This window comes from Lissotriton vulgaris, chromosome 7 (genome assembly GCF_964263255.1).
Source record: "Lissotriton vulgaris chromosome 7, aLisVul1.2, whole genome shotgun sequence".
Lineage (NCBI taxonomy): Eukaryota > Metazoa > Chordata > Amphibia > Caudata > Salamandridae > Lissotriton > Lissotriton vulgaris.
Genome location: NC_141695.1, coordinates 1,321,632,924 through 1,321,921,281, shown reverse-complemented (window position 1 = coordinate 1,321,921,281; position 288,358 = coordinate 1,321,632,924). Strand labels below are relative to the sequence as shown.

The window sequence follows — 288,358 nt, the reverse complement described above, 5'->3', positions numbered from 1 at the left end:
AGCCCGGCTAGCTTGACTCCAGTGGTGTGGAGGCTCTGGGACCCACGTCTGAGCTACCCCAGTACACTCAGGGAGAAAATTACAAAAAACAATTGTTTTTTGTAATTTTCGTCCTCTTGGAAATGGCACTTCTGAAGGATGTCAGTTGCCTTTCCCAGTTAAATCCCTGCCAGCTTTACTACTGTGACAGTTTGTCGTATTCCTACTGTGACTTCACCTGAAACCATGGTGGTAAATGAGGACCAAAATAAAATTTAAAAAAATAATTAATTACCAATTAAAATAATTAATTGCCAATTAATAATTATTTAGAAATAAAATAATTATCAATACCAATCAAAAATAAATAATTACCTAATTACAATTAAATTACTTCCCACCCAATTCCCCTATAAACCCACAACCGGCTACAGTACTAAAACATAAAATTAAATTACCAAATAACATTTTTAATATATAATAAATAGTACACATATAATTTAAAACAAATAAAATACTTAACAGAAACATAACACATACATATAAAATACATAATAAACTACATAACAACAAACAAATATCGATATTAGTAACAACGAAATTAGTGACATCGATATAATTGATATCGATATTACTAACTTCGATATTACTTACTTCGATATAAAAAAATCGATATTACTTACCTTAGGGTCGATATTCTGTCCAACGATATTCTTGACCTCGATATTCTTCACCTTCGATATTTACAACTCGATATTACTGTAGTTCGATATTAGAGAATCGATATTTTGACTGTGCACCGTTTAGGAATGCCGGTATTGACATGAAAGTCGAGCATAAGAACGTCATGAATGAACTCCTAACAAATAGATGTTCATGCATAATAACTGAAATCAATATCCAAGCACAGGGAAGTCCTAAAGGCTTAAGAGTCTGGTTTTCCAAGACCTCGCTGTGACGTACATGAACGGATGTAGGTTGCCATGCCTGTATTTGGTTAGCATGGAGAATGCCTAAATAAGGGCTGGATGTCTATGCCTAAATAAGGGCCATGTGCATTGAACCTATATAAGGGCATAAATTGGGAAATCTATATACGGAATCTAAATCGACACACAACACCTACTGCACTTTCGTATGAATGACGTTACTAAATCCTAAACATGTTAAACATATCTAAAAATAGTATCGCATGACTTGCTAAAAACATGTCCAAAAACGTATTGCTAAAAAATGCATTTAAAAGTGTTGCTGCATGCATTAAAGCAATCCTTCATTCTAAGCATATGTAGGCATTTGAATGCTACATGAATAAATCATAAACATATATACATGATGAAATGGCTCTTAAACACAGAAGAAAAAAGGCCGAAACCATTTCATGTCAAGTTGCATAAAACAATTGTTATTGACAAGGTGACATATTGTCTCTGAAAGTGTTTCAAAGAATTATGTTCTCTGTAAATAGTTCTACTATAAGCAGATTACTTTGCCCCAAAAGAAAAATACAATTTTGGAAGGAAAAAAAAATAATCATAGGAAAAATGTCCAAGTTCAATCTTTGTTTTGAAAAATGAAGGCCAAATTCAGAGTCTCTCCGAAACACTGTGTGCCTGAATCAAAAGTCAGTGTTTGGGGATGGAGAAAACATGAAATCTTCTAATCCTGTAGATAAAAGTTGTCTGCTGTTGTAGGTGAAAGTTGGATGACCTCGTTTAGAAGACTAACCGCACATAGATCAGAAGCAGCGCCGTCAGCATTGGTCGCATCAGCAATGTTCGTATCAGATGTTACCTGCGCGCCTGTTGTTTCCTCTCGTACCTCAGCAGTAGCAATTTGCATCTGTGAGATCTCAATGAATGTCGTCATCAGGATTGGTAGCAACTGCGGACAACACAGAGCATGGGCTGTTACCGGGTCCAGCAGAGTATCGATATTCATAGGCATGACTGATGGGAGTGTTAGACAGATGTCTAGCACACATTCTTCACTGCAAAGCAGGCAGCATAGAACAGGTAAGATGCAATATTGCCAGATTGATCTGAATGACAGAAACCATGTGGTATTTAATTCTCGTAGACGAGGTAAACCTAAAATTTGGACGATGCGCTCACGACATTTCATCTGCAATAGAGCTCTCTCTATGGTGCTTGGAGTGACGCTGATGATTTGGCTTGCCATATCAGAGCAGTAGGAGCAACGAAGTTGGGAAATATTCTGAGTACTGATTGAAAAGGAGCTAACAGTCCTGAACACACGGTCTTAAATACATCTACAATACCGCTCGTATCAGACATGTTTAAGATACGTTCCAACATCTCTGAGAAATGTATAGAGCAGTTTGTATTCAAAAGGGCATGTATCTCGGCAGAAGCCTTTGCGACTTGTAGATCATAGGTTTCTTTGGCCGAGGTCAGTGGCACAGTTTGTTGTGAAAGAATGGCTTTCATTCTGCTTAAAGTATCAATTCGTATAGAAGGGATGTTCAGTGAAGGTCATAAAGGCGACTCCCTGGCTGTCTTGGTTTGTGGAAACAATACTTGCATACAGCAAGTGACCCTGGATGAAACAGTTACTAGATATGGGATCCTGGCAACATGCCACAGCAGATGTGATCATTCAACATGAGGTAACTTCCATTAGAAAAAATTGGATTAATCACTGCAGCTGGTGAGCATTGCAGATATCAGGATAAGTTTGTAGTGGAACCATTACAGGCCCAGTGTAAATTAATACCCTGACAAATGAGAGAACTGCTTAGTGCATTTTAACAATTAGAACCGCTAAGAAACACTTAACGCCCCCCTCTCCAACATCTGTGTGTGTATGGCAAAATCCCAGGATGTCTTGATGTATTCTTTACCCAACCTTTCATACTAGCCTGCTGGTATATTTTTAGGCAATACTGAAAATGGAAAATTGTAACAGGCAGAGTTTTTTTTTACCATGCATGATCCACTCAGTAGCTGGTTTTTCTGCCACTGTGAATGGTAATTTTTCTAGTTTTTCAATGCTCAGCACCATATAGTCTGCTCCCCTTTGTGCCAGTTTGAACTGTTTATCAGTGAGATTGAATTCTGGAAACAGTGATGTAGTCTTGATTAAACGCCAAGGCACATAGCCTGCACACAAGTTTTGTAGCGTCCAACCTAATAGCATGATAGAACGTAATTGAGACTGACCATGTTGCAACATGACCAAGTCTTGTTCCATGATGTCTATGGCAGAAGACACAATACTGTCCAATGAATATATCCTGGACGACAAAGTCCGTAACCCATTGTCTACTACAGAGAGAGATTTCTCTAAATTAATACGATTAATTTCTCGTATTCGTTCTGCAGTCTGCTTGGGTAATCTTCCATATTTAATTATAAGCAGATAAGATACCGGCATATATGAAACGTTTTTGACATGGTTTTCTTGGTCCAAGCAAGAGTTCCCTAGGGTCTGCGGCATCTTTAAGTAATGTTAAGTGTTGTTTTACATCCTCAAGTGTAGATTTCTGTAGCCAATCAAGGCATAGTTTCCCTACACTGTATGTTGTTACTACCCCAGGATGATGTATTTGAACATATCTTGGGTCTGGCCTATTGATAGTGAAACTCTGTGTTTTGTTCAGGAATCAATCTTGAAAGTTGTTTGTGTCTGTAGGCCAGAGCAACTATTTTTTCCATTCTGGATCTGATCTGTTGTGATGCAAAATGTTATGTACGTCAAGCTCCCCGTGTAGTGTTATTACTTGTAGTTATAGGCATGGTCGGTGTGTTTATGTCTTTGATCTTGGCTAACCCAAGGGAAGACGTTTGTTGGACAGTGTCATTCAAAAACATAATTTGCTCAGAGATGATACAGGTTCTAAACAAAGCTTCTACCCCCAGCACTTGCCAATCTTTTGTACTCCGGACAGGTTTTGTCTCAATGTTGTCTTTCCAAAAGTCAAAACCCTGTCTAGACAGTTGGGCAATAAAGGCTGCAGAATAAATCTGTTTCGTATTTGTTAGCATGTACATTAAACCCTAAGAAATATGGAAATTTAATTGCAAATGTTTTTGAGCTACCCTTTAGAGGTGTAGGACAATATTCCCATTGGTTATACATAAATATATTTCTAGGTATTGCAGATTTGTGCAAACAATGATGACCATAATGGTTATAACAATACATTTGTTCACAGTCTGATAAACCCTCTAAATATTCATGATTTGTGAATACTGCAGACATTTCTACATCAGACATCATGTCATTAACAGTCTCGAAGTCTCAATCGTCTGAAAAGGTACTGGAGGTGATAAAGTCACTAAATGAAATCTTGAATAAGTGTGGAATCTTCAAAAGCTCAGATGGGCCAAAAATGTCATAATCAGTTCTGTCCCAAACTATACCATCTGGTATAGGAACAGCTGTGATGTTCACTGCTGACGAGTCTCTTTGTTATCTTCCATTTATCAGCATACCTAGGGTTATTACCAGAGGTAACCAAAATTGAAAGAAGAATATTCCCAAAACAATCCATAGTTCAATCCATGGTGAAACCAGATAAGTCTTTTTCATGAGATGAAAAAAGTCTATTGCTTGTTCTTTAAGGTTCTTTGTGTTGGTATCATTTCAGGTTCACTGGGATACTCAGAAAACACATCAAAGTTAATGAAATAGCGAGAGGCAGTTCTTTCAATGGTTGGAATTGCATCCGGATTTGTTGAAATTGCTGGAAACACTTGATCACTTGTTACTTCATTGTAGATAGGTGTATCTGGAAGAACTGTTATTTGGGTTTCAAGAGGAACGAGTTGCATAGCATTATTGCAGGGTCATTCTTTTCTTACTGTAGAATCTTCAAAGGTGATGAGTCTCTCAGTTTGAACCTCTTGGATTGTAGCTAGAGAAGTGCGTCTGCTGCATTGTCCAGAGTCCACTTGGCCTACTGCTTAGTATCTGCCACATAGTGTGGTTTGATCAGGTTGATGGACATAAATCTTTTATCCTTTTTACTAACAAGGGCCGGCAGTAGTACTGTTCTTGATCCATGGATTGCTAGGACAGGTACTGGTTGTCTGTAAGAAGGCCCAAATTCCTTCATGTCCGGGATCTTTTCTCTGACTAGATCTCTAAACTTTGGGATCCAGACAGGCCTTGCTGGGACGGTCGGATTTTCCCCAGTGGTGGTAGGCTTCAGGAGCACGTTGCTTTGTTTCGATATTAGTTCGTTTAAGTCCTGTAAAAAAGCCAAACGATCTTTGATATCAAATTTCTTATTTTCCACCACTGTTCCATGACAATCAAGATCCTGAACAAACATTCTTGTCCCAAATAGGACCTCATATGGAGTGACACCCCCTAGAGTAATTCTTGGCAAATTGTTTAATGCATGTTGGACCCTATACCGATGTTTACCCACCGATCAACTGAACCTAATACCACAGCTGTTATAGACTGCTTTATGTCCCGTTTTTTTCTTTCCATAACAGAACTTCCCTCTGGATGGAATGGAGAAGAATACCGCAATGCTACGCCCAAACTGGCCATGGCTTTTTTGTAAGCTCGAGCCCTAAACGCAGGGCACTGGTCAGAGTGTAGTGTACGAATTGCGTATGTGCCGCTAAAGACTCGCAAATCTTTTATAACAGTTCAAGCTTCAGCTGAGCGATGAGGCCACATCCAAAGGAACCTTGAACATGAGTCCACTGCGACGGTGATATATTTATAGTAACCATCCCTTTGTAAGAAACCGCAGTGGTCCAGGTAAACACAAGCTAATAGTTTATCTGAAATCAACAGGGGTGTCTGTGCAGGACATTTCACAGTAGAGACTTTCATCTTTTGGCATATTTCACAGTACAGGACATAGTTTCAGGTCTGTTTCCTAATGCCGGGCCACCAGTATAGCTGCTTTAATAACGACACTGTGGCGGAAACACCTGCATGAGCAGAGGCGAACCCTGCATGTGCTGCTAAGATTAGTCCTAATCTATGTTCCATGTTTGGTATTACCCTATCCCCCACTCCAGGGATTCTAGCAAATGGAACATTGTTCACTTCAATTGTATATGAGTATTTGAGTGGTAACGTTTTAGGTAACGCTGCACCGCTGCCTTTGCTTGAAGCATTGACAGACAGTATTATTTCATTGTCTATTTTCGTTTTTGAACGAGTGATTGCAGCTACGGAAGCCATTTGCATAGCCCCCTTCGCCGCTTCATCACTCAATGAATTCCCTTCAACGTGAACGCCATCATGTTGATAACTCAGCATGTGTATCACGTGAGTGTGTTGTAGTCCGTTGTAGTCCGTCTCACAACTGGACTACTTGTTCCCAAAGTGTTTTGTGCTTGATTGTGCCATCTTTTGCATCTTTGAAACCATTTTGAAGCCTATTCTGTAAATATTTATTGTAAGATTGAACACAATAAAAAGAATGGCACACTATGAGCGTGGGGAATTCCCAATCCGTATTCTCAAGTGCCATTATGAATGCTTGTAGTTCAGCTTGCTGAGCCGTACAATCTCCTACAGATTGCGTTTTTGTGACCATAGGTCTGAATTTGCCATTGTGCATATGACCTTTAACGATTGTGCATGCAGCACTATAAGCTTGCTTACCTCCTGTAGCGGCTTATGCAGATCCGTCAGTATAAATTATACATTCCTACTGGTCTAAGGTCGAATTTCAGTAGGCAGAGGACATTCGTGTTCGCATTGCAGGAATGCTTGTGTTTTCAAATATAGATCAAAAACATATTCAACATCAGTTGCAGCAAAAGAATTAACCCATTGTATCCATTTTGGATGTAAAGCATTTGCATTCGGAATGCTAGCTTTTAAACCTTCCTCTAAGGCTGGTACAGGAGTTACAACCATAATGCATTTCCCCTGTGCTAGGGCTTTTTCTTTTGCTACAGCGGTTTGAACTGCTGTCAGAATTTTTTTTTGCCGGTGTAAATTTCATTTCTGCCTGCGCGTACAAATGTGATGTAGGCAATTGGTACCTTTTTAACCTTCGTTAAAAGTTAAGTAGGTGAACCTGCATTGACCCGGAATGATTTGGATCACTAAGTTGTGTATGTTTACGCATGTTTGTAAATGGTTTGTTGCTAACATGTCTGTTTAGACTGAACACAAAATTTCTGTGTGTTCTTTTGTCCAATGTGTGATTTTAAAATCAGGTTTGATTAATTCGTAGGGAGGTTTAACCCATTCTGTGTAGTTTAGAATGTAAGTTATTCCAAAATGTAGGAAACCTAGAATCGACTGGAAGTTCTTTTGCGTTTTTGGAGGTAGGAGTAGAGCTCACTTTTCTAAAAAGTTGGCTGACATGCTTTTGCCTTCACTTGATAGTTCATATCCTAGAAAAAGGATGTTGAGGTGGGCAATTCTTGATTTTTTTTAATTGAATTTATAACTCTTAGAGGTGAAGCCCAGTATAATGGTGTTCACGCTGTTCAAGTGCCTGTTCAGTTCATCGTCAGTCAGATAGATATCATCAACATATGATAATGCCTCGTCATCATAAGTTTGTAGTAACTCTGTTACCCTTGCTGAGAATAACCCCCGACTATTCTTGAATCCTTGAGGGAGATGACAGAATTGACTCTGGGTCCCCTTTATTGAGAAAGCTGTCAAATACCTACTTTCAGGTGCTATGTTTTGACAAAAGAAACCATTTGAAATATCTAATGTGGTTTTATATTTTTACGCACAATGTTATTCATTAATGCTGTACTATATGCATTTTGTACTGCGAATGTTTTACAACATGAGTTTAGGTGTCTGTAATCCAAAACTAGATGATATGTATTTTCTGGTTTAGAGACAGGAAACAAAGGATTGTTCATTGATGAGGTGCATGTTTCAATCACCCCTTGGTATTCAAGTTGATCTAAGATCTCCCTTACCTGTTTTTTAGCTTCTTGCTCAATTGGATACTGCCTTTGTGCAGTTGGTTGATTTTTTAACTGGATTGTGTGGTGAGGTGAGTTCTCATCCCATCCTACATGATTTTTGTATAATGCTGGGGCTTGGGCGACTGCCCATTTCCTGGCATAAGTATATTTAAAATATACTGGAACACGGTTGGAGAAGGCTGGCATAATGATGTCTTCGCCATGTGGGCACTCCGTGACAAATTCTGGTGGCCAGTCCCGTCCTGCTAGAACTATATCATAACCCTTTGAAAGCCGCTCCCAGAAGAGTGCTTTCACTTTTCTTGGTATGTCTCCCTCCATCCGGAGCGTTATTTCATATAACCTTTGCGGAGAACTAACCCTGGTGTCTGCAGTCTCAACTTGAATGTCTTCAGTCAGGTCCGCTGTCTCCAAAAGTCCCTTCAGGTTCTGGCAAGTTATTGTTACTTCTGCTGCACTGTCCAACATTGTCTGAGCCCATTCTCCATTCTTGAGCTGTGTTCTCAGACTCCTCAGCATGTCTTATCTTCAGACCTGCTATTTTTTTCTTGGAGAATTGAGGTTTTGGTTTGTTTTCCTGAACGTGTTGTCCGTCTTTGGACTTCACACATTCTTCTTTTTGATCTGACCATCATCTTTTTTCGGATGTCTGTGACGATATCTGAAAGGTACGAGAGGAACATGTATCAGTATCTTTATACCTGTCAGGTTTTCTCAAATTATCCTTATTCCTGAGGTTATACCGCCTTTCAGAGGACTCCTTTTGAGGAGACCTACCTCGGGATTGAGAACGTTTCTCTTTTGAATGTTGTTTGCTATTTTCCCACTTCTTTTTAGAAGAGGTAGGATTATTTTTAATAGAGTCCTTCTCTGGACCCTCAGGCAGTTGAGGTTTAACTGGTTCCCCACCCAAACTGTCTCTGCCTAATCCTTCATAGGATTTTTCAATTATTCTGGCTAATACTTGTGGTTGACAAAATCGACCTAAAGTAAGCTTCAGTTTTTCAGAATATCGGGAGATGATGGCAACTTGAGGATAAGAGACGGAAACTTTGGTAAGCGCTATATTAGATATTTAGATGGATTGGGAGACGGCCTTTAAACTGATAAATACGTATTACCTTCTGCTCAATTTGAGCGGTTGCAGCATTAGGAAGGATAGTTAATCACCAACAGCCAACTCTCATGTTAGAGTAATCATGATATAAGTGCTTTTACTGAGTTAAAAAATTAATGAGAAAATAATATAAATACGTCTTAAACACTTTTATGCAGTTTTTTGAGAATAGCTAGATCAATTTGGAAAAGTATGGTGTTCATTGTTGGACAACAATGACGCTAACCTGTAGAAATACGAACAAGATAGATACAATTGTTTATAAACGCCGTCAATTGTGTCGACAGCGTTCGTGTATGATATTGAAAAATGCAGCAGGGTAACGAAATTGGAGAACTCTGAACATATATCATATGACTCTAAAACCTTTGTTTAATATGTCGTTACAGCTCCGAGGTGAAACCCATATATGTAGAAAATCAGGAAAACTATGTAAAACTGAGGAAGTATCGTTTTTGAACTGAATGGTGACATTGGAACAACACTTTTATATGAGGTCATTTTTGTCATCATTGAGTACTGGAACATTCTTTATCAAACTCGAAGGACATATAGTTAGAAGTTGTATATATTTTATGATTAACAGAGAGTTTCACGTGAAATGGTGCTTATCTAACAAAGGAGAAAACAACTTAGAGACATAGGATACAAGAGAGAGACACTATAAGGCAGAATTTTCAATAGGTAAGCAGATCTTGAATGTATATACAGGAATTTGAATATCTACGTATGTATATTCAAATTGGAAATGACTGTTTAATATCACTATAGGATGGACCGCTTAATCAATTGACGGTTGAAAGTCTGCATACAGACCATCTCCCTGCATTTTCGCTAGGGTAAGAGTATTTGTTAATAAATAGTTGACACTTCCGTGTTGGCGGGCATGGAGAGTTACTCTTTTGATTCTTTCTAAATCTAACTGTGTGACTTCTTATCGTTTTCAATTTCATTCTAGTTCTCTCCCTCTCATGTTTAAATCTCTCTCTTCCTTCTTTTATTCTCTCCCTTAACTACACAGTCTGAGAGTTTACCATCTGTATGTGAATTGATCTAAATGTTGAGTTTCCCTAAGCCATAATGCCCGGGGAAGTCCTTACTACTAATGTAACTACTTAGCTTGGTCAGTGTTGGCTTATGATAAAAATAAAGCAATGATGAAAAAAAGTAAACAAGTAATAAAATGTGTTATGTAAAATTATTTGCCCTTCATAAAGTGATACTGACACAGATAGTTGATGTTCTTTTAGGTCAAAATGTAATTGTCTGTTCTTCTCAAGTGATGATGGCATAGATACATTGTATTCTATTTGTAATTACAGATATCCATACAGAGTCCACAAACTATTGTGACAAGCTTTGTTCTGTCAAAGGTCCAGAGAAAGGTGGTCTGAGCCCACCGAAACGCGTCGACCTAGCTTAACAGTTCACATAAAGACCTGTGACTCCTTCGACACAGAATAAAGAGTGCATTTTGGGTGAATGATAGTGGATGAATGAGAAATTTGTGAGATTGGTTAGACGTGTTCTCTGTATGGTATTTTGTGTATTTCTTTATTGTGCACATATGCATTGTTAATTATATATATGTGTTGATTAAAATTTTAATGAGATGTGAATATAATGAATTTATATATGAAAAAAAAGTATAAAAAGTAATTTTGCTAAAAAAGTAAAAGAAGAATAAATAATAAAAAAGCACAAATATGAAATAAACAATTGTGTCTGCCATGCTTTGAAGGACTTTTTTGAAGGTAGAGATTATATGACATTGGTAAAGGAATTTAGGCCACGAGGGAATTATTCTTTGTTATAATTCTTGTGGTTGTTCTGTTACATCAAATTCCCTTAATTTCTAGCGGATTGCCACTGATGGTGCTTTAATATTAGATAACATTATTGTTGAGACCTGGTCAAAATTTTCCAGTAATTTCATACCTGAATCAAGAGCAGGCTCTGCCCCGTATTCGTTTTGAATTTGTTTCAGGACATCAGGTATTACAGCCATAGATGGAACACCATGTCTTTTAGTGTAAACAGCAGCAAAGACTGTGCCCCAAGTGGTGCAGTCTTCCCTACATCATGGCAGAAATACCTGGCCTGACATTTACAGAGGAGGAAGTAGAAATGATTATATCCTCTATGACTCCCCTTGTAGATACACCACACAGAGACAGCAATGAAGAAGCCCAATGTTGGGATGAGTTGACAGAACTCAAATGAAATCAGGTAAAAACGATCATCCATGGAGTCATGATGACAGAGTATCTAAGGATAAATGCAGACCCAGTAGGACTAATTGTGCGAAATGAGCCATTTATTTTCAAAAGAGACTGGTCGATAATCTCTTGGCATTGCACAAGAGATTGGCTAGTACTCCTTAATAAAACCACAACACACCTTTCATAAAAAATGAAGGAAGAAATATACACCCTGGAGGTTAAACTTAAAACATTCCAGACACCGGCATAATTGAAAAAGCGTTTAGATGAGCTAAACAAGATCATGACAGAATTTGAAATGACACTCAAAGAGACCAAATACCAAAAGTTAAAAAAAGGTGGAAAAAACATCAGCCGCGAGAAGGCCTACCCTTACACCAGAGATGACTATCACCTGTCGGGGAGGAATCCGGGATACAACACGGACACAGACGGGTCGGACACTAGCTCAAATGGCTCTGATAGTAGTTCTGGACAAAGAAACAACTCAAGAGGCCACCGCAATTTCAGAGGAAGAATGAGAAACAGAGGAGGACAGGGAGGCCCCCTTGCCAACCACCTCCATTCTCAGCCCCACCGTTCTTCTACGGCCCTCCACAATACCAACCACAACCGTATTCCTACTGGGAGTCAGACCCCCAAGCAGAATATTCACATGCTACTTTTTTAGGACAAGGCTGAGGGGCGCAAAGAGGCACAATGAAAAGAGGACTACAGGTACAATAGGCACAATCACTGGAGCCAGCTCGGAGTCCCATGAAGAGTATGGGCCCATCGAATCTACCGAGCACCAGCAACAACCGACTCTAGTTGTAATTTTATCTGGAATTACGTTATCCACAATACAACTAGCAGTTTTGGAGAAAGGCCTGGGTTTCATGCCCTCCCAAACATTAGACAAAATCCTACTCTGCTCTGAGCTGAATGAATTTTTCAGGAAAATGACATTACGGGTGTTCTTCAAAAATAAAGAAGCAAGTGAGATCCAGAACGGAGACACTGGCCTACACCGGAAGTCAACATTTACACCTCCTGCAGCCAACTTGCCAGTTGGACTACTGGCTTTTGAGAAAGCGATCTTGAGGGAAGTGGGAGGAATGGACCCAACAACCATAAAAACATTCCATAATACAACAAAACAGGAACACAAAGCCATTAAAATATTGGCCAACAATAGGGACATTACCATAAAACCAAGAAACTACAGACGCATCAGAGATGATCCCACTGAATGGATCAGGATCGGAATCAACAGCATGGTTGAAGAAGCACTCACCAATGACTGGGTAATCAAAAAAGAGGGGGAGTTTATGATCAACACCCACCCGACAGTACCCTATTTCTACACAATCCCTAAGATACATAAATTAGTGGAGAATTCACCGGGACGACCCATTGTTTCCGGGATCGGATCCATCCTGGAACCACTTTCCAAGTTTGCAGACGCCTTCCTACGTCCACTGATACAAACACTAACACCTACCTGAAGGACACCAAAGCTGTACTTGCCCTACTGAGGGACCTCCAGTTTGATCCTACATACAACATCCTGATTGGCCTAGATGTGGAGAGTATTTATACAAACTTGACACACAAAGAAACTATGGATATTCATGAGGAAATCCTGTATGACTCAACATGGCCCTACCATACACCACACCATGTGGCCCTAGAATGCTGCAAATGGGTGCTGACAGACAACTACTTCTGTTTTGTAGAATTCCTTTTTCAACAACAGCACAGTACCAGCATGGGTAGTACTTTCACGGCGAGTGTGGCTGGGTTGTACGTCCATCATCTAGAGGAACAAAATATCCTATCAGACCAACACCAACATCTTCCTGGAGTGGTTCAACCTACAGGATCCCTTTATACAATTCACCCACACAATGAGTAGGTCTGAGTTAGTTTTTGTTGACCTTAACATCAATGCAGTAGACGGTACGTCTAAAACCACAACAGACTTTAAACCAACCGCGAAAAACTGCCTCTTACTTTACCACAGCTTTCATCCACGACATCTGAAAGATAATCTCCTCTTTGGACAGTTCCTTAGACTTAGGAGAAACTGCACAGAAACATCAGATTATGATAAGCAGGAAAAAGACCTAGCAGAAAAAAAAGAAAAATGAAAATACCCTTCCAAAATCATTGCAAAGGCAAGGAAAAGGGCACAAAATAATCATAGATAGGATGCCCTTCAGGAAACGTATGATAAACAAGAGAATGAAAAAGACAAAGGACCCATCTGTATTACTACCTTCAGTATAGCATCAGACAAAGTCTCCAAGTTGGTAAAAAAACATTGGCGGATTCTAAACAGTGGTAATTTGAACAAACCAACACTAATGTTCTCACATGAGAGGGGAAAAATCTGAAGGATATATTGGTACACACGCCCGAAGCCACAAAACAAAAGTAACCAAGAGGTAATCAGTACTTTACCAACAGGCCACCAACCATGTGGTAACTGTAGTGTATGCCATCTTACCACAACTACCAAGAGGGTCACTTTCAATACAGGGAAATCATGGGAGTTGCAAAAATTTACCACTTGCAACACTATAGGAGTTGTATATCTGACTACATGCTGCTGTGATCTACACTATGTGGGGTATGACCACTAGGAAAGTGAGCACAAGAATTTGCGAACATCGGAGCAACATCCGATGCCATAGGGCAAGTACCAGAATGACATCACATTTCAATGAGAAGCAACACACCCCAAATGACATGTGGTTAAGTGTTGGAACACATTAAACCCTGTGATAACTTGGAACAGATGCTCCTAGAGAAGGAGCAAAGATGGGTATTCAAGTTACGCACCAACATCACTGGTTTGAACGAGAGTATACCATGGGGCCAATTCAATAGATACATGAACCCCGATACCTCAGACAAATGGCAATCTCAAATTTAAGATGAAACCCCATCAATTAACAAAACTTTCACCCAGCAAGCGTACAACCGTAGGACAATTGCACAATATAACACTTATCTTAAGAATAACAGACCTAAGTAACATCCGTATCTTTGAAAGTAGGTCGTTTTGTAATAACCAAAATTATGTGTGAGTAAACATCCCCAGGCTGTCTATTGGAAAGGGGCGACCACTCGGTCCCCCCGAACGTATGGTTGGGTGCCCCGATCCTCCCGGGAAACCATTTTGGGCGGGAGGCGTGTCTCGGCTGGTATGCCCGAAGCGGCGTAGCCGGGGCGCGCCTTTTCCCGCCCAAGAGGGGTCGTCCTAGACACCGACAGCGATGGCCACGCCCAGTAGGCGTACTGGGGGAGGGTACACGCCCTCCCGAAGAAGAATAAATAGAGCGGGAATCCGAAGAAGCGTCCTCTTGTTCCTGTGCTTGGAAGGCTGCACCCACTCGTTGCTCGTGAGCCCTCGACGGAACAAGGAGCAATTTTGAGAACTTGTAATTCTTGTGTTTCTCTTTCAGTGACTTTGAAGCGAAGGATCCAGGACCGTGTTGATCGACTAAGAGTGGATAATCGAAACCATGTCTGCCAAGAAGGCAGGAAAGGGTTCAGAGACAGACCAGATGCTTCGCATGTTGGTGAACAGGATGACGAGAATGGAATGAAGCATCGGACAAGTCCCAGCGCTTGGTCGGGATATGGCAGGCATCAAGAAACAACTGGCCGCAATGAACAAGCCGGGTAACCCGAAGAAGGTAATAGGCCCGGCATTGCCGGGAGCCGTCCCCGAGGGTAGAGGGAAACGGGTCAAGAGGAGGGTGGTTGCAGGGGAGGTTCCGGTCCCTGAGGTGCCCCAGTCATCCCTGACATACCATCTGATGACCCAGTACCAACCCCAGACGCGGGTCAACCGATTCCGGTTGTGATTACACCCACTAACGATGAGGATATGCCTCCTGAATTGGCCACCCAGTTGGCCGCATGGCTAAATAAGAAGGCAGGGGGTGCTACGGCGCCTGGAGACACGGCCGAAGAGGCCAAATTACTAATCCAGCAGTTGCGGCAGTCGCGAGATGCCGCGAAGGCGAATCTCCCTCTTGTTCCCCCACAGATGACACCGGAAGGACCGGCAGCTGGTCTCGAGAAAACGGCGGGAGCAAAAACCGAACCTGGTAAGCTCACTTTGCCAGTGGCGGGGGAGGGCTCATTACCCTCAAGGCGGGAGAGGGTGGTTCAACATATCCCGCTGGCCACGAAAGAATTGATATGGGCAGACAAGTATGTCAATATGTTTTCGTTGTTGACTGACCATCGCGAGATGGAATATGCTAAAACACAGAAAGATTTGTGGCACCCGAGCGTCTGGCGCGCCAAGATGGCGGAGTTCAGGGTGGATGAGACGGTAACGAATTGGGCGAAGGCCTTTGCAATGTTTACTGCGATTATTGGTGAACGTAAGCCCGAGGTATTGACCAAACTGTCTTGTTACCAAGCCCGTATAATGGATTTTTATGAAATGTATGAGGGGGACGAATGGAAAGGGTACGACATGAAATTCCGTAAAGCGAAAGAGTATGATTCCTCTCTGACATGGGATTGCCTCGACTCAATTTCCTGGCATAAGCAGCTCCTGCCTGGGACGGCAGGGACACCCTCGCCAGGCGGGAATGGGTCGGGTGTTTCCGGCCAAAAGCCCGCGGTGCCCTTTCGAGCAGGCACCGGTGGTGATCACCAGCCGAAAACCGGCGGGAATGGTAGAAAGCGGGGGGTCTGTTGGGGCTTAAATAGAGGCAACTGTAACAGACCGCAAGGCACATGTAGATTCAAGCATGTGTGTGCGGGTTGTGGGAATTCCTCACACCCGGAGAGTTCATGCAGATCGAAGAATAGCGGGTCAGGAGGTAAAGGAGGGTCCAAGCAAGACTGAGGTGGATTGTTGTGTGCAATTGCCTACTCCCGTTGATCTCATGGCTATGACTCCTTGGTTAAACAAATATCCTGATTATGTCTCTGCTGGGGTGTTGAGGAAGGGATTCTTATATGGCTTCCACATCCCGGCGGGGGATTTTCATGGGGAACCGTTTTGTAAAAAACAGCTTTCGGCACAGCATAATCCCTGGGTAGTGGAGAGAAAAATCGCTAAAGAAGTGAGCCTAGGCCAAGTGGCTGGGCCTTTTGAGCACCCGCCAGTGGCGGATTTCATCTGTTCCCCATTAGGGGTGGTCCCAAAGAAGGACCCACGGGGAGTTTAGGTTGATCCATAATCTGTCTGCGCCAAGGGGTTTATCAGTAAATGATGCTATTAACCCAGAAGTTTGTTCGGTGCGGTACGCATCATTCGATGATGCCGTCGCCATGTTAAATCGCCTGGGCCCCGGGGCGCTGATGGCGAAATCTGATATCGAATCAGCGTTCCGGTTGCTCCCGGTACACCCACAGGATCAGCGTTTGCTAGGTTTTGCGTTTCAAGGGCGTTTTTACATGGATAAATGTATGCCGATGGGTTGCTCCATTTCTTTTGCCTATTTTGAAAAATTCAGCTGTTTTTTAGAGTGGGCATTCACCGAGGCCACAGGGCATAGGCATGTTATGCATTACCTAGATGACTTTCTGTTCTTGGGAGCAGCCGGTGACACGAGATGTGCGCAGGCGCTACAGGATTTTTGCATCCTCATGAGTGAGTTTGGAGTCCCATTGGCACCAGGTAAGACGGTTGGACCATCTACTTCATTGGAGTTCCTGGGGATTGAGCTCGATTCTGTGGAGGGATGTTTCCGTTTGCCAGTGGGAAAGGTAGCTAAATTTAGGGCTTCCCTGGAACTTTGCCTTAGTAAGGGGAAAGTGACCCTGCACCAGTTATAGCAAGCAGTGGGTCAGCTTAACTTTGCCTTGAGAGTGATACCAATGGCCCGCCCCTTTTCACGCTCTATTGCACAAGCTATGGTTGGTCTCAAGGAAGGGCACCACCGCACGAGACTGTCTGCAGAGGTTCGCCAGGATATGCGCATTTGGTTGGCATTTCTGGCGGATTTCAACGGTCGAGTAGTGTGGAACAAGCGCCAGCGTCTTCGGACGAGCTGGGTCTGTGGACTGACTCGGCTGGGAGCGTGGGATTTGGCGCCATCTTTGGTAATCGATGGCCGGCGCAAACATGGCCGACGTGGTGGCACACCAGCGGTCTCACAGGTAACATAGGGTTCCTTGAGCTATTCCCTATCTTTGTTGCTCTGATGGCATGGCCGGACGAGTTCAGAGACCGCTCTGTGGTATTTTGGTCTGATAATATGACTGTTGTCGAATGCATTAACAATCAGGCAGCACGCTGCAAATGGATCTTGAGATTGTTGAAGGAGGTTGTGCTGCTTTGCATGAGACTGAATGTACAGTTCAGGGCGAAACATGTGCCGGGTGTACTGAATCATGCGGCTGATGCACTCTCTCGTTCACATATGCAGGCGTTCAGGGGTTATCTGCCTACAGCGGACCTAGCGGCGGCACCATTCCCCGAAGCACTCTGGCTAATCGGACCCCGGATTACAAGACCTCGTGGCAGCAAGCTTAGCCCCCAGGACGAGGAAGGCATACGAAGGAGCGTTTTGTTCCTATTGTGCATTTTTGGGTCCGACAGGGAATCAGAACTGGGGTCAGGAGGATTCATTCCTAGGGTTCCTGGTAGCACTGCACAAGGAAGGCCGATCAGCGGCAACGGCCAATAGACACAGGGCGGCCATCTCATTCATGGCGCAGGTGCATGGCATCAAAGACCCAACAGGTTCCTTTTTGGTGAAAAAAGCCCTCCGTGGCTGGCAGCGCCTTGAGGGTCGCAAGCAAGACGAGAGGCGCCCAATTGGTTTAGAAAGGTTGTCCCTACTCATGGCGAAACTAGTCACGACATGCTCCTCCCAATTCGAAGCAGTTCTGTTCCGGGCAGCTTTCGCATTAGCCTTCCATGGGGCTATGCGGGTGAGCGAACTGGTCGCAAGGAACAAGAAAGATGTGGAGGGAGGCTTGTGCAGGGATCACATCCTAATTAGGGGTGACTCGATGGTAGTCACGATAGCTAGGTCCAAAACTGACTAGAGAGCTATGGGGAACTGTGTTGTTGTCCAGCGCATGCGAGGGTCTCCCACGTGCCCGATAATGTGTATAGAGGAATACTTGACACTGAGGGCGGATACATGGGGGGGAGTTTGCTGAGGCCAATCGATGGCACCCCACTGACGAGGTTTCAGTTCCAGAGGATGCTAGCACTGACAATCGCTGCGGCGGGCATGGACCCGTGCGATTTTGGGACCCACTCCTTTAGGATAGGGGCTGCTACTGAGGCTACAGCCAGGGGCCAGAGTGCAGAAGAAGTGAAACAGTTGGGACGATGGTCCTCGAATTGTTTCAAAAGGTACGTGCGATTGCACATGTTGTGAAGTCAAGTAACATGCACTCACGCTTCTTGTCTTCTGTTTGATTTACAGTTTCGCGAGCATGTCATGCGGGGCGGAATTGGCAGTCGACCCAGTACCAGGGGACCAACGGTCATGGATCACCGTCTGTGGAGAGAGTGGTTTGGGTCGTGGGCCACTCATACGTGAGGCGGGCCGGGGACGTATTCAAAGCTACATGAGGCGGGCCGGGGACGTATTCAAAGCAGGTGACGCGACTCGCGCAGCTGGGGAATACGGGTACAGAGTGGACTTCCACGGAAGGGGCGGGCTCTGTATTGACCAATTCGAATCTTTCATTGAGGGTTTCTTAGGGCAGCAGAGGTCACCGCCATCTGTAGTCATAGTACACCTGGGGGGCAATGACTTGATGACACTGGGTAGACGAGTATTACTCGAGCAAGTTTTGTCTGCCGTTAGCTGGTTGGCTAAAAGAATCCGGAGTGCACGATTGCCTGGTCCCACATGATTCCCAGAAAGGTATGGCGGGGGGGCCTTTCAGTGTCAGCACTGAACCATTCGGTGAAAAAGGTTAACAACAAAATTGGTAGATTGTTTCTCTCTGCGCAGTTTCATAGCATTCCTCATGGGTGTATTCGGGGTGATCACATGTATCTGAATGATGGGGTTCACCTGTCCCGGGAGGGGAATGTTTTACTCATAGGAGACTTCATAGCATGGCTAAGGGGATTGAGGAAGCATGACCTTTAGGAGGAGTTTGGGGGGGGCCGGATAGCCGGTCAACTATCCGGCCTGTGGCGGTAAGGTCATGATCGGTGAGCAGTAATTTCAAGGTCCCTAGAGGGGGGCACCACCCAATATGGATGGGAGCGCCCGGGGGGAGGCGGCCATTGGCCCCTCCCACTGGGAGGCGGCACCCACTAAGGATGGGTCACCTAAGGGGAGACGGCCATAGGCCCCTTCCAGGCGAGGAGGCAGCTATATGCCCCTCCTACGAATTTCCCGGGGCCCGGATATCTGCGACGGCGGATGTGATAGAGAGTGTGGGGGTGGGGGGGAGTCCACGCTGTCCTTCCTACAGATACCTCACACGGGTGCTCGGACGACCTTTTAGATGGCGTCGAGCGGAAAGGGGGACCCCCGACAAGACAAGGGAAATTAGAGTTGGCAAGGAGGGTACAGTCCTCTGCGTGGCCGCCACTCACACCGTGGGGCGAGAGTTTTTGGTAGTAGGGATCTGACACCGGTTAAGACCTTGCCGTTGGCCCTTAATGCTAGGATGTACAATTTTAATTTAGAATGTATGCATTTGCAGGATGTTAGACTCGGCTAGGAAACCTTTGTATTAGAGATTTGTTAAGGTTAGCCAAAGGACATGTCTTCATCGAAATGTAATAAATGAAAATTGTACATGATTATGAAACTTTTATTTAATGTTTTAAATTTTGTTTCATATTTTAATAAATACAACTGGGAGGGTGACTCCCTCCCGCCTTCCAAAAGTTCAGAACTGCGTCCGACTTCACATCCTTGGGGATTGTGTTGGGAGGGGGTGACGGGCATCCCGGCCATATGGAAAGGGGCGACCACTCGGTCCCCCCGAACGTATGGTTAGGTGCCCCGATCCTCCCGGGAAACCATTTTGGGCGGGAGGCGTGTCTCGGCTGGTATGCCCTAAGCGGCGTAGCCGGGGCGCGCCTTTTCCGGCCCAAGAGGGGTCGTCCTAGACACCGACACCGATGGCCAAGCCCAGTAGGCGTACTGGGGGAGGGTACACGCCCTCCCGAAGAAGAATAAATAGAGCGGGAATCCGAAGAAGCGTCCTCTTGTTCCTGTGCTTGGAAGGCTGCACCCACTCGTTGCTCGTGAGCCCTCGACGGAACAAGGAGCAATTTTGACCCACCCACCAGCCCCTGATGGCAATGATTTGGTTTTGCAATAAAGTTTTGCTCTGATAACCCTCTTTTTTCCCTCCATATAGAAGGAAAATGAATGTCGAGATTGATGATGTGACTTCTGTCTGTAGGATACTGTTTTTCTTTTACGAGTAGATAGCTTGATACAACAATTTGACAGGCTTATATTTTCTTCCTTAGTAGGTGAACAAATGTCGTATTTATTTTTTGGTCGGGCGGTAAGGTCATGATCGGTGAGCAGTAATTTCAAGGTCCCTAGAGGGGGGTGCCACCCAATATGGATGGGAGCGCCCGGGGGGAGACGGCCATTGGCCCCTTCCAGGGGAGGAGGCGGCTATATGCCCCTCCTACGAATTTCCCGGGGCCCGGATATCCGCGACGGCGGATGTGATAGAGAGTGTGGGGGTGGGGGGGGGGGGAGTCCACGCTGTCCTTCCTACAGATACCTCACACGGGTGCTCGGACGACCTTTAAGATGGCGTCGAGCGGAAAGGGGGGCCCCCGACAAGACAAGGGAAATTAGAGTTGGCACGGAGGGTACAGTCCTCTGCGCGGCCGCCACTCACACCGTGGGGCGAGAGTTTTTGGTAGTAGGGATCTGACACCGGTTAAGACCTTGCCGTTGGCCCTTAATGCTAGGATGTACAATTTTAATTTAGAATGTATGCATTTGCAGGATGTTAGACTCGGCTAGGAAACCTTTGTATTAGAGATTTGTTAAGGTTAGCCAAAGGACATGTCTTCATCGAAATGTAATAAATGAAAATTGTACATGATTATGAAACTTTTATTTAATGTTTTAAATTTTGTTTCATATTTTAATAAATACGGCTGGGAGGGTGACTCCCTCCCGCCTTCCAAAAGTTCAGAACTGCGTCCGACTTCACATCCTTGGGGATTGTGTTGGGAGGGGGTGACGGGCATCCCGGCCATATGGAAAGGGGCGACCACTCGGTCCCCCCGAACATATGGTTAGGTGCCCCGATCCTCCCGGGAAACCATTTTGGGCGGGAGGCGTGTCTCGGCTGGTATGCCCTAAGCGGCGTAGCCGGGGCGCGCCTTTTCCGGCCCAAGAGGGGTCGTCCTAGACACCGACACCGATGGCCAAGCCCAGTAGGCGTACTGGGGGAGGGTACACGCCCTCCCGAAGAAGAATAAATAGAGCGGGAATCCGAAGAAGCGTCCTCTTGTTCCTGTGCTTGGAAGGCTGCACCCACTCGTTGCTCGTGAGCCCTCGACGGAACAAGGAGCAATTTTGACCCACCCACCAGCCCCTGATGGCAATGATTTGGTTTTGCAATAAAGTTTTGCTCTGATAACCCTCTTTTTTCCCTCCGTATAAAAGGAAAATGAATGTCGAGATTGATGATGTGACTTCTGTCTGTAGGATACTGTTTTTCTTTTACGAGTAGATAGCTTGATACAACAATTTGACAGGCTGATATTTTCTTCCTTAGTAGGTGAACAAATGTCGTATTTATTTTTTGGTCGGGCGGTAAGGTCATGATCGGTGAGCAGTAATTTCAAGGTCCCTAGAGGGGGGCGCCACCCAATATGGATGGGAGCGCCTGGGGGGAGGCGGCACCCACTAAGGATGGGTCGCCTAAGGGGAAACGGCCATAGGCCCCTTCCAGGGGAGGAGGCGGCTATATGCCCCTCCTACGAATTTCCCGGGGCCCGGATATCCGCGACGGCGGATGTGATAGAGAGTGTGGGGGTGGGGGGGGGGGGGAGTCCACGCTGTCCTTCCTATAGATACCTCACACGAGTGCTCGGACGGCCTTTAAGATGGCGTCGAGCGGAAAGGGGGGCCCCCGACAAGACAAGGGAAATTAGAGTTGGCACGGAGGGTACAGTCCTCTGCGCGGCCGCCACTCACACCGTGGGGCGAGAGTTTTTGGTAGTAGGGATCTGACACTGGTTAAGACCTTGCCGTTGGCCCTTAATGCTAGCATGTACAATTTTAATTTAGAATGTATGCATTTGCAAGATGTTAGACTCGGCTAGGAAACCTTTGAATTAGAGATTTGTTAAAGTTAGCCAAAGGACATGTCTTTATCGAAATGTAATAAATGAAAATTGTACATGATTATGAAACTTTTATTTAATGTTTTAAATTTTATTTCATATTTTAATAAATACGGCCGGGAGGGTGACTCCCTCCCGCCTTCCAAAAGTTCAGAACTGCGTCCGACTTCACATCCTTGGGGTTTGTGTTGGGAGGGTGTGACTGGCATCCCGGCCATATGATGTACAACCACTCTAAAACAGCCAGATTTTTTGAGACCCAGATTTGTTTTCCTCTCATGAAAAAAACCCTACCTGGCATGTTCCTATACCTCTGACATGTGTCTGTAAAACGGGGACTGCTCTACAAGAATAAAAAAATAAGGAACTTTGATATTTACACCTCATTCTTTTAAACTGGAAACTGTGAGGAACAGCCTCTTGCTATTTATGACGACTCCAATATAGCCGCCATTGTAGAGCCTCACAGTGTCCCTAAGACCAGGGTTCGATACAAACCCACCCATGTTTTCATAATGTTACCTGGTGCATCTCTATAATTCAAAGAAGGGACTACTGTACTTAAATAAATATTCTAGACATTTAGAGACAACTCTGTTTTTGCAGTAAGACAAGAAGAGACATAAAAATACTAGAAACATGACGGACAATTTCCAAATGAAACGAGACAAGCACTAGTCTTTATAAGCATGAGGACATTACTTGGCTGTTTTGAAAGACTATTTCTACCGGTACCAAGGCACAGACACGCTAAGATGTGGTCCACCCTGGGGCCGAGTAGGTAATTGACTGAGGGTTTCTGAGCACAGTAAGACTTTTTCTCCCTACAGGAAACCCAGAAACTCTTTTTCCCGTATTCTCACTGCATTGCTTACCATTTTTTAGGATCAGTGCAAGGGATGCTTAAAAGAGAGGAATGGTTTTGAAACAAAATCCCTTTAATTGAACTTCTTTGTGTATTCTTCTTATTACAATATAGGGTTCTACAGGCCCCTCCACCCAGACAGACCATGAGGCGCAATTTGGCCATAAAATAAGTACGTTGCAAAATGAAATTGTTATTATGTTTCATGTTTTGTGCGTCCTGTTTTGTCCATGATCACAAGAGTTTTTCACACATTTTTTAACCTTACTTCTTCACATTAGTGATGACAAGTGTTGTATATGAATACACACAGGAACTAAGCACTGTTACTTTCAAGGGCAATTACACCATTTTCTGAAGTATCTTCATTTACGCGCATTGGAATGCCATAACTTGCCCACAGGAGTGTTGGGCAGGCAATATATATTAACTTGCATTTTGCTTTTTCTTCTCCATGACAGATACAACATGTTCAGAATCAACCATATGTATTTTTTCAAAATGCTCACACAATAGGTGTGCATTCCTTATCTTTCTTTTCACTTAAGTATAGGTCCTGTACGGAGTGGTACACAAGGGGCTGGTCCCTTTGTTGTTCTGAAGAAGAGGTTTAGGGGATACCTCGAAACATGTCGACACAATACTAGGGATTATAATTACATAACAGTTATTTTTCACTTTTATTAACCCCTTTTTTATCCTTGCTAACTGAGAGCAGGAATAAAACTTTGGCTAACTTGTTAGGTAAATTTTTAAATACCACTTACACCACTCCCCCTACACTGCACTACACATATCCTCACAAAATAAGTGCTCCTACGTAACTACACAAGTCGCAGCACGCCCCAAGTAGTAGATGCTTGGGATGGCCCCAATGATGAAGCATGTCACCTATGGGCAACCCTGGGTGAGTGAGGGGAATCAAGGAAAGACATTTCTCTTTTAGAGGTTCGTTTCTACCCAATTGGTGAACCACCCTCATGTCCGAGGCTATGTTCTTTTGATCCGTCATCCACAGATCCTTTTTGCTACACTTTGAACACATAGGTGGGTGTACATAGCCCTATCCTCCTTCTCCTCCTGTTTTTGATTGGTAGACTGCGAGAACACATTTGGGTATTCATTAATTTGCAGGGACAGTATGCTTTTTGGAGCTTTTAATGGTTGAAAGCCTGCTAATTTAGGGATTCCCTGGGTGCCAAAATTCATTCGACTTTTAAATTACTTCCTAATGGAAGTAATTTCATGTTGAACAATCAAGGTTCCTGTGGGATAGGTCCAGGAGTACCCTATGTGGTTAATGTTAACCAGATTGTGACCTGCTGTGGTGATGTCTAATTTGCACCATTCCACAAAGACAGGGGAGGGACAATTTGGCCTTGCATAGCTATCTGGACTATGAACTTTGTTGAGTTGAGCACACTGAAAGCCTTATTGTTCCAAAGAAAAGTTTCCCTAACATCTGCAAGTGAGACATTTGATCTCTATGGTGCTGATATACAACCACGCGCACTAACTTTCTACTGCATTTTGGGGAACTTATACATAGCATCCTCAATACAGCCAATGCAATGGGTGCTGAATGTATTTAAAGCGATTGAAACTGGCTTTGTTAGTACTTTTCAGAACATCTTTGGAGTAATTCCATCATTCGTTCATTCTCTGGTGAGCAGTGTATTTGAAGGCATACCACTTATCCTAGTCCTGGTAGTCGGGATCTTGATTCTATTTTTACTGATTCACAATGAATGTTCCACCATGCTGCCAAAAAAGGATGTCTCTCACACATGTCCTGCTGTGTTGTGCTTGTATGATGCAATATTTTGGCAGATGCTGTGCGGGCGTGCCGCTGGTGTACCAGAGGCACACCAAAGGCAAGTTTGTCTGTGTCCGTCCTTGCCCATCCAGGACCGGGAGCCATGCACTACACCCCTTTCATACAGAATAAGGTAACTTTAATGGCTAGCCAACTGTGAGCACAGCAAACCATTTCAGCGGACTCCTATCTTCACTCTAATAACCTTGGTCAATTTACATTGTCCCAAGCCCAGCTTCAGTAAGCTATGTGTGACCCCTACTAATATAGTTTAGCATATATTTCTAGTTAATTGTTGTTCCCTGGCAGCCCCAATGTTGGCTATCTTTTGTTTTTTTGTTGAATCCGCAGCTAATGTGTTTTTTCTCCCGAAACGTGGCTCCATGAGGACTTTGCCCCTCATGTTGTCCAGGCTTTGCCACTTGGCTACCTTACCATTAGGCTAGACCAGTTAGGCAAAGGTGGTGAGATAACCATCATATATAGGGAAATACTAAAGTGCATGTTTTCACCTCTTGACATTCAGAATTGCAGTCTGCTTTTTTCTCTGGAATTACACTCCACCTTCACTGTTAAAACTGGTGGTCTCGAGTTGGTAGAAGTAGGTACCTTTGACCAAATAGGGACCCTTGCTTCTAGTCTGGGTAAGGGGGTACACTTCTAAAATAACCCCTGCTCACCCCCTTGGTAGCTTGGAACAAGCAGACAGGCTTATCTCAGGGGCAGTGTGTAAAACATTTGTGGACACATACAGTAATACAATGAAAACACTACAAAGGGACACCACACCAGTTTAAAAAAATAAGTCATCTTTACTAGACTTAACACAAGACTAAACGACAAAAATCCACAATACTTTAATCAAAAATGTTTTTTGAAATGGTAGAAATAGCTTAGTTCAATGTAGAAGGTAAATGCGATACTTTACTCTCAAAGAACCTTGGATGTGTCACTCAATACAAACAAAAGGGTTGCAGGGAAGGTGATGCGTGGGTTCTTACTGCAGGGGAGGTGATCCGTCGGTTTATTACTGTGATCGGTGTGATGCGACAAGATGGTGCCTCAATGCGATGCGACGCTCCGGTGCGATGTGAGAAAATGGCGTCTTGATGCGATGCAACAATGTTGGATGTGATGCGTGCATGCCTGACAGCCGTGCGGCAAACTCAGTAACTTCTGAGCCGCGACAGGCCCTGCAACATGCTTCCCCGGTGATGTGACGGCAACCTCTGCGGCAGAGACGCGCTTCTTCAGTGATGCGACATGCTTCGTCGATGGTGCGACACTCTTCGTCGATGATGCGACGGCGAACAGGTGCAACTGTGGCATGCTTCTTCGGCGATGCCGTGGCAACTACGGCGGCGACACGCTTCTCCTCGTTGCATTGCGCTTTCAGCCATTAGCGGTTCGTAGTCTTCTCAGAGGGCCCAAACAACAGTAGGCACCTCTCTGCAGGCAGAATTCCACAGCAAGGAAATTCAGGGGACTTCAGGCAGGAGGCAAGCTTAGTTCAAGTCCTTGGAGATTCTTCTTCAAGAATGCAAAAGTACACACAGAGTTCCTTTTCTCCTTTCTTTGGCAAATAAAGTAACCACTGCAGGCCAACCCCAACAGCACAGCACAGGGGCCGTCTCCTCCTTCAACTTTATTGGTTCTTCTCCTTGACAAAGGATCGTCTTGTTTCCCAGAAGTGATCTTAAGTTCTGGGTCCCCTGCACTTTGTTTACAGGACTCCTTCTCTCCTTTGATAATGTGGGTCAGGGTCATAAGACACACCACAGGAGTTGGAGTCAGCATTGTAAAAGGCAGGCACAGCCCTATTCAGGCCCAGTACAACTCCTCCCACCACTCTACATGCAGATAGGTCAGCTCAGCCCTGTGCTGACTCACCCTGTCTCCTGGAGCCCCCCAGTCACTCAAAAACCAGACAAGGAATACACAACCTAGCAGAGGCAGGCTTGGATAATTAGGCAAGAAAATACCTATTGTCTAAAAGTGGTATTTTCAAACACAGAATGTTAAAATTACCTTCACTAAAAGATGTATTTTATCATTCTGAGTTCAGACATACTAAACTCGAATTTCTACCTAGTTCCCTGAGTCAGTTAGGGTTGTAAGATGGTATAATCAAACAGTCCATTCAGGCCTATGAGGAACAGGTAGCCTTGCAATAGTGAAAATCTACATTGGCTGTAATACACTATTAAGACATGCTACACATATCAGGGCATATCCTACCTTTTACATACAATGCACCCTGCCCTTGGGCCTACCTTAGGGGTGACTAATATCTAGAAAAGGGAAGGTTCAGGGACTGGCAAGTGGGTGTACTTCCTCAGTCAACATGGCGGTATGAGAATGCACACAGGCTCTGCAATGGCAGGCCTGAGACACACTTTACAAGATGCTTCTGTGGGTTGCACAACCAGTGCTGCAAGCCTAACAGCAACATTTGATTTACAGACCCTGGGCAGACATGGTGCACTGTACTAGGGTCTGACAAGTAAATCAAATGAACCAATCATGGAGTCAATTATCCACTATAATACTTTACAATAGGGAACACTTGCACTGTGGCACTGAATAGCAGTGGCACAGTGCCCAAAGCATCTAGACCAACAAGAACATAGCAAAAATAGAAGAGACAACAGCACAAAATGGAAGGGAAACCCACGCCAATGGTGCCAGGTCTAATATGTGTCCCCTCCAGCTGAAATGTGGGAGAACTACCCACCCCTTGGGAGTTCTCTTCACTAAGGCAGAAAAATCTGGACAGACCATCAGCATTGGCGTGCTCTGTACCAGGGCAATGGTCCACTGTGAAGTCCATCCCCTGTAGGGAAATGGACCACCTTAACAGCTTTGGATTCTCACCCCTCATCTGCATCAACCAATTGAGGGGCCTGTGTTCTGTCTGAACCCAGAAATGAGTCCCTAACAAGTAGGGTCTCAACTTCTTCAGTGTCCAGACCACAGCAAATGCCTCACATTCAATTGCACTCCACCTCTGTTCCCGTGGAAGTAACCTCCTACTGATGAAGGCTACAGGTTGGTCTAGGCCAGGGGTACTCATAGTACGGCCCGCGGGCCAGTGGCGGCCCGGCAAGCCTTCCCTGGCGGCCCGCGGACCCCCGAGACATCATACCTGTGTTTCCCGAGGTTTTTTTTTAAAGTGTCTGCAGCAGCGAGAGAGACTCTTGCTGCTTTGTGGGGGCTTCCGGCGGGCGATCCTAGGAATGGCCAGAGTAAAGCTGCAGGGGCCTAAGAAGAGGTGAAATACAAAGGCATCATTAACATGCAAATGGTCTTTTAATGACCTGTGAAGTGCTCGGGTGCGGCTGTGACTGTGTGTGTGCCCCGGCTGGCGCACAGGCAGGGTGAGGTGACAGAGGGAGTGGGAGGGAAAGGGAGGGGGAGGGGGACGGAGAGGGAGAGAGAGAGAGAGAGAGAGAGTGAGAGGGAGTGAGTGGGAGTGAGAGGGAGGGAGGGAAGGAGTGAGAGGGAGGGAGTGAGTGAGTGAGAGGGAGTGAGAGTGAGAGGGAGTGAGGGAGAGGGAGTGAGGGAGAGGGAGTGAGGGAGAGGGAGTGAGGGAGAGGGAGTGAGGGAGAGGGAGTTAGTGAGAGGGAGTTAGTGAGAGGGAGTTAGTGAGAGGGAGTGAGTGAGAGGGAGTGAGTGACTGAGAGGGAGTGAGTGACTGAGAGGGAGTGAGAGAGAATGAGTGGGAGTGAGTGAGTGGATGTGAGTGAGCGGGAGTGAGTGAGTGGGAGTGAGTGAGTGGGAGTGTGAGAGGGAGAGTGTGAGAGGGAGAGTATAAGAGGGAGAGAGAGAGAGGGGGAGAGAGGGAGGGAGTGAGTGAGGGAGAGGGAGTGAGTGAGGGAGAGGGAGTGAGTGAGGGAGAGGGAGTTAGTGGGAGTGAGTGAGTAAATGAGTTGAGTGAGTGAGAGGGAGTGAGTGAGTGGGAGTGAGTGAGAGGGATGAAGTGAGTGAGAGGGATGGAGTGAGTGGGAGGGAGAGAGTGGGAGGGAGAGAGTGGGAGGGAGGGAGTGAGTGGGAGGGAGTGGGAGGGAGTGAGTGAGAGAGTGGGAGAGAGTGAGAGGAAGTGAGTGGGAGGGAGTGAGTGAGAGGGAGGGAGTGAATGAGAGGGATGGAGTGAGTGAGAGGGATGGAGTGAGTGGGAGGGAGGGAGTGAGTGGGAAAGAGTGAGTGAGTGAGAGGGAGGGAGTGAGAGGGAGGGAGTGAGAGAGATGGAGGGAGAGAGAGAGGGAGGGAGGGAGGGAGTGACTGAGAGAGTGAGAGTGAGTGAGAATGAGTGAGAGGGAGTGAGTGAGAAGGAGTGAGTGAGTGAGAGGGAGTGAGTGAGAGTGAGAGGGAGTGAATGAGAGGGAGTGAGTGAGAGAGAATGAGTAAATGAGTGGGAGTGAGTGAGTGAAAGGGAGGGAGTGAGAGGGAGGGAGTTAGAGAGAGGGAGGGAGAGAGAGAGAGGGAGGGAGGGAGAGGGAGGGAGTGAGAGAGTGACTGAGAGAGTGAGAGTGAGTGAGAATGAGTGAGAGGGAGTGAGTGAGAGGGAGTGAGTGAGAGGGAGTGAGTGAGAGTGAGAGGGAGTGAGTGAGAGGGAGTGAGTGAGAGAGAATGAGTAAATGAGTGGGAGTGAGTGAGTCAGAGGGATGGAGTGAGTCAGAGGGATGGAGTGAGTGAGAGGGATGGAGTGAGTGAGAGGGATGGAGTGAGTGAGAGGGATGGAGTGAGTGAGAGGGATGGAGTGAGTGGGAGGGAGGGAGTGAGTGGGAGTGAGTGAGTGAGTGAGTGAGAGGGAGTGAGTGAGAGTGAGTGAGTGAGTGAGTGAGAGGGAGGGAGTGAGTGAGAGTGAGTGAGAGTGAGAGGGAGGGAGTGAATGAGAGGGAGTGAGTGAGAGGGAGGGAGTGAGCGAGTGAGAGAGAGGGAGAGAGTGAGAGTGAATGAGTGAGTGGGAGAGAGAGGGAGAGGGAGTGAGTGAGACGGAGAGGGAGTGAGACGGACAGGGAGGGAGAGGGAGTGATATGGAGACAGAGAGGGAGGGAAAGGGAGGGAGTGAGAGGGAGGGAAAGGGAAGGAGACGGAGAGGGAGGGAAAGGGAGGGAAAGGAAGGGAAATGGAGGGAGAGGGAGGGAAAGGGAGTGAAAGGGGGTGAGACAGAGAGTGAGTGAGAGGGAGTGAGAGGGAGGGAAAGGGAGGGGGACGGAGAGGGAGTGAGAGAGAGGGAGTGAGAGAGAGGGAGTGAGACAGTCGGAGTGAGACAGAGGAAGACAGGAGAGAGGGAGGGTGAGAGGGAGAGAGAGCTAGAGAGAGGGAGGGAGACCGAGAGAGATGTGTGTATGCCGGGATGGCTCAGTGGACGAAGGCGTCCGCTGCAGGGACCTATGATCAACCTCATGGTCAGTTTTATGTTGTTGCTCTAGCCCCTCCCTCACTGACCCTGCCCCCCCCCACTGATGTGGCCCTCGGACACAAACCAAACTGTAAATTTGGCCCCTGAGAGAAAGTTTGTGAGTACCCATGGTCTAGGCCCTCCTCATTCATCTGTAAAAGAACAGCCCCACACCATGTTCTGAAGTGTCTGTCTGAACAATAAAATCTTTTGAGAAGTTGGGTGCCTGGAGCACGATATGCACATGGCAGTCTTCCGGACATCAAAAGCTTTTTGACAGGTGTCAGTCCAATTCACTTTCTTGGGCTGCTTCCTGGAAGTCAGCTCTGTCAAGGGTGCAGTAATGCTGCCATACCCCTTGACAAACCTCCTGTAATACCCAGTGAGTCCTAAAAAGGCTCTCACTTCTGTCTGGGTCTTGGGGAGTTCCAAAGTCAAGATGGTCTTGATCTTGGGCTGTAGGGGTGCCACCTGGCCGCTCTCAACCTGATGTCCCAAGTACACCACAGAACCCTGCCCTATTTGGCACTTACTCACCTTGATTGCGAGACCTGCTCTCGGTAGCGCCATCAAAACTTCCCAGAGGTGGCACAGATGTTCTTCCCAACTGACGCTGAACACTGCGATGTCATCCAGGTAGGCAGCACTGAACTCTTCCAGTCCAGCCAGCACCTCGTTGACCAACCTCTGAAAGGTGGCAGGGGCATACCTCATCCCAAAGGGCAGAACCTGGAATTGGTAGTGCCCATATAGTGTGGAGAATGCTGACCTCTCTCTTGTTGCATCAGTTAAGGCGATCTGCCAGTACCCAGGCATTAGATCAAACGTGCTGAGGTACAGGGCAGCTCCTAACTGATCAATGAGCTCATCAGCACTGGGGAGGGGTTGCATGTCACTCCTGGTGACTGAATTGAGCCCTCGATAGTCCACACAGAACCAGAGTTCTGGCGTGGCACCTGGTGCAGCAGCCATTGGGACCAAGACCACTGGGCTGGCCCAAGGACTGTTAGAGGACTCAATCACCCCTAAGGCAATCATATTGGAGACCTCCTCCTTGATGCAAGTTCTCACCCTGTCAGTCACTCAGCAAGCTTTGTGCTTAACAGTAGGACTGTCTCCAGTGTCCACAACATGGACACACCAATCAGTGACACAGGGAGAACAAATCAGAAAACTGTCCCAACACCTGGGGACAGTTATTCTGCTGCTCAGGGGTCAGGATGGAAGAGAGGTTAACACCATCCACTGACCCATCTTGCTCTGTTGCAGACAGGAGGTCAGGAAGAGGCTCAGACTCCTCCTCCACTCCAGCATCTGTCGCTAGGAGCATACCCACTTCGGACCTTTCTAAGTGGGGCTTCAGGCAGTTGACATGCAGGACCCGCAAAGGGTTCCTTGGAGACTGCAAGTCCACCAAGTAGGTAACATTACTATTGCGCTTCACCACCTCAAGTTGTTCGGTCCACTTATCCTGGAGTGCAAAGTGCTCCACGGGGGCCATGAGTGAAACTTTCAGAGCAGGCTGAAGCTCAATCAGAGTTGCATTCTGATCGTACCACCGCTTCATCTCTTCCTGGCTGGCTTCCAGATTCACCTGGGCGAATTGCCTGAAATGCCAGGTTTGGTTTCTGAAGGGCAGCATGTAACTATATACATCCTGGGGATGTTTCCTTGGAGCTTTCTCCAAGCCTTCCTTTACCAAACTCAGAGTTCCTCTTACTGGGTGACCATGAATCAAACTTTCAGAGCAGGCTGAAGCTCAATCAGAGTGGAATTCTGATCGTACTACCGCTTCATCTCTTCCTGGCTGGCTTCCAGATTCACCTGGGCGAGTTGCCTGAAACGCCGGGTTTGGTTTCTGAAGGTCAGCATGTAACTATATGCATCCTGGGGATGTTTCCTGGGAGCTTTCTCCCAGCCTTCCTTTACCAAACTCAGAGGTCCTCTTACAGGGTGACCATAGAGCAGTTCACAGGGGCTGAACCCTAAGGACTTCTGTGGCACCACTCTGTAGGCAAAGAAAAGGCATGGCAAGAGGATGTCGCACTTACGCCTCATTGGTTCCTCAAGACCCATAATCATGCCTTTGAGGGTGTAGTTGAATCTCTCAAACAGCCCATTACCTTGGACGTGGTAAGGAGTAGTGAACTTATAAGTTACCCCACACTCCTGCCACAGGGACTTCATATACTTAGAAATGAAGTTTGTATCACGGTCAGACACCACCACTCTGGGGAACCCCACACAGGAGAAAATCCCCATCAGTGCACATCCCACCACGGGGGCCGTCACTGTCCTGAGCGGGGGTACCAGGTGGGATGGTCCACCTAGACCAGGATGAACCTGCTGCCCATGGCTGTCTTGGGATCCAGAGGCCCCACAATGACAATGCCTACCCTTTCAAAGGGGGTGCTGACCACAGGGAATGGCTGGAGAGGATACTTCTGCTTCCTTCCACTCTTTCCACTTGCCTGGAAAGTCTAACAGGTCCTGCAATGAGTATCTGAACTCTTGCGCATTTGGAGCCAATAAAAGTGGGTGACAAGCCTTTCAAAGGTCTTTTCCTCCCCCAAATGTCCTGCTAAAGGCACATCATGAACCAGCCCGAGTAGGACAGCACTGAAGCGCTGGGGTACCACCAGCACACGGGCTGACCCAGGCTCAGCAGCCTTAGGCTCACTATACAGGAGACCATTCTCCCAGTAGATCCAATGTGATCCAGGCTGATCACCGGCTGCCTGGTTTGCAGCCTACTGCTGCAAACCCACAAGAGAAGGGCACTTCTTCTGCTCCTTGCATAACTCTTCAATGGAGGGTCCTCCTTCCTGCTGCCAATGGGTCACCTCAGGTAGGTCCCCCAGTTCAGCTACCTGTTCCACAGTAGGTTCCAGGGCACCCCCTCAGGGTCTCAATCAATCAATTGATCAGAACATTGTAAAGCACACTACTTACCCCTGGGGGTCTCAAGGCACTGGGGGGGATGCTGCTACTGCTCAAATAGCCAGGTCTTGAGTAGTCTTCTGAAGGTCAGAAGGTCCTGGGTCTTTCCGTAGGAAGATGGGAAGGGAGGGTGTTCCAGGTCTTGGAGTGAGGTGTGAAAACGATCTGCCGCCGGATGCGGGGGACGATGGCGAGGGCGAGGTTGGCGGAGCGGAGTTGGTGTTTGGGGGTGTAGAAGGTGAGTCGTCTGTTGAGGTATGCTGGTACGGTGTTGTGTAGTGCCTTGTGTGCATGGGTGAGGAGCTTGAAGGTGATCCTCTTGTTGATGAGGAGCCAGTGCAAGTTTCTCAGGTGGGGTGTGATGTGGTTGCGGCGAGGGATGTCGAAGATCAGGCGTACAGAAGCGTTCTGAATGCGTTGTAGTCGGTTCAGGAGTTTGGCCGAGGCTCCTGCCTAGAGGGCGTTTCCGTAGTCCAGCCGGCTGCTGACGAGGGCTTGGGTGACCGTTCTTCTTGTTTCCCTGGGTATCCACCTGTAGATCTTGCGGAGCATGCAGATGGTGTTGAAGCAGGAGGATGAGACAGCGTTGACCTGTTTTGTCATGGAGAGAGTAGATTTGAGGATGAACCCCAGGCTGCGTGCATGGTCGGTAAGTGTTTGTGCTGCTCCCAGTGCGGTCGGCCACCAGGAGTCATTCCAGGCAGAGGGGGTGGAGCCGAGGATGAGGACTTTCGTCTTCTCCGAGTTTAGCTTCATAACAGCTGTTCTTCATCCATTCGGCGACGGCTTTCATTCCTTTGTGGAGGTTGGTTTTGGCAGTGAGGGGGTCCTTGGTGAGGGATAGGATCAGCTGAGTGTCGTCGGCATAGGAGATGATGTTGATGTCATGCAGTCGGGCGCCGTGAGCAAGCGGGGCCATGTAGATGTTGAACAATGTAGGGCTGAGGGATGAGCCCTGGGGTACGCAGCAGATGATCTTGGTGGCTTCGGAGCAGAAAGGGGGGAGGTGGACCTTCTTGGTTCTGCCGGAGAGGAAGGAGGTAGTCCAGTCCAGAGCCTGTACTCCTGAATCCTAGACACAAATAAAGAGCTGTGTTTAGAAAACAATCTTGTTAAGTAAGTCCACGTAAAAGTTCAGTATTCAATAAAGTTCGCAGAAGAGTTGTTCCTTGTTCTTTTTCATATAATTCACGCAGAAAATAATCAGCACAAAAACAACATGTGTTTCGTCTAGGAGAATACTCCCTTGACTTCTTCAGGGCTGGAAATGATACAATACATGGTGCAAGTCGAGCATGGTACGGTGACTGTGTAATGAGTGATACAATTTTTTATTTTCTTTCAATAACAAAGCATAATCTTATAAATGTCTTATCTTACAGGTGACAAAGGTGAATAACACCAATAGAATGTGGAAACCCTTAATAAAATGTGGACCATACCATGCGTGAAAAATTAGATATTCGCACCCATATTAAGTAAATGAATTAATGGCGCTGTGCAGTGTAACTCGGTATGCGCCAGAAGCACATAGTGAATGAAAGGGGGAGTGAAATAGGGACCAAAGCATTTGTGTACATACACCGCCATAGCAGTGACTGAAATTCTGTGAACATGGAACAAGTTACTAATCGCGGTGAAAACAGGAGAGAGTAAAAGAAGAATGAACAGAAGGCCTCTTATGAAATGAAATAATCAAAAAGTGTGCTAAGGATGTAAATTCCAGCTGTTAATGGGTAGCATAGCCGGCAGACACTCCCTAAATACCACTGAGAGTTAAAACCAAGACCCGTGGCGGTAAGAAACCTATTCTGCAAGCCAACAACCTAATAAACGGGGCCAGCCCGCTGTTTTTACCTGAGATACTGCGGCGTGATCTGAAATGATAATAGTGAAAAGGATATCAGACCAGATAAAGCATGTGAGGCGGAATAAGTGCACAGTGTAAGGAAACGTCATGGATAGGGTAGAGAGAAACTCACCGAGATGCCGGTGATAATTCCAACACTGCAGCTGGATACTGTAGGGTAAGTGGAAATGTGAAAGTTCGATGGTGCAGTCTATAGTGGTAAGAAGAAAACACTACATGAGCGTGTGCATATCACAAACGGTGTGGAGGTATCAATATTCTGTGAGCCATATAGTACCTGGGCACAGTAGTAGTAGGAATTTCAAGAGGCCACGGATGAATACACGGGTAAGTGTAAGGTATTAGGTGATCTGTAATAGAAGAGTGCAAAGGATAAAATGAGCCAAACTCTTGTGCCATTTACATAATACCCTACAAGAATCAAATCACAGGGTACAAAAAAGGAGTTAAGAGATAAACTAGTCGTTAAAAGAATCAAAATTGGTGCAGGTCAGAAAAGCTAAAGTAACTTACTCAGGTAGACATGACAGAATATTTACCCCAGTTTACGTAAATCCACGTGATATGGGGATAGCAAGTGAAGACACAGGTGTGTGTAGGCTATCGGTAATCTGTGGAAGCATAAAAATGAATCTAAAAGAGGCCAATTATGTAAAGAATGCCAATGCGTTATTAAAAGCCTACAGTTTACAAAAATAATAAAAATGAAGGTGTCCCTGGCTAAAGCACTTACTCGGGAGTAGCGGGAAACGTCCTCTGTGGCTCTCGTCCAAAACAGTTTGTTGTGGACCACGATGCAAACCGGAAGTGTATGAGTACTTCTGAGTGCTTTCAACTACTAGAGCGTAGATCCGAGAATACAATTGTTTGGCAAAAGGAACATTCTCAAGGAAGGATGAACTTACAATGGCCTAGGTAAACAAAAGGGTGGTGCGAGTTTCAGTGATGATGTAAGAAAGATTAAAGGGAAAAGAAGAGAGCGCGCCCCTAAGCATGTGTGCCGAGGCGATGAGTATCACTGCAATGGTAACAGCTCTCTCAACGAGACTAATAATTAAATAGCACGGTGACTACGAGTGTCCATTGGAAGAAAAAGGATGGAAAAATTGAACTAAATTTAGTGGTCAAAAGGAACAGTTCCAAGGAAATATGAGCTTACATTGGCCTAGGTAAACAAAAGGGTGGTGCGAGTTTCAGCAGTGATGTAAGTAAGATTAAAGGGAAAAGAAGAAAGCGCACCACTAAGCACGTGTGCCGAGGCACAATGAGTATCACTGCGTATGGTTACAGCTCTCTCAAAGGGAATAATCATTAGGTAGCACAGGGACTACGAGTGTCCATTGGTAGAAAAAGGATGGAAATGGAACCAAAGTGGTGGTCAAAGAGGGGATGGCGTGTTCGTCAATTAGAGGAAGGGAGTGGGGTTAAAGAACACTGCGCGTTGTTGTGCCAAGGTGACTCTCACATAGGCCATGTTGTAGGTACAACATGTTGACACAGTAAAACGGGACAAGGAGGAGTGAAGATGCGGTGTGAGTAGCACTAGAAACAGGTATAATGAAATAACGAGTCGTTCAGCAAAGGGGGTAATGATCACATGTGGGTAAGTGGTCGGAATTAACGTCAGGTTGTATGTCAATAAACTTGGGACCAGTGGCACTGAGATCAAATGTGCCTTCAGGTAGCTCTTACATAGGCCCAAGGGGGCAAGATACAACATGAACATGTCAAAAAAAGTTAGACGAAACAAGAAAGAGTGAAAGCGTGATGTGAGTGGCACAAGAGACAGGTATAGTTTATGGTGACAAAGTTGTGTGACTAGGGCGGTAACATGCAGCAAGTTCAGACCAGATATATTACTTGAACACATTCTGACACAGGATTGAATGATAATATGAATAGATTAAGGCTCAGTGACTGTTATGAATGTGTACCCAAGGTGGTGACACACAGTTTGTTGCTGCCCAGCGTGGCCCAATTCTGGCCCAAAGGTGACACATATTTTATTGACTACCTAAATAAGCAAACATGTACATAGAGTCACAGAGACAGTAATAGAGAGGCAGGATGGTTAATCTCCCAAAAAGTACAGCATTTCATGGTTGGTGTTCAATCCATGGCCCACAGTGTGCATGCACATAATACAGCTTGCCTCTGTCCATCTCAGTTTGAGTTCTCTGTTGCCTCCTCGTTCTCCCTGTTCAATGACTTCAATACCAAAAAAAGCAAAACTTTTGTCTTGACCTAGTGAGGGGCAAGTCGCTGCATGTAATGCTACTGGGTATCTAACATCTTGTTGGTGTAAGGCACCAAAAAGATGTTCGCCTATCCTGTCCTTGAGAGGTCTGATTGTACTGCCAATGTATTGATTCCGACAGGCACATTCAATTATATAGATCACATATCTGGTTGTACAGTTGATCTTGGATTGAATGTCATATTTTCTTTTGTTGTGACTGGTGAAAGTTTTTGTCCCATGTTTCGCCCTTCTGCAGACACCACATTTACCGCATTTGTATAAACCCATGGTGCGTGGGGTTAGCCATGAGGAATGTATGTTTTGACAGGGGACTGTGGAACTAAGTCTGGTGTGTAAGGTTCTACCCCGTATAAAGGTAATTTGTGGACCGGCCGCAATGTATTTGTTAAGTATTTGTTAAGTGTCTCATCCGATTGTAAGGTGCTCCAATGTTTGGTCAGACACCTCCTAAGGGTATGGCTAAGACCATTGAAGTAATCATACAAATGTTCTCATTGTTGGAGCGTTTGTCCAGTTTGGCGATAAGCGTGTCTTCTCTTACAATGTGAGCAATTCTATTCTCAGCTCTCTTCACACTGTATGTGGAATAGCCTCTCATCTTAAATCTGTGTTTCATGTCAACAATACAGTTCCGAAACTCTGAGTCCTCACTACAGTTTCTTCTGGCCCTGATGAATTTGCCATAGGGTATAGCTGAGATTTGGTGTACTGGGTGAGAGGTGTCTGCATGTAACAATGCATTGCAGGATGTTTCCTTGCGTAACAGACGACTGTGGGGTTCATCATTTATAATGTACAGTTCAGTGTCCAGAAATGTAATGGAGGTGCAACTATGTTCAATAGTGAATCTCATGTCAAAATCATTCGAGTTTAGATTGACAGTGAAGTGTTCAAGTTCTACTTGGGTGCCTGACCAAATTAAAAGGCAATCGTCTATGTAGCATCCCCAGAAGATGATAAAATCAATCCATGTCGCACCTTTAGCCTCTTCTATGCTCATGACGAACTCAGCTTGTCATGAGGCACATTGCAGCTGCACTCATGACGAGCTGAACTCGTCACGCTGTTGGAATGTTCGCACGCGGGGATTATTACCCCGCTGTGATGAACGTTCGAAAAACGGGTGTGGTTGTGACGAGCTCCGCTCATCATGAATGCAGCTGCACCGTGCCTCATGATGAGCTGAGCTCGTCACAAGCACAGCAGCGCCACGTGCGGCCCCCTCCCCCCCCCCCCTCACAGGGGTTGAAAACACCCCGCAGCGAAGGGGTTAGTGTCTCAGATCAACTTTGATTCAAGACATCCCATATAGAGATTAGCGAAGGATGAGGAGAATTTTGACCCCATAGCTACACCTTTTGTTTGTTTGAACCACTTCCTGTCAAAAAGAAAGACATTTTTCTGTAGGATCATCATGATCAACATGTTGGTGTGTTGCCAAAGAGTGGCAGGTCTGTTGTTGAGGAGCCGTGTGACTTCCTGTAAGCCCAGTTCTGGATTGATGCTAGTGTACAGTGATACCACATCCAAGGTGGCCAGGATCAAGCCTGGTTGCCATTGTACACCAGGAAGTGTGCTCAAAATGTGCTTTGTGTCCTGTATGTAGGAAGGTAAATGCCGTACCATGGGACCCAGGAAGAGATCAACAAGGTAAGTGTTTGCACACCTTGGGCAAAGTATAGAGACATGGAAAGGTAGGTTTGAACACTTTCATGTAGATGAACTTGTCATCATCTAAAAGACCATCTCTATGCCATTCCGGTAGGTGTTTGTTGATGGTGTTAGCTAAGTGTGCTATCGGGTTATATGTGAGTGGTACATAACATGTGTTGTCTTTAAGTTGTGTCATGATTGCATTGTTGTCATCACAGCGGTTCATGACAACCACATTGCCACCCATATCAGCTTCTCTGGTCTGAATATCAGTCTCTTTCTTCAATTCTTCTAAGGCTCGCAGTTTCTCCTTGAAATGAGTTGTCAGGGTACTTATGTCTGTTTTAGTCCGCCTACGGTCAAATCTGTCCATATCGTCGAGTACACGTTTATAAAATAGATCAATAGGGTTGCCGACTGGAAGGGTGGGTGTCCATTTTGATCTAGATTTCAAACCACTCGCTACGCTTTAGTCAGTCTTAATGTTAAGTTCACCAAGAAGTCTCTCCATGGTGTAGGATGACCATTCTAAGTCTGTGAGTGATAGCAATAGTTTAGTTGCTTGTACATCTTCAATGCTCGGTATGTTAGGCATATTATCACACATAATGTTAATGACTCTTTTATTAGCAGAAGGATTACAAGAGAAATGTTTCTTCAGCTTGAGCACTCTGATGAACTTGAACAGATCTATTTTTAATCTACAGATGTCACCTGGTTCACGTGGATTAAAGCTCAAGCCTTTGCTTAAAAGTGAAACCATGTCATGCGTGAGGGTTTTTAAAGAGAGGTTGACTACTTGTACCCCTAGTCTGTCAATGTCTATTTGTTCCTCCCGTTCCCTGACCTCAATTTCTTTCTGTATTCCTCTTTTTCTACCTCTTTTGCCTCTTCGGATTTTATATCTTGGCCACCCCGTATACCTGGATGTTGGACTTGGCTCTTTTTTGCAGGTTCACCCCTGAACTTTTTGCCTTAAGCTCTGACATGGTGGTAGTGATTTTATGCCTCTGGGCACTTTAACACTGTGGCCCAATGTAAAGTGCGTGCACGCTCTGAGTGAGTGTAGTGAGATTTGACTGCCCTCCCATAGGAATGCATGGGGATATGTGTGTCCATGGTAATTCCTTGTATGAGAGGCGTGCAGGGGCGAGTTTAATATGTATGAACTTGTGAGCATAAATGCTGTGCAATGGTGCGTACAATTTATGGTGACTGGTGGAGAAATGCCTCTTTTAGAAGTTGGCATATCTGTGTACTGTGAGTCTTCCTGCCTGATGTGAATTGCCTGTCTGGCTTGTGATTGACAGGAGCTGAGAGATGTGGGTGGCTCAAGGAGCAAGGGCGACTCAGCCCAGTGGTGAATAGAGAGATCTGCATCTAGATGGGAGGGAGGAGTTGCATCTGGGACCTGAATAGGGCTGTGCCTTCCCTCCACAATGCTGGTGCTGCCCACTGTGGTGGGTCTGATTACTGAGCCCCCACCTGACAAAGGGGAGAGGAGCTGGGCAAAACAAAGTGCTCCAAAGCCCCTCTAAACCAGTTCCGACTGGTATCCTCAAGCCCTGTGCTATGACACAATGGGATTTTGTGGTATAAATATAGGGGCTGTGACCCCATGAAAATGTTCCTGTTTGGGTGTGCTGCTCCTGATGGAGGGAAGATTGCTGCTGCTGGGGCCCAGGAGGAACCACCATGGCGGCTACCTCCCTGCTGGAGGGCCCTGTGTGCTGGCCCCTGGGCCCAGCTACGCCCCTCAACCTCTCATGCACTTTTCCTAAAGGAGCGGTGGCTCCTAGCCCCTGAAAGCGCTTTATTTTACTTTCCCCTTGGAAGAGGAGCATGGGCTGTGCCGAGCGGTGCTGCCTGGCCCAGTAGAGGGAATCCCTCATTGGAAGGATTCCCCCATGATGACTTCTGAGCGGGAGCCCACCCCGCTGATTGATCATGCGTGCAGGTGCCCAACAGGTTTATTAATTTTAATTAGGAGGGAGCCTACCCCTCATTGTCCTCCTATGCTTCTATCTAAAAGCTGGTGCCCACCCGCACTTGACCGAGTGAAGAAAGTCACTGCTGCGGCTGCTACCTGAGGAGAAGCAGCGCTACAGAGAAAACTGGAAGTCAGGCAGCCCGAGGCCTGGAACGGGGCAGGACTTCCGCTTGAGGAAAAGAAGTCCTGCTCGCCGCCAGAGATCCGCCCGGAGCCTCCCAGGCTCCATCTAGAAGTCCTGGGGCCCGGGTGAAGGGAGGAGTGCGGGCGGAGCAAGCATCGACCCTGCGGCCTCTGCAAGAGGAGTCCGGTGAGTTCAGCTGGGGCGGAAAGGGTGCGAGGCACATTGTCGGTGCGTGCCCCTCCGCGCTGGGTAGGAGAAGTCTCCAATCAGCTCAGTGAGTGGAACTGAATCTTGCAATGTTTGGGGGGTCTGTTGAGGCACAAGGTTGGTGCCCGCCTCCAGTGTTGTGCTGATTTTCACAGTGGTGCCGCAGTTGCTGGCCACTGCAACGTCTTGGGCATTTGTTTTCAGAGTCCCGCAGTGGGGCTCCAAAGCGCATTGTGGGGCCTGATGACGGCCCAGATGAGTTCCCCCGAGGCACATTGACGGTGCCTGGAGCAGTGTATGGGTCATATAGTTTTTAGAGCCCCAGTGGGACTTGAGATGCACGTTTAGTTTCAGTGCTTGTTTTTGCTGGCCATCTTTCCCAGCTGCCCTGCGAAAGCGCAAGCAGCTGCAACGTTTGGGGGTATTTTTGGCTATAATGAGAAGAAAAAAGGAGTATGGTACCCTCCTGTCCTGCCCCAGCGCTTTGCGCCCTGTTGCTCGTTGCAGTGGCAGCTTTAGACCTGACTTTATGGACAGAGGGCACAGAGATGCCCAGGTCTACGATTCCTTCATCTGCGCAGTACTTAGTGCAAGCTGCTCCGTTTAGGCCCTCATTTGATACTCCCAGCTTCCCAGCAAGTAGTGGGCAGCTGCTACGTTTAGGTTGGCGCAGTGGCGCACTTTGGATTTCGCTGCATAGGCAGCAGCCCTGACATTCTGCACACGGGGCATTTGAGCCCCTTTTGAGATGGCCAATGGGCCAGGGGGACACGGAGGTTTGTTGGGTGCCAGGCCCTAATGTAACTTATGCCTTTACTATGGTCTTTTTCTTAGGAGACTATGTGCTAAATGTGATTTATGTGGTGCTTGGAAATGTGATTCATGCAGTATGATATATGCACCCTGTTTTATACCTCTAAATGTGTTTTTATTGATTATGAGGTTGTTTTGTATGTCATGGTTTATGCTAGTGAGATTATGTTCCACTTTGAGATTCATGCCCCTAATGTGAGTTATACTTAGGGGGTTAGGGTCTAATATGTTTGGACTTATGAGAGGATTGCATAATGTGTTTCTGCTGGTGAGGTTGGCGCAGAGTGTGATTTGTGCCTAATGTGATACTGTGCATAATATAGTTTATGTTACAGGCTGATGCGAAGTACAATGATTACCAGTGGTTACCAGTGGTTACTGGTTGTACGGGTAAGAAATGCATTACTTTTACTACGTTCACTCTGTGATGGTTCTGACAGTGGTCCAGTGGGCCCTGTCAGGTGTAATCCCTTGTAGATATGACCAAGTGCCAGGTGGCACAATATATATTATGTGTTTACTATTCTAATGTGTTATGAGAATACAAAGGCTATTTTTGATATAACCTTCTGTGGAGTTCCTTTTGTAGTGCACCTGGGAGGTTGTTGTTGTGTGCGTGCGCAAATGCTTTACACATGGCCACCAGGATAAGCCTGACCGCTCGTGCCAAGCTACCAAGGGGGTGAGCAGAGGTTATCTTTGGCGTGTAACTCCCTTGCCCTGACTAGAGTGGTGGTCTCTGCCTGGCTTTGGCGCAAGCCTTAGCCAACCAGAGATCCCATTTCTAACACTGGAGTTCTGTTGCCTCTGCGTATTCTTCTGACCTCCTGTAAAACAGTGGATTCAATGGCTGCGGCGAGGGATGTTGGGGATGAGGCATGCAGAGGGTTATGAATGCATTGTAGTCGTTTCTGGAATTTGGCAGAGGCTCCTGCATAGAGGATGTTTCTGTAGTCCAGCCTGCTGCTGACGAGGGCCTGGGTGACCGCTCGTCTTCTTTTGGTGGAGATCCCCCTGTAGATCTTGCGGAGTATGCAGAGGATGTTGAAGCAGGAGGATGCGATGGCGTTGACCTGTTTTGTCATGGAGAGAGAAGAGTTGAGGATGTACCCCAGGTTGTTTGCGTGGTCGGTGGGTGTTGGTGCTCCTCCCTGTGCGGTCGGCCACCAGGAGTCATCCCAGGCCGAAGGGATGGAGCTGAGGATGAGGACTTCTGACTTGTCCGAGTTTAGCTTCAGACGGCTGTTCTCCATCCATTCAGCGATAGGTTTCGTTCCTTTGTGGAGGTTAGTTTTGGCGGTGAGGGGGTCCTTGGTGAGGGATAGGATCAGCTGGGTGTCGTTGGCATGTGAGATGATGTTGAGGTCATGCAGTTGGGTGACGTGGGTGAGCGGGGCCATGTAGATGTTAAACAATGTCAGGCTGAGAGATGAGCCCTGGGGTACGCAGCAGATGATCTCGGTGGCTTCGGAGCGGAAAGGGGGCAGGCAGACGCTCTGGGTTCTGCCGCAGAGGAAGGAGTTGGTCCAGTCGAGAGCCTTGTCCCGAATCCCAGTGTCTTGCAGGTGTGTGCGTAGGGTGCGGTGGCAGACAGTGTCGAATGCGGCTGACAGGTCCAGGAGGATGAAGGCAGCAGTTTCGCCGTTGTCAAGCATGGCCCTGATGTCAGCGATCGCGGCGATGAGGGCAGTTTCAGTGCCGTGGTTGCTGCAGATCCTGGACTGGGACAGGTCCAGAATGCTGTTCTCCTCGAGGTAGCGGGTCAGTTGTCTGTTGACGGTCTTTTCATTGATCTTCGCCGGGAATGGGAGCAGGGAGATGGGTCAGAAATTCTTGAGGTCCTTACGGTCAGCCTTGGGTTTTTGGAGTAAGGCGTTGTTCTCAGCGTGCTTCCAGCTCTCCGGGAAGGTTGCTGTTTCGAAGGAGATGTTGATGGCTTTCTGGAGATGGGGTGTGATGGTGGTGCTGGCTATATTGAAGATGTGGTGTGGGCATGGGTCTGACGGAGATCTGGAGTAGATGGTGTTCATGATTTTTATGGTGTCATCGTCACTTATGTTGGTTCCTTCATGATGTTGAAGAGCCCTTTGCTGTTGTATGCGTTGTTGTCTAGGCAGTCTTTGAAGGGGGCTCTTTTGCCAGATCTGATGAGGTCATGGTGTTTGCGGGTGGCGTCCTTGCGGGCTGCGTAGTTGCCGGGTGTCGGTTCATGGTCCCATTTCTTCTCTAGTTTTCTGCAAGTGTGCTTGGAGGCCTGGAGGTCCTCGGTAAACCAGCTGGCTTTCTTGCTGGAGTGACTGTTGGAGGGTTTCTTGATCGGGCGAGGGTGTTGGCGCAGTCATCGATCCACTGTCTAAGGTTGTGGGCGGCGGTATCGTGGTCGGTGGGGTCGGCGGGTGGGCTCCGGGTGAGGGTGGTGGTTAGCTCGTCTTCAGTGACTTTGCTCCAGCACTGGCGAGGGATCTGTTGTGTGCGGTGGTGCGTGGTGGGTTTCTGTTAGCTGAAGTGGATGCAGCGATGGTCGGTCCAATGGAGTTTGGTGGTGTGGCTGAAGGGGACATGGGAGCTTGCGGAGAAGATGGGTTCAAGCATGTGGCCGGCAGAGTGGGTGGGTGTCGTGACGAGCTGTTCTGCCTCCTCTTGGATCATGGGAACTGTGGGGGTGGGCTTTCCGTGCCTCCGGCCTCTTCTGTTTAAGGCAGGCACCTGTGCCACTCTTTCAGGCTCCAGGTCCTCTTGAAAACCCTTACTGCCTGCCATGGACGGTTTGGTCACACACGCCCACTCAGGCAGACTCAACATCTCCAAATGAGCACTTTGCTCCACTTTAGCCCAAGGTGAGCTCTCCAAATCGTTACCTAACAGACAGTTAACAGGCATGGCTGGCCACACAGCTACTTGAAGAGTACCAGAGACTCTCCCACTCGAAGGGAACCTGAGCCACCTTGCAGTGGCTCTGTGAGTTGTCAGCAGCAACAACTGGGTAAAATGCATTGGGGACCACCTGCTCTTCAGACAGCAGGTGACAAATGACAGCTGTCACACTGGCTACGGTGTCTCTAAGAGCCTCCACTCTATAGCCATTGATTGTCACTCGCTGCCTGTACTTTTTTATTGTTATCAGGAAGCTGGGTCCTGGCTACACTCGCCATATGCCGTGTGGTGCACCAGTGGGTGCCATCTTGTACCTCAGTGGGCACTGGGGTCATAAAACCTATGGCCCACTTCACCACACTTAAAGCACTTTTGGGGTCCCCAATGAACAGGTTTACCTGTTGGGGGCCCGGGCTTCTTCTCAGGGGGAGGCATGGAATCTTGCCCTTGGTTCCCTTTGGGATTACTTTGGGGCCCCTTCTGGAACTCCCTGTGTTTACCCTTGTCCCCCCCACTCTTCTACAGGGGACCCTGCCCACCTTTGGCGGAGTCTCCCACAAGACCCTTCTGGACGCGGGTGCTCACCCAGCAGTCCGCCTCCTCAGCAAGCTTCCTAGGGTTAATGAGACTGCTATCAATAAGGTGCTGGCATAGCTCTGGAGAACAACTATTTGACAAGTGCTCCCATGAAATCAAATTACAGAGCACTTCAAAATCATTCACTTTGCTACCCTTCACCCAACCATCCAATGCTCTGCCAAAGAAAGAAACATATTCTACCCAAGTGCTAGACTCCAGTTTCTTACAATTCCTAAACCTTTGTCTAAAAAGCTCAGGCGTCAACCTATACCTGGACAGTAAGGCCTCTTTCATGTGTACATAAGAATTCTGATCTTCAGAAGGCAAATCTAAAAAAGTGTTCCACCCATCACTAAGGAACCACTCCCACAACCCTGCTCCCCAATCCTTCTCAGGGACCCGGTGGGAGGACATAGCTACCTCATAAGCCTTGAACCATTGCCCAATATCATCATTCTTATGTAACTCCTTAATAACATCCTTGGGGATGAACACAAAATTGAACACTCTTGTTTCTACATGTACAGATGGTGTGCTGCCACAAGAGGGAGTAATCTCTAAACCTCTGGCTTTTAATTCCAGCTCCCTCAACATTCTTTCATGCTCTAAATGCATCCTCTTTTCCTCCAAGGCTAACTCCTTATTCTCTAACTTCATCTGCCCACCCACCTTGGGCTTGGCCAGCTCCATCTTGTGCATTCTATCTCTCTCCCTGTCCTCTAGCTCCTCTGGACAGAGGACAATTAAAGCAACACTGCTGCCTGGCCTTGAAGGTACGTTCTTCCCGGTCATGCCCAATGGCCCATCCAGCTTCCCTTCTACATTCTCTTCCCCATCCCTAGGCTGTACAGGATGCTCCATAGCATTTCTAGATTCCAACTAGGCCCTCAGCACCTTTTGGAACCCTTCCTTCTTGGAGACGCATTTCACAGGGATTTTAAATCTTTTGCAGAAGGTTTTAAGCTGTGGCACAGTGTAGGTATCCATTCTATCATCTTCAAACTGTAGAATCATAGATGCTGCTTTGCTCATGGTGAAAAACAGTTGGTAGTTCTCAAATAGCAAAAAGAAGTTCAAAGGAAAATTCTACCAAAATGTATCTGGTCGCGTTATGGTCTGCACTCACTAGTAGTGTACACCAATCACTGTATATGAGTCAAAAATGCAAGTCCAAATCCTCACCGCTGACTACCAATGTTAAAACTGGGGTCTCTAGTTGGTAGAGGTAGGTACCTTAACCAAGTACGGATCCTTGATTCTAGTCAGGTTAAGGGGGCACACTTCTAAAATAACCCCTGCTCACCCCCTTGGTAGCTTGACACAAGAAGATAGGCTTATCTCAGAGGCAGTGAGTAAAGCATTTGTAAACACATACAGTAATACAGTGAAAATACTACAAATGGACACCAGATTAGAAAAATAAGTAATTTTTACTAGACTTAACACAAGAACAAACAGCAAAAATCCACAATACTGTATTCAAAAATAGTCTTTATGGTAGAAATAGCTTAGTTAAATGTAAATGGTAAATGCAACACTTTACTATCAATGTACCTTGGATGCGTCACACAATACAAACAAAAGGCGCGCATGGGAAGGTGATGCGTCGGTTCCTTGCTTCAGGGGAGGAAATGCGTCGGTTCCTTACTGTAGCGCAGGGGAGGTGTTGCGTCGGTTCCTTACCGGAGAGGAGGTGATGTGTCGGTTTCTTACTGTGATCCGGTGCAATGCAACAAGATGGCACCTCGATGCGATGCGATGATCTGGTGGGATGCAAGACAATGGCGTCTTGATGCAATGCGACAACATTGGATGTGATGCGTTGTAGTGACCGGATATTTTGTCCTATTTCTGAGTGATGGTGACTTTGGTTTACTACCATCCTAGTATAGTGGTTAGATCCTATTTGTAGGGCTTGCCTATTGGCTTTGGCATGATTCTATATCTCTTTTGCCACTTTTCGGGCCTAGAGGCCTAAACTAGAGGGTAGCCATCTTTCCTTTGCAGTATTTATCTATTTGCAGTGTTTGCCTATTGGCTTTGGCATGATTCTATGTCTCTTTTGTCTCTTTTCGGGCCTAAAGGCCTAAACTAGAGAGCAGCCATCTTGTCTTCCTGCCTCACTTGTCTGAGGTGCTTGTAGGTCAGAAGTGATGTTTAGAGTTGAGCCTGTTATTCACTAGTTAGAAACCGGTGAGGACCGCACCTTAACGAAGGAATGTGCTTACTTCCCCGGGCTCTAGATGCAACTACAGCTGGCCACTGTGGGAGCGCAGGGAGCGCGGGGCCTGGTACAGGAATTCGGTGGGAGGCAGGGTGCTTGCTGGAAAATTCCAAGAGCAAAGAGCTTCCCATATTATCAGAGAACAGAAGAGCAGAGAGGTCAGATGGTTTTTGGAATTGTAGGAGTCAGATGGTTTTTGGAATTGAAGGAGTCCGATGGTTTTTGGAATTGAAGGAGTCCGATGGTTTTTGGAATTGAAGAAGTCGGTTGGATCAGTTTGGTCCGATAGAGTCAGTTGGTTTGCAGAGCTGGAGCTGAGAGCTGGAGCTGTGAGTTGGACAGCTGATCTGTGGAGCAGTTACCAGGCAGATGGAAGAGTTGGAATTGTTAGCAGACAATGAAGTTACATTTGGAGTGCAGTTGGAGTGAAGCTACTACGTTGGTGATGGTGAAGGAGAGAGAGTCCTGATTCCACCAGAGAGAGAAACAGACAGTTGGACCCTTCTTAACAGGGTGAGGTATTCTTAGCTAGTTTGCACTATATATAATCCTTCATCCCCTTTTTTTTCTAGGTTATATTTAGGTTCTTGTTTGCATCAATAATTTCCTACTGTATTATTGCAATGTTTTCTTTGTCTTGTTCTCTTTCTAATAAAGACCCCAATTTGAATAACTGCAAATGCATTAGTCAGATATGTGTATCTTTTAGGTGTGTATGTGTGCATTCTCATGATTAATTATTTTCCCATTCACCTATATTGCTATTCCTACTCAGTGGCGGTCCGTCCATTATGGGCGTTGGGGCGTTGCTCCCCCCCCCCTCAGCCCGTCTTTGAAGTGAATCAGTCACTTCAAAGACGCCGAGGGCTCGGAGAAGAATAACTCAACTGTCGGCATCATCTGCATGACGCCAGACCGCCCTGAAGGGGGTGGGCGATCTGCCGTCATTTGTCTGACGTCACCAGGCCAGGGGGCATGCAGCACCAAGTGCGCATGAGTGGGGACGGAGGGCGAATGTTCGCACCGTGTCCACTCACGCGCACTTGTGTTTTTGTTTGGTTGCGCATGCCCATTAGGAGCCCTTCGGCCTCCTAATGGGCGTGCTGCGGGCAAGAAGGCCTGTGCCCCCCTGGCGCCAGGATTGGCCAAGAGGGGCTGTGAGCCTGTGACGTGACGTGAGGGGAGCAGAGCAGAGCCCAGAGGTGGCGCGGACCGGAACCGGCAGCAAGGTAAGGTAAGAATGTGTGTGTGTTTTTCTTTTATATTAAAGTATTTTGTGCGAGCGTGCGTGCGTGTCTGCATGAATGTTTGGTGGAGAGTGTTGTCGTGAATGGATATGTTTGTGTGTATTCGTGATCGTGTGTGAAATTGAATACATTTCTTATTTTTGAGTTTTGTCTGTTGTGTGAGTGTGTGTGATTATGCGTCCCACTGCCAGCACCCACGGAAGAGGGCGCGAGGTCGGGTAAACTGTGTAAAAAAACAAGCCTGCAGCTTCACACCTCGCACACTAAGGTGTCCGTAGGTTGAGAGGGGAGGCGGGAGGTGGGAGAGAGGGGGATTAGTTAAAAAAACGAAACCAAACTGTCAATCTTCTGCTGTGATTTCCCTTGGCCAATGCATGCCGATTTTGGCCAGATTTGGATGGTTGATTTATGACTAAGTGTATTTCAATGGTGGGGGTGGGGTATCTTTGGATGAAAAGTCGTACCCCTCACAGTAGATCGGTTGAGTTGTGACTTGGGGAGGGTGTTTGGAATCGCTGGAACTAGTGTCCCACCAAGTTTGAAGATGATTGAAGTACTGGAGATACCTAAAATAGCATTTTTCGAGAAGGTCCGGTTTGCAATGTTATCATATGGAGGTGTTGGGGTGTTTCAGAAATTTAATAGTTTGGATTTTTGCCCATAAACATGTAGTTTTGGGTGATGGAGCTAATACGTGGGGTTGTGTAGTATATTTGTGAGACATTTTGGTGTGATTGGAAACTTGAAATGTTAAAAATGGAAACATTAGTGGAGGTGGGGGGTCCCCCATGTTATCCAATGGAAGGAGATGGGTTGTGTTTAGGGTTGCATAGCTCATATTTTTGCCTATAAAACATGTAGTTTCAGCTATTGTGATTGATAGCTGGGGCGATTGTGTGTGTGTGAGAAATTTGACAGTAATTGATGTTGGGGAAGGGGTCGATATTGCAATGTCGAGGAGGGTGTGGGTTTCCCTTTTTATCCAAAGGAACCGTTTTGGGGTGTGTTCGGGGTGTCCTAGTTCGTGCTTTTGCCTATAAACAGGTAGTTTTGGTTGATGCAGCTGACAGTGCGGTTTGATTGCAATTAGTAACGATACCACCATGTTCAGTTGTGTTAGTCACAAGGTGGAGTTTTTCTGATTACTTTAAGAGACACCCATCTGTAGAAGATGGAGCATTTCAGGCAGGCCTTTGTCACTGAACACTTGAAATGTTGTTCTTATGGGGGCTGTAAAACCACGGAAGGCATGATGCATGTTCTAACGGCGTCATTGTGCAGGTCAGACGCAGCACTTTGTTTAGCCACTCATTGGTGTTAACATTGTCGAGGTGAAAGTGGACATTTTCAAATTAGTCGAGAGGAGTTTCTGTGACCTCAAATTTGCTTGAAAATGCTCCAATTGTCCACTCTTTTTTCAAAATTTTCCCCCGGTAGGTTGTTTGGGGTCGCTCGCCACAGTGCAGTACGAAAATTATTTTACGCCCTACCACGTTCAAATGTCACCAGCCGCCACTGTTCCTACTTGTCATCCTATTAGTGTGTAAAGAGGCCCCAATACGTAGTAATTGCAATTGAGAGTTGTTTACTAAGACAGAATTAACCTTTGTTTTTAGCCAGGTGCTGTCGTATAGAAGGATGGGCAATTCCCTTCTTACAGGTAACTGAGAAATGGAAGACAGGGTAGTTTTGATAGGAAATAACTTCCAGTGAATATTAGGTACTTGGGAACTTCCAAATAGAGAGAGAGAGAGCAGAAGGTATTAATAGGACAGTGAGATCCCTCAAGATAGGGCGTGAATGAGAACACCAATTGTGATTTGTGTGTAATGAGATTGCTCAAGATAGGGCATTAGTGAGAACACCAATTGTGGATGGTGTGTAGTGAGATCGCTCAAGATAGGGCGTTAATGAGAACACCAATTGTGGTTGGTGTGGTAGAGTAAGCTGCTCTCTAATAAGAGAAGGAGGGTAGAATAGCCCAGGCCAGATTGTCGCGGGGCTATGAGGTGAGATCATAGGATGAGACATGGAATTCCGGAGTTAATAGTGACTATTCTTACTAATCCCTTAGATCTAGCAGTGTTTTTGATGGTATAAGCTTGTATATTGCGAATTCCCCATTCCCGGGTAAGTACTCAGGTACTTTTGTAAATAGGATCCGGGAAGGGATGGTGTTACATTTTGGCCGGGTTAGTTGCATCTAGGTGAGTGGATAGTTTTTGGTCCGAGAATCCGGTCATTACATGCGTGCACGCCCGACAGCCGTGCATCCAAATCGTTAACTTCTGAGCCGCAACAGGCCCTGCTTTAACAAAAAGGGGTAACCCTGTGTCCCTCAGAACCTGGGTATGCGTAATTAAACAAAACGTGGTTCTGTCGGGTGGCTAGACCAATTACTTTGAATGAGGCTGTGTTATGCTCATAAACAATTGAAAAGAATGATAATAAATTACATTCAGATACACCTCTCAAACACCAGATTTTAGTTCAAGGTTTTTATGTATGAAACAATCAACATTGTATTGTACTGGAATTACTTCATCCCAATTTAAATACAATAACATTTAAAAACATGTGAATAAGTGACTGTAGGTGAACATAGTGAATAGTGAAACAAATTGAGTGACACTTATTTACAAATATATACAATATTATACAAAGGTGAGTGGGAGAAGGGAGGGTTGGGGCAAAGTCTTTGTTTATGGTGGTCAGAGTTCTAAATGAGTGCTCCAAGGACACAGATGGTCACTACGCCTGTTCCTGGAGATTTCTTGACCAATGTAGAGCGTCGACGTTTCGACCCTATGGTGCCCCAATCGGTGGTCACGGCGGGTCTTTATCAAGACAGGGAGAGGGGGGAACCTAGAACAAAATGAAGGGGGGGAGGGTTTTAGAGAGGTGTCCAGTCCAAGTGTTGTAACAAAGTGGACAAGGTGAGTCCGAAATACTCACAGAAGGTCGGGGAATCAATGGATGGAGTAATCACACCCTGAAGGAGAGCCTGTGGTCAATCTGGGGAGAAGGTAAACTGGATTTAGTACCCTAACAAATAAAACGGAGTGCAGGTGTGCCTTAAATTGCTAGGCATGCATCTAAGAAGTGGCCCCACGAATCAAGCGCATAGTGATTGTTAAATGCGCAGATTAAGGGCTGGGGGGTCAGAAAACCAATTATCTTAACCCCTGTGTGAATGGCGTGCAGTTATGTGCTGGATTGCAGTAAAAACGTGAGTTGAGAGCGGATGATTCAAAATGGAAAAGACCGAGTGCTCAGGGGTGCAGCGTGCCGCCTAATGCTCAGGGTTAAGTTAAGCCTGTGCAGGCATGCTTAAATATAATGACGAGTCAGAGGAGCGCTTAAGGCTCGATGCTAGCAGCACATCGCGAGATGACTAAATGCGCGGTAGGTGCAATGTGAAACCCATGGTTTCGAGCGGGATGAGGCTTGAGGCGCGATGCCAACAGCCGATAGAGACAAGGGGAGCAGCAGCTTACCCAGTACAAACGGAGAGAAGCTTCCGTAGCAGGTCCGAGCACCGACAAAAAGCGTGTGCAATGGCTCGAAGAGGGTGAAGCAGGAGCCGCGAGGACGTATATTCACGTCGGAAACCAAGGCAACCAAACGCTCGAGACGTCATAGTAATCTGATTGGTTGGTAAGGGGCGAGCCTACTCAAAGCGCGCTACGTTGATGCAGTTAATCAACCTAGGAGCCTCATTGGATGAAAAGGGGCGCGACTATTTGATGACATCACGAAGTGAGAAAGGCTGCTCGCCGCGTCAGGCGATTTAAGGGGGGGGGCATTTTGAGGAACAAAACAACGATGCCTGGAATAATAACATAAATCTACCATCACATCACCGTTAGAGGATATAAAATATCCGGCATTTACATTCCCCATATTTTACTCAGCAGATCGAATAACGTGGGTGCTTAAACATGTTTAGGTAAAAAGTTAGTCCCTGCTGCAGCATTAAAACATTTATACAGTGTTGGGCACATAGGTGATGTACATGTATCATCTCTGTGGAAGCTTAAAACAGTATACGTGTGGTTTAGGGACTAAGGCAGAGGTGCTACTGCAGCAATTAAACAGTCATATAATGTTGGGCACTTGACTGTAATGGTACATGTGTTGTCTCTGTGAAGGCAGTACAAAGCAGTACATATATTTGTTAGATTATAACAACAGGCATACTACAGCATTACAGGCCCGGCGACACGCTTTCCGGTGATGCGATGGTGACCTCTGTGGCGGTGATACCCTTCTCCTGTGATGCGACATGCTTCGTCGATGATGAGACGGTGAACAGCTGCAGCGGCGCACACTTCTTTGGTGATGCGTCGGCATCTGCTGAGGCGGCAACACACTTCTCCTCATTGTGTCGCACTTCTATCTCCCAGTAACTCGCAGTCTTCTCAGAGGGCCCAAACAACAGTAGGCACCTCTCTGCAGTCAGAATTCCACAGAAAGAGAATTCAAGGGAACTGGGTGTGAGTGAAAGGGAGGGAGTGAGAGGGAGGGAGTTAGAGAGAGGGAGGGAGAGAGAGAGAGGGAGGGAGGGAGAGGGAGGGAGTGAGAGAGTGACTGAGAGAGTGAGAGTGAGTGAGAATGAGTGAGAGGGAGTGAGTGAGAGGGAGTGAGTGAGAGGGAGTGAGTGAGAGTGAGAGGGAGTGAGTGAGAGGGAGTGAGTGAGAGAGAATGAGTAAATGAGTGGGAGTGAGTGAGTCAGAGGGATGGAGTGAGTCAGAGGGATGGAGTGAGTGAGAGGGATGGAGTGAGTGAGAGGGATGGAGTGAGTGAGAGGGATGGAGTGAGTGAGAGGGATGGAGTGAGTGGGAGGGAGGGAGTGAGTGGGAGTGAGTGAGTGAGTGAGTGAGAGGGAGTGAGTGAGAGTGAGTGAGTGAGTGAGTGAGAGGGAGGGAGTGAGTGAGAGTGAGTGAGAGTGAGAGGGAGGGAGTGAATGAGAGGGAGTGAGTGAGAGGGAGGGAGTGAGCGAGTGAGAGAGAGGGAGAGAGTGAGAGTGAATGAGTGAGTGGGAGAGAGAGGGAGAGGGAGTGAGTGAGACGGAGAGGGAGTGAGACGGACAGGGAGGGAGAGGGAGTGATATGGAGACAGAGAGGGAGGGAAAGGGAGGGAGTGAGAGGGAGGGAAAGGGAAGGAGACGGAGAGGGAGGGAAAGGGAGGGAAAGGAAGGGAAATGGAGGGAGAGGGAGGGAAAGGGAGTGAAAGGGGGTGAGACAGAGAGTGAGTGAGAGGGAGTGAGAGGGAGGGAAAGGGAGGGGGACGGAGAGGGAGTGAGAGAGAGGGAGTGAGAGAGAGGGAGTGAGACAGTCGGAGTGAGACAGAGGAAGACAGGAGAGAGGGAGGGTGAGAGGGAGAGAGAGCTAGAGAGAGGGAGGGAGACCGAGAGAGATGTGTGTATGCCGGGATGGCTCAGTGGACGAAGGCGTCCGCTGCAGGGACCTATGATCAACCTCATGGTCAGTTTTATGTTGTTGCTCTAGCCCCTCCCTCACTGACCCTGCCCCCCCCCACTGATGTGGCCCTCGGACACAAACCAAACTGTAAATTTGGCCCCTGAGAGAAAGTTTGTGAGTACCCATGGTCTAGGCCCTCCTCATTCATCTGTAAAAGAACAGCCCCACACCATGTTCTGAAGTGTCTGTCTGAACAATAAAATCTTTTGAGAAGTTGGGTGCCTGGAGCACGATATGCACATGGCAGTCTTCCGGACATCAAAAGCTTTTTGACAGGTGTCAGTCCAATTCACTTTCTTGGGCTGCTTCCTGGAAGTCAGCTCTGTCAAGGGTGCAGTAATGCTGCCATACCCCTTGACAAACCTCCTGTAATACCCAGTGAGTCCTAAAAAGGCTCTCACTTCTGTCTGGGTCTTGGGGAGTTCCAAAGTCAAGATGGTCTTGATCTTGGGCTGTAGGGGTGCCACCTGGCCGCTCTCAACCTGATGTCCCAAGTACACCACAGAACCCTGCCCTATTTGGCACTTACTCACCTTGATTGCGAGACCTGCTCTCGGTAGCGCCATCAAAACTTCCCAGAGGTGGCACAGATGTTCTTCCCAACTGACGCTGAACACTGCGATGTCATCCAGGTAGGCAGCACTGAACTCTTCCAGTCCAGCCAGCACCTCGTTGACCAACCTCTGAAAGGTGGCAGGGGCATACCTCATCCCAAAGGGCAGAACCTGGAATTGGTAGTGCCCATATAGTGTGGAGAATGCTGACCTCTCTCTTGTTGCATCAGTTAAGGCGATCTGCCAGTACCCAGGCATTAGATCAAACGTGCTGAGGTACAGGGCAGCTCCTAACTGATCAATGAGCTCATCAGCACTGGGGAGGGGTTGCATGTCACTCCTGGTGACTGAATTGAGCCCTCGATAGTCCACACAGAACCAGAGTTCTGGCGTGGCACCTGGTGCAGCAGCCATTGGGACCAAGACCACTGGGCTGGCCCAAGGACTGTTAGAGGACTCAATCACCCCTAAGGCAATCATATTGGAGACCTCCTCCTTGATGCAAGTTCTCACCCTGTCAGTCACTCAGCAAGCTTTGTGCTTAACAGTAGGACTGTCTCCAGTGTCCACAACATGGACACACCAATCAGTGACACAGGGAGAACAAATCAGAAAACTGTCCCAACACCTGGGGACAGTTATTCTGCTGCTCAGGGGTCAGGATGGAAGAGAGGTTAACACCATCCACTGACCCATCTTGCTCTGTTGCAGACAGGAGGTCAGGAAGAGGCTCAGACTCCTCCTCCACTCCAGCATCTGTCGCTAGGAGCATACCCACTTCGGACCTTTCTAAGTGGGGCTTCAGGCAGTTGACATGCAGGACCCGCAAAGGGTTCCTTGGAGACTGCAAGTCCACCAAGTAGGTAACATTACTATTGCGCTTCACCACCTCAAGTTGTTCGGTCCACTTATCCTGGAGTGCAAAGTGCTCCACGGGGGCCATGAGTGAAACTTTCAGAGCAGGCTGAAGCTCAATCAGAGTTGCATTCTGATCGTACCACCGCTTCATCTCTTCCTGGCTGGCTTCCAGATTCACCTGGGCGAATTGCCTGAAATGCCAGGTTTGGTTTCTGAAGGGCAGCATGTAACTATATACATCCTGGGGATGTTTCCTTGGAGCTTTCTCCAAGCCTTCCTTTACCAAACTCAGAGTTCCTCTTACTGGGTGACCATGAATCAAACTTTCAGAGCAGGCTGAAGCTCAATCAGAGTGGAATTCTGATCGTACTACCGCTTCATCTCTTCCTGGCTGGCTTCCAGATTCACCTGGGCGAGTTGCCTGAAACGCCGGGTTTGGTTTCTGAAGGTCAGCATGTAACTATATGCATCCTGGGGATGTTTCCTGGGAGCTTTCTCCCAGCCTTCCTTTACCAAACTCAGAGGTCCTCTTACAGGGTGACCATAGAGCAGTTCACAGGGGCTGAACCCTAAGGACTTCTGTGGCACCACTCTGTAGGCAAAGAAAAGGCATGGCAAGAGGATGTCGCACTTACGCCTCATTGGTTCCTCAAGACCCATAATCATGCCTTTGAGGGTGTAGTTGAATCTCTCAAACAGCCCATTACCTTGGACGTGGTAAGGAGTAGTGAACTTATAAGTTACCCCACACTCCTGCCACAGGGACTTCATATACTTAGAAATGAAGTTTGTATCACGGTCAGACACCACCACTCTGGGGAACCCCACACAGGAGAAAATCCCCATCAGTGCACATCCCACCACGGGGGCCGTCACTGTCCTGAGCGGGGGTACCAGGTGGGATGGTCCACCTAGACCAGGATGAACCTGCTGCCCATGGCTGTCTTGGGATCCAGAGGCCCCACAATGACAATGCCTACCCTTTCAAAGGGGGTGCTGACCACAGGGAATGGCTGGAGAGGATACTTCTGCTTCCTTCCACTCTTTCCACTTGCCTGGAAAGTCTAACAGGTCCTGCAATGAGTATCTGAACTCTTGCGCATTTGGAGCCAATAAAAGTGGGTGACAAGCCTTTCAAAGGTCTTTTCCTCCCCCAAATGTCCTGCTAAAGGCACATCATGAACCAGCCCGAGTAGGACAGCACTGAAGCGCTGGGGTACCACCAGCACACGGGCTGACCCAGGCTCAGCAGCCTTAGGCTCACTATACAGGAGACCATTCTCCCAGTAGATCCAATGTGATCCAGGCTGATCACCGGATGCCTGGTTTGCAGCCTACTGCTGCAAACCCACAAGAGAAGGGCACTTCTTCTGCTCCTTGCATAACTCTTCAATGGAGGGTCCTCCTTCCTGCTGCCAATGGGTCACCTCAGGTAGGTCCCCCAGTTCAGCTACCTGTTCCACAGTAGGTTCCAGGGCACCCCCTCAGGGTCTCAATCAATCAATTGATCAGAACATTGTAAAGCACACTACTTACCCCTGGGGGTCTCAAGGCACTGGGGGGGATGCTGCTACTGCTCAAATAGCCAGGTCTTGAGTAGTCTTCTGAAGGTCAGAAGGTCCTGGGTCTTTCCGTAGGAAGATGGGAAGGGAGGGTGTTCCAGGTCTTGGAGTGAGGTGTGAAAACGATCTGCCGCCGGATGCGGGGGACGATGGCGAGGGCGAGGTTGGCGGAGCGGAGTTGGTGTTTGGGGGTGTAGAAGGTGAGTCGTCTGTTGAGGTATGCTGGTACGGTGTTGTGTAGTGCCTTGTGTGCATGGGTGAGGAGCTTGAAGGTGATCCTCTTGTTGATGAGGAGCCAGTGCAAGTTTCTCAGGTGGGGTGTGATGTGGTTGCGGCGAGGGATGTCGAAGATCAGGCGTACAGAAGCGTTCTGAATGCGTTGTAGTCGGTTCAGGAGTTTGGCCGAGGCTCCTGCCTAGAGGGCGTTTCCGTAGTCCAGCCGGCTGCTGACGAGGGCTTGGGTGACCGTTCTTCTTGTTTCCCTGGGTATCCACCTGTAGATCTTGCGGAGCATGCAGATGGTGTTGAAGCAGGAGGATGAGACAGCGTTGACCTGTTTTGTCATGGAGAGAGTAGATTTGAGGATGAACCCCAGGCTGCGTGCATGGTCGGTAAGTGTTTGTGCTGCTCCCAGTGCGGTCGGCCACCAGGAGTCATTCCAGGCAGAGGGGGTGGAGCCGAGGATGAGGACTTTCGTCTTCTCCGAGTTTAGCTTCATAACAGCTGTTCTTCATCCATTCGGCGACGGCTTTCATTCCTTTGTGGAGGTTGGTTTTGGCAGTGAGGGGGTCCTTGGTGAGGGATAGGATCAGCTGAGTGTCGTCGGCATAGGAGATGATGTTGATGTCATGCAGTCGGGCGCCGTGAGCAAGCGGGGCCATGTAGATGTTGAACAATGTAGGGCTGAGGGATGAGCCCTGGGGTACGCAGCAGATGATCTTGGTGGCTTCGGAGCAGAAAGGGGGGAGGTGGACCTTCTTGGTTCTGCCGGAGAGGAAGGAGGTAGTCCAGTCCAGAGCCTGTACTCCTGAATCCTAGACACAAATAAAGAGCTGTGTTTAGAAAACAATCTTGTTAAGTAAGTCCACGTAAAAGTTCAGTATTCAATAAAGTTCGCAGAAGAGTTGTTCCTTGTTCTTTTTCATATAATTCACGCAGAAAATAATCAGCACAAAAACAACATGTGTTTCGTCTAGGAGAATACTCCCTTGACTTCTTCAGGGCTGGAAATGATACAATACATGGTGCAAGTCGAGCATGGTACGGTGACTGTGTAATGAGTGATACAATTTTTTATTTTCTTTCAATAACAAAGCATAATCTTATAAATGTCTTATCTTACAGGTGACAAAGGTGAATAACACCAATAGAATGTGGAAACCCTTAATAAAATGTGGACCATACCATGCGTGAAAAATTAGATATTCGCACCCATATTAAGTAAATGAATTAATGGCGCTGTGCAGTGTAACTCGGTATGCGCCAGAAGCACATAGTGAATGAAAGGGGGAGTGAAATAGGGACCAAAGCATTTGTGTACATACACCGCCATAGCAGTGACTGAAATTCTGTGAACATGGAACAAGTTACTAATCGCGGTGAAAACAGGAGAGAGTAAAAGAAGAATGAACAGAAGGCCTCTTATGAAATGAAATAATCAAAAAGTGTGCTAAGGATGTAAATTCCAGCTGTTAATGGGTAGCATAGCCGGCAGACACTCCCTAAATACCACTGAGAGTTAAAACCAAGACCCGTGGCGGTAAGAAACCTATTCTGCAAGCCAACAACCTAATAAACGGGGCCAGCCCGCTGTTTTTACCTGAGATACTGCGACGTGATCTGAAATGATAATAGTGAAAAGGATATCAGACCAGATAAAGCATGTGAGGCGGAATAAGTGCACAGTGTAAGGAAACGTCATGGATAGGGTAGAGAGAAACTCACCGAGATGCCGGTGATAATTCCAACACTGCAGCTGGATACTGTAGGGTAAGTGGAAATGTGAAAGTTCGATGGTGCAGTCTATAGTGGTAAGAAGAAAACACTACATGAGCGTGTGCATATCACAAACGGTGTGGAGGTATCAATATTCTGCGAGCCATATAGTAACTGGTCACAGTAGTAGGAATTTCAAGAGGCCACGGATGAATACACGGGTAAGTGTAAGGTATTAGGTGATCTGTAATAGAAGAGTGCAAAGGATAAAATGAGCCAAACTCTTGTGCCATTTACATAATACCCTACAAGAATCAAATCACAGGGTACAAAAAAGGAGTTAAGAGATAAACTAGTCGTTAAAAGAATCAAAATTGGTGCAGGTCAGAAAAGCTAAAGTAACTTACTCAGGTAGACATGACAGAATATTTACCCCAGTTTACGTAAATCCACGTGATATGGGGATAGCAAGTGAAGACACAGGTGTGTGTAGGCTATCGGTAATCTGTGGAAGCATAAAAATGAATCTAAAAGAGGCCAATTATGTAAAGAATGCCAATGCGTTATTAAAAGCCTACAGTTTACAAAAATAATAAAAATGAAGGTGTCCCTGGCTAAAGCACTTACTCGGGAGTAGCGGGAAACGTCCTCTGTGGCTCTCGTCCAAAACAGTTTGTTGTGGACCACGATACAAACCGGAAGTGTATGAGTACTTCTGAGTGCTTTCAACTACTAGAGCGTAGATCCGAGAATACAATTGTTTGGCAAAAGGAACATTCTCAAGGAAGGATGAACTTACAATGGCCTAGGTAAACAAAAGGGTGGTGCGAGTTTCAGTGATGATGTAAGAAAGATTCAAGGGAAAAGAAGAGAGCGCGCCCCTAAGCATGTGTGCCGAGGCGATGAGTATCACTGCAATGGTAACAGCTCTCTCAACGAGACTAATAATTAAATAGCACGGTGACTACGAGTGTCCATTGGAAGAAAAAGGATGGAAAAATTGAACTAAATTTAGTGGTCAAAAGGAACAGTTCCAAGGAAATATGAGCTTACATTGGCCTAGGTAAACAAAAGGGTGGTGCGAGTTTCAGCAGTGATGTAAGTAAGATTAAAGGGAAAAGAAGAAAGCGCACCACTAAGCACGTGTGCCGAGGCACAATGAGTATCACTGCGTATGATTACAGCTCTCTCAAAGGGAATAATCATTAGGTAGCACAGGAACTACGAGTGTCCATTGGTAGAAAAAGGATGGAAATGGAACCAAAGTGGTGGTCAAAGAGGGGATGGCGTGTTCGTCAATTAGAGGAGGGGAGTGGGGTTAAAGAACACTGTGCGTTGTTGTGCCAAGGAGACTCTCACATTGGCCATGTTGTAGGTACAACATGGCGACACAGTAAAACGGGACAAGGAGGAGTGAAGATGCGGTGTGAGTAGCACTAGAAACAGGTATAATGGAATGATGAGTCCGTCAGCAAAGGGGGTAATGATCACATGTGGGTAAGTGGTCGGAATTAACGTCAGGTTGTATGTCAATAAACTTGGGACCTGTGGCACTGATTTCAAATGTGCCTTCAGGTAGCTCTTACATAGGCCCAAGGGGGCAAGATACAACATGAACATGTCAAAAAAAGTTAGACGAAACAAGAAAGAGTGAAAGCGTGATGTGAGTGGCACAAGAGACAGGTATAGTTTATGGTGACAAAGTTGTGTGACTAGGGCGGTAACATGCAGCAAGTTCAGACCAAATATATTATTCGAACACATTCTGACACAGGATCGAATGATAATACGAATAGATTAAGGCTCAGTGAATGTTATGAATGTGTACCCAAGGTGGTGACACACAGTTTGTTGCTGCCCAGCGTGGCCCAATTCTGGCCCAAAGGTGACACATATTTTATTGACTACCTAAATAAGCAAACATGTACATAGAGTCACAGAGACAGTAATAGAGAGGCAGGATGGTTAATCTCCCAAAAAGTACAGCATTTCATGGTTAGTGTTCAATCCATGGCCCACAGTGTGCATGCACATAATCCAGCTTGCCTCTGTCCATCTCAGTTTGAGTTCTCTGTTGCCTCCTCGTTCTCCCTGTTCAATGACTTCAATACCAAAAAAAGCAAACCTTTTGTGTTGACCTAGTGAGGGGCAAGTCACTGCATGTAATGCTACTGGGTATCTAACATCTTGTTGGTGTAAGGCACCAAAAAGATGTTCGCCTATCCTGTCCTTGAGAGGTCTGATTGTACTGCCAATGTATTGATTCCGACAGGCACATTCAATTATATAGATCACATATCTGGTTGTACAGTTGATCTTGGATCGAATGTCATATTTTCTTTTGTTGTGACTGGTGAAAGTTTTTGTCCCATGTTTCGCCCTTCTGCAGACACCACATTTAACGCATTTGTATAAACCCATGGTGCGTGGGGTTAGCCATGAGGAATGTATGTTTTGACAGGGGACTGTGGAACTAAGTCTGGTGTGTAAGGTTCTACCCCGTGTAAAGGTAATTTGTGGACGGGCCGCAATGTATTTGTTAAGTATTTGTTAAGGAGTCTCATCCGATTGTAAGGTGCTCCAATGTTTGGTCAGACACCTCCTAAGGGTATGGCTAAGACCATTGAAGTAATCATACGAGTGTTCTCGTTTGTCCAGTTTGGTGATAAGCGTGTCTTCTCTTACAATGTGAGCAATTCTATTCTCAGCTCTCTTCACACTGTATGTGGAATAGCCTCTCATCTTAAATCTGTTTTTCATGTCAACAATACAGTTCCGAAACTCTGAGTCCTCACTACAGTTTCTTCTGGCCCTGATGAATTCGCCATAGGGTATAGCTGAGATTTGGTGTACTGGGTGAGAGGTGTCTGCATGTAACAATGCATTGCAGGATGTTTCCTTGCGTAACAGACAACTGTGGGGTTCATCATTTATAATGTACAGTTCAGTGTCCAGAAATGTAATGGAGGTGCAACTATGTTCAATAGTGAATCTCATGTCAAAATCATTCGAGTTTAGATTGACAGTGAAGTGTTCAAGTTCTACTTGGGTGCCTGACCAAATTAAAAGGCAATCGTCTATGTAGCATCCCCAGAAGATGATAAAATCAATCCATGTCGCACCTTTAGCCTCTTCTATGCTCATGACGAACTCAGCTCGTCATGAGGCACATTGCAGCTGCACTCATGACGAGCTGAGCTCGTCACGCCGTGGGAATGTTCGCACGCGGGGATAATTACCCCGCTGTGATGAACGTTCGAAAAACGGGTGTGGTTGTGACGAGCTCCGCTCATCATGAATGCAGCTGCATCGTGCCTCATGATGAGCTGAGCTCGTCACAAGCACAGCAGCGCCACGTGCGGCCCCCTCCCCCCCACCCCTCACAGGGGTTGAAAACACCCCGCAGCGAAGGGGTTAGTGTCTCAGATCAACTTTGATTCAAGACATCCCATATAGAGATTAGCGAAGGATGAGGAGAATTTTGACCCCATAGCTACACCTTTTGTTTGTTTGAACCACTTCCTGTCAAAAAGAAAGACATTTTTCTGTAGGATCATCATGATCAACATGTTGGTGTGTTGCCAAAGAGGGGCAGGTCTGTTGTTGAGGAGCTGTGTGACTTCCTGTAAGCCCAGTTCTGGATTGATGCTAGTGTACAGTGATACCACATCCAAGGTGGCCAGGATCAAGCCTGGTTGCCATTGTACATCAGGAAGTGTGCTCAAAATGTGCTTTGTGTCCTGTATGTAGGAAGGTAAATGCCGTACCATGGGACCCAGGAAGAGATCAACAAGGTAAGTGTTTGCACACCTTGGGCAAAGTATAGAGACATGGAAAGGTAGGTTTGAACACTTTCATGTAGATGAACTTGTCATCATCTAAAAGACCATCTCTATGCCATTCCGGTAGGTGTTTGTTGATGGTGTTAGCTAAGTGTGCTATCGGGTTATATGTGAGCGGTACATAACATGTGTTGTCTTTAAGTTGTGTCATGATTGCATTGTTGTCGTCACAGCGGTTCATGACAACCACATTGCCACCCATATCAGCCTCTCTGGTTTGAATATCAGTCTCTTTCTTCAATTCTTCTAAGGCTCGCAGGTTCTCCTTGAAATGAGTTGTCAGGGTACTTATGTCTGTTTTAGTCTACGGTCAAATCTGTCCATATCGTCGAGTACACGTTTATAAAATAGATCAATAGGGTTGCCGACTGGAAGGGTGGGTGTCCATTTTGATCTAGATTTCAAACCACTCGCTACGCTTTAGTCAGTCTCAATGTTAAGTTCACCTAGAAGTCTCTCCATGGTGTAGGGAGACCATTCTAAGTCTGTGAGTGATAGCAATAGTTTAGTTGCTTGTACATCTTCAATGCTCGGTATGTTAGGCATATTATCACACATAATGTTAATAACTCTTTTATTAGCAGAAGGATTACAAGAGAAATGTTTCTTCAGCTTGAGCACTCTGATGAACTTGAACAGATCTATTTTTAATCTACAGATGTCACCTGGTTCACATGGATTAAAGCTCAAGCCTTTGCTTAAAAGTGAAACCATGTCACGCGTGAGGGTTTTTAAAGAGAGGTTGACTACTTGTACCCCTAGTCTGTCAATGTCTATTTGTTCCTCCCGTTCCCTGACCTCAATTTCTTTCTGTATTCCTCTTTGTCTACCTCTTTTGCCTCTTCGGATTTTATATCTTGGCCACCCCGTATACCTGGATGTTGGACTCGGCTCTTTTTTGCAGGTTCACCCCGGAACTTTTTGCCTTAAGCTCTGACATGGTGGTAGTGATTTTATGCCTCTGGGCACTTTAACACTGTGGCCCAGTGTAAAGTGCGTGCACGCTCTGAGTGCGTGTAGTGAGATTTGACTGCCCTCCCATAGGAATGCATGGGGATATGTGTGTCCATGGTAATTCCTTGTATGAGAGGCGTGCAGGGGCGAGTTTAATATGTATGAACTTGTGAGCATAAATGCTGTGCAATGGTGCGTACAATTTATGGTGACTGGTGGAGAAATGCCCCTTTTAGAAGTTGGCATATCTGTGTACTGTGAGTCTTCCTGCCTGATGTGAATTGCCTGTCTGGCTTGTGATTGACAGGAGCTGAGAGGTGTGGGTGGCTCAAGGAGCAAGGGCGACTCAGCCCAGTGGTGAATAGAGAGATCTGCATCTAGATGGGAGGGAGGAGTTGCATCTGGGACCTGAATAGGGCTGTGCCTTCCCTCCACAATGCTGGTGCTGCCCCCTGTGGTGGGTCTGATTACTGAGCCCCCACCTGACAAAGGGGAGAGGAGCTGGGCAAAACAAAGTGCTCCAAAGCCCCTCTAAACCAGTTCCGACTGGTATCCCCAAGCCCTGTGCTATGACACAATGGGATTTTGTGGTATAAATATAGGGGGTGTGACCCCATGAAAATGTTCTTGTTTGGGTGTGCTGCTCCTGATAGAGGGGAGATTGCTGCTGCTGGGGCCCAGGAGGAACCACCATGGGGGCTACCTCCCTGCTGGAGGGCCCTGTGTGCTGGCCCCTGGGCCCAGCTACGCCCCTAAACCTCTCATGCACTTTTCCTAAAGGAGCGGTGGCTCCTAGCCCCTGAAAGCGCTTTATTTTACTTTCCCCTTGGAAGAGGAGCGTGGGCTGTGCCGAGCGGTGCTGCCTGGCCCAGTAGAGGGAATCCCTCATTGGAAGAATTCCCCCATGATGACTTCTGAGCGGGAACCCACCCCGCTGATTGATCATGCGTGCAGGTGCCCAACAGGTTTATTAATTTTAATTAGGAGGGAGCCTACCCCTCATTGTCCTCCTATGCTTCTATCTAAAAGCTGGTGCCCACCCGCACTTGACCGAGTTTAGAAAGTCACTGCTGCGGCTGCTACCTGAGGAGAAGCAGCGCTACATAGAAAACTGGAAGTTAGGCAGCCCGAGGCCTGGAACGGGGCAGGACTTCCGCTTGAGGAAAAGAAGTCCTGCTCGCCGCCAGAGATCCGCCCGGAGCCTCCCAGGCTCCATATAGAAGTCCTGGGTCCCAGGAGGGGGCCCGGGTGAAGGGAGGAGTGCGGGCGGAGCAAGCATCGACCCTGCTGGCCTCTGCAAGAGGAGTCCGGTGAGTTCAGCTGGGGCGGAAAGGGCGCGAGGCACATTGTCGGTGCGTGCCCCTCCGCGCTGGGTAGAAAAAGTCTCCAATCAGCTCAGTGAGTGGAACTGAATCTTGCGATGTTTGGGGGGTCTGTTGAGGCACAAGGTTGGTGCCCGCCTCCAGTGTTGTGCTGATTTTCACAGTGGCGCCGCAGTTGCAGGCCACTGCAACGTCTTGGGCATTTGTTTTCAGAGTCCCGCAGTGGGGCTCCAAAGCGCATTGTGGGGCCTGATGACGGCCCAGATGAGTTCCCCCGAGGCACATTGACGGTGCCTGGAGCAGTGTAGGGGTCATATAGTTTTTAGAGCCCCAGTGGGACTTGAGATGCACGTTTAGTTTCAGTGCTTGTTTTTGCTGGCCATCTTTCCCAGCTGCCCTGCGAGAGCGCAAGCAGCTGCAACGTTTGGGGGTATTTTTGGCTATAATGAGAAGAAAAAAGGAGTATGGTACCCTCCTGTCCTGCCCCAGCGCTTTGCGCCCGGTTGCTCGTTGCAGTGGCAGCTTTAGACCTGACTTTATGGACAGAGGGCACAGAGATGCCCAGGTCTACGATTCCTTCATCTGCGCAGTACTTAGTGCAAGCTGTTCCGTTTAGGCCCTCATTTGATACTCCCAGCTTCTCAGCAAGTAGTGGGCAGCTGCTACGTTTAGGTTGGCGCAGTGGCGCACTTTGGATTTCGCTGCATAGGCAGCAGCCCTGACATTCTGCACACGGGGCATTTGAGCCCCTTTTGAGATGGCCAATGGGCCAGGGGGACACGAAGGTTTGTTGGGTGCCAGGCCCTAATGTAACTTATGCCTTTACTATGGTCTTTTTCTTAGGAGACTATGTGCTAAATGTGATTTATGTGGTGCTTGGAAATGTGATTCATGCAGTATGATATATGCACCCTGTTTTATACCTCTAAATGTGTTTTTAATGATTATGAGGTTGGTTTGTATGTCATGGTTTATGCTAGTGAGATTATGTTCCACTTTGAGATTCATGCCCCTAATGTGAGTTATACTTAGGGGGTTAGGGTCTAATATGTTTGGACTTATGAGAGGATTGCATAATGTGTTTCTGCTGGTGAGGTTGGCGCAGAGTGTGATTTGTGCCTAATGTGATACTGTGCATAATATAGTTTATGTTACAGGCTGATGCGAAGTACAATGATTACCAGTGGTTACCAGTGGTTACTGGTTGTACGGGTAAGAAATGCATTACTTTTACTACGTTCACTCTGTGATGGTTCTGACAGTGGTCCAGTGGGCCCTGTCAGGTGTATATAATCCCTTGTAGATATGACCAAGTGCCAGGTGGCACAATATATATTATGTGTTTACTATTCTAATGTGTTATGAGAATACAAAGGCTATTTTTGATATAACCTTCTGTGGAGTTCCTTTTGTAGTGCACCTGGGAGGTTTTTGTTGTGTGCGTGCGCAAATGCTTTACACATGGCCACCAGGATAAGCCTGACCGCTCGTGCCAAGCTACCAAGGGGGTGAGCAGAGGTTATCTTTGGCGTGTAACTCCCTTGCCCTGACTAGAGCGGTGGTCTCTGCCTGGCTTTGGCGCAAGCCTTAGCCAACCAGAGATCCCATTTCTAACACTGGAGTTCTGTTGCCTCTGCGTATTCTTCTGACCTCCTGTAAAACAGTGGATTCAATGGCTGCGGCGAGGGATGTTGGGGATGAGGCATGCAGAGGGTTATGAATGCATTGTAGTCGTTTCTGGAATTTGGCAGAGGCTCCTGCATAGAGGATGTTTCTGTAGTCCAGCCTGCTGCTGACGAGGGCCTGGGTGACTGCTCGTCTTCTTTTGGTGGGGATCCCCCTGTAGATCTTGCGGAGTATGCGGAGGATGTTGAAGCAGGAGGATGCGATGGCGTTGACCTGTTTTGTCATGGAAAGAGAAGAGTTGAGGATGAACCCCAGGTTGTTTGCGTGGTCGGTGGGTGTTGGTGCTCCTCCCTGTGCGGTCGGACACCAGGAGTCATCTCAGGCCGAAGGGATGGAGCTGAGGATGAGGACTTCTGACTTGTCCGAGTTTAGCTTCAGACGGCTGTTCTCCATCCATTCAGCGATAGGTTTCGTTCCTTTGTGGAGGTTGGTTTTGGCGGTGAGGGGGTCCTTGGTGAGGGATAGGATCAGCTGGGTGTCGTTGGCGTGTGAGATGATGTTGAGGTCATGCAGTCGGGCGACGTGGGTGAGCGGGGCCATGTAGATGTTAAACAATGTCAGGCTGAGAGATGAGCCCTGGGGTACGCAGCAGATGATCTCGGTGGCTTCGGAGCGGAAATGTGGCAGGCAGACGCTCTGGGTTCTGCCGCAGAGGAAGGAGTTGGTCCAGTCGAGAGCCTTGTCCCGAATCCCAGTGTCTTGCAGGTGTGTGCGTAGGGTGCGGTGGCAGACAGTGTCGAATGCGGCTGACAGGTCCAGGAGGATGAAGGCAGCAGTTTCGCCGTTGTCAAGCATGGCCCTGATGTCAGCGATCGCGGCTATGAGGGCAGTTTCGGTGCCGTGGTTGCTGCAGATCCTGGACTGGGACAGGTCCAGAATGCTGTTCTCCTCGAGGTAGCGGGTCAGTTGTCTGTTGACGGTCTTTTCATTGATCTTCGCCGGGAATGGGAGCAGGGAGACGGGTCAGAAATTCTTGAGGTCCTTACGGTCAGCCTTGGGTTTTTGGAGTAAGGCGTTGTTCTCAGCGTGCTTCCAGCTCTCCGGGAAGGTTGCTGTTTCGAAGGAGATGTTGATGGCTTTCTATAGATGGGGTGCAATGGTGGTGCTGGCTATATTGAAGATGTGGTGTGGGCATGGGTCTGACGGCGATCTGGAGTAGATGGTGTTCATGATTTTTATGGTGTCATCGTCACTTATGTTGGTTCCTTCATGATGTTGAAGAGCCCTTTGCTGTTGTATGCGTTGTTATCTAGGCAGTCTTTGAAGGGGGCTCTTTTGGCAGATCTGATGAGGTGATGGTGTTTGCGGGTGGCGTCCTTGCGGGCTGCGTAGTTGTCGAGTGTCGGTTCATGGTCCCATTTCTTCTCTAGTTTTATGCAAGTGTGCTTGGAGGCCTGGAGGTCCTCGGTAAACCAGCTGGCTTTCTTGCTGGAGTGACTGTTGGAGGGTTTCTTGATCGGGCGAGGGTGTTGGCGCAGTCGTCGATCCACTGTCTAAGGTTGTGGGCGGCGGTATCGTGGTCGGTGGGGTCGGCGGGTGGGCTCCGGGTGAGGGTGGTGGTTAGCTCGTCTTCAGTGACTTTGCTCCAGCACTGGCGAGGGATCTGTTGTGTGCGGTGGTGCGTGGTGGGTTTCCGTTAGCTGAAGTGGATGCAGCGATGGTCGGTCCAATGGAGTTTGGTGGTGTGGCTGAAGGGGACATGGGAGCTTGCGGAGATGATGGGTTCAAGCGTGTGGCCGGCAGAGTGGGTGGGTGTCGTGACGAGCTGTTCTGCCTCCTCTTGGATCTTGGGAACTTTGGGGGTGGGCTTTCCGTGCCTCCGGCCTCTTCTGTTTAAGGCAGGCACCTGTGCCACTCTTTCAGGCTCCAGGTCCTCTTGAAAACCCTTACTGCCTGCCATGGACGGTTTGGTCACACACGCCCACTCAGGCAGACTCAACATCTCCAAATGAGCACTTTGCTCCACTTTAGCCCAAGGTGAGCTCTCCAAATCGTTACCTAACAGACAGTTAACAGGCATGGCTGGCCACACAGCTACTTGAAGAGTACCAGAGACTCTCCCACTCGAAGGGAACCTGAGCCACCTTGCAGTGGCTCTGTGAGTTGTCAGCAGCAACAACTGGGTAAATTGCATTGGGGACCACCTGCTCTTCAGACACCAGGTGACACCTGACAGCTGTCACACTGCCTACAGTGTCTCTAAGAGCCTCCACTCTATAGCCATTGATGGTCACTCGTTGCCTGTACTTTTTATTGTTATCAGGAAGCTGGGTCCTGGCTACACTCGCCATATGCCGTGTGGTGCACCAGTGGGTGCCATCTTGTACCTCAGTGGGCACTGGGGTCATAAAACCTATGGCCCACTTCACCACACTTAAAGCACTTTTGGGGTCCCCAATGAACAGGTTTACCTGTTGGGGGCCCGGGCTTCTTCTCAGGGGGAGGCATGGAATCTTGCCCTTGGTTCCCTTTGGGATTACTTTGGGGCCCTTTCTGGAACTCCCTGTGTTTACCCTTTCCCCCCCACTCTTCTACAGGGGACCCTGCCCACCTTTGGCGGAGTCTCCCACAAGACCCTTCTGGACGCGGGTGCTCACCCAGCAGTCCGCCTCCTCAGCAAGCTTCCTAGGGTTAGTGAGCCTGCTATCAATAAGGTGCTGGCATAGCTCTGGAGAACAACTATTTGACAAGTGTTCCCATGAAATCAAATTACAGAGCACTTCAAAATCATTCACTTTGCTACCCTTCACCCAACCATCCAATGCTCTGCCAAAGAAAGAAACATATTCTACCCAAGTGCTAGACTCCAGTTTCTTACAATTCCTAAACCTTTGTCTAAAAAGCTCAGGCGTCAACCCATACCTGGACATTAAGGCCTCTTTCATTTGTACATAAGAATTCTGATCTTCAGAAGGCAATTCTAAAAAAGTGTTCCAGCCATCACTAAGGAACCACTCCCACAACCCTGCTCCCCAATCCTTCTCAGGGACCCGGTGGGAGGACATAGCTACCTCATAAGCCTTGAACCATTGCCCAATATCTTCATTCTTATGTAACTCCTTAATAACATCCTTGGGGATGAACACAATATTGAACACTCTTGTTTCTGCATGCACAGATGGTGTGCTGCCACAAGAGGGAGTAATCTCTAAACCTCTGGCTTTTAATTCCAGCTCCCTCAACATTCTTTCATGCTCTAAATGCATCCTCTTTTCCTCCAAGGCTAACTCCTTATTCTCTAACTTCATCTGCCCACCCACCTTGAGCTTGGCCAGCTCCATCTTGTGCATTCTATCTCTCTCCCTGTCCTCTAGCTCCTCTGGATACAGGACAATTAAAGAAACACTGCTGCCTGGCCTTGAAGGTACGTTCGTCCCGGTCATGCCCAATGGCCCATCCAGCTGCCCATCTGCATTCTCTTCCCCATCCCTAGGCTGTACAGGATGCTCCATAGCATTTCTAGATTCCAACTAGGCCCTCAGCACCTTTTGGAACCCTTCCTTCTTGGAGACGCATTTCACAGGGATTTTAAATCTTTTGCAGAAGGTTTTAAGCTGTGGCACAGTGTAGGTATCCATTCTATCATCTTCAAACTGTAGAATCATAGATGCTGCTTTGCTCATGGTGAAAAACAGTTGATAGTTCTCAAATAGCAAAAAGAAGTTCAAAGGAAAATTCTACCAAAATGTATCTGGTCGCGTTATGGTCTGCACTCACTAGTAGTGTACACCAATCACTGTATATGAGTCACAAATGCAAGTCCAAATCCTCACCGCTGACTACCAATGTTAAAACTGGGGTCTCTAGTTGGTAGAGGTAGGTACCTTAACCAAGTACGGACCCTTGATTCTAGTCAAGGTAAGGGGGCACACTTCTAAAATAACCCCTGCTCACCCCCTTGGTAGCTTGACACAAGAAGATAGGCTTATCTCAGAGGCAGTGAGTAAAGCATTTGTAAACACATACAGTAATACAGTGAAAATACTACAAATGGACACCAGATTAGAAAAATAAGTAATTTTTACTAGACTTAACACAAGAACAAACAACAAAAATCCACAATACTGTATTCAAAAATAGTCTTTATGGTAGAAATAGCTTAGTTAAATGTAAATGGTAAATGCAACACTTTACTATCAATGTACCTTGGATGCGTAACACAATACAAACAAAAGGCGCGCATGGGAAGGTGATGCGTCGGTTCCTTGCTTCAGGGGAGGAAATGCGTCGGTTCCTTACTGTAGCGCAGGGGAGGTGTTGCGTCGGTTCCTTACCGGAGAGGAGGTGATGTGTCGGTTTCTTACTGTGATCCGGTGCAATGCAACAAGATGGCACCTCGATGCGATGCGATGATCTGGTGGGATGCAAGACAATGGCGTCTTGATGCAATGCGACAACATTGGATGTGATGCGTTGTAGTGACCGGATATTTTGTCCTATTTCTGAGTGATGGTGACTTTGGTTTACTACCATCCTAGTATAGTGGTTAGATCCTATTTGTAGGGCTTGCCTATTGGCTTTGGCATGATTCTATGTCTCTTTTGCCACTTTTCGGGCCTAGAGGCCTAAACTAGAGGGTAGCCATCTTTCCTTTGTAGTATTTATCTATTTGCAGTGTTTGCCTATTGGCTTTGGCATGATTCTATGTCTCTTTTGTCTCTTTTCGGGCCTAAAGGCCTAAACTAGAGAGCAGCCATCTTGTCTTCCTGCCTCACTTGTCTGAGGTGCTTGTAGGTCAGAAGTGATGTTTAGAGTTGAGCCTGTTATTCACTAGTTAGAAACCGGTGAGGACCGCACCTTAACGAAGAAATGTGCTTACTTCCCCGGGCTCTAGACGCAACTACAGCTGGCCACTGTGGGAGCGCAGGGAGCGCGGGGCCTGGTACAGGAATTCGGTGGGAGGCAGGGTGCTTGCTGGAAAATTCCATGAGCAAAGAGCTTCCCATATTATCAGAGAACAGAAGAGCAGAGAGGTCAGATGGTTTTTGGAATTGTAGGAGTCAGATGGTTTTTGGAATTGAAGGAGTCCGATGGTTTTTGGAATTGAAGGAGTCCGATGGTTTTTGGAATTGAAGATCAGTTTGGTCCGATAGAGTCAGTTGATTTGCAGAGCTGGAGCTGAGAGCTGGAGCTGTGAGTTGGACAGCTGATCTGTGGAGCAGTTACCAGGCAGATGGAAGAGTTGGAATTGTTAGCAGACGATGAAGTTACATTTGGAGTGCAGTTGGAGTGAAGCTACTACGTTGGTGATGGTGAAGGAGAGAGAGTCCTGATTCCACCAGAGAGAGAAACAGACAGTTGGACCCTTCTTAACAGGGTGAGGTATTCTTAGCTAGTTTGCACTATATATAATCATTCATCCCCTTTTTTTCTAGGTTATATTTAGGTTCTTGTTTGCATCAATAATTTCCTACTGTATTATTGCAATGTTTTCTTTGTCTTGTTCTCTTTCTAATAAAGACCCCAATTTGAATAACTGCAAATGCATTAGTCAGATATGTGTATCTTTTAGGTGTGTATGTGTGCATTCTCATGATTAATTATTTTCCCATTCATCTATATTGCTATTCCTACTTGTCATCCTATTAGTGTGTAAAGAGGCCCCAATACGTAGTAATTGCAATTGAGAGTTATTTACTAAGACAGAATTAACCTTTGTTTTTAGCCAGGTGCTGTCGTATAGAAGGATGGGCAATTCCCTTCTTACAGGTCACTGAGAAATGGAAGACAGGGTAGTTTTGTTAGGAAATAACTTCCAGTGAATATTAGGTACTTAGGAACTTCCCAATAGAGAGAGAGAGAGCAGAAGGTATTAATAGGACAGTGAGATCGCTCAAGATAGGGCGTTAATGAGAACACCAATTGTGATTGGTGTGTAATGAGATTGCTCAAGATAGGGCATTAGTGAGAACACCAATTGTGGATAGTGTGTAGTGAGATCGCTCAAGATAGGGCGTTAATGAGAACACCAATTGTGGTTGGTGTGGTAGAGTAAGCTGCTCTCTAATAAGAGAAGGAGGGTAGAATATCCCGGGCCAGATTGTCGCGGGGCTATGAGGTGAGATCATAGGATGAGACAAGGAATTCCGGAGTTATTAGTGACTATTTTTAGTAATCCCTTAGATCTAGCAGTGTTTTTGATGGTATAAGCTTGTATATTGCGAATTCTCCACTCCCGGGTAAGTACTCAGGTACTTTTGTAAATAGGATCCGGGAAGGGATGGTGCTACATTTTGGCCGGGTTAGTTGCATCTAGGTGAGTGGATAGTTTTTGGTCCGAGAATCCGGTCATTACATGCGTGCACGCCCGACGGCCGTGCATCCAAATCGCTAACTTCTGAGCCGCAGCAGGCCCTGCTTTAACAAAAAGGGGTAACCCTGTGTCCCTCAGAACCTGGGTATGCGTAATTAAACAAAACGTGGTTCTGTCGGGTGGCTAGACCAATTACTTTGAATGAGGCTGTGTTATGCTGTTAAACAATTGAAAAGAATGATAATAAATTACATTCAGATACACCTCTCAAACACCAGATTTTAGTTCAAGGTTTTTATGTATGAAACAATCAACATTGTATTGTACTGGAATTACTTCATCCCAATTTAAATACAATAACATTTAAAAACATGTGAATAAGTGACTGTAGATGAACATAGTGAATAGTGAAACAAATTGAGTGACACTAATTTACAAATATATGCAATATTATACAAAGGTGAATGGGAGAAGGGAGGGTTGGGGCAAAGTCTTTGTTTATGGTGGTCAGAGTTCTAAATGAGTGCTCCAAGGACACAGATGGTCACTACGCCTGTTCCTGGAGATTTCTTGATCAATGTAGAGCGTCAATGTTTCGACCCTATGGTGCCCCAATCGGTGGTCACGGCGGGTCTTTATCAAGACAGGGAGAGGGGGGAACCTAGAACAAAATGAAGGGGGGGAGGGTTTTAGAGAGGTGTCCAGTCCAAGTGTTGTAACAAAGTGGACAAGGTGAGTCCGAAATACTCACAGAAGGTCGGGGAATCGATGGATGGAGTAATCACACCCTGAAGGAGAGCCTGTGGTCAATCTGGGGAGAAGGTAAACTGGATTTAGTACCCTAACAAATAAAATGGAGTGCAGGTGTGCCTTAAATTGCTAGGCATGCATCTAAGAAGTGGCCCCACGAATCAAGCGCATAGTGATTGTTAAATACGCAGATTAAGGGCTGGGGGGTCAGAAAAACAATTATCTTAACCCCTGTGTGAATGGCGTGCAGTTATGTGCTGGATTGCAGTAAAAACGTGAGTTGAGAGCGTAGGATTCAAAATGGAAAAGACCGAGTGCTCAAGGGTGCAGCGTGCCGCCTAATGCTCAGGGTTAAGTTAAGGCTGTGCAGGCATGCTCAAATATAATGACGAGTCAGAGGAGCGCTTAAGGCTCGATGCTAGCAGCACATCGCGAGATGACTAAATGCGCGGTAGGTGCAATGTGAAACCCATGGTTTCGAGCGGGGTTGTATTCACAATGAGGTTTGAGGCGCGATGCCAACAGCCGATAGAGACAAGGGGAGCAGCAGCTTACCCAGTACAAACGGAGAGAAGCTTCCGTAGCAGGTCCGAGCACCGACAAAAAGCGTGTGCAATGGCTCGAAGAGGGTGAAGCAGGAGCCGCGAGGACGTATATTCACGTCGGAAACCAAGGCAACCAAACGCTCGAGGCGTCATAGTAATCTGATTGGTTGGTAAGGGGCGAGCCTACTCAAAGCGCGCTACGTTGATGCAGTTAATCAACCTAGGAGCCTCATTGGATGAAAAGGGGCGAGCCTATTTGGTGACATCACGAAGTGAGAAAGGCTGCTCGCCGGGTCAGGCGATTTAAGGGGGGGGGCATTTTGAGGAACAAAACAACGATGCCTGGAATAATAACATAAATCTACCATCACATCACCGTTAGAGGATATAAAATATCCAGCATTTACATTCCCCATATTTTACTCAGCAGATCGAATAACGTGGGTGCTTAAACATGTTTAGGTAAAAAGTTAGTCCCTGCTGCAGCATTAAAACAGTTATCCAGTGTTGGGCACATAGGTGATGTACATGTATCATCTCTGTGGAAGCTTAAAACAGTATACTTGTGGTTTAGGGACTAAGGCAGAGGTGCTACTGCAGCAATTAAACAGTCATATAATGTTGGGCACTTGACTGTAATGGTACATGTGTTGTCTCTGTGAAGGCAGTACAAAGCAGTACATATATTTGTTAGATTATAACAACAGGCATACTACAGCATTACAGGCCCTGCGACACGCTTTCCGGTGATGCGATGGTGACCTCTGTAGCGGTGATACCCTTCTCCTGTGATGCGACATGCTTCGTCGATGATGAGACGGTGAACAGCTGCAGCGGCGCACACTTCTTTGGTGATGCGTCGGCATCTGCTGAGGCGGCAACACACTTCTCCTCATTGTGTCGCACTTTTATCTCCCAGTAACTCGCAGTCTTCTCAGAGGGCCCAAACAACAGTAGGCACCTCTCTGCAGTCAGAATTCCACAGAAAGAGAATTCAAGGGAACTGGGGGTGAAGTCTTGTATCCCCGATACTTCAGGCAAGAGGCAAGCTCAGCTTAAGCCCTTGGAGATTCGTCTTCAAGATTGCAAAAGTACACACAAAGTTCCTTTTCTCCTTTCCTTGCCAAATAAAGTAACCACTGCAGGCCAATCCCAACAGCACTGCACAGGGGCCGTCTCCTCCTTCAGCTTCCTTGGTTCTTCTCCTTGGCAATGGGGTTGTCTTGATTCCCAGAAGTGATCTAAAGTTCTGGGGTCTGGGTCCCCTTTTTATACACCAAAATCCTTTGTCTGTGAAGGCAGAGTGTCTGTAACTAGTCCAAAGCAGTTCTGGTCAGTCCTGGAGCACTTTGTTTACAGGACTCCTTCTTTCCTTTGATAGTTTGGGCCTGGGTCATCAGACACACCACATGAGGTGGAGCCAGCATTGTGGAAGGCAGGCACAGCCCTATTCAGGCCCAGGTGCAACTCCTCCCACCACTCTATATGCAGATAGGTCTATTAAGCTGTCAGTCAAAAACCAGACAAGGAATACATAACCTAGCAGAGGCCGGCTTGGATAGTTAGGCAAGAAAATACTTTCAAACACGGATGCCTATTGCACTTTAGCCGCTACCTTGCCGCTTAACGCTATGGTCTGCATCGCTTTCATCGTATTAAGATGATTATCTTTGCACTATATTTAAATATGTCGCAGACTTTTCTCTAACAGAAACGAACAAAAAACTTATACATAGTTGCACGCCCTGAAGAAGTCTCGCATGAGACGAAACGCGTTGGCTAAATGATTTGTGTGATTACTGGATTTTAACAACTGAGCATATCTATCTATAAAGAACAAGCTTTGCAACTACAAGAAAAACTTTGGACCCGCTTTTTATATCAATCATTATGAACATTTTCATGATTCAATGAATTTGAATGAACTTTATAATTGAGTAAACTCGAATTTCTACCTAGTTCCCTGAGTTAGTTAAGATTATAAGATGTTATAATCAAACTGCCCATTCTTGCCTATGGGGAACAGGTAGCCTTGCAATAGTGAAAATATTAGGAGATGCTACACATACATCAAGTCATGTCGTACCTTTTATATCCAATGCACCCCGCCTTTGGGCCTACCTTAGGTGTGACTAATATGTAGAAAAGGGAAGGTTGAGGGACTGGCAAGTGGGTGCACTTGCCCAGTCAACATGGCAGTACCAGACTGTACACGCCCTGCAATGGCAGGCCTGAGACACACTTTACAAGCTGCTTCTGTGGATGTCACAACCAGTGCTGCAAGCCCATCAGCAGCATTTGATTTACAGACCCTGAGCACACATGGTGCACTGTACTAGGGTCTGGCAAGTAAATCAAATTAACCAATCATGGAGTCACTAATCTAATACGATACTTGATAATAGGGATCACTTGCACTGTGGCACTGAATAGCAGTGGCACAGTGGTCAAAGCATCTAGACCAGCAAAAATATAGCAAAAATAAAGGAGGCAACAGCACAAAATAGAAGGGAGACCCAAGGCAATGGTGCCAGGTCTAACATTCACTTTTTCTGGAATCTTGTATAGACTGCCGGGCCCGTATGCTCCTTTTCTACAGGTTCTCCCTGATTTGGTTGCTTACCTGGCCATAAACAGGGCTAATTTCACCTTGCTTGGTGATTTTAACATATACATGTATGATACCAACAGTGGCTCCTCCAAGTATCTTTTACAAGATCTTGTGTCTTTACAGCTAATGCAATGGCCTTATAGTAAGTCACAGGGCTGGATCAATAGTGTACTCAAGCACAGTTTCACTGGGCCTCTATCCTCGGCCGCGAGGTTCCAAGGTAACACTGCGATTTGCAGATCTGACCTTATTGCTGGCAAATTCGCCATAGCGCCAAGGTTAGACACATGGTAGAACAAGATGGCTCACTGGGCACTTGATGAAAGTGATGTTCTTCATCATGAAAAGTATCTTGGCCTACATATGTAGAACAGCTCTCTGAAATAGGATGCTCTCCACGAGGGGCTTAAAGTGCAAGTCATGGCACCAGACTAATCAGTTCAAGCGTTCCTGACAAACATGCTGCCCCGTAGGCATACCCCATTGCACCTTGTGAGCCCATTAACGATGCAGGGATGATTAACGTTTGTGGGTGGTGACGTGGATGGCTCCCTTCTCTCTATCACTGTTCATATGCAGTATACCCCTCAAATTTCTTTTGCAGGCAAATCTGACTCCTGTATCCACTCTTTGTGACGATGCATACCTGGATTTACTGGACTAGATGACATGGTTATCAGGTTTGGGGCTATCGGGGTTTAGCAATTAATGTTCTTCTGTTTGCACTGTCACATTGTATCGTATGATATCAGTGAAATGGTTGGATAGCTGCGTATCATCCTTTGCTTTATAACTATTCATCCACTATCAACTTTCAATGTACGGGTGACCATGATTTAAGATATGCAATAAAGTTTGTGTTAAAAAATAAATAAATCACAGCTAATGCAAATGGTGGAGGGCTCATCCACAAGAAAGACCATATCATTCACCTTGTGCTCAGTAACATCACCAATATGCAGGTAAAGAGCCCCTTACCTTTAACCTGGTCAGATCACTTCCTACTCCCTATCATTTTACCGAATCTCTTTTCCCCACTTACTCTTTACCCACCAGATGGCTGGAGCCGTATGCCTCAAGCTGAACCCTGAGGATTGGTCAATGAGAACCAATCCATTTTACCAAATTGTAGGGATCCCGCAAGGCTTTTTTTTCAGAAAAGCAACCGGGTGCACAGCCTAAGTGAGCGCACTGGATATTAATAAGCTATAATTAGGTGGTGCAGATGGGCGAGTGGAGACCCCTTCGAACCACTCAAATTTAAGTAGACTGAGCTACCAAATGTAGAGATTACGGGTTTACCCAATGCACTCGAACAACAGTGGAACATATGTTATGTAACATGCAAATATATAATACAAAAAACAAAGCAACAGAAGTTTCTCGGAAGCTCCAGAGGGAGAATGGTCCGTTGGAGTCCTTTATTATGTCAAACAGCCAGCCGGCATGTGTTTCATCGCTATTGCGAATCCTCAGGGCTATAATGGCTGTGTCAAAACCAGAAGGTCGCGCAGCTGGTGATAATTCGGACCCAGCTGGGCCCGTGACCGTCGGTGTAGGGATGAGGAAAGAACAGGGAACTCGTCTCCAAACAGTATGAGAAGGCTGTAAGCAAAATTGTCCCGTATTGGAGCTAACGTCGATAGACTGAGTAGTCAATTGATGTATATTATTCGCAAACAGTAGCGGTCTCAAGGGGTTTAAGTGTCAAAACGCCCCAGCTTGCAGTCGGGTACGACTTCAGTACTATCAAGAGGACTCCAGAGTCTTCGTGTATCTAAGACTGGCTTGCAGCGTTTACAAGAGGTACATGAGGGTTTTAATAATGTCAAAGTCACAAAACAGTACAGTACTAAGTGGTTATAAAGTCACAAAGTGTAATGTAGGTCACCTGTAAGAGAACGGCATTGGGGACAAACAGGTGAATGAGCAAGTCATGTGACTGTCTTAATGGCATTAATCAACTAGGCAAACGTAGAACAGTTTGTGCAAATGTTAAGGTAGAGGCTGAGGAGTGGAGATTTGGGGTCCCTTTTGAAGGAGGAAAAAGAGGCGTTGCAGCGGAGATCATTGAGTAGTGAGTTCCAGATCTTAGGAGGATTACCTGATAGGAGGGAGCCTGAAATGTTTTTTTCTTGAACTGGACGGAATGAGAAGAGCATTGGAGCTTATCAGTGTTCGGGCTCTTCCAGCTCTTGAAAGTTTGGCTTCTAAGTATTCAAGGATTTTCGTATGAAGTGATTTGTGGATGATGCAGGCTGTCTTGAAGAAGCATCTTCCTTCCCTGGGAAGCCATATAGGACTATAGAGGAAAGGGGAGATGTGATCAATTTGTTTTTAGTACCTTTGAAGAGTCTGACAGCAGGGTTGAGAGCAGCGTTAAGGGGCGCAGAGTGACATCTTAAGGTCATATGTGGAAATGAAGGTCTTTACTTTCTTGAGATGTCTGAGTGTGCAGAGTGCTTCTTTGGTAGAGTTTATGATATGCTCCTGCAAGGACATGTTTCTGTCCAGGGTGATTCTCAGAGTCCTAATAAAGTTAAAAAGAGAGAAACAGCAGTTACGAATGTCCACATTCTTGATTTATTCTTGGATTGATAAAGGATTGTTTTGGGGGGAGAAGAGAAGTAGTTCTGTCTTTTGGAGTTTAGTTTAAGATGGTTTGTTTTGAGGCATTTTTATAAGTGTAGTGTTCAGTTGTATGTCTCAGCATATAGGTGGCATTTGAGCCCTGCATGGTTCAGAATGGTAGTGAGGGGTTCTTTGAAGCAATTAAAAGGGGCTGAGGAAAGGATAGGGCCTTCAGGTACGCTTTGTATCACAGGAGCAGTTTGGAGAGTCAGTTATGGATTTTGATTTGCTAACAGCAATGTTGCAGATAGGATGTAAACCATTTCAGGACTGTGCCATCGACACTGAGGTTCCGTGACAATTGTAAGTGGTGTTTTCGACTCGCTCGAATATGGTCGAGTCTGGTATCTATGAACCGCAAATGACAAGTTTAGTGGGTGTACGCTTTTTCGCTGTGCTAAACTAAACCGTTCGTTTGTTTCGTGGGTTTCTTCATCTGAACCCACAGGTTCCATTTTAGATACGGCATACATTTTTTTTCTTGCCCTCAAGTAGCCAGCGAACGGACACCGTCCGCTTCGTGACCCTGGGATTCCCAAACTCTTGCGGAAGACACGTGTTCCTTTGAGGGTGTCTTTATGACGAGGGGGGTGACACTGCAAGGCAGATGGCCCCGCTTGAGGCTCATCTTGCCGTGCCGGTCTATTGTCTCAGTTGTGCATTCAGTAGGCACGTCTCCTTTGATCCCTGCAATCGTGTTTCCGATAGCACCCCCTTACACTCTTTTTAATCTGTTCGCTATCCTCGTCTTCCTCTGCACCTGTTTTTGACTCTTCCTTGATTCGTTTACTGCCGGAATGGAATGCACTAATGGTGAGAGGATGTACTTTTACAGTTGAGAACCGGCGATGTTACTGTAATTATGTTCCGGGACCCTGAATTCATGAAAGCGACCCCCTATGAAATTTACTGTGGGAACCGGGTTGTAACCTTTTGTTTGCTGTGTTGTCGTATGACGAAAAACTGTATAAAAGGAGCGATCCACAGATACAATTCGAAGCAGTCTCCTTGAACCTCCATGCTATGTACTTCTTGTGACTTCTGTGTTCCCTGCAGTAAATAAACCTCGAATCTTTGACGCCGAAGGAAGTGTCCCGTGTCTCTGTCATTTGTACGCCGGAACAGGTAACCCACGAAGGTTTCAGGTGTTGTCCCTGGCACCGCTGGGTCTTAGAAAAACCCAGTCCTTCAGTTGGCGCCCAACGTAGGGCGGCATCAGCGGTACCGGTCCAAAGCCCGACGATCGTGAGGAACTTCGTGTGAAATCTCCGAGGGAAGGTGCACCCCGCTTCATCGATCCTGTTGTCGAAATAAGTGGCCCGAAGACTTTTCCCGCGAAGATTCCCGCCTCCTGACGGCTGCGACGGACTGATGCCCTGACTGTCGACCTGTTTTGGCGCCTGGCGTAGACCTTGGTACAGCGAGACGATTGACGGGCCTTCCTGGTGACGCCATTGTTCTTTGAGTTAAGTAATTGTGGGTCGCTCCCCCGAATCCTTAGTTGTTGTGGGTGCTTAGTCGTTGCATGGTTCCATTGCATTTGTGGTCATTTGTATTTTGTTCTTAGTTGTTCTATTTTTGACGATTGCAGTCGCCAAAACCGAGGGTTTTGCCTTTTGCAAGGATATTGTAATCCCATAACCCTTGACGTTTGTGAAACTTGGTTAGTGTGCATGATGCCTGGCCGTAGTACTTTGTTTAGTTGCTTTAGAGGTTGTGGTGTGGATTCCCGATTGGAGGACTCATGTCCGATACCTCCGGTTGGAACTCCAATTTATGAATTATATAGTCGCCATGGTATGGGTCCTATCACATTCAACGGTTATTGGGTTCGTTACACTAAAGATGACGGTGTTCTTAGTTGGCCTCCTCGTTATTGGTGGGTGGAGTATACTATGCGATACAATCATTATTGCCTTCTGCTTCACCTACCCTTTCCTCTGAACCAAAACCTACTTCTACTGTTTCTCCTCATTCCTTTCACATCTTACCCCAAAACGAGCAGGTTAGACGTGCGGAATTCATGAACAATTCCTTCGTTCAGCTCCTTCATCAACATCAGTTGGTGATGAACACTACCAACTGTTGGGTATGTGGGTTAATGCCACATACCACGGATAGGGGAATTCCGTATTTGGTCCTTCCTTACAGTTCCCAGGGTTCAGCTCGAGCATTCCAAACAATGTTTCGTAGTGCACTAGATTCCTACCCCCATCGAGAGCCACGCACTGCAGATCATGGTCCTGGCCCGTACCACAAGCCTTTGGCAAGAGCGATTGCCGATTTAGATAGGGATATCTTTGACGCATCGCTTATCCCTGAGGAAGAGGTGCGAGCATATAGAGATCTGAGTGAGGCTGAGTATAGCATGTCAGTGGGTGATCGGCAGCTTAAAAGCTCGTCTCCAATCTGGATCATACCCCATCTCTGTAATTTCTGTCTGAAAGGCCTTGGCCGAAGCCCTCGAGCTCAGCTCGGGAGGAGTGCCTGTACCGAAACGTATGTTTTGCCAACGGCCTCTTCCCCTGTTCTTCTGACTGCCAAGGGTACTTACTTTGTTTGTTACGACTGCGCATATACATGGTTGCCTCGTGACTTCTCAGGCACATGTTATATTGCGAATCTGTTGCCGCCGACCTTTACTGTTGGGTCGGATTATCACAAGACCAGAGTTGTGAGAGGCGTGATTAGCAAAGAGGACACTGCCGGTCAAGAAGCAGGAGACTTCTTAAAGGGTTTCTTGCCGTTTTGGGGACCTATGATCAATAGTAGGAACCTGAGACAATTGACCCCAGTGGTGGAATCGACCGCTAATATCACTGCAAGCGCCCTTGGTAACATCACAGCAGAACTTCAGGCTGACAGACTCATGACGTTACAAAATCGTATGGTTTTAGACGTTGTCCTTGCAGATCAAGGTGGAGTATGTAAGGTGATCCATTCGAATTGCTGCATTTTCATTCCTGATAACGCTCCAACTGTTTATCAAACCATCTCGAAGTTGCATAAGATCTCCGAGTCCATACACGTGGACGTAGGTGATTGGACGCTACTAGGGTGGTTTTGGGGCCTGATGCCGACGTGGGGTTGGAAAATTCTGATGATCATTGGGGTTGTTGTAGCATTTCTGTTCACGTGTTGTCTTTGTGTGCAGTGTGGTCCCGCCTTATGTGGCCTCTGTGCTACGACGTGTATAAGACGGCCACCTGTTACCAAGGAAGCACTGATGGATAGAATAATGTTGCAGCAACATCTGGATGGTCTGATGAATATCGAGATCGATTCTGATTCCGACTAGTGCTTGCCTACATGAGGGCAAAAGGAGCGTCTGAGGTTCCGTGACAATTGTAAGTGGTGTTTTCGACTTGCTCGAATATGGTCGAGTCTGGTATCTATGAACCGCAAATGACGAGTTTAGTGGGTGTACGCTTTTTCGCTGTGCTAAACTAAACCGTTCTTTTGCTTCGTGGGTTTCTTCATCTGAACCCACGGGTTCCATTTTAGATACGGCATCCATTTTGTTTCTTGCCCTCAAGTAGCCAGCGAACGGACACCGTCCGCTTCGTGACCCTGGGATTCCCAAACTCTTGCGGAAGACATGTGTTCCTTTGAGGGTGTCTTTATGACGAGGGGGATGACACTGCAAGGCAGATGGCCCCGCTTGAGGCTCATCTTGCCGTGCCGGTCTATTGTCTCAGTTGTGCATTCATTAGGCACGTCTCCTTTGATCCCTGCAATCGTGTTTCGGATAGCACCCCCTTACACTCTTTTTAATCTGTTCGCTATCCTCGTCTTCCTCTGCACCTGTTTTTGACTCTTCCTTGATTCGTTTACTGCCGGAATGGAATGCACTAATGGTGAGAGGATGTACTTTTACAGTTGGGAACCGGCGATGTTACTGTAATTATGTTCCGGGACCCTGAATACATGAAAGCGGCCCCCTATGAAATTTACTGTGGGAACCGGGTTGTAAGCTTTTGTTTGCCGTGTTGTCGTATGACGAAAAACTGTATAAAAGGAGCGATCCACAGATACAATTCGAAGCAGTCTCCTTGAACCTACATGCTATGTACTTCTTGTGACTTCTGTGTTCCCTGCAGTAAATAAACTTCGAATCTTTGACGCCGAAGGAAGTGTCCCGTGTCTCTGTCATTTGTACGCCGGAACAGGTAACCCACGAAGGTTTCAGGTGTTGTCCCTGGCACCGCTGGGTCTTAGAAAAACCCTGTCCTTCAACACCAGTGCGGTTACTGAGAATTTAAAATAAATAAAGCTGGGGATTTACTGCTTCAAATGCCGCTGCTAATTCAAGTAGGATTAGGAGGCAGGCATCACCTTCAACTAGGTTTCTGTGAAGGTTATCAAAAATATTGAGTTTTGGTGCTACAGCGTTGTCTTAATCCTGACTGGAAAGTGTTGTAGAGGTTGAATTCCACTATGTGTTGGCTTAGTTGAAGGAAGGCACATTTCCTCATCATTTTGGCTATGATGTGTAGGTTTGTAATAGGTCTGAGGTTGTTAAAGTCATTGCGGTCTGTTCCGGGGTTTTAGAGAGTGTGATTGACTTGGGAACCAGGAACACAACCTGAAGAGAGGCATTCATTATTTTGGTCCAGAACAGGTTGATGATATGGTTGAGGTTCTGTACTAGGGTGGAGGGTAGCGGGTCAGAAGTGTGGGATGTGGGCTTCAAGTTTGGGTCAGTTCATTACATAGTTGTTTGAGGTTGTAGTGTAGTTCCTAGTTTCCCACTAGGCCCTGCGCATTGGAATAACATAAACAGTAGTATCGACGTAGAAATGCGGATCTTCCAGGCCTCCACTGACTATGCTAAACTTAATTGGGTGTGTTACCAACTAGCTCAGAGGTCACTGGAAACTTTCTTCTCTGCATAGGAAGTGATCAGCTTCCCTGGCACAGACAAGAAGGGATTCAGTTTTCCAACAACCGTGCAACATGACAACTTTGCTCCTCAGATCAAGAGTCAATCTCTAGGGTCGTGTGAAACAATAGACAGTTATTTTACTCAGTCAGATTAGTGCAGATTACTTTCACAATATTTAGAGAATAGAGAGACGGGCGTTTGTCAATAAAGGGTTAACATTTATTGAACAGTCTTTCTTCTCGTACAAGAGAAATGTATTGCCACAATTGCAAGACTTGTTATGATAAAAAGTACGTACAGTAAGATAAGTATTGCGAAATAATACTGTAAAAGCATTGATATGGTTTCTTAGCCATACAATGATTTAAAAGTAATAAAACATATATACAGTCATATATACATTAGGCTAAAATACTCAACTGGTGCTTCTAACTAAGCCTACCCCAGTGTGCCTGACCTAAGCCTAACACTTGGAAGGGGAGTAAGTAAGTAGCTTTAAGTTAAGTTGGTTTTGCCAAGGTTTGCTTCAAGAATTCTCATCTAAGGGTTTAGTCAACACCATACCTCTGAATAGAATGATGGAGGTCTGGTATCTCCTTCAGGAGGCACTCGGTATCCCAGTCACCCGCGAGGGCAGACTAGAAACGCTGGAGCTGGATTTCTCTGCGGGAGAAAGGCAGCGTCTCTCTTCAGCGCATCGAGGAGGAGAAGGGGGGACAGCGTCCGCGGGCAGCTTGGCATCTGCTGGGCTCTTCGCAGAGGGACGGCTGTTCAGCTCCTAAGCTCACCACACCATTGTTCGCGCTTTAGCAGCGATAATGGTATCAGTAGCTTCACCACCAAAGGGACAGCAGCAGCATCAGCGTACTGCATACAGCATACAACAGCAATGGGACACCAGCAATTGCTTAAGGCAACGTTGGTAGTATTTATACCTGACAGGTGCCTGGTTTGACGCAAGTTTGCTGGACATAAGACGTCAATAAAAGATGTCACTAGGAAGTGATAGCTATCAGTTGCTCATTAGAGTTCCATTACTAATCAAAACACAGCAAGCGGGGATTTCCAGGTTTGCTGAGTTTTTATCTTGTTGAAGAACTCGGAGTGTTAATCTAGGAATATCAGATAGTGACTTCTGCTCTGTCATTGCACTAATTGGTTGCAAAGGAAGTGGCAGAGAACTATTCTGGAATGTGGCTCTGTTCGTGTGAGGCCAGAGATGACTTTCTGAATATCGCACTTGAACGGTTATGCCAATATAGGGAATAAATGGATTTATAGCCGAATAGGGGCATAAGGTCACAGTATCGATCAGGAACCTAGATAAACACGCAACAACCACTCCACGGTTTCATGTCCATCAAATTACTAAAACTAGAGCAATAGGATGCATGTGTAACATTGCCCACCCCAAAATACATAAATGCATTCGAAATAGGCGTATATTGTAATACGTGAAATTTAGGTACTGTACGTTTTTGAAGCATAGAAATCATTCAAAAATTATTGCATATGAAATCAATGAACGATTATGCAAAAAGAATTACACATGAAATATCTCTGAAACAGAAGAAGGGCGAGATAAATCATCACATATAAATGCATTGCAATAAATGTGCTAGAGGCTGATGTAAGTTTGTTATGTCTCTAGATGTGTGTAGAAATAGAAGTTTGAAGCTTATGTTCTCTAAGAATATTTTTTACTTTAAGCAAAGAATTGTTCGTGCCAAAAAAGGGTCAATATTAAAAAATGTCCAATTCAAAAGAATTAATGCTCGAACGGGGAAATAGAGCTCCAACGCTGTTAGCAGTTTTTGTTGATCAAAACTGAAGGCCGAATTCAGAGTTCATGGGAACGCTGTGAGTCGGAAAGCTTCTCAAAAGTTATTATTTCTGTTCGGGTGAGAACATCATATCAGACAGGCTCTCAAAGAATTGGTCTACAAAATCAGGTGACAGTTCAACCAAATTCGATAGTGCTGTAACTTGGCAGGTGTGAGAATGATTGCTGTCATCATAGTCGGGAGCAGCAATGCTCACAGAAGGTCGTACCTGGGTGATGTTGCTTTTGTCACTCGCTCCACTGTTACCACCTAGTCGTAGCACAGGAGTCTCAACGAATGCCGTCATCAGGATTGGTAGCCGCTGGGGACAACACAATGCGTGAGCCGTTATCGGACTGAGCAAAGTATCGACGTCCATTGGTACTGCTGATGGAAGTGAAAGACAGATGTCCAACACGCACTCATCTCCGCATAGCATACATCGAAGTACCGGTAAGATACAGTTCTGCCATATAGGTCTGAATGAAAGGAACCAGGTCATGTTTAGATCTCTCAGCCTGGCCAATCCAAGGACGTTAGTTATCCTGTCCCGAAGCGCATTGCTAGGATTGTCTCTTCCATTCCCATGGGAGCTATGTCTGAGTTTCGGCTTGCCATAACGAAGCAGGAGGGTCAAAAATAAAATCCCTGCAACAAGTCCCAAAAATAGTGGTATGCCGCCAAAAACAGAGTGAACAAAATTAGGAACGATTCCCAAAATTGCCTGAAAAGGTGTTAGCAGTCCCGTAAAAATCGTCTTAAATATGCCTGGGATGCCTGTGGCACTAGACATGTTAAGGAGTTGGCTAAGCATTTCTACGAAATGCACGGGGCAATTTGTTGATAAAAGTTCATGAACTTCAGTAGCTGTACTTGCAACTAGAAGATCATACGTCTCTTTTGATGACGTTATAGGCACTGTTGTCTGTAAAAGCACAGACTTCATTTTGCTTAAAGTATCAATTCGTATAGAATAGAGATTCAGACGAGGCCAGATGGGAGTCACTGTGTCTGCAGGCCCACTCGGGAACAATGCCTGCATACAGCATTTGACCATGGATGTTACTCTTACTAGATAACTTTTCCCTGGCACAAGGCCACAACATCTGTGATCCGTTCTAAGAATGTAACTCCCGTTTGCAAGTTGCATAAAGAAGGGCTCTATCTGAGTTGCAGGTGTGACAAGCTGGTGGCATGAAAGGTTGTTAGAATTTCCATCACATGCTCCGTGTAAATTAATACCTTGACACAAAAGTGTTCCGCTCAGTGAATGTTTACAGTTGTCACCACTAAGAAATACATTTTTGTCGCTGTCACTATAGCAAGAATGTGTGTATGGTAATTTCCATTCTGATTTTACATATCCTTTACCCAATCGTTCATACTGGCCAGTAGGTATGTATTCAAGGCACTTTTTAAATCGGAAAGTTGTTATCGGAATAGTGATAATTCTGTGTATTATCCATTCAATGACAGGACTCTCTGACATTGTCAATGTAATCTCTCAAGTTTTTCGATGCTCAGGATTGTATAGTCTGCTCCTTTCTGTGCCAAACTGATCTGTTTATCAGTAAGGTTAAAAATGGAAAATAATGACGTTGTGTTGATTAAACGCCAAGGCACATAGCCTGAACGAAGATTTTGCAGCGTCCAGCCTAATTGTATAATAGAACGTAATTGAGATTGGCCATGTTGTAACATTAGCAAGTCTCTATCTATCACATCAAAGGCAGAGGATACAATATTGTCCAACGAATATATTCTGGAAGACAGAGTCATTAACCCATTGTCCACTACAGAAAGTGATTTTTCCAAATTAATACGATCAATTTCTCGTATTTTTTCTGCTGTTTCAATTTGTGTGACTTTCCAAGCCTCGTTGTAAGCAGCATAGATACTGGTCGCTATGAAACGCTTTTGACGCTGTTTGCGTGGTCCAAGAATGAAATCGCGCAAATCAGCACCATCTTTTAGTAAAGACAAGTGTTGCTTAATTTCAGCCAGTGTGGATGATGTTAGCCATTCAAGGCAGAGTTTCCCTACACGGTATGTTGTTATTATCCCTGGATGTTGTCTCTGGGAGTATCTCGGGTCTAGTCTGGTCATTTTTAACCCCTGTGTTTTATTCAGGAATCTATCTTGACAGTTGTTTGTGTCTGTAGGCCAGATTAACCACTTTTTCCAATCAGGATGTGTTCTGTTAAAATGTAAAATTTGTGATACGTCTAACTCAATATCTGCAGTTATATTATCAGGTATTGGCTTTGGTATAGACGGTTTGTTAAGGTCTTTGATCTTAGCTAGGCCAAGACAGGATGTTTGGTGTATTGTGTCATTTAAAAACATCATTTGTTCTGGTATCATGCAGGTTCTAAATAGTGCTTCAAGGCCCTGTACCTGCCAATCTTTTGTACCCCAAATGGTTTTCGTTTCAATGTTATCTTTCCAATAATCAAAACCAAATGTCATCATTTTATCATAAAATGCTTCTGAATATATCAATTTAGAATTTGTCAGCATTGTTTTCATTCCTGTTTTATCTAACAGTTTGTAATAAAACGTTTCTGCATTACTGGTGTTAAACCCTGAGAAGTATTTGAATTTCTCAAAAAATGCTTTAGAACTGCTTTTAGGTGGTGTAGCACAATGTTCCCATTGATTATACATAAAAACATTTCTAGGCTGTGCAGATTTATGCAAATAGTGATCACCATAATGTGTGTAACAGAATGTCTGCTCATAACTAGATGAACCTTGTAAATAATCATGATCTGTGAATCTAGCTGACATTACTAAATCAGACATCATTTCATTAATACTGTTAAAGTCCCAACCATCAGAGAATGTACTAGGTTTTACAAAGTCACTTAAGGAAACCTTCAGTTGATGAGGATACTTCAGGATTTCGACCGGACCATAGATCTCATAGTCTGTTTTCTCCCATACTACCCCACCAGGTATTGGAATTGCTGTGACATTTACTGTTGACAGTTCTCTTTTCTTCACATGGGATGATCTGTGTGGTTTGAGGACTAGGTTGATGTTCTGACTTGCTGTGTCCATTGTACTATATTTTCCCTCAATGAATTTTCCCAAACACAGTACCATGATGAGCCAAAGCAGGAGGAAAAATACACCTAGACCGAACCAGAACTCTAACCATGGGGAAACAAGGTAGATTTCCTTCAGTTGATGAAAGAGTTCCGTTGCTTTTAATTTAAAAGTCTTTTTTGTTTCTGGCATCACTTCGGGGTCGTTTTGATCTTCAGAGAAGTTGTCGAAGTTGATGAAATAACCAGAGGCAGTTCTGTCAATTGATGGGATTGTTCTTTCAATCTGTCTTTCGGTAGCATTTTCTGATGCCACATTAGTGTAGACTGGTGTTGTTTCTTGACAAACTGTTTCAATCTGTGTTTCAAGAGGCACGAGTTCCATGGCATTATTGCATAGTCCTTCACTGTGCACTGCAGGCTGATCGAATGTGATTAGTCTTTCAGTTTGAACCTCTTGGATTGTTGCAAGTTTGGGTATTCTGTTGTTTCTTGGGAGTCCACTGGGCCTACTGTTGTTTATAGGCCACATGCGTGTGGTTTTACCAGGTCGATAGACACGACTCTGTTCTCCTTTTTACCAGCAAGGGGCGGTAGTACTACTGATCTTGTTCCGGTGACTGCCAAGACAGGTACTGCTTTTCTGTAAGAAGGCCCAAATTCCTTCTTCACCGCGATGTTTTCTCTGACTAGATCCTCAATCTTTGGAATCCAGACAGGCCTTGCTGGGGCTGTAGCTTGTGGTGCCTCATCAGTGGTAGATGGCTGTTGCTTTAACTTTATGTTGCTTAAGGATTTTCTTGTTTCATTCAGTTCCTGTAAAACAGCCAAACGATCCTTTACATCAAAGTCTGTTGTTTTTTCTTGTACCACTGACATCTGACTATCAAGGTCCTGAATGTTCATTCTAATTCCGAACAACAGTTCGTATGGGCTGAAACCTTTTAGAGAATTTCTTGGCAAGTTATTAAGACTAATCTGGACACTTATTAAATGTTTGACCCACCCAGCGCCTGAACCTAATACCTTCGCTGTTATAGATCGCTTTATGTCCCGGTTTTTTCTTTCTACCACACTATTCCCTTCGGGGTGCGACGGACAAGAATACCGCAACCCAATTCCCATGCTGGCCATGGCCTCCTTATAAGCTCGAGAGCTAAAATCAGGACCCTGGTCAGAATGGAACGTGGTAATTGCGTATATGCCGATAAAGACTCGCAAATCTTTTATAACCGTTGTAGCGTCAGCCGAGCGCTGGGGCCACATCCATATGAACCTCGTATAGGAATCCACTGCTACCATGATATATCTATAGTTGCCGTCCCTTTGTAGGGGACCACAGTGGTCCAGGTAAACACATGCAAATGGTTTATCCGAGATAAGAAGGGGTGTCTGCGCTGGTCGTTTTACTGTTGATACTTTTATCCTTTGGCATATGTCGCATTCTAATACATACTTTTTAGTTTGTATTCTCAAGCGAGGCCACCAATATCTCTGTTTTAATAGTGATATTGTTGCGGAAACGCCAGCGTGTGCAGAAGCAAGCCCTTCGTGTGCCGCTTTGATTAGTCCTAACCTGTGTTCCCTGTTTGGAATTACTCTATCCCCCACTCCAGGGATTCGAGCAAAAGGAACATTATTCGTATCTGTTAAGTACAAGTACTTTTCAGGAAAGCCTTTTGGGAGTGTTTTCTTATCATTTTTTACTGACGCACTGACAGCTTGTAGAATATCGCTGTCTATTTTTGTTTGTGACCGAGTTATCGCAGCTACGGAAGCCGTTTGCACAGCTGCCTTCGCTGCTTCATCAGCCAATGAATTCCCTGCAACGTGAACGCCATCACGTTGATGACTCAGAGTGTGTATCACGTGAGTCTTTTGTAGTTCTTTTTGCAAAATAACTACCTGTTCCCAAAGCATTTTATGCTTTATTGTGCCACCTTTTGCATCTTTGAAACCGTTTTCCACCCAATTCTGCAAGTATTCATTATAAGATTGTACGCAATAAAAAGAATCGCACACTATTAGTGTGGGGAATTCGCGATCGGTATTTTCTAGCGCCATCTTAAATGCTACTAATTCAGCTCGTTGAGCCGAGCAATCTCCTAGAGATTGTGTTTTGGTGACCATTGGTCTAAATTTACCTTTGTGCCAGCGACCTTTAACAATCCCGCACGCAGCACTGTAAGCTTGCTTACCCCCAACTGCGGGTTGTGCTGATCCATCAGTATATATAATACTTCCCTATTCTTCGAGAGGCAGGATTTCAATTGGCAGAGGACATTCATATTCATATTGTAAAAATTCCTGTGTTTTCAAGTTAGAATCAAAATCGTAAACTACGTCTGTTGCAGCAAGAGAATTAACCCACTGAATCCATCTCGGATGCAAAGCTTTAGCATTAGGAATGCTTGCTTTAGTTACCGCTTCTAAGGCCGGTATAGGTGTTACGATTATTATTCGTTTACCTTGTGCTAGGAGCCTTTCTTTTGCTACAGCAGTCTGAACCGCAGTTAGAATTTTCTCAGTTGAACTGAATTTTATTCCAGCCTTTGTGTACAAATGTGATTTGTAAGGTATTGGTACCTTTTCTCCCTCATGAGAGGTCAGGTATGTGAACCCGCATCTTCCTGGGATGACTTGGATTACAAGATCACGTGTGTTGTCACGTGTATCTAATTTTGTTTTTGCTAACATGTCTGTTTGCAGTGATCTCAAAATTTCTGTGTGTTTTTGAGTCCAATTGATTTGTTTAAAATCAGGTTTAATTAGTTCGTAAAGAGGTTTAACCCTCTCTGCGTAATTTAGAATGTAAGTTCTTCCGAAATTCAGAAAACCTAGAATGGATTGTAAATTCTTCAGCGTTTTTGGAGCTTGGAGTACAGCGCACTTCTCTAAGAAGTTGTCTGCTAGGCTTTTCCCTTCACTTGATAATTCGTACCCTAAAAATAGTACTGTCAGATGGGCAATTCGAGACTTTTTAAAGTTGAATTTGTAACCCTCTGCAGTGAACCCAAGTATAATGGTGTTCACTCTTTTCAAGTGAGTATCCAAGCCGTCATCTGTGAGATAGATATCATCTACGTAAGATAATGCATCATCATCATATATTTGTAGTAACTCTGTTACCCTAGCTGAGAATAGTCCTGGGCTGTTCTTGAACCCCTGTGGGAGTCGACAGAATTTTTTTCTGCGACCCAAATGCAGAGAAAGCGGTCAAATATCTGCTTTCGGGTGCAATGTTTTGACAAAAGAAACCATTAGATATGTCTAATGTCGTTTTATATTTTTTCCTAACTATGTTATTCATTAGGGCTGCACTATGCGAGTTTTGTACTGCAAATGTTTTACAACATGCATTAAGGTGTCTGTAGTCCAAAACTAGATAATATGAATTGTCTGGCTTGGAGACAGGAAACAAAGGATTGTTCATTTGAGAGGTGCATGTTTCAATCACCCCCTGGTATTCAAGTTGATCTAAAATCTCCCTGACTTGTTTTTTAGCTTCTTGCTTAATGGGATACTGCCGTTGGGCAGTTGGTTCACTTTTTAATTGGATTTTGTGAGGAGTTGAGTCCTCATCCCATCCTACATGATTTTTATATAATGCAGGTGCCTGGGCTACTGCCCATTTCCTTGCATAAGTATATTTTTTGTGAATCGGAATGTGACTCGAGAAGGCAGGCATAATCACTTCTTCGCCACGAGGGCACTCCCTGACAAACTCTGGGGCCAATCTTTTTCAGCTAACAGAATATCATAGCCTTTTGAGAGTTTATCCCAAAATAGACCCCTTTATTTTCCTAGTCTTATCACCCTCTATACGCAATGTTATTTCGTATATTTTATGGGGCTCGCTAAGTCTGGTGTCGGCAGTTTCAACCTGAATGTATTCATTCGTGTCCACTGTCTCCAGATGACTCATCAAGATCTTGCGCGCTATACTGATTTCTGCTGCACTGTCCAACATTGTCAATGCCCACTCCCCGTTTTTCAACTGTGTCCTCAGTATTCTCGGCATGGTTGATTACTCTAATACTGGCGACCTTCTTTTTCTGAAATTGAGATTTTTTACTCTGAGAAGGTTCCTTGTCTTTGGACTTGGTGTGCTCTCCTGGGTCTGACCGTCCTCTTCTTTCCGAATTCTGCGAAAAAGATCGAGAGGGACGTGTATCAATACTTTGATATCTATCAGGTTTTTTCAGATTATCCCTATTTCTAAGGTTATATATTTCTCAGAGGGCTCCCTCTGGGGAGACTGGCGTTCTCGAGTCTGAGTTCTTTCCCTCCGTCGAGGAGACCTTCCCCTGGACTGGAAAACGTTTTCCCTGGGAGTGGATTGTTTATTTCCATCCCAGCTCTTTTTAGGAGTGTTTGAATTATTTTTAATAAATAATTTTACTAACTCTCTATATGCTTTTGTTAACTCTCCTATGTTAACTAAGAGTTCTTCTTTTGACATTTTTCCAATGTCCGGATGTGGTGTGTAGCTGGCTAGAACCGGCCACGTTGCTCCTGGTCTACCTAGTGGACCGAGCCTGGTTATGTGATCATTGTGTTTTAGGGCGCCATTAAACCAGAGCAGGTGCTCTTGGAATTTAAGTGGAATTTCAATCTCCTCGAAAGGAGCGTACTCTTCCGGAGGTTCCTCTATTTTGTAATAGTGAAACTCTTTTGTTGTAGCGTTTGCCGCTGGAAAGTTTATCCATGAATAGAATACCTCTGTCTGCCGATACTCGTGAGCCTCTATCACGAAAATTACTGTACCACCTTGAGGTGTCAGTCCATTTTCTATAAGTTTTAAAGTTATAGATTTTCTTAAGTGGACCGGGATGATAATTGCATCCGGGTCTGCCTGTAGGAGACTCGTGTCTTCCTCTATTAGTAGGGTTGCCAGTCTAACTGCTTCCCTTTCTTCTTCACTGTCTGACATTTTATAAATGCAGGTTTTGCAGAGTTGGTCTCCAAGGAGACAAAGATTAGGTGCACAATATTTTGGAACACTGTATCCTTCAACGTTGAATAAACCAGAGCTTTACATAGGAATCTCATCCTACTGAGTTCGGGCGGATTTTAACCTTTCACCCACTCCAGACGTCTATTGGAGTATTTACGGGAGAAAGGGGTCTGTGTGAAATATGCACGACTGAGTTACTCTAACGTCTTGCGTTAGGTTATCGCCTTACCAAATGTTGGGCGCCATGTAGTGTAGTTCCTAGTTTCCCACTAGGCCCTGCGCATTGGAATAACATAAACAGTAGTATCGACATAGAAGTGCGGATCTTCCAGGCCTCCACTGACTATGCTAAACTTAATTGGGTGTGTTACCAACTAGCTCAGAGGTCACTGGAAACTTTCTTCTCTGCATAGGAAGTGATCAGCTTCCCTGGCACAGACAAGAAGGGATTCAGTTTTCCAACAACCGTGCAACATGACAACTTTGCTCCTCAGATCAAGAGTCAATCTCTATGGTCGTGTGAAACAATAGACAGTTATTTTACTCAGTCAGATTAGTGCAGATTACTTTCACAATATGTAGAGAATAGAGAGACGGGCGTTTGTCAATAAAGGGTTAACATTTATTGAACAGTCTTTCTTCTCGTACAAGAGAAATGTATTGCCGCAATTGCAGGACTTGTTATGATAAAAAGTACGTACAGTAAGATAAGTATTGCGAAATAATACTGTAAAAGCATTGATATGGTTTCTTAGCCAAACAATGATTTAAAAGTAATAAAACATATATACAGTCATATATACATTAGGCTAAAATTCTCAACTGGTGTTTCTAACTAAGCCTACCCCAGTGTGCCTGACCTAAGCCTAACACGTGGAAGGGGAGTAAGTAAGTAGCTTTAAGTTAAGTTGGTTTTGCCAAGGTTTGCTTCAAGAATTCTCATCTAAGGGTTTAGTCAACACCATACCTCTGAATAGAATGATGGAGGTCTGGTATCTCCTTCAGGAGGCACTCGGTATCCCAGTCACCCGCGAGGGCAGACTAGAAACGCTGGAGCTGGATTTCTCTGCGGGAGAAAGGCAGCGTCTCTCTTCAGCGCATCGAGGAGGAGGAGGGGGGACAGCGTCCGTGGGCAGCTTGGCATCTGCTGGGCTCTTCGCAGAGGGACGGCTGTTCAGCTCCTAAGCTCACCACACCATCGTTCGCGCTTTAGCAGCGATAATGGTATCAGTAGCTTCACCACCAAAGGGACAGCAGCAGCATCAGCGTACTGCATACAGCATACAACAGCAATGGGACACCAGCAATTGCTTAAGGCAACGTTGGTAGTATTTATACCTGACAGGTGCCTGGTTTGACGCAAGTTTGCTGGACATAAGACGTCAATAAAAGATGTCACTAGGAAGTGATAGCTATCAGTTGCTCATTAGAGTTCCATTACTAATCAAAACACAGCAAGCGGGGATTTCCAGGTTTGCTGAGTTTTTATCTTGTTGAAGAACTCGGAGTGTTAATCTAGGAATATCAGATAGTGACTTCTGCTCTGTCATTGCACTAATTGGTTGCAAAGGAAGTGGCAGAGAACTATTCTGGAATGTGGCTCTGTTCGTGTGAGGCCAGAGATGACTTTCTGAATATCGCACTTGAACGGTTATGCCAATATAGGGAATAAATGGATTTATAGCCGAATAGGGGCATAAGGTCACAGTATCGATCAGGAACCTAGACACGCAACAAGGTAATTGATATCAAGAAGGCTATTCAAGTTACGGACTGTGGCATTATCATTGTTGTTCCAGTGCAGATTGAAGTAATCAAGAAAAAGGTCATTGGTGTCAATCAGGGAGTGCTGTGTAATGAAGTCCATTAATTCTTCAGCGAAGATTGTGTGATCACCAGTGAGGTAGTATATGGTATGGAGTTTTTTAGGAGTGGTGGCATTAGTTGTGAGTTTGGCCCCAAGGTATTGGAAGGTCAAGAAATTCATAGGTTCTAGTGAGATAAGGTGAATTTCTTCTTTGTGGAGGATTATTAGCCCATCACCTATTTGTCCTGGTCTCGCCCATCGAAGGATAGAATAGCCAAGTGGAATGAGCAGATTTAGGATTGGAGTAGAGTGTTTGTTAAGCCAGCTTCCATCAAAAATGCAATGTCAATATCATCCTCAAGTATAGTTTCGCTAGCTCGGTGATGTGTCTCACTGCTGATCTGAAGTTAAGGAGCATGCAGGATAGTGAGATAGGACTATTATTAATGGAGTGTATTGTCTGGATGGTGGTGTATTAACATAAGGGCATGGTCAGCGTGAGTGTGGGAAGGTGGCCTGGTATATGCTGTCCACTAATTAAAGTGGGCACCCTGTACCACTCTGTACCAGTCCACACGACCCTTATGATTTATGAGGTCAAAGATAACCTTTAGAAAGCTATCCTAGTGGTATCTGTGGAGAACAGCCTTCAGGCTTAATCTCGAGGGAATGTAAAGCAGCTTGTTTTACCAGAATATCACCTCCTGAATGACTAAATGAAAGGAGACCCACACAGTAGTTATATAAAAATATGTATTTATTAATATAACACTCTCTACTAGTCTCTACACGAGACTAGGGCATAAAGTACACAATGCTGAATCAATTGAATATTCGTAAGTAGCAAAATACACAGGGGGAGACCGAACCATAAACTAAAAAAATGGTATAACAATCACTTGACTAGACACAGTGCCTAGAGCATGTAGAATAACTGGGACCCCAAGGAACCACCCAAGGCAGTAACACAGGGTGCCTACGGAGGACGGGTGCAGTGAGGAAACACTACTGCGTTCTCCGTACAGCGCTATGGGAAAGTCGCGGTTGTAAAGTTACAGTTTAAGGATACTTCTACCAGGACTTCGAGCAAACCCTTTGGAACATAGGAGGTTCTAAGGCCAACCCACAAGTGCGCACTGAGGTAACTGTGTTACCTATCACAGAGAGGCCGGGTGTATAGGGGTCTAGTGGAGTCGGAAACATTTGTTGTTTTCAATGGAGAGTTGCAAAGAAGTACTGCTGCCTGGAAGGCGACGAGTGTCCCGTGGATTCTAAGCCTAGATTCAAGGTAAGAGGAACCTGAAAGCAGAGGGGTCAGAGTCTGGGTTACTTCAGGTGACCAGGGGCTTGGTAGTCGAATGCCCACCAATGTCAGTTGCTTCAGGTGCAAAGAAGAGTTGATTGACTCTGCAGCCACAGGGACCAGGAGATGTCGAAGATGACCAGGATCTGCAGGATGGCTGTCTGATATAGGATGTCGAGTGCTGAGTAGGTTGATGTCTGGATGGAGTACCAACAAGCCTTGGCAAATGCAACCTATGCAGGAAGAAAATACAGGTTACGGTGTGGACCAGCAAGGTCCAGTGGACTTTCCAAGCAATGGGGAGTCAGGGCCCGTCTAGAGCTACCAGGAAATCCCAAGAACAAGCAAGGTGACCCTCACCAGGACCCACAGTTCAACAGACCAAGGATTGAGAGGAGATCTTGAGCAAAACTACAAAGCACCAGCCCACAGAGCACTCAGTGAGTGGAGGCTGGATAGCTTCAGTGTAAATGCTGCTTGGGGTCAGGACTACATGGAGTCCAATGCACAAGCTCGGGAATCACCAACAAGCCAATGCACTTGCAAATGTACGAGGTGCACAGAGGTTTGGGTTGCACAGTCCCCACAAGGGATACTAGTCTCAGAATCACTCAGAGGTCAGATCTACCCCAGGGACCTTCAGGAACCCAGTAACCCACCTCTCGTGTTGCTAATATTGTCAGAGTCCTCTGGAGCTTGGAAGAAGCAAACATGCCAGATGCACTTAGGTGCCTGCTTCTCTTTTTTTTTTCTTTTTTTGTCCTCATCTCACCTTTCAAGCCTCTGCGGGTCTTATGAAGCCGCCTTCTCAATCTGTCGCCCCCATGACCCTCGTACTCTAACCGTGACATGATGAATGCAGCTTTAAGCCAGTCTTCCCTTTGGGGTGGGAGGGGGTCCTTCCACCTCTTGCACACCTCCCTTCTAGCCAGCAATATCAGATACAGTAATAACCCCCTATCCTACTGAGAAAGGGTCTGACTGAGGCATCCATCATCTCCAAAAAACACCAAAGACATGTTGATATCTATACTGGTTTTGAAAATGTCTCGCATGTTGTCTCTCACCTCAGGCCAAAATTTTGCAAGTGCTGGACATTCATGGAAAATATGCATATCGTCCGCAAGGAGTGTCGCACACCTAGGGCATTTAGGGGCGGGATGTGGGGCGAACTTTGCAATTTTTGCGGGGTGTAATAAAGTCTATTTATAACAAAAAAAAATTTTTTTTAAGCAAGCGGGCTTGACGTAACTGTACATAATCTTTAAAGACGGTTCGTATAAGGAGTCTATTTGCGGCCCAAGTGGGGTATCTGTCCAAACTGCACAGAAGGGGGTACCGCTTGGTCTTCATCCTCCAGCAAGCTGTTATACCATATGGATACTTCTTTATTTAGTGGTCGATTAGCACTCAACAGGTCTTCAATATCTCTGTTTCCTCCTGTCTCCCCCTTTTCTGCCTCGTACCATGATGTTAACTGCATATATTTAAATCTTGAGAGTCCTGGCCCGATCTTTACCCTTAGGTACTCCCATGGATGGACCCCCCCCGGCATCCAGCAATTCAGACCAGTTTGTGATACCTACCCTTCTTATTGGCAACGCCAAACTGTCCTTCAAACAGTCCGGTGTGCCTGGTGCATCCCATACAGGGGCATTCTCAGAATAGTACCCAATGCCCCAGGTGCGCCTGAGCCTATACCATAATACCAGGGCTGCCCTAAGAACCTTCAGCCGCACCCTCTTGAAGAACCTCGGTGACCCAAACTTGCACAAAAACGCCGCGCCTTCACCACCTCCTTTCACCCGCACCATTTCCCCCAATAGCCTCCCCCAGGCTGATTCCCCCGGTTTCACCAGCAGCATCCGAATGCTTTTAAAGTGGAAAGCTGCCGCGTACAGCCTTACATCCGGAAGGGCTAACCCGCCTTTTTTTAGTCTGCGCCTTAGTTTTTTCCATGCCAAACGGACCCCTTTGTTCCCCCAAATAAAACTCCAGATTTTGCTCTGTATTTTCATTAAGCTATTGCTCGCAAATGTTAATGGAATTGAAGAAAAAAGATAAGACAACTTGGGTAATATTGTCATCTTTACCAAATTTGTTTTTCCATAAATAGTCAGGGGAAGATTGCTCCATCTATTATAAAGACTGTCCATTTCTCTCACCACCCTCTTAAGATTTAGCTCAGGTATCTTATCGAGACCTTTTACGATATGGATCCGCAAGTATCTCATCTCCGCACTCACTCTTCCTGACCACTCCGTATTCCAGCACATCACCTCTGTTTTTGTTTTGTTGACAAGAAACCCAGAGAGCAGTCCGAACTCACTCATACACTCTTCCACCCTCGGGATAGCTGTCTCAGGGTCCCCCGTATACAGTATCAGATCGTCGGCGTATAGGGCGATTTTTGAGCTGTATTGTTCTGATCTAAATGGGATTATTGAATCATCCAATCTAAGCATCTGGGCTAATGGTTCCACATATAGGTTAAACAGGAGGGGTGATATCGGGCACCCCTGCCTAGTTCCCCTCTGAGTATTAAAACTCTCCGTCAGGGCCCCGTTTAGAAGTATTCGAGCAGTGGCACCTTGGTAGCAATTTTGGAGAATTCTTATAAAGACTGGGCCAAACCCCATGACTCTCAGAACCTCCCATAAATATGTCCAGCAGACTCTATCGAAAGCCTTGGCCGCGTCGACAGCGACCACGGCCAAGGGCTCTGTCCTCTGAATGGCCAGGTCTATGTTGCCAATCAGGAGCTGCATTTGTTCCTGGATGTATCTCCCTACAACGAACCCTTTCTGATCCGGGTGTATCAGATTTGGTGTTAATTTAGCCAATCTCCCTGCTAAAATACCCATAAAGATCTTATAATCTGCATTCAGCAGGGAGATTGGACGGTAAGAATCAGCCTTTTTTGGATCCTTGCCAGGTTTTAAAATCAGGACTATTATAGCCCCCTTCCATGTATTAGGGACCTTCCCTGCTGTACTATAAATTGAATTAAAAGTGTCCCCCACTGCCTCTAACAGCTCATTCTTAAGATGTTTATAAATTTCGCTAGGGAGTGCATCTGAACCCGCAGCTTTTTTGTTCTTTGATTTCATGATCTGAGCTGCTACCTCCTCCAACGTGAAAGGGGCATCTAAGGTCTTTTTACTTTCTTCTGAGAGTACCGGCAGTTGTTTACGTCCAAGGAATGTCTGTATCACACTTAACTGTGGGACCAAGTCCTCTTTATACAGCTCTGAGAACATGGATAGAAGGCAGGTCTGTATGTCCTCAATCTTGTTAGAGACTACCCCGCTATCATTGATATTAAGTTCCTTAATATCATTTCTGACTCGGTCAGACCTAGCTTTCCATGCCAGCAGAGCACCCGCCTTCTCCCCATATTCAAAGTTCTGCATCCCTCTCGCGGTCCACTGTGCCCTGCACTTGGCCTCTAATTTCCCTCTGTATTCTGCTCTTGCCTCTTCAAGCTTGCCCGAGATCCAAATGAGTTGCTCTTGGTCTCCAATACTAACTTCATCCCTTTCTCTCTCCAAGCCGCTTATCTTCCCCTCGATGTTCTTTAATACCTCCGCATCAGACTTGTTCTTATAACAAATAATTCTGTGGAGTTTCCCCCTAAGCCAGGCTTTATAGGCATCCCATATTACATCTGGTGTTGTGGAACCTGAGTTCAAAGCAAAGAACTCCAAAGAAGGGGCCTGCACCGCGGCGATCACATCAGGGTCTGATAGCTTCGCCCTATTAAGTGTCCACCTAGATGTTTGCCGACGTGCCTCTTTTATCTGATATACCACTTGTAAAGGCGCATGATCAGACAAGTGACTCCCTTGAGAAGCAGGCACCTTCTATGGCCTAAACACGGACGATCCGTCACATATTAGCAAACCACAGTCCGTGTTGATGCTGGAACCACCACCATATGTGATAGGAGGAGATTTTAATGTGTTGATGGATCCTCTCATGGACAGATCCAATTTAAGCCATTATAAAGGAGCTGTGAAGGTGTGTCGGGCATTAGTCAATATGATGCACGATATGGATTTAGTTGATGTGTGGAGAGAGATAAAGGGAGACCAGAAGGGCTTCACGTTTTATAGCAAGAAGTACTCTCATTCCTCCAGGATCGACTATATTTTTATGGATAGAGGATCTATAGGCAACCTAGGGATGATCTTAGTCCTCCTGAGCCACTTGTCTGATCATGCGCCTTTACAGGTGCCTGCTTCTCAAGGGAAGTAACTCCTTTACTCCAAGGTAGATGCTTCAGTCGTCCAGTGTCTTGCAGACAGTCGAAGTACTTGGTTTCTTCTTAGCAGAATCTTTTCCAGGTAAAATCCAAAGTCCTGTAGACAGGTAACCCACTTTATACCCAGGGGAAGGTGTTGGAAAGATTCTGGGGACCCTCCTAAGGGAGGGGCAGGACAGAGGGGTGTCTAAACCCATGTCCATAGTCCAGTTTCGCACCAGAGCAGGAGCCAATGGCTCCCAGGACTGGTTTGAGCTGGACTATGCACATGGACACCAAATGTTCCCCCAGTGCAGACCTTCTTGCACTCTCAGAGTACACCCACCCAGCCCCAATACACTAAACTCTGTCTGGGAGGTGGTTCCACCTCCCTGTGACAGGATGCCTATTGTCATGACTTCCTCTGCTCCAGCTTGGCCCAGCACCAGGAGAGCAGAATCGTGTCTGTGGCTGACAGCGTCCATGTTGTGCTGCCCGGGTCAAGAAAGCTGGTACCGGGTAGACCGGTGACCCATAAATGTCCATTTGGAAGGGTCAAATCATACTTCCACACCAGTTACTGGTGTTGAGGTATGATTCCAAGGTGTTTGACACCAAACACAAAATGTTTCTAAGCTGCCGTTTTAAAGTTAGCATTTATTTCATCATGTAGGCATAGAAAGCCAGTGTGGTCATAAAGACACAATATATGGCAGAATAAGAGCCTCTTCCATTTTTGTGTCATGGTGGAGGAGAAGTGTTAATAAGTCCTGTGTCAGTGAACTGCATTGGCTCTGACACTATAGTTTTGTGGGATGCGGCTGGGAGACTCTAGAGTTATTTCAAATAAATGGTATTCACCTTGGAGCTTTGTGGAGGGCTTATTCCAGGTGATAGGTGCTTGGGAGGCTAGTACATGTTGCTGGGAACACTATTTCCCTCTGGATTTTTGTTTACAGTGCTAGGCTCCTGTTTCAAATAACAGGGCCAGAAACTTAATTATGTTAGGAACAACTTTGTGGAAAGGGCTTTCTCACTAGTATGAGGTGTTTGTAGAGCCAGTAGGTGGTGCTGGGAGCATATTTGTTTCCTTCTACCTTTAAACTTATCACTCGGGGTTCCCATTTCCGAATAACTAAACCAGAGAATTAATGAGGATTAAAACTGGCAGATGGAGATCCCTTTGGCCCCTGTAGAGCAACATGGAATGCCATTTGTGTCCCGCTCGATTGTGATTCACATATCGCTTAGGGTCGAGGGCAAAGAGCCACAGGGAAGATGCTTGTAGAAAGGGATCAAAGGAGGCAGTGCCTGCAAGTCCATGCAGCTAGCCCAGGTTCACTAACAGTTTTGAAGACTAGGGTCAGGCTGTACATGGTGAGCAGCATTGGTGGTTATTGGCCAGTACCAAGAAGGGTAAGCCTTCTGGCGGTTGCAGATGTTGCTTTACCCAGCTGAGGAGAGTCAAGCTGGGTGTTCCACTCAATGACTGCCTCACCTCAAAGTATCATGGCTGCCACTTAATCCCAGCACCCGATTCCAGAGGGACACACAGAGGTACTGGGGTGGTAGCATTCACAGCCCATGTGCAGCCTGTTCAGAATCAATTTTCTTCCATCCTTCCTGGAGGGATTGGGCAAGGATTCTAGTAACTTGGCCATCTTGACTCCTTGTACCTGGTTTCCAGGAGGGCACATGTATGGGAACGGGGGAGGCAGCATCGGAGGCCCCTCTGTAACTAATCCAGTATGAATTGTTGTCCGTCTACTTTACAAGAAGTACGGGCTGTGCAGTTGAGACCAGACTAGCGGTCCTCCATGAGAGCCGAGTAGGAGGTCCTTCCCGGTTGTTTTTCTTTGTTGTACAGTCACGCTGGTCGTTCATTATTGTAGTGATCAAAAGCCTGCAGGTCTTCTAGAATGCCACTGCTCGCCTTCCTATGAACATCCCAAGGCACCAGTTTGCCAAAAAGACTGTGACAGATCTACATTGGCTCACGTTAAAGCAACTAGTGCAATTCAAGGCTTTATTAATTTTGCTCAGCTCAGTTCCTAAGAGAGGACCCCAACAGCTAAGACTGTTAGCCTCCCCATATAGTCCTGGGAGGCTCCTTAGTTCCTCCTCTCCACATCGACTAAAGGTCCCTAAGATTCAGTGGTCCTGTTAGGGAGGCCGATCAATGGCCTAATTGGCCCCCACATTTTGGATCACCCTTCCATTAGAACTACATCAGCTGACCCACAAACTCTCTTTTCATAAAACCCTGAAAACTTGTCTCTTTAAGTAACTTATTGCTCGTCTGTGGTGATCTAGTAAACTGTGATGACTGTTCTAGTGCTGGGAGGCCTTAGGTAGCCACACGCTTTACAAGATCCTTAAAATAGGATAGAACAGCCATCTTTGAGTTTTTTTGCAGTATTTGCACAAACCCATTCAAATATGGCCACAAATATTGTGCATCTGCAGTAGATGTTTTGAAAGTGATTTTAAAATGACACAAACCAATTTCTTGGTTAACACAACACATTAGACTAAATGAGCCCTCATGGGTGTCCATTTTGATGAGAATAAAATTCATTTTTAACCTCTTCCATGCATCGGACTGCTACCGGCCGTCTGACGTCTTGGTGGGCATGTGCTTCGGACAGCCATGGGCCATCTGATTTGCGCACATGTAGAATTGGCCCTCACGGGTGAAATGTGCCCGCATCGAAGTGGTTAAGATACAAGTCTGGAATGGCACTGTTGGCTGAACTAAGTTTAATAATAATAATAATAGATTTGGTGGGAGTAGTTGATAATTGGGGGAGGAGTGGAGAAGCAGAAGTGGGGGTAGCATATTAAAAAAAAAATCAGAAAAGGGCATATTAGACATGTTCCGGAGAGGTGGGGAAGAAAGCAATCCAGGCAGCAAGGGAATGAGGGCAAACTGAATGGGGAAGAAGCACAAAGGAAAAAGAACTAGAAAGCACATGAAATCCCATGTTTTTTTAGGCTGCTATCGCAGGTAAACTGGTGCTGTGCACTGTTTGCACCAGCTTGTGAACGGGGAGGTAAATGTATCACGACTTTGGCTGCGATAAAGTGCTGTTACTTAAGCGATAGCTCCCTGTGAATATGCCCCTTAGTGGGAACGGTTGACAATTGGGGGAGGAGTGGAGAAGCAGAAGTGGGGGTAGCATATTAAAAAAAGCAGAAAAGGGCCTAGCAGACATGTTCAGGGGACGTGAGGAAGAAAGCAATTCAAACAGCAAGGGAAGGAGGGCAAACTGAATGGGGAAGAAGCACAAAGAAAAAAGAGCTAGAAAGCACATGAAATCCCATGGAGTCTTTATAGGAAAAGAAAAAAAAAGTAATTTACTGAATGCAGCAACGTCAGCAGCAGAAAGGTACAAGTCAAACGATCCGCACACTATGAGACTGAAACTCTCCGCGGAAGGACAAAAACAAGCAAAGGGAAAACAGTCAATAAATCAAGAAGAGACAACTAGGATCAACAAGACATTGAATCATGTAAAATGGTCTGACCCTTAATGAACTCTGTGTCTAATGAAAAAAATAAGTCTGTCCAATATCTAAAAAACAGAGAATAAAGTCAGCAAATAGGGAGGCTAGTGGCTTAGCTTATCAATAAACACCATGGGTATTAGTGCAAATCACAGTATAAATTCCTTGAAAACAGTGGAGGATGCCCAAGGTAAACACACCAAGGTACCCTAATGTGAGCTGTCACAAAAAAGGACAATTTCCATTCTAACACTTTACCACCACATCCCACAGTGGCAGGCACTTCAAATGTATCTTGTACTGCATGGAATTAACAGTGGCTGACCAAACTGGAAAGATTAGGGCAGTGCTATCTTCCTTAAATGTGATCTGATGAAGTTGGTCAGTAAATGATAGGAAACCAGTTTCTCTTCATCTACCAGCATGATTGGCACAATTAGAAGGGGGTGTGCACTTGTAGCAGGGACTGGAGCGATTGCCTTGGAGTAGACTCCAGGAATTTAGTCAGGTAGAACAGATTACAAATCGGGCAGCATTTTCCTGGGTCTGCAGCATTTAGTGATGGCATTTTTAGGGAGGGTACATCATTGCCTTCTTGAGGCTGGAAGCAGATGGCCTGAGGTCACAAATATGTTAACTTCTATGGTGACCAAATGGCTGAAGTCTGAGATTTACTGTAGAGAAAGTCCTAAATGTGAATCACATCGAGAGCAGATGACCTGATTCTGACTAGTGAGGGTGATGGTTTCTGTTACTCACTTTTATAAACATCTGAAAGTGGTGTGGGGACCTGAACCCTCCCAGGGGACAGTATGTAAAGGTTCTCTCCTGTGAGAGACCTTTAAATGGAGAAGCCTATGTCTGTTATTTTAGCTTATGTGTAATCTCTCAGCTTTTCACAAGTGCTAGCACAGAGTGGGAACCAGTTTGGATTCCATTACTGTCCCAGTTAATCCTCCCTGAAACCAGATGCACTTTGTTGATCCAGGGATATATGCAGTACTGCTCCTTAGAGTTTCTGTTACTGCACAGCCAAATCTTTGAGCCAGGGCTCGTCACAGCGATGTTTCTAAACACTGCTACTCTACAATGTGATGCTGAATATACCTCTTCTGCTAAATATCAAGGAGCAGATTTACAAGAAACTGTTGCATCTGTAGAGATGCGTCCGTTTCCTTGCGCCAGCCTGCGAAACCCTTGCGCCACCATGGATGCGCCTTATTTACAAAACGTTGCACCATGGCGCAAGGATTCTGATGCATCTTTTGGTGCAAATGTCAAGCATTGCTGGAGTCATGTTGCAAGCATGACGCAACTTCAGCAACTTCCTTGCGCCAGCCTGCGAAACCCTTGCGCCACCATGGATGCGCCTTATTTACAAAACTTTCTTCAATGGCGCAAGGATTCTGGCACATCTTTTGGTGCAAATGTCATGCATTGCTGGAGTCGTGTTGCAAGCATGGCGCAACTTCAGCAATGCATCTTGAGGCCTATTCTCACTACACTGCGTCACCCCTTACATCTGCTTCAAGCAGGCGTAAGGTCTTGACGCAGTAGCGTCCTAGATGTGGCGCAGTAAAATCTTGTAGATTTCACTGTGTCACATTCTCAAGGCTATAATGCGTGGGAATGCCCACCCTGCACACATTATACCTGATGCAGGTATAATGTGACACTGGGCTTTACAACCTGATAATCTCCCTAGATGCGTCACTTTGTAAATTGGCCACATTTTTTACATCACTGTTGCATCACAAAAATAACGCAACGGTGGAGTAAAAGTGTCTCAATGGGCTTGTAAATCTACCCCCAATTCTTTAGCAGGGCCCCAGCTGTGACCAGGAGACATTGCTACATGATACAATAAGAGGTAGCCTAGATGGAGGAGGCACCCTTGTAGCACACCTTTTCCTGGTAAATGCTCACCTCCATCTCCTCAACAAATAAATACCCGCAAAGGAACATGCGCCCTATTGAGAAAAGCCCAACTGTCCCGGCAGTGAAATCTGTGATATAAGATAAATTGCTATATGGCCTGCCCTGTTTTTGGGCCCACTTTACATTCACTTTATGAAAACAAACCTCCCAAATGTTTCTTAAGAACAAATGAGAAATGTCCATGACCTTTAGGGAATTATTTCCATGGATGTCACTTTCCTCATCCTTGGTTCACAAGCATTGAATGCAAGTGGTTGCCTCCTGGCTCTAAGTAGTGCTGGGCTTTTGCACCTCTGATCATGATGGTCTGTGAAAAATATGCTTTTGGTAGAGGGGTTTTCACTAAGGAGCACATGGAGATTTCACCATCAACAAAACCTTAGCTGCTCCCCCACATCCAAATGGGGCTCTGAAACTGCAGGTTTGACGGATAGGACGCTATGTACATTTATGTTGGGGGTCAGCTTCACCCAGTAGTGAGCTTTGACTATCATACGCTCATGCTGCAAAAGCATTGCTGCCGCATTTACCTCGGGTTGTCGTCTACTGTTCAGGAAGCTGACTGTGCTGCTCGCTGCAGATGATAACTATTCTAATTTCAGGATAAACACCAAAACTGCATCTGTCATAAACACAATGTATTCTTAAACCCATACGCTGGTCAGGTGAGGACGCCAAGCGTCCATCATGCATCTTTTTCCCTTGTGACACTCAGGTGTATACACAAGGGGTGCTTCTTGCAAGTCAAGGCACATTACTGCTCTAAGCAGTCAGCCTCTTACTTACTCAGACCTTTAAGGTGAATTTACTTTGTTAAGATAATATTTAAAATTAAGGTCTGAAAGAAAGCACTCTGCTTTCGGGAAGAGAAGTTGTGAACCGGTACCTTGTTATAGGTTGTTTAAAATGGTAAAGATGAAATGTTAGGCTTGACATGTATTAACATGTTCTTTAGTGAAGCTATTCGCCCATACAACGTAATGTCTCATTTCTGAGTTGGAAATATTTCTGGACATAATGAAAAAGGTTGTTGGAAACATTATTTAAAAATATCAATTTTGGCTTCAGGCAGAGTTGGACTACTGTGCAATGCTTACAGAACTGTCTGTTCTAACCTTACTGAATTACAAGAAACATATAGATGGGAAGCAAACCTCATGCCACCCCAAACAACAGTAACAAGCATTAGCAAAGCCAATATGTCTGATATTTGTTTTAGTCTTGGGTGGGGTTTCTATTACACAGAGTAATCGGAGTAATTTTGGCAATCCTGCATTACTCCTTGGCGCTAAATTACCAATAATTATGTGATTTCTTCGCTTTGCATAATTAGGAGCAATTCGGAGGAAATATCCTACAGCTAGAACACATTTACAGAGGTGAGCCACCCCTCACACTAGGTATTCATGTTCTGCTGCATTCAGTGCTGTTTCTTACCAGAACATTAACGTGTGAGTCTATTTTGGATGCAACGGTGCAGTGTGAAGTAAGAAAATAGTGCTAAATGACAATATTAGGTTGGGAGAATCTTACCCAAAAATCACATTTGACGAGTGCTCGTGGCTTCTTGTGCTTGCTGTTCGTATTCTGTGGCATTTAACCCTATTTCTTAGAACAAAATGCATCCTCACATGTATTTTTAGATGTGAGAGAGCCTTTTTGCTCTAAGAATTAGCACTGAACTCAACATTACAATAGTCATACCAGGGGAGTTGGTTGTGGCAGTTTTGATATTATCAGCTTCTATCATGCTGCCCAACTGCAACAAGCAGTGGAATGGAATGGTGGAAGAGCTGTGTGATTTGTTTGAAAGAAGGAACTGTAGCAAACACTTTTTATATTATATGCCATTTCCTATGGGGTAAGACTCTATATCAATATAGTGCACATAACAACGTGAAAAAGCAATAATAAATTTCAAAAATAGTTTTTTTATAAAAATATAGTCAATTTTATTTATATTTTTCTCTTTTTATCTATATCAAATATATGTCCATTTATAGTTGATTCAAGATATTTATAACATTTTATATAATTGTATCAACCATATTTACAAAGAAAAAAGCATGCAAAAAAGGGGGCACAAATCAATATCAAATGACTAGATGGATTGAGGGGCTATTGAAGTAGGCAAAGCGGTGAGTTGGAACACTACGCGTGTTTCGGCTACTGCCTTCATCAGGAGACCGTCATTTGCAATAAACCATCACTGATCCACGATGGAAAGTATTCAATGTCAATGAAACGATCACTTGCGAATCTACATATGTAGTATATTTAATTGAGTGTCTTTGTGGAAAACGATACTTTGGCAGCACATTATTCTCTTTAAAAAAACAGATGTTAGAACACATCAGGGCAACTCAAAACAAGGATACTACTTATGCAGTGGCCAAGCAAATGATGACACATGAAGAGAAAACGTGGCAAGACTTGCCATTTTCTGGAATTGCAACAGTTCCAATACACGAGAGGGGAGGCAACAGGAAATTGAACCTAAGACGTTTGGGGGCAGATTCATTAAGAAGTGTGCTTTCATTCCCCCTGTACAGCAGTCCATGATTAAGGGGCGTACCTGCCTTGACACGAGTCGGACAAGGCAAATTGTAAGAGGAAGCCCTGAATGTGTGCATCTGCAAGGTAATCATACCGGAAGGTGAGAAAGAGCGTTGTGTGCCCTTCCAGAGCTCAAGGGCAATTTGTTTGAACTATCAATTGCATGGCTGTTCTTGGCCGTGGGGAGGAGCACCGCTGTCATCCAAGACTACAAGTCAGTTAAAGGAGTGACAAGGCTTTGGAGGGGAATCTTTCTTTCTGTAAAGCACGCTCTTCTAAGGGTGAAAATATGCATGCAAACCGGATATTCCTGCATACTAGAGGATATAATTGAAGCTTTCATACACATAGGGGGACTAAGCCTACTTAAGGAATTGTACTTACTCACTTCTTGCGGACTGCATAATTTCCAAGTGAAACCAGTCTATGTTAGCCTAGTGAAGGAAATTCAAGTTACTGTAACAACGATTAGTATTACTTTTCAGGATCAGTAGTGGGCTGAAAGATGCAGCACTGAGGTCTCTCCTGATAACAGGTGAGTAAATCAGAATTCGAAGTTCGGCTGATTTTAGAGGAATTTTTTAAAGTTCCAAAACTCCACACCTAGAAAAAATGTCCTAGTGAAACCAGTCAATGTTAGCCTATGGAGGGAAATTCAAGTTACTGTAAGTATGGTTAGAATTACTTTTCAGGATCAGTAGTGCGCTCAAAGATGCAGCACTGACGTTTCTTGTGATAACAGGTGAGTAAATCGGAATTTGTAGTTTGGCTGATTTTACAGGAATATTTTGCTCAATAGTGAAGGAAGGGGGCGGGGCCTGAGGTAACAAGTGTGCAAACACGCCCTGTGGCATGTTTTAGATTGGGGAATTAATTCCTCTTCAATCCTGAGGTCCCCTGTGAGCCAACTAGCCCACTAGAGACCTCCAGTATGCGCCAGGCAGCTGTGTTGCAGAGAGGTGCTCAGAGCACGCCCCCTTTTTACAACACTTTGCAACACAGCTCCGTGGTGCTTACTGGAGATACCTGTTGGACTAATTGCCCCCTAGGGGACCTCTGGATTGAAGAGGAATTAATTCCCCAACTTAAAAAGCACCACAGGGCATGTTTACACTCACATCACCTCAAGCCCGCCCCCTACCTTCACCACTGTAGTGCGTTCTAAGTTAGGGGATTAAGTCCCCTTGCATACTGGGGGTCCCTGGGGGACAACTAGCCCACCAGGAACCTCCAGTATGGGCCAGGGGCTGCATTGCAGAGAGGTGTAAAAAGGGGCATGACCTCAATACACCTATCTGCAACGAAGCCTCCTGGTGCGTTTGCAGAGGAGGAACAAATTCCCCTTGCATACTGGAGGTCCCTGGGGGCCAACTAGCCCACCAGGAACCTCCAGTATGCGCCAGGGGGCTGCCTTGCAGAGAGGTGTAATGAGGTCATTGCCCTTTTTAACACCTCTCTGCAACGCATCCCCCAGGCGCGTTTTCAGAGTGGGAACAAATTCCCCTTGAATACTGAAGGTCCCTTGGGGCAAAGTAGCCCACCAGGAACCTTTAGTATGCGCCAGGGGCTGCATTGCAGAGAGGTGTAATGAGGCCACGCCCCTTTTTACACCTCTCTGTAACGCAGCCCCCTGGTGCTAATGAAGAGGGGGAACTAATTCCCCTTGCATACTGGAGGTGCCTGGGGGTCAACTAGCCCACCAGGAACCTCCAGTATGCGCTCGGGAAGGTACAGAGTACAGTACAGAGTACAGTACAGAGTACGGTACTTCGTACCCCGTGATTTTAAAAATACATCTTTTGGCCTTGGGGGTCCTTGTGGGACCCCCTGAGCAGGCCTAGGGGATCAGGGTGTTTCTATCCTGCCCCCTTTGCATGTTTTGCACGTTTGTTTCACTACTTTATTGTACCTCGGTTCTCCTGCTCAGGAAGGTACAGAGTACAGTACAGAGAACAGTACTTCGTCTCTAGATATCACTATGATTTTACTTTTGATTTTCTCAGGAACTACTGAACAGATTTACACCATTTAACAAAAAGCATAATCTGCGAACCAAACTCTACATTTTTGCCAAATTTGGTGTAATTCCGTTCAGCCGTTCGGGCTGTAGCCCTGGCTAAAGCTCCCAATGGAAAATTGCATGGGGAAAACACGTTTTGGGACGCCCTTTTTTCTCGGCCCCCACTAGACGAATAACCCCCAAACTTCCAGGGAAGGAGCGGAGCAAAGCAGGCCATTTTCTTGAAGAAATTCACGAAGATTCATCCACAGGTGCCAAAGTTATTCCAAATAGAATGTTGTGGATTTCCTATGGAAACTAGGTCCTAACTATAACTACCTACTGGCGATCGCCAGTAGGTAATATATATATATATATATATATATATTTTTTTTTTGGGACTTCAATGAGGGAGCCTGATCCACCTGCTGCAGCCACACCTACTTAGGAGATGCTAAACAGCGAAATCAGCTGCAGCAGCGGAAGGGAATTGGTGGGGTCTACCTCCCCATCGATCGTTTCAAACTGGAAGCTGTTTCTTCAGGTGACGGAATATTCGAAATTCTGTTGATAAATACCTCCGTGACTGTGTCTTCCACTTGGAGGTATTTGATAATTGTGCAGCATCATGATTAGAAATAGTGGAACACTCGTATGAATAAGAACAGTGTGTTTTTTCAAAAGACTTTCTTACCAACATTCCTGCTGCATTATGGGAGACTGAGGCATCAACAGTCACGTGAACGTGAATACACATAAATTGCCTGCACGGATGCACTGCGTGAATGCTTCCTGTCCGTGATCAAGGCTGGAGGCGCCGAAACATGTAGGACTGAAAGGAGGCTTGTTGTGCGGCAACACCATGAATAAAGGTGCTTCTACTTGAAAGTGGGCCTCTTCTTTGTGCTTCGTGAACCGGAATTTGCGGGCTTCTCCGTGCCCGCCCAAGAGGCCGCCCTGAAGGGTCTGGGGCTCCCCAAACGGGGGTTTGTTTTTTGGACTTCAATGAGGGAGCCTGATCCACCTGCTGCAGCCACACCTACTTAGGAGATGCTAAACAGCGAAATCAGCTGCAGCAGCGGAAGGGAATTGGTGGGGTCTACCTCCCCATCGATCGTTTCAAACTGGAAGCTGTTTCTTCAGGTGACGGAATATTCGAAATTCTGTTGATAAATACCTCCGTGACTGTGTCTTCCACTTGGAGGTATTTGATAATTGTGCAGCATCATGATTAGAAATAGTGGAACACTCGTATGAATAAGAACAGTGTGTTTTTTCAAAAGACTTTCTTACCAACATTCCTGCTGCATTATGGGAGACTGAGGCATCAACAGTCACGTGAACGTGAATACACATAAATTGCCTGCACGGATGCACTGCGTGAATGCTTCCTGTCCGTGATCAAGGCTGGAGACGCCGAAACATGTAGGACTGAAAGGAGGCTTGTTGTGCGGCAACACCATGAATAAAGGTGCTTCTACTTGAAAGTGGGCCTCTTCTTTGTGCTTCGTGAACCGGAATTTGCGGGCTTCTCCGTGCCCGCCCAAGAGGCCGCCCTGAAGGGTCTGGGGCTCCCCAAACGGGGGTTTGTTTTTTGGACTTCAATGAGGGAGCCTGATCCACCTGCTGCAGCCACACCTACTTAGGAGATGCTAAACAGCGAAATCAGCTGCAGCAGCGGAAGGGAATTGGTGGGGTCTACCTCCCCATCGATCGTTTCAAACTGGAAGCTGTTTCTTCAGGTGACGGAATATTCGAAATTCTGTTGATAAATACCTCCGTGACTGTGTCTTCCACTTGGAGGTATTTGATAATTGTGCAGCATCATGATTAGAAATAGTGGAACACTCGTATGAATAAGAACAGTGTGTTTTTTCAAAAGACTTTCTTACCAACATTCCTGCTGCATTATGGGAGACTGAGGCATCAACAGTCACGTGAACGTGAATACACATAAATTGCCTGCACGGATGCACTGCGTGAATGCTTCCTGTCCGTGATCAAGGCTGGAGACGCCGAAACATGTAGGACTGAAAGGAGGCTTGTTGTGCGGCAACACCATGAATAAAGGTGCTTCTACTTGAAAGTGGGCCTCTTCTTTGTGCTTCGTGAACCGGAATTTGCGGGCTTCTCCGTGCCCGCCCAAGAGGCCGCCCTGAAGGGTCTGGGGCTCCCCAAACGGGGGTTTGTTTTTTGGATATATATATATATATATATTCACTGAAAAAATCATAGGTTTCAGGCCTGATATAGTTAGGAATTAGAATTTAAAAAACCTTAGAAATTCACTGAAAAAACTGTAAGTTTTATGGGTGTTATAGTTAGCTGGACATTTCACTCGTACAAAACTATTGAAATTCCTCCGATATAGTTAGTTGTATTAACTATATCTCGCGCGCCCGCAATCCACTGCTGATGATGTCACATATTACATCATTCATGACATGGTCAGTGACATCACTGATGACATCTCAAATGACATCACTGATGACATCATCCATTGAATGTGGTTTGCTTCGTTATTTAAATATGTATTATATATATAGCAATTTGCATTGAAGAATGAGTGGATATATACATATAAATATCTGGATGGAGGATTTAGTAGCAGTGTGATTGACTGTTTATTTGACTAATTTAAAGTGTCTCTAAATATATTGGATAATGACTAAACTGTGTGAACATCTGTATCACTTTGTCAGTTGTTATGAAAACTACTTCTCCAGTTGGTTACTAGCTATTTGGAAGTCTATATTAGTTATTGATTAGTTAACTGAGTATTTGTATAGGAGAGTGAATGTGTATGTGGTTCGGTGGGAGGTGTGTGACTGCCCAAAGATGTGTGAATAGTTGATTTAGTAGGTATATGACGTTAAGACTACATGTTATAACAGTTGTTTGGGTGAGTGAATTATGGGTGTGGTGATGAACAAATATCTCTCTTAATGGTACATGTCCGACAAAGTAGAAAAATAAAAGGCAATGTATGTGTCAGTTGTTGTTTATAATTAAGTATACATAGGACTCAGTGATTGTTAGCGTGACTGTATGGATAACTGTATACTTGTAATAGGAATTTTGTAACACACTAAGTATAATTTACTATCTATATGAATAGATAAAGTGGTGTTTGTATAAGTGTAGCTAAGTAATTGTTAGTATGATCCAATGTTTGCATAAGTGAATAGGATGACTTTATAAGTGAATAAGATGTGTGCTGGTGTTTAATGTCGATATAGGTGTATAAGTATATTTGATAGTGTTCTATTGATCATTGACTGCATGTATGAGTGAATCTGTAGCTAAGTGATTAGATTTGAGTATAGATCTAGGAATCACTGAGTGGGTTTTTAGAAACTTGTATCGGTGTGTAAATGGATTCAAATATGGTACTCTGTATTTTACAGTGAGTGATGAAAGGTTATACTAGGGTATGATGAGCTGTATCGTCACGTGGATGATGTTATCAGTGATGTCATCAGTGATGTCATTTGAGATGTCTACGACTGCGAGTGTCCATTGGTAGAAAAAGGATGTAAATGGAACCAAAGTGGTGGTCAAAGAGGGGATGGCGTGTTCGTCATATAGAGGAGGGGGAGGGGGTTAAAAACACTGCGCGTTGTTGTGCCAAGGTGACTCTCACTTAGGCCATGGTGTAGGTACAACATGTCGACACAGTAAAACGGGGCAAGGAGGAGTGAAGATGCGGTGTGAGTAGCACTAGAAACAGGTATAATGAAATGACGAGTCGTTCAGCAAAGGGGGTAATGATCACATGTGGGTAAGTGGTCCGAATTAACGTCAGGTCGTATGTCAATAAAGTGGGGACCGGTGGCACTGAGATCAAATGGGCCTCCAGGTAGCTCTTACATAGGCCCAAGGGGGCAAGATACAACATGAACATGTCAAAAAAAAGTTAGACGAAACAAGAAAGAGTAAAAGTGCGATGTGAGTGGCACAAGAGACAGGTATAGTGTATGGTGACAAACTTGTGTGACTAGGGCGGTAACATGCAGCAAGTTCAGACCAAATATATAACTTGAACATATTCTGACACAGGATCGAATGATAATACGAATAGATTAAAGCTCAGTGAATGTTATGAATGTGTACCCAAGGTGGTGACACACAGTTTGTTGGTGCCCAGCGTGGCCCAAAGGTGACAGATATTTTATTGACTACCTGAATAAGCAAACATGTACATAGAGTCACGGAGACAGTAATAGAGAGGCAGGATGGTTAATCTCCCAAAAAGTACAGCATTTCATGGTTGGTGTTCAATCCATGGTCCACAGTGTTCATGCACATAATCCAGCTCGCCTCTGTCCATCTCAGTTTGAGTTCTCTGTTGCCTCCTCGTGCTCCCTGTTCAATGACTTCAATACCAAAAAAAGCTAAACTTTTGTGTTGGCCTAGTGAGGGGCAAGTCGCTGCATGTAATGCTACTGGGTATCTAACATCTTGTTGGTGTAAGGCCCTGATATGTTCGCCTATCCTGTCCTTGGGTGGTCTGATTGTACTACCAATGTATTGATTCCGACAGGCACATTCAATTATATAGATCACATATCTAGGTGTACAGTTAATATTGGATCTAATGTCATATTTTCTTTTGTTGTGACTGGTGAAAGTTTTTGTCCCATGTTTCGCCCTTCTGCAGACACCACATTTACCGCATTTGTATACACCCATGGTGCGTGGGGTTAGCTATTAGGAATGTATGTTTTGAAAGGGGACTGTGGAACTAAGTCTGGTGTGTAAGGTTCTACCCCGTGTAAAGGTAATTTGTGGACCGGCCACTATGTATTTTTTAAGTGTCTCATCCGATTGTAAGGTGCTCCAATTTTTGGTCAGACACCTCCTAAGGGTATGGCTAAGACCATTGAAGTAATCATACGAATTTTGTCATTGTTGGAGCGTTTGTACAGTTTGGTGATAAGCGTGTCTTCTCTTACAATGTGAGCAATTCTATTCTCAGCTCTCTTCACACTGTATGTGGAATAGCCTCTCCTCTTAAATCTGTGTTTCATGTCAACAATACAGCTCCGAAACTCCGAGTCCTCACTACAGTTTCTTCTGGCCCTGATGAATTCGCCATAGGGTATAGCTGAGATTTGGTGTACTGGGTGAGAGGTGTCTGCATGTAACAATGCATTGCAGGATCTTTCCTTGCGAAACAGACGACTGTGGAGTTCATCATTCATAATGTACAGTTCAGTGTCCAGAAATGTAATGGAGGTGCAACTATGTTCAATAGTGAATCTCATGTCAAAATCATTCGAGTTTAGATTGACAGTGAAGTGTTCAAGTTCTACTTGGGTGCCTGACCAAATTAAAAGGCAATCGTCCATGTTGCACCTTTAGCCTCTTCTATGCTCATATGAGGCACAGTGCAGCTGCACTCATGACCAGCTGAGCTCGTCACGCCGATGGAACGTTCGCACGTGGGGATAATTACCCCGCTGTGCTGAACGTTCGAAAAACGGGTGAAGTTGTGACGAGCTCTGCTCGTCATGAATGCAGCTGCACTGTGCCTCATGACGAGCCGAGCTCGTCACAAGCACAGCAGCGCCGCATGCGCCCCCCTCCCCCCGTACAGGGGGGAAAACACCCCGCAGCGAAGGGGTATTGCCCCAGATCCACTCTGATTCAAGACATCCCATATAGAGATTAGCGAAGGATGGGGAGAATTTTGACCCCATAGCTACACCTCTTGTTTGTTTGAACCTCTTCCTGTCAAAAAGAAAGACATTTTTGTGTAGGATCATCATGATCAACATGTTGGTGTGTTGCCAAAGAGTGGCAGGTCTGTTGTTGAGGAGCCATGTGACTTCCTGTAAGCCCAGTTCTGGATTGATGCTAGTGTACAGTGACACCACATCCAAGGTGGCCAGGATCATGCCTGGTTGCCATTGTACATCAGCAAGTGTGCTCAAAATGTGCTTTGTGTCCTGTATGTAGGAAGGTAAATGCCGTACCATGGGACCCAGGAAGAGATCAACAATTTAAGTGTTTGCATACCTTGGGCAAAGTATAGAGACATGGAAAGGTAGGTTTGAACACTTTCATGTAGATGAACTTGTCGTCATCTAAAAGACCATCTCTATGCCATTCCGCTAGGTGTTTGTTGATGGTGTTAGCTAAGTGTGCTATCGGGTTATATGTGAGTTGTACATAACATGTGTTGCCATAAAGTTGTGTCATGATTTCATTGTTGTAGTCACAGCGGTTCATGACAACCACATTGCCACCCATATCAGCTTCTCTGATCTGAATATCAGTCTCTTTCTCCAATTCTTCTAAGGCTCACAGTTTCTCCTTGAAGTGAGTTGTCAGGGTACTTATGTCTGTTTAAGTCCGCCTACGGTCAAATCTGTCCATGTCGTCGAGTACACGTTTATAAAATAGATCAATAGGGTTGCCGACTGGAAGGGAGGGTGTCCATTTTGATCTAGATTTTAAACCACTCGCAACCCTTTAGTCAGTCTCAATGTTAAGTTCATCAAAAAGTCTCTCCAATGTGTAGGGAGACTATTCTTAGTCTGTGAGTGATAGCAATAGTTTAGTCGCTTGTACATCTTCAATGCTCGGTATGTTAGGCATATTATCACACATAATGTTTATGACACTTTTATTAGCAGAAGAATTCCAAGAGAAATGTTTCTTCAGCTTGAGCACTCTGATGAACCTGAACAGATCTATTTTTAATCTACAGATGTCACCTGTTTCATTTGGATTAAAGCTCAACCCTTTGCTTAAAAGTGAAACCTTGTCATGCATGAGGGTTTTTGAAGAGAGGTTGACTACTTGTACCCCTAGTCTCTCCATGTCTATTTGTTCCTCCCGTTCCCTGACCTCAATTTCTTTCTGTATTCCTCTTTGTCTACCTCTTTTGCCTCTTCAGATTTTATATCTTGGCCACCCCGTATACCTGGATGTTGGACTTGGCTCTTTTTTCCAGGTTCACCCCTGAACTTTTTGCCTGAAGCTCTGACATGGTGGTAGTGATTTTATGCCTCTGGGCACTTCAACACTGTGGCCCAGTGTAAAGTGCGTGCACGCTCTGAGTGTGTGTAGTGAGATTGGACTGCCCTCCCAAAGGAATGCATGGGGGATATGTGTGTCCATGGTAATTCCTGGTATGAGAGGCGCGCAGGGGCGAGTTTAATATGTATGAACTCGTGAGCATACATGCTGTGCAATGGTGTGTACAATTTATGGTGCCTGGTGGAGAAATGCCACTTTTAGAAGTTGGCATTTCTGTGTACTGTGAGTCTTCCTGCCTGATGTGAATTGCCTGTCTGGCTTGTGATTGACAGGAGCTGAGAGGTGTGGGTGGCTCAAGGAGCCAGGGCGAGTCAGCCCAGTGGTGAATAGAGAGATCTGCATCTAGATGGGAGGGAGGAGTTGCATCTGGGACCTGAATAGGGCTGTGCCTTCCCTCCACAATGCTGGTGCTGCCCCCTGTGGTGTGTCTGATCACTGAGCCTCCACCTGACAAAGGTGAGAGGATCTGGGAAAAACAAAGTGCTCCAAATCCCCTCTAAACCAGTTCTGATTGGTATCCCCAAGCCCTGTGCTGTGACACAATGGGATTTTGTAGTATAAATATTGGGGTTGTGACCCCATGAAAATGTTCCTGTTTGGGTGTGCTGTTCCTGATGGAGGGGAGATTGCAGCTGCTGGGGCCAAGGATGAACCACCATGCGAAATACCTCCCTGCTGGAGGGCCCTGTGTGCTGGCCCCTGGGCCCAGCTATGCCCCTCAACCTCTCCTGGACTTTTCCTAAAGGAGCTGTGGCTCCTAGCCCCTGGGAGCGCTTTATTTTACTTTCCCCTTGGAAGAGGAGCATGGGCTTTGCAGAGCGGTGCTGCCTGGCCCTGTAGAGGGAATCCTCATTGGAGGGATTCCCCCATGATGGCTTCTGAGCGGGAGCCCACCCCGCTGATTTATCATGCATGCAGGTGCCCAACAGGCTTATTAATTTTAATTAGGAGGGAGCCTACCCCTCATTGTCCGCCTATGTTTCTATCTTAAAGCTGGTGCCCACCCGCACTTGACCGAGTGAAGAAAGTCACTGCCGCGGCTGCTACCTGAGGAAACCACCATAAGCGTGGAAGGGTATGCTCAGATGTGAGTCCCTTGCTCACTGCACCATCAGGATTCAAGCCAGCCGGGCCGAAGACGGCTGTAATGCCAGAAACCGGTCCCCGGAAGCTTGTTTCCTTTCCAGTAAAAGAATTGGCTTGGTAGTTTGGTCTGCCCTGTTCCCATGATGCACTGGGCCAGGGACAGACTAATTTGCATGTAGCCAGGTTCTGAGCTGGGATGGTGCAGTGAGCTAAAAAACGGTGATGGATCAAGCCCTGATCTGTTGACTGGGTAGGAGTGTTCTGCTTAATTCAGATACTCTGTCCATCACCACCCCCTTTTCTGAATCGTTTTGTCCACCATAAGCGTGGAAGGGAATGCTCAGATGTGAGTCCCTTGCTCACTGCGCCATCAGGATTCAAGCCAGCCGGGCCGAAGACGGCTGTTATGCCAGAAACCGGTCCCCGGAAGCTTGTTTCCTTTCCAGTAAAAGAATTGGCTTGGTAGTTTGGTCTGCCCTGTTCCCATGATGCACTGGTCCAGGGACAGACTAATTTGCATGTAGCCAGGTTCTGAGCTGGGATGGTGCAGTGAGCTAAAAAACGGTGATGGATCAAGCCCTGATCTGTTGACTGGGTAGGAGTGTTCTGCTTAATTCAGATACTCTGTCCATCACCACCCCCTTTTCTGAACCTGAGGAAAAGCAGCGCCACAGAGAAAATTGGAAGTCAGGCAGCCCGATGCCTGGAACGTGGCGGGACTTCCGCTTGAGGAAAGGAAGTCCTGCTTGCCGCCAGAGATCCGCCCGGAGCCTCCCAGGCTCCGTCTAGAAGTCCCGGGTCCCACGAGGGGACCCGGGTGAAGGGAGGAGTGCGGGCGGAGTGTGGGCGGAGCAAGCAGCGACCCTGCTGGCCTCTGCAAGAGTAGTCCGGTGAGTGGAGCTGGTGCGGAAGGGGCGCGAGGCACATTGCCTGTGCGTGCCCCTCCGTGCTGGGTAGAAGAAGTCTCCAATCAGCTCAGTGAGTGGAACTGAATCTTGCGATGTTTGGGGGGGTGTTGAGGCACAATGTTGGTGCCAGCCTCCAGTGTTGTGCTGATTTTCACAGTGGCGCCGCAGTTCCAGGCCACTGCAACGTCTTGGGCATTCGTTTTCGGAGTCCTGGAGTGGGGCTCCAAAGCGCATTGTGTGGCCTGATGACGGCCCAGACGAGTTCCCCCGAGGCACATTGACTGTGCCTGGCGCAGTGTAGGAGTCATATAGTTTTTAGAGCCCCAGTGGGACTTGAGATGCACGTTTAGTTTTAGTGCTTGTTTTAGCTGGCCATCTTTCCCAGCTGCCCTGCAAGAGCGCAGGCAGCTGCAACGTTTGAGGGCATTTTTGGCTATAATGAGAAGAAAAAAGGAGTTTGGTACCCTCCTGTCCTGCCCCAGCGCTTGGCGCCCGGTTGCTCGTTGCAGTGGCAGCTTTAGACCTGACTTTATGGACAGAGGGCACAGAGAATGCCCAGGTCTACGATTCCTTCAGCTGCGCAGTACTTATTGCCAGCTGCTCCGTTTAGGCCCTCATTTGATATTCCCAGCAGCCCAGCAAGTAGTGGGCAGCTGCCACGTTTAGGTTGGCGCAGTGGTGCACTTTGGATTTCGCTGCATAGGCAGCAGCCCTGACATTCTACACACAGGGCATTTGAGCCCCTTTTGAGATGGCCAATGGGTCAGGGGGACAAGAAGGTTTTTAGGGCGCCAGGCCCTAATGTAACTTATGCCTTTACTATGGTCTTTTTCTTAGGAGACTATGTGCTAAATGTGATTTATGTGGTGCTAGGAAATGTGATTCATGTAGTATGATTAATGCACCCTGTTTTATACCTCTAAATGTGTTTTTAATGATTATGAGGTTGTTTTGTATATCATGGTTTATGCTAGTGAGATTATGTTCCACTGTGATATTTATGCCCCTAATGTGAGTTATACTTAGGAGGTTAGGGTCTAATATTTTTAGACTTATGAGAGGATTGCATAATGTGTTTCTGCTGGTGAGGTTGGCGCAGAGTGTGATTTGTGCCTAATGTGATACTGTGCATAATATAGTTTATGTTACAGGCTGATGCGAAGTACAATGATTACCAGTGGTTACAAGTGGTTACTGGTTGTACGGGTATGAGATGCATTACTTTTACTACGTACACTCTGTGATGGTTCTGACAGTGGTCCAGTGGGCCCTGTCAGGTGTATATAATCCCTTGTAGATATGACCAAGTGCCAGGTGGCACAATATATATTATGTGTTTACTATTCTAATGTGTTATGAGAATACAAAGGCTATTTTTGATATAACCTTGTGTGGAGTTCCTTTTGTAGTGCACCTGGGAGGTTGTTGTTGTGTGCGTGCGCAAAGGCTTTACACATGGCCACCAGGATAAGCCTGACTGCTCGTGCCAAGCTACCAAGGGGGTGAGCAGGGGTTATCTTTGGAGTGTAACTCCCTTGCCCTGACTAGAGTGGTGGTCTCTGCCTGGCTTTGGTGCAAGCCTTAGCCAACCAGAGATCCCATTTCTAACACTGGAGTTCTGTTGCCTCTAAGTACTGTTCTGACCTTGAGTAAAACACTGGATTCAATGGCTGTGGCGAGGAATGTTGGGGATGAGGCATGCAGAGGCGTTCTGAATGCATTGTAGTCGTTTCTGGAATTTGGCAGAGGCTCCTGAATAGAGGGTGTTTCTGTAGTCCAGCCTACTGCTGACAAGGGCCTGGGTGACCGTTCTTCTTCTTTCGGTGGGGATCCGATGGTGTTGACCTGTTTTGTCATGGAGAGAGAAGAGTTGAGGATGAACCCCAGGTTGTGTGCGTGGTCGGTGGCTGTTGGTGCTCCTTCCAGTGCGGTCGGCCACCAGGAGTCACCCCAGGCCAAAGGGATAGAGCTGAGGATGATGACTTCTGTCTTGTCCGAGTTTAGCTTCAGACGGCTGTTCTCCAACCATTCAGCGATAGCTTTCGTTCCTTTGTGTTGCACTATATTTACATGTGTTGCAGACTTTTTTCTAACAGAAACGAACAGACAACTTATACATAGTTCCACGCCCTGAAGAAGTCTCGCATGAGACGAAACACGTAGGCTAAATATTTTGTGTGACTACTGGATTTTAACAACTGAGCATATCTATCTATAAAGAACAAGCTTTGCAACTACAAGAAAAACATTGGACATGCTTTTTCTACCAATCATTATGGACATTTCATGATTCAATGAATTTGAATGAACTTTATAATTAATGTGTGCTAACTCCAATTTTTTTTACGGGGCAGTGTTCACTTAATGCAGGCCAAAGTATGCCACTCAGCGGTGGTATTGAGGCCGCGATTAACTGTGTCAGAGATGCAAATCAATTTACCTTCCCTGAGTGATAGTATCTTCTCTACATTATTCTGTCTTTTGGAAGGCTTGATTACTTCTAGAACCCACTATAGCATATATTTTTCTTTATGACATTGTTGTTGGTAATGTTCTACCAAAGGTGCATTCTCTTTCAGACAGCGTATACGTGATTGATGCTGAAGGATACATTTTTTGATCGGTTGAATAGTTTTACCGATATATTGCAATTCGCAAGGGCATTGAATGCAATAAAATACGTTGGCCGTGTTACAGTTAGAGAACGACTTAGCCGTCAGGTTTAAGTCATTTATTTTGCACGATTTAACTGTAGATGGTGTGTCACAGGCTTGGCACATATTGCATTTATGATGGCCAACTAATGGGACCAACTATCTCATATTCTCTATGATGTCACTTGAGGTTTTATCATCATGTGAATAAGGAGTAATACTCTCTTTTTCTACATTACAAAAGGGGTCAACTGTAACATTTATTTCTGTCCTGAAGATGGTTTCGTGTAAGACAACGTAGAGACCGAAACATCGACTCACACCTTCTCTTCTATGATTTATTTTAAATTAATAATTTGAAGAAAGGTGTTTCTTAATGTCACAGTGAGGTCACCTGAGTAATAGTGTTACCTATCTGTTGCATTTGTATACATTATTTATATTTGTACCCTGTAATTCATTTGATCAAGATAAAATCATCTATATACACCCTCTCAGCTTTTCCTTTTTCATATGACTTCTTTGACAGCATGTGTACGTTTACTTAATACACAGTAAGAGTAAACTAAATGATACAGATTTAGACGCTACCATAGATTCAATGGTGTCAAACTAATTAAGAATAGGAATTATTTTCCAAAAAGGAAAGGTGTCTATTCATTTGACCCTTATAAGTTGAAATTCTCTAGCATAGAGACAAAATATTGTGAAATAAAATCCCTTGAAGGCATACATACCTGATCACACATACATAAAGGCATGTCCTACCTTTTATATCCAGTGCACTCTGCCTTTGGGACTACTACCTTAGGGGTGACTAATATGTAGAAAAGGGAAGGTTCAGGGACTGGCAAGTGGGTGCACTTGCCCATTCAGCATGGCAGTACCAGACTGCACACGCCCTCCAATGGCAGGCCTGAGACACACTTTACAAGCTGCTTTTGTGGATGTCACAACCAGTGCTGCAAGCCCACCAGCAGCATTTGATTTACAGACCCTGAGCACACATTGTGCACTGTACTAGGGTCTGTAAAGTAAATCAAATTAACTAATCATGGAGTCACTAATCCAACACAATACTTGATAATAGGGATCACTTGCACTGTGGCACTGAATAGCAGTGGCACAGTGGCCAAAGCATCTAGACCAAAAATGGAAGGGAGACCCAAGGCAATGGTGCCAGGTCTAACATTCACTTTTTCTGGAATCTTGTATAGACTGCCAGGCCCATATGCTCCTTTTCTACAGGTTCTCCCTGATTTGGTTGCTTACCTGGCTATAAACAGGGCTAATTTCACCTTGCTTGGTGATTTTAACATATACATGTATGATACCAACAGTGGCTCCTCCAAGTATCTTTTACAAGATCTTGTGTCTTTACAGCTAATGCAATGGCCTTATAGTAAGTCAGAGGGCTGGACCAATAGGGTACTCAAGCACAGTTTCACCTGGGCCTCTATCCTCGGCCGCGAGGTTCCAAGGTAACACTGCGATTTGCAGATCTGACCTTATTGCTGGCAAATTCGCCATAGCGCCAAGGTTAGACACATGGTAGAACAAGATGGCTCACTGGGCACTTGATGAAAGTGATGTTCTTCATCATGAAAAGTATCTTGGCCTACATATGTAGAACAGCTCTCTGAAATAGGATTCTCTCCTCGAGGGGCTTAAAGTGCAAGTCATGGCCCCAGACCAATCAGTTCAAGCGCTCCTGACACACATGCTGCACCGTAGGCTTCCCCCATTGCACCTTGTAAGACCATTAACAATGCAGGGATGATTAACGTTTGTGGGTGGTGACGTGGTTGGCTCCCTTCTCTCTATCACTGTTCATATGCAGTATACCCCTCAAATTTATTTTGCAGGCTAATCTGACTTCTGTATCCACTCTTTGTGTCGATGCATACCTGGATTTACTGGACTAGATGACATGGTTATCAGGTTTGGGGATATGGGGGTTTAGCAATTATTGTTCTTCTGTTTGCACTGTCACATTGTATCGTATGATATCAGCGAAATGCTTGGATAGCTGCCACTGTCAACTTTCAATGTACGTGTGACCACGACTTAAGATATGCAATAAAGTTTGTGTTAAAAAATAAATAAATCACAGCTAATGCAAATGGTGGAGGGCTCATCCACAAGGAAGACCATATCATTCACCTTGTGCTCGGTAACATCACCAATATGCAGGTAAAGAGCCCCTTACCTTTAACCTGGTCAGATCACTTCCTACTCCCTATCATTTTACCGAATCTCTTTTCCCCACCTACCCTTTACCCACCAGATGGCTGGAGCCGTGTGCCCCAAGCTGAACCCTGAGGATTGGTCAGCTTCACTGAAGGCAATGAAACCCGATCCATCTTACCAAATTACCCTGTCCACTTGCCGTTTTAATGAGTCGATTACTACCTCATTAAGTATGTTTTTATCGACAAATTGACATAATAATGCCCAGTGAGTCAACAAACTCCCCTGGTTCAATGCTCACTTATTGACCTTGTAAGAAATATATAAGCACCTGGAGAGAATCTGGAGAAAGTCCTACAACAAAGCTAGTAAACTCAAGTATTGGAATGCCACTAGGTCCTATCATGAAGAAATAAAAGCTTCTAAATCATCTTATTTCTCCTCAATAATTTAGCACTACTCCCGTTCCCCTAAAGAGATCTTTCAGAGACAAAATCATTTGGCTTAACACCAGAAGTGTCTGTAGAGCACATCAATACCTGACTCTCTTCTTTCAAAAGAAGATAATGGTCATGTACTCCTCCTTCCCCGACAGGCCAAACATGGATGACCCTCCATCTAGAAAGCCCCCTCTAGTGAAACCAGAAGGCAGTCTCACAACCATTCCTAATCCCACTGTGAGTCTTCTTACAGATCTTTTAATGCACTAAAATCAGGCAGACTCTTGACCTGGCTCTGATTTACATTCTTTGTCAATGGTTTGATAGTATCACCTTCACCTTGACGGACTTGCTCAGTCTTTTTCTAATAAGCCGATATGTTCCTTTGCAATGCAAGTTTGAGGTGGTCAAATCACTTTTTAAAAAGCCCAGTCTTGACCTTGTCTGAGTAACTACAGGTCAATCTCCCTGTTACCAGGAGCCTTGAAGGATCTGGAAAAACATGTCAAGAAACACTTTTCTGCCTCCCTTGAATCCAACTGATTCCTCTACCCTACTCAAAGGGGTTTAGACCACAGCACTGCACAGAAACAGCTTTGCTGGCAGTGATCGAGGAACTAAGACAACTGTTGGATCAAGGCTGCTCAGTGGCCATCATCCTTTTAGATCTACGTGCGACCTTCCATATGGTAGATCATGCCACTGTTATCTGGAGGTTATCAAATGTGGGTATTGATGGCCGAGCACTGAAATGGGTCTTCTATTTTTGGAAGAATAGAACTTTTCAGGTCTGAGATCAAATCTGCTACTCTGACAGTCTTACTTTGAGCTGTGGGGTGTTCAATGGGTCCTCCCTGAGCCTTACTCTTTTTTATCTTATATGTGCCCCCTGCCTGGATTTCCACACTCCCATGCGTTATCATTGGTCTATTATGGTGATGACAGTTGGTGATAACAATCTCGCCTGATAGCAGCTCAAGTACCCTCAGTGTGGTTCCATGTCTTTAGGAAGAAGCCAGATGGATGACGAACTGCAGATTGAACGTCAATAAAGACAAGACGGAGGTCATGTTGCTCTGTAACAATTTTAGCATTTGGCTTCCCAGCCCCAAAGTGTAATAATGAGTCTAGAAATTGCCTCACAAGGGATCACCAAGTAAAAAGATGTGCTGCTAATTTCTTTGGTATTCTGAAACTAATGAGAAAGGTTCTCAGTCTCTTGTAAATTCTCGCCGGGATTATGTCAATGCCTTATACCTTGGATCGCCTCAATATTTATTATTTATTCTTTTATTTTGGAGTTTTATATAGCGCTAGCTGGACCAAGGGTATCAGAGTGCCTTACAGTTTATGTGAATGTGTAAATACTTTTACAAGAGGAACATGAAGGTTTTAATAATGTCAAAGTCACAAAACAGTACAGTACTAAATGGTAATAAAGTCACAATGTGTAATGCAGGGCACCTGTAAGAGAACGGTATTGGGGACAAACAGGTGAATGAGCAAGCCAGGTGACTATCTTAATGGCATTAATCAACTAGGCAAACTTAGAACAGTTTGTGCAAATGTTAAGGTAGAGGCTGAGGAGTGGAGATTTGGGGTCCCTTTTGAAGGAGGAAGAAGAGGCGTTGCAGCGGAGATCATTGAGTAGTGAGTTCCAGATCTTAGGAGGATTACCTGATAGGAGGGAGCCTGAAATGTTTTCTTCTTGAAGCTGGACGGAATGAGAACAGCATTGGAGCTTATCAGTGTTCGGGCTCTTCCAGCTCTTGAAAGTTTGGCTTCTAAGTATTCAAGGGTTTTCGTATGAAGTGCTTTGTGGGTGATGCAGGCTGTCTTGAAGAGGCATCTTCATTCACTGGGAAGCCATATAGGACTATAGAGGGCAGGGGAGATGTGATCAAATTGTTTTTAGTACCTTAGAAGAGTTTGACAGCAGGGTTGAGAGCAGCGTTAAGGGGCGCAGAGTGACATCTTAAGATCATATGGGGAAATGAAGGCCTTTACTTTCTTGAGATGTCTGAGTGTGCAGAGTGCTTCTTTGGTAGAGTTTATGATGTGCTCCTCCAAGGACATGTTTCTGTCCCAGGTGATGCTCAGAGTCTTAATAAAGTTAAAAAGAGAGAAACAGCAGTTACGAATGTCCACATTCTTGATTTATTCTTGGATAGATAAAGGATTGTTTTGGGGGGAGAAGAGAAGTAGTTTTGTCTTTTGGAGTTTAGTTTAAGATGGTTGGTTTTGAGGCATTTTAATAAGTGTGGTGTTCAGTTGTATGTCTCAGCATATAGGTGGTATTTGAGCCCTGCACGGTTCAGAATGGTAGTGAGGGGTACTTTGAAGCAATTAAAAGGGGCTGAGGAGAAGATAGGGCCTTCAGGTACGCTTTGTGTCACAGGAGCAGTTTGGAGAGTCAGTTATTGATTTTGATTTGCTACCAGCAATGCTGCAGACAGGATGTAAACCATTTCAGTACTGTGCCATTGACACCAGTGCGGTTACTGAGAATTTAAAATAAAGCTGGGGGTTTACTGCTTCGAATGCTGCTGCTAAATCAAGTAGGATTAGGAGGCAGGCATCACCTTCAACTAGGTTTCTGTGAAGGTTATCAAAAATATTGAGTTTTGGTTCTACAGCCTTTCCTTAATCCTGACTGGAAAGTGTTGTAGAGGTTTAATTCCACTATGTGTTGGCTTAGTTGAAGGAGGGCACATTTCCTCATCATTTTGGCTATGAAGTGTATGTTTGTAATAGGTCTGAGGTTGTTAAAGTCGTTGCGGTCTGTTCCGGGGTTTTAGAGAGTGTGATTGACTTGGGAACCAGGAACACAACCTGAAGAGAGGCATTCATGATTTTGGTCCAGAACAGATTGATGATATGGTTGAGGTTCTGTACTAGGGTGGAGGGCAGCGGGTCAGAAGTGTGGGATGTGGGCTTCAAGTTTGGGTCCGTTCATTACATAGTTGTTTGAGGTAATTGATATCAAGAAGGCAATTTAAGTTACGGACCGTGGCATTATCATTGTTGTTCCAGTGCAGATTGAAGTAATCAAGAAAAAGGTCATTGGAGTCAATAAGGGAGTGCTGTGTAATGAGGTCCATTAATTCTTCAGCGAAGATTGTGTGATCACCAGTGAGGTAGTATATGGTATGGAGTTTTTTAGGAGTGGTGGCATTAGTTGTGAGTTTGGCCCCAAGGTATTCGAAGGCCAAGAAATTCATAGGTTCTAGTGAGATAAGGTGAATTTCTTCTTTGTGGATGATTATTAACCCGTCACCCATTTATCCTGGTCTGGCCCATCAAAGGATATAATAGCCAAGTGGAATGAGCAGGTTTAGGATTGGAGTAGAGTGTTTGTTAAGCCAGCTTTCCTCAAAAATGCAATGTCAATATCATCCTTAAGTATAGTTTCGGCTAGCTCGGTGATCCGTCTCACTGCTGACGTGAAGTTAAGGAGCATGCAGGATAGTGAGATAGGACTATTATTAATGGAGTGTATTGTCTGGATGGTGTTGTATTAACATAAGGGCATGGTCAGCGTGTGAGAAGGTGGCCTGGTGTATGCTGTCCACTAATTAAAGTGGGCACCCTGTACCAGTCCACATGACCATTATGATGTATGAGGTCAAAGATAACCTTTAGAAAGCTATTTTAGTGCTATCTGTGGAGAACAGCCTTCAGGCTTAATCTTGAGGGAATGTAAAGCAGCTTGTTTTACCAGAATATCACCTCCTGAATGACTAAGTGAAAGGAGACCCACACAGTAGTTAAATAAAAATATGTATTTATTAATATAACACTCTCTACTAGTCTCCACACGAGACTAGGGCATAAAGTACACAATGCTGAATCAATAGAACATTCGTAAGTAGCAAAATACACAGGGGGAGACTGAACCATAAACTAAAAAAATGGTATAACAATCACTTGACTAGACACAGTGCCTAGAGCACGTAGAATCACTGGGACCCCAAGGAACCACCCAAGGCAGTGACACAGGGCACCTACGGAGGACGGGTGCAGTGAGGAAACACTACTGCTTGCTCCGTACAACTCTATGGGAAAGTCGCGGTTGTAAAAATGCAGTTTAAGGACACTTCTACCAGGACTTCGAGCAAACCCTTTGGAACATAGGAGGTTCTAAGGCCAACCCACCAGTGTGCACCGAGGTAACTGTGTTACCTATCACAAAGAGGCCGGGTGCATAGGGGTCTAGTCGAGTCGGAAACATTTGTCGTTTTCAATGGAGAGTTGCAAAGAAGTACTGCTGCCTGGAAGGTGACGAGTGGCCCATGGAATCCAAGCCTAGATTCAAGGTAAGAGGAACCTGAAAGCAGAGGGGGCAGAGTCTGGGTCACTTCAGGTGACCAGGGGCTCGGTAGTCGAATGCCCACGAATGTTAGTTGCTTCAGGAGCAAGGAAGGGTTGATTGACTCTGCAGCCACAGGGACCAGGAGATGTCAAGGGTGACCAGGATCTGCAGGATGTCTGTCCGATGAAGGATGTCGAGTGCTGAGAAGTCGATGTCTGGATGGAGTACCAACAAGCCTTGGCAAATGCAACCCATGAAGGAAGAAAAAACAGGTTACGGTGGGGACCAGCAAGGTCCAGTGGACTTTCCAAGCAATGGGGAGCCAGGGCTCGTCTAGAGCCACCAGGAAATCCCAAGAACAAGCAAGGTGACCCTCACCAGGACCCACAGTTCAACAGACCAAGGATTGCGAGGAGATCTTGAGCAAAACTACAAAGCACCAGCCCACAGAGTGCTCAGTGCAGTGAGTGGAGGCTGGATAGCTTCGGTGTAAATGCTGCTTGGGGGCAGGACTACATGGAGTCCAATGCACAAGCTCGGGAATCACCTACAAGCCTATGCACTTACAAATGTACGAGGTGCACAGAGGTTTGGGTTGCACAGTCCCCACGGGGTATACTGGTCTCAGAATCACTCAGAGGTCAGATTTACCCCAGGGACCTTCAGGAACCCACCTCTTGTGCTGTTAAAATTGTCAGAGTCCTCTGGAGCTTGGAAGAAGCAAACATGTCAAATGCACTTATGGGCATGCTTCTGCAGGGAAGTAACTCCTTTACTCCAAGGTAGATGCTTCAGTCGTCCAGTGTCTTGCAGACAGTCGAAGTACTTGGCTTCTTCTTAGCAGAATCTTTTCCAGGTAAAATCCAAAGTCCTGTAGCCAGGTAACCCACTTTATACCCAGGGAAAGGTGTTGGAAAGATTCTGGGGACCCTACTAAGGGAGGGGCAGGACAGAGGGGTGGCTACACCCAAGTCCATAGTCCAGTTTCGCACCAGAACAGGAGCCAATGGCTCCCAGGACTGGTTTGAGCTGGACTATGCACAGGGACACCAAATCTTCCCCCAGTGCAGACCTTCTTGCACTCTCAGAGTACACCCACCCAGCCCCAATACACTAAACTCTGTCTGGGAGGTGGTCCCACCTCCCTGTTACAGGATGCCTATTATCATGACTTCCTCTGCTCCAGCTTGGCTCAGCACCAGGAGAGCAGAATCGTGTCTGTGGCTCACAGCGTCCATTTTGTGCTGCCCAGATCAAGAAACTGGTACCGGGTAAATCGGTGACCCACAAATGTCCCTTTGGAAGGGTCAAATCATACCTCCCACATCAGTTACTGGTGTTGAGGTATGATTCCAAGGTGTTTGACACCAAACACAACATGTTTCTAAGCAGCCGTTTTAAAGTTAGCATTTATTTCATCATGTAGGCATAGAAAGCCAATGTGGTCATAAAGACACAATATATGGCAGAATAAGAGCATCTTCCATTTTTGTATCATGGTGGAGCAGAAGTGTTAATAAGTCCTGTGTCAGTGAACTACATTGGCTCTGACACTATAGTTTTGTGGGATCGGCTGAGGGACTTTAGAGTCATTTCAAATAAATGGTATTCACCTTGGAGCTTTGTGGAGGGCTTATTCCAGGTGATAGGTGCTTGGGAGGCCTGTAGATGTCGCTGGGAACACTATTTCCCTCTGGATTTCTGTTTACAGTGCTAGGCTAGGCTCCTGTTTCCAAATAACAGGGCCAGAAAGTTAATTATGTTAGGAACAACTTTGTGGAAAGGGCTTTCTTACTAGTATGAGGTGTTTGTAGAGCCAGTAGGTGGTGCTGGGAGCATATTTGTTTCCTTCTGACTTTAAACTTATCACTTGGGGTTCCCATTTCAAAATAACTAAACCAGAGAATTAATGAGGATTAAAAATGGCAGATGGAGACCCCTTTGGCCCCTGTAGAGCAACATGGAATGTCATTTGTAACTTGTTTGTGTAGGCAGTTCAATGAAACTGTGTCCTGCTCGACTGTGATTCACATATCGCTGGGGGTCGAGGGCAAAAAGCCACAAGGAAGCTGCTGGTAGCATGGGATCAAAGGAGGCAGTGCCTGCAAGTCCATGTATCTGGCCCGGGTACACTAACAGTTTTGAAGACTAGGGTCAGGCTGTAGATGGTGAGCAGCATTGGTCGTCGTTGGCCAGTACCAAGAAGGGTAAGCCTTCCTAGCAGTTGCAGATGTTGCTTGACCCAGCTGAGGAGAGTCAAGCTGGGCGTTTCACTCAATGACTGCCTCACCTCAAAGTATCATGGCTGCCACTTAATCCCAGCACCCGATTCCAAATGGACACTCAGAGGTACTGGTGTGGTAGCATTCACAGCCCATGTGCAGCCTGTTCAGAATCGATTGTCTTCCATCCTTCCAGGAGGGATCGGGCAAGGATCCTAGTAACTTGGCCATCTTGACTCCTTGCACCTGGTTTCATGGAGGGCACATGTATGGGAACGGGGGAGGCAGCATCGGCGGCCCCTCTGTAACTAATCCAGTATGAATTGTTGTCTTTCTACTTTACAAGAAGTACGGGCTGTACAGTTGAGACCAGACTAGCGGTCCTCCACGAGGGCCGAGTAGGAGGTCCTTCCCGGTTGTTTTTCTTTGTTGTATAGTCATGCTGGTCGTTCATCATTGTAGTGATCAAAAGGCTGCAGGTCTTCCAGAATGCCACTGCTCGCCTTCTTATGAACATCCCAAGGCACCAGTTTGCCAAAAAGACTCTGACAGATCTACATTGGCTCACGTTAAAGCAACTAGTGCAATTCAATTTTAAATTTTGCTCAGCTCAGTTCCTAATAGAGGAGACTGTTAGCCTCCCCATATAGTCCTGGGAGGCTCCTTAGATCCTCCTCTCCACATCGACTAAAGGTCCCTAAGATTCAGTGGTCCTGTTAGGGAGGCCGATCAATGGCCTAATTGGCCACCACATTTTGGATCATCCTTCCATTAGAACTACGTCAGCTGACCCACAAACTCTCTTTTCGTAAAACCCTGAAAACTTGTTTCTTTAAGTAACTTATTGCTCGTCTGTGGTGATCTAGTAAACTGTGATGACTGTTCTAGTGCTGGGCGGCCTTAGGTAGCCACACGCTTCACTAATCCTTAAAATAGGATAGAACAGCCATCTTTGAGTTTATTTGCAGTATTTGAACAAACCCATTCAAATATGGCCGCAAATATTGTGTATCTGCAGTAGATGCTTTGAAAGTGATTTTAAAATGACACAAACCAATTTCTTGGTTAACACAACACATTAGATTCAGATTCAAATTAGCTTTATTCGATTTTTGATTTAAAATCATAAAAGCAACAGCAAAGCATAGATAAATACATCAAAATTTCATACATATCAATTATTAAAAGCATAATAAAATTGATAAAACAAGTCAGCTAATCAATATAGAACAATTCCCTGTCAAAAGAAGCACCTATAGAAATAAAAAAGAATCATACATTCAGTGCTATTTAGTGGAATTGGGATCTAGGGAAGATCATCAAGCAGTGGTCTATGAAGGTTCGAATCTGTTAGCAGCTAGTGAGCTAGGGGCAATTACATGCACAGAGTCCCCCTCCCCAAACATTGTAGTTCTTTACTGCTGTTCTTGGTAACTGGGTAGGTGGAATACTCGGATAAAAGTCATGTAAATCCCAGATGCGAATTGGACCATCCCCCTCTTTATACTTGCAGGATCGTAAATAAGGAACTATTTTCCTGTGCTTGAATCTAATTAGCATCAAGTCCCCTGGGATGGCTTTTGGCAAAGTGCCCAACCACCCCACCCTCCTAACACTTAGAATCCCCCCATCTAGGTCAGGTGGCAGAGGTCTATTGGTCTATAACCAAAACATAGCCTTATTTAATAGATCTTGACGTGTTTCAAGTTTTCCATGAGTTAGTGGTGGGATCCCAGAGACAACAGTCACATAATGGGCGGCTTCAGGGGGTAAATTAATTTGTGGCATTCTAACAGGTTCAGGTTTAGCCTCAATATGGTTTGTTCGTGCAAAAGGTATGGTTTGTGAATGCGCATTTCTGCGGGAATTCAGCTTGGGTTTTCCCGGGACAGTGAGGGGAATAGGAGCGTCTGATAACAATGGTTTGGTTCTTGATGGAGTATGCGTTTTGATTATCAGTTCACTGCTAGATAACCTGTCCCCCAGATCGTTAATTTTTGCCACCAGTGGTGAAATTAGAGAGGTTAATAAATGCTCAAGCTGGGCCAATAAAGTTGGTTGAGGGGATGATGGGCGGTTTTCTATATTTCCATGCTCCATATCCCCCGACACAGAGATAGGGTTGGATTGGGGATGAGAGGGACTGGAGCACTATTTTTGAGTTTTGGCTGGCTTCCCGTTTACAATGACATCATCGTTCTTTCTCTTAGTGTTGAGCCCACCCGGTAGTGCTTTGGGTGGAGATTGGGGTTCATTAGAGCAAAGGGGTGACATCTGCAGGGTGGCGTTTACATCGTCTGGATTGGTGGCTATGCTTATAGTGGGTGAAATGTCAGGGATATAGTTAGTTCAGCACAGGGCTTTCAACTCATCCCAGATAGACATGGTATGATGCGAATTGCCAAAGTAGGTCGATAGAAATGGTAAGGGGAATCACAGTACCTCTCCGATACAAATGACAGGGGGGTGGCCCGTCCTGTCCTCCTCGTGCCTCAGAGGGCCACAGAGGGCCCGCCCTTTGCCCGGGCTTCGCCCGGGCGCGCGTACACGCGCGTTCCGCGCTGCGGATACAACAATCACATAAATAGGGCCAGTGGGCATGACTCCGGCACAGGTGTGTTGCAGCACCGGCTCCTGGGAGTTGGAGTCCTTTGCTGGCGAGTTCCTTCTGCTTTCAGTGACGCCAAAACAAATGCGCTAATCCCCGGTCGGCTCTCGTCTTCAGAGCCCCTCTGGACAAACAAACAGCCTCAGCAGACCCTCCGCTACGAAGCGGGACCCGCGCCACATTAGACTAAATGAGCCCTCATGGGTGTCCATTTTGATGAAAATAAAATTCATTTTTAACCTCTTCCATGCATCGGACTTCCACCGGCTGTCTGATGTCTTGGTGGGCATGTGCGTTGGACGCTGTGGGCCGTCTGATTTGCACACACATAGAATTCGCCCACACGGGGGAAATGTGCGCCGCATTGAAGTGGTTAAGATACAAGTCTGGAATGGCACTGTTGGCTCAACTAAGTTTAATAATAGATTTGGTGAGAGTGGGTGACAATTGGGGGAGGAGTGGAGAAGCAGAAGTGGGGGTAGCATATTAAAAAAAGAAGCAGAAAAGGGCATATTAGACATGTTCCGGAGAAGTGGGGAAGAAAGCAATTCAGGCAGCAAGGGAACGAGGGAAAACTGAATGAGGAAGAAGCACAAAGAAAAAAGAACTAGGAAGCACATGAAATCCCATGTTTTTGCGGCTGCTATCGCAGGTAAACTGGTGCTGTGCGCTGTTTGCACCAGCTTGTGAATGGGGAGGTAAATTTATCACAACTTTAGCTGCGATAAAGTGCTGTTAATCCAGCAATAGCTCATTGTGAATATAACCCTTAGTGGTAACGGTTGACAATTGGGGGAGGAGTGGAGAAGAAGAAGTGGGGGTAGCATATTAAAAAAAGCAGAAAAGGGCCTAGCAGACATGTTCAGGGGACGTGGGGAAGAAAGCAATTCAAACAGCAAATGAAGGAGGGCAAACTGAATGGGGAAGAAGCACAAAGAAAAAAAGAGCTAGAAAGCACATGAAATCCCATGGAGTCTTTATAGGAAAAGAAAAAAAAGTAATTTACTGAATGCAGCAACGTCAGCAGCAGAAAGGTACAAGTCAAACGATCCGCACACTATGAGACTGAAACTCTCCGCGGAAGGACAAAAACAAGCAAAGGGAAAACAGTCAATAAATCAAGAAGAGACAATTAGGATCAACAAGACATTGAATCATGGAAAAGGGTCTGACCCTTAAAGAACTCTGTGTCTAATGAAAAAAATAAGTCTGTCCAATATCTAAAAAACAGAGAATAAAGTCAGAAATTAGGGAGGCTAGTGGCTTAGCTTATCAATAAACACCATGGGTATTAGTGCAAATCACAGTAGAAGTTCATTGAAAACAGTGCAGGATGCCCAAGGTAAACACACCAAGGTACCCTAATGTGAGCTGTCACAAAAAAGGACAATTTCCATTCTAACACTTTACCACCACATCCCACAGTGGCAGGCACTTCAAATGTATCTTGTACTGCATGGAAGTAACAGTCGCTGACCAAACTGGAATGATTAGGCAGTGCTATCTTCCTTAAATGTGATCTGATGAAGTTGGTCAGTAAGTGATAGGAAAGCAGTTTCTCTACATCTACCAGCATGATTGGCACAATTAGAAGGGGGTGTGCACTTGTAGCAGGGACTGGAGCGATTGCCCTGGAGTAGACTCCAGTAATGTAGTCAGGTAGAACAGATTACAAATTGGGCATCATTTTCCTGGGTCTGCAGCATTTAGTGATGGCATTTGTAGGGAGGGTACATCATTGTCTTCTTGAGGCTGGAAGCAGATGGCCTGAGGTCACAAAGATGTTAACTTCTATGGTGACCACATGGCTGAAGTCTGAGATTTACTTGAGAAAAAGTCCTAAATGTGAATCACATCGAGAGCAGATTACCTGATTCTGACTAGTGAGGGTGATGGTGTCTGTTACCCACTTTTATAAACACCTGAAATTGGTGTGGGGGGCTAAACCCTCCCAGGGGACACTATGCAAAGGTTCTCTCCCGGGAGAGACCTTCAAATGGAGAAGCCTATGTCTGTTATTTTAGCTTATGTGTAATCTCTCAGCTTTTCACAAGTGCTAGCACAGAGTGGGAACCAGTTTGGATTCCATTACTATCCCAGTTAATCCTCCCTGAAACCTGATGCACTTTGTTGATCCAGGGATAAATGCAGTAATGCTCCTTAGAGTTTCTGTTACTGCAGAGCCAAATCTTTGAGCCAGGGCTTGTCACAGCGATGTTTCTAAAAACTGCTGCTCTACAATGTGATGCTGAATATACCTCTTCTGCTAAATATGAAGAAGCAGATTGACAAGAAACTGTTGCATCTGTAGAGATGCGTCCGTTTCCTTGCGCCAGCCTGCGAAACCCTTGCGCCACCATGGATGCGCCTTATTTACAAAACGTTGCACCATGGCGCAAGGATTCTGATGCATCTTTTGGTGCAAATGTCAAGCATTGCTGGAGTCATGTTGCAAGCATGACGCAACTTCAGCAATGCATCTTGAGGCCTATTCTTACTACACTGCGTCACCCCTTACATCTGCTTACAGCAGGCGTAAGGTCTTGACGCAGTAGCATCCTAGAAGTGGCGCAGTAAAATCTTGTAGATTTCACTGTGTCACTTTCTCAAGGCTTTCATGCGTGGGAATTCCCACCCTGCACACATTATACCTGATGCAGGTATAATGTGACACTGGGCATTACAACCTGACCATCTCCCTAGATGCGTCACTTTGTAAATTGGCCACATTTTTTACATCACTGTTGCATCACAAAAATTACGCAACAGTGGAGCAAAAGTGTTGCAATGGGCTTGTAAATCTACCCCCAATTCTTTAGCAGGGTCCCAGCCGTGACCAGGAGACATTGCTACATGATACAATAAGAGGTAGCCTAAATGGAGGAGGCACCCTTGTAGCACACCTAGTACTGGTAAATGCTCACCTCCATCTCCTCAACAAATAAATACCCGCAAAGGAACATGCGCCCTATTGAGAAAAGCCCAACTGTCCCGGCAGTGAAATCTGTGATATAAGATAAATTGCTATATGGCCTGCCCTGTTTTTGGGCCCACTTTACATTCACTTTATGAAAACAAACCTCCCAAATGTTTCTTAAGAACTAATGAGAAATGTCCATGACCTTTAGGGAATTATTTCCATGGAAGTCACTTTCCCCATCCTTGGTTCACAAGCATTGAATGCAAGTGGTTGCCTCCTGGCTCTAAGTAGTGCTGGGCTTTTGCACCTCTGATCATGATGGTCTTTGAAAAATATGCTTTTGGTAAAGGGGTTTTCACTAAGGAGCACATGGAGATTTCACCATCAACAAAACCTTAGCTGCTCCCCCACATCCAAATGGGGCTCTGAAACTGCAGGTTTGACAGATAGGACGCTACGTACATTTATGTAGGGGGTCAGATTCACCCAGTAGTGAGCTTTGACTATCATACGCTCATGCTGCAAAAGCATTGCTGCCACGTTTACCTCTGGTTGTCGTCTACTGTTCAGGAAGCTGACTGTGCTGCTCCCTGCAGATGATAACTATTCTAATTTCAGGATAAACACCAAAACTGCATCTGTCATAAACACAATGTATTCTTAAACCCATACGCTGGTCAGGTGAGGACGCAAAGCAGCCTTCATCATGCATCTTTTTCCCTTGTGACACTCAGGTGTATGCACAAGGGGTGCTTCTTGTAAGTCAAGGCACATTACTGCACTAAGCAGTCAGCCTCTTACTTACTCAGACCTTTAAGTTGAATTTACTTTGTTAAGATAATATTTAAAATTAAGGTCTGAAAGAAAGCACTCTGCTTTTGGGAAGAGAAGTTGTGAATCGGTACCTTGTTATATGTTGTTTAAAATGGTAAGATGAAATGTTAGGCTTGACATGTATTAACATGTTCTTTAGTGAAGCTATTCGCCCATACAATGTAATGTCTCATTTCTGAGGTAGAAATATTTCTGGATATAATGCAAAAGGTTGTTGGAAACATTATTTAAAAATATCAATGTTGGCTTCAGGCAGAGTTGGACTACTGTGCAATGCTTACAGAACTGTCTGTTTTAACCTTACTGAATTACAAGAAACATATAGATGGGAAGCAAACCTCATGCCACCCCAAACAACAGTAACAAGCATTAGCAAAGCCAATATGTCTGATATTTGTATTAGGCTTGGGTGGGATTTCGATTACACAGAGTAATCGGAGTAATTTTGGCAATCCTGCATTACTCCTTGGCGCTAAATTACCAATAATTATGTGATTTCTTCGCTTTGCATAATTAGGAGCAATTCGGGGGAAATATCCTACAGCTAGAACACATTTACAGAGGTGAGCCACCCCTCACACTAGGTATTCATGTTCTGCTGCATTCAGTGCGGTTTCTTACCAGAAAATGAACGTGTGAGTCTATTTTGGATGCAACGGTGCAGTGTGAAGTAAGAAAATAGTGTTAAATGGCAGTATTAGGTTGGGAGAATATCCTACCCAAAAATCACATTTGACGAGTGCTCGTGGCTTCTTGTGCTTGCCGTTCGTATTCTGTGGCATTTAACGCTATTTCTTAGAACAAAATGCATCCTCACATGTATTTTTAGATACGAGAGAGCATTTTTGCTCTAAGAATTAGCACTGAACTCAACATAACAATAGTCATACCAGCGGAGTTGGTTGTGGCAGTTTTGATATTATCAGCTTCTATCATGCTGCCCAACTGCAACAAGCAGTGGAATGGAATGGTGGCACAGCTTTTTGATTTGACACTGGTATGATACAGCACTTGCTTTAGGTTCTTTGTTAGAGGGGCACTATAGGGTGTTAGTGTGTGGCTCCCTAATATAGGTGTGAACGTCTTTAGTATATGATATAGGCCATATATTAGATTCCAGTTGTCCTCAAGTTTCCTTCCACTGAGGCACAATATTCTTATAGTGGGCTGTCTCTAAATGGCTCAGTCATGGCTCTGAGACCCATGACTGGTACCATACTGGCTACATGAAGTGGAGGTGCCTCTTCAAGAAGGATAGGTACAGGGACTTCAATCAAAGTTGGGTTGTTACATAAAGGTATCTGACTGTCTCATATTTCTGATCAGATGGACAAATTAATGTGAGTGTGATCATTTATGTGTGTGCCCTTGCAATCTCCTTCTGCAATCCGACTCTTAGGCACATGCATTCCAGATTTGAACAGGATCTGTCTCCCATGCTGTAGGGACCTGGATAAGTTGCAGATTTCGTTTTCAACACTCATTTTTAATGTTTTATTAACTTAAAACTGCATATGACACCACATGCATGTATAGTTATCACTGTAATTCAAATAATGCCAAATCAAATAAAAGTCACACAATATTCCCTCTTGTGTATCTCATTACAATGCCGCCAGCCCTCCTATCCATGGAAGACAGCACCCAGCAGCACAGACCAAAGGTGAGGAGGCTACGGATGCGTGTGCCTGTACAAGGGGTTTCAGCAGCTGGAGGAACACCCAGGGCTGAAGACGTTTGCCTGGTATCTGCCCCCCGGCCGTGGGGCTTGCATCAGACCTCCCTCCCACCCCTCACCCACATGTTGGTCATATTGGGCCTCAGTTAGTTTGCGGAGTGTGGCACCCAGTCCATCAGAGGAACGTGGACCCTGGGACGGGACATGCTCATCAGCTGCCCCGAGATGGCGAGAGACCCCTAATTCCTTGGTGAACTGGTGAACAACTAGAGTGCACCCTGGGCTTGAGGGAATTCCTGGGGGGATAGCTGGGGCACCATACAGGCTAAGGGGGCCTCCTTTGGACATTGACTTGCCGGCTGGCATTTTGAGTGATCATCTTGGGTCTCGCACCCTTGCCCTGGACTTGGACTTGGCCTTTGAGGGCCCTCCCACAGAGCATGGAACAGGTCACAATAGAGGCCGCCACATAAACAGTAATTCAGTAGCATTTGGGCCTGACTGCTGGGTGACTATGGCGAAAGCTGGCTGGGGGACCCACAGGGGACACTAGTAACGTTTTAAATTAAGTCCAGCACTCCAGATTCAAGTAAGTACAATGTAGTTCATTAGGACACCTCATCCATCATCATCTCTCCAGGAATTGCCACTTTTCCAATAAAAACAACATGCAAACTGCATACATTACTGCAAAAGACATAAAAGCACAAACAAATGATAATGAAATAAACTATAGCCTTATTCTGGATACTTTTGTAAGATATGCAATTTGCTGTGGGTGTGGGGTATACAGGACAGGGGCGCTCAAACAGTGCTTTTGTAATGTGTGGTGATGGACACGTGTCGGCTGGCATTTGTAAACTCTGAACAAAAGAACTACATAAAGCATCACATACTGGCTCTACCAGACTACCGGTGTCAATCGTATTTGTTTCTAACTACTGTATGATCAGAATTGTTAACCACGCGTGTGCCCAGTACCTGTTGAACTTTTGTAGGATACATATAACCAAACTAAAATGATGTTTCTAAACAGCAATAATTATTTAACATAGTCTTTAAAATAGAACGGAGCAACACTTTTACCTCTACTTATTCTTGTCTTCTGATCTGTAAACCCCTCCTGAGAACTTTGACATTCCGTTCCATTCTTTATAGATCGAAGTTTGCCCAAAGGACATTTATTCACCTCTACATTTGATCTGAGTATCGTCACTCGATTCAAGTTCCAAATCCTAACCATCTGCAACCTTTATAGCATTCTTTAAACATTTTGTTACCTGTGTGGGTCTTGAATATTTAGACCAAGTCATGGCACCTACTGGAGCTTTAATCCAAATCCAATCCCCTATCTTTACCGTAACCTGCTTAGACCTTTTCCTTTCATCATAATATTTGTTATTCTTTTCCTGTATCCTCTCCTCAAGGCCTCTCCAACTCCTATTTCCATTAAACGTAACACCTCTATCCCATATCATCCAGCTTAGACAGAATATAGTATTATGTGCTCTGCCTTTAAATATTTCACATGGAGACTTCTGTCTTTAGTTAAAACATTCCAGTATATGTTCAATATTCTTCAAATTTTGAAATTCTCCTTGCTATATGTTAGCATCATTCTGATTGTATCTTCTTTTTGACAAATGGGTCAATAGTCACTTCGTGATGAGGAAATCAGAATCTTGCCTTCAAAATTTTCAAAAGGTATTCAGCCGGCGCAGCAGCTGCAAAGCTTGTAAAATTGTAAAGAACAGGAAGACCATCACTGATCCACGATGGAAAGTATTCAATGTCAATGAAACGATCACTTGCGAATCTACATATGTAGTATATTTAATTGAGTGTCTTTGTGGAAAACGATACTTTGGCAGCACATTATTCTCTTTAAAAAAACAGATGTTAGAACACATCAGGGCAACTCAAAACAAGGATACTACTTATGCAGTGGCCAAGCACATGATGACACATGAAGAGAAAACGTGGCAAGACTTGCCATTTTCTGGAATTGCAACAGTTCCAATACACGAGAGGGGAGGCAACAGGAAATTGAACCTAAGACGTTTGGGGGCAGATTCAAGGCACGTACACCCCGTAATCATGGACTGCTGCGCAGGGGGAATGAAAGCACACTTCTTAATTCATTAAGAAGTTTGCTTTCATTCCCCCTGTACAGCAGTCCATGATTAAGGGGCGTACCTGCCTTGACACGAGTCGGACAAGGCAAATTGTAAGAGGAAGCCCTGAATGTGTGCATCTGCAAGGTAATCATACCGGAAGGTGAGAAAGAGCGTTGTGTGCCCTTCCAGAGCTCAAGGGCAATTTGTTTGAACTATCAATTGCACGGCTGTTCTTGGCCGTGGGGAGGAGCACCGCTGTCATCCAAGACTACAAGTCAGTTAAAGGAGTGACGAGGCTTTGGAGGGGAATCTTTCTTTCTGTAAAGCACGCTCTTCTAAGGGTGAAAATATGCATGCAAACCGGATATTCCTGCATACTAGAGGATATAATTGAAGCTTTCATACACATATGGGGACTAAGCATACTTAAGGAATTGTACTTACTCACTTCTTGCGGACTGCATAATTTCCAAGTGAAACCAGTCTATGTTAGCCTAGTGAAGGAAATTCAAGTTATTGTAACTACGATTAGTATTACTTTTCAGGATCAGTAGTGGGCTGAAAGATGCAGCACTGAGGTCTCTCCTGATAACAGGTGAGTAAATCAGAATTCGCAGTTCGGCTGATTTTAGAGGAATTTTTTTAAAGTTCCAAAACTCCACACCTAGAAAAAATGTCCTAGTGAAACCAGTCAATGTTAGCCTATGGAGGGAAATTCAAGTTACTGTAAGTATGGTTAGAATTACTTTTCAGGATCAGTAGTGCGCTCAAAGATGCAGCACTGACGTTTGGATTGAAGAGGAATTAATTCCCCAACTTAAAAAGCACCACAGGGCATGTTTGCACTCACATCACCTCAAGCCCGCCCCCTACCTTCACCACTGTAGTGCATTCTAAGTTAGGGGATTAAGCCCCCTTGCATACTGGGGGTCCCTGGGGGACAACTAGCCCACCAGGAACCTCCAGTATGGGCCAGGGGCTGCATTGCAGAGAGGTGTAAAAAGGGGCATGACCTCATTACACCTCTCTGCAACGAAGCCCCCTGGTGCGTTTGCAGAGGAGGAACAAATTCCCCTTGCATACTGGAGGTCCCTGGGGGCCAACTAGCCCACCAGGAACCTCCAGTATGCGGCAGGGGGCTGCCTTGCAGAGAGGTGTAATGAGGTCATTGCCCTTTTTTACACCTCTCTGCAACGCATCCCCCAGGCACGTTTTCAGAGTGGGAACAAATTCCCCTTGAATACTGAAGGTCCCTTGGGGCAAAGTAGCCCACCAGGAACCTTTAGTATGCGCCAGGGGCTGCATTGCAGAGAGGTGTAATGAGGCCACGCCCCTTTTACACCTCTCTGTAACGCAGCCCCCTGGTGCTAATGAAGAGGGGGAACTAATTCCCCTTGCATACTGGAGGTGCCTGGGGGTCAACTAGCCCACCAGGAACCTCCAGTATGCGCTCGGGAAGGTACAGAGTACAGTACAGAGTACAGTACAGAGTACGGTACTTCGTACCCCGTGATTTTAAAAATGCATCTTTTGGCCTTGGGGGTCCTTGTGGGACCCCCTGAGCAGGCCTAGGGGATCAGGGTGTTTCTATCCTGCCCCCTTTGCATGTTTTGCACGTTTGTTTCACTACTTTATTGTACCTCGGTTCTCCTGCTCAGGAAGGTGTAGAGTACAGTACAGAGTACAGTACAGAGAACAGTACTTCGTCTCTAGATATCACTATGATTTTACTTTTGATTTTCTCAGGAACTACTGAACAGATTTACACAATTTAACAAAAAGCATAATCTGCGAACCAAACTCTACATTTTTGCCAAATTTGGTGTAATTCCGTTCAGCCGTTCGGGCTGTAGCCCTGGCTAAAGCTCCCTATGGAAAATTGCATGGGGAAAACACGTTTTGGGACCCCCTTTTTTCTCAGCCCCCACTAGACGAATCACCCCCAAACTTCCAGGGAAGGAGCGGAGCAAAGCAGGCCATTTTCTTGAAGAAATTCACGAAGATTCGTCCACAGGCGCCAAAGTTATTCCAAATAGAATGTTGTGGATTTCCTATGGAAACTAGGTCATAACTATAACTACCTACTGGCGACCGCCAGTAGGTAATATATATATATATATATATTCACTGAAAAAATCATAGGTTTCAGGCCTGATATAGTTAGGAATTAGAATTTAAAAAACCTTAGAAATTCACTGAAAAAACTGTAGGTTTTATGGGTGTTATAGTTAGCTGGACATTTCACTCGTACAAAACTATTGAAATTCCTCCGATATAGTTAGTTGTATTAACTATATCTCGCGCGCCCGCAATCCACTGCTGATGATGTCACATATTACATCATTCATGACATGGTCAGTGACATCACTGATGACATCTCAAATGACATCACTGATTACATCATCCATTGAATGTGGTTTGCTTCGTTATTTAAATATGTATTATATATATATAGCAATTTGCATTGAAGAATGAGTGGATATATAAATATAAATATCTGGATGGAGGATTTAGTAGCAGTGTGATTGACTGTTTATTTGACTAATTTAAAGTGTCTCTCTAAATATATTGGATAATGACTAAACTGTGTGAACATCTGTATCACTTTGTCAGTTGTTATGAAAACTACTTCTCCAGTTGGTTACTAGCTATTTGGAAGTCTATATTAGTTATTGATTAGTTAACTGAGTATTTGTATAGGAGAGTGAATGTGTATGTGGTTCGGTGGGAGGTGTGTGACTGCCCAAAGATGTGTGAATAGTTGATTTAGTAGGTATATGACGTTAAGACTACATGTTATAACAGTTGTTTGGGTGAGTGAATTATGGGTGTGGTGATGAACAAATATCTCTCTTAATGGTACATGTCCGACAAAGTAGAAAAATAAAAGGCAATGTATGTGTCAGTTGTTGTTTATAATTAAGTATACATAGGACTCAGTGATTGTTAGCGTGACTGTATGGATAACTGTATACTTGTAATAGGAATTTTGTAACACACTAAGTATAATTTACTATCTATATGAATAGATAAAGTGGTGTTTGTATAAGTGTAGCTAAGTAATTGTTAGTATGATCCAATGTTTGCATAAGTGAATAGGATGACTTTATAAGTGAATAGGATGTGTGCTGGTGTTTAATGCCGATATAGGTGTATAAGTATATTTGATAGTGTTCTATTGATCATTGACTGCATGTATGAGTGAATCTGTAGCTAAGTGATTAGATTTGAGTATAGATCTAGGAATCACTGAGTGGGTTTTTAGAAACTTGTATTGGTGTGTAAATGGATTCAAATATGGTACTCTGTATTTTACAGTGAGTGATGAAAGGTTATACTAGTGTATGATGAGGTGTATCGTCACGTGGATGATGTTATCAGTGATGTCATCAGTGATGTCATTTGAGATGTCTACGACTGCGACTGTCCATTGGTAGAAAAAGGATGGAAATGGAACCAAAGTGGTGGTCAAAGAGGGGATGGCGTGTTCGTCATATAGAGGAGGGGGAGGAGGTTAAAAACACTGCGCGTTGTTGTGCCAAGGTGACTCTCACTTAGGCCATGGTGTAGGTACAACATGTCGACACAGTAAAACGGGACAAGGAGGAGTGAAGATGCGGTGTGAGTAGCACTAGAAACAGGTATAATGAAATGACGAGTTGTTCAGCAAAGGGGGTAATGATCACATGTGGGTAAGTGGTCGGAATTAACGTCAGGTCGTATGTCAATAAAGTTGGGACCGGTGGCACTGAGATCAAATGCGCCTCCAGGTAGCTCCTACATAGGCCCAAGGGGGCAAGATACAACATGAACATGTCAAAAAAAATTAGACGAAACAAGAAAGAGTAAAAGTGCGATGTGAGTGGCACAAGAGACAGGTATAGTGTATGGTGACAAAGTTGTGTTACTAGGGCGGTAACATGCAGCAAGTTCAGACCAAATATATAACTTGAACATATTCTGACACAGGATCGAATGATAATACGAATAGATTAAAGCTCAGTGAATGTTATGAATGTGTACCCAAGGTGGTGACACACAGTTTGTTGGTGCCCAGCGTGGCCCAAAGGTGACAGATATTTTATTGACTACCTGAATAAGCAAACATGTACATAGAGTCACGGAGACAGTAATAGAGAGGCAGGATGGTTAATCTCCCAAAAAGTACAGCATTTCATGGTTGGTGTTGAATCCATGGTCCACAGTGTTCATGCACATAATCCAGCTTGCCTCTGTCCATCTCACTTTGAGTTCTCTGTTGCCTCCTCGTGCTCCCTGTTCAATGACTTCAATACCAAAAAAAGCTAAACTTTTGTGTTGGCCTAGTGAGGGGCAAGTCGCTGCATGTAATGCTACTGGGTATCTAACATCTTGTTGGTGTAAGGCCCTGATATGTTCGCCTATCCTGTCCTTGGGTGGTCTGATTGTACTACCAATGTATTGATTCCAACAGGCACATTCAATTATATAGATCACATATCTAGGTGTACAGTTGATATTGGATCTAATGTCATATTTTCTTTTGTTGTGACTGGTGAAAGTTTTTGTCCCATGTTTTGCCCTTCTGCAGACACCACATTTACCGCATTTGTATACACCCATGGTGCGTGGGGTTAGCTATTAGGAATGTATGTTTTGACAGGGGACTGTGGAACTAAGTCTGGTGTGTAAGGTTCTACCCCGTGTAAAGGTAATTTGTGGACCGGCCACTATGTATTTGTTAAGTGTCTCATCCGATTGTAAGGTGCTCCAATTTTTGGTCAGACACCTCCTAAGGGTATGGCTAAGACCATTGAAGTAATCATACGAATTTTGTCATTGTTGGAGCGTTTGTACAGTTTGGTGATAAGCGTGTCTTCTCTTACAATGTGAGCAATTCTATTCTCAGCTCTCTTCACACTGTATGTGGAATAGCCTCTCCTCTTAAATCTGTGTTTCATGTCAACAATACAGCTCCGAAACTCCGAGTCCTCACTACAGTTTCTTCTGGCCCTGATGAATTCGCCATAGGGTATAGCTGAGATTTGGTGTACTGGGTGAGAGGTGTCTGCATGTAACAATGCTTTGCAGGATGTTTCCTTGCGAAACAGACGACTGTGGAGTTCATCATTCATAATGTACAGTTCAGTGTCCAGAAATGTAATGGAGGTGCAACTATGTTCAATAGTGAATCTCATGTCAAAATCATTCGAGTTTAGATTGACAGTGAAGTGTTCAAGTTCTACTTGGGTGCCTGACCAAATTAAAAGGCAATCGTCCATGTTGCACCTTTAGCCTCTTCTATGCTCATATGAGGCACAGTGCAGCTGCACTCATGACCAGCTGAGCTCGTCACGCCGATGGAACGCTCGCACGTGGGGATAATTACCCCGCTGTGCTGAACGTTCGAAAAACGGGTGTGGTTGTGACGAGCTCTGCTCGTCATGAATGCAGCTGCACTGTGCCTCATGACGAGCCGAGCTCGTCACAAGCACAGCAGCGCCGCATGCGCCCCCCTCCCCCCCGTACAGGGGGGAAACCACCCCGCAGCGAAGGGGTTATTGCCCCAGATCCACTCTGATTCAAGACATCCCATATAGAGATTAGCGAAGGATGGGGAGAATTTTGACCCCATAGCTACACCTTTTGTTTGTTTGAACCTCTTCCTGTCAAAAAGAAAGACATTTTTCTGTAGGATCATCATGATCAACATGTTGGTGTGTTGCCAAAGAGTGGCAGGTCTGTTGTTGAGGAGCCATGTGACTTCCTGTAAGCCCAGTTCTGGATTGATGCTAGTGTACAGTGACACCACATCCAAGGTGGCCAGGATCATGCCTGGTTGCCATTGTACATCAGCAAGTGTGCTCAAAATGTGCTTTGTGTCCTGTATGTAGGAAGGTAAATGCCGTACCATGGGACCCAGGAAGAGATCAACAATTTAAGTGTTTGCACACCTTGGGCAAAGTATAGAGACATGGAAAGGTAGGTTTGAACACTTTCATGTAGATGAACTTGTCGTCATCTAAAAGACCATCTCTATGCCATTCCGCTAGGTGTTTGTTGATGGTGTTAGCTAAGTGTGCTATCGGGTTATATGTGAGTTGTACATAACATGTGTTGTCATAAAGTTGTGTCATGATTTCATTGTTGTAGTCACAGCGGTTCATGACAACCACATTGCCACCCATATCAGCTTCTCTGATCTGAATATCAGTCTCTTTCTCCAATTCTTCTAAGGCTCACAGTTTCTCCTTGAAGTGAGTTGTCAGGGTACTTATGTCTGTTTAAGTCCGCCTACGGTCAAATCTGTCCATGTTGTCGAGTACACGTTTATAAAATAGATCAATAGGGTTGCCGACTGGAAGGGAGAGTGTGCATTTTGATCTAGATTTCAAACCACTCGCTACCCTTTAGTCAGTCTCAATGTTAAGTTCATCAAGAAGTCTCTCCATGGTGTAGGGAGACTATTCTAAGTCTGTGAGTGATAGCAATAGTTTAGTCGCTTGTACATCTTCAATGCTCAGTATGTAAGGCATATTATCACACATAATGTTTATGACACTTTTATTAGCAGAAGAATTCCAAGAGAAATGTTTCTTCAGCTTGAGCACTCTGATGAACCTGAACAGATCTATTTTTAATCTACAGATGTCACCTGTTTCATTTGGATTAAAGCGCAAGCCTTTGCTTAAAAGTGAAACCTTGTCATGCATGAGGGTTTTTGAAGAGAGGTTGACTACTTGTACCCCTAGTCTCTCCATGTCTATTTGTTCCTCCCGTTCCCTGACCTCAATTTCTTTCTGTATTCCTCTTTGTCTACCTCTTTTGCCTCTTCAGATTTTATATCTTGGCCACCCCGTATACCTGGATGTTGGACTTGGCTCTTTTTTCCAGGTTCACCCCTGAACTTTTTGCCTGAAGCTCTGACATGGTGGTAGTGATTTTATGCCTCTGGGCACTTCAGCACTGTGGCCCAGTGTAAAGTGCGTGCACGCTCTGAGTGTGTGTAGTGAGATTGGACTGCCCTCCCAAAGGAATGCATGGGGGATATGTGTGTCCATGGTAATTCCTGGTATGAGAGGCGTGCAGGGGCGAGTTTAATATGTATGAACTCGTGAGCATACATGCTGTGCAATGGTGTGTACAATTTATGGTGCCTGGTGGAGAAATGCCACTTTTAGAAGTTGGCATTTCTGTGTACTGTGAGTCTTCCTGCCTTATGTGAATTGCCTGTCTGGCTTGTGATTGACAGGAGCTGAGAGGTGTGGGTGGCTCAAGGAGCCAGGGCGAGTCAGCCCAGTGGTGAATAGAGAGCTCTGCATCTAGATGGGAGGGAGGAGTTGCATCTGGGACCTGAATAGGGCTGTGCCTTCCCTCCACAATGCTGGTGCTGCCCCCTGTGGTGTGTCTGATCACTGAGCCCCCACCTGACAAAGGTGAGAGGATCTGGGAAAAACAAAGTGCTCCAAATCCCCTCTAGACCAGTTCTGATTGGTATCCCGAAGCCCTGTGCTGTGACACAATGGGATTTTGTAGTATAAATATTGGGGTTGTGACCCCATGAAAATGTTCCTGTTTGGGTGTGCTGTTCCTGATGGTGGGGAGATTGCTGCTGCTGGGGCCAAGGATGAACCACCATGCGGGCTACCTCCCTGCTGGAGGGCCCTGTGTGCTGGCCCCTGGGCCCAGCTATGCCCCTCAACCTCTCCTGGACTTTTCCTAAAGGAGCTGTGGCTCCTAGCCCCTGGGAGCGCTTTATTTTACTTTCCCCTTGGAAGAGGAGCATGGGCTTTGCAGAGCGGTGCTGCCTGGCCCTGTAGAGGGAATCCTCATTGGAGGGATTCCCCCATGATGGCTTCTGAGCGGGAGCCCACCCCACTGATTTATCATGCATGCAGGTGCCCAACAGGCTTATTAATTTTAATTAGGAGGGAGCCTACCCCTCATTGTCCGCCTATGTTTCTATCTTAAAGCTGGTGCCCACCCGCACTTGACCGAGTGAAGAAAGTCACTGCCACGGCTGCTACCTGAGGAAACCACCATAAGCGTGGAAGGGTATGCTCAGATGTGAGTCCCTTGCTCACTGCACCATCAGGATTCAAGCCAGCTGGGCCGAAGACGGCTGTAATGCCAGGAACCGGTCCCCGGAAGCTTATTTCCTTTCCAGTAGAAGAATTGGCTTGGTAGTTTGGTCTGCCCTGTTCCCATGATGCACTGGGCCAGGGACAGACTAATTTGCATGTAGCCAGGTTCTGAGCTGGGATGGTGCAGTGAGCTAAAAAACTGTGATGGATCAAGCCCTGATCTGTTGACTGGGTAGGAGTGTTCTGCTTAATTCAGATACTCTGTCCATCACCACCCCCTTTTCTGAATCGTTTTGTCCACCATAAGCGTGGAAGGGTATGCTCAGATGTGAGTCCCTTGCTCACTGCACCATCAGGATTCAAGCCAGCCGGGCCGAAGACGGCTGTTATGCCAGAAACCGGTCCCCGGAAGCTTGTTTCCTTTCCAGTAAAAGAATTGGCTTGGTAGTTTGGTCTGCCCTGTTCCCATGATGCACTGGTCCAGGGACAGACTAATTTGCATGTAGCCAGGTTCTGAGCTGGGATGGTGCAGTGAGCTAAAAAACGGTGATGGATCAAGCCCTGATCTGTTGACTGGGTAGGAGTGTTCTGCTTAATTCAGATACTCTGTCCATCACCACCCCCTTTTCTGAACCTGAGGAAAAGCAGCGCCACAGAGAAAATTTGAAGTCAGGCAGCCCGATGCCTGGAACGTGGCGGGACTTCCGCTTGAGGAAAGGAAGTCCTGCTCGCCGCCAGAGATCCGCCCGGAGCCTCCCAGGCTCCGTCTAGAAGTCCCGGGTCCCAGGAGGGGACCCGGGTGAAGGGAGGAGTGCGGGTGGAGTGTGGGCGGAGCAAGCAGCGACCCTGCTGGCCTCTGCAAGAGTAGTCCGGTGAGTGGAGCTGGTGCGGAAGGGGCGCGAGGCACATTGTCTGTGCGTGCCCCTCCGTGCTGGCTAGAAGAAGTCTCCAATCAGCTCAGTGAGTGGAACTGAATCTTGCGATGTTTGGGGGGGGGTGTTGAGGCACAATGTTGGTGTCAGCCTCCAGTGTTGTGCTGATTTTCACAGTGGCGCCGCAGTTGCAGGCCACTGCAACGTCTTGGGCTTTTTTTTTCGGAGTCCTGGAGTGGGGCTCCAAAGCGCATTGTGGGGCCTGATGACGGCCTAGACGAGTTCCCCCGAGGCACATTGGCGGTGCCTGGCGCAGTGTAGGAGTCATATAGTTTTTAGAGCCCCAGTGGGACTTGAGATGCACGTTTAGTTTTAGTGCTTGTTTTTGCTAGCCATCTTTCCCAGCTGCCCTGCAAGAGCGCAGGCAGCTGCAACGTTTGGGGGCATTTTTGGCTATAATGAGAAGAAAAAAGGAGTTTGGTACCCTCCTGTCCTGCCCCAGCGCTTTGCGCCCGGTTGCTCGTTGCAGTGGCAGCTTTAAATCTGACTTTATGGACAGAGGGCACAGAGAATGCCCAGGTCTACGATTCCTTCAGCTGCGCAGTACTTATTTCCAGCTGCTCCGTTTAGGCCCTCATTTGATATTCCCAGCAGCCCAGCAAGTAGCGGGCAGCTGCTACGTTTAGGTTGGCGCAGTGGCGCACTTTGGATTTTGCTGCATAGGCAGCAGCCCTGACATTCTACACACAGGGCATTTGAGCCCCTTTTGAGATGGCCAATGGGTCAGGGGGACAAGAAGGTTTTTAGGGCGCCAGGCCCTAATGTAACTTATGCCTTTACTATGGTCTTTTTCTTAGGAGACTATGTGCTAAATGTGATTTATGTGGTGCTAGGAAATGTGATTCATGTAGTATGATTAATGCACCCTGTTTTATACCTCTAAATGTGTTTTTAATGATTATGAGGTTGTTTTGTATATCATGGTTTATGCTAGTGAGATTATGTTCCACTGTGATATTTATGCCCCTAATGTGAGTTATACTTAGGAGGTTAATGTCTAATATGTTTAGACTTATGCGAGGATTGCATAATGTGTTTCTGCTGGTGAGGTTGGCGCAGAGTGTGATTTGTGCCTAATGTGATACTGTGCATAATATAGTTTATTGTACAGGCTGATGCGAAGTACAATGATTACCAGTGGTTACAAGTGGTTACTGGTTGTACGGGTATGAGATGCATTACTTTTACTGCGTACACTCTGTGATGGTTCTGACAGTGGTCCAGTGGGCCCTGTCAGGTGTATATAATCCCTTGTAGATATGACCAAGTGCCAGGTGGCACAATATATATTATGTGTTTACTATTCTAATGTGTTATGAGAATACAAAGGCTATTTTTGATATAACCTTGTGTGGAGTTCCTTTTGTAGTGCACCTGGGAGGTTGTTGTTGAGTGCGTGCGCAAAGGCTTTACACATGGCCACCAGGATAAGCCTGACTGCTCGTGCCAAGCTACCAAGGGGGTGAGCAGGGGTTATCTTTGGAGTGTAACTCCCTTGCCCTGACTAGAGTGGTGGTCTCTGCCTGGCTTTGGTGCAAGCCTTAGCCAACCAGAGATCCCATTTCTAACACTGGAGTTCTGTTGCCTCTAAGTATTGTTCTGACCTTGAGTAAAACACTGGATTCAATGGCTGTGGCGAGGAATGTTGGGGATGAGGCATGCAGAGGCGTTCTGAATGCATTGTAGTCGTTTCTGGAATTTGGCAGAGGCTCCTGAATAGAGGGTGTTTCTGTAGTCCAGCCTACTGCTGACAAGGGCCTGGGTGACCGCTCTTCTTCTTTCGGTGGGGATCCGATGGTGTTGACCTGTTTTGTCATGGAGAGAGAAGAGTTGAGGATGAACCCCAGGTTGTGTGCGTGGTCGGTGGTTGTTGGTGCTCCTTCCAGTGCGGTCGGCCACCAGGAGTCACCCCAGGCCAAAGGGATAGAGCTGAGGATGATGACTTCTGTCTTGTCCGAGTTTAGCTTCAGACGGCTGTTCTCCATCCATTCAGCGATAGCTTTCGTTCCTTTGTGTTGCACTATATTTACATGTGTTGCAGACTTTTTTCTAACAGAAACGAACAGACAACTTATACATAGTTCCACGCCCTGAAGAAGTCTTGCATGAGACGAAACGCGTAGGCTAAATATTTTGTGTGACTACTGTATTTTAACAACTGAGCATATCTATCTATAAAGCACAAGCTTTGCAACTACAAGAAAAACATTGGACCTGCTTTTTCTACCAATCATTATGGACATTTCATGATTCAATGAATTTGAATGAACTTTATAATTAATGTGTGCTAACTCCAATTTTTTTTACGGGGCAGTGTTCACTTAATGCAGGCCAAAGTATGCCACTCAGCGGTGGTATTGAGGCCGCGATTAACTGTGTCAGAGATGCAAATCAATTTACCTTCCCTGAGTGATAGTATCTTATCTACATTATTCTGTCTTTTGGAAGGCTTGATTACTTCTAGAACCCACTATAGCATATATTTTTCTTTATGACATTGTCGTTGGTAATGTTCTACCAAAGGTGCATTCTCTTTCAGACAGCGTATACGTGATTGATGCTGTAGGATACATTTTTTGATCGGTTGAATAGTTTTACCGATATATTGCAATTCGCAAGGGCATTGAATGCAATAAAATACGTTGGCCGTGTTACAGTTAGAGAACGACTTAGCCGTCAGGTTTAAGTCATTTATTTTGCATGATTTAACTGTAGATGTTGTGTCACAGGCTTGGCACATATTGCATTTATGATGGCCAACTAATGGGACCAACTATCTCATTTTCTCTATGATGTCACTTGAGGTATTATCATCATGTGAATAAGGAGTAATACTCTCTTTTTCTACATTACAATAGGGGTCAACTGTAACATTTATTTCTGTCCTGAAGATGGTTTCGTGTAAGACAACGTAGAGACCGAAACATCGACTCACACCTTCTCTTCTATGATTTATTTTAAATTAATAATTTGAAGAAAGGTGTTTCTTAATGTCACAGTGAGGTCACCTGAGTAATAGTGTTACCTATCTGTTGCATTTGTATACATTGTTTATATTTGTACCCTGTAATTCATTTGATCAAGATAAAATCATCTATATACACCCTCTCAGCTTTTCCTTTTTCATATGACTTCTTTGACAGCATGTGTATGTTTACTTAATACACAGTAAGAGTAAACTAAATGATACAGATTTAGACGCTACCATAGATTCAATAGTGTCAAACTAATTAAGAATAGGAATTATTTTCCAAAAAGGAAAGGTGTCTATTCATTTGACCCTTATAAGTTGAAATTCTCTGGCATAGAGACAAAATATTGTGAAATAAAATCCCTTGAAGGCATACATACCTGATCACACATACATAAAGGCATGTCCTACCTTTTATATCCAGTGCACTCTGCCTTTGGGACTATTACCTTAGGGGTGACTAATATGTAGAAAAGGGAAGGTTCAGGGACTGGCAAGTGGGTGCACTTGCCCATTCAGCATGGCAGTACCAGACTGCACACGCCCTGCAATGGCAGGCCTGAGACACATTTTACAAGCTGCTTTTGTGGATGTCACAACCAGTGCTGCAAGCCCACCAGCAGCATTTGATTTACAGACCCTGAGCACACATTGTGCACTGTACTAGGGTCTGTAAAGTAAATCAAATTAACTAATCATGGAGTCACTAATCCAATACAATACTTGATAATAGGGATCACTTGCACTGTGGCACTGAATAGCAGTGGCACATTGGCCAAAGCATCTAGACCAGCAAAAACATAGCAAAAATAAAGGAGGCAACAGCAAAAAATGGAAGGGAGACCCAAGGCAATGGTGCCAGGTCTAACATTCACTTTTTCTGGAATCTTGTATAGACTGCCAGGCCCATATGCTCCTTTTCTACAGGTTCTCCCTGATTTGGTTGCTTACCTGGCTATAAAAAGGGCTAATTTCACCTTGCTTGGTGATTTTAACATATACATGTATGATACCAACAGTGGCTCCTCCAAGTATCTTTTACAAGATCTTGTGTCTTTACAGCTAATGCAATGGCCTTATAGTAAGTCAGAGGGCTGGACCAATAGGGTACTCAAGCACAGTTTCACCTGGGCCTCTATCCTCAGCCGCAAGGTTCCATGGTAACACTGCGATTTGCAGATCTGACCTTATTGCTGGCAAATTCGCCATAGCTCCAAGGATAGACACATGGTAGAACAAGATGGCTCACTGGGCACTTGATGAAAGTGATGTTCTTCATCATGAAAAGTATCTTGGCCTACATATGTAGAACAGCTCTCTCAAATAGGATTCTCTCCTCAAGGGGCTTAAAGTGCAAGTCATGGCCCCAGACTAATCAGTTCAAGCGCTCCTGACACACATGCTGCACCGTAGGCTTACCCCATTGCACCTTGTGAGCCCATTAACAATGCAGGGCTGATTAACGTTTGTGGGTGGTGACGTGGTTGGCTCCCTTCTCTCTATCACTGCTCATATGCAGTATACCCCTCAAATTTATTTTGCAGGCTAATCTGACTTCTGTATCCACTCTTTGTGTCGATGCATACCTGGATTTACTGGACTAGATGACATGGTTATCAGGTTTGGGGATATGGGGGTTTAGCAATTATTGTTCTTCTGTTTGCACTGTCACATTGTATCGTATGATATCAGCGAAATGCTTGGATAGCTGCGTATCATCCTTTGCTTTATAACTATTCATCCACTGTCAACTTTCAATGTACGTGTGACCACGACTTAAGATATGCAATAAAGTTTGTGTTAAAAAATAAATAAATCACAGCTAATGCAAATGGTGGAGGGCTCATCCACAAGGAAGACCATATCATTCACCTTGTGCTCGGTAACATCACCAATATGCAGGTAAAGAGCCCCTTACCTTTAACCTGGTCAGATCACTTCCTACTCCCTATCATTTTACCGAATCTCTTTTCCCCACCTACCCTTTACCCACCAGATGGCTGGAGCCGTGTGCCCCAAGCTGAACCCTGAGGATTGGTCAGCTTCACTGAAGGCAATGAAACCCGATCCATCTTACCAAATTACCCTGTCCACTTGCCGTTTTAATGAGTAGATTAAGTATGTTTTTTATCGGCAAATTGACATAATAATGCCCAGTGAGTCAACAAACTCCCCTGGTTCAATGCTCACTTATTGACCTTGAAAGAAATATATAAGCACCTGGAGAGAATCTGGAGAAAGTCCTACAACAAAGCTAGTAAACTCAAGTATTGGAATGCCACTAGGTCCTATCATGAAGAAATAAAAGCTTCTAAATCATCTTATTTCTCCTCAATAATTTAGCACTACTCCCGTTCCTCTAAAGAGATCTTTCAGAGACAAAATCATTTGGCTTAACACCAGAAGTGTCTGTAGAGCACATCAATACCTGACTCTCTTCTTTCAAAAGAAGATAATGGTCATGTACTCCTCCTTCCCCGACAGGCCAAACATGGATGACCCTCCATCTAGAAAGCCCCCTCTAGTGAAACCAGAAGGCAGTCTCACAACCATTCCTAATCCCACTGTGAGTCTTCTTACAGATCTTTTAATGCACTAAAATCAGGCAGACTCTTGACCTGGCTCTGCTTTACATTCTTTGTCAATGGTTTGATAGTATCACCTTCACCTTGACGGACTTGCTCAGTCTTTTTCTAATAAGCCGATAGGTTCCTTTGCAATGCAAGTTTGAGGTGGTCAAATCACTTTTTAAAAAGCCCAGTCTTGACCTTGTCTGAGTAACTACAGGTCAATCTCCCTGTTACCAGGAGCCTTGAAGGATCTGGAAAAACATGTCAAGAAACACTTTTCTGCCTCCCTTGAATCCAACTGATTCCTCTACCCTACTCAAAGGGGTTTAGACCACAGCACTGCACAGAAACAGCTTTGCTGGCAGTGATCAAGGAGCTAAGACAACTGTTGGATCAAGGCTGCTCAGTGGCCATCATCCTTTTAGATCTACGTGCGACCTTCCATATGGTAGATCATGCCACTGTTATCTGGAGGTTATCATATGTGGGTATTGATGGCCGAGCACTGAAATGGCTCTTTTATTTTTGGGAGAATAGAACTTTTCAGGTCTGAGATCAAATCTGCTACTCTGACAGTCTTACTTTGAGCTGTGGGGTGTTCAATGGGTCCTCCCTGAGCCTTACTCTTTTTTATCTTATATGTGCCCCCTGCCTGGATTTCCACACTCATATGCGTTATCATTGGTCTCTTATGGTGATGACAGTTGGTGATAACAATCTCGCCTGATAGCAGCTCAAGTACCCTCAGTGTGGTTCCATGTCTTTAGGAAGAAGCCAGATGGATGACGAACTGCAGATTGAACGTCAATAAAGACAAGACGGAGGTCATGTTGCTCTGTAACAATTTTAGCATTTGGCTTCCCAGCCCCAAAGTGTAATAATGAGTCTAGAAATGCGGCTAGATACCAGCCTCACAAGGGATCACCAAGTAAAAAGATGTGCTGCTAATTTCTTTGGTATTCTGAAACTAATGAGAAAGGTTCTCAGTCTCTTGTAAATTCTCGCCGGGATTATGTCAATGCCTTATACCTTGGATCGCCTCAATATTTATTATTTATTCTTTTATTTTGGAGTTTTATATAGCGCTAGCTGGACCAAGGGTATCAGAGTGCCTTACAGTTTATGTGAATGTGTAAATACTTTTACAAGAGGTACATAAAGGTTTTAATAATGTCAAAGTCACAAAACAGTACAGTACTAAGGGCCCGATGTAGGTAGCCCTTTACCGATCCGAATCGGCCGAAAATACCGATTTTCGGCCGTTTCCGATCGGTAAAGGGCTACCGAGATGTAGGGGCACATTTTCGGTAATTTTACCGAATCGGTATCATTACGGAATCGGTATATTTACCGATTCGGTAATATGTACCGAATCGGTAAAATAATTACCGATTCGGTAATATTTACCGATTCGTTAAAATTACCGAAAAAGCAATGTAGGTAGAATATTTACCTTTGGCACATGGCTTACAGAATCGGTAATTTACCATGGAATACAAATCCATGGTAAAATACCGATTCCTGTGTACATGCACATCTGTGCATGTACACATGTGCCATGTGACAGACAGACGTGCCCTTAGGGCATGTCTGTGTGCCACATTGCACACATGCCCGTTTTGGGGGTGCTAGAGGGTGTCAAAGTGACACCCCCTGCACCCTTGTGAATTCTTTAATTACCGATTCGGTAAATACCGAATCGGTAATGCCTAATCATTCCTATGGGCTTCAAAGCCCATAGGAATGAATGGGCATTACCGATTCGGTATTTACCGAATCGGTAATTTAAGAATTGTTAAGGATTCGGTAACGAATCCAGATGTTGGGACCTACATCCCATTTACCGATTTTGAAATACCGAATCGGTAAGATTCGGTATTTCTAAATCGGTAAATGGGATTTACCTACATCGGGCCCTAAATGGTAATAAAGTCACAATGTGTAATGCAGGGCACCTGTAAGAGAACGGTATTGGGGACAAACAGGTGAATGAGCAAGCCAGGTGACTATCTTAATGGCATTAATCAACTAGGCAAACTTAGAACAGTTTGTGCAAATGTTAAGGTAGAGGCTGAGGAGTGGAGATTTGGGGTCCCTTTTGAAGGAGGAAGAAGAGGCGTTGCAGCGGAGATCATTGAGTAGTGAGTTCCAGATCTTAGGAGGATTACCTGATACGAGGGAGCCTGAAATGTTTTCTTCTTGAAGCTGGACGGAATGAGAACAGCATTGGAGCTTATCAGTGTTCGGGCTCTTCCAGCTCTTGAAAGGTTGGCTTCTAAGTATTCAAGGGTTTTCGTATGAAGTGCTTTGTGGGTGATGCAGGCTGTCTTGAAGAAGCATCTTCATTCACTGGGAAGCTATATAGGACTATAGAGGGCAGGGGAGATGTGATCAAATTGTTTTTAGTACCTTAGAAGAGTTTGACAGCAGGGTTGAGAGCAGCGTTAAGGGGCGCAGAGTGACATCTTAAGATCATATGGGGAAATGAAGGCCTTTACTTTCTTGAGATGTCTGAGTGTGCAGAGTGCTTCTTTGGTAGAGTTTATGATGTGCTCCTCCAAGGACATGTTTCTGTCCAAGGTGATGCTCAGAGTCTTAATAAAGTTAAAAAGAGAGAAACAGCAGTTACGAATGTCCACATTCTTGATTTATTCTTGGATAGATAAAGGATTGTTTTGGGGGGAGAAGAAAAGTAGTTTTGTCTTTTGGAGTTTAGTTTAAGATGGTTGGTTTTGAGGCATTTTAATAAGTGTGGTGTTCAGTTGTATGTCTCAGCATATGGGTGGTATTTGAGCCCTGCACGGTTCAGAATGGTAGTGAGGGGTACTTTGAAGCAATTAAAAGGGGCTGAGGAGAGGATAGGGCCTTCAGGTACGCTTTGTGTCACAGGAGCAGTTTGGAGAGTCAGTTATGGATTTTGATTTGCTACCAGCAATGCTGCAGACAGGATGTAAACCATTTCAGTACTGTGCCATTGACACCAGTGCGGTTACTGAGAATTTAAAATAAAGCTGGGGGTTTACTGCTTCGAATGCTGCTGCTAAGTCAAGTAGGATTAGGAGGCAGGCATCACCTTCAACTAGGTTTCTGTGAAGGTTATCAAAAATATTGAGTTTTGGTTCTACAGCCTTTCCTTAATCCTGACTGGAAAGTGTTGTAGAGGTTTAATACCACTATGTGTTGGCTTAGTTGAAGGAGGGCACATTTCCTCATCATTTTGGCTATGAAGTGTATGTTTGTAATAGGTCTGAGGTTGTTAAAGTCGTTGCGGTCTGTTCCGGGGTTTTAGAGAGTGTGATTGACTTGGGAACCAGGAACACAACCTGAAGAGAGGCATTCATGATTTTGGTCCAGAACAGATTGATGATATGGTTGAGGTTCTGTACTAGGGTGGAGGGCAGCGGGTCAGAAGTGTGGGATGTGGGCTTCAAGTTTGGGTCTGTTCATTACATAGTTGTTTGAGGTAATTGATATCAAGAAGGCAATTTAAGTTACGGACAGTGGCATTATCATTGTCGTTCCAGTGCAGATTGAAGTAATCAAGAAAAAGGTCATTGGAGTCAATAAGGAAGTGCTGTGTAATGAGGTCCATTAATTCTTCAGCGAAGATTGTGTGATCACCAGTGAGGTAGTATATGGTATGGAGTTTTTTAGGAGTGGTGGCATTAGTTGTGAGTTTGGCCCCAAGGTATTCGAAGGTCAAGAAATTCATAGGTTCTAGTGAGATAAGGTGAATTTCTTCTTTGTGGATGATTATTAACCCGTCACCCATTTATCCTGGTCTGGCCCATCAAAGGATAAAATAGCCAAGTGGAATGAGCAGGTTTAGGATTGGAGTAGAGTGTTTGTTAAGCCAGCTTCCCTCAAAAATGCAATGTCAATATCATCCTTAAGTATAGTTTCGGCTAGCTCGGTGATCCGTCTCACTGCTGACGTGAAGTTAAGGAGCATGCAGGATAGTGAGATAGGACTATTATTAATGGAGTGTATTGTCTGGATGGTGTTATATTAACATAAGGGCATGGTCAGCGTGAGTGTGAGAAGGTGGCCTGGTATATGCTGTCCACTAATTAAAGTGGGCACCCTGTACCAGTCCACATGACCATTATGATGTATGAGGTCAAAGATAACCTTTAGAAAGCTATTTTAGTGGTATCTGTGGAGAACAGCCTTCAGGCTTAATCTTGAGGGAATGTAAAGCAGCTTGTTTTACCAGAATATCACCTCCTGAATGACTAAGTGAAAGGAGACCCACACAGTAGTTATATAAAAATATGTATGTATTAATATAACACTCTCTACTAGTCTCTACACAAGACTAGGGCATAAAGTACACAATGCTGAATCAATAGAACATTCGTAAGTAGCAAAATACACAGGGGGAGACCGAACCATAAACTAAAAAAATGGTATAACAATCACTTGACTAGACACAGTGCCTAGAGCACGTAGAATCACTGGGACCCCAAGGAACCACCCAAGGCAGTGACACAGGGCACCTACGGAGGACGGTTGCAGTGAGGAAACACTACTGCTTGCTCCGTACAACTCTATGGGAAAGTCGCGGTTGTAAAAATACAGTTTAAGGACACTTCTACCAGGACTTCGAGCAAACCCTTTGGAACATAGGAGGTTCTAAGGCCAACCCACCAGTGTGCACCGAGGTAACTGTGTTACCTATCACAGAGAGGCCGGGTGCATAGGGGTCTAGTGGAGTCGGAAACATTTGTCGTTTTCAATGGAGAGTTGCAAAGAAGTACTGCTGCCTGGAAGGTGATGAGTGGCCCATGGAATCCGAGCCTAGATTCAAGGTAAGAGGAACCTGAAAGCAGAGGGGGCAGAGTCTGGGTCACTTCAGGTGACCAGGGGCTCGGTAGTCGAATGCCCACGAATGTTAGTTGCTTCAGGAGCAAAGAAGGGTTGATTGACTCTGCAGCCACAGGGACCAGGAGATGTCAAGGGTGACCAGGATCTGCAGGATGTCTGTCCGATGAAGGATGTCGAGTGCTGAGAAGTCGATGTCTGGATGGAGTACCAACAAGCCTTGGCAAATGCAACCCATGAAGGAAGAAAAAACGGGTTACGGTGGGGACCAGCAAGGTCCAGTGGACTTTCCAAGCAATGGGGAGTCAGGGCTCGTCTAGAGCCACCAGGAAATCCCAAGAACAAGCAAGGTGACCCTCACCAGGACCCACAGTTCAACATACCAAGGATTGCGAGGAGATCTTGAGCAAAACTACAAAGCACCAGCCCACAGAGTGCTCAGTGCAGTGAGTGGAGGCTGGATAGCTTCGGTGTAAATGCTGCTTGGGGGCAGGACTACATGGAGTCCAATGCACAAGCTCGGGAATCACCTACAAGCCTTTGCACTTACAAATGTACGAGGTGCACAGAGGTTTGGGTTGCACAGTCCCCACGGGGGATACTGGTCTCAGAATCACTCAGAGGTCAGATTTACCCCAGGGACCTTCAGGAATCCACCTCTTGTGCTGCTAACATTGTTAGAGTCCTCTGGAGCTTGGAAGAAGCAAACATGTCAGATGCACTTAGGGGCATGCTTCTGCAGGGAAGTAACTCCTTTACTCCAAGGTAGATGCTTCAGTCGACAGTCGAAGTACTTGGCTTCTTCTTAGCAGAATCTTTTCCAGGTAAAATCCAAAGTCCTGTAGCCAGGTAACCCACTTTATACCCAGGGGAAAGTGTTGGAAAGATTCTGGGGACCCTACTAAGGGAGGGGCAGGACAGAGGGGTGGCTACACCCAAGTCCATAGTCCAGTTTCGCACCAGAACAGGAGCCAATGGCTCCCAGGACTGGTTTGAGCTGGACTATGCACAGGGACACCAAATGTTCCCCCAGTGCAGACCTTCTTGCACTCTCAGAGTACACCCACCCAGCCCCAATACATTAAACTCTGTCTGGGAGGTGGTCCCACCTCCCTGTTACAGGATGCCTATTGTCATGACTTCCTCTGCTCCAGCTTGGCTCAGCACCAGGAGAGCAGAATCGTGTCTGTGGCTGACAGCGTCCATTTTGTGCTGCCCAGGTCAAGAAAGCTGGTACCGGGTAGATCGGTGACCCACAAATGTCCCTTTGGAAGGGTCAAATCATACCTCCCACATCAGTTACTGGTGTTGAGGTATGATTCCAAGGTGTTTGACACCAAACACAACATGTTTCTAAGCAGCCGTTTTAAAGTTAGCATTTATTTCATCATGTAGGCATAGAAAGCCAATGTGGTCATAAAGACACAATATATGGCAGAATAAGAGCATCTTCCATTTTTGTATCATGGTGGAGCAGAAGTGTTAATAAGTCCTGTGTCAGTGAACTACATTGGCTCTGACACTATAGTTTTGTGGGATGCGGCTGAGGGACTCTAGAGTCATTTCAAATAAATGGTATTCACCTTGGAGCATTGTGGAGGGCTTATTCCAGGTGATAGGTGCTTGGGAGGCCTGTAGATGTCACTGGGAACACTATTTCCCTCTGGATTTCTGTTTACAGTGCTAGGCTAGGCTCCTGTTTCCAAATAACAGGGCCAGAAAGTTAATTATGTTAGGAACAACTTTGTGGAAAGGGCTTTCTTACTAGTATGAGGTGTTTGTAGAGCCAGTAGGTGGTGCTGGGAGCATATTTGTTTCCTTCTGACTTTAAACTTATCACTTGGGGTTCCCATTTCCAAATAACTAAACCAGAGAATTAATGAGGATTAAAAATGGCAGATGGAGACCCCTTTGGCCCCTGTAGAGCAACATGGAATGCCCTTTGTAACTTGTTTGTGTAGGCAGTTCAATGAAACTGTGTCCTGCTCGACTGTGATTCACATATCGCTGGGGGTCGAGGGCAAAAAGCCACAAGGAAGCTGCTGGTAGCATGGGATCAAAGGAGGCAGTGCCTGCAAGTCCATGCATCTGGCCCAGGTACACTAACAGTTTTGAAGACTAGGGACAGGCTGTAGATGGTGAGCAGCATTGGTCGTCGTTGGCCAGTACCAAGAAGGGTAAGCCTTCCTAGCAGTTGCAGATGTTGCTTGACCCAGCTGAGGAGAGTCAAGCTGGGCTTTTCACTCAATGACTGCCTCACCTCAAAGTATCATGGCTGCCACTTAATCCCAGCACCCGATTCCAAAAGGACACCCAGAGGTACTGGGGTGGTAGCATTCACAGCCCATGTGCAGCCTGTTCAGAATCGATTGTCTTCCATCCTTCCTGGAGGGATCGGGCAAGGATCCTAGTAACTTGGCCATCTTGACTCCTTGCACCTGGTTTCAAGGAGGGCACATGTATGGGAACGGGGGAGGCAGCATCGGCGGCCCCTCTGTAACTAATCCAGTATGAATTGTTGTCTGTCTACTTTACAAGAAGTATGGGCTGTGCAGTTGAGACCAGACTAGCGGTCCTCCACGAGGGCCGAGTAGGAGGTCCTTCCCGGTTGTTTTTCTTTGTTGTATAGTCACGCTGGTCGTTCATCATTGTAGTGATCAAAAGGCTGCAGGTCTTCCAGAATGCCACTGCTCGCCTTCTTATGAACATCCCAAGGCACCAGTTTGCCAAAAAGACTCTGACAGATCTACATTGGCTCACGTTAAAGCAAATAGTGCAATTCAATTTTTAATTTTGCTCAGCTCAGTTCCTAATAGAGGAGACTGTTAGCCTCCCCATATAGTCCTGGGAGGCTCCTTAGATACTCCTCTCCACATCGACTAAAGGTCCCTCAGATTCAGTGGTCCTGTTAGGGAGGCCGATCAATGGCCTAATTGGCCACCACATTTTGGATCATCCTTCCATTAGAACTACGTCAGCTGACCCACAAACTCTCTTTTCGTAAAACCCTGAAAACTTGTTTCTTTAAGTAACTTATTGCTCGTCTGTGGTGATCTAGTAAACTGTGATGACTGTTCTAGTGCTGGGCGGCCTTAGGTAGCCACACGCTTCACTAATCCTTAAAATAGGATAGAACAGCCATCTTTGAGTTTATTTGCACTATTTGAACAAACCCATTCAAATATGGCCACAAATATTGTGTATCTGCCGTAGATGCTTTGAAAGTGATTTTAAAATGACACAAACCAATTTCTTGGTTAACACAACACATTAGATTCAGATTCAGATTAGCTTTATTCGATTTTTGATTTAAAATCATAAAAGCAACAGCAAAGCATAGATAAATACATCAAAATTTCATACATATTAATTTTTAAAAGCATAATTAAATTGATAAAACAAGTCAGCTAATCAATATAGAACAATTCCCTGTCAAAAGAAGCACCTATAGAAATAAAAAAGAATCATACATTCAGTGCTATTTAGTGGAATTGGGATCTAGGGAAGATCATCAAGCAGTGGTCTATGAAGGCTCGAATCTGTTAGCAGCTAGTGAGCTAGGGGCAATTAGATGCACAGATTCCCCCTCCCCAAACATTGTAGTTCTTTACTGCTGTTCTTGGTAACTGGGTAGGTGGAATACTCGGATAAAAGTCATGTAAATCCCAGATGCGAATTGGACCATCCCCCTCATTATACTTGCAGGATCGTAAATAAGGAACTATTTTCCTGTGCTTGAATCTAATTAGCATCAAGTCCCCTGGGATGGCTTTTGGCAAAGTGCCCAACCACCCCACCCTCCTAACACTTAGAATCCCCCCATCTAGGTCAGGTGGCAGAGGTCTATTGGTCTGTAACCAAAACATAGCCTTATTTAATAGATCTTGACGTGTTTCAAGTTTTCCATGAGTTAGTGATGGGATCCCAGAGACAACAGTCACATAATGGGCGGCTTCAGGGGGTAAATTAATTTGTGGCATTCTAACAGGTTCAGGTTTAGCCTCAATATGGTTTGTTTGTGCAAAAGGTATGGTTTGTGAATGCGCATTTCTGCTGGAATTCAGCTTGGGTTTTCCCGGGACAGTGAGGGGAATAGGAGCGTCTGATAACAATGGTTTGGTTCTTGATTGAGTATGCGTTTTGATTATCAGTTCACTGCTAGATAACCTGTCCCCCAGATCGTTAATTTTTGCCACCAGTGGTGAAATTAGAGAGGTTAATAAATGCTCAAGCTGGGCCAATAAAGTTGGTTTAGGGGATGATGGGCGGTTTTCTATATTTCCATGCTCCATATCCCCCGACACAGAGATAGGGTTGGATTGGGGATGAGAGGGACTGGAGCACAATTTTTGAGTTTTGGCTGGATTCCCGTTTACAATGACATCATCGTTCTTTCTCTTAGTGTTGAGCCCACCCGGTAGTGCTTTGGGTGGAGATTGGGGTTTATTAGAGCAAAGGGGTGACATCTGCAGGGTGGCGTTTACATCGTCTGGATTGGTGGCTATGCTTATAGTGGGTGAAATGTCAGGGATATAGTTAGTTCCGCACAGGGCTTTCAACTCATCCCAGATAGACATGGTATGATGCGAATTGCCAAAGTAGGTCAATAGAAATGGTAAGGGGAATCACAGTACCTCTCCGATACAAATGACAGGGGGGTGGCCCGTCCCGTCCTCCTCGTGCCTCAGAGGGCCACAGAGGGCCCGCCCTTTGCCCGGGCTTCGCCCGGGCGCGCGTACGCACGCGTTCTGCGCTGCGGATACAACAATCACATAAATAGGGCCAGTGGGCGTGACTCCGGCACAGGTTGTATAAGCTTTATTCGAGACAATTCTCATAAAAGCACATAAAATTTAAAACAATTACAGAATAAGACATAACAATTACAGATATAAATTCATTATACATTCTGTACAGCTCATACAATATTAGCATAAAAAAAAACATTTGAGACAAATAGTTTTACATAAGTCATGGTTAAAAGGAAAACCTGATTACCTAATTCCCCCCAGAGATCGTCGTCTAATTGCCCAAGCCCAGCCCAGGTATTTGGCTACCCCTATGACTATCGAATCCTGAGTTGTTGTACATAAGATTCTTAAAGCCACTGCGCTGTCGCATGTCCCCAAGTTTTTGGCATACAGGCATAAGCCATTTTCTCCTCGGTAATGAGTAAGCTTGACATACAAATAGGAAATGGCCTACACTCTCCATGGCATTTTCACATGCTGGACATAAGTTATTGGTCGGTCTATGCCAACCAGCTGTCAATTTCTTTAGGGGGATAGATCCGGATCTTAACTGGAAGACGAGCTTCCTATCCATTGGTACCGTAATGGTATCCCAATAGTTTTCTAGGATAGGAAAGATTTTTTTCTCCATGGAAGCGACCAGCCATAGAGTCGGCCCTAGCGTCTTTCAGCAGATTACCACCCACCCAATCCCAATATTGTAATTTGAGGGCTTCTTTGCTTGGGAAGATTTCTCCCGCTGGGTTATTCCAGAAATTTGAAAACCCTAAGTTAGTCAACATGGCCTTCAGGTTTTTGAGCCATTTTATCTTGTGGAAGATGTCTTCCTTAATTATCCAAAGAAATCCCTCCGCATATTGTCTGATTTCTGGAGTCGTCCAGAGACGTCTCCAATAGAGGACTGGGCGCAATCGAGCTCTGTCGGCAATAGGACGCCTACCCAGCTCCAGAAACAATGGGATTAAGGGGGTGCTCTGTGGAAGTCCTGTGATCCCTCGCAAGAACTTGTTCTCAGAAGTCTGCAAAGCCACAAGATTGTCCCAAGCCCATAACTCCGCACCATATAATGTGGCACCCAAGACCTTCGCATCGTACACTATAAGTGCGGGTTTAATCGGTTTTGTCTTGGATTTGCGGTGTTCCCCCCTCAAAGCACCTGAGAGCTGTTGGTGTTTTAAGACCACTTTATCCAAATGATGTTTCCAGCCAGCGCCCTCTGCAATCTGAACTCCCAAATACGTAAACTCTGTGACAGTATCTAACCTGCTGTTGTTTAAGGTTACCTTGGGGTTATTTCTGCGACGTGGGGAAAAGGCCATCAATTTTGTTTTACCCACGTTCACTTCTAGCCCATGCTCTGTGCAAAAAACATCAAAAATGTTTGGTGCACGTTGTAGCCCTGCAGGGGTCTTAGACAAGATAAGGATGTCGTCAGCGAACATCAGGATCGGAACCCTGGTGTCCGCTAACGACGGAGCGTCTACGCTAGCCCCCAATCTACGCTAGCCCCCAATCTACGCTAGCCCCCACAGGTGTGTTGCAGCACCGGCTCCTGGGAGTTGGAGTCCTTTGCTGGCGAGTTCCTTCTACCCTCAGTGACGCCAAAACAAATGCGCTAATCCCCGGTCCGCTCTCGTCTTCAGAGCCCCTCTGGACAAACAAACAGCCTCAGCAGACCCTCCGCTGCGAAGCGGGACCCGCGCCACATTAGACTAAATGAACCCTCATGGGTGTCCATTTTGATGAAAATAAAATTCATTTTTAACCTCTTCCATGCATCGGACTTCCACCGGCTGTCTGATGTCTTGGTGGGCATGTGCGTCGGACGCCGTGGGCCGTCTGATTTGCACACACATAGAATTCGCCCACACTGGGGAAATGTGCGCCGCATTGAAGTGGTTAAGATACAAGTCTGGAATGGCACTGTTGGCTCAACTAAGTTTAATAATAGATTTGGTGAGAGTGGTTGACAATTGGGGGAGGAGTGGAGAAGCAGAAGTGGGGGTAGCATATTAAAAGCAGAAAAGGGCATAATAAACATGTTCCGGAGAAGTGGGGAAGAAAGCAATTCAGGCAGCAAGGGAACGAGAGAAAACTGAATGAGGAAGAAGCACAAAGAAAAAAGAACTAGGAAGCACATGAAATCCCATGTTTTTGCGGCTGCTATCGCAGGTAAACTGGTGCTGTGCGCTGTTTGCACCAGCTTGTGAATGGGGAGGTAAATTTATCACAACTTTAGCTGCGATAAAGTGCTGTTAATCCAGCAATAGCTCCTTGTGAATATAACCCTTAGTGGTAACGGTTGACAATTGGGGGAGGAGTGGAGAAGCAGAAGTGGGGGTAGCATATTAAAAAAAAGCAGAAAAGGGCCTAGCAGACATGTTCAGGGGACGTGGGGAAGAAAGCAATTCAAACAGCAAATGAAGGAGGGCAAACTGAATGGGGAAGAAGCACAAAGAAAAAAAGAGCTAGAAAGCACATGAAATCCCATGGAGTCTTTATAGGAAAAGAAAAAAAAAGTAATTTACTGAATGCAGCAACGTCAGCAGCAGAAAGGTACAAGTCAAACGATCCGCACACTATGAGACTGAAACTCTCCACGGAAGGACAAAAACAAGCAAAGGGAAAACAGTCAATAAATCAAGAAGAGACAATTAGGATCAACAAGACATTGAATCATGGAAAAGGGTCTGACCCTTAAAGAACTCTGTGTCTAAGGAAAAAAATAAGTCTGTCCAATATCTAAAAAACAGAGAATAAAGTCAGAAATTAGGGAGGCTAGTGGGTTAGTTTATCAATAAACACCTTGGGTATTAGTGCAAATCACAGTAGAAATTCATTGAAAACAGTGCAGGATGCCCAAGGTAAACGCACCAAGGTACCCTAATGTGAGCTGTCACAAAAAAGGACAATTTCCATTCTAACACTTTACCACCACATCCCACAGTGGCAGGCACTTCAAATGTATCTTGAACTGCATGGAAGTAACAGTCGCTGACCAAACTGGAAAGATTAAGGCAGTGCTATCTTCCTTAAATGTGATCTGATGAAGTTGGTCAGTAAGTGATAGGAAACCAGTTTCTCTACATCTACCAGCATGATTGGCACAATTAGAAGGGGGTGTGGACTTGTAGCAGGGACTGGAGCGATCGCCCTGGAGTAGACTCCAGTAATTTAGTCAGGTAGAACAGATTACAAATCGGGCAGCATTTCCTGGGTCTGCAGCATTTAGTGATGGCATTTTTAGGGAGGGTACATCATTGCCTTCTTGAGGCTGGAGGAAGTGGCCTGAGGTCACTCATATGTTAACTTCTATGGTGACCAAATGGCTGAAGTCAGAGATTTACTGTAGAGAAAGTCCTAAATGTGAATCACATCGAGAGCAGATTACCTGATTCTGACTAGTGAGGGTGATGGTGTCTGTTACTCACTTTTATAAACACCTGAAATTGGTGTGGGGGGCTGAACCCTCCCAGGGGACACTATGTAAAGGTTCTCTTCTGGGAGAGACCTTCAAATGGAGAAGCCTATGTCTGTTATTTTAGCTTATGTGTAATCTCTCAGCTTTTCACAAGTGCTAGCACAGAGTGGGAACAAGTTTGGATTCCATTACTGTCCCAGTTAATCCTCCCTGAAACCTGATGCACTTTGTTGATCCAGGGATATATGCAGTACTGCTCCTTAGAGATTCTGTTACCACACAGCCAAATCTTTGAGCCAGGGCTTGTCACAGCGATGTTTCTAAACACTGCTGCTCCACAATGTGATGCTGAATATACCTCTTCTGCTAAATATCAAGGAGCAGATTTACAAGAAACTGTTGCATCTGTAGAGATGCGTCCGTTTCCTTGCGCCAGCCTGCGAAGCCCTTGCGCCACCATGGATGCGCCTTATTTACAAAACTTTCCTCCATGGCGCAAGGATTCTGGCACATCTTTTGGTGCAAATGTCATGCATTGCTGGAGTCGTCTTGCAAGCATGGCGCAACTTCAGCAATGCATCTTGAGGCCTATTCTCACTACACTGCGTCACCCCTTACATCTGCTTCAAGCAGGCGTAAGGTCTTGACGCAGTAGCGTCCTAGATGTGGCGCAGTAAAATCTTGTAGATTTCACTGTGTCACATTCTCAAGGCTTTAATGCGTGGGAATGCCCACCCTGCACACATTATACCTGATGCAGGTATAATGTGACACTGGGCTTTACAACGTGACCATCTCCCTAGATGCGTCACTTTGTAAATTGGCCACATTTTTTACATCACTGTTGCATCACAAAAATAACGCATTGGTGGAGCAAAAGTGTCTCAATGGGCTTGTAAATCTACCCCCAATTCTTTAGCAGGGCCCCAGCTGTGACCAGGAGACATTGCTACATGATACAATAAGAGGTAGCCTAGATGGAGGAGGCACCCTTGTAGCACACTAGTCCTGGTAAATGCTCACCTCCATCTCCTCAACAAATAAATACCCGCAAAGGAACATGCGCCAGATTGAGAAAAGCCCAACTGTCCCGGCAGTGAAATCTGTGATAGAAGATAAATTGCTATATGGCCTGCCCTGTTTTTGGGCCCACTTTACATTCACTTTATGAAAACAAACCTCCCAAATGTTTCTTAAGAACAAATGAGAAATGTCCATGACCTTTAGGGAATTATTTCCATGGAAGTCACTTTCCCCATCCTTGGTTCACAAGCATTGAATGCAAGTGGTTGCGTCCTGGCTCTAAGTAGTGTTGGGCTTTTGCACCTCTGATCATGATGGTCTGTGAAAAATATGCTTTTGGTAGAGGGGTTTTTCACTAAGGAGCACATGGAGATTTCACCATCAACAAAACCTTAGCTGCTCCCCCACATCCAAATGGGGCTCTGAAACTGCAGGTTTGACAGATAGGACGCTACGTACATTTATGTATGGGGTCAGGTTCAACCAGTAGAGAGCTTTGACTATCATACGCTCATGCTGCAAAAGCATAGCTGCCGCATTTACCTCGGGTTGTCGTCTACTGTTCAGGAAGCTGACTGTGCTGCTCGCTGCAGATGATAACTATTCTAATTTCAGGATAAACACCAAAACTGCGTCTGTCATAAACACAATGTATACTTAAACCCATACGCTGGTCAGGTGAGGACGCAAAGCAGCCTTCATCATGCATCTTTTTCCCTTGTGACACTCAGGTGTATACACAAGGGGTGCTTCTTGCAAGTCAAGGCACATTACTGCACTAAGCAGTCAGCCTCTTACTTACTCAGACCTTTCAGTTGAATTTACTTTGTTAAGATAATATTTAAAATTAAGGTCTGAAAGAAAGCACTCTGCTTTTGGGAAGAGAAGTTGTGAACCGGTACCTTGTTATAGGTTGTTTAAAATGGTAAGATGAAATGTTAGGCTTGACATGTATTAACATGTTCTTTAGTGAAGCTATTCGCCCATACAATGTAATGTCTCATTTCTGAGGTAGAAATATTTCTGGACATAATGCAAAAGGTTGTTGGAAACATTATTTAAAAATATCAATGTTGGCTTCAGGCAGAGTTGGACTACTGTGCAATGCTTACAGAACTGTCTGTTTTAACCTTACTGAATTACAAGAAACATATAGATGGGAAGCAAACCTCATGCCACCCCAAACAACAGTAACAAGCATTAGCAAAGCCAATATGTCTGATATTTGTATTAGTCTTGGGTGGGGTTTCTATTACACAGAGTAATCGGAGTAATTTTGGCAATCCTGCATTATTCTTTGGCGCTAAATTACCAATAATTATGTGATTTCTTCGCTTTGCATAATTAGGAGCAATTCGGAGGAAATATCCTACAGCTAGAACATATTTACAGAGGTGAGCCACCCCTCACACTAGGTCTTCATGTTCTGCTGCATTCAGTGCTGTTTCTTACCAGAACATTAACGTGTGAGTCTATTTTGGATGCAACGGTGCAGTGTGAAGTAAGAAAATAGTGCTAAATGACAGTATTAGGTTGGGAGAATCTTACCCAAAAATCACATTTGACGAGTGCTCGTGGCTTCTTGTGCTTGCTGTTCGTATTCTGTGGCATTTAACGCTATTTCTTAGAACAAAATGCATCCTCACATGTATTTTTAGATGTGAGAGAGCCTTTTTGCTCTAAGAATTAGCACTGAACTCAACATTACAATAGTCATACCAGCGGAGTTGGTTGTGGCAGTTTTGATATTATCAGCTTCTATTATGCTGCCCAACTGCAACAAGCAGTGGAATGGAATGGTGGAAGAGCTGTGTGATTTGTTTGAAAGAAGGAACTGTAGCAAACACTTTTTATATTATATGCCATTTCCTATGGGGTAAGACTCTATATCAATATAGTGCACATAACAACGTGAAAAAGCAATAATAAATATCAAAAATAGTTTTTTTATAAAAATATAGTCAATTTTATTTATATTTTTCTCTTTTTATCTATATCAAATATATGTCCATTTATAGTTGATTCAAGATATTTATAACATTTTCATATAATTGTATCAACCATATTTACAAAGAAAAAAACATGCAAAAAAGGGGACACAAATCGATATCAAATGACTAGATGGATTGAGGGGCTATTGAAGTAGGCAAAGCGGTGAGTTGGAACACTACGCGTGTTTCGGCTACTGCCTTCATCAGGAGACCGTCATTTGCAATAAAACATTTATCATTGAGGTGTGGGGAACTGGACAGTATCAGAATGATTCTGCGTAGCCGGGTTTCTGTAATGAAGATGCCGCCAGCCGGGTTCGGATAGAGTGACGAGTGGTTTCGTCACTCTGTCCAGATCCCCACACCTCAATGATGGCCCTGAAATACTATGGCATCCGGTAAACAAACCTTAAAAGACGCCTGTTAATACTTTAACTAAGGATATCATATCCATAAGTCTAACTTTGACTGGCAAACGTAGCTGTTTGGATGCCGTTTTCCCACACGCCACAGCCACTGAAACGATATCACGTTTGATGCTCTACGATACGATATTGATACCCATTGAGGTGATTCTTCTAGACCTGAGGAGAAATACAAGTCGTTTAAATTATAAAAATAACATTACATTCACCTCGGTTATCCTCTAATGTTATCTATAAATGTTTTATTGCAAATGACGGTCTCCTGATGAAGGCAGTAGCCGAAACGCGCGTAGTGTTCCAACTCACCGCTTTGCCTACTTCAATAGCCCTTCAATCCATCTAGTCAATTGATATCGATTTGTGTCCCCTTTTTTGCATGTTTTTTTCTTTGTAAAGATGGTTGATACAATTATATAAAACGTTATAAATATCTTGAATCAACTATAAATGAACATATATACGATATAGATAAAAAGAGAAAAATATAAATAAAATTGACTATATTTATATAAAAAAACTATTTTTGATATTTATTATTGCTTTTTCACGTTGTTATGTGCACTATTTTGATATAGAGTCTTACCCCATAGGAAATGGCATATAATATAAAAAGTGTTTGCTACATTTCCTTCTTTCAAATGATTGCTATACCCTACATGTAGCGAACGCATCATTAGTAGGGGTCCCCTGTTTTTCCAAAAGAGCTGTGTGATTTGACACAGGTATGATACAGCACTTGCTTTAGGTTCTTTGTTTGAGGGGCACTATAGGATGTTAGTGTGTGGCTCCCTAATATAGTTGTGAAAATCTTTAGTGTCTGGTATAGGTCATATATCAGATTCCAGTTGTCCTCAAGTTTCATGTCACTGAGGCACAATATTCTTATAGTGGGCTGTCTCTAAATGTTTTGCTGGCTCCGAGACCCATGACTAGTACCATACTGGCTACATGAAGTTGAGATGCCTCTTCAAGAAGGATAGGTACAGGGACTTCAATCAAAGTTGGGTTGTTCCATAAACGTATCTGACTGTCTCATATTTCTGATCAGATGGACAAATTAATGTGAGTGTGATCATTTATGCCTGGGCCCTTGCAATCTCCTTCGGCAATCCGACTCTTAGGCACATGCATTCCAGATATTAACAGGATCTGTCTCCCATGCTGTAGGGACCTGGATAAGTTCAGATTTCGTTTTCAAAACTAATTTTTAATGTTTTATTAACTTAAAACTGCATATGACACCACATGCATGTATAGTTATCACTGTAATTCAAATAATGCCAAATCAAATAAAAGTGACACAATATTCCCTCTTTTGTATCTTATTACAATGCCGCCAGCCCTCCTATCCATGGAAGACAGCACCCAGCAGCACAGACCAAAGGTGAGGAGGCTACGGATGCGTGTGCCTGTACAAGGGGTTTCAGCAGCTGGAGGAATACCCAGGTCTGAAGACGTTTGCCTGGTATCTGCCCCCCGGCCGTGGGACTTGCATCAGACCTCTCTCTCACCCTCTCCCCCACATGGTGGTTATATTGGGCCTCAGTTAGTTTGCGGAGTGTGGCACCCAGTCCATCATAGGAACGCGGACCCTGGGACGGGACATGCTCATCAGCTGCCCCGAGATGGCGAGAGACCCCTAATTCCTTGGTGAACTGGTGAACAACTAGAGTGCACCCTGGGCTTGAGGGAATTTTTGGGGGGATAGCTGGGGTACCATACAGGCTAAGGGGGCCTCCTTTGGACATTGACTTGCCGGCTGGCATTTTGAGTGATCATCTTGGGTCTCGCACCCTTGCCCTGGTCTTGGACTTGGCCTTTGAGGGCCCTCCCACAGAGCATGGAACAGGTCACAATAGAGGCCGCCACATAAACAGTAATTCAGTAGCATTTGGGCCTGACTGCTAGGTGACTATGGCGAAAGCTGGCTGGGGGACCCACAGGGGACACTAGTAACGTTTTAAATTAAGTCCAGCACTCCAGATTCAAGTAATTAAGGAGAGCCAGACGGCTGGCTCTCCAAGGGCAACAACTACAGTGAAGTCCTCGACAAGTACTTCAAGAGCTACGATGGTGGAGACTCCCGCCTGGACTCCGGCGAGTTCCTGAAGTTTGTGGAGCAGAACGAGACGGCCATCAACATCACCACGTACATGGATCAGGAGACCAACCAGCTACTCAGGGGTCTCTGCGTCGATGCGCTCATCGAGGTGTCTGACGAGAACGCAGACTGGAAGCTGAGCTTCAACGAGTTCCTCAAGTGCCTGAACCCTTCTTTCAACCCTCCAGAGAAAAAGTGCGCCCTTGAGGATGAGTCCTACGAGGATGGAGCCGAGACCCAGGTGGAGTGCAACCGCTGTGTGTGTGCCTGCGGCAACTGGGTGTGCACCGCCATGACATGTTCTGGGAAGAATCATAAGGATGGTGAGCCAGACGAGGAAATGACTGAGGAAGAGATGACCAGATACGTGCAGGAGCTGCAGAAGCATCAGCTGAAATTCCAGGAGCCTAGTCCCGACAGCTCGACGACTTTCGGAGGGCTGGATGAGGTCCCCCGCTACACGGCGGAGGAGGGCACTGGACATTGTATGCTGTCTTATGTAAAGCGCTCTGACAACCTAATCCGTTCAAGATCCTCAAATGTGCAACGTAACTGATTCTATGTAAACTGCTGTGAGAACATGTAACGGTTCAAGATCCTCAAATGTGCAACGTAACTGATTCTATGTAAACTGCTGTGAGAACATGTAACGGAACTGGTGCTATGTAAAGCGCTCTGATAACCTGTCGGTTCAAGTTCGCGCTATAGAAAACTCTGAAAATAAATAAATAAATAAATAAATAAAGTACAATGTAGTTCATTAGGACACCTCATACATCGTCATCTCTCCAGGAATTGCCACTTTTCCAATAAAAACAACATGCAAACTGCATACATTACTGCGAAAGACATAAAAGCACAAACAAATGATAATGAAATAAACTATAGCCTTATTCTGGATACTTTTGTAAGATATGCAGTTTGATGTGGGTGTGGGGTATACAGGACAGGGGCGCTCAAACAGTGCTTTTGTAATGTGTGGTGATGGACACGTGTCGGCTGGCGTTTGTAAACTCTGAACAAAAGAACTACATAAAGCATCACATACTGGCTCTACCAGACTACCGGTGTCAATCGTATTTGTTTCTAACTACTGTATGATTAGAATTGTTAACCACGCGTGTGCCCAGTACCTGTTGAACTTTTGTAGGATACATATAACCGAACTAAAATGATGTTTCTAAACAGCAATAATTATTTAACATAGTCTTTAAAATAGAATGGAGCAACACTTTTACCTCTACTTATTCTTGTCTTCTGATCTGTAAACCCCTCCTGAGAACTTTGACATTCCGTTCCATTCGTTATAGATCGAAGTTTGCCCAAAGGACATTTATTCACCTCTACATTTGATCTGAGTATCGCCACTCGATTCAAGTTCCAAATCCTAACCATCTGCAACCTTTATAGCATTCTTTAAACATTTTGTTACCTGTGTGGGTCTTGAATATTCAGACCAAGTCATGGCACCTACTGGAGCTTTAATCCAAATCCAATCCCCTATCTTTACCGTAACCTGCTTAGACCTTTTCCTTTCATCATAATATTTGTTATTCTTTTCCTGTATCCTCTCCTCAAGGCCTCTCCAACTCCTATTTCCATTAAACGTAACACCTCTATCCCATATCATCCAGCTTAGACAGAATATAGTATTATGTGCTCTGCCTTTAAATATTTCAAATGGAGACTTCTGTCTTTAGTTAAAACATTCCAGTATATGTTCAATATTCTTCAAATTTTGAAATTCTCCTTGCTATATGTTAGCATCATTCTGATTGTATCTTCTTTTTGACAAATGGGTCAATAGTCACTTCGTGATGAGGAAATCAGAATCTTGCCTTCAAAATTTTCAAAAGGTATTCAGCCGGCGCAGCAGCTGCAAAGCTTGTAAAATTGTAAAGAACAGGAAGACCATCACTGATCCACGATGGAAAGTATTCAATGTCAATGAAACGATCACTTGCGAATCTACATATGTAGTATATTTAATTGAGTGTCTTTGTGGAAAACGATACTTTGGCAGGACATTATTCTCTTTAAAAAAACAGATGTTAGAACACATCAGGGCAACTCAAAACAAGGATACTACTTATGCAGTGGCCAAGCACATGATGACACATGAAGAGAAAACGTGGCAAGACTTGCCATTTTCTGGAATTGCAACAGTTCCAATACACGAGAGGGGAGGCAACAGGAAATTGAACCTAAGACGTTTGGGGGCTGATTCAAGGCACGTACACCCCGTAATCATGGACTGCTGCGCAGGGGTAATGAAAGCACACTTCTTAAATCATTAAGAAGTGAGCTTTCATTCCCCCTGTACAGCAGTCCATGATTAAGGGGCGTACCTGCCTTGACACGAGTCGGACAAGGCAAATTGTAAGAGGAAGCCCTGAATGTGTGCATCTGCAAGGTAATCATACCGGAAGGTGAGAAAGAGCGTTGTGTGCCCTTCCAGAGCTCAAGGGCAATTTGTTTGAACTATCAATTGCACGGCTGTTCTTGGCCGTGGGGAGGAGCACCGGTGTCATCCAAGACTACAAGTCAGTTAAAGGAGTGACGAGGCTTTGGAGGGGAATCTTTCTTTCTGTAAAGCACGCTCTTCTAAGGGTGAAAATATGCATGCAAACCGGATATTCCTGCATACTAGAGGATATAATTGAAACTTTCATACACATAGGGGGACTAAGCCTACTTAAGGAATTGTACTTACTCACTTCTTGCGGACTGCATAATTTCCACATGAAACCAGTCTATGTTAGCCTAGTGAAGGAAATTCAAGTTACTGTAACTGCGATTAGTATTACTTTTCAGGATCAGTAGTGGGCAGAAAGATGCAGCACTGAGGTCTCTCCTGATAACAGGTGAGTAAATCAGAATTCGCAGTTCGACTGATTTTAGAGGAATTTTTTAAAGTTCCAAAACTCCACACCTAGAAAAAATGTCCTAGTGAAACCAGTCAATGTTAGCCTATGGAGGGAAATTCATGTTACTGTAAGTATGGTTAGAATTACTTTTCAGGATCAGTAGTGCGCTCAAAGATGCAGCACTGACGTTTCTTGTGATAACAGGTGAGTAAATCGGAATTCGTAGTTCGGCTAATTTTACAGGAATATTTTGCTCAATAGTGAAGGAAGGGGGCGGGGCCTGAGGTAACAAGTGTGCAAACACGCCCTGTGGCGCGTTTTAGATTGGGGAATTATTTCCTCTTCAATCCTGAGGTCCCCTGTGAGCCAACTAGCCCACCAGAGACCTCCAGTATGCGCCAGGCAGCTGTGTTGCAGAGAGGTGCTCAGAGCACGCCCCCTTTTTACAACACTTTGCAACACAGCTCCGTGGTGCTTACTGGAGATACCTGTTGGACTAATTGCCCCCTAGGGGACCTCTGGATTGAAGAGGAATTAATCCCCCAACTTAAAAAGCACCACAGGGCATGTTTGCACTCACATCACCTCAAGCCCGCCCCCTACCTTCACCACTGTAGTGCGTTCTAAGTTAGGGGATTAAGTCCCCTTGCATACTGGGGGTCCCTGGGGGACAACTAGCCCACCAGGAACCTCCAGTATGGGCCAGGGGCTGCATTGCAGAGAGGTGTAAAAAGGGGCATGACCTCATTACACCTCTCTGCAACGAAGCCCCCTGGTGCGTTTGCAGAGGAGGAACAAATTCCCCTTGCATACTGGAGGTCCCTGGGGGCCAACTAGCCCACCAGGAACCTCCAGTATGCGCCAGGGGGCTGCCTTGCAGAGAGGTGTAATGAGGTCATTGCCCTTTTTTACACCTCTCTGTAACGCAGCCCCCAGGCACGTTTTCAGAGTGGAAACAAATTCCCCTTGAATACTGAAGGTCCCTTGGGGCAAAGTAGCCCACCAGGAACCTTTAGTATGCGCCAGGGGCTGCATTGCAGAGAGGTGTAATGAGGCCACGTCCCTTTTTACACCTCTCTGTAACACAGCCCCCTGGTGCTAATGAAGAGGGGGAACTAATTCCCCTTGCATACTGGGGGTCCCTGGGGGACAACTAGCCCACCAGGAACCTCCAGTATGGGCCAGGGGCTGCATTGCAGAGAGGTGTAAAAAGGGGCATGACCTCATTACACCTCTCTGCAACGAAGCCCCCTGGTGCGTTTGCAGAGGAGGAACAAATTCCCCTTGCATACTGGAGGTCCCTGGGGGCCAACTAGCCCACCAGGAACCTCCAGTATGCGCCAGGGGGCTGCCTTGCAGAGAGGTGTAATGAGGTCATTGCCCTTTTTTACACCTCTCTGCAACGCATCCCCCAGGCACGTTTTCAGAGTGGAAACAAATTCCCCTTGAATACTGAAGGTCCCTTGGGGCAAAGTAGCCCACCAGGAACCTTTAGTATGCGCCAGGGGCTGCATTGCAGAGAGGTGTAATGAGGCCACGCCCCTTTTTACACCTCTCTGTAACGCAGCCCCCTGGTGCTAATGAAGAGGGGGAACTAATTCCCCTTGCATACTGGAGGTGCCTGGGGGTCAACTAGCCCACCAGGAACCTCCAGTATGCGCTCGGGAAGGTACAGAGTACAGTACAGAGTACGGTACTTCGTACCCCGTGATTTTAAAAATACATCTTTTGGCCTTGGGGGTCCTTGTGGGACCCCCTGAGCAGGCCTAGGGGATCAGGGTGTTTCTATCCTGCCCCCTTTGCATGTTTTGCACGTTTGTTTCACTACTTTATTGTACCTCGGTTCTCCTGCTCAGGAAGGTACAGAGTACAGTACAGAGTACAGTACAGAGAACAGTACTTCGTCTCTAGATATCACTATGATTTTACTTTTGATTTTCTCAGGAACTACTGAACAGATTTACACCATTTAACAAAAAGCATAATCTGCGAACCAAACTCTACATTTTTGCCAAATTTGGTGTAATTCCGTTCAGCCGTTCGGGCTGTAGCCCTGGCTAAAGCTCCCTATGGAAAATTGCATGGGGAAAACACGTTTTGGGACCCCCTTTTTTCTCAGCCCCCACTAGACGAATCACCCCCAAACTTCCAGGGAAGGAGCGGAGCAAAGCAGGCCATTTTCTTGAAGAAATTCATGAAGATTCGTCCACAGGCGCCAAAGTTATTCCAAATAGAATGTTGTGGATTTCCTATGGAAACTAGGTCCTAACTATAACTACCTACTGGCGACCGCCAGTAGGTAATATATATATATATATATATATTCACTGAAAAAATCATAGGTTTCAGGCCTGATAAAGTTAGGAATTAGAATTTAAAAAACCTTAGAAATTCACTGAAAAAACTGTAGGTTTTATGGGTGTTATAGTTAGCTGGACATTTCACTCGTACAAAACTATTGAAATTCCTCCGATATAGTTAGTTGTATTAACTATATCTCGCGCGCCCGCAATCCACTGCTGATGATGTCACATATTACATCATTCATGACATGGTCAGTGACATCACTGATGACATCTCAAATGACATCACTGATGACATCATCCATTGAATGTGGTTTGCTTCGTTATTTAAATATGTATTATATATATAGCAATTTGCATTGAAGAATGAGTGGATATATAAATATAAATATCTGGATGGAGGATTTAGTAGCAGTGTGATTGACTGTTTATTTGACTAATTTAAAGTGTCTCTCTAAATATATTGGATAATGACTAAACTGTGTGAACATCTGTATAACTTTGTCAGTTGTTATGAAAACTACTTCTCCAGTTGGTTACTAGCTATTTGGAAGTCTATATTAGTTATTGATTAGTTAACTGAGTATTTGTATAGGAGAGTGAATGTGTATGTGGTTCGGTGGGAGCTGTGTGACTGCCCAAAGATGTGTGAATAGTTGATTTAGTAGGTATATGACGTTAAGACTACATGTTATAACAGTTGTTTGGGTGAGTGAATTATGGGTGTGGTGATGAACAAATATCTCTCTTAATGGTACATGTCCGACAAAGTAGAAAAATAAAAGGCAATGTATGTGTCAGTTGTTGATTATAATTAAGTATACATAGGACTCAGTGATTGTTAGCGTGACTGTATGGATAACTGTATACTTGTAATAGGAATTTTGTAACACACTAAGTATAATTTACTATCTATATGAATAGATAAAGTGGTGTTTGTATAAGTGTAGCTAAGTAATTGTTAGTATGATCCAATGTTTGCATAAGTGAATAGGATGACTTTATAAGTGAATAGGATGTGTGCTGGTGTTTAATGTCGATATAGGTGTATAAGTATATTTGATAGTGTTCTATTGATCATTGACTGCATGTATGAGTGAATCTGTAGCTAAGTGATTAGATTTGAGTATAGATCTAGGAATCACTGAGTGGGTTTTTAGAAACTTGTATTGGTGTGTAAATAGATTCAAATATGGTACTCTGTATTTTACAGTGAGTGATGAAAGGTTATACTAGTGTATGATGAGGTGTATCGTCACGTGGATGATGTTATCAGTGATGTCATCAGTGATGTCATTTGAGATGTCTACGACTGCGAGTGTCCATTGGTAGAAAAAGGATGGAAATGGAACCAAAGTGGTGGTCAAAGAGGGGATGGCGTGTTCGTCATATAGAGGAGGGGGAAGGGGTTAAAAACACTGCGCGTTGTTGTGCCAAGGTGACTCTCACTTAGGCCATGGTGTAGGTACAACATGTCGACACAGTAAAACGGGACAAGGAGGAGTGAAGATGCGGTGTGAGTAGCACTAGAAACAGGTATAATGAAATGACGAGTCGTTCAGCAAAGGGGGTAATGATCACATGTGGGTAAGTGGTCGGAATTAACGTCAGGTCGTATGTCAATAAAGTTGGGACCGGTGGCACTGAGATCAAATGGGCCTCCAGGTAGCTCTTACATAGGCCCAAGGGGGCAAGATACAACATGAACAATTCAAAAAAAATTAGACGAAACAAGAAAGAGTAAAAGTGCAATGTGAGTGGCACAAGAGACAGGTATAGTGTATGGTGACAAAGTTGTGTGACTAGGGCGGTAACATGCAGCAAGTTCAGACCAAATATATAACTTGAACATATTCTGACACAGGATCGAATGATAATACGAATAGATTAAAGCTCAGTGAATGTTATGAATGTGTACCCAAGGTGGTGACACACAGTTTGTTGGTGCCCAGCGTGGCCCAAAGGTGACAGATATTTTATTGACTACCTGAATAAGCAAACATGTACATAGAGTCACGGAGACAGTAATAGAGAGGCAGGATGGTTAATCTCCCAAAAAGTACAGCATTTCATGGTTGGTGTTCAATCCATGGTCCACAGTGTTCATGAACATAATCCAGCTTGCCTATGTCCATCTCAGTTTGAGTTCTCTGTTGCCTCCTCGTGCTCCCTGTTCAATGACTTCAATACCAAAAAAAGCTAAACTTTTGTGTTGGCCTAGTGAGGGGCAAGTCGCTGCATGTAATGCTACTGGGTATCTAACATCTTGTTGGTGTAAGGCCCTGATATGTTCGCCTATCCTGTCCTTGGGTGGTCTGATTGTACTACCAATGTATTGATTCCGACAGGCACATTCAATTATATAGATCACATATCTAGGTGTACAGTTGATATTGGATCTAATGTCATATTTTCTTTTGTTGTGACTGGTGAAAGTTTTTGTCCCATGTTTCGCCCTTCTGCAAACACCACATTTACCGCATTTGTATACACCCATGGTGCGTGGGGTTAGCTATTAGGAATGTATGTTTTGAAAGGGGACTGTGGAACTAAGTCTGGTGTGTAAGGTTCTACCCCGTGTAAAGGTAATTTGTGGACCGGCCACTATGTATTTGTTAAGTGTCTCATCCGATTGTAAGGTGCTCCAATTTTTGGTCAGACACCTCCTAAGGGTATGGCTAAGACCATTGAAGTAATCATACGAATTTTGTCATTGTTGCAGCGTTTGTACAGTTTGGTGATAGGCGTGTCTTCTCTTACAATGTGAGCAATTCTATTCTCAGCTCTCTTCACACTGTATGTGGAATAGCCTCTCCTCTTAAATCTGTGTTTCATGTCAACAATACAGCTCCGAAACTCCGAGTCCTCACTACAGTTTCTTCTGGCCCTGATGAATTCGCCATAGGGTATAGCTGAGATTTGGTGTACTGGGTGAGAGGTGTCTGCATGTAACAATGCATTGCAGGATGTTTCCTTGCGAAACAGACGACTGTGGAGTTCATCATTCATAATGTACAGTTCAGGGTCCAGAAATGTAATGGAGGTGCAACTATGTTCAATAGTGAATCTCATGTCAAAATCATTCGAGTTTAGATTGACAGTGAAGTGTTCAAGTTCTACTTGGGTGCCTGACCAAATTAAAAGGCAATCGTCCATGTTGCACCTTTAGCCTCTTCTATGCTCATATGAGGCACAGTGCAGCTGCACTCATGACCAGCTGAGCTCGTCACGCCGATGGAACGTTCGCACGTGGGGATAATTACCCCGCTGTGCTGAACGTTCGAAAAACGGGTGTGGTTGTGACGAGCTCTGCTCGTCATGAATGCAGCTGCACTGTGCCTCATGACGAGCCGAGCTCGTCACAAGCACAGCAGCGCCGCATGCGCCCCCCTCCCCCCCGTACAGGGGGGAAAACACCCCGCAGCGAAGGGGTTATTGCCCCAGATCCACTCTGATTCAAGACATCCCATATAGAGATTAGCGAAGGATGGGGAGAATTTTGACCCCATAGCTACACCTTTTGTTTGTTTGAACCTCTTCCTGTCAAAAAGAAAGACATTTTTCTGTAGGATCATCATGATCAACATGTTGGTGTGTTGCCAAAGAGTGGCAGGTCTGTTGTTGAGGAGCCATGTGACTTCCTGTAAGCCCAGTTCTGGATTGATGCTAGTGTACAGTGACACCACATCCAAGGTGGCCAGGATCATGCTGGTTGCCATTGTACATCAGCAAGTGTGCTCAAAATGTGCTTTGTGTCCTGTATGTAGGAAGGTAAATGCCGCACCATGGGACCCAGGAAGAGATCAACAATTTAAGTGTTTGCACACCTTGGGCAAAGTATAGAGACATGGAAAGGTAGTTTTGAACACTTTCATGTAGATGAACTTGTCGTCATCTAAAAGACCATCTCTATGCCATTCCGCTAGGTGTTTGTTGATGGTGTTAGCTAAGTGTGCTATCGGGTTATATGTGAGTTGTACATAACATGTGTTGTCATAAAGTTGTGTCATGATTTCATTGTTGTAGTCACAGCGGTTCATGACAACCACATTGCCACCCATATCAGCTTCTCTGATCTGAATATCAGTCTCTTTCTCCAATTCTTCTAAGGCTCACAGTTTCTCCTTGAAGTGAGTTGTCAGGGTACTTATGTCTGTTTAAGTCCGCCTACGGTCAAATCTGTCCATGTCGTCGAGTACACATTTATAAAATAGATCAATAGGGTTGCCGACTGGAAGGGAGGGTGTGCATTTTGATCTAGATTTCAAACCACTCGCTACCCTTTAGTCAGTCTCAATGTTAAGTTCATCAAGAAGTCTCTCCATGGTGTAGGGAGACTATTCTAGGTCTGTGAGTGATAGCAATAGTTTAGTCGCTTGTACATCTTCAATGCTCGGTATGTTAGGCATATTATCACACATAATGTTTATGACACTTTTATTAGCAGAAGAATTCCAAGAGAAATGTTTCTTCAGCTTGAGCACTCTGATGAACCTGAACAGATCTATTTTTAATCTACAGATGTCACCTGTTTCATTTGGATTAAAGCTCAAGCCTTTGCTTAAAAGTGAAACCTTGTCATGCATGAGGGTTTTTGAAGAGAGGTTGACTACTTGTACCCCTTGTCTCTCCATGTCTATTTGTTCCTCCTGTTCCCTGATCTCAATTTCTTTCTGTATTCCTCTTTGTCTACCTCTTTTGCCTCTTCAGATTTTATATCTTGGCCACCCCGTATACCTGGATGTTGGACTTGGCTCTTTTTTCCAGGTTCACCCCTGAACTTTTTGCCTGATGGTCTGACATGGTGGTAGTGATTTTATGCCTCTGGGCACTTCAACACTGTGGCCCAGTGTAAAGTGCGTGCACGCTCTGAGTGTGTGTAGTGAGATTGGACTGCCCTCCCAAAGGAATGCATGGGGGATATGTGTGTCCATGGTAATTCCTGGTATGAGAGGCGTGCAGGGGCGAGTTTAATATGTATGAACTCGTGAGCATACATGCTGTGCAATGGTGTGTACAATTTATGGTGCCTGGTGGAGAAATGCCACTTTTAGAAGTTGGCATTTCTGTGTACTGTGAGTCTTCCTGCCTGATGTGAATTGCCTGTCTGGCTTGTGATTGACAGGAGCTGAGAGGTGTGGGTGGCTCAAGGAGCCAGGGCGAGTCAGCCCAGTGGTGAATAGAGAGATCTGCATCTAGATGGGAGGGAGGAGTTACATCTGGGACCTGAATAGGGCTGTGCCTTCCCTCCACAATGCTGGTGCTGCCCCCTGTGGTGTGTCTTATCACTGAGCCCCCACCTGACAAGGGTGAGAGGATCTGGGAAAAACAAAGTGCTCCAAATCCCCTCTGAACCAGTTCTGATTGGTATCCCCAAGCCCTGTGCTGTGACACAATGGGATTTTGTAGTATAAATATTGGGGTTGTGACCCCATGAAAATGTTCCTGTTTGGGTGTGCTGTTCCTGATGGAGGGGAGATTGCTGCTGCTGGGGCCAAGGATGAACCACCATGCGGGCTACCTCCCTGCTGGAGGGCCCTGTGTGCTGGCCCCTGGACCCAGCTATGCCGCTCAACCTCTCCTGGACTTTTCCTAAAGGAGATGTGGCTCCTAGCCCCTGGGAGCGCTTTATTTTACTTTCCCCTTGGAAGAGGAGCATGGGCTTTGCAGAGCGGTGCTGCCTGGCCCTGTAGAGGGAATCCTCATTGGAGGGATTCCCCCATGATGGCTTCTGAGCGGGAGCCCACCCCGCTGATTTATCATGCATGCAGGTGCCCAACAGGCTTATTAATTTTAATTAGTAGGGAGCCTACCCCTCATTGTCCGCCTATGTTTCTATCTTAAAGCTGGTGCCCACCCGCACTTGACCGAGTGAAGAAAGTCACTGCCGCGGCTGCTACCTGAGGAAACCACCATAAGCGTGGAAGGGTATGCTCAGTGAGCTAAAAAACGGTGATGGATCAAGCCCTGATCTGTTGACTGGGTAGGAGTGTTCTGCTTAATTCAGATACTCTGTCGATCACCACCCCCTTTTCTGAATCGTTTTGTCCACCATAAGCGTGGAAGGGTATGCTCAGATGTGAGTCCCTTGCCTACTGCACCATCAGGATTCAAGCCAGCCGGGCCGAAGACGGCTGTAATGCCAGAAACCGGTCCCCGGAAGCTTGTTTCCTTTCCAGTAAAAGAATTGGCTTGGTAGTTTGGTCTGCCCTGTTCCCATGATGCACTGGTCCAGGGACAGACTAATTTGCATGTAGCCAGGTTCTGAGCTGGGATGGTGCAGTGAGCTAAAAAACGGTGATGGATCAAGCCCTGATCTGTTGACTGGGTAGGATTGTTCTGCTTAATTCAGATACTCTGTCCATCACCACCCCCTTTTCTGAATCGTTTTGTCCACCATAAGCGTGGAAGGGTATGCTCAGATGTGAGTCCCTTGCTCACTGCACCATCAGGATTCAAGCCAGCTGGGCCGAAGACGGCTGTTATGCCAGAAACCGGTCCCCGGAAGCTTGTTTCCTTTCCAGTAAAAGAATTGGCTTGGTAGTTTGGTCTGCCCTGTTCCTATGATGCACTGGTCCAGGGACAGACTAATTTGCATGTAGCCAGGTTCTGAGCTGGGATGGTGCAGTGAGCTAAAAAACGGTGATGGATCAAGCCCTGATCTGTTGACTGGGTAGGAGTGTTCTGCTTAATTCAGATACTCTGTCCATCACCACCCCCTTTTCTGAACCTGAGGAAAAGCAGCGCCACAGAGAAAATTGGAAGTCAGGCAGCCCGATGCCTGGAACGTGGCGGGACTTCCGCTTGAGGAAAGGAAGTCCTGCTCGCCGCCAGAGATCCGCCCGGAGCCTCCCAGGCTCCGTCTAGAAGTCCCGGGTCCCAGGAGGGGACCCGGGTGAAGGGAGGAGTGCGGGCGGAGTGTGGGCGGAGCAAGCAGCGACCCTGCTGGCCTGTGCAAGAGTAGTCCGGTGAGTGGAGCTGGTGCGGAAGGGGCGCGAGGCACATTGTCTGTGCGTGCCCCTCCGTGCTGGGTAGAAGAAGTCTCCAATCAGCTCAGTGAGTGGAACTGAATCTTGCGATGTTTGGGGAGGTGTTGAGGCACAATGTTGGTGCCAGCCTCCAGTGTTGTGCTGATTTTCACAGTGGCGCCGCAGTTGCAGGCCACTGCAACGTCTTGGGCATTTGTTTTCGGAGTCCTGGAGTGGGGCTCCAAAGCGCATTGTGGGGCCTGATGACGGCCCAGACGAGTTCCCCCGAGGCACATTGACGGTGCCTGGCGCAGTGTAGGAGTCATATAGTTTTTAGAGCCCCAGTGGGACTTGAGATGCACGTTTAGTTTTAGTGCTTGTTTTTGCTGGCCATTTTTCCCAGCTGCCCTGCAAGAGCGCAGGCAGCTGCAACGTTTGGGGGCATTTTTGGCTATAATGAGAAGAAAAAAGGAGTTTGGTACTCTCCTGTCCTGCCCCAGCGCTTTGCGCCCGGTTGCTCGTTGCAGTGGCAGCTTTAGACCTGACTTTATGGACAGAGGGCACAGAGAATGCCCAGGTCTACGATTCCTTCAGCTGCGCAGTACTTATTGCCAGCTGCTCCGTTTAGGCCCTCATTTGATATTCCCAGCAGCCCAGCAAGTAGTGGGCAGCTGCTACGTTTAGGTTGGCGCAGTGGCGCACTTTGGATTTCGCTGCATAGGCAGCAGCCCTGACATTCTACACACAGGGCATTTGAGCCCCTTTTGAGATGGCCAATGGGTCAGGGGGACAAGAAGGTTTTTAGGGCGCCAGGCCCTAATGTAACTTATGCCTTTACTATGGTCTTTTTCTTAGGAGACTATGTGCTAAATGTGATTTATGTGGTGCTAGGAAATGTGATTCATGTAGTATGATTAATGCACCCTGTTTTATACCTCTAAATGTGTTTTTAATGATTATGAGGTTGTTTTGTATATCATGGTTTATGCTAGTGAGATTATGTTCCACTGTGATATTTATGCCCCTAATGTGAGTTATACTTAGGAGGTTAGGGTCTAATATGTTTAGACTTATGCGAGGATTGCATAATGTGTTTCTGCTGGTGAGGTTGGCGCAGAGTGTGATTTGTGCCTAATGTGATACTGTGCATAATATAGTTTATGTTACAGGCTGATGCGAAGTACAGTGATTACCAGTGGTTACAAGTGGTTACTGGTTGTACGGGTATGAGATGCATTACTTTTACTACATACACTCTGTGATGGTTCTGACAGTGGTCCAGTGGGCTCTGTCAGGTGTATATAATCCCTTGTAGATATGACCAAGTGCCAGGTGGCACAATATATATTATGTGTTTACTATTCTAATGTGTTATGAGAATACAAAGGCTATTTTTGATATAACCTTGTGTGGAGTTCCTTTTGTAGTGCACCTGGGAGGTTGTTGTTGTGTGCGTGCGCAAAGGCTTTACACATGGCCACCAGGATAAGCCTGACTGCTCGTGCCAAGCTACCAAGGGGGTGAGCAGGGGTTATCTTTGGAGTGTAACTCCCTTGCCCTGACTAGAGTGGTGGTCTCTGCCTGGCTTTGGTGCAAGCCTTAGCCAACCAGAGATCCCATTTCTAACACTGGAGTTATGTTGCCTCTAAGTATTGTTCTGACCTTGAGTAAAACACTGGATTCAATGGCTGTGGCGAGGAATGTTGGGGATGAGGCATGCAGAGGCGTTCTGAATGCATTGTAGTTGTTTCTGGAATTTGGCAGAGGCTCCTGAATAGAGGGTGTTTCTGTAGTCCAGCCTACTGCTGACAAGGGCCTGGGTGACCGTTCTTCTTCTTTCGGTGGGGATCCGATGGTGTTGACCTGTTTTGTCATGGAGAGAGAAGAGTTGAGGATGAACCCCAGGTTGTGTGCGTGGTCGGTGGTTGTTGGTGCTCCTTCCAGTGCGGTCGGCCACCAGGAGTCACCCCAGGCCAAAGGGATGCAGCTGAGGATGATGACTTCTGTCTTGTCCGAGTTTAGCTTCAGACGGCTGTTCTCCATCCATTCAGCGATAGCTTTCGTTCCTTTGTGTTGCACTATATTTACATGTGTTGCAGACTTTTTTCTAACAGAAACGAACAGACAACTTATACATAGTTCTACGCCCTGAAGAAGTCTTGCATGAGACGAAACGCGTAGGCTAAATATTTTGTGTGACTACTGGATTTTAACAACTGAGCATATCTATCTATAAAGAACAAGCTTTGCAACTACAAGAAAAACGTTGGACCTGCTTTTTCTACCAATCATTATGGACATTTCATGATTCAATGAATTTGAATGAACTTTATAATTAATGTGTGCTAACTCCAATTTTTTTTACGGGGCAGTGTTCACTTAATGCAGGCCAAAGTATGCCACTCAGCGGTGGTATTGAGGCCGCGATTAACTGTGTCAGAGATGCAAATCAATTTACCTTCCCTGAGTGATAGGATCTTATCTACATTATTCTGTCTTTTGGAAGGCTTCATTACTTCTAGAACCCACTATAGCATATATTTTTCTTTATGACATTGTCGTTGGTAATGTTCTACCAAAGGTGCATTCTCTTTCAGACAGCGTATACGTGATTGATGCTGTAGGATACATTTTTTGATCGGTTGAATAGTTTTACCGATATATTGCAATTCGCAAGGGCATTGAATGCAATAAAATACGTTGGCCGTGTTACAGTTAGAGAACGACTTAGCCATCAGGTTTAATTCATTTATTTTGCACGATTTAACTGTAGATGTTGTGTCACAGGCTTGGCACATATTGTATTTATGATGGCCAACTAATGGGACCAACTATCTCATATTCTCTATGATGTCACTTGAGGTTTTATCATCATGTGAATAAGGAGTAATACTCTCTTTTTCTACATTACAATAGGGGTCAACTGTAACATTTATTTCTGTCCTGAAGATGGTTTCGTGTAAGACAACGTAGAGACCGAAACATCGACTCACACCTCTTCTTCTATGATTTATTTTAAATTAATAATTTGAAGAAAGGTGTTTCTTAATGTCACAGTGAGGTCACCTGAGTAATAGTGTTACCTATCTGTTGCATTTGTATACATTGTTTATATTTGTACCCTGTAATTCATTTGATCAAGATAAAATCATCTATATACACCCTCTCAGCTTTTCCTTTTTCATATGACTTCTTTGACAGCATGTGTACGTTTACTTAATACACAGTAAGAGTAAACTAAATGATACAGATTTAGACGCTACCATAGATTCAATGGTGTCAAACTAATTAAGAATAGGAATTATTTTCCAAAAAGGAAAGGTGTCTATTCATTTGACCCTTATAAGTTGAAATTCCCTGGCATAGAGACAAAATATTGTGAAATAAAATCCCTTCAAGGCATACATACCTGATCACACATACATAAAGGCATGTCCTACCTTTTATATCCAGTGCACTCTGCCTTTGGGACTTCTACCTTAGGGGTGACTAATATGTAGAAAAGGGAAGGTTCAGGGACTGGCAAGTGGGTGCACTTGCCCATTCAGCATGGCAGTACCAGACTGCACACGCCCTGCAATGGCAGGCCTGAGACACACTTTACAAGCTGCTTTTGTGGATGTCACAACCAGTGCTGCAAGCCCACCAGCAGCATTTGATTTACAGACCCTGAGCACACATTGTGCACTGTACTAGGGTCTGTAAAGTAAATCAAATTAACTAATCATGGAGTCACTAGTCCAATACAATACTTGATGATAGGGATCACTTGCACTGTGGTACTGAATAGCAGTGGCACAGTGGCCAAAGCATCTAGACCAGCAAAAACATAGCAAAAATAAAGGAGGCAACAGCAAAAAATGGAAGGGAGACCCAAGGCAATGGTGCCAGGTCTAACATTCACTTTTTCTGGAATCTTGTATAGACTGCCAGGCCCATATGCTCCTTTTCTACAGGTTCTCCCTGATTTGGTTGCTTACCTGGCTATAAACAGGGCTAATTTCACCTTGCTTGGTGATTTTAACATAGACATGTATGATACCAACAGTGGCTCCTCCAAGTATCTTTTACAAGATCTTGTGTCTTTACAGCTAATGCAATGGCCTTATAGTAAGTCAGAGGGCTGGACCAATAGGGTACTCAAGCACAGTTTCACCTGGGCCTCTATCCTCGGCCGCGAGGTTCCAAGGTAACACTGCGATTTGCAGATCTGACCTTATTGCTGGCAAATTCACCATAGCGCCAAGGTTAGACACATGGTAAAACAAGATGGCTCATTGGGCACTTGATGAAAGTGATGTTCTTCATCATGAAAAGTATCTTGGCCTACATATGTAGAACAGCTCTCTGAAATAGGATTCTCTCCTCGAGGGGCTTAAAGTGCAAGTCATGGCCCCAGACTAATCAGTGCAAGCGCTCCTGACACACATGCTGCACCGTAGGCTTACCCCATTGCACCTTGTAAAACCATTAACAATGCAGGGATGATTAACTTTGTGGGTGGTGATGTGGTTGGCTCCCTTCTCTCTATCACTGTTCATATGCAGTATACCCCTCAAATTTATTTTGCAGGCTAATCTGACTTCTGTATCCACTCTTTGTGTCGATGCATACCTGGATTTACTGGACTAGATGACATGGTTATCAGGTTTGGGGATATGGGGGTTTAGCAATTATTGTTCTTCTGTTTGCACTGTCACATTGTATCGAATGATATCAGTGAAATGCTTGGATAGCTGCGTATCATCCTTTGCTTTATAACTATTCATCCACTGTCAACTTTCAATGTACGTGTGACCACGACTTAAGATATGCAATAAAGTTTGTGTTAAAAAATAAATAAATCACAGCTAATGCAAATGGTGGAGGGCTCATCCACAAGGAAGACCATATCATTCACCTTGTGCTCGGTAACATCACCAATATGCAGGTAAAGAGCCCCTTACCTTTAACCTGGTCAGATCACTTCCTACTCCCTATCATTTTACCGAATCTCTTTTCCCCACCTACCCTTTACCCACCAGATGGCTGGAGCCGTGTGCCCCAAGCTGAACCCTGAGGATTGGTCAGCTTCACTGAAGGCAATGAGACCCGATCCATCTTACCAAATTACCCTGTCCACTTGCCGTTTTAATGAGTAGATTACTACCTCATTAAGTATGTTTTTTATCGACAAATTGACATAATAATGCCCAGTGAGTCAACAAACTCCCCTGGTTCAATGCTCACTTATTGACCTTGAAAGAAATATAGAAGCACCTGGAGAGAATCTGGAGAAAGTCCTACAACAAAGCTAGTAAACTCAAGTATTGGAATGCCACTAGGTCCTATCATGAAGAAATAAAAGCTTCTAAATCATCTTATTTCTCCTCAATAATTTAGCACTACTCCCGTTCCCCTAAAGAGATCTTTCAGAGACAAAATCATTTGGCTTAACACCAGAAGTGTCTGTAGAGCACATCAATACCTGACTCTCTTCTTTCAAAAGAAGATAATGGTCATGTACTCCTCCTTCCCCGACAGGCCAAACATGGATGACCCTCCATCTAGAAAGCCCCCTCTAGTGAAACCAGAAGGCAGTCTCACAACCATTCCTAATCCCACTGTGAGTCTTCTTACAGATCTTTTAATGCACTAAAATCAGGCAGACTCTTGACCTGGCTCTGCTTTACATTCTTTGTCAATGGTTTGATAGTATCACCTTCACCTTGACGGACTTGCTCAGTCTTTTTCTAATAAGCCGATAGGTTCCTTTGCAATGCAAGTTTGAGGTGGTCAAATCACTTTTTAAAAAGCCCGGTCTTGACCTTGTCTGAGTAACTACAGGTCAATCTCCCTGTTACCAGGAGCCTTGAAGGATCTGGAAAAACATGTCAAGAAACACTTTTCTGCCTCCCTTGAATCCAACTGAATCCTACTCAAAGGGGTTTAGACCACAGCACTGCACAGAAACAGCTTTGCTGGCAGTGATCGAGGAACTAAGACAACTGTTGGATCAAGGCTGCTCAGTGGCCATCATCCTTTTAGATCTATGTGTGACCTTCCATATGGTAAATCATGCCACAGTTATCTGGAGGTTATCAATTGTGGGTATTGATGGCCGGGCACTGAAATGGCTCTTCTATTTTTGGGAGAATAGAACTTTTCAGGTCTGAGATCAAATCTGCTACTCTGACAGTCTTACTTTGAGCTGTGGGGTGTTCAATGGGTCCTCCCTGAGCCTTACTCTTTTTTATCTTATATGTGCCCCCTGCCTGGATTTCCACACTCCTATGCGTTATCATTGGTCTATTATGGTGATGACAGTTGGTGATAACAATCTCGCCTGATAGCAGCTCAAGTACCCTCAGTGTGGTTCCATGTCTTTAGGAAGAAGCCAGATGGATGACGAACTGCAGATTGAACGTCAATAAAGACAAGACGGAGGTCATGTTGCTCTGTAACAATTTTAGCAATTAGCTTCCCAGCTCCAAAGTGAAATAATGAGTCTAGAAATGCGGCTAGATACCAGCCTCACAAGGGATCACCAAGTAAATAGATGTGCTGCTAATTTCTTTGGTATTCTGAAACTACTGAGAAAGGTTCTCAGTCTCTTGTAAATTCTTTCCTGGATTATGGCAATGCCTTATACCTTGGCTCGCCTCAATATTTCTTATTTATTCTTTTATTTTGGAGTTTTACATAGCGCTAGCTGGACCAAGGGTATCAGAGCGCCTTACAGGTTATGTGAATATGTAAATACTTTTACAAGAGGTACATGAAGGTTTTAATATTGTCAAAGTCACAAAACAGTACAGTACTAAGTGGTTATAAAGTCACAAAGTGTAATGTAGGGCACCTGTAAGAGCACGGCATTGGGGACAAACAGGTGAATGAGCAAGTCATGTGACTGTCTTAATGGCATTAATCAACTAGGCAAACGTAGAACAGTTTGTGCAAATGTTAAGGTAGTGACTGAGGAGTGGAGATTTGGGGTCCCTTTTGAAGACGGAAAAAGAGGCGTTGCAGCGGAGATCATTGAGTAGTGAGTTCCAGATATTAGGAGGATTACCTGATAGGAGGGAGCTTGAAATGGACGGAGCTTGAAATGTTTTCATCTTGAAGCTGGACGGAATGAGAAGGAGCTTATCATTGTTCGGGCTCTTCCAGCTCTTGAAAGTTTGGCTTCTAAGTATTCAAGGGTTTTCGTATGAAGTGCTTTGTGGGTGATGCAGGCTGTCTTGAAGAAGCATCTTCCTTCACTGGGAAGCCATATAGGACTATAGAGGGCAGGGGAGATGTGAACAAATTGTTTTTAGTACCTTAGAAGAGTCTGACAGCAGGGTTGAGAGCAGCGTTAAGGGGCGCAGAGTGACATCTTAAGATCATATGGGGAAATGAAGGCCTTTACTTTCCTGAGATGTCTGAGTGTGCAGAGTGCTTCTTTGGTAGACTTTATGATGTGCTCCTCCAAGGACATGTTTCTGTCCAGGGTGATGCTCTGAGTCTTAATAAAGTTAAAAAGAGAGAAACAGCAGTTACGAATGCCCACATTCTTGATTTATTCTTGGATAGATACAGGATTGTTTTGGGGGGAGAAGAGAAGTAGTTATGTCTTTTGGTGTTTAGTTTAAGATGGTTGGTTTTGAGGCATTTTAATATTTGTAGTGTTCAGTTGTATGTCTCAGGATATAGGTGGTATTTGAGCCCTGCACGGTTCAGAATGGTAGTGAGGGGTTCTTTGGAGCAATTAAAAGGGGCTGAGGTGAGGATAGGGCCTTCAGGTACGCTTTGTGTCACAGGAGCAGTTTGGAGAGTCAGTTATGGATTTTGATTTGCTAACAGCAATGCTGCAGATAGGATGTAAACTCTTTCAGGACTGTGCCATTGACACCAGTGCGGTTACTGAGAATTTAAAATAAAGCTGGGTATTTACTGCTTCAAATGCCGCTGCTAAGTCAAGAAGGATTAGGAGGCAGGTATCACCTTCAACTAGGTTTCTGTGAAGGTTATCAAAAATATTGAGTTTTGGTGCTACAGCCTTTCCTTAATCCTGACTGGAAAGTGTTGTAGAGGTTGAATTCCACTATGTGTTGGCTTAGTTGAAGGAGGGCACATTTCCTCATCATTTTGGCTATGACGTGTAGGTTTGTAATAGGTCTGAGGTTGTTAAAGTCATTGCGGTCTGTTCCGGGGTTTTAGAGAGTGTGATTGACTTGGGAACCAGGAACACAACCTGAAGAGAGGCATTCATGATTTTGGTCCAGAACAGGTTGATGATATGGTTGAGGTTCTGTACTAGGGTGGAGGGCAGCGGGTCAGAAGTGTGGGATGTGGGCTTCAAGTTTGGGCCCGTTCATTACATAGTTATTTGAGGTAATTGATATCAAGAAGGCTATTTAATTTACGGACTGTGGCATTATCATTATCGTTCCAGTGCAGATTGAAGTAATCAAGAAAAAGGTCATTGGAGTCAATATGGGAGTGCTGTGTAATGAAGTCCATTAATTCTTCAGCGAAGATTGTGTGATCACCAGTGAGGTAGTATATGGTATGGAGTTTTTTAGGAGTGGTGGCATTAGTCGTGAGTTTGGCCCCAAGGTATTCGAAGGTCAAGAAATTCATAGGTTCTAGTGAGATAAGGTGAATTTCTTCTTTGTGGATGATTATTAGCCCGTCACCAATTTGTCCTGGTGTGGCAAATCGAAGGATAGAATAGCCAAGTGGAATGAGCAGGTTTAGGATTGGAGTAGAGTGTTTGTTAAGCCAGCTTCCCTCAAAAATGAAATGCCAATATCATCCTCAAGTATAGTTTCGGCTAGCTCGGTGATGCGTCTCACTGCTGATCTGAAGTTAAGGAGCATGCAGGATAGTGAGATAGGACTATTATTAATGGAGTGTATTGTCTGGATTGTGGTGTATTAACATAAGGGCATGGTCAGGGTGAGTGTGAGAAGGTGGCCTGGTATATGCTATCTTCTAATTAAAGTGGCACCCTTACAAGTCCACACAACCCTTATGATGTATGAGGTCAAAGATAACCTTTAGAAAGCTATCCTAGTGGTATCTGTGGAGAACAGCCTTCAGGCTTAATCTCGAGGGAATGTAAAGCAGCTTGTTTTAGCAGAATATCACCTCCTGACTAAATGAAAGGAGACCCACACAGTAGTTATTTAAAAATATGTATTCATTAATATAAAACTCTCTACTAGTCTCTACACGAGACTAGGGCATAAAGTACACAATGCTGAATCAATAGAACATTCGTAAGTAGCAAAATACACAGGGGGAGACCGAATCATAAACTAAAAAAAATGGTATAACAATCACTTGACTAGACACAGTGCCTAGAGCACGTAGAATCACTGGGACCCCAAGGAACCACCCAAGGCAGTGACACAGGGCACCTACGGAGGACGGGTGCAGTGAGGAAACACTACTGCGTGCTCCGTACAACTCTATGGGAAAGTCGCGGTTGTAAAGTTACAGTTTAAGGACACTTCTACCAGGACTTCGAGCAAACCCTTTGGAACATAGGAGGTTCTAAGGCCAACCCACCAGTGTACACTGAGGTAACTGTGTTACCTATCACAGAGAGGCCAGGTGCATAGGGGTCTTATGGAGTCGGTAACATTTGTCGTTTTCAATGGAGAGTTGCAAAGAAGTACTGCTGCCTGGAAGACGACGAGTGTCCCGTGGAATATAAGCCAAGATTCAAGGTAAGAGGAACCTAAAAGCATAGGGGGCAGAGTCTGGGTCACTTCAAGTGACCAGGGGCACCGTAGTTGAATGCCCACCAATGTCAGTTGCTTCAGGTGCAAAGAACGGTTGATTGACTCTGCAGCCGCAGGGAACAGGAGATGTCGAGGATGACCAGGATCTGAAGGATGGCTGCTCGATGTAGGATGTCGAGTGCTGAGGGGTCGATGTCTGGATGGAGTACCAACAAGCCTTGGCAAACGCAACCCATGCAGGAAGAAAAAACAGGTCACGGTGTGGACCAGCAAGGTCAAGTGGACTTTCCAAGCAATGGGGAGCCAGGGCTCATCTAGAGCCACCAGGAAATCCCAAGAACAAGCAAGGTGACCCTCACCAGGACCCACAGTTCAACAGACCAAGGATTGCGAGGAGATCTTGAGCAAAACTACAAAGCACTAGCCCACAGAGCACTCAGTGAGTGGAGGCTGGATAGCTTCAGTGTAAATACTGCTTGAGGTCAGGACTACATGGAGCCAATGCACAAGCTCGGGAATCACAAACAAGCCTATGCACTTGAAAATGTATGAGGTGCACAGATGTTTGGGTTGCACAGTCCCCACAAGGGATGCTGGTCTCAGAATCACTCAGAGGTCAGATCTACCCCAGGGACCTTCAGGAACCCACCTCTTGTGTTGCTAAAATTGTCAGAGTCCTCTGGAGTTTAGAAGAAGCAAACATGTCAGATGCACTTAGGTGCCTGCTTCTGCAGGGAAGTAACTCCTTTACTCCAAGGTAGATGCTTCAGTCATCCAGTGTCTTGCAGACAGTCGAAGTACTTGGTTTCTTCTTAGCAGAATCTTTTCCAGGTAAAATCCAAAGTCCTGTAGCCAGGTAACCCACTTTTTACCCAGGGGAAGGCGTTGGAAAGATTCTGGGGATCCTCCTAAGGGAGGGGCAGGACAGAGGGGTGGCTACTCCCATGTCCATAGTCCAGTTTCGCACCAGAGCAGGAGCCAATGGCTCCCAGGACTGGTTTGAGCTGGACTATGCACAGGGACACCAAATGTTCCCCCAGTGCAGACCTTCTTGCACTCTCAGAGTACACCACCCCAGCCCCAATACACTAAACTCTGTCTGGGAGGTGGTCCCACCTCCCTGTGACAGGATGCCTATTGTCATGACTTCCTCTGCTCCAGCTTGGCTCAGCACCAGGAGAGCAGAATCGTGTCTGTGGCTGACAGCGTCCATTTTGTGCTGCCCGGGTCAAGAAAGCTGGTACCAGGTAGACCGGTGACCCACAAATGTCCCTTTGGAAGGGTCAAATCATACCTCCCACACCAGTTACTGGTGTTGAGGTATGATTCCAAGGTGTTTGACACCAAACACAACATGTTTCGAAGCAGCCGATTTAAAGTTAGCATTTATTTCATCATGTAGGCATAGAAAGCCAGTGTGGTCATAAAGACACAATATATGGCAGAATAAGAGCATCTTAGATTTTTGTATCATGGTGGAGCAGAGTATTAATAAGTCCTGTGTCAGTGAACTACATTGGCTCTGACACTATAGTTTTGTAGGATGAGGCTGGGAGACTCTAGAGTCATTTCAAATAAATGGTATTCACCTTTGAGCTTTGTGGAGGGCTTATTCCAGGTGATAGGTGCTTGGGAGGCCAGTAGATGTCGCTGGGAGCACTATTTCCCTCTGGATTTTTTTTTACAGTGCTAAGCTCCTGTTTCCAAATAACAGGGCCAGAAAGTTAATTATGTTAGGAACAACTTTGTGGAAAGGAATTTCTCACTAGTATGAGGTGTTTGTAGAGCCAGTAGGTGGTGATGGGAGCATATTTGTTTCCTTCTGCCTTTAAACTTATCACTCGGGGTTCCCATTTCCAAATAACTAAACCAGAGAATTATTGAGGATTAAAAATGGCAGATGGAGATCCCTTTGGCCCTTGCAGAGCAACATGGAATGCCATTTATATCTTGTTTGTGTAGGCAGTTCAATGAAACTGTGTCCCGCTCGACTGTGATTCACATATCGCTGGGGGTCGAGGGCAAAGAGCCACAGGGTAGCTGCTGGTAGCAAGCGATCAAAGGAGGCAGTGCCTGCAAGTCCATGCAGCTGGCCTAGGTTCACTAACAGTTTTGAAGACTAGGGTCAGGCTGTACATGGTGAGCAGCATTGGTGGTCATTGGCCAGTACCAAGAAGGGTAAGCCTTCTGGCGGTTGTAGATGTTGCTTGACCCAGCTGAGGAGAGTCAAGCTGGCCGTTTCACTCAATGACTGCCTCACCTCAAAGTATCATGGCTGCCACTTAATACCAGCACCCAATTCCAGAGGGACACCCAGAGGTACTGGGGTGGTAGCATTCACAGCCCATGTGCAGCCTGTTCAGAATCGATTGTCTTCCATCCTTCCTGGAGGGATCGGGCAAGGATCCTAGTAACTTGGCCATCTTGACTCCTCGCACCTGGTTTCCAGGAGGGCACATGTATGGTAACGGGGGAGGCAGCATCGGAGGCCCCTCTGTAACTAATCCAGTATGAATTGTTGTCCGCCTACTTTACAAGAAGTACGGGTTGTGCAGTTGAGACCAGACTAGCGGTCCTCCACGAGAGCCGAGTACTCGGTCCTTCCTGGTTGTTTTTCTTTGTTGTACAGTCACGCTGGTCGTTCATCATTGTAGTGATCAAAAGGCTGCAGGTCTTCCAGAATGCCACTGCTCGCCTTCTTATGAACATCCCAAGGCACCAGTTTGCCAAAAACACTCTGACAGATCTACATTGGCTCACGTTAAAGCAACTAGTGCAATTCAAGGCTTTAATAATTTTGCTCAGCTCAATTCCTAAGAGAGGACCCCAACAGCTAAGACTGTTAGCCTCCGCATATAGTCCGGGGAGGCTCCTTAGATCCTCCTCTCCACATCGACTAAAGGTCCCTAAGATTCAGTGGTCCTGTTAGGGAGGCCGATCAATGGCCTAATTGGCCCCCACATTTTGGATCACCCTTCCATTAGAACTACGTCAGCCGACCCACAAACTCTGTTTTCATAAAACCCTGAAAACTTGTCTCATTAAGTAAATTATTGCTCGTCTGTGGTGATCTAGTCAACTGTGATGACTGTTCTAGCGCTGGGAGGCCTTAGGTAGCCACACGCTTTACAAGATCCTTAAAATAGGATAGAACAGCCATCTTTTAGTTTATTTGCAGTATTTGCACAAACCCATTCAAATATGGCCACAAATATTGTGCATCTGCAGTAGATGTTTTGAAAGTGATTTTAAAATGACACAAACCAATTTCTTGGTTAACACAACACAGTAGACTAATTGAGCCCTCATGGGTGTCCATTTTGATGAGAATAAAATTCATTTTTACCCTCTTCCATGCATCGGACTGCCACCGGCCGTCAGACGTCTTGGTGGGAATGTGCGTCGGACAGCCGTGGGCCGTCTGATTTGCGCACACGTAGAATTCGCCCACACAGGGGAAATGTGCGCCGCATCGAAGTGGTTAAGATACAAGTCTGGAATGGCACTGTTGGCTCAACTAAGTTTAATAATAATAATAATAATAGATTTGGTCGGAGTGGTTGGCAATTGGGGGAGGAGTGAAAAAGCAGAAGTGGGGGTAGCATATTAAAAAAAAAAGCAGAAAAGGGCATATTAGACATGTTCCGGAGAGGTGGGGAAGAAAGCAATTCAGGCAGCAAGGGAACGAGGGCAAACTGATCAAAAAGACATTAAATCATGGAAAAGGGTCTGACCCTTAATGAACTCTGTGTCTAATGAAAAAAATAAGTCTGTCCAATATCTAAAAAACAGAGAATAAGGTCAGAAATTAGGGAGGCTAGTGGCTTAGCTTATCAATAAACACCATGGGTATTAGTGCAAATCACAGTAGAAACTCCTTGAAAACAGTGCAGGATGCCCAAGGTAAACACACCAAGGTAACCTAATGTGAGATGTCACAAAAAAGGACAATTTCCATTCTAACACTTTACCACCACATCCCACAGTGGCAGGCACTTCAAATGTATCTTGTACTGCATGGCAGTAACAGTCGCTGACCAAACTGGAAAGATGAAGGTAGTGCTATCTTCCTTAAATGTGATCTGATGAAGTTGGTCAGTAAGTGATAGGAAACCAGTTTCTCTACATCTACCAACATGATTGGCACAATTAGAAGTGGGTGTGCACTTGTAGCAGGGACAGGAGCGATTGCCCTGGAGTAGACTCTAGTAATTTATGCAGGTAGAACAGATTACAAATCGGGCAGCATTTTCCTGGGTCTGCACCCTTTAGTGATGGCATTTTTAGGGAGGGTACATCATTGTCTTCTTGAGGCTGGAAGCAGATGGCCTGAGGTCACAAAGATGTTAACTTCTATGGTGACCACATGGCTGAAGTCTGAGATTTACTTTAGAAAAAGCCCTCAATGTGAATCACATCAAGAGCAGATGACCTGATTCTGACTAGTGAGGGTGATGGTGTCTGTTACTCACTTTTATAAACACCTGAAAGTGGTGTGGGGACCGGAACCCTCCCAGGGGACACTATGTCAAGGTTCTCTCCTGGGAGAGACCTTCAAATGGAGAAGCCTATGTCTGTTATTTTAGCTTATGTGTAATCTCTCAGCTTTTCACAAGTGCTAGCACAGAGTGGGAACCAGTTTGTATTCCAATACTGTCCCAGTTAATCCTCCCTGAAACCTGATGCACTTTGTTGATCCAGGGATATATGCAGTAATGCTCCTTAGAGTTTCTGTTACTGCAGAGCCAAATCTTTGAGCCAGGGCTTGTCACAGCGATGTTTCTAAAAACTGCTGCTCTACAATGCAATGCGGAATATACCTCTTCTGCTAAATATCAAGAAGCAGATTTACAAGAAACTGTTGCATCTGTAGAGATGCGTCCGTTTCCTTGCGCCAGCCTGCGAAACCCTTGCGCCACCATGGATGCGCCTTATTTACAAAACTTTCCTCCATGGCGCAAGGATTCTGGTGCATCTTTTGGTGCAAATGTCATGCATTGCTGGAGTCGTGTTGCAAGCATGGCGCAACTTCAGCAATGCATCTTGAGGCCTACTCTCACTACACTGCGTCACTCCTTACATCTGCTTTAATCAGGCATAAGGTCTTGACGCAGTAGCGTCCTAGATGTGGCGCAGTAAAATCTTGTAGATTTCACTGTGTCACATTCTCAAGGCTTTAATGCGTGGGAATGCCCACCCTGCACACATTATACCTGATGCAGGTATAATGTGACACTGGGCATTACAACCTGACCATCTCCCTAGATGCGTCACTTTGTAAATTGGCCACATTTTTTACATCACTATTGCATCACAAAAATTACACAACGGTGGAGCAAAAGTGTCGCAATGGGCTTGTAAATCTACCCCCAATTCTTTAGCAGGGCCCCAGCCGTGACCAGGAGACATTGCTACATGATACAATAAGAGGTAGCCTAGATGGAGGAGGCACCCTTGTAGCACACCTAGTACTGGTAAATGCTCACCTCCATCTCCTCAACAAATAAATACCCGCAAAGGAACATGCGCCCTATTGAGAAAAGCCCAACTGTCCCGGCACTGAAATCTGTGATATAAGATAAATTGCTATATGGCCTGCCCTGTTTTTGGGCCCACTTTACATTCACTTTATGAAAACAAACCTCCCAAATGTTTCTTAAGAACAAATGAGAAATGTCCATGACATTTAGGGAATTATTTCCATGGATGTCACTTTCCCCATCCTTGGTTCACAAGCATTGAATGCAAGTGGTTGCCTCCTGGCTCTAAGTAGTTCTGGGCTTTTACACCTCTGATCATGATGGTCTGTGAAAAATATGCTTTTGGTAGAGGGGTTTTCACTAAGGAGCACATGGAGATTTCACCATCAACAAAACCTTAGCTGCTCCCCCACATCCAAATGGGGCTCTGAAACTGCAGGTTTGACGGATAGGACGCTACGTACATTTATGTATGGGGTCAGGTTCAACCAGTAGAGAGCTTTGACTATCATACGCTCATGCTGCAAAAGCATAGCTGCCGCATTTACCTCTGGTTGTCGTCTACTGTTCAGGAAGCTGACTGTGCTGCTCGCTGCAGATGATAACTATTCTAATTTCAGGATAAACACCAAAACTGCGTCTGTCATAAACACAATGTATACTTAAACCCATACGCTGGTCAGGTGAGGACCCCAGGCAGCCTTCATCATGCATCTTTTTCCCTTGTGACACTCAGGTGTATGCACAAGGGGTGCTTCTTGCAAGTCAAGGCACATTACTGCACCAAGCAGTCAGCCTCTTACTTACTCAGACCTTTCAGGTGAATGTACTTTGTTAAGATAATATTTAAAATTAAGGTCTGAAAGAAAGCACTCTGCTTTTGGGAAGAGAAGTTGTGAACCGGTACCTTGTTATAGGTTGTTTAAAATGGTAAAGATGAAATGTTAGGCTTGACATGTATTAACATGTTCTTTAGTGAAGCTATTCGCCCATACAACGTAATGTCTCATTTCTGAGGTAGAAATATTTCTGGACATAATGCAAAAGGTTGTTGGAAACATTATTAAAAAATATCAATTTTGGCTTCAGGCAGAGTTGGACTACTGTGCAATGCTTACAGAACTGTCTGTTCTAACCTTACTGAATTACAAGAAACATATAGATGGGAAGCAAACCTCATGCCACCCCAAACAACAGTAACAAGCATTAGCAAAGCCAATATGTCTGATATTTGTATTAGTCTTGGGTGGGGTTTCTATTACACAGAGTAATCGGAGTAATTTTGGCAATCCTGCATTATTCTTTGGCGCTAAATTACCAATAATTATGTGATTTCTTCGCTTTGCATAATTAGGAGCAATTCGGAGGAAATATCCTACAGCTAGAACACATTTACAGAGGTGAGCCACCTCTCACACTAGGTATTCATGTTCTGCTGCATTCAGTGCTGTTTCTTACCAGAGGATCTATGTTGATACAACGCATGTTATTACAACGCATGCTTTTACATCGCATTTTTTACAACGCAAAAACTTTTACAACGCATGTATTTACAACGAATGTTTTTACAACGCAGGTACCTTTACAACGCATACCATTACAACGTAAGTATTGGTAAATATATATTAATTTTATAATCGTAAATTAATTTAAAAAAATATAATTTAATGTAATTTAATTTAAATGTAATTTTAATTTATTTTTACCCTGTACCCCTGTACCCCCAAAACCCAAAACTGACCCTGAACCCCAAAAATACCCCTTTACCCACAAACTAAAAACTGACCCTGAACCCCAAAAATACCCCTTTACCCAAAAACTAAAAACTGACCCTGAACCCCAAAAATACCCCTTTACCCAAAAACTAAAAACTGACCCTGAACCCCAAAAATACCCCTTTACCCAAAAACTAAAAACTGACCCTGAACCCCAAAATTACCCCTTTACCCAAAAACTAAAAACTGACCCTGAACCCCAAAAATACCCCTTTACCCAAAAACTAAAAACTGACCCTGAACCCCAAAAATACCCCTTTACCCACAAACTAAAAACTGACCCTGAACCCTAAAAATACCCCTTTACCCAAAAACTAAAAACTGACCCTGAACCCCAAAAATACCCCTTTACCCAAAAACTAAAAACTGACCCTGAACCCCAAAAATACCCCTTTACCCAAAAACCCAAAACTGACCCTGAACCCTAAAAATACCCCTTTACCCCAAACATATAACATTTAAATTAAAATTATATACTTACCAATAATTACGTTGTAATGGTATGCATTGTAAAGGTACCTGCGTTGTAAAAACATTTGTTGTAAATACATGCGTTGTAAAAGTTTTTGCGTTGTAAAAGTTGCGTTGTAATGGTATGTCGTTGTAAAAGTTGCGTTGTAAGTGATGTTTCCCCTTACCAGAACATTAACGTGTGAGTCTATTTTGGATGCAACGGTGGAGTGTGAAGTAAGAAAATAGTGCTAAATGACAGTATTAGGTTGGGAGAATCTTACCCAAAAATCACATTTGACGAGTGCTCGTGGCTTCTTGTGCTTGCTGTTCGTATTCTGTGGCATTTAACTCTATTTCTTAGAACAAAATGCATCCTCACATGTATTTTTAGATGTGAGAGAGCCTTTTGTGACGAGCTTGTGACGTCACGTGCTTGTGACGAGCCGAGCTCGTCACAAGCACAGCAGCGCCGCATGCGCCCCCCTCCCCCCACCCGTACAGGGGGGAAAACACCCCGCAGCGAAGGGGTTATTGCCCCAGATCCACTCTGATTCAAGACATCCCATATAGAGATTAGCGAAGGATGGGGAGAATTTTGACCCCATAGCTACACCTTTTGTTTGTTTGAACCTCTTCCTGTCAAAAATCAAGACATTTTTCTGTAGGATCATCATGATCAACATGTTGGTGTGTTGCCAACGAGTAACAGGTCTGTTGTTGAGGAGCCGTGTGACTTCCTGTAAGCCCAGTTCTGGATTGATGCTAGTGTACAGTGACACCACATCCAAGGTGGCCAGGATCATGCCTGGTTGCCATTGTACATCAGCAAGTGTGCTCAAAATGTGCTTTGTGTCCTGTATGTAGGAAGGTAAATGCCGTACCATGGGACCCAGGAAGAGATCAACAATTTAAGTGTTTGCACACCTTGGGCAAAGTATAGAGATATGGAAAGGTAGGTTTGAACACTTTCATGTAGATGAACTTGTCGTCATCTAAAAGACCATCTCTATGCCATTCCGCTAGGTGTTTGTTGATGGTGTTAGCTAAGTGTGCTATCGGGTTATATGTGAGTTGTACATAACATGTGTTGTCATAAAGTTGTGTCATGATTTCATTGTTGTAGTCACAGCGGTTCATGACAACCACATTGCCACCCATATCAGCTTCTCTGATCTGAATTTCAGTCTCTTTCTCCAATTCTTCTAAGGCTCACAGTTTCTCCTTGAAGTGAGTTGTCAGGGTACTTATGTCTGTTTTAGTCCGCCTACGGTCAAATCTGTCCATGTCGTCGAGTACACGTTTATAAAATAGATCAATAGGGTTGCCGACTGGAAGGGAGGGTGTCCATTTTGATCTAGATTTCAAACCACTCGCTACCCTTTAGTCAGTCTCAATGTTAAGTTCATCAAGAAGTCTCTCCATGGTGTAGGGAGACTACTCTAAGTCTGTGAGTGATAGCAATAGTTTAGTCGCTTGTACATCTTCAATGCTTGGTATGTTAGGCATATTATCACACATAATGTTTATGACACTTTTATTAGCAGAAGAATTGCAAGAGAAATGTTTCTTCAGCTTGAGCACTCTGATGAACCTGAACAGATCTATTTTTAATCTACAGATGTCACCTGGTTTATGTGGATTAAAGCTCAAGCCTTTGCTTAAAAGTGAAACCATGTCATGCGTGAGGGTTTTTAAAGAGAGGTTGACTACTTGTACCCCTAGTCTCTCCATGTCTATTTGTTCCTCCCGTTCCCTGACCTCAATTTCTTTCTGTATTCCTCTTTGTCTACCTCTTTTGCCTCTTCAGATTTTATATCTTGGCCACCCCGTATACCTGGATGTTGGACTTGGCTCTTTTTTCCAGGTTCACCCCTGAACTTTTTGCCTGAAGCTCTGACATGGTGGTAGTAATTTTATGCCTCTGGGCACTTTAACACTGTGGCCCAGTGTAAAGTGCGTGCACGCTCTGAGTGCGTGTAGTGAGATTGGACTGCCCTCCCAAAGGAATGCATGGGGGATATGTGTGTCCATGGTAATTCCTGGTATGAGAGGCGTGCAGGGGCGAGTTTAATATGTATGAACTCGTGAGCATTCATGCTGTGCAATGGTGTGTACAATTTATGGTGCCTGGTGGAGAAATGCCACTTTTAGAACTTGGCATTTCTGTGTACTGTGAGTCTTCCTGCCTGATGTGAATTGCCTGTCTGGCTTGTGATTGACAGGAGCTGAGAGGTGTGGGTGGCTCAAGGAGCCAGGGCGAGTCAGCCCAGTGGTGAATAGAGAGATCTGCTTCTAGATCGGAGGGAGGAGTTGCATCTGGGACCTGAATAGGGCTGTGCCTTCCCTCCACAATGCTGGTGCTGCCCCCTGTGGTGTGTCTGATCACTGAGCCCCCACCTGACAAAGGTGAGAGGATCTGGGAAAAACAAAGTGCTCCAAATCCCCCCTAAACCAGTTCTGATTGGTATCCCCAAGCCCTGTGCTGTGACACAATGGGATTTTGTAGTATAAATATAGGGGTTATGACCCCATGAAAATGTTCCTGTGTGGGTGTGCTGTTCCTGATGGAGGGGAGATTGCTGCTGCTGGGGCCAAGGATGAACCACATGCGGGCTACCTCCCTGCTGGAGGGCCCTGTGTGCTGGCCCCTGGGCCCAGCTATGCCCCTCAACCTCTCCTGGACTTTTCCTAAAGGAGCTGTGGCTCCTAGCCCCTGGGAGCGCTTTATTTTACTTTCCCCTTGGAAGAGGAGCATGGGCTTTGCAGAGCGGTGCTGCCTGGCCCTGTAGAGGGAATCCTCATTGGAGGGATTCCCCCATGATGGATTCTGAGCGGGAGCCCACCCCGCTGATTGATCATGCATGCAGGTGCCCAACAGGCTTATTAATTTTAATTAGGAGGGAGCCTACCCCTCATTGTCCGCCTATGTTTCTATCTTAAAGCTGGTGCCCACCCGCACTTGACCGAGTGAAGAAAGTCACTGCCGCGGCTGCTACCTGAGGAAACCACCTTAAGCGTGGAAGGGTATGCTCAGATGTGAGTCCCTTGCTCACTGCACCATCAGGATTCAAGCCAACCGGGCCGAAGACGGCTGTAATGCCAGAAACCGGTCCCCGGAAGCTTGTTTCCTTTCCAGTAAAAGAATTGGCTTGGTAGTTTGGTCTGCCCTGTTCCCATGATGCACTGGGCCAGGGACAGACTAATTTGCATGTAGCCAGGTTCTGAGCTGGGATGGTGCAGTGAGCTAAAAAAACGGTGATGGATCAAGCCCTGATCTGTTGACTGGGTAGGAGTGTTCTGCTTAATTCAGATACTCTGTCCATCACCACCCCCTTTTCTGAATCGTTTTGTCCACCATAAGCGTGGAAGGGTATGCTCAGATGTGAGTCCCTTGCTCACTGCACCATCAGGATTCAAGCCAGCCGGGCCGAAGACGGCTGTGATGCCAGAAACCGGTCCCCGGAAGCTTGTTTCCTTTCCAGTAAAAGAATTGGCTTGGTAGTTTGGTCTGCCCTGTTCCCATGATGCACTGGGCCAGGGACAGACTAATTTGCATGTAGCCAGGTTCTGAGCTGGGATGGTGCAGTGAGCTAAAAAACGGTGATGGATCAAGCCCTGATCTGTTGACTGGGTAGGAGTGTCCTGCTTAATTCAGATACTCTGTCCATCACCACCCCCTTTTCTGAATCGTTTTGTCCACCATAAGCGTGGAAGGGTATGCTCAGATGTGAGTCCCTTGCTCACTGCACCATCAGGATTCAAGCCAGCCGGGCCAAAGACGGCTGTTATGCCAGAAACCGGTCCCCGGAAGCTTGTTTCCTTTCCAGTAAAAGAATTGGCTTGGTAGTTTCGTCTGCCCTGTTCCCATGATGCACTGGGCCAGGGACAGACTAATTTGCATGTAGCCAGGTTCTGAGCTGGGATGGTGCAGTGAGCTAAAAAACGGTGATGGATCAAGCCCTGATCTGTTGACTGGGTAGGAGTGTTCTGCTTAATTCAGATACTCTGTCCATCACCACCCCCTTTTCTGAACCTGAGGAAAAGCAGCGCCACAGAGAAAATTGGAAGTCAGGCAGCCCGATGCCTGGAACGTGGCGGGACTTCCGCTTGAGGAAAGGAAGTCCTGCTCACCGCCAGAGATCCGCCCGGAGCCTCCCAGGCTCCGTCTAGAAGTCCCGGGTCCCAGGAGGGGACCCGGGTGAAGGGAGGAGTGCGGGCGGAGTGTGGGCGGAGCAAGCAGCGACCCTGCTGGCCTCTGCAAGAGTAGTCCGGTGAGTGGAGCTGGTGCGGAAGGGGCGCGAGGCACATTGTCTGTGCGTGCCCCTCCGTGCTGGGTAGAAGAAGTCTCCAATCAGCTCAGTGAGTGGAACTGAATCTTGTGATGTTTGGGGGGGTGTTGAGGCACAATGTTGGTGCCAGCCTCCAGTGTTGTGCTGATTTTCACAGTGGCGCCGCAGTTGCAGGCCACTGCAACGTCTTGGGCATTTGTTTTCGGAGTCCTGGAGTGGGGCTCCAAAGCGCATTGTGGGGCCTGATGACGGCCCAGACGAGTTCCCCCGAGGCACATTGACGGTGCCTGGCGCAGTGTAGGAGTCATATAGTTTTTAGAGCCCCAGTGGGACTTGAGATGCACGTTTAGTTTTAGTGCTTGTTTTTGCTGGCCATCTTTCCCAGCTGCCCTGCAAGAGCGCAGGCAGCTGCAACGTTTGGGGGCATTTTTGGCTATAATGAGAAGAAAAAAGGAGTTTGGTACCCTCCTGTCCTGCCCCAGCGCTTTGCGCCCGGTTGCTTGTTGCAGTGGCAGCTTTAGACCTGACTTTATGGACAGAGGGCACAGAGAATGCCCAGGTCTACGATTCCTTCAGCTGCGCAGTACTTATTGCCAGCTGCTCCGTTTAGGCCCTCATTTGATATTCCCAGCAGCCCAGCAAGTAGTAGGTAGCTGCTACGTTTAGGTTGGCGCAGTGGCGCACTTTGGATTTCGCTGCATAGGCAGCAGCCCTGACATTCTACACACAGGGCATTTGAGCCCCTTTTGAGATGGCCAATGGGTCAGGGGGACAAGAAGGTTTTTAGGACGCCAGGCCCTAATGTAACTTATGCCTTTACTATGGTCTTTTTCTCAGGAGACTATGTGCTAAATGTGATTTATGTGGTGCTAGGAAATGTGATTCATGTAGTATGATTAATGCACCCTGTTTTATACCTCTAAATGTGTTTTTAATGATTATGAGGTTGTTTTGTATATCATGGTTTATGCTAGTGAGATTATGTTCCACTGTGATATTTATGCCCCTAATGTGAGTTATACTTAGGAGGTTAGGGTCTAATATGTTTAGACTTATGCGAGGATTGCATAATGTGTTTCTGCTGGTGAGGTTGGCGCAGAGTGTAATTTGTGGCTAATGTGATACTGTGCATAATATAGTTTATGTTACAGGCTGATGCGAAGTACAATGATTACCAGTGGTTCAAGTGGTTACTGGTTGTACGGGTATGAGATGCATTACTTTTACTACATACACTCTGTGATGGTTCTGACAGTGGTCCAGTGGGCCCTGTCAGGTGTATATAATCCCTTGTAGATATGACCAAGTGCCAGGTGGCACAATATATATTATGTGTTTACTATTCTAATGTGTTATGAGAATACAAAGGCTATTTTTGATATAACCTTGTGTGGAGTTCCTTTTGTAGTGCACCTGGGAGGTTGTTGTTGTGTGCGCGCGCAAAGGCTTTACACATGGCCACCAGGATAAGCCTGACTGCTCGTGCCAAGCTACCAAGGGGGTGAGCAGGGGTTATCTTTGGAGTGTAACTCCCTTGCCCTGACTAGAGTGGTGGTCTCTGCCTGGCTTTTGTGCAAGCCTTAGCAAACCAGAGATCCCATTTCTAACACTGGAGTTCTGTTGCCTCTAAGTATTGTTCTGGCCTCGAGTAAAACACTGGATTCAATGGCTGTGGCGAGGAATGTTGGGGATGAGGCATGCAGAGGCGTTCTGAATGCATTGTAGTCGTTTCTGGAATTTGGCAGAGGCTCCTGAATAGAGGGTGTTTCTGTAGTCCAGCCTACTGCTGACAAGGGCCTGGGTGACCGTTCTTCTCCTTTCGGTGGGGATCCGATGGTGTTGACCTGTTTTGTCATGGAGAGAGAAGAGTTGAGGATGAACCCCAGGTTGTGAGCGTGGTCGGTGGTTGTTGGTGCTCCTTCCAGTGCGGTCGGCCACCAGGAGTCTTCCCAGGCCAAAGGGATAGAGCTGAGGATGATGACTTCTGTCTTGTCCGAGTTTAGCTTCAGACGGCTGTTCTCCATCCATTCAGCGATAGCTTTCGTTCCTTTGTGTTGCACTATATTTACATGTGTTGCAGACTTTTTTCTAACAGAAACGAACAGACAACTTATACATAGTTCCACGCCCTGAAGAAGTCTCGCATGAGACGAAACGCGTAGGCTAAATATTTTGTGTGACTACTGGATTTTAACAACTGAGCATATCTATCTATAAAGAACAAGCTTTGCAACTACAACAAAAACATTGGACCTGCTTTTTCTACCAATCATTATGGACATTTCATGATTCAATGAATTTGAATGAACTTTATAATTAATGTGTGCTAACTCCAATTTTTTTTACGGGCAGTGTTCACTTAATGCAGGCCAAAGTATGCCACTCAGCGGTGGTATTGAGGCCGCGATTAACTGTGTCAGAGATGCAAATCAATTTACCTTCCCTGAGTGATAGTATCTTATCTACATTATTCTGTCTTTTGGAAGGCTTGATTACTTCTAGAACCCACTATAGCATATATTTTTCTTTATGACATTGTCGTTGGTAATGTTCTACCAAAGGTGCATTCTCTTTCAGACAGCGTATACGTGATTGATGCTGTAGGATACATTTTTTGATCGGTTGAATAGTTTTACCGATATATTGCAATTCGCAAGGGCATTGAATGCAATAAAATACGTTGGCCGTGTTACAGTTAAAGAACGACTTAGCCGTCAGGTTTAAGTCATTTATTTTGCACCATTTAACTGTAGATGTTGTGTCACAGGCTTGGCACATATTGCATTTATGATGGCCAACTAATGGGACCAACTATCTCATATTCTCTATGATGTCACTTGAGGTTTTATCATCATGTGAATAAGGAGTAATACTCTCTTTTTCTACATTACAATAGGGGTCAACTGTAACATTTATTTCTGTCCTGAAGATGGTTTCGTGTAAGACAACGTAGAGACCGAAACATCGACTTACACCTTCTCTTCTATGATTTATTTTAAATTAATAATTTGAAGAAAGGTGTTTCTTAATGTCACAGTGAGGTCACCTGAGTAATAGTGTTACCTATCTGTTGCATTTGTATACATTGTTTATATTTGTACCCTGTAATTCATTTGATCAAGATAAAATCATCTATATACACCCTCTCAGCTTTTCCTTTTTCATATGACTTCTTTGACAGCATGTGTACGTTTACTTAATACACAGTAAGAGTAAACTAAATGATACAGATTTAGACGCTACCATAGATTCAATGGTGTCAAACTAATTAAGAATAGGAATTATTTTCCAAAAAGGAAAGGTGTCTATTCATTTGACCCTTATAAGTTGAAATTCTCTGGCATAGAGACAAAATATTGTGAAATAAAATCCCTTGAAGGCATACATACCTGATCACACATACATAAAGGCATGTCCTACCTTTTATATCCAGTGCACTCTGCCTTTGAGACTACTACCTTAGGGGTGACTAATATGTAGAAAATGGAAGGTTCAGGGACTGGCAAGTGGGTGCACTTGCCCATTCAGCATGGCAGTACCAGACTGCACACGCCCTGCAATGGCAGGCCTGAGACACACTTTACAAGCTGCTTTTGTGGATGTCACAACCAGTGCTGCAAGCCCACCAGCAGCATTTGATTTACAGACCCTGAGCACACATTGTGCACTGTACTAGGGTCTGTAAAGTAAATCAAATTAACTAATCATGGAGTCACTAATCCAATACAATACTTGATAATAGGGATCACTTGCACTGTGGCACTGAATAGCAGTGGCACAGTGGCCAAAGCATCTAGACCAGCAAAAACATAGCAAAAATAAAGGAGGCAACAGCAAAAAATGGAAGGGAGACCCAAGGCAATGGTGCCAGGTCTAACATTCACTTTTTCTGGAATCTTGTATAGACTGCCGGGCCTGTATGCTCCTTTTCTACAGGTTCTCCCTGATTTGGTTGCTTACCTGGCTATAAACAGGGCTAATTTCACCTTGCTTGGTGATTTTAACATATACATGTATGATACCAACAGTGGCTCCTCCAAGTATCTTTTACAAGATCTTGTGTCTTTACAGCTAATGCAATGGCCTTATAGTAAGTCAGAGGGCTGGACCAATAGGGTACTCAAGCACAGTTTCACCTGGGCCTCTATCCTCGGCCGCGAGGTTCCAAGGTAACACTGCGATTTGCAGATCTGACCTTATTGCTGGCAAATTCGCCATAGCGCCAAGGTTAGACACATGGTAGAACAAGATGGCTCACTGGGCACTTGATGAAAGTGATGTTCTTCATCATGAAAAGTATCTTGGCCTACATATGTAGAACAGCTCTCTGAAATAGGATTCTCTCCTCGAGGGGCTTAAAGTGCAAGTCATGGCCCCAGACTAATCAGTTCAAGCGCTCCTGACACACATGCTGCACCGTAGGCTTACCCCATTGCACCTTGTAAGACCATTAACAATGCAGGGATGATTAACGTTTGTGGGTGGTGACGTGGTTGGCTCCCTTCTCTCTATCACTGTTCATATGCAGTATACCCCTCAAGTTTATTTTGCAGGCTAATCTGACTTCTGTATCCACTCTTTGTGTCGATGCATACCTGGATTTACTGGACTAGATGACATGGTTATCAGGTTTGGGGATATGGGGGTTTAGCAATTATTGTTCTTCTGTTTGCACTGTCACATTGTATCGTAAGATATCAGCGAAATGCTTGGATAGCTGCGTATCATCCTTTGCTTTATAACTATTCATCCACTGTCAACTTTCAATGTACGTGTGACCACGACTTAAGATATGCAATAAAGTTTGTGTTAAAAAATAAATAAATCACAGCTAATGCAAATGGTGGAGGGCTCATCCACAAGGAAGACCATATCATTCACCTTGTGCTCGGTAACATCACCAATATGCAGGTAAAGAGCCCCTTACCTTTAACCTGGTCAGATCACTTCCTACTCCCTATCATTTTACCGAATCTCTTTTCCCCACCTACCCTTTACCCACCAGATGGCTGGAGCCGTGTGCCCCAAGCTGAACCCTGAGGATTGGTAAGCTTCACTGAAGGCAATGAGACCCGATCCATCTTACCAAATTACCCTGTCCACTTGCCGTTTTAATGAGTAGATTACTACCTCATTAAGTATGTTTTTTATCGACAAATTGACATAATAATGCCCAGTGAGTCAACAAACTCCCCTGGTTCAATGCTCACTTATTGACCTTGAAAGAAATATAGAAGCACCTGGAGAGAATCTGGAGAAAGTCCTACAACAAAGCTAGTAAACTCAAGTATTGGAATGCCACTAGGTCCTATCATGAAGAAATAAAAGCTTCTAAATCATCTTATTTCTCCTGAATAATTTAGCACTACTCCCGTTCCCCTAAAGAGATCTTTCAGAGACAAAATCATTTGGCTTAACACCAGAAGTGTCTGTAGAGCACATCAATACCTGACTCTCTTCTTTCAAAAGAAGATACTGGTCATGTACTCCTCCTTCCCCGACAGGCCAAACATGGATGACCCTCCATCTAGAAAGCCCCCTCTAGTGAAACCAGAAGGCAGTCTCACAACCATTCCTAATCCCACTGTGAGTCTTCTTACAGATCTTTTAATGCACTAAAATCAGGCAGACTCTTGACCTGGCTCTGCTTTACATTCTTTGTCAATGGTTTCATAGTATCACCTTCACCTTGACGGACTTGCTCAGTCTTTTTCTAATAAGCCGATAGGTTCCTTTGCAATGCAAGTTTGAGGTGGTCAAATCACTTTTTAAAAAGCCCAGTCTTGACCTTGTCTGAGTAACTACAGGTCAATCTCCCTGTTACCAGGAGCCTTGAAGGATCTGGAAAAACATGTCAAGAAACACTTTTCTGCCTCCCTTGAATCCAACTGATTCCTCTACCCTACTCAAAGGGGTTTAGACCACAGCACTGCACAGAAACAGCTTTGCTGGCAGTGATCGAGGAACTAAGACAACTGTTGGATCAAGGCTGCTCAGTGGGCATCATCCTTTTAGATCTACGTGCGACCTTCCATATGGTAGATCATGCCACAGTTATCTGTAGGTTATCAAATGTGGGTATTGATGGCCGAGCACTGAAATGGCTCTTCTATTTTTGGGAGAATAGAACTTTTCAGGTCTGAGATCAAATCTGCTACTCTGACAGTCTTACTTTGAGCTGTGGGGTGTTCAATGGGTCCTCCCTGAGCCTTACTCTTTTTTATCTTATATGTGCCCCCTGCCTGGATTTCCACACTCCTATGCGTTATCATTGGTCTATTATGGTGATGACAGTTGGTGATAACAATCTCGCCTGATAGCAGCTCAAGTACCCTCAGTGTGGTTCCATGTCTTTAGGAAGAAGCCAGATGGATGACGAACTGCAGATTGAACGTCAATAAAGACAAGACGGAGGTCATGTTGCTCTGTAACAATTTTAGCATTTGGCTTCCCAGCCCCAAAGTGTAATAATGAGTCTAGAAATGCGGCTAGATACCAGCCTCACAAGGGATCACCAAGTAAAAAGATGTGCTGCTAATTTCTTTAGTATTCTGAAACTAATGAGAAAGGTTCTCAGTCTCTTGTAAATTCTCGCCGGGATTATGTCAATGCCTTATACCTTGGATCGCCTCAATATTTATTATTTATTCTTTTATTTTGGAGTTTTATATAGCGCTAGCTGGACCAAGGGTATCAGAGTGCCTTACAGTTTATGTGAATGTGTAAATACTTTTACAAGAGGTACATGAAGGTTTTAATAATGTCAAAGTCACAAAACAGTACAGTACTAAATGGTAATAAAGTCACAATGTGTAATGCAGGGCACCTGTAAGAGAACGGTATTGGGGACAAACAGGTGAATGAGCAAGTCATGTGACTGTCTTAATGGCATTAATCAACTAGGCAAACGTAGAACAGTTTGTGCAAATGTTAAGGTAGAGGCTGAGGAGTGGAGATTTGGGGTCCCTTTTGAAGGAGGAAGAAGAGGCGTTGCAGCGGAGATCATTGAGTAGTGAGTTCCCGATCTTAGGAGGATTACCTGATAGGAGGGAGCCTGAAATGTTTTCTTCTTGAAGCTGGACGGAATGAGAACAGCATTGGAGCTTATCAGTGTTCGGGCTCTTCCAGCTCTTGAAAGTTTGGCTTCTAAGTATTCAAGGGTTTTCGTATGAAGTGCTTTGTGGGTGATGTAGGCTGTCTTGAAGAAGCATCTTCATTCACTGGGAAGCCATATAGGACTATAGAGGGCAGGGGAGATGTGATCAAATTGTTTTTAGTACCTTAGAAGAGTTTGACAGCAGGGTTGAGAGCAGCGTTATGGGGCGCAGAGTGACATCTTAAGATCATATGGGGAAATGAAGGCCTTTACTTTCCTGAGATGTCTGAGTGTGCAGAGTGCTTCTTTGGTAGAGTTTATGATGTGCTCCCCCAAGGACATGTTTCTGTCCAAGGTGATGCTCAGAGTCTTAATAAAGTTAAAAAGAGAGAAACAGCAGTTACGAATGTCCACATTCTTGATTTATTCTTGGATAGATAAAGGATTGTTTTGGGGGGAGAAGAGAAGTAGTTTTGTCTTTTGGAGTTTAGTTTAAGATGGTTGGTTTTGAGGCATTTTAATAAGTGTGGTGTTCAGTTGTATGTCTCAGCATATAGGTGGTATTTGAGCCCTGCACGGTTCAGAATGGTAGTGAGGGGTACTTTGCAGCAATTAAAAGGGGCTGAGGAGAGGATAGGGACTTCAGGTACGCTTTGTGTCACAGGAGCAGTTTGGAGAGTCAGTTATGGATTTTGATTTGCTACCAGAAATGCTGCAGACAGGATGTAAACCATTTCAGTACTGTGCCATTGACACCAGTGCGGTTACTGAGAATTTAAAATAAAGCTGGGGGTTTACTGCTTCGAATGCCGCTGCTAAGTCAAGTAGGATTAGGAGGCAGGCATCACCTTCAACTAGGTTTTTGTGAAGGTTATCAAAAATATTGAGTTTTGGTGCTACAGCCTTTCCTTAATCCTGACTGGAAAGTGTTGTAGAGGTTGAATTCCACTATGTGTTGGCTTAGTTGAAGGAGGGCACATTTCCTCATCATTTTGGCTATGAACTGTAGCTTTGTAATAGGTGTGAGGTTGTTAAAGTCATTGCGGTCTGTTCCGGGGTTTTAGAGAGTGTGATTGACTTGGGAACCAGGAACACAACCTGAAGAGAGGCATTCATGATTTGGTCCAGAACAGGTTGATGATATGGTTGAGGTTCTGTACTAGGGTGGAGGGCAGCGGGTCAGAAGTGTGGGATGTGGGCTTCAAGTTTGGGTCAGTTCATTACATAGTTGTTTGAGGTAATTGATATCAAGAAGGCTATTTATTTTACGGACTGTGGCATTATCATTATCCTTCCAGTGCAGATTGAAGTAATCAAGAAAAAGGTCATTGGAGTCAATAAGGGAGTGCTGTGTAATGAAGTCCATTAATTCTTCAGCAAACAATGTGTGATCACCAGTGAGGTAGTATATAGTATGGAGTTTTTTAGGAGTGGTGGCATTAGTCGTGAGTTTGGCCCCAAGGTATTCGAAGGTCAAGAAATTCATAGGTTCTAGTGAGATAAGGTGAATTTCTTCTTTGTGGATGATTATTAGCCCGTCACCAATTTGTCCTGGTCTAGCCCATCGAAAGATAGAATAGCCAAGTGGAATGAGCAGGTTTAGGATTGGAGTAGAGTGTTTGTTAAGCCAGCTTCCCTCAAAAATGAAATGTCAATATCATCCTCAAGTATAGTTTCGGCTAGCTCGGTGATGCGTCTCACTGCTGATCTGAAGTTAAGGAGCATGCAGGATAGTGAGATAGGACTATTTTTAATGGAGTGTATTGTCTGGATGGTGGTGTATTAACATAATGGCATGGTCAGGGTGAGTGTGAGAAGGTGGCCTGGTATATGCTGTCCACTAATTAAAGTGGGCACCCTGTACCAGTCCACACGACCCTTATGATGTATGAGGTCAAAGATAACCTTTAGAAAGCTATCCTAGTGGTATCTGTGGAGAACAGCCTTCAGGCTTAATCTCGAGGGAATGTAAAGCAGCTTGTTTTACCAGAATATCACCTCCTGAATGACTAAATGAAAGGAGACCCACACAGTAGTTATATAAAAATATATATTCATTAATATAAAACTCTCTACTAGTCTCTACACGAGACTAGGGCATAAAGTACACAATGCTGAATCAATAGAACATTCGTAGGTAGCAAAATACACAGGGGGAGACCGAACCATAAACTAAAAAAATGGTATAACAATCACTTGACTAGACACAGTGCCTAGAGCACGTAGAATCACTGGGACCCCAAGGAACCACCCAAGGCAGTGACACAGGGCACCTACGGAGGATGGGTGCCGTGAGGAAACACTACTGCGTGCTCTGTACAACTCTATGGGAAAGTCGCGGTTGTAAAGTTACAGTTTAAGGACACTTCTACTAGGACTTCGAGCAAACCCTTTGGAACATAGGAGGTTCTAAGACCAACCCACCAGTGTACACTGAGGTAACTGTGTTACCTATCACAGAGAGGCCAGGTGCATAGGGGTCTTATGGAGTCGGAAACATTTGTAGTTTGCAATGGAGCGTTGCAAAGAAGTACTTGTGCCTGGAAGGCGACGAGTGTCCCGTGGAATCTAAGCATAGATTCAATGTAAGAGGAACCTGAAAGCAGAGGGGGCAGAGTCTGGGTCACTTCAGGTGACCAGGGGCTCCGTAGTTGAATGCCCACCAATGTCAGTTGCTTCACGTGCAAAGAACGGTTGATTGACTCTGCAGCCACAGGGACCAGGAGATGTCGAGGATGACCAGGATCTGCAGGATGGCTGTCCGATATAGGATGTTGAGAGCTGAGGGGTCGATTTCTGGATGGAGTACCAACAAGCCTTGGCAATACAACCCATGCAGGAAGAAAAAACAGGTCACGGTGTGGACCAGCAAGGTCCAGTGGACTTTCCAAGCAATGGGGAGTCAGGGCTCATCTAGAGCCACCAGGAAATCCCAATAACAAGCAAGGTGACTCTCACCAGGACCCACAGTTCAACAGACCAAGGATTGCGAGGAGATCTTGAGCAGAACTACAAAGCACCAGCCCACAGAGCACTCAGTGAGTGGAGGCTGGATAGCTTCGGTGTAAATGCTGCTTGGGGTCAGGACTACATGGAGTCCATGCACAAGATCGGGAATCACAAACAAGCCTATTCACTTGCAAATGTACGAGGTGCACAGAGGTTTGGGTTGCACAGTCCCCACAAGGGATACTGGTCTCAGAATCACTCAGAGGTCAGATCTACCCCAGGGACCTTCAGGAACCCACCTCTTGTGTTGCTAAAATTGTCAGAGTCCTCTGGAGTTTAGAAGAAGCAAACATGTCAGATGCACTTAGGTGCCTGCTTCTTCAGGGAAGTAACTCCTTTACACCAAGGTAGATGCTTCAGTCATCCAGTGTCTTGCAGACAGTCGAAGTACTTGGTTTCTTCTTAGCAGAATCTTTTCCAGGTAAAATCCAAAGTCCTGTAGCCAGGTAACCCACTTTATACCCAGGGGAAGGTGTTGGAAAGATTCAGGGGATCCTCCTAAGGGAGGGGCAGGACAGAGGGGTGGCTACACCCATGACCATAGTCCAGTTTCACACCAGAGCAGGAGCCAATGGCTCCCAGGACTGGTTTGAGCTGGACTATGCACAGGGACACCAAATGTTCCCCCAGTGCAGACCTTCTTGCGCTCTCAGAGTACACGCACCCAGCCCCAATACACTAAACTCTGTCTGGGAGGTGGTCCCACCTCCCTGTGACAGGATGCCTATTGTCATGACTTCCTCTGCTCCAGCTTGGCTCAGCACCAGGAGAGCAGAATCGTGTCTGTGGCTGACAGCGTCCATTTTGTTCTGCCCGGGTCAAGAAAGCTGGTACTGGGTAGACCGGTGACCCACAAATGTCCCTTTGGAAGGGTCAAATCATACCTCCCACACCAGTTACTGGTGTTGAGGTATGATTCCAAGGTGTTTGACACAAAACACAACATGTTTCGAAGCAGCCGATTTAAAGTTAGCATTTATTTATTCATGTAGGCATAGAAAGCCAGTGTGGTCATAAAGACACAATATATGGCAGAATAAGAACATCTTCCATTTTTGTATCATGGTGGAGCAGAAGTGTTAATAAGTCCTGTGTCAGTGAACTACATTGGCTCTGACACTATAGTATTGTGGGATGCGGCTGGGAGACTCTAGAGTCATTTCAAATAAATGGTATTCACATTGGAGCTTTGTGGAGGGCTTATTCCAGGAGATAGGTGCTTGGGAGGCCAGTAGATGTCGCTGAGAACACTATTTCCCTCTGGATTTTTGTTTATAGTGCTAGGCTCCTGTTTCCAAATAACAGGGCCAGAAAGTTAATTATGTTAGGAACAACTTTGTGGAAAGGGCTTTCTCACTAGTATGAGGTGTTTGTAGAGCCAGTAGGTGGTAATGGGAGCATATTTGTTTCCTTCTGCCTTTAAACTTATCACTCGGGGTTGCCATTTCCAAATAACTAAACCAGAGAATTACTGAGGATTAAAAATGGCAGATGGAGATCCCTTTGGCCCCTGTAGAGCAACATGGAATGCCATTTGTAACTTTTTTGTGTAGGCAGTTCAATGAAACTGTGTCCCGCTCGTTGGCCAGTACCAAGAAGTGTAAGCCTCCCTGGCGGTTGCAGATGTTGCTTGACCCAGCTGAGGAGAGTCAAGCTGGGCGTTTCACTCAATGACTGCCTCACCTCAAAGTATCATGGCTGCCACTTAATCCCAGCACCCGATTCCAGAGGGACACCCAGAGGTACTGGGGTGGTAGCATTCACAGCCCATGTGCAGCCTGTTCAGAATCGATTGTCTTCCATCCTTCCTGGAGGGATCGGGCACGGATCCTAGTAACTTGGCCATCTTGACTCCTCGCACCTGGTTTCTAGGAGGGCACATGTATGGGAACGGGGTAGGCAGCATCGGATGCCCCTCTGTAACTAATCCAGTATGAATTGTTGTCCGTCTACTTTACAAGAATTACGGCTGTGCAGTTGAGACCAGACTAGCGGTCCTTCACGAGATCCGAGTAGGAGGTCCTTCCCGGTTGTTTTTCTTTGTTGTACAGTCACGCTGGTCGTTCATCATTGTAGTGATCAAAACGCTGCAGGTCTTCCAGAATGCCACTGCTCGCCTTCTTATGAACATCCCAAGGCACCAGTTTGCCAAAAAGACTCTGACAGATCTACATTGGCTCACGTTAAAGCAACTAGTGCAATTCAACGCTTTAATAATTTTGCTCAGCTCAATTCCTAAGAGAGGACCCCAAAAGCTAAGACTGTTAGCCTCCCCATATAGTCCGGGGAGGCTCCTTAGATCCTCCTTTCAACATCGACTAAAGGTCCCTAAGATTCAGTGGTCCTGTTAGGGAGGCTGATCAATGGCCTAATTGGCCCCCACATTTTGGATCACCCTTCCATTAGAACTACATCAGCCGACCCACAAACTCTCTTTTCATAAAACCCACAAAACTTGTCTCTTTAAGTAACTTATTGCTCGTCTGTGGTGATCTAGCCAACTGTGATGACTGTTCTAGCGCTGGGAGGCCTTAGCTAGCCACACGCTTTACAAGATCCTTAAAATAGGATAGAAGAGCCATCTTTGAGTTTATTTGCAGTATTTGCACAAACCTTTTCAAATATGGGCACAAATATTGTGCATTTGCAGTAGATGTTTTGAAAGTGATTTTAAAATGACACAAACCAATTTCTTGGTTAAAACAACACAGTAGACTAATTGAGCCCTCATGGGTGTCCATTTTGATGAGAATAAAATTCATTTTTAACCTCTTCCATGCATCGGACTGCCACCGGCCGTCAGACGACTTGGTGGGAATGTGCGTCGGACAGCCGCTTGCTGTCTGATTTGCGCACACGTAGAATTCGCCCACACGGGGGAAATGTGCGCCGCATCGAAGTGGTTAAGATACAAGTCTGGAATGGCACTGTTGGCTCAACTAAGTTTAATAATAATAATAATAATAGATTTGGTGGGAGTGGTTGACAATTGGGGGAGGAGTGGAAAAGCAGAAGTAGGGGTAGCATATTACAAAAAAAAAGCAGAAAAGGGCATATTAGACATGTTCCGGAGAGGTGGGAAAGAAAGCAATTCAGGCAGCAAGGGAACGAGGGCAAACTGAATGGGGAAGAAGCACAAAGGAAAAAGTACTAGAAAGCACATGAAATCCAATGTTTTTGAGGCTGCTATCGCAGGTAAACTGGTGCTGTGCGCTGTTTGCACCAGCTTGTGAATGGGGAGGTAAATTTATCACGACTTTGGCTGCGATAAAGTGCCGTTAATTCAGCGATAGCTCCTTGTGAATATGCCCCTTAGTGGGAACGGTTGACAATTGGGGGAGGAGTGGAGGAGCAGAAGTGGGGGTATCATATTAAAAAAAGCAGTAAAGGGCCTAGCAGTCATGTTCAGGGGACATGAGGAAGAAAGCAATTCAAACAGCAAGGGAAGGAGGGCAAACTGAATGGGGAACAAGCACAAAGAAAAAAGAGCTAGAAAGCACATGAAATCCCATGGAGTCTTTTTAGGAAAAGAAAAAAAAGTAGTTTACTGAATGCAGCAACGTCAGCAGCAGAAAGGTACAAGTCAAACGATCCGCACACTATGAGACTGAAACTCTCAGCGTAAGCACAAAAACAAGCAAAGGGAAAACAGTCATTAAATCAAGAAGAGACAACTAGGATCAAAAAGACATTAAATCATGGAAAAGGGTCTGACCCTTAATGAACTCTGTGTCCAATGAAAAAAATATGTCTGTCCAATATCTAAAAAACAGAGAATAAAGTCAGAAATTAGGGAGGCTAGTGGCTTAGCTTATCAATAAACACCATGGGCATTAGTGCAAATCACGGTAGAAACTCCTTGAAAACAGTGCAGGATGCCCAAGGTAAACACACCAAGGTACCCTAATGTGAGCTGTCACAAAAAAGGACAATTTCCATTCTAACACTTTACCACCACATCCCACAGTGGCAGGCACTTCAAATGAAACCAGTTTCTCTACATCTACCAGCATGATTGGCACAGTTAGAAGGGGGTGTGCACTTGTAGCAGGGACTGGAGCGATTGCCCTGGAGTAGACTCCAGGAATTTAGTCAGGTAGAACAGATTACAAATCGGGCAGCATTTCCTTGGTCTGCAGCCTTTAGTGATGGCATTTTTAGGGAGGGTACATCATTGCCTTCTTGAGGCTGGAAGCAGATGGCCTGAGGTCACAAAGATGTTAACTTCTATGGTGACCAAATGGCTGAAGTCTGAGATTTACTGTAGAGAAAGTCCTACATGTGAATCACATCGAGAGCAGATGACCTGATTCTGACTAGTGAGGGTGATGGTGTCTGTTACTCACTTTTATAAACACCTGAAATTGGTGTGGGGGGCTGAACCCTCCCAGGGGACACTATGTAAAGGTTCTCTCCTGTGAGAGACCTTTAAATGGAGAAGCCTATGTCTGTTATTTTAGCTTATGTGTAATCTCTCAGCTTTTCACAAGTGCTAGCATAGAGTGGGAACCAGATTGGATTCCATTACTGTCCCAGTTAATCCTCCCTGAAACCTGGTGCACTTTGATGATCCAGGGATATATGCAGTAATGCTCCTTAGAGTTTCTGTTACCGCACAGCCAAATCTTTGAGCCAGGGCTTGTCACAGCGATGTTTCTAAACACTGCTGCTCCACAATGCAATGCGGAATATACCTCTTCTGCTAAATATCAAGGAGCAGATTTACAAGAAACTGTTGCATCTGTAGAGATGCGTCCGTTTCCTTGCGCCAGCCTGCGAAACCCTTGCGCCACCATGGATGCGCCTTATTTACAAAACTTTCCTCCATGGCGCAAGGATTCTGGCACATCTTTTGGTGCAAATGTCATGCATTGCTGGAGTCGTGTTGCAAGCATGGCGCAACTTCAGCAATGCATCTTGAGGCCTATTCTGCGTCACCCCTTACATCTGCATCAAGCAGGCGTAAGGTCTTGACGCAGTAGCGTCCTAGATGTGGCGCAGTAAAATCTTTTAGATTTCACTGTGTCACATTCTCAAGGCTTTCATGCGTGGGAATGCCCACCCTGCACACATTATACCTGATGCAGGTATAATGTGACACTGGGCTTTACAACCTGACCATCTCCCTAGATGCGTCACTTTGTAAATTGGCCACATTTTTTACATCACTGTTGCATCACAAAAATAACGCAATGGTGGAGCAAAAGTGTCTCAATGGGCTTGTAAATCTACCCCCAATTCTTTAGCAGGGCCCCAGCTGTGACCAGGAGACATTGCTACATGATACAATAAGAGGTAGCCTAGATGGAGGAGGCACCCTTGTAGCACACCTTTTCTTGGTAAATGCTCACCTCCATCTCCTCAACAAATAAATACCCGCAAAGGAACATGCGCCCTATTGAGAAAAGCCCAACTGTCCCGGCAGTGAAATCTGTGATAGAAGATAAATTGCTATATGGCCTGCCCTGTTTTTGGGCCCACTTTACATTCACTTTATGAAAACAAACCTCCCAAATGTTTCTTAAGAACAAATGAGAAATGTCCATGACCTTTAGGGAATTATTTCCATGGATGTCACTTTCCCAATCCTTGGTTCAGAAGCATTGAATGCAAGTGGTTGCCTCCTGGCTCTAAGTAGTGCTGGGCTTTTGCACCTCTGATCATGATGGTCTGTGAAAAATATGCTTTTGGTAAAGGGGTTTTCACTAAGGAGCACATGGAGATTTCACCATCAACAAAACCTTAGCTGCTCCCCCACATCCAAATGGGGCTCTGAAACTGCAGGTTTGACAGATAGGACGCTACGTACATTTATGTACGGGGGTCAGGTTCACCCAGTAGTGAGCTTTGACTATCATACGCTCATGCTGCAAAAGCATAGCTGCCGCATTTACCTCTGGTTGTCGTCTACTGTTTAGGAAGCTGACTGTGCTGCTCCCTGCAGATGATAACTATTCTAATTTCAGGATAAACACCAAAACTGCGTCTGTCATTAACACAATGTATTTTTAAACAAATACGCTGGTCAGGTGAGGACGCAAAGCAGTCTTCATCATGCATCTTTTTCCCTTGTGACACTCAGGTGTATACACAAGGGGTGCTTCTTGCAAGTCAAGTGCACATTACTGCACTAAGCAGTCAGCCTCTTACTTACTCAGACCTTTAAGTTGAATTTACTTTGTTAAGATAATATTTAAAATGAAGGTCTGAAAGAAAGCACTCTGCTTTTGGGAAGAGAAGTTGTGAACCGGTACCTTGTTATAGGTTGTTTAAAATGGTAAGATGAAATGTTAGGCTTGACATGTATTAACATGTTCTTTAGTGAAGCTATTCGCCCATACAATGTAATGTCTCATTTCTGAGGTAGAAATATTTCTGGACATAATGCAAAAGGTTGTTGGAAACATTATTTAAAAATATAAATTTTGGCTTCAGGCAGAGTTGGACTAATGTGCAATGCTTACAGAACTGTCTGTTTTAACCTTACTGAATTACAAGAAACATATAGATGGAAAGCAAACCTCTTGCCACCCCAAACAACAGTAACAAGTATTAGCAAAGCCAATATGTCTGATATTTGTATAAGGCTTGGGTGGGATTTCGATTACACAGAGTAATCGGGGTAATTTTGGCAATCCTACATTACTCTTTGGCGCTAAATTACCAATAATTATGTGATTTCTTCGCTTTGCATAATTAGGAGCAATTCGGGGGAAATTTCCTACAGCTAGAACACATGAGCCACTGCTCACACTTGCTATTCATGTTCTGCTGCATTCAGTGCTGTTTCTTACCAGAAAATGAATGTGTGAGTCTATTTTGGATGCAACGGTGCAGTGTGAAGTAAGAAAATAGTGTTAAATGGCAGTATTAGGTTGGGAGAAAATCCTACCCAAAAATCACATTTGACGAGTGCTCGTGGTTCTTGTGCTTGCTGTTCGTATTCTGTGGCATTTAACGCTATTTCTTAGAACAAAATGCATCATCACATGTATTTTTAGATGTGAGAGAGCCTTTTTGCTCAAAGAATTAGCACTGAACTCAACATTACAATAGTCATACCAGCAGAGTTGGTTGTGGCAGTTTTGATATTATCAGCTTCTAGCATGCTGCCCAACTGCAACAAGCAGTGGAATGGAATGGTGGCACAGCTATGCGAGCCGGCTGGTTTCTTTCTCCGTGGGTCTCCTTTGGTAGGAGGACCATCCACATATCCATTAAAACAAGATAGAAAGAACACTTGTGTGCGATCTCATCCTTAAACATCATACTATGATTACTTATATCAGTACATTTGTTGTGTGCTCTTGACTTTGCTGTCTACTTATCAGAAGGGTGAGTGTCCCCACCCTTTGGTCTCAGAGTCTTGGGTTTTCTCTGAACAAGTAGCACCAACCAGTATCACCATTTCTTGAATACCTAACCACTACCTGTTGTGCGCCATCTATTTCTGAACACACAAAACCCATCGCTGAACTCTAATATTCTTATAGTGGACTGTCTCTAAATGTTTTGCTGGCTCTGAGACCCATGACTGGTACCATACTGGCTACATGAAGTTGAGGTGCCTCTTCAAGAAGGATAGGTACAGGGACTTCAATCAAAGTTGGGTTGTTACAAAAAGGTATCTGACTGTCTCATATTTCTGATCAGATGGACCAATTAGTGTGAGTGTGATCATATATGTGTGTGCCCTTGCAATCTCCTTCTGCCGTCCGACTCTTAGGCACATGCATTCCAGATATGAACAGGATCTGTCTCCCATGCTGTAGGGACCTGGATAAGTTGCAGATTTCGTTTTCCAAAATGATTTTTAATGTTTTATTAACTTAAAACTGCATATGACACCACATGCATGTATAGTTATCACTGTAATTCAAATAATGCCAAATCAAATATAAGTGATACAAAAGGGGATGATGGACGGAGCGTTTGAGCAAATCAAACACTCACCCCCAGTCAACTGATCTGGGTTTGATCCATCACCATTCTTTAGCTCACTCAGCCACCCCAGTTCAGACATGGCCATATGCCAATCAGTCTGACCCTGTGCCTCATGGGAACAGTCCAGCCCGAACTGCCAAGCCATGTCTTCCCTGGACCAGAAACAAGCATCCTGGGACCAGTTTCGGTTTCATAATCCTCATCAGCCAGGCTATCTTGAATCCAGTGGCCAAGTGAGCAAGGGACTCACGTCTGAGCATACCCCGCCAACTTAGGGTGAACAAAGCGATGCAAAAGGGGATGATGGACGGAGTGTTTGAGCAAATCAAACACTCACCCCCAGTCAACTGATCTGGGTTTGATCCATCAGCATTCTTTAGCTCACTCAGCCACCCCAGTTCAGACATGGCCATATGCAAATCAGTGCCTCATGGGAACAGTCCAGCCAGAACTGCCAAACCATGTCTTCTCTGGACCGGAAACAAGCATCCTGGGACCGGTTTTGGATTCATAATCCTCATCAGCCAGGCTATCTTGAATCCAGTGGCCAAGTGAGCAAGGGACTCACGTCTGAGCATACCCTGACAACTTAGGGCGAACAAAGCGATACAAAAGGGGATGATGGACAGAGCGTTTGAGCAAATCAAACACTCAACCCCAGTCAACTGATCTGGGTTTGATCCATCACCATTCATTAGTTCACTCAGCCACCCCAGTTCGTACATGGCCATATGCAAATCAGTCTGACCCTGTGCCTCATGGGAACAGTACAGCCCGAACTGCCAAGCCATGTCTTCCCTGGACCGGAAACAAGCATCCTGGGACCGGTTTCAGATTCATATTCCTCATCAGCCAGGCTATCTTGAATCCAGTGGCCAAGTGAGCAAAGGACTCACGTCTGAGCATACCCTGCCAACTTAGGGCGAACAAAGCGATACAAAATCAAATAAAAGTGACACAATATTCCCTCTTGTGTTACTCATTACAATGCCGCCAGCCCTCCTATCCACGGAAGACAGCACCCAGCAGCACAGACCAAAGGTGAGGAGGCTACGGATGCGTGTGCCTGTACAAGGGGTTTCAGCAGCTGGAGGAACACCTAGGGCTGAAGACGTTTGCCTGGTATCTGCCCCCCGGCCTTGGGACTTGCATCAGACCTCTCTCCCACCCCCTCCCCCACATGTTGGTTATAGTGGGCCTCAGTTAGTTTGTGGAGTGTGGCACCCAGTCCAGCAGAGGAACGTGGACCCTGGGACGGGACATGCTCATCAGCTGCCCGAGATGGCGAGAGACCCCTAATTCCTTGGTGAACTGGTGAACAACTAGAGTGCACCCTGGGCTTGAGGGAATTTCTGGGGGGATAGCTGGGGCACCATAAAGGCTAAGGGGGCCTCCTTTGGACATTGACTTGCCGGCTGGCATTTTGATTGACCATCTTGGGTCTTGCAGCCTTGCCCTGGACGTGGACTTGGCCTTTGAGGGCCCTCCCACAGAGCATGGAACAGGTCACAATAGAGGACACCACATAAACAGTAATTCAGTAGCATTTGGGCCTGAATGCTGGGTGACTATGGCGAAAGCTGGCTGGGGGACCCACAGGGGCCATTAGTAACTTTTTAAATGAAGTCCAACACTCCAGATTCAAGTAAGTACAATGTAGTTTATAAGGACACCTCATCCATCGTCATTTCTCCAGGAATTGCCCACTTTTCCAATCCTTCACCCCAGAGTTCCATATTCTTAATTCTCTGGAACTGTTACACTGAAAGAGAATCTCAGTGCAATATCACACGTCTCTCTTCTTATAAAAACAACATGCAAACTGCATACATTTCTGCAAAAGACATAAAAGCACAAAAAAATGATCATGAAATAAACTATAGCCTTATTTTGGATACTTTTGTAAGATATGCAATCTGCTGTGGGTTTGGGGTACACAGGACAGGGGTGCTCAAACAGTGCTTTTGTAATGTTTGGTGATGGACACGTGTCGGCTGGCGTTTGTAAAATCTGAAAAAAAGAACTACATAAAGCATCACATACTGGCTCTACCAGACTACCGGTGTCAATTGCATTTGTCTCTAACTACTGTATGATCAGAATTGTTAACCACACGTATGCCCAGTACCTGTTGAACTTTTGTAAGATACATATAACCAAACTAAAATGATGTTTCTAAATAGCAATAATTATTTAACATAGTCTTTAAAATACAACGGAGCAACACTTTTACGTCTACTTCTTTTTGTCTTCTGATCTGTAAACCCCTCCTGAGAACTTTGACATTCCGTTCCATTCGTTATAGATCGAAGTTTGCCCAAAGGACATTTATTCACCTCTACATTTGATCTGAGTATCGCCACTCGATTCAAGTTCCAAATCCTAACCATCTGCAACCTTTATAGCATTCTTTAAACATTTTGTTACCTGTTTGGGTCTTGAATATTTAGACCAAGTCATGGCACCTACTGGAGCTTTAATCCAAACCCAATCCCCTATCTTTACTGTAACCTGTTTAGACCTTTTCCTTTCATCTTAATATTTGTTATTCTTTTCCTGTATCCTCTCCTCAAGGTCTCTCCAACTCCTATTTCCATTAAACGTAACACCTCTATCCCATATCATCCAGCTTAGACAGAATATAGTATTAGGTGCTCTGCCTTTAAATAATTGAAATGGAGACTTGTGTCTTTAGTTAAAACATTACAGTATATGTTCAATATTCTTCAAATTTTGAAACTCTCCTTGCTATATGTTAGCATCATTCGGATTGTATCATCTTTTTGACGAATTGGTCAATAGTCACTTCGTGATGAGGAAATCAGAATCTTGCCAACAAAATTTGCAAAAGGTATTCAGCCGGTGCAGCAGCTGCAAATCTTGTAAAATTGGAAAGAACAGGAAGACCATCACTGATCCACGATGGAAAGTATTCAATGTCAATGAAACGATCACTTGCAAATCTACATATGTAGTATATTTAATTGAGTGTCTTTGTGGAAAACGATACTTTGGAAGCACATTATTCTCTTTAAAAAAACGGATATTAGAACACATCAGGACAACTCAAAATAAGGATACTACATATGCAGTGGCCAAGCACATGATGACACATGAAGGGAAAACGTGGCAAGACTTGACATTTTCTGGAATTGCAACCGTTCCAATACATGAGAGGGGAGGCAACAGGACATTGAACCTAAGACGTTTGGGGGCAGATTCAAGGCACGTACACCCCGCAATAATGGACTGCTGCGCAGGTGGAATGAAAGCACACTTCTTAATTCATTAAGAAGTGTGCTTTCATTCCCCCTGTACAGCAGTCCATGATTAAGGAGCGTACCTGCCTTGACACGAGTCGGACATGGCAAATTGTAAAAGGAAGCTCTGAATGTGTGCATCTGCAAGGTAATCATACCGGAAGGTGAGGAAGAGCGTTGTGTGCCCTTCCAGAGCTCAAGGGCAATTTGTTTGAACTATTAATTGCACGGCTGTTCTTGGCTTTGGGGAGGAGCACCGCTGTCATCCAAGACTACACGTCAGTTAAAGGAGTGAAGAGGCTTTGGAGGGGAATCTTTCCTTCTGTGAAGCACGCTCTTCTAAGGGTGAAAATATGCATGCAAACCGAATATTCCTGCATACTAGAGGATATAATTGAAGCTTTCATACACATAGGGGGACTAAGCCTACTTAAGGAATTGTACTTACTCACTTCTTGCGGACTGCATAATTTCCAAGTGAAACCAGTCAATGTTAGCCTATTGAAGTAAATTCAAGTTACTGTAACTACGATTAGTATTTCTTTTCAGGATCAGTAGTGGGCTGAAAGATGAAGCACTGAGGTCTCTCCTGATAACAGGTGAGTAAATCGGAATTCGTAGTTCGGCTGATTTTAGAGGAATTTTTTTAAGTTCCAAAACTCCAGTCTTAGAAAAATGTCCTAGTGAAACCAGTCAATGTTAGCCTATGGAAGGAAATTCAAGTTACTGTAAGTATGGTTAGAATTACTTTTCAGGATCAGAAGTGCGCTCAAAGATGCAGCACTGACGTTTCTTGTGAGGTGAGTAAATCGGAATTCGTAGTTCGACTGATTTTACAGGAACATTTTGGTCAATAGTAAAGGAAGGGGGTGGGGCCTGAGGTAACATGTGTGCAAACACGCCCTGTGGCGCGTTTTAGATTGGGGAATTAAATCCTCTTCAATCCTGAGGTCCCCTGTGAGCGAACTAGCCCACAAGGTACCTCCAGTATGCGCCAGGCAACTGTGTTGCAGAGAGGTGTTCAGAGGGCACGCCCCCTTTTTACAACACTTTGCAACACAGCTCCGTGGTGCTTACTGGAGATACCTGTTGGACTAATTGCCCCCTAGGGGATCTCTGGATTGAAGAGGAATTAATTCCCCAACTTAAAAAGTGCCACAGGGCATGTTTGCACTCACATCACCTCAAGCCCCGCCACCTACCTTCACCACTGTGCAAACGCGCCCTGTAGGGTGTTCTAAGTTAGGGGATTAAGTCCCCTTGCATTCTGGGGGTCCCTGGGGCCAACTAGCCCACCAGGAACCTCCAGTAGGGGCCAGGGGCTGCATTGCAGAGAGGTGTATAAAGGGGCATGGCCTCATTACACCTCTCTGCAACGCATCCCCCTGGCGCGTTTGCAGAGTGGGAACAAATTCCCCTTGAATACTGGGGGTCCCTTGGGGCCAAGTAGCCCACCAGGAACCTCCTGTATGCGCCAGGGGGCTGCATTGAAGAGAGGTGTAATGAGGCCACGCCCCTTTTACACCTCTCTATAACGCAGCACCCTGGCGCGTTTGCAAAGGGGGAAATAATTCCCCTTGCATACTGGAGGTCCCTGGGGGTCAACTAGCCCACCAGGAACCTCCAGTATGCACTCGGGAAGGTACAGAGTACAGAACAGAGTACAGTACAGAGTACGGTACTTCGCCTCTAGATATTACTATGATTTTACTTTTCACTGCTTTCTTGTGCCTAGGTTCTACTGAGGTACAGGATGGCTGCCAAACACATCCTGGTTTGGAGTGTTGACAGACAGTTGACATCCAATCAGCATGCAGCTCGTGCTCGGGTAGGTACAGAGTACAGTACAGAGTACTGTACAGAGTACAGTACTTCGTCTCTAGATATCACTATGATTTTACTTTTGATTTTCTCAGGAAGTATAGAACAGATTTACACCATTTAACAAAAAGCACAATCTGCAAACCGAACTCTACCGTTTTGCCAAATTTGGTGTAATTCCAATCAGCCGTTCGGGCTGTAGCCCTGGCTAAAGGTCCTATGGAAAATTGCATGGTGAAAACACATTTTGGGACCCTGTTTTTTCTCGGCCCCCACTCGATGAATCACCCCCAAACTTTCAGGGAAGGAGCGGAGTGGAGCAGGCCATTTTCTTGGAGAATTTCGTGTGTATTCGTCCACCGGCGCCAAAGTTATTCCAAATAGAATGTTGCGGATTTCCTATGAAAACTAGTTCCGCACTATATCTAACTACTGGCGACCCCCAGTAGGTAATTGTGACGGGGCACGGGTGTCGGAACCTCAGACTACTGCAAAATGGTGGACAGACACACCTCTTTTACCGTGCCCCTTGTCCCCACAGAATACTCCTGAGTCATGGACCGAAGAGGACGAGTCAGTCTGGATCCTGATCAGTACTTCAGACGGTCCCTTTAAAACTTAAGACCAAGGAATTGAGTCTCCACCCCCTGAGAGCGTAACAGCGTCAAAAGCCGGAAGGACAGAAACCTCAACGGACGGCGTTTCCCCAGGAGTGGAGGTACACGTGGACGACGACGGGAGTTACCAGGACTTGGACCAGAAGGAGAACGACACTCCTGGAGGCCAACGGTTCCACGCTTCGCCCCGCCACGTTCCCATGGGAGGAGCGTGGCTCCAAGAGGTACGGGGCCGGGTAGCGGGTTGGGTCGGGCGGAGGAAACAGCAGTGATTTTTCCTGTAGAAAAAAGCTCTGAACCCTCTGCCCCTGCACAAGCACTTCGTTTCCCCACCTTTTTGGGGTAGATTTAATTAGTGCACGAGCTCACGGCGGTTCTTCCCTCACTCCTGTTCCCTTGAGAAGTATCACCCCATTTCTTTGTCCTGACCCTCGTTTCTTTTTCTTTGCCGGTACCGGAGTGGAACCAAAAAGACGACGCCCGGTGTTGAATTCGGCCACCTGAAGTCCCGAAGCCAAAGAATCGACGCAAGAGAAAAACACATTTTCTTTGCTGAATTTTCCAGGACTGTGTTTCATGAAATAAATTTCCGTCCCAATAAAGCCTTCGTTAAAACCGCTACTGAAGGCGCCTGTGTTTCTCTTTTCATCAGCTCCAACTGTAGAACCGACAGTACCCAGTTCAAATCCCAACGTTCCGACCCCCTCGGGACAACTGGTGTCAGAAGTGGGATCACCATCGGTCTGTAAAGAAAAGATGGAGGCCCTAATTGACCATATCATTAAAGGACAGGAGAAATTGGAAAAAGCAATGTAAAATCAAATGTCGTCCGCACAGGCAGACCGGGATATGTTCACAACAACAATAACCGCTCAACTGGAAAGCCTGAAGAGTATAACACCTTCGCCACAGGTCGTCCAAAGGGAGGTTAGAATACATGCCCCCCATCCCCCAGGTGTGGCCCTACAGAAATACGTTTCAGGTGAAGATCCGTACGCTTTCATTATAAACTTTGAAAGGGCGGCCCGCGCACTGAGTTGGCCAGAAGAGAAATGGCCGTTCTTTCTAGCCCCTCTTCTTACCGGCGAAGCCCAGTCAGTCTATCAGGCTGCTAACCCCCTCGGCACCACTCCATATGCCACCATCAAAATGGTGATCCTGGACCATTTGGGTTTGGATCAGGAGGCCTATCGTGTGCGGTTCAGGAAAGAAAGAGGCATTCAAGGTGAGAACCCAAAGACTCTCTTTTTTAGGTTAAAAATGTCAGCCGACAAATGGTTGCGCCCGGACCTGTGCAGTAAAGAAGACATACTAAAGAAAATATATCTAGAGCAGTTCATGGAAGCCTTGCCTTACGCTACACAGCGCTGGTTGCGTCAACATGAAATGAAATGACATGAAAATGGGATTTGTAAAGCGCTACAGTTGCCCTGAGGCGTCCAGGCGCTGAAACTAAAACAGAAGGTGCCCTCAGGAGGTTACTAATTACTGAACAAAAAGGTTTTGAGCTGTTTCCGGAAACTAGTAAGGTTGGAATTATCTCGCATTTGCAAAGGGAGAGTGTTCCACAATTTTGACACATTGTATGAGAACATGTGGGACTTACTGTAGAACACGCAATCGAAATGGCTTCCCAATATGCTAGAGCTCAACCAAAAACCCTTACTTGGGAGCCAGAAAAAGTTCAGAAAGGGGTTCCCCCGCCAAAAATGGAGAAAAAACCTAAGGGCGGAGCAGAACTGCCTCGGCTGCTACGCCCCACAAGTATGATCCTTCCACCGAACAAAGGACCCCAGTGCTTCGAATGCGGAGAGTGGGGCCATATCGCGAGAATGTGTCCCAAGCGTAAGCCACCGGAGGAACCGATGGAGGTCGGCTATCTTCCAAGGACAGTGATGTACTCCGCAGAAATGGGCAGCACCTTCTACGTGAGTATGAGGATGAATGGTTACACTGTAAGAGCCTTGCTAGATTCAGGGTGCAGGCAATCAGTAATTCAAACCCGGTTTGTTAAGCCAGAACAGATGAATCCAAAAGGGCCCGTTTATATAAGGTGTGTACATGGAGATGTAAAACCGTACCCTGTAGCATCTATTACTATAGCCCTTCCAAATAGGGAACCCTGTACAGTTTGGGTAGGGGTGGTGGACTCCCTTCCTGAAGACATGATCTTAGGAGCAGACAACCCTGAGCTTTTGTCCCTTTTTAAAGAGACCCTATCACAATCAAAACAGAGTAATAGCCTTCCTTCATACCTGTCCCCCGAGCCTTGGGTTATTGATCGAAGCTTTCGTTTTGCTCAGAGTGAAGACAGGACTTTGGTTAATGCATGGGAAGCTGCGCATGCTACTGGCGATCTAGCCTCTCCCTCTTTTCCTCGCTTTCTGATTAAAAACGATCTACTGTATAGACAAAACAGAGCGGAAGGAGAATTACAACTGCTTGTACCCCAGTCCTTTAGAGAGCAGGTTCTTTTCTTTGCGCATGCCCATCTGACGGCTGGTCACACAGGGAAAGAAAAAACTACGGATAGCATAACCAGACATTTCTTTTGGCCAGGGATCTATAAAGACGTGCAGGACTATTGTGCGAAATGTATAGTTTGTCAACGACAAAATACACGACGACCATCCATGGCCCCGTTACAAAAGATGCCCATTATTGGAGTGCCGTTTGAAAGGGTCGGCATGGACATCATAGGCCCCTTGCCCAAGTCGAGTCGAGGATACCTGTATGCCCTCGTGATAGTCGACTACGCCACCAGGTTCTTTGAAGCCTTTCCGTTGCGAACCACCACAACTGCAGCCATCGCTGACAAATTTGTGGAATTATTTTCAAGAGTAGGATTCCCTAAAGAAGTGCTGACTGATCAGGGAACTCCATTCACTTCAAAGTTGATGAAAGAGGTCTGTGCTTCCCTTGATAATAAACACCTGAAGACCTCGGTGTACCATCCACAGACCGATGGTCTAGTGGAACGGTATAATCAAACCCTCAAAGCAACACTGAAGAAAATGCTGTCAGCCGAGGGACCCACCTGGGACAGGCTTTTGCTCATAGCCCTATATGTTATTAGGGCCCAGAAACAAAGTAGTCTGGGGTGTTCCTCCTTTGAACTCCTATATGGAAGGATACCACGCTCTTTGTTGGAAATCACCAAAGACATGTGGGAGAATGAAGAAGCAGAAGAACAGAAGACAATGTTAGAATACACAACCCAATTAAGAACCAAACTAGGGAAGCTGCAAGAGCTAGCATATTCTAACTTGGAAGTCCAGCAGAATAGGTACAAACAAACGTACGATAAAGGAAAGAAGTTGAGAAAACTGGAGAAAGGAAGATGGGCTCTCGTGCTTTTGCCTTCTAGCATGAACAAGCAGAAACATGAATGGCAAGGGCCATTTCAGATAATTGATACCATTGGACTGACGACTTATAGGCTACGCCTGTCCCAGTCCAAGACCCAAACATACCACATCAACATTCTCAAAGAATGGCTGGGACCAGCGCATCGGAAAGGACAGTTCGTGGGACAGACGGCTGTGGCCCAGACTTCAACCCTGGACCATCTAGTGGTGAATTCAGAGCTGTCCACTCAAGAAAAGGAGGAGTTATCCGAGACGCTTAAACCCTTGGCGGACGTCTTCTCAGACCTACCCAGAAGAACTACGCTAGCCGAACATCGTATAGAGACTTTGCCCGGTAAAGTCGTGAAACAAAGACCGTACAGGATCCCGGCTGCCCGAAAAGATGCGGTTCGAAAGGAAGTCCAAGATATGCTACAACTAGGGGTCATATGGCCATCCCAGAGCCATTGGTCGTCACCCATAGTGATGATTCCCAAACCGGATGGATCCAAACGGTTTTGTATGGACTTCCGTGCTTTAAACGCGGTGTCACATTTCGATACCTACCCTATCCCAAGGGTGGATGATTTGATAGAGAAGATAGGTGATGCCCGTTATATAACGACTATCAACCTCACAAAGGGGTATTGGCACGTGCCCCTACGGAAGGAAGATCGGAAAAAAACGGCCTTTGTGACAGATGATGGGGCTTACAAATTTACGGTTCTGCCCTTTGGGTTACATGGGGCCCCAGCGACTTTTCAGCGCTTAATGAACCTAGTCTTGCAGCCCTACTGTGCATTCAGCTCGGCCTATTTGGACGATATAGTTATTTACAGCCGAGATTGGAAAGAACATCTATTGCATCTGACAACCATCCTCTCTGCATTAAGGAAAGCGGGACTTCACATTAATGCTAAAAAATCAAGAGCCGCCTTTCACACTGTAAACTACCTGGGTTATGTCTTGGGAGAAGGGTCCATAGCTCCCCAAAGTGAGAAAGTACGAGCGATAGCAGCTGTCCCTTTTCCATCTAACAAAAGAGATCTACGAGCTTTTCTAGGACTGGTGGGGTACTACCGTAGGTTCATACCTCACTTTGCTGAGATAGCAGCCCCTTTGACTGACCTCCTCAGAAAAGACACAAAACCCAGTGAATTTAAGCAACCCTCACCAGAGTCCTTAAAAGCCTTTCAGTTCTTAAAAACCACCATGACTACGGCACCAATATTGACCTCTCCTGACCATTCTAAACCTTATATTCTAGCTACAGATGCCTCCAACGTGGGCATCGGTGATGTACTGTCCCAAGTCAGCAAAGATGGCCTTGAGCACCCGGTTTTGTATGTAAGTAGGAAGCTGTTTCCGAGAGAATGTAGGTATTCCACTATTGAAAAGGAGGCCCTGGCCATAAAATGGGCTGTAGAAAAGCTTAGATATTACCTGGAGGGAAAACCATTCATCCTTCATACAGACCACGCGCCCCTGAAGTGGATACATCAAAACAGTAGCCATAACCCTAGAGTCTTGAGGTGGTTCCTGCCTTGGTTCTAGCGAGGCACAAGATGGCTGCCAACACTTCCTGGTTTGGAGTGTTGAGAGACAGTTGACATCCAATCAGCATGCAGCTCGTACTCGGGAAGGTACAGAGTACAGTAGAGAGTACTGTACAGAGTACGGTACTTCGTCTCTAGATATCACTATGATTTTACTTTTGTTTTTCTCAGGAACTATAGAACAGATTTACACCATTTAACAAAAAGCGCAATCTGCGAACCAAACTCTATCGTTTTGCCAAACTTGGTGTAATTCCAATCAGCCGTTCGGGCTGTAGCCCTGGCTAAAGGTCCTATGGAAAATTGCATGGGGAAAACAGATTTTGGGACCCCGTTTTTTCTCGGCCCCCACTTGATGAATCACCCCTAAAATTTCAGGGAAGGAGCGGAGCAGGCCATTTTCTTAGAGAATTTCACGTGTATTCGTCCACTGGCGCCAAAGTTATTCCAAATAGAATGTTGCGGATTTCCTATGGAAACTAGGTCCTAACTATATCTACCTACTGGCGACCCCCAGTAGGTAATATATACCATTTGCGTTTTTTGCACATTTGTTTCACTGCTTTCTTGTGCCTCGGTTCTACCGAGGCACAAGATGGCTGCCAACACTTCCTGGTTTGAAGTGATGACAGACAGTTAACATCCAATCAGCAAGCAGCTCGTGCTCGGGTAGGTACAGAGTACTGTACAGAGTACGGTACTTCATCTCTAGATATCACTAAGATTTTACTTTTGATTTTCTAAGGAACTACTGAACGGATTTACACCATTTAACAAAAAGCACAATCTGCGAACCAAACTTCACCTTTTTGACAAAATTTGGTGTAACTCTGTTCAGCCGTTCGGGCTGTAGCCCTGGATAAAGGTCCAATATGAAATTGCATTGGGAAAACATGTTTTGGGACCTCCCTTTTTTCTCGGCCCCCACTTGACGAATCACCCCCAAACTTTCCAGAAAGGAGCGGAGCAGCCCATTTTCTTGGAGAATTTCGTGTGTATTCATCCACCGGCACCAGGGTTATTCCAAATAGAATGTTGCGGATTTCATATGGAAACTAGGTCCTAACTATATCCAGCTACTGGCAACCGCCAGTAGGTAATATATACAATTTGCGTGTTTTGCACGTTTGTTTCACTGCTTTCTTGTGCCTCGGTTCTACTGAGGCACAGGATGGCTGCCAACACATCCTGGTTTAGAGTGTTGACAGACAGTTGACATCCAATCAGCATGCTGCTCGTGCTCGGGTAGGTACATAGTACAGTACAGAGTACTGTACAGAGTACAGTACTTCGTCTCTAGATATCACTATGATTTTACTTTTGATTTTCACAGGAACTATAGAACAGATTTACACCATTTAACAAAAAGCACAATCTGCAAACCGAACTCTACCGTTTTGCCAAATTTGGTGTAATTCCAATCAGCCGTTCGGGCTGTAGCCCTGGCTAAAGGTCCTATGGAAAATTGCATGGTGAAAACACATTTTGGAACCCTGTTTTTTCTCGGCCCCCACTCAATGAATCACCCCCAAACTTTCAGGGAAGGAGCGTAGTGGAGCAGGCCATTTTCTTGGAGAATTTCGTGTGTATTCGTCCACCAGCGCCAAAGTTATTCCAAATAGAATGTTGCGGATTTCCTATGAAAACTAGTTCCGCACTATATCTAACTACTGGCGACCCCCAGTAGGTAATTGTGACGGGGCACGGGTGTCGGAACCTCAGACTACTGCAGAATGGTGGACAGACACACCTCTTTTACCGTGCCCCTTGTCCCCACAGAATACTCCTGAGTCATGGACCGAAGAGGACGAGTCAGTCTGGATCCCGATCAGTACTTCAGACGGTCCCTTTAAAACTTCAGACCAAGGAAATGAGTCTCCACCCCGTGAGAGCGTAACGGCGTCAAAAGCCGGAAGGACAGAAACCTCAACGGACGGCGTTTCCCCAGGAGTGGAGGTACACGTGGAAGACAACAGGAGTTACCAGGACTCGGACCAGAAGGAGAACGACACTCCTGGAGGCCAACGGTTCCACGCTTCGCCCCGCCACGTTCCCATGGGAGGAGTGTGGCTCCAAGAGGTACGGGGCCGGGTAGCGGGTTGGGTCGGGCGGAGGAAACAGCAGTGATTTTTCCTGTAGAAAAAAGCTCTGAACCTTCTGCCCCTGCACAAGCACTTCGTTTCCCCACCTTTTTGGGGTAGATTTAATTAGTGCACGAGCTCACGGCGGTTCTTCCCTCACTCCCGTTCCCTTGAGAAGTATCACTCCATTTCTTTGTCCTGACCCTCGTTTCTTTTTCTTTGCCGGTACCGGAGTGGAACCAAAAAGACGACGCCCGGTGTTGAATTCGGCCACCTGAAGTCCCGAAGCTAAAGAATCGACGCAAGAGAAAAACACATTTTCTTTGCTGAATTTTCCAGGACTGTGTTTCATGAAATAAACTTACGTCCCAATAAAGTCTTTGTTAAAACCGCTACTGAAGGCGCCTGTGTTTCTCTTTTCATCAGCTCCAACTGTAGAACCGACAGTACCCAGTGCAAATCCCAACGTTCCGACCCCCTCGGGACAACTGGTGTCAGAAGTGGGATCACCATCCGTCTGTAAAGAAAAGATGGAGGCCCTAATTGACCATATCATTAAAGGACAGGAGAAATTGGAAAAAGCAATGTAAAATTAAATGTCGTCCGCACAGGCAGACCGGGATATGTTCACAACAACAATAACCGCTCAACTGGAAAGCCTGAAGAGTATAACACCTTCGCCACAGGTCGTCCAAGGGGAGGTTAGAATACATGCCCCCTATCCCCCAGGTGTGGCCCTACAAAAATACGTTTCAGGTGAAGATCCGTACGCTTTCATTATAAACTTTGAAAGGGCGGCCCGCGCACTGAGTTGGCCAGAAGAGAAATGGCCGTTCTTTCTAGCCCCTCTTCTTACCGGCGAAGCCCAGTCAGTCTATCAGGCTGCTAACCCCCTCGGCACCACTCCATATGCCACCATCAAAATGGTGATCCTGGACCATTTGGGTTTGGATCAGGAGGCCTATCGTGTGCGGTTCAGGAAAGAAAGAGGCATTCAAGGTGAGAACCCAAAGACTCTCTTTTTTAGGTTAAAAATGTCAGCCGACAAATGGTTGCGCCCGGACCTGTGCAGTAAAGAAGACATACTAAAGAAAATATATCTAGAGCAGTTCATGGAAGCCTTGCCTTACGCTACACAGCACTGGTTGCGTCAACATGAAATGAAATGACATGAAAATGGGATTTGTAAAGCGCTACAGTTGCCCTGAGGCGTCCAGGCGCTGAAACTAAAACAGAAGGTGCCCTCAGGAGGTTACTAATTACTGAACAAAAAGGTTTTGAGCTGTTTCCGGAAACTAGTAAGGTTGGAATTATCTCGCATTTGCAAAGGGAGAGTGTTCCACAATTTTGACACATTGTATGAGAACATGTGGGACTTACTGTAGAACACGCAATCGAAATGGCTTCCCAATATGCTAGAGCTCAATCAAAAACCCTTACTTGGGAGCCAGAAAAAGTTCAGAAAGGGGTTCCCCCGCCAAAAATGGAGAAAAAACCTAAGGGCGGAGCAGAACTGCCTCGGCTGCTACGCCCCACAAGTATGATCCTTCCACCGAACAAAGGACCCCAGTGCTTCGAATGCGGAGAGTGGGGCCATATCGCGAGAATGTGTCCCAAGCGTAAGCCACCGGAGGAACCGATGGAGGTCGGCTATCTTCCAAGGACAGTGATGTACTCCGCAGAAATGGGCAGCACCTTCTACGTGAGTATGAGGATGAATGGTTACACTGTAAGAGCTTTGCTAGATTCATGGTGCAGGCAATCAGTAATTCAAACCCGGTTTGTTAAGCCAGAACAGATGAATCCAAAAGGGCCCGTTTATATAAGGTGTGTACATGGAGATGTAAAACCGTACCCTGTAGCATCTATTACTATAGCCCTTCCAAATAGGGAACCCTGTACAGTTTGGGTAGGGGTGGTGGACTCCCTTCCTGAAGACATGATCTTAGGAACAGACAACCCTGAGTTTTTGTCCCCTTTTAAAGAGACCCTATCACAATCAAAACAGAGTAATAGTCTTCCTTCATACCTGTCCCCCGAGCCTTGGGTTATTGATCGAAGCTTTCGTTTTGCTCAGAGTGAAGACAGGACTTCAGTTAATGCATGGGAAGCTGCGCATGCTACTGGTGATCTAGCCTCTCCCTCTTTTCCTCGCTTTCTGATTAAAAACGATCTACTGTATAGACAAAACAGAGCGGAAGGAGAATTACAACTGCTTGTACCCCAGTCCTTTAGAGAGCAGGTTCTTTTCTTTGCGCATGCCCATCTGACGGCTGGTCATGCAGGGAAAGAAAAAACTACGGATAGCATAACCAGACATTTCTTTTGGCCAGGGATCTATAAAGACGTGCAGGACTATTGTGCGAAATGTAAAGTTTGTCAACGACAAAATACACGACGACCATCCATGGCCCCGTTACAAAAGATGCCCATTATTGGAGTGCCGTTTGAAAGGGTCGGCATGGACATCATAGGCCCCTTGCCCAAGTCGAGTCGAGGATACCTGTATGCCCTCGTGATAGTCGACTACGCCACCAGGTTTGTTGAAGCCTTTCCGTTGCGAACCACCACAACTGCAGCCATCGCTGAAAAATTTGTGGAATTATTTTCAAGAGTAGGATTCCCTAAAGAAGTGCTGACTGATCAGGGAACTCCATTCACTTCAAAGTTGATGAAAGAGGTCTGTGCTTCCCTTGATATTAAACACCTGAAGACCTCGATGTACCATCCACAGACTGATGGTCTAGTGGAATGGTATAATCAAACCCTCAAAGCAACACTGAAGAAAATGCTGTCAGCCGAGGGACCCACCTGGGACAGGCTTTTGCCCATAGCCCTATATGTTATTAGGGCCCAGAAACAAAGTAGTCTGGGGTGTTCCTCCTTTGAACTCCTATATGGAAGGATACCACGCTCTTTGTTGGAAATCCCCAAAGACATGTGGGAGAATGAAGAAGCAGAAGAACAGAAGACAATGTTAGAATACACGACCCAATTAAGAACCAAACTAGGGAAGCTGCAAGAGCTAGCATATTCTAACTTGGAAGTCCAGCAGAATAGGTACAAACGAACGTACGATAAAGGAAAGAAGTTGAGAAAACTGGAGAAAGGAAGCTGGGCTCTCGTGCTTTTGCCTTCTAGCATGAACAAGCAGAAACATGAATGGCAAGGGCCATTTCAGATAATTGATACCATTGGACTGACGACTTATAGGCTACGCCTGTCCCAGTCCAAGACCCAAACATACCACATCAACATGCTCAAAGAATGGCTGGGACCAGCGCATCGGAAGGGACAGTTCGTGGGACAGACGGCTGTGGCCCAGACTTCAACCCTGGACCATCTAGTGGTGAATTCAGAGCTGTCCACTCAAGAAAAGGAGGAGTTATCCGAGACGCTGAAACCCTTTGCGGACGTCTTCTCCGACCTACCCGGAAGAACTACGCTAGCTGAACATCGTATAGAGACTTTGCCCGGTAAAGTCGTGAAACAAAGACCGTACAGGATCCCGGCTGCTCGAAAAGATGCGGTTCGAAAGGAAGTCCAAGATATGCTACAACTAGGGGTCATACGGCCATCCCAGAGCCATTGGTTGTCACCCATAGTGATGATTCCCAAACTGGATGGGTCCAAACGGTTTTGTATGGACTTCTGTGCTTTAAACGCGGTGTCACATTTCGATACCTACCCTATCCCAAGGGTGGATGATTTGATAGAGAAGATAGGTGATGCCCGTTATATAACAACTATCGACCTCACAAAGGGGTATTGGCAAGTGCCCCTACGGAAGGAAGATCGGAAAAAAACGGCCTTTGTGACAGATGATGGGGCTTACGAATTTACGGTTCTGCCCTTTGGGTTACATGGGGCCCCAGCGACTTTTCAACGCTTAATGAACCTAGTGTTACAGCCCTACAGTGCATTCAGCTCGGCCTATTTGGACGATATAGTTATTTACAGCCAAGATTGGAAAGAACATCTATTGCATCTGACAACCATCCTCTCTGCATTAAGGAAAGCGGGACTTCACATTAATGCTAAAAAATCAAGAGCCGCCTTTCACACTGTAAACTACCTGGGTTATGTCTTGGGAGAAGGGTCCATAGCTCCCCAAAGTGAGAAAGTACGAGCGATAGTAGCCGTCCCTTTTCCATCTAACAAATGAGATCTACGAGCTTTTCTAGGACTGGTGGGGTACTACCGTAGGTTCATACCTCACTTTGCTGAGATAGCAGCTCTTTGATTGACCTCCTCAGAAAAGACACAAAACCCAGTGAATTTAAGCAACCCTCACCAGAGTCCTTAAAAGCCTTTCAGTTCTTAAAAACCACCATGACAACGGCACCAATATTGACCTCTCCAGACCATTCTAAACCTTATATTCTAGCTACAGATGCCTCCAACGTGGGCATCGGTGCTGTTCTGTCCCAAGTCAGCAAAGATGGACTAGAGCACCCGGTTTTGTATGTAAGTAGGAAGCTGTTTCCGAGAGAATGTAGGTATTCCACTATTGAAAAGGAAGCCCTGGCCATAAAATGGGCTGTAGAAAAGCTTAGATATTACCTGGAGGGAAAACCATTCATCCTTCATACAGACCACGCGCCCCTGAAGTGGATACATCAAAACAGTAGCCATAACCCTAGAGTCTTGAGGTGGTTCCTGTCCCTACAACCGTATTCCTTTACCATACAACACCGTAAAGGAAAAGACAATGGTAACGCGGACTTTGTTTAGAGGGTATTCCCTCTCCCCGAATGGGAGAAGCCAGGGGGGGAGGAATGTGATGGGGCATGGGTGTCGGAACCTCAGACTTCTGCAGAATGGTGGACAGATACACATCTTTTACCGTGCCCCTTGTCCCCACAGAATACTCCTGAGTCATGGACCGAAGAGGACGAGTCAGTCTGGATCCCGATCAGTACTTCAGACGGTCCCTTTAAAACTTCAGACCAAGGAAATGAGTCTCCACCCCCTGAGAGCGTAATGGCGTCAAAAGCCGGAAGGACAGAAACCTAAACGGACGGCGTTTCCCCAGGAGTGGAGGTACACGTGGAAGACGACGGGAGTTACCAGGACTCGGACCAGAAGGAGAACGACACGCCTGGAGGCCAACGGTTCCACGCTTCGCCCTGCCACGTTCCCACGGGAGGAGCGTGGCTCCAAGAGGTACGGGCCAGGTAGCGGGTTGGGTCGGGCAGAGGAGACAGCAGTGATTTTTCCTGTAGAAAAGCCCTGAACCCTCTGCCCCTGCACGAGCACTTCCTTTCCCCACCTTTTAGGGGTAGATTTAATTAGTGCACGAGCTCACAGCGGTTCTTCCCTCACTCCCGTTCCCTTGAGAAGTATTACTCCATTTCTTTGTCCTGACCCTCATTTCCTTTTCTTTGCCGGTACCGGAGTGGAACCAAAAAGACAACGCCCGGTGTTGAATTCGGCCACCTGAAGTCCCGAAGCCAAAGAATCGACGCAAGAGAAAAACACATTTTCTTTGCTGAATTTTCCAGAACTGTGTTTCATGAAAAAAACTTACGTCCCAATAAAGCCTTCGTTGAAACCGCTACTGAAGGCGCCTGTGTTTCTCTTTTCATCAGCTCCAACTGTAGAACCGACAGTACCGAGTTCAAATCCCAACGTTCCGACCCCCTCGGGACAGTAATATATACCATTTGCGTGTTTTGTACGTTTGTTTCACTGCTTTCATGTGCCTCGGTTCTACTGAGGCACAAGATGGCTGCCAACACTTCCTGGTTTGGGGTGTTGACAGACAGTTGACATCCAATCAGCATCAGCTCGTGCTCGGGTAGGTACAGAGTACAGTACAGAGTACTGTACAGAGTACGGTACTTCGTCTCTAGATATCACTATGATTTTACTTTTGATTTTCTAAGGAACTACTGATTGGATTTACACCATTTAACAAAAAGCACAATCTGCGAACCAAACTTCACCTTTTTGCCAAATTTGGTGTAATTCTGTTCCGCCGTTCGGGCTGTAGCCCTGGATAAAGGTTCTGTATAAAATTGCATGGGGAAAACATGTTTTGGGACCTCCCTTTTTTATCGGCCCCCACTTGACGAATCACCCCCAAACTTTCAGGAAAGGAGCGGAGCAGGCCATTTTCTTGGAGAATTTCGTGTGTATTCGTCCACCGGCAGCAAAGTTATTCCAAATAGAATGTTGTGGATTTCATATGGAAACTAGGTCCTAACAATATCTACCGACTGGCAGCCGCCAGTAGGTAATATATACAATTTGCGTGTTTTGCACGTTTGTTTCACTGCTTTCCTGTGCCTCGGTTCTACTGAGGTAAAGGATGGCTGCCAACACTTCCTGGTTTGGAGTGTTGACAGACAGTTGACATCCAATCAGCATGCAGCTCGTGCTCGGGTCGGTACAGAGTACGGTAATTCGTCTCTAGATATCACTATGATTTTACTTTTGACTTTCTCAGGAACTATAGAACAGATTTACACCATTTAACAAAAAGCACAATCTGCGAACCGAACTCTACCGTTTTGCCGAATTTGGTGTAATTCCAATCAGCCGTTCGGGCTGTAGCCCTGGCTAAAGGTCCTATGGAAAATTGCATGGTGAAAACACATTTTGGGACCCCGTTTTTTCTCGGCCCCCACTTGACGAATCACCCCCAAACTTTCAGGGAAGGACCGGAACAGAGCAGCCATTTTCTTGGAGAATTTCACGTGTATATGTCCACCGGCGCAAAAGTTATTCCAAATAGAATGTTGCGGATTTTGTGTGGAAACTAGGTGCTAACTATATCTACCTACTGGTGACCCCCAGTAGGTAATATATACCATTTGCGTGTTTTGCCCGTTTGTTTCACTGCTTTCCTGTGCCTCGGTTCTACTGAGGTAAAGGATGGCTGCCAACACTTCCTGGTTTGGAGTGATGACAGACAGTTGACATCCAATCAGCATGCAGCTCGTGCTCGGGAAGGTACAGTGTATAGTACAGAGTGCAGTACTTTGTCTCTAGCTATCAATATGATTTTACTTTTGATTTTCTAAGGAACTATTGAACAGATTTACACTATTTAACAAAAGCACAATCTGCGAACCAAACTTCACATTTTTGCCAAATTGTGTGTAATTCTGTTCAGCCGTTTGGGTTGTAGCCCTGGATAAAGTTCCTATATAAAATTGCATGGGGAAAACACGTTTTAGGACCCTTCTTTTTTCTCGGCCCCCACTTGACGAATCACCCCCAAACTTTCAGGGAAGGAGCGGAGCAGGCCATTTTCTTGGAGAATTTCGTGTGTATTCGTCCACCGGCAGCAAAGTTATTCCAAATAGAATGTTGTGGATTTCAAATGGAAACTAGGTCCTAACTATATCTACCGACTGGCAGCCGCCAGTAGGTAATATATACAATTTGCGTGTTTTGCACGTTTGTTTCACTGCTTTCTTGTGCCTCGGTTCTACTGAGGCACAGGATGGCTGCCAACACATTCTGGTTTGGAGTGTTGACAGACAGTTGACATCCAATCAGCATGCAGCTCGTGCTCGGGTAGGTACAGAGTACGGTAATTCGTCTCTAGATATCACTATGATTTTATTTTAATTTTCTCAGGAACTATAGAACAGATTTACACCATTTAACAAAAAGCACAATCTGCGAACCGAACTCTACGGTTTTGCAGAATTTGGTGTAATTCCAATCAGCCGTTCGGGCTGTAGCCCTGGCTAAAGGTCCTATGGAAAATTGCATGGTGAAAACACATTTAAGGACCCCGTTTTTTCTCTGCCCCCACTTGACGAATCACCCCCAAACTTTCAGGGAAGGACCGGAACAGAGCAGCCATTTTCTTGGAGAATTTCACGTGTATATGTCCACCGGCGCAAAAGTTATTCCAAATAGAATGTTGCGGATGTCGTGTGGAAACTAGGTGCTAACTGTATCTACCTACTGGCGACCCCCAGTAGGTAATATATACCCTTTGCGTGTTTTGCCCGTTTGTTTCACTGCTTTCTTGTGCCTCGGTTCTTCTGAGGCACAAGATGGCTGCCAACACTTCCTGGTTTGGAGTGATGACAGATAGTTGACATCCAATCAGCATGCAGCTCGTACTCGGGAAGGTACAGTGTATAGTACAGAGTGCGGTACTTTGTCTCTAGCTATCAATATGATTTTACTTTTGATTTTCTAAGGAACTACTGAACAGATTTACACTATTTAACAAAAGCACAATCTGCGAACCAAACTTCACCTTTTTGCCAAATTTTGTGTAATTCTTTTCAGCCGTTTGGGTTGTAGCCCTGGATAAAGGTCCTATATAAAATTGCATGGGGAAAACACGTTTTAGGACCCCCCTTTTTTCTCGGCCCCCACTTGACGAATTACCCCCATATTTTCAGGGAAGGAGCCGAGCAGGCCATTTTCTTGGAGAATTTCATGTGTATTCGTCCACCGGCGCCAAAGTTATTCCAATTAGAATGTTGCGAATTTTCTATGGAAACTAGGTCCTAACTATATCTACCTACTGGATACCGCCAGTAGGTAATATATACCCTTTGCGTGTTTTGCACGTTTGTTTACTGCTTTCTTGTGCCTCGGTTCTACCGAGGCATAAGATGGCTGCCAACACTTGCTGGTTTGGAGTGTTGACAGACAGTTGACATCCAATCAGCATGCAGCTCGTGCTCTGAAAGGTACAGAGAACAGTACAAAGTACAGTACAGAGTACGGTACTTCATCTCTAGATATCACTATGAATTTACTTTTGATTTTCTCAGGAACTATAGAACAGATTTACACCATTTAACAAAAAGCACAATCTGCGAACCAAACTCTACCTTTTTGCAAAATTTGGTGTAATTCTATTCAGCCGTTCGGGCTGTAGCCCTGGCTAAAGGTCCTATGGAAAATTGCATGGGGACAACACATTTTGGGACCCCATTTTTTCTTGGCCCTCACTTGATGAATTACCCCCAAACTTTCAGTGAAGGAGTGGAGCAGGCCATTTTTTTGGAGAATTTTGTGTGTATTCGTCCACCGGCAGCAAAGTTATTCCAAATAGAATGTTGCGGATTTCATATGGAAACTAGGTCCTAACTATATCTACCGACTGGCAACCGCCAGTAGGTAATATATACAATTTGCATGTTTTGCACGTTTGTTTCACTGCTTTCCTGTGCCTCGGTTCTACTGAGGTACAAGATGGCTGCCAACACTTCCTGGTTTGGAGTGTTGACAGACAGTTGACATCCAATCAGCATGCAGCTCGTGCTCGGGTAGGTACAGAGTACGGTACTTTGTCTCTAGATATCGCTATGATTTTACTTTTGATTTTCTCAGGAACAATAGAACAGATTTACACCATTTAACAAAAAGCACAATCTGGGAACCGAACTCTACAGTTTTGCCGAATTTGGTGTAATTCCAATCAGCCGTTCAGGCTGTAGCCCTGGCTAAAGGTCCTATGGAAAATTGCATTTGGAAAACAAGTTTTGAGACCCCCCTTTTTTCTTGGCCCCCACTTGACGAATCGCCCCCAAACTTTCAAATAAGGAGCGGAGCGGAGCAGGTCATTTTCTTGGAGAATTTCGTGTATATTCGTCCACCGGCCCTAAAGTTATTCCAAATAGAATGTTGCTGATTTTCCTATGGAAACTAGGTCCCAACTATATCTACCTACTGGCGACCGCCAGTAGGTAATATATACCCTTTGCGTGTTTTGCACGTTTGTTTCACTGCTTTCTTGTGCCTCGGTTCTACCGAGGCACAAGATGGCTGTCAACACTTCCTGGTTTGGATTGTTAACAGACAGTTGACATCCAATCAGCACGCAGCTCGTGCTCGGGAAGGTATAGAGTACAGTACAGAGTACGGTACTTTGTCTCTAGATATCACTATGATTTTACTTTTGGATTTCTCAGGAACTACTGAACGGATTTACACAATTTAACAACAAGCACAATTGGTGAACCAAACTCTACCTTTTTGCCAAATTGGTGTGATTTCGGTCAGCCGTTTGGGCTGTAGACCTGGCTAAAGGTCTTATGGAAAATGGCATGGGGAAAACACGTTTTCGGATCCCCCTTTTTTCTCAGCCCCCACTTGACGAATCACCCCGAAACTTTCAGGGAAGGAGCAGAGCGGAGCAGGGCAATTTTTTGTATATTTTCGAATGTATTCGTCCACTGGCGGCAAAGTTATTTCAAATAGAATGTTGCGGATTTCCTATGGAAACTAGGTCCTAATTAAATCTACCTACTGGCGACCACCAGTAGGTAATATATACCCTTTGCGTGTTTTGCACGTTTGTTTCACTGCTTTCTTGTGTGTCGGTTCTACCGAGGCACAAGATGGCTGCCAACACTTCCTGGTTTGGAGTGTTGACAGACTGTTGACAACCAATCAGCATGCAGATCGTGCTCGGGAAAGTACAGAGTACAGTACAGAGTACAGTACAGAGTACGGTACTGTAGTGAATGAGCCACTTTAGTGGTCTGATCTGTGATGACCCTCGATCACCACCATTGTGTACTGACTTTAGTGTGCTATGTTACCTTAGCCTTAATGTAGGATGGTCTTGCATTACAATAATCTTGCCAAAGAATAGAAGGTATAGGATGTCGAGATGCAGTGTTGTTGATGATGGTGCACACATGTGCTCCATAGTGGATACTGAGGGATTAAGTGCACAGTGTTATTTGAGTTAGGTGAATTATGACTTTACCCTATTCGCTTTGATGTGGTCTAATATCATTCTGCTTTCCAAGTATTAGAGGGCTATGCTTGAGCAACTCCATATTCTAAACTGCAGCCATCTTCTGAGCCTCTGTAGGTGAGAGGTTATATTTGAGATTACATGTGTTGTTCACCAGCAGTGGACCAGAGCAGACCAGTTCTTATAAAGAGGAATGTGCCTTCTTCGCATTGGCGTCATAACAAAACGCTTGGCCAGCTGCTGTTGGGTGCCTGGTGTGGAGAGGTACAGGAATCTTGTGAGAAAGGTAGGCGGGTTCTCCCAGAAGCTTCAATAGAGGATAGAGTTCTATATTAGAGAAAGGGGGTCCGGGAGAGAGAGAGATGCTGAGATGCTGAGATGCTGGTCTGGTGGTTTGGTGGTCTGGTGATACATCACGGTGCAGACGTGCAGTCGTTTTTGTGCAACAGAGAGTCCTGACCCAACCATAGAGGGAAAGAGAGACGGACCCTTCTTCAGATGGCAAGACGCCTAAGATCATGGTGAGGTGTTCCATGTGTACTTATTGTATCTAACTATGTCTTTTATTTTCAGGCTCTATGTATATGTATGTGTTGGTGAATGCTACAAATGTCTATTGTGATGTCTAGTTATTTCTTTCTTTTGTCATCCTATTATAATGTAATAAAGAACCATTGGATATAATTTGTTTGTATTCCTTGTGAGGGAAGGTCGGGACCCTTTTTTACCAAGTACTTACAGAGGGATGGGCGATTCCCCTCTAATGGGTAATTGTTGATACAGGAGGGAAATCGGCTCCCATCAGGGATGTCTAAAATCTAATTATTCTATCCAATACATTGCTAGGAGGAGCATGCGCTGTGTACCCTCTCAGATGGGGAGGTGTTGTGACTTGTTATTGCGAGCTCCTCGGCAATGGTTTTATATGTTGTCAGTGTTTATTCCTTTCTTGGGTAAGTATTGTGAAATGTAGTGTCTTTCTGGATCCTGAGAAAGGATGTGGTAAGTAATGGTCTGGTGACTGACAGAAGCACCAAAACATACAGAGAAGTAGATCATTACAATTTGGCGTAGTCGGTTGCAGGATATGAACGTTGATTTAAAAGGGGAAAATATTGTTGTTTTTTTTTTTTAGCAATTGAAAGCAGACTCTAAGATATCAGTTGATTTATTTGCACGGGGTAGCCCATGTGGTGTTCTGGCTCATGAGTGAGCTAATTGTGTGCGGTAGAACGAGAATTGCTGTTTGTTTAAATGTGTTTTGTATAAAGGTCTTGTGAATAGCTTTTTTACGTTAGGCAGAAAGGACTGGATCCCTTTAAAAGTATTCAGTAAAAAGAAATGCATTTAAAATGTTCTCAGCTGCAACATGAATGTAACATCTCAGAATATAACCCTGAAAGGTGGGATGACATTTCAGACAGAGATAGTGGGTTTATTTTTAATGTGTTGTTTAACATGCGTCCACAATTTGAGCATTTGCAAAAAGAGCTGAAGGAAATGTTAATTGATGCCCAGTGTGAAAATATTCCTTTGACAACAGAATTAAACGTGCATGATTTACATGTGAAAAATGTTACAGAAAATCTAGTCAGGTTGCCAATTGCACAGGCTGTTTTAATTAATTCTTTCATAGAGAGTTTTCAGTCAGAAAGGAATGTGCAAGAAGATAAGCAGACCAGTGTTTTAGAATTAACGATCACCGGTTGTGGAGATAAATCAGACCCAACAGTGCATGATAAACTGTGCTTTAAAAGAGAAATGTACCCATATGATTTTGAGAGTGAACAACAGCAAACTGTGTATAATAATTATGACTGGTTTACCCAAAGATTAAAAAACATATTTTGTGATTTTACCCAAAAGCCATGTGCTCCTTTTAGCAGGGAAGAAAGAAGACAAATGCCCATGACTCTGTGCTTTTTCACACTAAAAGATACTGGACAGAACAGTATGATAGAAAATGTGATTTGCTTATGGGAGATTGCATTGGTTATAAAATGGCCCATTTAGACAGGGAAGGTTGTCTGTGCAGAACAGAACTAAACAGAAACAGATTTTGTAACATCAATCACAAGAATAAAATGTTATCGTAAATGTGAGAATTCCTAGATTATGACAATAAACTGATGCTACCCCAGATATTGTTACAGAAGTACCATGAGACTTTGTATGTGACTTTTTAATGTTGCCAATGTTTTGCTTTTTAGTCACAAATAGTCTCATAGATAAATGACAGTTTAGAATTGGCTTGAATTAGTTAGAAGTGTGGAGCTTTAAAAACAGAATGCAGGGTTTTGCTGGAGGTCAGGAGAGGTTAAAGCTGTTTTTGTCTGAGACAAGAGAAGAGTTTTTAAACTGTGTGACACGTCTTCCTTAAAAGAAAAGGTGTTTAAACTTGAGCTGCTGAGTAGGTTGTTATGGTGTATTCCATCTAAGAACGGAAAGTTCCACAGTTTTGGGCTATGAGCATTTAATTGGGAAGGATTTACAAGTTAGGAAATTAATATTGCATACAGACTAGTTTGTCTTGACCTTGGTGAGATAACATGGCATTCCACAGCCTTTCTCTCTCAGACAGCTATTTGTGAAGGAAGGGGCTGGCTAGAGGAGAAGGCAGCAGTGAGCAAAGCTGTCTCTGTTTGTTATGTTTGGCGAGCACCCAATTCTTTACTCGGAAAATCTGTGCAAGGGAGGGATAATTCCATTCCTCCGGGTAGAAAGCTTCCTTCAATTGGAAGCATAGGGTGGCTTGCAAAGGTGCTACCTCCTTATGAGGAGAGAGACAGGGCAGACAGAAGTTGGCAGGCGCATCGCTCTTGGAATGTGAGCTCTTCGAAGGGAGGGGTTGCGAGGCAGAGAGCAGTCTGTCTCTGTTATGGTTGAAACTGAGCCAGCCCTGGGACGCGGACATCTCTGAAAGGGAGGGGTCTGATAGCTAGGAGTGAGAAAGGAGTGAAGCTGGCTACCCCAACCCTTCTGGGTGTGAAAGAAAAAATTTGATTTTGCCCAAAGAAATTTAGAGGATATAATGCAGGTAGCATTCTTAAGCTATTCCCCAGATCTAGAGGAGAGCTTTGCAGACAGAAATGAAAATATTGGACTTTTAGATATGTTAAATAAAAATGTGTGCTTTTGAATTGAAATTTTTTGTAAGATGAGTGATACGTGTTTATCGTTTCAGATTGCGGCGCCGGGGTGCGAGTTAAGTCTCCCCCTTCCCGCCCTGTTTGTTTTTTGTCTTTTTTATTTGTATTTGTTATTTTAGTTTTTTAGTTTTTGAAGTGTGGACCCCCCCTCCCAAGCCTGTAGCCAGACAAGGTGATGTCCTGTGGCTGATGGCGGACGGGAACTGATGATCTATGGAGAATCAGATCCGATGGGGTTCTTCTTTGTCGAGGGGATACTGATGGAGATGGATGTCGGGGAGCTGTCATCTACACAGATGGACTGCTTCTTTCTAAGCGAAGAAGGGATGAGCAGAGTGTGCTATAAGTGGAACTGTCCCCTTCAAGTGAGGCTGACTTTGAAAGCATGAGAGCTGTGTGTCTTTCAAACAGGAGAACTGCTTGTGCACCCTGACAAGAGACAGCAGTGTTTTTGTTTTCCTTTTTTCACAGAAAAGAACACTCTTTTTTCAACAGAGACACTTTGTGGCAAATGGAGTAGATATTTTCTGAGCAACAGTTGGCTGCCTTGGCAGTAGAATTTGCAGTTTAATCATTAGAGGTTCAAAGGGATCAAGCATCCAGATGTTTCTGAATTATTTTTAGATATTTCACCTGAGTTATTGTTTTAGGTAATGCAGTCTTTGCCTGCTTCATAGTGATCATATGTGATGAAGTTTAAAAAGAACAAAAAGAGAAAACCAGTTAGTCATGATCTGCTTTGAATTTAATGTCTTCGAGTAGTCACTTCAGCACAAGAGTTATTGATTCAAAATATGATTTTTAACAGTTGTGTTTTTGATTCTGAAATGCAGTTTATCACTTGTAGGTACTCTTTCAAATATGGCCTACAGTCTTGTATCTTTTTAAAATGGTTTTGCCTTTACATGAGACATGCAATGTTTCAATGACACTCAAATCGTCAGTTAGGTTTTATTTAGTTGCTGGCTATTATGCATTGATACTGCCTTTACAGTTAACAGATTCAGTGCCCCAATGATAGTTTTGTTTTTCAATCATGATATTCAGTTGCTAGTTACTTTGCAATAATGCCAATTTTTCAGTTAAAAGATGCAGTCATAGCTGTGCCTTTAGTTCAGTGATTGTATTTTTGATATATGTGAATGGTGATGTGAATGAGCCACTTTAGTGGTCTGATAATCTGTGATGACCCTCGATCACCACCATTGTGTACTGACTTTAGTGTGCTATGTTACCTTAGCCTTAATGTAGGATGGTCTTGCATTACAATAATCTTGCCAAAGAGTAGAAGGTATGGGATGTCGAGGTGCAGTGTTGTTGATGATGGTGCACACATGTGCTCCATAGTGGATACTGAGGGATTAAGTGCATAGTGTTATTTGAGTTAGGTGAATTATGACTTTAGCCTAATGGCTTTGATGTGGTCTAATATCATACTGCTTTCCAAGTATTAGAGGCCTATGCTTGAGCAACTCCATATTCTAAACTGCAGCCATCTTCTGAGCCTCTGTAGGTGAGAGGTTATATTTGAGATCACATGTGTTGTTCACCGGCAGTGAACCAGAGCAGACCAGTTCTTATCAAGAGGAATGTGCCTTCTTCGCATTGGCGTCATAACAAAACGCTTGGCCAGCTGCTGTTGGGTGCCTGGTGTGGAGAGGTACAGGAATCTTGTGAGAAAGGTAGGCGGGTTCTCCCAGAAGCTTTGATAGAGGCTAGAGTTCTATGTTAGAGAAAGGGGGTCAGAGAGAGAGATGCTGAGATGCTGAGATGCTGGTCTGGTGGTTTGGCGGTCTAGTGATACATCACGGTGCAGACGTGCAGTCGTGTTTGTGCAACAGAGAGTCCTGACCCAACCAGAGAGGGAAAGAGAGACGGACCCTTCTTCAGATGGTGAGGTGTTCCATGTGTACTTATTGTATCTAACTATGTCTTTTATTTTCAGGCTCTATGTATACGTATGTATTGGTGATTGCTACAAATGTCTATTGTGATGTCTAGTTATTTCTTTCTTTTGTCATCCTATTATCATGTAATAAAGAACCCTTGGATATAATTTGTTTGTATTCCTTGTGAGGGAAGGTCGGGACTCTTTTTTACCAAGTACTTACAGAGGGATGGGCGATTCCCCTCTAATGGGTAATTGTTGATACGGGAGGGAAATCGGCTCCCATCAGGGATGTCTAAAATCTAATTATTCTATCCAATACATTGCTAGGAGGAGCATGCGCTGTGTATCCTCTCAGATGGGGAGGTGTTGTGATTTGCTGCGTACCCTCTCGGATGGGGAGGTGTTGTGATTTGCTGCGTACCCTCTCGGATGGGGAGGTGTTGTGACTTGTTATTACGAGCTCCTCTGCAATGGTTTTATATGTTGTCAGTGTTTCTTTCTTTCTTGGGTAAGTATTGTAAAATGTGGTGTCTTTCTGGATCCTGAGAAAGGATGTGGTAAGTAATGGCCTGGTTACTGACAGAAGCACCAAAACATACAGAGAAGTAGGTCATTACAGGTACTTCGTCTCTAGATATCACTATGAATTTACTTTTGATTTTCTCAGGTACTATAGAACAGATTTACACCATTACCGAGGCACAAGATGGCTGCCAACACTTCCTGGTTTGGAGTGTTGACAGACAGTTGACATCCAATCAGCATGCAGCTAATGCTCGGGAAGGTACAGAGTACAGTACAAAGTACAGTACAGAGTACGGTACTTCATATCTAGATATCACTATGAATTTACTTTTGATTTTCTCAGGAACTATAGAACAGATTTACACCATTTAACAAAAAGCACAATCTGCGAACCAAACTCTACCTTTTTGCCAATTTTGGTGTAATTCTGTTCAGCCGTTCGGGCTGTAGCCCTGGCTAAAGGTCCTATGGAAAATTGCATTGGGAAAACACGTTTTAGGACCCCCCTTTTTTCTCGGCCCCCACTTGACAAATAACCCCCAAACTTTCAGGGAAGGAGCGGAGCAGAGCAGGCCATTTTCTTGGAAAATTTTGCATGTATTCATCCTCCTGCGCCAAAGTTATTGCAATTAGAATGTTGCGGATTTCCTATGGAAACTGGGTCCTAACTATATCTACCTACTGGCGACCGCCAGTAGGTAATATATACCATTTGCGTGTTTTGCATGTTTGTTTCACTGCTTTCTTGTGCCTCGGTTCTACAGAGGCACAATATGGCTGCCAACACTTCCTGATTTGGAGTGTTGACAGACAGTTGACATCCAATCAGGATGCAGCTCGTGCTCGGGAATGTACACAGTACAGTACAGAGTACAGTACAGAGTACGGTATTTTGTCTCTAGATATCACTATGATTTTACTTTTGATTTTCTCAGGAACTACTGAACGGATTTTCACCATTTAAAAAGCACAATCTGCGAACTGAACTCTACCTTTTTGCCAAATTTGGTGTAATTCTGTTCAGCCGTTTGGGCTGTAGCCCTCGCTAAAGGTCCTATGATAAATTGCATGGGGGAAACACATTTTGGGACCCCCTTTTTTCTTGGCCCCCACCTAAGGAGCGGAACAGAGCAGGCCATTTTCTTTGGGAATTTCGCGTGTATTCGTCCACCGGCGCCAACGTTATTCCAAAAAGAATGTTGCGGATTTCCTATGGAAACTAGGTCCTAACTATATCTACCTACTGGCGACCGCCAGTAGGTAACATATATATATATATATATATATATGTTACCTACTGGCGGTCGCCAGTAGGTAGATATAGTTAGGACCTAGTTTCCATAGGAAATCCGCAACATTCTTTTTGGAATAACGTTGGCGCCGGTATTTAAACATTACTCGCTAATACATCTATTCACTAAGATACACTTAATAAGTCATTTATACAATCAATTTCCCCTAAAAACATACATTTACACACTTATTTACACATTTATTCTTCCGCCGACCTTTAGATATACATATATAAAAAATATTTATTTTTCAGAAAGACACACATATACTGGATGATGTCATCAGTGATGTCACCAGTGATGTCTTTTGAGATGTCATCAGGGATGTCATGAGGGATGTCACTGACCATGTCATGAGTTATGTAACATGTGACGTCATCAACAGTGCGTTGCGGGCGCGTGAGTTATAGTTAGCTGAACTAACTATAACAGGGGAATTCCAATGGTTTTGTATGACTGAAGTGTCACGCTAACTATAACATGTGTGAAACCTATAGTTTTTTCAGTGAATTTCAAAATTTTTAAATGCTAATGTCTAACTATAACGGGTGTGAAACCTATGGCTTTTTCTGTGAATTTCAAAGTTTTTGTAAATGATAATTATTAAATGTATTAATAATTATATATTTTTTTTATAACAATGTCTCACATTTTTTATATAAATATTTATATTTATTTAATTTTTTACAATATATTTCATATTCTTAACGTAAAATAATACCAAAACTAAATTGAAAAATATTCTTTTTACTTCATTTTTTTTCTCCAATATATTAAAATTGAATTCTAATTCCTTTAACATTTATTTTTTTTTGATCATCGTACCATACGCATACACTAATGTAATTACACAAAATTTGACAGAGAGGTAGAGTTCGGTTTGCAGATTGTGCTTTTTGTTAAATGGAGTAAATCCGTTCAGTAGTTCATGAGAAAACCCCAATAGACTATGCATGTAGTTTTCTATGCACCGGCAATCTTGTCTTTTATACCTTCAATTCCCCAATCTGTATCCTTACACTTCCAGTAAACACTATCACACTTCTGTTTCAGTATTGTACTGACCATACAGCACAATGTGCTTATCTGTACACTACTCTAAAAGAATCCATTCACTACATTAAAACACTAATCAGCAGATGTACAATAAGTGGTACATTCCCAGAGATGTGAAACTTATTGTGTACTGTGATTATGGCTGAGATACCCGCCACCCCCTCTCAACACAATCCCCAAAGGAGGGAAACCGGAAACAGTTCTTGAAGTTTTTGGAAGTGGGAGGGAGTGACCCTCCCGGCCGTATTTATTAAAACAAAAAATTAAAACATTTAAACATTAATGTACAATTTCATACCACATTGCGATGTTTGGCTAACCTTAACAGATTCTCTAATACAGAGGTTCTCCTAGCCGAACTAACATCCTACAAAACATTTACTTGAAATATTGAAATTGTACATCCTAACGTTTAAGGGCCAACGGCAAGGTCGTAACCGGTGTCAAGATCCCTAACCAGACATACCCCCCCCACTTGGGAGGGGCGACAGCACTGAGGCGTACTCAAGTGCAACTACTACCAATTTCCCTTGACTTGACGGGGGCACTTATCAACTCGACGCCAGTTGAAGGTCGTTCGAAAACTCGTGTGAGGTATCTAGAAGGTATCGTAGACCTCCCCCCAACCCCACACAACTTACCGCATCTGCCGTCGCTGATGTCACTGGCCCCGGGAAATTCCCCAGGAGGGGGCTGTAACCCCTCCTACACAGGAAGGGGCCTTGACCGCCTTTCCTCTTCTTTCGGCGACCCATCCTTAGAAGGGACCGCCTCCCCATTGAGGGGCCAAAGGCCACCTCCCCCGAGCGCTCCCATCCGTGTTGGGTGACGCCCACTCATAGGGATCTTCCAATTAGTGCTCACCGATCATGACCTTACCGCCCGACCAAAATAAATACGACAAATGCTAACTAAACGAAACTACATTGGCCACTATGACCGAAAAAAGCCTGTTTATAAATGGACCTTAAATCCGAAGTTCTTTATCACAAACTTGTAAAGTTAGACCAATCTTTATTACACATTCAACATAAACATAACACTAAAACAACCTGTAAACGAAATAGAATAAATGATCATTTTTATTAAGACAACTGGCTGTCCTCAGGGGCTGGTGGGTGGGTCAAAATTGGCTCTTCGTTCCGTCTCAAGCTCACGTGCAGCGAGGAGGTGCAGCTTCAGAGCACAGGAACAAGAGGATGTCTTCTGGTCTTGCGTCCCTTTTTATCCATCTTCAGGGCGGGCGTAAACCCGCCCCTGCCTGCCCCGAGGGCGTGGCCGGCCGCGTCAGTGTCTAGGCCAGCCCACTCTAGGGCGGGAAAAAGCGCGCCCCGGCTACGCCGCTTCGGGCATACCAGCCGAGACGCGCCTCCCGCCCAAAAATGGCTTCCCGGGGGGATCGAGGTACTCTGCCATACGTTCGGGGGGACCGAGTGGTCGCCCCTTTCCATATGGCTGAGATACCCGCCACCCCCTCTCAACACAATCCCCAAAGGAGGGAAACCGGAAACAGTTCTTGAAGTTTTTGGAAGTGGGAGGGAGTGACCCTCCCGGCCGTATTTATTAAAACAAAAAATTAAAACATTTAAACATTAATGTACAATTTCATACCACATTGCGATGTTTGGCTAACCTTAACAGATTCTCTAATACAGAGGTTCTCCTAGCCGAACTAACATCCTACAAAACATTTACTTGAAATATTGAAATTGTACATCCTAACGTTTAAGGGCCAACGCCAAGGTCGTAACCGGTGTCAAGATCCCTAACCAGACATACCCCCCCCACTTGGGAGGGGCGACAGCACTGAGGCGTACTCAAGTGCAACTACTACCAATTTCCCTTGACTTGACGGGGGCACTTATCAACTCGACGCCAGTTGAAGGTCGTTCGAAAACTCGTGTGAGGTATCTAGAAGGTATCGTAGACCTCCCCCCAACCCCACACAACTTACCGCATCTGCCGTCGCAGATGTCACTGGCCCCGGGAAATTCCCCAGGAGGGGGCTGTAACCCCTCCTACACAGGAAGGGGCCTTGACCGCCTTTCCTCTTCTTTCGGCGACCCATCCTTAGAAGGGACCGCCTCCCCATTGAGGGGCCAAAGGCCACCTCCCCCGAGCGCTCCCATCCGTGTTGGGTGACGCCCACTCATAGGGATCTTCCAATTAGTGCTCACCGATCATGACCTTACCACCACAGGCCGGATAGTTGACCGGCTATCCGGACCCCCCACAAAAAACTCCTACCTAAAGGTCATGTTTCCACGATTTTAACCATGCTAAGAAGTCTCCTAAGAGTAACTCATTCCCCACCCAAGACAAATGCACACCATCCCCCAAATACATACTGTCATCATTAATACAGCTATGAGAAATCGAATGCAATGTCCTGGAACGGAACAACCTACTCACTTTATTGTTAAGCTTTCTAACAGAATGGTTCAAAGCAGGAATAGAGATAGCCCCCCGCCACACCTTTCGTGGAATCATATGGGACCATGCAATCGTGCACCCCGGAACTCTCCTCGCCAACCAACTTACAGTGGAAAGCATTGCCTCCAGGAGTAGTCGTCTACCGATGGTGACCAAATCATTGCCCCCAACATGCACTATAACTATAGACGGCGGTGACCTTGTCCGCCCTAACAAACCCTCGAAAAATGTTTGAAACTGGTCAATACAGAGACCGCCCCTTCCGTAGAAGGACATCCTGTACCCGTATTCCCCAGCCACGTGAATCATGTCACCTGCTTTGAATACGTCTGCGGCACGCCTCACGTATGAGTGGCCCACGACCCACACCTCCTTTTTCACAGCCGGTGATGTCTGACCGCTGGCCCGGTGTAGGGTCGACTGCATAGTCCGCCCCGCCTCGTAGGCTTGCGTAACTGAAAACCAAACAAAGACAAGAAGCGTGAGTACATTATTACAGCTTCACAACATGTGCAACCGCACGTATCTTTTATAACAATTGGAGGACCAACGCCCCCCTCGTTTCACTTGCTCAACATTAAGACCCCTGGCTGTAGCTTCCGTAGCAGCCCCTATCCGAAAGGAATGGGTCCCAAATTCGCCCGGGTTCAAGCCCGCAGCGGCAATTGACATCGCAAGCACCCGCTGAAACTGAAATTTCGTCAGTGGGGTGGCGTCAGCGTGTCTTAACAAAGTCCCCCCCCATGATGCCACCCTTCGTGCTAGGTAATCCTCTAAACACTTCACCGGACATATGGAGGACCCAGGAATCCTGCGTATGATGACGCAGTCACCCATCCCATCTTGGTCAGTCTTGGACTTTACAAAGGAGACAGTCATTGTTTCTCCCCGTATCTGAACGTGTTCTTGGCACAAACCCCCCGCCACATCCAGTTTGTTCCTTGCAACCAATTCGCTTACCCGCATTGCTCCGTGAAATGCTAGCGTAAAAGCGGCTCGGAACAGCACCGCCTCAAACTGAGATGAACATGTGGCGGGGAGTGTGGCCAACAACTGGGACAATCTATCCAAACCTATAGGGCGCCTTTCATCTACTCTGCGACCCTCAAGGCGTTGCCACCCACGCAGCGCTTTCTGTACAACGAAAGACGCTGTTGGGTCCTGGATAGCGTGTGCTCTGGCAACAAAGGAAATGGCAGCACGATGCCTCTGGGCCGTAGCCACCGATTTCCCAGCCCTACGTAAGGACATCAGGAAATTCACAACCCATTCCTCGTGACCCCAAAGTCGCTCTCTATCACTCCCCAAAAAGGCTAAATAGGCCCGAAACGCCCCTTCGTATGCCTTCCTCGTCCTTGGTGCTAGACTCTCTCCCACGAGGTGACGAAGTTCGGGGCACCGAGAGACCAGAGAGCTTCGGGAAAGGGTGCCGGCTCTGGGTCCGCTGAGGGGAGGAAACCCGAAAAAGCCTGCATTTGAAAACGAGACAGTGCGTCAGCCGCCTGATTCATCACCCCTGGAACATGCTTTGCTCTGAATAGCACGTTCAATTGCATACACAGTAAGACAATTTCTTTAAGCAATCTTAAAATCAGTTTACAATGTGCTGCCTGACTATTGATGCACTCGACCACGGTCATATTGTCAGACCAAAATATGACAGAGTGATCTTTGAACCCATCGGGCCATGTTCTCAAGGCCACCAAGATGGGAAACAGTTCCAAGAAAGCAATATTACTCGTCAGACCATTCTCATGCCACCATGTCGGCCATCTTTGTGCTGACCATTTCGAGCCGAAAATGGCGCCAAAACCTATGCTTCCTGCCGAATCTGTCCATAGCCCCAGCTCTTCAGAAGACACGGCTGGTTCATTCCAGACGATTCTACCATTGAAATCCGCCAAAAATGCTAACCAAATACGCATGTCCTGGCGGATCTCGGCCGATATTCTCGTGCGATGATGGCCCTCTTTAAGGCCGACCATCGCTTGGGCAATTGAACGGGAAAAGGGGCGGGCCATTGGTATTACCCTCAAGGCAAAATTCAACTGTCCCACCACCTGCTGTAATTGTTGCAGCGTAACTTTAGATGCATTTATACACATTTGCAGCGCAGCCCTGAACTTCAACACTTTCTCAGCTGGCAAACGGAAACACCCCTCAATGGAGTCCAACTCGATCCCCAGAAACTCGAGGCAAGTCGTAGGACCCACTGTTTTACCCGGCGCCAATGGCACACCAAACTGTTTCATTAACACACAAAATTCGGCCAAGGCCCGGCCACATTCAAGACCCCCGGCTGCCCCGAGAAACAGAAAATCATCAAGGTAATGCATTACATCTCGGAAACCTGTTTTCTTTGTGAAGACCCATTGTAGAAAACTACTGAATTTCTCGAAATAAGCACAGGATATAGAGCACCCCATTGGCATACACCTATCCATGTAATAACAACCCTGAAACATGAATCCTAGGAGACGCTGGTCGTCTGGGTGTACCGGGAGCAATCGGAACGCTGACTCGATATCTGACTTCGCCATCAGCGCCCCGGGCCCCAGGCGATTCAAAATGGCTACGGCCTCATCGAAGGATGCGTACCGCACCGAACACAATTCTGGATCGATTGCATCATTTACGGAAAGACCTCGTGGAGCTGATAAATTATGAATCAGTCGGAACTCACCGGGGTCTTTCTTGGGGACTACCCCTAAGGGGGAACAAACAAAATTCTGTACCGGGGGTATCCTAAACGGGCCGGCGACACAACCTCGAGTCACCTCTTTCCGGATCTTATCCTGTACTACGGTCGTATGCTGCAGGACGGAAAGTTGATTTTTACACTCATCCACACCTTGAAAGTCCCCTACCAGGATGCGGAAACCATACGAAAAACCGTTCCGCAGCACCCCAGCAGAAGCACGATCCGGGTAGTCACTGAGCCAAGGAATCATCGCCAGGGTATCAATCGGAGTGGGTAAAGGCGCCCCTCGGACTATATTAGACCTGTTTGGCACCTCCTCTCCCCCCGTTATCACCCGTTCTGGCTCTGCACGAGGACTCAGGATGGGACGACCCACAACTACTACATTCATGTTTGAATTTACACGATCCCTGGGGTCTAGTACATCTACCTCTGTTGTAATTAAAGCAGAAACCCCTTTTTCCGGTATTGCCGGTAGGTTTCGAGTGATCGTCAGCACCCGTACCTGATCGAAAGGGCGTCCCCGCATATTGCCGGGAGCATTCGCCAACATTACTTCCCACCAACGGCATTTTCAACATTCCTGACTCCTTCATCTTATCCCAAGTCAAGGCATCATAACAATCCCAGGTTAAACTTTTATTATGCTCCTTTTCTTTTCTGAACAGATTGTCGTAACAGAACCAATGATTACCCTGGTGCGATGTCGAGTACCCCATGATTCGGGATTGGTAGATTGGGAACTCGGAAAGCAACTCAGGTCTACGTTCCCCCAAGATTGATGTAAAGATTCCCCAAGCATTGCCCCAATTGCCGATATTCTCATTCACTTTAAAGGCGGCCATTTTTGCGCGCCAAACACTCGGATGCATGAGATCCTTCTGACTCTTTACATGCTCTACCTCATAATGATCAACAAGCAATGAAAAAATGTTCACATACTCCCCCGCCCAAATCTTTTCCTTAATTGCCAAAGGAACATGTTGCCCCAACTTTTCTCTCCGAGAGGGTGTTGACTCATCCCTCGCGATCGGCAATGGCCGCTTACCTGCACCTGACGCTGCCTCTGTGGTCGCAATCGTCCCTGGTGTCTTGTCCCCTACCGCAGCCGGCACGGGCACCTTGGCTGCTTCCCGTTTCTCCCGTAATTGCTTTATCAGTGCCTGCGCATCGACAGCCGTGGCGCCCTCGTCACCTTTACCCCACCACGTCGCCAATTGTGCTGCCAGCTCGGGCGGCATATCATCCTCGGACACGGGGGTGACCACAACGGGAATCGGATTCCCCCCCTCCGGCACGGGAGTTGGAGCCTCGAGCGGGGCACTGGGACCCGGGATGTCTTCACCCGCTGCCCCCCTCCTGGGCCTCTTGTTTTTCCCCCCCGGGGCTGCTCCCGCCAAAGGACGTTTTGGACCCTTTTCCTCATTCTTGTCCACCCGCTTCTTTAGCTCGGACATCTCCTTCATGAGAACACGCAGCATCTGGTCGGTATTCATGCGCTTTCCAACCTTCTTCGGCATTCTCCAACAAAGTAACTGTAAAACAAACAAGAACGATTAAAACGCTCAAAATTGGCTCTTCGTTCCGTCTCAAGCTCACGTGCAGCGAGGAGGTGCAGCTTCAGAGCACAGGAACAAGAGGATGTCTTCTGGTCTTGCGTCCCTTTTTATCCATCTTCAGGGCGGGCGTAAACCCGCCCCTGCCTGCCCCGAGGGCGTGGCCGGCCGCGTCAGTGTCTAGGCCAGCCCACTCTAGGGCGGGAAAAAGCGCGCCCCGGCTACGCCGCTTCGGGCATACCAGCCGAGACGCGCCTCCCGCCCAAAAATGGCTTCCCGGGGGGATCGAGGTACTCTGCCATACGTTCGGGGGGACCGAGTGGTCGCCCCTTTCCAATCACCTCCTTCTGGCACAGGGCTTTATAATGTGATGCACCTTCCACACACCATGGCACATATTTTACACTACGAGTGCATCACAAAAGTGACGTAACGACTGTGTTAAAAGAAGCACAAGGGGGTTGTATATCTACCCCTAAAACATACAAATTCACCCTGGCAGCTTTACCAGCAGTTCAACTTGAAGCATAGACTTATTTATATTTAATTTCTTTGTCGTATGTTTGAAGTGTCACATGCTTTAGCCTGTATTCTTATAAATTGTGAGTTCATAATAGTATTATTTTTTGACTGCGTCGTGTGGCCCTCCCAGCTCTGTTTTGCTTTATTTCTTTGCTCCATGTGCTTTGTACTCCATTCTATTTCTTCCCTCCCAATCGTCCTGTAACTTTTAATAATTATTGCTACCTGACATGGCCTTCCCAGGCCTCTATTCTTACTGATCGTATATAGTTGATCGTAATATTACCCTCTGCGTCACGGGGCACTACTAGGTCTTTTCTAAATAAATTGTACGTGCTCCCTTTTAATCCTCCACTGACTTAACATTTCTTGCTTTCTCACGTGACCTATAATTGTTTTTTTTTCTATGCTCTAGTTGGCCTATGAAAGGTTTGCCTCCTCAGATTACCATAGATCTAATTCATAATAATTGTTCGATTTATAACTTTGACACTACAGTGTTGTACTGGCCCTTTATTTGGCTTAGGTTACCTAACCATTTTTCCCTCTCTCATACAACTTTTTATAACATGCTTTCACCAAAATACATGTTTTCGACACTTCACCACTTCATGATCAGTCTTTAAGTGCAATTACTGCCTTTTTTGAAAGTGTAAGGGTAATTGTTTGTCCATGATTCAAATGTTACTCGTTATAGTTATGTATCCCAAGACTGCTCATGTACATGCTACTACTGGGCCTACAACAGTAACTGTTCCACCCACACAAGAAACTCTAAATATAAAAATCAAGCCTATCAATGCAGGGCCTGAGCGCCCTTTGTTAAACTGTCATGTTTTCAAACTGCATCGATTTGACAGACCTTACCTCTGTATTTGTATAGACTGCACTTTATATCCCTGGCTTAAACTTTCTACACATGACATATTTTTCAAACTACATAAATATGAGAAAGTTATTTTGTATTAACTGTGTTTAAGAAACTTTTCTGTTAGGTTGTTAAACTAATTTCTTCTTTAAGAAATTGTACTTTTCCTTAATTAATTTGCAGGAAGCATAACCAGTGATAATTCACCAGCACGTGATCAATCTCCACAACGAGATCAATCTCCACAACGTGGTCAAGCTCCACAACGTGATCAATCTCCACAACGTGATCAATCTTCACAACGTGATCAATCTTCACAACCTGTACCAGGTACACCACGTTCTGCTACATGTAAATTATGTATACTATACCTAATAGCGTATGAAGTACATATTGGTTCCTCTTAAGAAGCTCGTATGCTTTCATATATTTTTACAACTAATCGATAACTTCCTCTCAAACATGTCTCAACACCAAATATATGTATATTTTCACTCCTATTACAGTTACTTATCTTTAAGTAACAATTTCCCAGCAATGTGTGTACTGAAATTCCCTACTCTGAAACCTATGATTGGTATGAAATTCAGGTTAGAATTCTGCTCAACATATACATTTGTTATTTTTTTTTCAGTTTGCAGAATACTACCCAACTCAGCATCCAGTAGCCCAGATTTTTACTAATGTAATATTTCTTAAGTATGATGGACTGACAATTGCAATGAACCTAATGGAGAGAATTACAAAAAACAAATCGAACCTAATGGAGTCATCACGTTTGACTTTAAACAATATGACACAAGATGTGGGTTTGCTGTATGGTCTCCACCTCTTGGAACATTCTAAGTCTATATATATCCAGTGTATAATCCTATTAGTTGGCGGTGCTCAAAAGATGGTGTTTACGTACCCACCCACCAGGGTAACGATAATATTACAGACCAAAGAACGACAAGAACAAAAAATCTATGTTAAGCAGGTAAATACATATAACGTTTTCATTTCAAAGAAGCTATTGACCTTTAAACAACGCAATCTTAATACAAAGTTACTTTTCACTATCTTCCCAATAGGCCCAATGTTTGGAATGCAGCAGATGACTCTGCCTTAACTTTCTAAAAGCAAATGTAAATCTTACTTACCTTTTACTGGTTAAATATGTAAAAATGTTATCTTTTTATGTAACATGATCGCATGCAACATGTCTAAGTAGACATTTGCACACTCCTGCAATCTAGTGTTTTGTCTGAATTATGTTAAAGTAATGTAGAGACAAACTTCTTTCAGCTGTCACGATTAGCACAATCCTTTTAGAGTTGGACCCGACTCCCTCTAAGATTCCTACTTAAATTTCTTTTTGAAATTCAAAAATTATTTTGTTTAGGTGTTGAAATATAAATTTAAATCTTCCGCCTCTTAGAAAGTCAAGAAGCAATACCGCCTCTCTAAATATGATTGTTCAATTGTACTCGAAAAAGTAGTGGTAATTCCAAGTTACACCACAATTCCATGGTCCTAATCAAAAAGGTGTGTTTACACTCAATTTAAAGAACAAATGAGCACTTTTTAAGCTGGACAGTATTGTTTCTAAACACCCTTTCACTGCTTTCTTCCATACCTTCAAAAAATATGTCATGCATAGACATGCATATTCTTTCAGGTCTGTATATCTCTAATGTAAAACAAGCATACTTGTTTTTCTTTTCTCACTGACATATATAAACTCATCAGTCACTCCTATTGCCAGCTTTTACAATCCTGAATAATAAGTACTACGTTTTTTGTGAGAGGGTGCCCATGCATAACCATGCTAAGAGTTCTTTACCTGCATGGACACATGTAGTGTAACCTATCAAACACTTTAAAAATGCTACCCTCCCACTACTCCTAAAGGCGGATGTAGAATTCAACCATTCATCATAAAATAGAATTGAATGTCACTAAGTACAAAGTGTTTCTGTATTATGTAAGCCCTAATGTGTCCCTTAAAGATTCCAGCAAAGTCCAGACACATACTAACTGAAACACACCAACCACTAGTAACCTGTAAAATTTACCAAACAACTATTTCAAGGTGTGATCAATCCAAAAAATAATCCTTTGGCACAGCAAATATAGTGCAACACATGAACAACTTGCACCCCAACAACTTTCCTTGAGCTACAACACAGAGTTGCAGGACAACTCACGTGCTGCTGCACCAAGCACATCAACTGCTTTTTCACCTTACGTATCATCAGGAAAGTGTCCCGGTTTTTCTCTCTCTCAGCACTCAAGCTGATTGTGATGGCCATGGTCTTATCAAAGATCGACTACGGGAACATCATTTTCAATGGCGTTCCCGCTTATGCACTCCAACGTCTTCAGACGGTGCAGAACCAGACAGCTCGCCTGGTGTATGGCCTACCAAATATCATCACTCCTCCCCCCTCCTCATCAACCTTCACTGGCTACCAATTAAACAAAGAGCCCTTTTCAAACTTGGCTGCCTTACCTTCCAAGCCCGGGCCGGCACTGCCCCTGCGTTCATCAATTCCGCCATCATCAACTACTGCCCCGCTAGAGACTTACGTTCCGCGGCCAAATCTCTGTTAGTCATTCCCCGGTTCAAGAAAAAACGCTCCGGGGGTCAGAAATTTTCAGTACTCGCACCTAGCTTTTGGAACTCTCTTCCCCTCCCCCTCAGATCCTCCCCTTCCTACTTGGAGTTTCGTAAAGCTCTAAAAACCTTCCTATTCCAGCAAGCTTTCAGTCCATAGTCCCTGATGTCCTCCTCAGTCCTGAAATCCAATAGCGCCAAGAAACTGCTCAGTGAATGCGCGCTCTATAAATAACTAAAAATTCAAAAAACAAAAAAAACAGCATCTTCTTTAAACAATCCATACTCACATATTGATCTTGAATTTGGTAAACTTAAATTTCTATGCCTTTATTGCGATCAACTTTTGTGTTACGTGAAACAGTTTATCAACCTCATCAAAAAAAAGAAAGGGGACCATCGCTGTCCTCAACATTAGTCATTAGACATTTATCAAGCTTTTTTGTGGTAAGAAGTTAAGAACTACCCCGTCCAAAGGCAGTAAGAAATTTGCACACTTGCTACCTTTCTTGCGTCCTTTCTATCACACAGTGTGTGTACTTTGGCCACTTGCATTGGTTGCTTAGATGTGCTACCCATTTCTCAAGTTCCCACTGCAAAATCCGATGCACAGTCTGTGTAATGGACTGGAAATCCAAACAACCACTTCCCTCACAAGGCAGTGGGTACTTTGCGCATCTGTAGTCTTTCTTATTTTTCACCTTTTTTATCTTCCACTTAATCAACACATAATCTACATGGACTCACACCTACTTGCTGCCTTCCTTGGCTGGGGTTATCAATTATTCTTGAATTTCATATTCTAATTCAAAGTGGCCCTTTATCAAGCCTTTTTATTGTAACCGCTAAAGGCAGTGGTTAATTTACACACTTGCAGCCTTACTTATTTTTTACATTAGTAATCTTCCACTCAACTTGCTGCCTTTATTGACTATGGTTATCAACTATTCTTCTATTTCATATTCGTATTCAAAGTGCAGCCCTTTATCGAGCCTTTTTGTTGTATCAACTACCCTGGCTGAATGCAGTAAGAAATTGCACACTTGCTGCCTTTCTTGGCTGGGGTTATCAATTATTCTTGAATGTCATATTCTGATTAAAAGTCAAGGCCCTTTAGCAAGCCTTACTGTTCTAGCTACTACCCCAGCCACAGACAGAGGGAAATTGGCACACTTCCTGGCTTTCTTGGCTGAGGTTATCAATTCTTGAATTTCATATTTTGATTAAAATTCAAAGCCCTTTATCAAGCCTTTTTATTGTAGCTAATACCCTGCCTGAAAGCAGTAGGACATTTTCACACTTGCTGCTTTTCTTGGCGGAGGTTATCCATTACTCTTCAAGTAATTCAAAGTTCAGACCCTTTATTAAACCTTCTTGGTAACTACTACCCGTGAATGGCAGAGGGTAAATTAAACACTTGCGTCCTTTCCACTACACAGTATGTGCACTTTGTGCACTTTCTTAACTCCTTCGATGAGATACCCGTTTCTCAGGCTTCCACTGCGGAATCCGACTCAGTCTGTAATGCACTAGAAAACCAAACACCCATTTCCTTTACAAGACAGTGGGTTCTTTCCGCATCTGCTACCTTTCTTCCTATTCACCTTATTCTGCATCTACTACCTCAAACACACCTATCTGCTGCCATTGCCAAGTATTATTCTAATTCGAACTACAGTCACTGAAATGGGCCCGGTGTTGTAATTTTTCAGCCCTACCACCCACAGTGGTAACTTAATGCACTCACATTGCTTCCTTCGATGTGGTAGCCATTTCTTAGCATCCCACTGCAAAATTCGACGCCCTATCAGTATAATGAGGTGGAAATCCAAAGATCCATTTCCCTGACAAGTCAGTGGATAGTTTGCAAGTCTGCAGCCTTTCTAATTTTTCACCTTTTTTTTATCTTCCACTTAATTAACACATCATCTACAAATAACACACACCAACTTGCTACCGTTTTTGTCTGGGGTTATTAATTATTCTTGAATTTCATATTCTAATTCAATCTCATGGCCCTTTATTGAAGGTTTTTGTTGTAGCTACTACCCCAGCCGAAGACAGTGGGAAATTTGCACACTTGCTGCCTTTCTTGGCTGGGATTATCAATTATTCGTGAATTTCATATACTGATACAAACTCGTGGCCCTTTTTTGAGCCTTTTTCTTGTAACTACGTAACTACGACCCCGGCCAAAGGCAATTGGAAATGTGCACACTAACAGCCTTTCTTGGCTGGAGTTACCAATTATTGTTCAATTTCATTTTCTGATTCAAAGTCAAGACCCTTTATCAAGCCTTTTTTGGTTGTAGCTAATACCCTGGCCGAAGGCAGTAGGATATTTTAACACTTGCTGCTTTTCTTCACTGTTGTTCTCAATTATTTTAAAAGTAGCTACCAGCTTAGGAAACAATATTTTCTTTTGGAAACAAATTTCAAAGTAATCATCTCTGTAAAACTTCTTTGCCATATTCAGTCATTTCTCCAATTTTTATTTCTTGTAGAATAGTTCTATATCCAACATCATTTCTTTATTGCACATTTGGACACTAACTAACTGACTGACCTACAGGAGCACTAGTGAGCAAATCGGTGATCGAGGCAAGCAAGTAGCAGCAAACAGCGGAGCAGCAAGGTGCTGCGAGGAGCTGCTGCTGTAACGATAACGGAGGTGGTGGCAGTGTCCCGCGAAAAGCCGCTGCCAAGTGACAGGCAGCGAGCGGGCAAAGCGGGACAAAAGAGAAAATGTTGCCGTAGTGCCCCGAACCGGAAAAGCGCCAAGCGCAAAGCGGAGAGACCCTGAAGCGGCAGCGGCGTGGGCGGCGGTGTGTAGAGACCGCGAAAGCCAGGAAAACCGCTGAGAGTCCCTGAAGCGGCGGCGGCGGCGTTTGGCGGCGGGGGCGGTGGCGTGTAGAGACCGCGGAAGCCAGGAGACCGCGGGAGCCAGGAGACCGCGGGAGACGCAGGAGACGCCTCTGAAGGCGAGCTCAGCTGGATCTGATGGCCCAATACCAGTGGAGTGTTCATAAATACCTCTGGGGTGTCCTTCATTCTGGTCTCTGCTAGTGGCGGAGATCTGTGGCCTTTGAAATTTACCACTGTCACAGCTAACCCCCTTCAAATTCAGCCCTTAGGAGAGTGAATTCCCTAACATGGCCTGCCACTGACGTCTGGCCTTTTGAGGACTTGAATGGAGTATTTAGGTCCTGTTGGCCTCTTACTGTTTGTGTTTCCATTTTCTTCTACTTCTCACTTAGGTTGTCCAGCACACTGGGAAGACTTGCCTTAGAGTGTCCTTTCCCTTGCTTTGTACCCCTACACCACAAAAGTAGAATACTGGGCAACAGGACAATCCTACCTCCTAAACTACCCTATGATATTGAGCTCCCACATTTCCTCTCACTAAGCTTTCTTGTCCAGAATGCACTCACCTCCTTCACTCTGAGGTTTGATTTCGCTCCTCTGAGAGTTCTATCATACACTATTAGCCACTTGAGGAGGCCCAAACTTATCCTAAACACCATGACTAGCTCCCCACATGAAGCTACTATCCCTTAAGACGCCGTACTCGTGCTGCCACAGAAAGATGGAATATTAAATTGACTTGATTGTGGGGCCGAACTTTGCCCAGACGAGGGTATCGTTAATCTTTATTTGAGGTGCTACTTCTTCGTGGAATACAATTTTGAACTCCAAACTTACTCCCTTTTCGTGTCATTTGGAACTGATAATTGGTGGCGTCACCAGCTTCGTAATTACATGTGCTGCCCTGATGGAGTCTAATGCACATACTGCTTATTAGACGAAACACGTGTTGGCATAATCAAAGGGATGCTGTTGTGTACAATAAAGAAGAAGACTGTCACTTATTTTGGAATATGCTGTTTTACTTCAAAATCATGATTTGTACAACTTAACTGTTCAATTCTGCTCGGGATAGATCGTGTTTATCTTTGTTGATGTGGTTTTTCTGCATTATCTTGTGAAGATAGATAGACGTCATCTTTATCCCTAGTAGCAGCCCTAATAAGCTCCATTGAAATTACTGTTGACAATAGAGCGCAAGCGTATAACCTTCTATCTATTGTTTCTTTCTCTATTTACTATCCCTTAATGTGCCAGGTTTAAACAAGCCCAAGAAACCACTAGGCCTGGGCAGAGTTCACAAAAGTCTCTAACCAGAACTCCACAAAGTGACTCAAAAACTTTGCAGGGCTATTCGGGTGTCTGCAAGCGAAGAAGTGCATTTTGGTCCTGCTGTTCACATTGATTTTCAGTGCTGGGTGTTGGTCCATCACTGTAAAATAATTGCAAAAGCACCAAGAGGGCGATGATACCTTTCTGCCGCTCAAGCAGATTTTCTACTCGAGCTGCAGTCATATAAAGGCGAACGGAAGGCTTCTTAATGTGAGCACTTACAACCAAATGCAACCACCTGCATTGAAATATTCGACCATCCGTGTTGAAAAATCTCGTCGGGAGGATGATTTACCTTGCTCGCTCTTGCCAATGACAAGTTGGCAAGAGTGAGCGAGGAAAAATCTTGCCGGGAGTTGGACTTTCCTCACTGGCTAACTTGACATTGGTGAATGAGGCAAAAAACTCTGCTCTGCAGAGCTTTATGGGAACTTAGCGTGCTCCGCAGAGGAGGGAGTGTGGAAAACTATGCAAACTCCATGAATGGAGTGGAGTTTACTGCCCAGGCCTACTAATAATGTCAGATGTAGTGCTGTCTCCTACCCTAGGACCCCAATGTTATCTTTCTACATGAAACTCCATTGTCAGAGCCACAATACTCCTAGCATGTTCCACCCAAATTTCCCTATTCGCTACTGGACACACGCCACAACTAAAACAGCTGGAGTTGCAATTATGCGCAAGACTACCTTCTGCTCTAAGATCCTGAAGGTTGTGAGCGATGATAAAGGCGATATCCTGAAACTTACAGTTCAACAAGGCCCTCATTCCCTCACCCTTCCCAACATCTATGCTCCCAATCAAGCTCAAGACATATATCTAAGGGACATTTTACGTTACCGGGTAGTACATGAGGGAGGTGAAATGGTTTTAGAGGGGCGGACTTCAACTTAGTATGGGAACCTGTCATGGATTGCAGCTATGCGCCCTTTCAAGTAAAGGAGGCGATGTCAGCTGCTCTCAACAGGGACCTTACTAATTGGGCCTAGTGGATGCATGATCACCGTCAGGTTCAAGACTGTTCTTTCTACTCAGACGTCCACACCTCTTACTCTTCTATCAACTACTTCTTTCTTACCCATACACTGCATTGCAACTTAGACTCTGTCAGCATCTCTGATATTTCTAGCTTAGATCATGCATAATTAGAGATAACACTGACAAGAGCAGGGGCTCCCACTCACACCCAATCTTGATGGCGTCTTTCTCCACAATTGCTTAGAGACCCAGTAACATTGCTGAGATCCAAAAAGAGATCTCCACACACTTCAAAATCCAACCATCACCTTGAGAATTCAGGCACCCACTCTGTGATGTCTTCAAACCTACCATACAGGTGATGATCTTTTCTTTTGCCATTGCTTGTACACAGTAAGCCAGATTGGTTGAGTCCGGCCTAAGAGCTGACGTTAAGACCCTGGAACACTTCAACCACTCCGCCTCATCTAGACGTAACAAAAGACAACTGGCTTTACTGAGGGATCAACTGAGGGTACCCTGAATGAACAAGGCTGAACATCTGTTGATGGCCTTGAAACTGAGATACTATACGGGGGGCAACAAGTGGGGACATTACTCGCACATAAACTCTGTCAACAAACCGCATGCACACTCATATCTAATATCAAACTTGGAAATGGGGCCTAAGCTATCACTGACAGGCAAAACAACAAACGTTTCACCAATTCTCTTAATCCCTTTATAATGGGGAGACCACACCTCATGGGAACCTTTGCTCCTATCTAAAGGACTGTCCTTCATATCCCCAGACTCTAAGCACTCGGAACTCTTAGAAGCCCCTATCACTCTGGCTGAGTTGCAGAGTGCCCTCAAGATGCTCCCAGTGGGCAAAACTCCAGGCTGGATGTTCTTCCTGTGGTGTTCTATTGCAAATTTCTCCCACAAATTCAGGCCAACAATCTGCCATTATTTATTAGGTTTAATACAGACACAGACCTCATCCCCACTGAGGTGGCAGCGGAAATAATGCTTATTCCAAAACCAGGTAAGGATCCCTCTCAATTTGCATTGTACTACCCAAGAGCTCTGTTAAATACTGATGCCAAGATTAACACAAAGATCCAGGCAAATAGGCTGGAGCAATACATTCCAGGTCTAATTAACCTAGGCCAGGTTGGCGTTTTCTGCCAGAGACTGGGATGGAAAATCTAGTTGTGCCGCCACCTATTCGAATAGGCCCACCACCACAACATCCCCTCCTGCCTGCTTTTACTGGATGCGGAAAAGACCTTTGATCGGGTCAGCTGGCCATTCTTAAAGGCTGCCCGCAGTAGTAAGATTGGTCTTGGACAGGGAATGATCTCCAGGATAATGGCATCTTATTTGCGGTAAAGGGCAAGAGTCACAACCAATCGACCTGCCGAGGGAAACCTCACAGGGCCTGCTCTCACCTTTGCTTTTACCCCTAGCTGTGTAACCCCTAACCATTACTATCCGCTGAGTGAAGGACATTGCGGGCATCTCCTTTGGTTGACAAGAACATAAGGTTGCCCTATTCACAGACGACCTCCTGCTCACATTCACTCACCCTTCAACTTCACTCCCAACCCTAGTAAATGTTTTAACAGCCTTGAAAGGGTCTCCTGTTTTAAAATAAACCTAGCAAATCTCAGGCTTTGAATTTGACGATTCCTAAACTGGCCCTTCCTACTTTGCAGTCCCTCAACCCCTTTCAGAGGGCCCAGGGCTCTATCAAATATTTAGATCTCAATTTAACCAGGTCTCTAGCTTCATGGACACAGGCCTATTGGCCTGTATATCAGCACTCGGTCCGAGAAGATTTACGCAAATTGAAGCCCCTAAAGGTATCATGACGGGGTGCCTCAACACTGTTAATATGTTAATGCTGCTGAAAATCCTCTACTTCTTCCAGATCCCACCTATCTACCCCTATCCACCAAGACGCTATTATTTGCCTCCAGAAGGACTTGCGCACTTTTATTTGGAGAGGGAAACATCTGAGATTTTCAAACACAATATGGATATAGATTAGGGGGTCTGGCAAGCCTCAACCTCCTCAAATACAATTGGGCGGCCCATTTACATTACATTACAGAGTGGGTCGTCCATGAAAGTGACTCCCCCGCTTTGAGATCAGGCATGGCTTCCTAAACATACTGGACCTTGAAACGCATATTATTAAGGGAATTTTGTAAAGCGCCTGGTTACGCTCAGATGGCGTGTCCCCGCGCTATGGGAAGTGGAGTCAGCAAGCTGGGCCGCAGGGTCTGCTCGGTTTTCCGTGTGTAAAGGTGTGTTTTTAGTTTCTTCCTGAAGCCAAGTTCAGATGGCTCCAGGCGAAGATCCAGAGGTAATGCATTCCAGCTTTTCGCCGCCAGGTAACGGAAATATCTACCTCCCATGCAAGCCTTTCTTATCCTGGGGACCTTTAATAGGCCTCCATAGGAGGAGCGCAGGGCGCGCGTTGGCGCGTATCTGGTGACCAGACTCTGAAGCGGTGCTGGTGCCTTCCCAGTAAGGATTCGATGTCAAGTACAAAGGGCCTTAAACTCGACCCTGCTCCTTACTGGGAGCCAGTGAAGGGTCTGAAGGGCTGCTTTAGAAGCGGATCTTTTGGGAAATTTCAGAATCAGGCGGGCTGCCACATTCTGTAACACCTGGAGGCGGTTTATTGCCTTACTGGTTGCTCCCAGCTACAGCAGATTGCCGTAGTCCAGGCGCGATGTGACGAGGGCATGCACCAGCGTCCTACGGGCTGACGTAGGAAGGAGATCTAAAACCTTCCGCAGACTTTTTAGGACGCGGAAGCAAACACCCACCACACGGCCTATCTGAGGCCCAAAGGACAGGTCCGCGTCAAGCCAAACTCCAAGGTTCCTGGCTTCTTGACAGGGTGTTGGAACCTCGCCTAAGCATGAAGGCCACCACGTCGACGACCAGACAGATGGGTTTCCCCCCACCACGAGCACCTCGGTCTTGCTGCCATTTAGTTTGAGGCCGTTGGTGGACATCCAGGTTGCTAGTTCTTGCATGCAAGCTCTGAATCTGTCCACCGCAAGATCGGGCGCGCGAGAAAGGGAGATGACCAACTGAGTGTCGTCAGCGTAGGACACTATGCGCAGACCACGGCTTTCAACGTTAGGTGCCACCGGGGAGACATATAGGTTAAATAGGGTGGGGCTCAGGGACGAGCCCTGGGGCACGCCCTGGCCCAAACCGATTTCCCTAGAATAACATTCTCCCTGGCGGACCTGAAAGCCTCTCCCTGTCAGGAAGGACTGGATCCATTGAGTGCAGCACCAGATATCCGCCACTATTCAGACACTGTAGCAAGGTGGTGTGAGCTACAGTGTTGAATGCTGCACTCAGGTCCAATAGGATGAGGGCCATGGTCTGACCCTCATCCACCCCCTGACGTAGGGTCTCCACAGCCATCAGAAGCGCTGATTCAGTTGAGTGGCGGGGACGGAAACCAAACTGGGTGTTGTGCAGGAGGGCAGCTTCTTCCACGAAATCCATCAGTTGTATGCTTACCGTTTTTTCCGCCACTTTGGCCAGATTGGGCAGAAGTGAGATAGTTCGGAGGTTCTCCAGTTTTTCGATGCTGATGTTGGGTTTCTTCCTAAGAGGTAGAACCACCGCCTGTTTCCAGTCTCTGGGCACGGACTTTGTCCTAAATGACACATCCAGCAGGTATCTGATGTACGGTTCCAGCACTGGCAAGCTATCAACACCGTTTCGGCGTGGTGGGGTCCCGTGGGGAGCCTGACTTGACGGATCTGCAGATCTTTAGGAGGGCCTCCGGGGACCGGGTGGCAAAGTTGGTCAGTATGTGTCTATTCCCTCGGGCTTTCCACAAACTCCGTCCCTGCGGTGGGATGACTGGGGAACGCCAAATAAATTTTAGCTACTTTCTTGGCAAAAAAGTCTGCTATCCTATCACAGGATTCCACCGAACAATCATCTGGGGCAATGGCTGGTTTCCCACCGAGAGAGTTTTATAGAGTAAAAACAGCTCCTTCGTGGAATTCCCAGCTTCACTAATCCTGGTGGCATAGTATGCCGCTTTGGACTTCCTGATTAGCCCATGATAGGTTCGCCTCTCAGGTAGGTAAATCTCCTTAGTATCCGTGGCAAAATCCCCTCGCCACTGCCTTTCAGCTCGCTTCAGTGCTGCTTTCGCAACTCGAAGCTCATCACTATACCACAGGGCTGTTTTTTGAGTGCGGCCACCCGATTTGGCACAGGAGAGTGGGGCCGTGCAATCAAGCGCCTCGGTGATGCGTTTACAAAGGTTGGTATTAGCAGTAACCGCATCATCCCCCCCAGGGCTCCCCCCTCTTGTTAGTGCCGCACAGAATTTAGCCTGGGAGAAGGTGGCCCATCTCCGCCTAGGGTGGTACAGTGGTGCTGGCTCCGGCGATCTTGCCCCTGGAATGCGTATGGAGAATGGTACCAGGTGGTGATCCGACCAGGGGATAGGAATGGGAGTCATGGCTTCTACTTCCCCCCAGTTGACGAATATGGGGTCTACCAAGTGGCCCAGCTGGTGATTGGGACCACTGGTGGGATGGGATTCTGAGTGGGATTCAGCTGGAGGGCTCCCAGTGCCTGGCAGAAGTCCCTGGCAGCATTGTCCATGGGGTTATTCAGGTGTAAGTTAAGATCCCCCAGTACCAGGAACTTGTCTCTGAGCAGCGCAGCCTCCATAATGCCTTCTACCAGACTCTCCCCAAACCTGGCCATAGGGCCTGGGGGTCTATAGATCAAAAGGCCCTTCAGTGTGCAGCCCTCTTTTACTTTGATGGTAAAGCTCCCTGCCTCACTGACCAGGATGGGGGAGTAGTCTAATTGCCATCGTAGGCTTTGCTTGGTTACAATAGCGATACCCCCTCCTCTACCAGTGGGTCTATCTTGCCTAAGCATTATGTAGCCCTCTGTTAGCGCCTCTAAGGCATCAGGGGTAGAGCATTCATCTAGCCATGTCTCTGTGAGAAATACAAGATCCCACTGTTTCTCAGTGAGTAGGTCGTAGAGATCTAGTTTATGTTTCCGCAGGGAACGTACGTTGAGCAGGCCACAGGCCAGGTTATGGTCTCTAGAAGCCACATCCCTGCTAGAGTCATAGGAGAAGTGGCAGTGCTCACAGTCCATGTTGTCCTCCACTCGCATGTTATGCAAACGGGTTGGCAATGGTGCTGCGGAGAGCCATCAGCTCCTGCTTGCTCCACCGTATATACCCTGCCCGTGGGACATAGGGTCTGGCCCTGGACCGCGTACGATCGTGGACGGGCGCTGACGGGCTTGACTAAAGCACGACTTCAGGGCGCTGACGGCGCGCCCGCTGCGCTCGTCCGTTGCGCGTCCGGGGAATGCACATTGATATAGGGAGGTGGGAGGCGTGGCCTCGGGAAGTGGGCGTGGCCCGGGGGTTTAGCGCGCGATGGCGGCGATGTTGTTCCCTACCTGCAACAGCGCTAAGATCCGCTGTGCGAGGGACTTTGCAGCAGCTTTCTGGGGGAAAGTGCTCAAGGGTGAGTGAAACGTGGATTTTAAAAGCACACACAATACAAGTATAATTTTAAAAACAAACAGCGAGCAGATTCTCCCGGCTTCCGCCTCAGGAGTGGTTCGGTATCTTTGGCGCGCTAGTGAGTCAGCGCGACTTATGAAGGGTTGGATTAAGTGGGCGTGGCCTCGGGAAGTGGGCGTGGCCCGGGGGTTTAGCGCGCGATGGCGGCGATGTTGTTCCCTACCTGCAACAGCGCTAAAATCCGCTGTGCGAGGGACTTTGCAGCAGCTTTCTGGGGGAAAGTGTTCAAGGGTGAGTGAAACGTGGATTTTAAAAGCACACACCATACAAGTATAATTTTAAAAACAAACAGCGAGCAGACTCTCCCGGCTTTCAACTGTGGGCACTCGGCATACTCTCTACCAAATATTCAAGGGGTGACATGACACTTATCTCCTTTGAAACACTAGTTCGATCATTCACTGGGACAAGAGGATTGATCTCACACATCTACCAGGTCATCCGGCACAAGACCCCTGAATGACCACACACATACCAATCCCCGTGGGAATCCGACACCACGAGGAGATCTCCCAGAAACAATGGGAGCAGTTATAGCACAACATCTCCAAATTATATAGGAGGGGGAGACTGCATTTAAACTGATGACAGGGTTGTAACACTAACGCTCTATTTATCCCTCTATTTCACTACTCTGCTGGCGATGCAAGTCAGCAACTTGTGACTTCCTCTATAGATGAGAGTCTTGTCCTCTCATAGATACATACTGGAAGGAAATCTTGAGCCACATTAAAGGAGTTTTGGGTTTCTCGCTCCCACACTCCTATAACACTGCTAATTTTATCCTGGAGGGAAAAGTGAGTACAATACACTGGGTTTTGTTGGATGAGGTGTTCACCTGCTCGACAGTACAATCCAAGTGGATAGCAACCCAAATACATAAACCCCTTGAGCGTCCACCACTTCCCCTGTGGTCACCAGCACACTGAAAATTGCATAGCCCCCCTCACTATATCCGCTCTTGCCCATGTTTACTGAAACATGCAAACATCATAGGTGCCCACAAGTTGTACCCAGTCTGAGCAGTGCAGTTTGCTTTTTATTTCAGCAATGTTCCATGATAGAATCCTGAACTTATGGCCAGGGATAGGATTACCACCATGAGCATTATGACTGCTATTACTAGGGCTTCGGATGACATCTGGCTGGACCATGGGGATTACTTCAACATCCTCTGTTTATGGCCCAGGGGGATGGGGTCCCCGGGGCCATAAATTGCCTGAGGAGGGGGGCCATGCAGCCCTGCAGCCCTGCTCCAAATAAATGTATTTAAAAAAAAAACACTGGCCATGCCCCGGGGGATGGGATCCCTGGGGCCAAATATGGCCTTAGAAGGGTGGGCCGTGCTGCCCCCTTCCATTTTTTTGAATTTAACCCCTTGTGTGCTTGTGACGGAACCGCTCCGTCACAAGCCACGGGTGAGCTGTGCTTGTGAAGGAACGGTTCCGTCACGGCCCGCTCGGCGCGCCTGCGCGGCGCGTTCCATTGAGCGGGCGCGCTCGTGGCGGAACCGTTCCGTCACAAGCAGAGCTCACCCGCGTGCCGTGGCGGAGCGGTTCCGTCACAAGCACGTGACTGCCGCGCGGCCACCCTATCCCCTTAGCGCTGCGGCGGAAGAGCCGCCGCAGCGAAGGGGTTAAAACAATAGACCCTGGGAGATGGGGCCCCCAGGGCCCATAAAATAGAAAAGTGAGGGGGGCCAAATAGCCCTCCTTCTTTAAAAAAAAGACACAATGGTGCCGGAGGCCCCGCCCCCTCCCAGCAACACTCTGCAAAAGCGCCCTGTGGCGCGTTTTAAGTTGGGGTATTAATTCCCCTTCAATACTGGGGATCCCTGGGGGCCAAGTAGCCCAACAGGTACCTCCAGCAAGCGCCACAGGGCTGCGTTGCAGGGTGGTGGTCCAGGCCACACCCCTTTTTACACCTCTCTGCAATGCAGCACTGTGGCGCTCACTGGAGGTACCTGGTGGGCTAGTTGGACCCCAGGGACCCTCAGGATTCAAGGGGACTTCATCCCCCAACTTAAAACACGCCACAGGCGCGTTTGTACTGTGGTGAAGGAGATGGCAGGGCCTCAGGTGACATATGTACAAACATGCCCTGTGGCACGTTTTAAGTTGGGGGATTAAGTCCCCTTGAATCATGAGGGTCCCTGGGGTCCATCGAACCCACCAGGTACCTCCCATAAGAGCCATTGCATTGCGTTGCAGAGAGATGACCCAGGCCATGCCCCTTTTTACACCTCTCTGCAACGCAGCTCTGTGGCGCTTCCTGGAGGTACTTGGAGGGCTAGTTGTATCCCAGGAAGCCTCAGGATTCAAAGGGACTTAATCTCCCAACTTACAACGCACCAGGGGGCATGTTTGCAGAGTGGTGGAGAAAGGGGGCATGGCCTTTGTCTACCTCTCAACAATCCCACTGCGTGGGCTTGCTGGAAGTAAAAGGTGGGATTGTTGGCCCCAAAAGGACCCCCAGCAGTGAAGGGTATGGTATAGTTTATTGATTGATTATTTAAAATCTTTACAGAGTGAATGCACAGTATAAACATTTCGATTGTGATAATTCAGTAAAATTGATTTCCTTCTATTAGAATGATAAACCTTTAAGATAGTACACATGCATTATAAAAACTATTGTAAATAAATAAGTTCATATGTTTAAAAAATTCGGGAGAGAAAAATATAATCAGTATGACAATTAATATTATAAAAATTCAAGTTTTTTCCATGCAAATATTAAACATTTTGAAAAAGCAGAATTAATGAATACATCATCTGGGCAAAGACACTTAAGCAGTGCTTGTCTGCAAGTCCTTATCACTCTTTCGTTGAATAGCCTTTTTAACAATGTTAGTCTTTTGTTTTTTAGTTCCGGACAGAGGCACAGTAGATGTATAATGTTTTCTTCTCCTGTGTTACACAACCGACATGATATGTTATTTTCGACTTTTTTCCACGGTAGTGCATGGGAATCTCCGGGTAGTATTCCGAATCGTGCTTTCATGAATATATTTTTATTTTTCCAGGACCATGCTGTATTCAAATATTGTTGATGCCTCTTTTTTTGTAACCGTTTATTATGGACCAAGCATGCTTCATTTTAACAAAGGTCTCTTTATCACTTATCAGCGATAGAAGATCGGTTGTTTTATTCACAATTTTTTAAAAAGATTCCTGGGTAATAGTAGTAGACAAAATCCCCATAAGCCCAAATTCATCCAAAGCCTTATCAAGATATTTCCAGGCAATTTCTTTCCATAAAAGCAGGGAGATTAAATTCTACTTATCATTTTTTACTCTGTTCCATACTTTAATTATGTGACCCATTCGAGCATATAGTTGGTTATTCAAGCCGAATTCCAGTCTAATTTGGGATTGTGAAGCATTTTTTGGTAAACAGAAAAGAGATCGAAAAGTTTTTGAAATTTTCTTTGTTAATTATTATTGCATCTTTTCCGTTTAACGCCTCACTACCGTAGGTTAAGGAAGGTAACAATTTTGCAGATATGACTTTAAGTAGAGGTTGATAAGTTAAATTAGTGGTAGACTTTTTTATTATCCCAAATGCACCTGTTAGGGCGTTCACTTTCCTGGCGATATCCAATTTCGGAAGGTTAAAGTTACCATTATCATCAAAAACAACTCCCAAGTATCTATAGGTCTTAATTTGCTCCAAGTTTTCCTTTCCCAAGGACCATTTTGTGTTGTGCTTCCTTCTTAAGTTTTTTGAGATAACCATAACTTTGGATTTTGATTAATTTATTACCATTTTGTTTTCTGTCGCGTACTCCTGTATGCATGTTATTAACCTTTGCAAACCAACCTTTGTTCTACTTAAAAGGATGACATCGTCTGCATATAGCAGATTCGATATATGTTTGTCTGCAAGCTTGGGCGGGTGTGCATTTTTGTTGTTCAAGGCCTCAGTTAGATCAGCTAATAACAGGTTAAATATTAATGGTACAAAGTACAGAATTCCTTCTCCTGGATTTAGTAAATCTTAAATGAGGTACACCCTTAAGAGGACGTTCTCATTGGGAAACAAGGGATTTGCAGTGTTATACGGGTTGAAAAAAACCGGGGAAGAGGAAGGCGCCACGCAGTTCAGCTACCTATACTAAAGTTGAGAGCTGAAAATTTTAAAAAAAGCTCCAACTGAGAAAGTGCATAACCTTAAGATCTGGACAAATAAGAGAGTGAACTAAACAGAAAGTAACTCCTTATCTAACCAGTGAGCTAGAAAGATATAAGGAAAAGAAAAGGTAGCTCCCAGAGGCGTCCTTCCCACCACGCAAAGTGATATGGAAAGTGGACCGGATTGAAGTGGGTCCCTTCCATAAATATAGAGTGAAAACCGGAAATTAACCAGCATATGAGCATAAACAAAGAAACAGTGTAAAGAGCGGATAGAAACAGGCTCAGACATCAGATCCAGGAAATAAAATACCCTGGATGTGACAAATACAGGGAACGAGTCCTGAAGAAGGTGCAAGAATAAAACAAAGGGCACCGAAACGCCGCGTCAACAGTTTGTTCCTTTACCATTGTTTGACCAAGAAATGAGATGTTTTTAATATGTTGATGTAGATGGTGCTATTATAGCATTTTTAATCTGACAACCTTTTTAATCATTTGAGTGTATATTTTTGCAAAATTTGAAATGTACTGTTTGTTGGTTCAGATACCGTATCTCATGTTATTATGAATTTTTTAACTTTTACAAAATAAATGAATGATTTTTTACATAAACTTTTGTCCTTGTACATGAGGTTTTTATAGTACGTGTGGGTCCGATATATTGTTTCAGGTGTAAATTTGGTAACCCGTATAACACTGCAAATCCCTTGTTTCCCAATGAGAACGTCCTCTTAAGGGTGTACCTCATTTAAGATTTACTAAATCCAGGAGAAGGAATTCTGTACTTTGTATAATTGGTGACCCAATCCTTTTCCTGTCTGAAAGGGTAGCTCCCTGCTCAAAACTTTTTAAATATTAATGGTGCCAAAACGCACCCTTGCTTCACTCCACCTAGCGTTGGTATTTCCTCAGTTAATGAGCGACCGTTCCCAATGCGTACTCAAGCCCAAGTTTTTGTATGCAGAAGACTGATCAGATATATTAAAAGTGGAGGAATCCCTCGTGCATGTAACTTTTCCCATAAGCATTCTCTATTGACACAGTAAAAAGCTGATTTGAAATCAACAAAACATAAGAATAATGATTCATTATTTGTATTTGCTTTTTCAATTAAAACAGATAGTGCCAGAATGTTGGAAGTTGTACCTAGTCCTTTAATGAAGCCGGTTTGGTTTGGTGGAAGAATTCTGTTCTTCTTTACCCAGTCGGATAAGATTGTTAGCAGATAGGCAGCAAATAGTTTTGCATCGGAATCCTGAAGAGTTATTAATCGATTATTTTCCGGGAGCGCCCAATTTCCTTTTTTTAAATATAGGGGATATTAAAGATCCTCTCCAGCATTCCGGTATCTGCCCTTTACTAACTACTTCTTTGAAGACTTTTACAAGAAGTTCTGCCCATGCGTGGGGATCCTCTTTGTATAGAGCAAAGGGTATACCGTTCGGTCCTGGTGCTCCATCGTTCTGTTTCTTTATTAGCTTAACAAGCATCATTTCTAGGACTAGTTCTTGCTTTGTCATTACAGTTTCCTTCCAAGGGCTATGCTCTTTGGTTCCAAGTTTTGTTGAATGTGGATTTAGATAGTGACTCAGAAATTTCACCCATTCTATTTCAGTCAATACTGATTAGACTACCGCTTTATCCGGCCTGGTTAGGCTATTTATCATCTTCCAGAACTCCCTTGAGTTTCCTTGGTTACTAGCGTAAACAATCGGTGTCCAGAGAATGTTATTAGCTTCAGTTTGTTCATTCCAAATTAACTTCCTTAATTTTTTATTTATCTCTTTTAGGGCGATTTTAATTTCATCTTTATTTGGGAAGTTAGTCAGGTCTTTCCTTAATCTATTTTTAGTTTGTTTCATTTTCTGTACTGCGTATGGGAGATTAATATGGGTTACCCTTTTTAATGCTCGAGTCACATGGCTATCTCTTGGCTTATTAAGATTACCTTTGTAAGTAGGTAATAGAGAAGTGAAACTGGCCCATTGCTCAATTGCTGATGCAGCTGGTGCCACTTCGATACATTCCCTAACCTGTTTTAGTGCCAGATCGCTAGTCAGTCATTTGTTTTGTGACTCTGTTTCCCAATTTAATTTCCTATAGTTAATGGTTCCAATTTGACCTTTAGTTGTTAGATATATTTGATGATTTTTATTTATAAATGATGTGGTGATGATTTGCTGACTGTGATCACTCACCTGGACCTTCTTTAGATAATAGGATGTACAGTTGCTAAAAATATTCAATGATACCATAGTATACTCAATACGGGATTTAGTACTATGGATATAGCAGGACCATGCTGGAGGTGAATCTGTTGGAAATCTACCATTCAGTGTACGTAGTCCCAAGGCTTTCATATACTTTATAAAATGTTTACCTATTAGTCGAAGACCTTGTTTAGTTGGGGGCTCTAACACTTGGACCGGAATTGACCATTGGTGATCTTGTGACTTTGTTACCTCATCCCTTGTGAATGGTATTAAAAGATTGAGATTAAAATCTCCTGTAATGATAAAATCTATAAAGGGGTCCTCCATCCTTTGCTGAAGTAAGTACGTAGAAAGTGAGGTACAGATAGTCTTCCTAGAGGTAGATGTAGGTGGGATGTATATGTTAACCAACTTTAGTGATCTTTTTTGTTCGTAAATCCTATATTTTAGTAGTACAGACTGTACCTTAGTACTGTTTGTGACTATTTCCACATGTTCCGCATTTAAATCAATTGAGATGTAAATTGCTAGGCCGCCTGAAGGGCGTCCATAAATGCTTTGCTTGGTAGCAGTTTCATAGTATCCTTTATAACCATGGATTATGAACGGGGCTATTGCCCAGGTCTCTTGTAATAGAATTATTTGGTAGTTCTTTAGTGATTCAGGTATATTGTCTAATTTGTTACTTTTACAATTTACATTCCAAGAGCAAATTGTTATTTCCTTATTGCATCTATTTGTATTTTCAACTGGTATTTCCTGATTTACTTGTCATTGCGTATTGTTTCCATGTAGCGCACTTTTAATCCATGAATCATTTTTCCCGTTTTCAATTTCTTCCCTAATGTCTTTTGCTTGGTCTGAAACTCCTTTATCTA

General features: G+C 45.2%; 1 protein-coding gene across 1 annotated transcript; it reads left to right on the top strand.

Moving 5' to 3' along the window:
• The first annotated feature begins 106,050 nt into the window (after positions 1 to 106,050).
• LOC147703600 (follistatin-related protein 1-like) lies at positions 106,051 to 234,910 on the top strand. The gene is made up of 4 exons (XM_086929522.1): positions 106,051 to 106,108; positions 176,397 to 176,947; positions 231,717 to 231,804; positions 234,747 to 234,910. The coding sequence occupies exons 1-4, from the start codon at positions 106,051 to 106,053 to the stop codon at positions 234,908 to 234,910; spliced, it is 861 nt and encodes a 286-aa protein (XP_086785648.1).
• Positions 234,911 to 288,358: the final 53,448 nt, after the last annotated feature.

Bases quoted from the DNA above. Each gene is read 5' to 3' on its own strand.
- LOC147703600 (XM_086929522.1), top strand. From the start codon at position 106,051: ATGGGTATTAGTGCAAATCACAGTATAAATTCCTTGAAAACAGTGGAG. The intron at 106,109-176,396 runs GTAAACACACCA...CAAGTAATTAAG, and splicing joins AACAGTGGAGGATGCCCAAG to GAGAGCCAGACGGCTGGCTC. The intron at 176,948-231,716 runs GTCCCCCGCTAC...CCCCCTGTACAG, and splicing joins CTTTCGGAGGGCTGGATGAG to CAGTCCATGATTAAGGAGCG.